Here is a 206,327-nt window from a genome sequence, read left to right on the forward strand (position 1 = left end):
AAAAGCTGGAGCCCCTGAAGCCACGCGGGTGTCTCGCCTCTGGGGGAGCCACGAGTTTTGTCACCCCTGTTTGCTTATTTGTTTTTAGTAATTTTAGTATGTTTTAGCAACATTTCATTTTTTTCTTTTTATTATTTTTTAAATTAACATCTAATGTATTAAGCAACATTTATTTTCAATGAAATGTTAGAAACGCAGCTCCCTACTCCCTGCGGGCGCCTCCCACTCCCAGACCTCGCGACCCGTGGGTGCCAGCCACGGGAGCGCGTGGGTGTCACCCGGGGGCGCTCGGTTTATCCCACCTCCGGCCTGTCCTGGGCCGCGAGCACCTCCAGTCGGGGTACGTCTGTGGAACGAGAGGAACCGCCCGAACGGTCGCGAAACTCTCCCACTGCCGTTTCCCCGGGGACCGCAGGGTCCCTCGGATCCCTCCGAGCGGGCGTGCGCGGCAAGGTCGGAGTTGATCGGAGGGTCCACTTCCCGTCCTGAGGGGCGGTCAGCCTCCAGTCCGGAGTCCCGGGGAGCGGGCAGCCGGGTAGGCGTCCCTGGGACGCGAGGACACCTGCGGCCTGTGGCCGGGCGGGCGGCTCCTCCGGCCGCCGCGCCTCCTTAAAGCCGCGGCCCCGCCCCGCCCGCCCCCCCTCCCGCCCGCGGTTCCACCCAACCGCCGGATTCCGGCCGCCGGGGCAGAGCGTCGCAGAGCCGCGAGCCCGCGAGGAGCGCGCCGTCCGCCAGTCCCCGCGTCGGGTTCCGCGTCCCCGGGTCCCCAGATCCGTCGCCATGGCCAGCCAGGAGCTGGCGCTCAAGCTGCAGCGGCGACTGCAGTGGGAGGAGGCGGAGGAGGGCCGCCCCCAGCCCGCGCCCCGCGCCTTGGCCGCGCGGGAGCCCGAGTCCGAGTCCCCCGCCTGGGCGCCCACCGCCTGCGCGGACGCCGAGCTGAGTGCGCAGCTGACCCGACGGCTGGACATCAACGAGGGCACCGCGCGGCCTCGCCGCTGCAAGGTCTTCAACCCCTACACCGAGTTCCCCGAGTTCAGCCGCCGCCTCATCAAGGACCTGGAGAGCAAGTTCAAACTGTGAGCGCCCGCGCCGCCCTGCGCCGTGCGCCCCGGAGGACCCTGCTCCCGGGGACCCGAGAGGGAGGGAGCGGGGAGGTGGCGGTGGGCGGGTCTTTCTGGCCCGGAGTCCCGGCTCTGCTTTGGTGGGACAGGGTGGGATAATTTAGGAGATGCGGGGTGCCCTTAGCATTTAACCCACGCCCCCAGATCCTGCGCGCCCGGACCCAGTGCCGGCGCGGCGGGGGGCGGGGGGGAGACCTGGCCCGGCCACCGAGAGCAGTGGCCGCAGCTCTCCCGGACTGAGCTCAGAAGCTCCCCTGAGTCCCAGGGCGCGGGTCCCGACGGCCGGTCCCGCCCCCTCCGCCGCTGGTGGCAAGATGTGCCCGCCGCGCAGCTTCTAGGAAACGGAGTCGCGCAGCGCCTCACCTGCCAGCTTTAACTTTATCTCCCCAGGGAGAAATTAGCCCCATTGTCCTTTTATCTTTTAGAACAAAAGAGGAAAGTTATCCTTGGCTGCCGCGCGGGGTCTGACGTACCCACAGAGGCTGAGAACTGAGAGTTGGTTAAACTCGTTGCAGAAGATCGGGACGTTCCTGGGGCGAGTGTGTCCAGGGAGCGTCCCGGCGGCGTCGCCATATCTGCTCTACCCCTTCTTGCGTTTTGGGCAGGAGGCGCCCGTCGGAACCGGACGTAGCAGCCGGCAGCCGGTCGGACGGGGGCTCGCTCCCGTCCCGCGGTGCAAGCCCCGCCGAGCCCGGGAGCTGCTGGGCGTTGGAGGCAGCGTAGAGAGCCCCCACTATTCGGCCTTGCATTCTGGGAGGTCCCTGGACCTCAGTTTCCTCATCTGGAGGGTGAGGGCAGTAATCGTCCCTGCCTTTTAAGGCCATACAGTGTTTTGCACACCCTAAAGCTCCTAACCAAGCTATTAATATTATTTCCAGAATTGGGCCAAGACCGGAAAAATGCCTGGGGGAGCAGAGGCCTCCGGCCAGGTCATGCTTGGGGCGTTTTTAAAAGCGCTTGGAATGTGTTTGTCCTCCCGCGTGGAGGTTCTATTTAAAGGCTCTGTGGCCGCCACTGTGTGGCCAGAGCGTTGGCCCCTTCCTGAGGCTGGGCTGCCGTCCAGCCTCGGCCTCTGTGGTCAGCAGAGGCTGGCTCCGGGGGCCTCCCCGCCTCCTCTGCCTCCCCCACACCCTGATTTCCCTGGCTTCCCGGCACTGTTCTCTGGTGTTCACACCTGGTGGGTCTAGTTTGGGTAATTAAGGAAGGCTGAGTTGGGGGGGGTGTGTCTGGGGTGGAGATGGAAGAGCAATGGGTGAATGGTTTGTGGGAGCCCCTTTGATTTATTTCCCGGGAGGACTGCTCTGGCTTCTTTGCTCCCATGTCCCAGCAGTTCCTCCCAGTCCAGCTGGATTGGAGGGCGCTGCATCTCGGGGACCTCCACCTTCAGGTTGCTTTGAGGTATAGACTTGGGCTTCTTCTTTTTTTTTTTTTTTTTTTTTTTTATTTTAAAGATTTTTATTTATTGAGAGAGAGAGAATGATAGAGAGAGAGCATGAGAGGGTGGAGGGTCAGAGGGAGAAGCAGACTCCCTGCTGAGCAGGGAGCCCGATGCGGGACTCGATCCTGGGACTCCAGGATCATGACCTGAGCCGAAGGCAGTTGCTTAACCAACTGAGCCACCCAGGCGCCCTGACTTGGGCTTCTTTTATTTATTTATGCCATTGCTTTTTTTTCTGCAGAGCAATTTGTGAAAGGATAGGTTCGTTTGTTTGTTGGCTGCCTAAGGGTAATACAGGGAGTCCACACAGGGTCTTCAAGCGAGGCGGCATCCACGAGGAAACAGGGTCAAGCTGAAGGGACGGCAGTGTGTGGTCCGGGGTCCCCACCTGCGCATGGCACTACATGATAGCTCTCCAGAGCTGTGGTGTCAGGCAGAATTCTAGGTTTTCTGTCACTTTCAACCAAATTGGCATAAACGAGAAGGAGGTTAATTGGCTCACAGTGTGGTGTCAGGAATGGCTGGACCTAGGTGCTCAGATGATGCTATCAGTGCTTAGTTTCTCATTTTCTTAAGCCAGCTTCCTCTCTCTGTTGTCCCCATTCTCAGGTGGCTTATCCCTGATGGTGGCAGGCTGGCCACAGCAGCTCCAGTAAGTCCGGAGGGAGAGTAACCACAGCAAAGGCCTTATTGTCTCTTTCTCTCTTTTTAGCTTTACTATTGTTTCTTACTGGCTCTGAACCAATTGCTGTGGCCAGGGGGACTTGTGGCTCTGATTGGCCAGGCCTGAGCCACGTGCCCCACCCCTGCAGTGAGGAGTCCGGCCTCCACCCCTAGCAGCAGGGGCTTGGCGGTGGGGAAGAATGGCTTTCACTGGCAAATCTTGGGGCTCTTGCTGAGGAAGGAGGGTCAAGTGCTGGTTTGGCTGTGAATGACCTTCATGGGTCACCCTGGACCCAAATTGTGGGCAGGCTCAGGCCTGCTGCTTTGTTCCCCATCAGCCATGAGTGTGCTCTCGCAGGACTGGCAGCTCCTGTCATCAGGGTGTGGGATCTGAGGCCCAAGCTGGTGCATAGAAGCCTTCCTGGGAATCACCCCCCTGTGTCCGGAAGGCGGGAGAAGCAGAACGGCCCCTCCGGTTAGAGTCAGCTGAGCAGTAGCCGGAGACAGCAGCTCGGCAAGGGGAACAGTGTTCCTTTGGATTCGGACAGACATAGGGCTGACGGGGCCCAGGATCCGTGACCCTGGGCAAGCTGCATAATCCCTCAGAGTCTTGGTTCTCTTGCTGGTGAGATGGGCACAACGGCTACCCTCCCGTGAGGGCCAGGTAGCTGCTGTGGCCACCGGGGCAGGGGCCCCTGGAAAGTGCTGCCTTTCTTCCCCCACTGTGTTCGGAAAGGCCCCCCTGAACCTGGTGTCGAGACCCAGTTATGCATCATGCGTGTGGGGAGGGTGGGCACATAGCTCCCTTATTCCGGGGTCATTAGCTGTGACTGTTGACCGTGGACAAGTTGCTTAACCACTTCCGTCCTTTCATCTGTATAATGGGGGCGGTTGTTCCTTTCAACGGGTTTTGGGGAGATGAACGGGTGACCTGCTGAGATGGCATGTGACCTAGAAGGGGGGAGCCCTTTGCTGCACATCGTGCCCCCACTTAGGCTCCAGCCCTGTGTCCCTGTGCCTGGCCCCAGCTTCAGGCTCCCCACACCCCACAGAGACAGGGATTGCATGGCCCCAACCCCCGAGCTTCCACAGACTCAGCACCCACTCTCTGAACTCATTGGTTTTCCCTCTGGATGCGTCTGCCCGTTTCCCACACCTGGGAGGCAGCTGGGACTTGGCTGTCCCTACCCCACCAGGGTCAGCGGGCCCTGGGTTGGGAGATTTGTTCCCCGGCTACTTGTGACACAACTCAGCATGTGACAGTGACACTAGGTGATGGACCAACCCCTCATCTTGTGAAGGGGCCCTGCCGTGCCTGTGGTCACTAGATCCGGCCAGTCCCCCTGCCAACCACCGCCGGCTCCCTGCCCTCTTGCCACCTCCACCCCTGCTCCAGATAGCCAGCTGGCTCTGGGACCTTCTCTGCCTGAGCCCATCAGCCCAAGGGGCTGCCTGCCCCGGCTGCCCTTGCCCAGGCTGGGGCAGGCCCTGGGCCCCCACGCACCCAGAAAGGCTGCTATGGGGCTTGGCACTCGGGGATTTGCCGCCCGGCCTGAGGCTGGTCCTCTGCTGCCAGCTAAGGAGCTCCTTGGTCCCAGCTTTGCCCACAGCCCAGCCCTGACTCCCTGCTGGCCCTCTTTCATGGGTTCTTCCTGCTGTCCTACATGACTTAAAGAAAAAAGAAACAACCCAGCAACTTTTAAACTATGCATAGGTAGGTCCTCTTAACCCGATGGCTCACTCCTCTGCCCCCATGCCCATTTCCGCACTGACCCCTCTCTGCAGCTGCCTCGGCCGCTCCCGGAGGGCGGGGCCCGGAAACCCCTTACTGCCCCCCGTCCTCTGAGCCCTCCCTGACTCTTCTCCTGCCCTGTGAGGTGTCAGCTCGGCACCCGTCCTGCCGGTGCTGGTCGTTACTGTGCTTCTGTCCCCAACCAAAGTGTGGCCTCTTTGTCCCTTTTCCTTTTTCCTTTGCTTTTCTACACATAAATAAATAAAAGCCTAAGCGTGTTAAAATCCCAGCTTATTTCCCATCGCCTGGCTTTCCAGACTTAACCCACTGCAGAAGCAGTGCCGAGGCCGTGAAGAGCTGGAACGTGGAGCCAGGCTTCCTGGGTTCAGACCCCGACTCTACCGCTTGCTACCTGGAAGGTTACTGAAAAGCTCTGTGCCTCGGTTTCCCCTTCTGTCAAGTGAGGATAGAACAGTACGGTGCTTGTGGGGTTACCGTGGAGATTAAATAAGCTAATGCATGTGAAGCAGTTAGCTCCGTGCTGGGCCCACGGTGAGGGCCCAGGAGGTTTGCGTCACTCAGTTTCAGATGATCACACAGCTGTCATTTGGGTGGATGTGCAAATTTTGTGTTGTCTTTTTTTTTTGCCGACCAGGGGCACCTGCGTGGCTCAGTTGGTTAAGCATCTCCCTTCAACCCAGGTCATGATCTCAGGGTCCTGGGACTGAGCCCCGCGTCGGGCTCCCTGCTCAGTGGAGAGTCTGCTTCTCCCTCTCCCTCTGGGCACCCCCCCCACTGGTGCGCTCTCTCTCTCTCTCTCTCTCTCTCTCTCTCACACACACACACACACACACACACACACAAATATATAAAATCTTTTAAAAAAATCCAAAACCACTTTGCAATGTCTGAATTATCCTTTGAAGTCGATTTCTCCTGCACTTTGAGCTGGAGAGCGGTGCCCTGGCCGCTTGCTGAGTAATTGGTCCCGCTGGGGCTATGCCCTTCCTTATTGCCCTTCCAGGCTCTGTTGATGGGAGTTGCTCGCTCCACTGCTGGAGGAGGGGAGTGTCCTAGGGCTGCTCTAGCAAGGTACTATGATCCAGTGGCTTTAAACAGCATGAATGTATTCTCCGGCCTTCTGGAGGTTGGCACCTGAACTCAAGGTTTCGGCATGGCTCTGCGAGCTACAGAGCTTTAGGGAAGAAAATCCTTCCTCTTGTAGCTTCTGGTGGTCACCAGCAAGCCTTGGCTCGCCTCGGCTTATAGGCCCTACTCCCAACTCCACCTTGCTAATGTCCGGTCAAGTGTTCCTGATGGTGTTCTTGATGATGTGAGGACACTAGTCACTGGATTTAGGGCCCACCCTAATCTAGTATGACTTCATCTTAGTTTAATTTATTATGTCTGTGATGATCCTATTTCCAAATAAGATCACAGTCTGAGGGTCTGGGTGGCTGTGAATGGGCTATTCCACCCGTTACTGCAAGCGAGCAGAGTTGCCTAGGCCATGTGGCCCCAGGACTGGCTCCTCGTGGCCTTCTGAGTGGAGGGAGTGGGGGGCGGGAAGGGGGAGGCTCCCACATTTGGGGATGTCAGAGCCAGCATGATTCCCCTACCCCTAGCAGAAAGGGGATCAGGGGGTGCCTGGGTGGCTCAGTCGTTAAGCGTCTGCCTTCGGCTCAGGTCATGGTCCCAGGGTCCTGGGATCGAGCCCCGCATCGGGCTCCCTGCTCGGCAGGAAGCCTGCTTCTCCCTCTCCCACTCCCCCTGTTTGTGTTCCCTCTCTCACTATGCCTCTCTCTGTCAAATAAATAAATAAAATCTTTAAAAAAAAAAAGAAAGGGGATCAGTCTTCCCAAAGCCCCATCCTAATGAAATGGAGTTGCCATCTAACTACAAAACACAAAACCAGTGGAAAACCCCCCACCCGTGCCAGGAGTGCATTTACTTTCAGCAAGAATTTCTGTTTAATCAGAGTTTCTAGATCCAGGCTCTGATGTCGCCTTAGTTCACTCAGAACCTGACTTGACGGTACAAAGTACGCCCATTCTTTTTGTTCAGGGCTAGCGAGATTCACGCAGATGCTGCAGAACACGGGCTTTGATCTTTTACATTTGATTTTCCTATTTGAAAGTGTTTTACTAGGGCGCCTGGGTGGCTCAGTCGGTTAAGCGGCTGCCTTCGGCTCAGGTCATGATCCTGGAGTCCCGGGATCGAGTCCCGCATCGGGCTCCCTGCTCAGCGGGGAGCCTGCTTCTCCCTCTCCCTCTGCCTGCCTCTCTGCGTACCTGTACTCTCTCTCTCTGTCAAATAAATAAATAAAAATCTTTAAAAAAAAAAAAAAATTAAAAAAAAAAAAAAAAAGTGTTTTACTAAAAAAAAAAAAAAAAGAAAGAAAGAAAAAAAAAGAAAAGAAAGTGTTTTGCTTAGGGATTTCTTTCATTGTCAAGGTTTGGGAAAAAACTGAAAAAACTGGATCCTCCCCAGCCCACGAGCATGTTGGGGTCTTGGACTGTGGGTCACTTGTCTTCGTATGCTTAGGGCCTCCCGCACATGAGCCTGGCTCCCAAATGGTGTGTTGTAGGAGGAAGAGAATTTTCGAGTGAGTGGGGGAAGCCAGAGACATCATCCGCCTGGCCAGAGAAAGTTTCCTCTTATTTCCAAGCGTGTTACTGGATAGCCCGCGCCAAGAGAACAGTGGCCTGATTTTAAATGAAGAGCGAGAAGGCCCAGAAGAAACTGACTCTGTGTGTGTGTGTCCAGGGCTGTAACACAAGCTGGTGGAGGTTAAGGCTAGACAGGAAATTTTAATTACCCCCCGGGCTTCTCCAGGGGCCTCTCGCAGAGGGAGGTACCAAGGGCAGCCACTTAAGGTCAGGACCCAAATGCAGCCAACTTGAAATGTGCTTGCGATATTTTTGCAGCTATACTCAGAGCTTGTCCTCCAATTCCCCAAAGAGAGGGTGGGAAGAGGAGCATTTGGCTCTGGGAGAGTTGTCTTTTTATGGAGAATCCAAAATGGTGACGTCATGGCCGCCCCTCCAACACCCGCATCATCGCTGAGCCTGGGAAAGGCGAGGATGTTACAGAACTAGGGAGGGAGAAAGGGGTGTAGACTTGGAGGGGAGGCATTTGCTGTAGAGGTGAGGTTGAGGAGGTTTACTGGGAGGAGGAGGAAGGGGGGGGGAGAAGAGACAGCGCACCCACTCTCAGGTGCATCTTTTGAGTGAATTGACTTGGAAGATGGGAAAGATGCATGAAAATAAGTGGAAGCCAGATGCTTTTCTCCCCGCTTAGAGAAAGGCAAGAGCTTCTGACCCCCGATTGCGGCTTCAGTCCACAGTGACCTGCCTTAGATTTGACATTCCCTCACCTGCACTGGATTTTGCACATTTGACCCTGGCTGACTGAGGGTGAGGCGAGAGAACCCTGGGCTCGTCTGAATTCCTGGCGGGCGTTCAGCCAGAACCCCGGCTGGCTTCTTTGGGGCCTGGACTTCCAGCAGAAAGGCACCTTGACTTGGAACTAGAACTGTTTCTCAGCCCCGTTCAAGCACGGTTGTTTCTATTTGCTCGCCGTGGAGGGGGGCTGGAAGGGCGTTCCGCAGCTCCTGGCAGCGAGATCTTTGCAGGGAGTTTCTTCCTCCTTCCCTGTTGCCCACGTCTCTCTCTGGGAAGTCTCCTCCACCCTCCTTACAGAGCCTTCCCATGCTATGAGAATTTGAATGAGGAATTTGAGACTGAGCAATTGAGGTTGAAATTCAGTGAGTTATTAAAATCTTATATTATGCAAAAAAAGTCCTTTTCCCCTTCTCCCTTGCCAGCTCAGGTCACAAGTGCCTGCTTTCAAAGCTGTGAGGTCTAGGGGACTCTAACTTCATGTATACTCTAGCCCTGTTGTACCCCGAGTCCAGCTAGTAGAGAGAGATAACCTTCTTCCGTTGGGTTGGAGGAGGGTCTGATGTCCACTGGGCTACCCGGCGTGTGGTTTCATGATGCGGCTGAGCCAGTGGGTCTGTAAAAACGAGCTGAGCGAATGGGGTCTGGGAGGTGTGGCTGCCAGGTCTGTCTGTGAGCCGGGGAGGACATGCTCCGTGGAGGGGCCCCGCACACGCTCCAGATTTGGCACACGTCTGCCTTCGGTTTCCTGCTTCGTGAAGATCTGTGCCTCGTGTGCCCCCTCGCGCGCTCACACGTGCTGACACGCGTGCTCACGTTCACGCTCATCCTGACACACTCGGGGCTCGTCTCCCCCGCATGATGTAATCGGCCTCTAGAGCCTCTTTCAGCTCCTGTGTCCCGTCAGTGTTGGTGATCCAAGAGCATTGCTGGTTCTAAATCCTAGGTGCTCCTCGGAGGGCCCATGTGCAGGGGCCTCTGAGTCGTAGGAGCAAGGACCACACCATCCTGCAGGATGAAAGCTGACTTGTGGTCAGCGACCTGCCAAGAAAATGGACCCCAGACATGGACTCGTTGGTTCCGAGGCTGCATGACATTTTGTGACCCCTTCCCCAGTGTTCCTACCTCTGGGTCCCACGGCCAGCAATGTCTGTACATTGGCTCACCATAATCCGCTGGGGTACGATGATGACGATGATGATGATGATGAAGATGATGGGCCTCCTTCTCACCTCCTGTGTATGAGCTATTCATCATTCATTCTTTCACTCATTCAGCGAAGCCCCTGCTGGGGGCTGCTTATGCAGACCGATCCCGAGGAGTCACTACCCTTGAGAAGCTCAAATACACTTGACGGGAGCTGGATTTAAATGATGCTGCTTGACAGGGAGGAATGCAGGCCGTGGAAAAAGCCATCCAGCACACATGTACAAGACACTTCGTGTGGCCTAGCAGCCCCCGTGAAGATGCTGGGGGGCACTGTGACTCCAGGCTGCTGCATTCAGGGTAGGGGGTCCTGGTCTTTCTGGACATAGCCAGGGAAGAGCAGCCAGCCAGGGCTGGGAGGGGATCCAGGTCCTTGAGACAGGGAAGCACTGAAGGCCCGGAGACTGAGGGTCCTGGAGGCGGAGGATGGCAGCTGACAGCTTGGAGTGTGGTGGGGACCCACTCGACCATGGCGGGCACGAGGAGAGGAGACTACAGCTTTGGTTCAATGTAGAGAAGAAAGCTTTCTCATGGTTGGAGTTGCTGAGAAATGGAAAGAATTATCTGGAAGGTGTTAAGCCCTTTTCTCTGGGGGCTTCACTGGGATGCAGGTGGTCTGACTTTGGGAGCCTGGGGGATGGACTGTATGACCTTCTAATTGACCTAGTTTCCTTTGAGGCCACGGGTGGGCAAGCTCCTTCAGTAAGGGGTCAGACAGTAAATCTGTTTGGCCTGTGGGTCCTCGGGTCCCTGCTGCGGGGGGACTAACCTCACCTCTGTGAGGCAGAACCAGCCATTTACAGTACCCACCGGCAAGGCTGTGCTCCCGTCAGACTTGGGGCGCAGGATTTCACCTGCAGGCTGTAGTTTGCCGGGCCCTGTTCTAGGCAATTAAGTCCCTCTGGAGTCTTCTGAATCCCAAGCCCTGGAAATCCGGGCTGGTCTCTCTCATCCCCTTTCTGGGTTTCACTCCCTGAGGCAGGCCTCAGGGCCTGAGGAGAAAAGAGGCAGAGCAGAAGGGGACGGAGGAGGGAGCCCAGAGCCCTGGCCACAAATGCATCCGCTTCTTCTGCCAGCAAAGGGGGCCAGCAGCTGGCACCCCGGCCCTGGGGTCCCCGGTGTGACACTGTCCCCGGGAAGGGCTGCCTTGGTGTAAATTCCCCTGAGAGGTGGTCCAAGGTGTTTGAGCCAGGCTGTTGACAAGCCCTAGAAAGACTTAAAAAAAACAAAACAAAAAAAACCTCCAGACGAAAAGGAAAAGCAAAAGCTAACTTGGTGGCAGAGACCTTGGCCTTGGGCGTCTACCCTCCCTGAGCCCCGTGGCTAGGGCAGGAGCTCTTCGCCTCAGATCTTCGGGGCCTCTGCAATCATGTATCCAGTTGCGGGCACCCACTTGCTGAGGGGATCCAGCTTCTCGACAGGGTTTAAGGCCCGTTTCCCCGAAGCTGAGACCCACTGGTTTGGAGGGAACAGACTAGACTCTCACAACTAAAAGAAAATGATTTTTTGGTGTTGTTGTAAAAGTATGATGTCCCTGTTCAAAATCTCTTGTAAAATAATAGAGATACTGTGACTCGGAGGGTGGAAGCCTGATGCTGTTCTCTTCCGAGGGGTCGCCACCATCAGATTAGGGGCCATTCCTGAACGTGCGTGTTGAGACTACCTATGCTGTTCTCCTCGTGTTAGTCCAGTGATGGAAAACCCTGCGCTGAACTCATCAGTGGAGAATCCTGTCGTATAACAGGGAGTCCAGAGGACAGGGGTGGCCCTTGGGCATGCTTGGCTGCTGTCAGAGACCTGGGTCCCGTGCTCTGTACCCCCAGTCCTGGTGTCGCCTGCATCTTAGCAAGATGGCAGGCTCCCCAAGTCACACACAGCTGTGACAAAATCGGACGCAGGAAAGACCTACGGTTCTTCTAAACAATGGGGAAGTCTTTCCCAGACGGATCCCGTAAGCCAGCCCCTGGCATCCCCTTGGCTGGCACTGGGTCATGGGCCCACCCAGGCCAGTCAGTGACTGCCCTTCCCTGAGGGGCAGGAACCTGGCCAAAATGGGGGTTCTGGAAGGGAGGAAGGGAGGGGTCGGGCACAATAGTGCTCCTTCTGGGCCTTTTCCTGACCGTGGCGTCTTTGTTTTTGTATGTACGGGTCGGGCTTTCGGAAGCAGGCTTGGATTCTGGGGACCAGGCAGGGAGCAGCCCATTACTGGGAGCTCTTGGATGCCTGAATGTAGAGGTCTTTCCTTTGGGACACTCGCTGCCGCCATTTTAATCCAGAGCCCCTTTGATTTCTCTCTTTTCCTGTGGTTGTAGATCCCTGGCAGCTAAGAGTGTTGTGTATTTGGGGGTGGGGAGGGGGCTGTGTCTGGGTCAGCTCTCCTCTAGGCCAACTTTCCGTAAAGCTCCTACTTTTGCCCCAAGTAACCCTTGCCCCTGACAAAGAGCTTGGCTGAACACCGCCACCTCGCCTCTGGCTTTGGAGGGCCCAACTGCCTTTCTTGGGCAGAATCGCCAGTTACATTCCTAGTCTGCTTTTTGTCTTTGAGACCTGTTTGCTGATGCCTCCCTTTTCCCAAGCCCCCCTCCCCAAACCTCCTGTATTCTCTTTATCATCATGACTCTTATATCTCTGATTCCTCTCCTTTTCGAAGGGTCTCCCGGGGGAGAGACAGTGAGTGCTTGGGGCCAGCCCCCATCTTGGCTGGGAGTCACTAGGCGCTGATGTCCCTCCTTCCTTTTAGCGGTTCCTAGTGTCGTGTTGCTAAGGGCCCCTCTCTTGTGCGAGGGGTGGGTGGACGGGTATGTGAAGGGGTACCCAGGCCTGGTTTTATTGTCTTTCAGTCTTAGCCTGGCTGCCCCACTATGCCGTGGGATGGAGGTAAAATCTTCGGTTTGGAGGTAAAGACTGGGTTGCTAGGGCTATCAGCAGCCTCCTTGTGCCGGTTCCTGGTTCCCGACCAGGCAGAGCCTTAGTGGGGGGGGGGCGGGGGGACAGGGTGAGGAGTGGGGGACTCCTTCCAGTCGTACTGGGGTCTGATTCTGAAATGGTGAGTGGTGTGGCTGCCTGGTCTCTCCCCCTGCATGGCTGCCTCTGGGGGGACGATCGGTGCTTAGCCTTCTGCCAGCTTGGATCAGATTTGCAGGAAGTAGGAGGACATCGTCCAGGACCTACAAACTGTGTCCCCAGGGCTGGCCCCACTGCCCCTTCCTGGTGGGAAGGATGGACTGAGGCTGCAGCAGATGCCAGCTCTGGGGTTAAGACACCTCCGAGGGGGCCCCCAGGCCACCCGGCGCTGCTCAGGGAACACTCTTAAGCCTGGGACAGCAGGCCTGGCATCAACCCTCTACTGACAAGACCGTCCCAGCTCTATGCCCAGGGGGACCTGCTGAGTTCTGCCTTGGACAAGTGCTGGCCCCCGAACCTGCCCAGCGCTGCGCTGCTTGGCCTCAGTGACAGGGTCTCCCTGTCCCTCCCTAAGGGCCTCATGCTCCCCCCACCCCACCCCACAATGGTCAACTTTATTGAGCGCTGGGGTCCCCCCAAAATACCGAACAGCCACCACTTGTCGAGTATCTACCGTGTGCAGGGACTGCTCTCAGCATTTACATACCGGAAGCACTGTGCGGCGGTAGTTATCATCGCCCGTTTCACAGATGGGGACACTGAGGCAGAGAGAAGCTAGGGAACTTACCCAGCATCACACATCATGTAAGTGGTGGGACCGGGCTTTGAACCCAGAAGGCCTACACTCTTGCTCCCTGTGCCACTAGCCTCCCATTAATGTCATTACTACCCCCATCTCAGGCTCCAAATCTCAGCCATCCTTGCCTAGCCAGGCCGTAGGCTGCCGGACCACCAGGCCTGGGGCAGCTGGCCTCCCCCCATCCGTCTTCCATGTTGTGACCTCTTGCCAGAATCCGAATCTCATTGCCTTGCTTCCCTCTTCAGAGTCCTCTGTGGGTGGGGGACAACATACAACATTCAGTAGCTCCCAGTTGCCCATGGGATGAGGTCCAGGCTCCTCATGATACCCCGTAAGGCCAGCCCAGCTGGCTGGGGCATTCTCCTCTGTTACTGGTTGCCCCCGCTGGCTCCGCTCCTACTGAGCTGTTGCCCATCCCCTCCCCCTGACTCTCCCATACCCCCCAATTTCCAATCGATTGCACTTAGTCGTGGTCGATTCTTGTGACATTCCTCTCCCTTTCCATAGAGTTTGCTCTGGCAAAGCAGAGACCGGTCTTCATGCCCGAATGAGGCTAACTTTTCCTCCAGTCCCCACGCCCACCCCAGGGCCAGCCAGGGCCAGGGCCAGGGTAGGGGTGCCTTGAGCTCTGCCTTGAGCTGCCCTGTGGCCCTGACTCCTGCCTCTGGGGTGTGTCGCAGCCCACGGGGCCATGGGGGAGGCCGTTGCCGGGGCTGTGTGCTTCCCTCTAGCAGCGCCGCCGACCACGAGCCACACAGACGCATGCCTGTGAGGTGTGCAAACGGGCAAGCGAGCACAGTCTCAGGTTGTCCCCGAGATCGTGTGAACACTCAGCATGCAGGCAGAGCCTGAATTAGGTCCCTCTGCTTCCAGGCCCATGTTTTTTCCACTGAGGGCCTGCAGGTCCCTCGGCCCGCAAAGGGGCTGCTGGATTGAAGGTGGTGCCAGCCCCGCAGAGGGATGCAGGGAAAGGACTGGCCGGCGGGGATGTAGTGGGGTGGGGATGGGAGACCCACGGCCCAGAGGCTGCCAGCCCGGGTGCTTTTCCTTCCTGTTTGGAGGGACGGTTGAGTCCCCCACGGTCCACTTGGGTTGGGCCTGGGGCCCCTGGCTTCCCCTTCCCTCGGGGCCTCCCCCTGCCATTTGTCTTCTCTGACTCCTGGGTTTGAGGTGGAGGGCGGGGTAGGGCACTGCCGTGGCTGCCCCAGGCCTGCCTGAGTTGGTGTGGAAACCTCAGGTTGTTTGGGGGCATCGTCCCCGGAGATCCACAAGGCTCTTGGGAATTCCCAGGAGAATTAGGTTTCCAGGGGCACCTCTGGCCTTGTTCCCAGCCCCTCAGGACTTTTATAGGAAGTGTTGGGAGCTGAGGGGAGGCATCCCATGACCTCACCTTTGCAGCGAAGAACTGACGCTTGCTCATTTTGACACTCCTGCTCAGAAGAACCCTTTTGGCCTCCCCACCGCCTCCACTGGGGATTGCTCAGGGCAGGCTTCCCACCGGACGCCAAGTGCCAGTGCCCTGCCCTCACCACCCTGGTCCTCCCTCTCCTTTCTGGATGGATTGCCCGGAACTTTAAATTCCCAGATCCACTCACTCCACCCCTGTTCCCAAACTGAGTCCCCAGCCCGTCTGTACTTACCCAAGCCCAGCAAGGGTGCCCCCAGGATTGGGGTCTTTTTCTTAATGAGATAATATCAGCCAAAACTAAAAAAGTGAGCCCTCCCTGGTAAGCTGAGTGCTTACTGGCCTTCCTTTAATCTTGGCAACAACTGGACAAAGGAGGGATTGGAAGCCCAGAGAGTTAGAGTAACTTGCCCAGGGACACACAGCATACAGTGTCACCAGGCTTTGAACCAGGGGACTGTGGCCACTGCTGTCCTTCGCCTTCCTTGGGAGGAGCCCCCGAGCTCTAATAGACGAACTGTGCCTGTTACGTTGGTGTTGCTGAGTCAAGCTTTCTGAGGCCGAGCCCTCTCCAGCGGGTCACTCTTGCTCAGAGGGTTCCTGGCATTGGTGCCCTCAGTGTGGCCAGATAACCTCGCACTGCTGACCTACTGTCTCGCTGTCACTGGCGTGTTCCCTTGAGGGTGGTCATGGGATTCCGGTCACTTTGTTTCCACACTGGGTTGCTGGCATCAGCGGGAGGATTTGCATGTAGCTGAAACCTCCCTAATTGCCCTCCACTGGGTGGGGGGACCTGGGTAGGGTGAGCAGCCGCCCTGGGAGGTCATCCCCTGCCCTCCCTTCCTGAGCCCCCGGGGCTGGCCCGGGCCGTGCACTCCCCTGCATGCACTGGGGACAAAGCGGATGTCCCGGGTTCTCTGGAAGGTACCGCCTCCCCTCTGATGTCTTGTGAGGCGCTGAGCACACAGTGGGGTGGCCCTGCGCCTCTCTGTCCTGCCTCCCCACCTTGCTTTATGAACTGCCGACACTGAGTGTGAAACGAGTCTGCAGGATGCTGTGGCTGATGGGTGGGAGGGACTCAACCTCCACCGGCCTCCTGCGGCCTGCAAACGTGCTGGCCTCCTACCAGAAAAGGAAGGATATTCGCCAAAAGTGAGCCCCCCCGCCCCGACGTAGGCTGGGCACTACCCCACCCCCCAACCTCACCATCACCCTCCCTACATCCCTCCACAGCTAGGACTAGTGTGTGCTCCCCAGCTGGGCCTGTGCCCCGGGAAACATCCACCCCACACCCTGAGCTGAGAGGTCGTGCTGAAGAAGCAGCCTTCTGAGGTCACTGCTGTGGTTCACACTCTTTGGAGGTTGCTCCCATCCCCCAGCCCCACTGTCCCTAGGAAGACACAGCTCTCCCAGAATGCCTCGTGGGAGTTGGCTCCACTCCCCTCTTCTGGGACATCCTGGCACCTCTGGACTGGACTGGCGACAGTGGCCCCCTCCCTTGGCTCTGCACGTGTGCTCGTGTTAGTTCCTGCCCCTCTGCCCCAGCCACCTCCCTCCACTCCAGCTCTGCCCACGTTCCGGCCGGATCAGTGCTCAACAGCCTCTTTGTACATCTACCTGCCCGCCGGGACTGCTCTTTGTGCTCTCCTTCTGCTCTGGAGAAGCCCCAGGTAGACGGGAGCCAGGTGGTGAGTGAGTGGATGAATGGGGTCGGGGAGCCAGGAACTGATGGGAAATCAAAGCCTCTGGGCTCAGGCTTTTGTACAGACTTAACTCCTCAGAGTCCCCACGTCATCAGAACCGCCCCGCAACCCTTCCTCAGGGCCTGCTTACTCTTACTTTGCATGCAGTTGTAACGCACTTGGAGATCTCGTTTCCGGGCCTGCTCCCAGCCTATAGCAAACTAGAGGGAAGGAAGGAAGGAGGAAGGGAGGGAGGGAAAAAGGGGGGGAAGAAGGAAGATGACTTGACAGCTAGGGAGGCCCCTCCAAAGATAGGAAACCAGAACCTCAGAGAACTGGGCAACCAGGGGAATTTGGAGGAGAAACGACAGTCCTATGACCTTGGGACATCCTGAGACTCATCTGGATAGGCACAGTTTGAGACACCCACAGGGAGAACCAGGGCGCCCCCGGAAAGGCCACTGGCTTTGGGGATAGTCTGACACAGTGCCCTTCTCTGACTTGAAAGTGCCTGGGCACCACAGGGTATTGTGAAAATGTAGGTTCTGATTCAGCCGGTCTGGGGCAGGGCCAAGGTTCTGCATTTCTAACAATCCTGGGTGACCTTGAGGCCCTGGCCTGGGGACCACACCCAGAGTAGCCTGCGCCTGCCTGGTGGAAAAGGCATTACATGATTTCCATTCAAGGCCTTTCTACGTAAAAGAAAGCTGGGGCGATCGTCTCAACACTAAGACATTTTCTGGGGCACTGCCGTCCTCCTGCGAACCACCCGCCCCCCCCCCTACCCCGCCGGGATCCCTGGGGAGATTCTGATGGCTGAGCCTCCGGCACACACAAAGGCTGGCTGGCTTCTTTCTTCCTTAATGGCAGGATTATTCTGTGAGGGGAAAACCAAGAAAACCCAGGGGCTCTGCACCGTGGAAGCTGAGAGAGCAAGTGATTCACGGAACCAGGAGGGGCTGAGCCCCGGGTGGACACTGGACACCGGCCCCTGTCCCCTTGTCCCCTTCCTAGTGGACCTTTGCTGGGGCCAGGCCAGGCGCTTTCCCAGGGCCTCGGCACCCACAGCGGTGGGCATGCTGGTGAGGGATCTCAGCCTGTCCCCCACCCCAGCCCCTCATCCAGTGACGGCCCCGGTCAGTACAGAGCCTTTCTGAGTGAGCCCTGGCAAGAGACTGGATCCCTCACACAGGCTGGGCTGGGCTGTCACTGAGCTTGGGCTTCATGGAGATTCTGCATAAGAGGCCTGGGCAGGCTGTGCATTTGGGTTCCCCCCAGAACGCTAAAGATGTTGATAGCTGTGTGAGGCCCAGTCGAGAGAGGGCAGCTCTTCAGAGCAGGAGCCCTGGAAGCCGTCTTCGTTTTCATGACTGCAGACAGGTAGTCCTTTTAAAAATAGCTCCTCTCCTTGGCTGCTCACTGGGTGCCAGGGCGAAGTGTGGGTGTGTTATCTCCCTGCCCGAGTGTCTCCCAAGCGGGCGGCAGGGCTGTCCCCAGGGCTGATGGGACTAGAGTCTCTCCTAGCAGATCCTGGAGAGTATAAAGATGACGGGGACTGAGGATCTTTTAAAGCAAAAAACATGGGGAAAGTTCACCAATTCAGAGGAGGGCTGGAAGGACACCCCAGGAAGCAAACAAGGGTGCAGTGCAGGGGCTTGAGTTTCTGGGTGGTTTTTCTTTAACATCCTGGGTTGCCATCAATAAGAAAAATCTGGGTTAAAATTTAAATTAATGAAAAAAACTGGTATTAGGAGCTACAGTGTTGGTAGGGGAGGAGCCAAGGGCTTAAGGGGACTCCAAGGAGCCTGCAAGCATTTGAAAGACAGAAACTGTGGGGAGGGAAAGGGAACATTTTGATGGTTTGAAGTAGGGGGAGGGGAATGCAGGTTTAGGCCAGGCTTGTAGGGAGAAAGCAAGCCCCAGATGGGCCTGGAGTTTCCCCTGAAGCCTGGTCTCACACCCCATTCCGGCCAAGGCTTTCTGTCCCCGGTGGCAGGGGTTGGGTGGCAGGGGTTGGGGACCTGGGGGGTGTTTTGGTCGGTGAGTCTGACCCAGGCAGGCTGTTGTAGGTGCCGTTCCCTTTCCATGGGGCTGGGTTCCAAATCAAAAGGAAGTTGATAGCATTTTCTTGGGGGTGGGGGAGGAGGCAAAGGAGGTTTCCAGAATGCAGGAAAGGAATCTGACTGCATTCACCTTTCCGACAGGCACGAAAGTTGGGTAAGTCAGCCAGTGGGCACATGGCCTTGTCTAATGGGGCTTCCACACTGGGCTGCTTGTGGAGAGGGGCTCTGAGCCTGCTCGAGATGACTTTTGCCCCCTGGCCCAGCCTTGAGGGCCTCTGCCTCCTGTCACCTCCAGCTTCCTGCAGCCACACCCACCATGGGATGTGATAATGAAGTCCTACAGCCTTCAGAAAGGCCTTTGTCTTTTTAATACCGTACTTCCCCGGGAATCTCTCTGCATTAGCTTTGAGGGCCAACCTTGGCATTCTGTTAGAACTGCCTGAATATCAAGTCTTACTCCCCACCCCCAGATTAACTCTGGTGGCTGGGTTGCTCAGCCCAGGACTCGGGCTGTTGGCTCGGGCATCAGGGGAGGGGTCTTCCTCCTGGTTAACCTTGGGCTGGTTGACCTCAATGGGCCCCCGTGTCTTCATAAGCCAGACAGTCCTACACCCCTCAGAGTAGTGCTGGAGGGTTGAATCAGATGAAATTTATTTGAAGGGCTTCCCTGGTGAGACTGTTTCTCCAGATGTTTGTAAGATGGCAACCCTGGTATTCTTTTGGTCCAAAACGAATGGCTTTGCATGTGTGAGTGATCTGCTGCACTGTGCTCTGAGACCAGACTCAGAATCCACGCACGTTCAGGACGCAGCAGTGTGGCTCCTACCATTTCTGCCAGAGTCTTCAGGTATAAGTTGTAAAAGGTGTAAATCTGACAGTCCCAGTAGTGGTCTGTTTGTTGGGGACATTGAGTGTGCACTCTGCCCCCCCTCCCCCACCGGGTTGTGGGGCATGTAGTAGAGATTCAGTTAATGACCATCCCTGCCTTCCCTGCTCCCCTGCAAAGCCAGGCGTCTGCTGGGAAGTCCCAGGTTCGTTCTCATCCTTAGGGAGTGGCTTCACCGCATACTTCTGCTTTCCCCATCTATCCAGTGGGGTGACTAATGACCACTTCACAGCACTATCGGATTAAACGAGGTGATTTTGCACAGGGCCCAACGCTTAGTAAGCTCTCGATAAACCAGAAACACAGGCGGCTGCTATTAATTCTTTATAAGGCTGGTGTAAAGATGAAAAGGATGGGCATATGAGACAATGTGCTGAGAACCGCAGAGCAGACCAGTTTGAGCTATTAGGTGCTTTGAGCCCCACGGCGTGCACGGCCCATACGGTCGCTGGCTGCTTTGAGAGGAGCAGATACAACAGAAAAGATGACGAAGGGGATCTGGGAGGTTTTTCCTGCCTGTCTTGCAAAGCCAGGTCCTGAAGGAAGTGACCATGGACCAGCCCTTGTAGAGAGGGTCACTTTGAAGAGGGAAGGATGCACTTCTCTGTTATAAATCCAAGCTCCACAGGGAGGGGTGAGGACACCACTCATGTGTCGCTTTATGGTCCTGCCAGGGCTTACCACAGCTGGCCCTTGGCCAGTGCTTCGGGGAGGGACGAAGGCAGGCGGCCTTTACTGAGTCCCGGGGAGTGAACCCTGCTCTTCCCGGCCCTGCTCGGCTTTGGAGATGTCCCTCCCCACATCTACACGCCGGCTTTATTTCTGTGCCAGGCGGATGGCCCACTGCACCACCCAGACCCGCCCGCCTAGCGGCACCTGGGCCCCTTCCCTCTACCTGGGACTTGCCCGCTGGGGTGCTGGGCTTCTGCTTCCAGGCCCTGACTCACCAAAGTGGTCACGTTGAAAGATTTCTACCCATTTAAAGATTTCTTTAAATTCCTTTAACCTGTTTCCAGACTTTGCTGAGGCCCTTTCTGAAATATTTCTCCTTTTTCTTAGGCCTGGAGAATGTCTCAGGCTTGTGGGCCTAACAGAAAGTTTGCAGAGAGGAGGAACAGAGAGGAGTATTGAAGGGCGGTTTCCAAACCTTTTTTAGGATTTTATTTATTTATTGGACACAGAGAGAGAGAGAGAGAGAGACAGAGCACTAGTGGGGGCAGGGTGGAGAGGGAGAAGCAGGCTCCCAGCTGAGCAGGGAGCCCAAGGTGGGGCTCGATCCCAGGACCCTGGGATCATGACCTGAACCAAAGGCAGACTCTTAAACGACTGAGCCACCCAGGCGCCCCTTTTCCAAGCCTTCTTGACTCCTGTCAGTCAGAACCTCAGAAGAGACGCAGAAGGCTGACGTCTGAGCCCCTCCCAGTGCGTGACCCCATAGTGCCAGCCCCACTGTGCTGGGGGAGGCCGTACTTGCTCAGGGTTATGTGAGCAGGGAACCCCAGTCCGTTCTTCCCCTGCTGGGTGAGGACCAATTCCTGCGTGTTCCCTGACCTGTTCTTGTCTCTTCCATCCTCCTTTCCAGCTTCTCTCTCGTTCTGGGACCGCCCCCCCGCCCCCCACACCTAGGCTTTCACTGCTCCCTTTTCTCTTCCTCCTCCTCTGTGTTGAGACCCTACCCCTCTTTGCTTTTGCCCCCAGTGATTCACATCTTAGATGCACCGCCCTTCAGTACTCCTCTCGGTTCCTCCTCTCTGCAAACTTTGCGGAGACCTGCACTAGTTGCTGAGTGGTGGGCAGAGGACATTTAGTCAAGATCCCAGAATGGTTGGTACCATTGTGGTAATTTAACTGACCTGTCCTCCTAACCCTGAATTGTTCAGAGAGGGGTTTCCCGAAGTGTTTTCCTTGGAACACCAGGTTGCCAAGATGAGCCGTGCCTACTTCTAGTGGAAAGTTCCTGAACACAGAGGATTGTGTGATCAGATGAGTCTGTGTGCTTTGTTTCCCTGCGGTAGGTTTCAGATGACCAATAGGAAGGTTCTGGAAAGTTCCACACTATAGAAGCCTGTTTATTTTGACTAGGACTCCCTGTAACAGAGACTGTCCCTCCAGCCTCTTTGTAAGAGCTCTTCTTACCCCAGGTCTTATTCTTGTTGGCTCTTTTTGCCAGAAAGTTCTTCCCTGTGTTGGTTCAAGTCCAGCTCTGTCATGTCCACGCATAGAGCCCAGCTCTTACTGCTCTTTGGGAATGTTCATGGAAAGTTTAAGTGCATCATGGGAAGACTGTGCTCTGCTTCCCGGGGCCAGATACTGTTGGTTCCTTCCACTCCCATCCTTGTGTGGGGTCTTACGTCCATTGACCTTCTTAGGTACTTAGGTACCCCCCCCCCCCCCCCCCCCCGCCGCCGACCAGGCCCACATCCCACAACGTGTGGGGCCGGCCTGGAGTGGAGAAGACTCACAGGCTGGGGAGGACTGTGATCCCCTTCTTTCAGGGATTGTGGGAACACAGAGCTGCTGTGTTAGGAAATACCCAGCAGGGGGAGGCGGCATCTGCTGAGTATCGGAGGACTGACAATGGGGCTGTTGGCTCTCAGAGAAGGAAGGGGGCAGCTCCCTGAGCTTGGGGGTACAGAAAAGCCACTGAGGACAGTGGGGTGGTGGGAGGTGCATTCTGGGTGGGAGGAATGGCATGAGTCGGCTGCTGTGGCTGAAACAGAGCCCACTGGGGAATACTGGGCCTCATCTCTGGCCTGACCACGTGGGCCTCAAAATACCACCAGCGCTCAGGGTTAGATTTCTGATTGCCCACAGGCTGCATTCCTTGGTGGGTGGTGGTGGGTGCCAACAATGGTGGGCTTTTGTTGTTGGGAGGGTGGGGAGAGGGATAGATAGTGAAGGAGCCTGATTCGTTTATCTATTTTTACTGTGGGGGAAAATACACGTAAAATTTGCCACCTTGACCATGAGGCGTGCCGTTCAGTGTATATTCACTGCCATCTGTCTCCGGACCTTTTCCTCATCCCAGACTGAAACTCTAACCCATGAAACAGTCACTCCCCAGGCCCTGGTAACCACTGTTCTACTTTCTGTCTCCATGATTTGACTCTTCTCGGGCCCTCAGACAAGTGCAGTTATATAGTATTTGTTCTTTTCTGTCTGGCTTGTCTCAGCCCTGCCGTAATGTTGTCTAGGTTCCTCCCCGAGGTAGCGTGTGTCAGATTTTCCCTCCTTTTTATTGTGAATAATATCCTATTGTATAAATACACCGTGTTCCTTTGTATGGATATACTGTATTTTGTTTATCCATTCATCAGAAATGGACACCTGGGTTGTTTACACCTTTTGGCTGCTGTGAACTGATTTGCTTTGTAAACAAGGTGTTCAGACCTGAACAACAAGGATCCCTGAGGAGCAGAAAATGGAACAGACTTGGAGGGAGAAGAGCTGGGGGGTCAGTAAGAAAACCCCGTCACAGCCCAGGCGTGTGGAGAAGTAGGGGGTGGACAGGTTGGCAGAAAGCAGAGGACAGAAGCTTGAAGAAGGATCCGCCCTCCGTGATGAGGCTGGGTTTGTTTCCAGGCAGGGAACTGGGGGGCTGGAGGGACACCAGCAGAGATGCTGGCTCTGTGGTAAAACCCGGCCAACAGGTCAGAGCCAGGTCCTCTCTCAGCAGACACTCACAGAGATGGGACCGTTTGGACCTGGAGGCTAGATGAGCGTGCCAGAGAGCCGGGGCCCGGACAGCCGCATGCAAGGGTGGGAACCAGCTTCCATAGGCAGGAGACCAGAAGGATGAACGGAGAGGGGCGCCTGGGTGGCTCAGTCAGTTGGGTATCTGACTCTTTTTTTTTTTTTTTTAAAGATTTTATTTATTTTTTGACAGAGAGAGAGACAGCGAGAGAGGAAACACAAGCAGAGGGAGTGGGAGAGGGAGAAGCGGGGCTCCCACCAAGCAGGCTGCCCAATGTGGGGCTCGATCCCAGGACCCTGGGATCATGACCTGAGCCGAAGGCAGGGGCTTAACGACTGAGCCACCCAGGCGCCCTGGGCATCTGACTCTTGATTCGGCTCAGGTCATGATCTCGGGGCTCTGGGATGGAGCCCCGAGTTGGGCTCCCTGCTCAGCATGGAGTCTGCTTCTCCCTCTCCCTCTGCTCCTCCCCCACTCTCTCGCACTCTCTCGCTCGCTCTCTCTCAAATAAGTAAATAAAGAAAATCTTTAAAAAAAGAATAAGAAGGAAGAACGGAGGGGTTTGTGGAAGTGGGGGAGGCAGGGACCCAAACTTATGGCCTTGTTAGGGGGATACAAGACCTGACAACAACCATGTTATACAGGATCCCCTCTGAATCGTGTCGTGCAGTGCCCGAAGGTGTTTCAAGAAGGGGGTCTCTTCTGATCTGGTGACCCAAGTGGGCACTGCAAAGCAGCAGGTGACAGTTATTTTCCAGTAAATGAGGCCAAAAGAATTACGTGTTTGGGAGAGTGACAAGTATCCTATGGTCCTGGCCGTGGTGGTCCCTTGTCAGCATCCTTCCTTTGACCCCGCAGGTATGACGCTGGACGGGACGGCTTCATTGACCTGATGGAGCTGAAGCTGATGATGGAGAAGCTGGGGGCCCCCCAGACCCACCTGGGCCTGAAAAACATGATCAAGGAAGTGGATGAGGACTTTGACGGCCAGCTCAGCTTCCGCGAGGTACCTGAGTCCCTGCGTTGGAGGGCCCCTGAGAGGAACCTCACAGTTACGGGCCCCTGGAGCACAAGTGGTTTTGGCCTCTCCTGAGCACTGATTGGACAGTTAACCTAGAGTTCTTTAAAAATATCTTTAAAAAGCTAGTGAACTGCAGTGCTGGCATGGGAAAATGCTCGGTAAGCAGATAGAAAGTCACTGTGGGTAGGACAACCTCATTTGGGTGAATGTTTGGGTGTGGAGAAATCTGGAAGGATGTTTACCAAATAGTGGATATGTGTGGGTGCAAAGTTTTGGTAGTTTTATGATTTTATACTTTTTTAGATATCAAAACTTTCAACTTTTATAATAAGCATAAAGATAGTCAAAAAGGAATTAAACAGAGGGTCTTACTCCGTGCTCATGGAGCTCCCTGTGTCCCCATAACAATCCAAGAACGGGCTTTTTGGCCTTTGAATCCCTGAAATTGCAGGCAAAATTTTGTATGTATAGATATCTTTCTGGAAGAGTGCAAGTAGATTCCAAGTCTGATCTCTAAATGTGTGAGAACTTGGTGATAAGGCCGTTTCTATCTGGGGGGGACATCTCGGGGACACTGGGTTTCTTCCAGGGCAGGGATGCAGCCCCACAAAGAAGGGTTCCATGTCTTATGTGCTTGAGTTTTATTGCAAGGTCTCCAGACGTGTCCGTGTGCCCTGGTGTTAGAACAGGTTTGGGGACACCCGGGCTCAAAGCTCCAAGCATTAGCCCAGCTGCTAAAGTCCCATTCTGTCACATCTCAGCTGGGCCCTCGAGGGCTGGGAATAGAGAGCGCTGTCCTTGCTTCCTGGTGTGTAACTTTGGTTATTCCAGAAACAGTGGAGTTCCAGCATCCTGGTTTCTGATGGTGAGGGCTTTGGCCAAGTACGGGTCCTCTCTCCAGGCTAGATAGGGCCCGTGGACATTCTTCTGAATGTCCAAACAGGCAGCAACAAGTCCTCTCCCCAGCTGTGGTGAAACCGGCCTTGCCTCTCACTGCCCACAAATCAACTCCAGATCCCCCCTTCAATTCCTTTCCTGGACTGGCACATGCAGAGAGAGAAGATCACGGAAAACCTGTGTTGGGCATAACCCTCAGGATATTCTAGGCCGGCCTTCTCGTCTCAGAGCTAAGGAGCTAGAGGGCCCAAACGGTCAGCACTTGGCCTGAAAGCACGTTCCAGCTCAAGGCTGGACCTGGGTGGCAGGCTCGGTGCCCACGGCCTCCGGTCGTCAGCTGCCACGCTCATCTTCACAGTTGTCCCTCTGGCTCCCTGGCCTCTCGTTTGGCTCCTTTGTATCATTCGTGCTAGGCATTGGCTCTTTCAACCCAGCTGTCCCTGGGGTAGAGAAGGTACAAGCTTTCGTGTGGGTGAAGCTTTGGAGGCAACAGCAGGGAAAGAGCTTCTGTGGCAAAGTTATGACCTGTGGGGAACAGAAATCGAGAGGGTGTTGAGAGGTCTGTGCAAGTCACCAGTCGAGCTAAGACGCAGTCCCAGGAGCCACCCAAACGTGCTCCTCGTTGAATCCAAGAGGCTTGGTTAGCTTTCGCTTAGCTGCAGGTTTGGCCATTTCCCACAGAAATGCCCACAGGTGGACATCAGAGGTTTGGAAATCTCTAAAGTGTTCCTGTTGTAGGTTCTCCCCCCCCGTCCCCCCACAAAGCCTCAGTGACATTCCTGTCAGTCCTTTGTCGTTGAGAGCCCCACTGTGGTCCCATCTCTAGCAGGCGCCCCAAGTTATTTTACTCCTGAGCCTCAGTTTTTCTGTCTTTAAGGGGCACCTGGGTGGCTCAGTTGGTTAAGCATCCCACTCTTGATTTTTTTTTTTTTTTAAGATTTTATTTATTTATTTGAGAGAGAGAGAATGAGAGAGAGAGAACACATGAGAGGGGATAGGGTCAGAGGGCTAAACAGACTCCCCGCCGAGCAGGGAGCCCGATGCGGGACTCGATCCAGGGACTCCAGGATCATGACCTGAGCCGAAGACAGTCGCTTAACCAACTGAGCCACCCAGGCGCCCCCGGCACTCTTGATTTTGGCTCAGGTCATGATCTCAGGGTCGTGGGATCGAGCCCCGTGTCCAGCTGTGCACTCGGTGCAGGGTCTGCTTGAGATTCTCCCTCTCCATCTGCCCCTCCCCCTTACTCGCACTCTCTCTCTCTCTCTCTCTCTCTCTCTGAGTAAATAAATAAACTCTTTAAAAAAAAATAGGGTTGTTAATAGCTTTCCCTCAGGACTGTTGTGAGAAGGGAGTTCTCTCTCCATGCCTGAATCAGTTAGAACTCCTGATGGCAAGCGACAGAGAATGCCAGCTCATTTACACAGGAAAACAACAAACAACTCTCGGCTCCCGTAGCTGGGAGATGAAGAAGTGGAAGTGCGTCGGGCACAGTAGTGCAGCATCTTTCTCTGGTCATACCTCGACCGTGCTTTCTTCTGTGTCCACCTCACCTTTTCTTTCCACATTGCGTGTTCTCCCTGACGCCTGCCAAGGTGGCTACCAGCAGCTCCAGGTTCCAGGGTCCCAGGTTAGCAGCCGCGGGGCCTGAACCGTCTCAGCTGGCCTCTGAATGGCGCTACTAGGCACACGTGCCCACCTCCTGACCAGTCACTGCACTCAGGGGACTAGGATTGGCTGGGTCCAGGTCATGCACCACAGGGCCCCATGGCCCGCGGTCCCACCATCATCATCACGTGGGGGCCAGGTTGCCAGACAGACAAAATTGCTCACTTCTACTGCTCTTCCCTCACAGCCTGGCATTTAGTAGGTGCTTAGTGAATGTTTCGGTTCCCTTTCTTTCTCTTTGGATTAAATTGACCAAAGCAGGTCACATCCACATAAAAGCTCTTTGATATGGAATGTATGTCTCCGTTAAGTGCTATTATGCTACTTTCCCCCAGTGTACAAAGCAATTGCTCTTTCTTTTAAACCATTTCCTTTCCAATTATGAAAAGAATGCATGTGGGGGCACCTGGCTGGCTCAGTGGGTGGAGCATGTGACTCTTTGTGACTCTTGATCCCAGGGTCGTGAGTTCAAGCCCCACATTGGGCACAGAGCCTACTTTATTATTATTATTTTTTTAAGATTTATTTTATTTATTTGACAGACAGAGAGCACAAGCAGGGGGGAGCGGCAGGCAAAGGGAGAAGTAGACTCCCCGCTGAGCAAGGAGCCCGATGTAGGGCTCGATCCTGGTGACCTGAACCAAAGGCAGACACTTAACCGACTGAGCCACCCAGGTGCCCCTCCATTATATCTCTCTTAAAGAAGAATTGCTCCAAGTCCAGATGTGTGGTGGTTTTGTACGAAGGTTGGGTGATGGGTTATTGGTTACCTGTCAGTACTGGGAATTGTGGGTTCCATTTTCTCCTACTCTACCCTCCCTTGGTGGGGCCCTGGCTGTGCTGGGTTGCCCATCGGCCTCATCATTGCTGATCGGACCATGGATGGACCCTCACCAGACTAGGTCCACTAGATTCCCTATCCTGGGAATTTGAAATTGGGGTGAAGTATTGCAAATTGGTTCTGCAGGTGGCTGTTCCTGCAAGATTAAGTCAGCGTTTTTATAGAACAAAAACCTTTTTGCTTAAGTCAACAAGTTTGTTTCTGTCACTTGCAATCTTAGAGTGCTAACTCATTCAGGGCAAGTGTTTGCATTACCAGTCAGAACCGTGAAATTAACTTTTTTTTTTTTTTAAATTTAGGGTGCCTGGCTGTCTCAGTTGGTAGAGCATGCGACTCTTGATCTTGGGGTTGTGAGTTCGAGTCCCATGTTAAGGGTAGCGTTTACTTAAAAAAGAAATTAAATTAAAAAAAATTTTTTTTAAAGATTATATATTTATTTATTTGACAGAGAGAGACACAGCAAGAGAGGGAACACAAGCAGGGGGATTGGGAATGGGAGAAGCAGGCTTCACGCTGAGCAGGGAGCCTGATGCGGGGCTCGATCCCAGGACCCCAGGATCATGACCTGAGCGGAAGGCAGACACTTAACAACTGAGCCACCCAGGTGCCCCAAATTGAAAAATTCTTTAAATTTATCAGAACCATTTGATAGCTTGTGTCTGAAATCACTGTTTTAGCTTTGTTAGTTCTCTTTCTGTTTCTTTGTTTTCTGCTGCTTCTCTCCCCCCTCCCCCCTTCGCTCATAGTCACAGCTAGGACACTTTCCAATTCCCCACAACATACCAGTCTTTGTGGACTATAAATAGGAAGACAAACAAGGCTGGGCAGTTGGAGAAATTGTCATTCAGGAGTTGGTGATTATAATAAAATCAAATGGGAATGCCTGGCATGCTTTTCTGGAAGGCTGAACATTTTCAGGTTGAGCTGGATTTTTTTTTTTTTTCTTTAACTGGCTGGGGCCGGGTGACACCTAAGTTATGACAGGGCTGCTGTTGGTCCTCCGTGAGCTGGCAGGGTGAGAGTGAGCACATGTGGGAAAAAAAGATCCATGAGGAGTACTTAAGCCCGCCTATAAATACCACCTCCACTGTAGATGTGAGAAAAATGAGCCTCAGGGATAAGGAGACACACCCCCCCACCACCACCATCACCACCAGGGTCACTTGGATTGTTGCTAGGCTAGGACCATGCTCCGTCTTTCTAGAGCTGCCTTCCCAGTGTGGAGGGGCTACCTGTTTTGTATTGGCCTTGTGAAGGGAGGGATAGGGGGTGTTCTGTAAGCTGTAAATATTTTAAGGGTGGGCAGGGTGCTGAGGGACAGGTTTTCACTCCTTCCCTCTGCAGATGGCTCACATTTCCCGTGCTGGCATCTTGGCAGCTGCATTCTCTTCCATGAGAGCCGACTACAACCATCTCCCCCCAGCCCCCTTGCCCTCCATCCTGTTCTTAGGAGCCTCACCTCCGAAGGGCTTGTTTTCCAAGACTTGGAGCCCTTATTCTGGCTCTGATAGTCTGCAGCAAACTGAGCCTTTGCCGGCCTCTAGTGAGGAAGTTGGAAGCTGCAGGTGGATGAACGTGGCATTTCTGTGGCGTCAAGTGGCCCGTGGCAGCCTCTACAAAGCTACGCGTCTTTGAGCATCTTGCTTCACCCCTTGCTTCTCATGTGGCAGCATCCACAGTGGAGTTAAGAGATCCGAAGCAAGAATTACAAAGAAAGGCTTATTCGCATGGCAGTTTGGGGTGATGGTGGTAGACGCTGAGCCTTCCACTTAATGAAACACACTTCCCTCTAGGGACTAAGAGTCTTGGCAGGAAAACACAGCCAGGTTGGAATTTGGAAAGCCCGTTGGAGTTGTTTGGCCCCTCAGTCTACTTTAGGTAATGTCCTTTTCCCTTGGGGAAGCCATTCTTTAGAGGGGATGGTCATGAAGAAAAGGAAAAAAAAACCTGAAAACACAAGATTCCCCTGTAGACACATGTGTTTTATGTAGCACCTAAAACCTGGAGAGGCGTCTTTCAGTGCTGATTTGGAAAAACAAATTATAGAAGCTTGGACAACAGCTGTTTGACAAATTCACCGAAATTCTTTAGAGAAGTAAAAGTTGTAAAATCGCCTTGGGGGAAGGGCTAGAAGATGGGAGACCTGCCTTTTCAGCCTGGCTTATTTATTTAAAAATCTGTTCTGTGGTGGGGGGTGGGGGGGGGCATCTATCCTGTGGAGGCTTTAGTACAAATTGGCTTTAAAGATTAATGCATTCAGAAAAAAAAAAAGATTAATGCATTCAAGCCACACTTTGGAATCTGGAGGAAGAGGATGGATTATTCCATAAATGGTGTGGGGATTGCTAACTAAGCATTTGGAAGAAAATAGGGTTAATGATCAACCTCACAGGATAGATCAGAATAAATTTCAAAGATTAAATATTTACACGTTTAACAAAAAAAGGGGTCATAAAAGCAATAGACAAAAACATAGGTGATTGTTTCTGTAACCTTGGTGGCAAGAAAGGTTTTTCTCAGCATAACCCTGGTGCACTGGGGAGAGAGAAGGAAAAGACTGATAATTTATATAAAATTTTTGAAAGTCAAAAATGATCATAAATACGATGAAAAGGTAAGTGATGGCTGAAGTATTTGAAACATACCAGGTTCTATAAAGATCTCTTAGAAAACACCTGGGTGGCTCAGTTGGTTAAGCGTCTGCCTTCGACTCAGGTCATGATCTCAGGGTCCTGCGACTGAGCCCCACGTCGGGCTCCCTGATCAGCAGGGAGCCTGCTTCTCCCTCTCCCTCTGCTGCTCCCCCTGCTTGGGCTCTCTCTCTTTGTCACAAATAAATAAAAAGATTTATTAAAAATAAAAAAGAAAAAGAAAAGAACACTTGTGAGAGGTGCCTGGCTGGCTCAGTCGGTAGAGCATGTGACTCTTGATCTCAGGGTCGTGAGTTCTAACCCAACATTGGATGTAGACATTCTTTAAAAAATGAAATCTTTAAAAGAAAACACTAGCAAAAGTAAACAATCTAATGCAAAAATGGGACACAAACAGAAAATATGGTTGATTAAAAAAACATCAAAATTATTTAATTTTAAGAAAATAGTTTATATAGGTCTATTGGATTGTTTTCTTTCGTGGCCAAAAACTAAGACATTGCCAGTTTTTTGCTTTTATAGACAATGCTTCTTAAACTATTGTGCAAATGTTCCTGAGGGACAGATGCCCCAGCATTGGAATTAATGGTTGGAAAGGTGAAAGCATTTTATTTTTGGTAAATATTTCCAGAGTACCCTCCAAAAAATTTGAATCGGTTTACATTCCCTTCCACTGGATATGAAGGTGCCCATTTCCCTACGTTCTTGTGGAAAATGGGCATGTGGTTTATTTTTGACAGTGTGATAAGGGGAAAATAATTGGCCCCGTGCACATATTTATACCCGTTTTCGTATTCTTGGCAATCACGACTTTCCCCTGGGCTGGCGGGGATCGCTGTAAGTCTCCGTGAGGTTGACCTGGACTCTGATGCACCCTTTCCTGCAGTTCCTGCTCATATTCCACAAGGCCGCCGCCGGGGAGCTGGAAGAGGACAGCGGGCTGATGGCGCTGGCCAAGCTCTCCGAGATCGATGTGGCCCAGGAGGGCGTCAAAGGTGCCAAGGACTTCTTTGAAGCTAAGGTGGGTGCTTCTTGTGCAGGACCGTCCTCCCTCCCTTCACCCTGCCCAGCAGGAGCTCAGTGTCTACCTCATTCACTTGCCCAGGGCAAGCAGAACAGCAGTAGCTTAAGTGTGTGTGTCGTGTGTGATTGAAGGGGGATGAGTGTGTCTGCATGCAATCTGAAAATGCGAAGCAAAATGGAAAAACGATCAGATGGTAAGTGCCTTCCATCCTGGTTTCTGATCCGAATGGGTTTGCTGGTACGAGGCTCCCGGATTGACTCTGGATCCAGACTTCCCAAAAGAACTCCTCTCTGCCCCAAGCCACGGTTGAATTAACTCGAGCAGATGCCTTTACCTTTACATCTTAAGTGAACAAGTGAACAATGGGGCCAGGAGGGCGCCCCGGTGGCCTGCCCCCGCCCCGATTGGAACCAGTACGTGCTCCACTGGCGGTGGTTCGGGGTTGGAAAGCAATCTCCAATGCGTGGCCCCAGAGCCCTTCTGGGTGCTTCCATTCATTCACATGTTCATCCCATCATCAGACATTTTTGGAGAGCCTCCCCCTGGCTGGGCGCTGTCATATTCATCTCCACAGAGTACCCCTGCAGAAAGAGAAATTAGAGAGCCCTCCAAAGCCCCGGTCAGCCAGAGTAGTAGAGTGCAGTGGGGAAGGCTGCCTGGGGTCAGATCCTGCCTCCTCCACTGACCCTGTTACCGCTCTGTGCCTCAGTTTTCTCATCTGTACGATGGGGGCGATAATAGGATGGCTATGAGGATTAAATGAGCTCACCTATAGAAAGTGTTTAGCAAGTGCCTGGCTCACTGTGAGCGCTCGATACGTGATAGGAGCTGTTGGGACTCCCTCCCATCCCAGATGGAAGCCAGCCTCTTGGAGAGTGTTCGCTTATTCCAGGAGTGTGCCCAGAGACACAGTGTCCCTGGCAAACATCCTGGCCATGCTGGCCCCTGAGTAGGACTGTCTCCTTACATCCCCATGATGCCACTTAGAGACCGGGTCAGGCATCATTCTGCCAATATGTAGACTGTGAATCATGGCGGACCCCTAACACCTGCATTCCTCCTGCCATCATCTCAGGATTCTCGGGACAGGCCAACCACTCATGGCGCCTTCAACGCCAGCATCCTGGGTCCAATCCTGAAAGTGGTTTGGCCCTTCCTTCCTGACTTAGCACTGATTCAACACAGCTCTGGCAATGCCAGGCATACCAAGCTCTGGAAATACAACTCCTTCACGGGGAGGTAGTAGACAAAACTTGCCTTCCCTAGGACACACATAGTCTAGGGAGGAAAACAAACTCTCAGCCTTGAAAGAGAGGGAATAGAGAGGAGGGATGGGTGAATTCTGGAAGGATGGGTCCTCGCCATTCGTTGCCCGATGAGCCAACACTTGCGGATCTTTCATGATGCCTTGGGCAGGGGCCTAAGATTGAGACCCAAGTTTAATGTGACATTTTTTGGGCCACTGCTGCAACTCAGCATTCCATGCTCTTGTTAAAGTCTGCACGAAGTCTCTGGGAACGATGAAGAATCTTGTAACCTGATTCTGATCCTTGCTCTGGTCTCCACCCCGTGTGCATTTCTTCAAATAACTGCCATGCCTTTTCACCACTGGGGGCTAGTGCCTGCTATTTCTTTACCTGGAATACCCAACCCAAAGGCCTCTTCCTGGAAAACTCTACTCCTTCCATGTTTAAAGAGTGGAGGGAGCAGAGTTTGGCTGCTTTTCCTGAGAAAGTCCACCCTCTTCTATGTGCGGCTACTACGAACAGAAGTGGTGTTATAATGTATCTGTTCAAGGGGCGCCTGGGGGGCTCGGTGCGTTCTTGAGTTTGGCTCACGTCCTGATAGGCATGGAGCCTGCTTAAGATTCTCTCCCTTTCCCTCTGCCCCTCCCCTATTCTCAGACATTTTTGGTGAGAGTGCAGAAATTGTCCTAGCTCTTCAGAGAGCAGTTTGGGGCTGGCTGTGAATGTTTCGTATCATTTACTTCTGGGATTCTGCCCCTAGGATTTTATCCCTTAGAGGCACTCATGCAAATAAACATAGACGTGTAGACAGGGATTTTATACAGCATTAACAGAAAAATTGGAAACAACCAGAGCTTCCATTGTCAGGGAATTGAGTCCCTGGTGGCACGCCCGCCCGTTTGCACATCCTGAAGCTATCGGAGAATGATGTGCAGCCGCACTCGTGTGTGGACAGATGTCCAAAACAAAGGAAGCAGAACATTATGTTTGAAACCCAGTTTTGTTAAATACTAAATACGACCTGGATAATTACATACCCAAGTCTTAGTAATAGCTATGACTGACTGAGGGACTTCTTTTTTATATTTTTGGAATGGAATAGTTTTATAATGTGTGTGTATGATTTTTATAAGGAGGAGAAAAGATTAAAAGAATAACAACGAAATGTTTTGAACTTGTTGAATGTCTGCCTCCTCAACCCAGACTCAAAGGCAGAGAGGTGTGTTATCTTTGTAATTACAGAGCCTGGCTCCTAATGGCCCTCACTAAATGTTTGCATGACTGACGAATGGAAGGCATCATCACGCCGATTTGGGAGAGGGCCATCAAGGAGCTGACATTTGCGACAGATGTTCAGAGATGAATGGGGATTCACCTTGTAATCAAGGGAGGGCGTTCCTGCCGTGGGAACAGCAAGCACAAAGGCTCCGAGGCACGGAGGGTAAAGAACGTTGGGAGGCTGGCCCCCGTCCACACCGGATGCAGTTGCACGGGGAGCTCTGGTCTCCCCTGAAGGTCAGGCCTCCCCAGCCTGCTACCACCAGAATTATCTGCAGACCAGCTTCTCAGGTCCCCCTACCCCCCACCCCAAACCTACTTTGGATTTTCCAGGGTAGGGCCCAGGTACCGTGGAGCTGACTGAGCTCTGCTCAGCCTTGCTTGGGAAACAGGGCTGCAGGTGCCAGGGGCCCTCAGAGGGCCTCCACCTGACCAGCGCTGCGTACTGGGGATGGACTGGCCTGGGGAGAAGCTGGAGTCAGGAGGCTTCTCCAGATGTCTGGAGAATTTTAGGTCCATCAAAGGTAGTGACAGTGGAGCTGGGGAGGATCCCAAACTAACTAGCACTCAATACTTAATGACTGCTTGCTTGGAGGTAGATAGTAAAAAAAAAATGCCACTAGGACTAGGCTTGTGGAGCTGTGTAGAGAGGGGGTGATGATATTTTAAAAATCAAGACAGGGAAGTGCCCCCCCCCCCCATGGGAATGGTTTGAGGAAGGGGATGGTATGCCCTTTCATTTGAAGGGCACTATGGGGGTGCCTGGCTGGCTCAGTCAGAAGAGCATGTGACTTTTGATTTCAGGGTCATGGGTTCGAGCCCCACATTGGTGTAGAGATTGCTTAAATAAATTTAAAAAAAAAATGAAGGGCACAATGTTGGTTGTAAATAGTTTCATTCGTGTTCTGCGGGACAGAACTTGGTCATACCTGGCTGCATGGGAGAATACCAAATGCCTTTCTTCCTCGGGATTTGTGTGCCCAGCTGTAATTCTGCTGCTAGGAAGGATGGGGACGCTAGATACTGAGGGTCGTGGAATAATCTTCCACACTTGTCCGTTGCTGAACCAAGCACTGGCAAGAGCTGGAATACCATTACCCTGACTGGGCTTTCTTCTGGAGCCCAGGGTCGGGTCCATCTCCCCAGACCCTTGGGCCATGTGCCAGGGGAACGTCTTGGAGGACGAGAGAAGGGAGGAAATGAATATCCTTCATGGACGCCCGACTACACAGACCGTGGGATCCGCCTTCACAAGATACAAGTAACACCTCGAGAATTAGAGGAGAGTGACTATGGTAGAACACAGCGGTGACTGGACTGTGGGGAATGATGTGAGCGGAGACACAAGGAAACCCTGGAGAAAAATGCCATTTTGGAGGACAGGAGCGCTTTTAAGAAAAGTTGAAGTCAGATGAGGCCAGAGTGGGGGTCTTGGGTCTGGCAAGCGGGTCAGTTAGAGATTTTTGAGAGACCAGGTTCCCTGTGAAGGGCAGATGGCAGTAGGGTAAGAGGTGAGTGGGAACTGGGGAGGAACAGCCTGACTTTTCTGTGTAGACGGCTGGCAGAGGAGGCCTGGACAAAGTGGGGATGGTAGCTTGGGATTAGAGAAGAACTTTTGGTTTGTTGTTGTTGTTTTTAAACCTAGAGTAGACAGATGTTGGTGTGTTTTTAGAGCCCAGAGAAGTGGTCCACAGAGAAGAAAACATGAAGACACGGAGTGGGGTGATTGTCGAGACAGGACTCACAGACCATAGAATCAAGGAGAGAGGTAGACTTTTTTTTTTTTTTTTAAGATTTTATTTGTTTATTTGCCAGAGAGAGAGAGAAAACAAGCAGGGGGAGCGGCAGAGGCAGAGGGAGAAGCAGGCTCCCCGCTGAGCAGGGAGCCCTACGTGGGGCTCGAATCCAGGACCCTGCGATCATGACCTGAGCCGAAGGCAGATGCTTAACCGACTGAGCCACCCAGGTGTCCCGGCTTTTCTTTTTTTTTTTAAGATTTTATTTATTTATTTGAGAGAGCGAGAGAGCACAAGCTGGGGGAGGGGCAGAGGCAGAGGGAGAAGCAAACTCCCTGCTGAGCAGGGAGCCCTACGTGGGGCTCGAAACTAGGACCCTGAGGTCATGACCTGAGCTGAAGGCAGACGCTTAACCTACTGAGCCACCTGGGCGCCCCAAGAGGTAGACTTTTATAGTGGAGGACAAGGACCCCAAGTGAGGGAGTTACAAGGACCTCTTCCCCCTCTGACCTGGCCAGCAATAGTGGACAGGTGGGCCTTAGGTCTGTACCTTATCTAACGCTCACACAGACACTCTGGAGGGAGGTGGTAGCATCCTGCTCTGCAGCTGAGGACTGAGGCTTAGACAGTGGTTTGTTGGTGAATGTTTAGCAACTGGCTCTCTGAACAGAGTACGCATGTACATATATGCCTACGTTTATTATAAATTTTAATGATATAAAGGATAGATAGCACACAATTTACAAATAATAAAGTATATACTACTTTAATTATAAATTCCACATGGTCTATTGATTCTCAAAGAACGACTCCTTGATTTTTGCTGGGCTCTATCTGTTGCCAGCCTATGGTTGCAACTGACAGAAGAATCTAGGTCCAACATGAATGTTGGTCGGTATTTTGTTTAAGTTAATTCATAAGAAAAAGTGAAGGGACATATGTCAGAATTTCATTCATTCCTCAATGATGTGAGCAACTTCTTTGCTGAATTTTTTTTTTTTTAAGATTTCATTTATTTATTTGAGAGAGAGAGCATGGAGGGGGGCAGAGGGAGATGGAGAAGCAGACTCCCCGCTGAGCAGGGAGCCTGATGTGGGGTTCCCTCCCAGGACCCCGGGATCATGACCTGAACCGAAGGCAGACACTTCACTGACTGAACCATCCAGGTGCCCCCTCGCCGAATTGGTAATAGTTTTCAAGTACTGGAAGAATATTCCCTGAATTTCTTTGGAGCTATTCATAATATAAAGGCTACAGACACTACACATTTTTCAGCTTAATCTGCATTTTTAACATTTCCCTTTCTTAAGAAAACTTTCTTAAGAAAAGATTGTCAATGAAACAATAAATCAAGCCCTACTTTGTAGCATTTTGTTGGGTTCCAAGGTGTAAATACTCCCACTAGGGTTGCTTGCAAGCTTCCAGCAGGATGTTGCTGAAAGTAGATTTGGAGTCACAGTGCATTATTGTGTAGGATTCCCACCTTAGAGATATAACTGAAACAGACAACCTCCAAAACAGAAAGAGTAAAATGTAGCAAGATAATCAAGAAACAATGACTTTGTAATATTTATTTCTTTTGTTTCTAATATAATTTAATTATAGATTTATATAATTTAACTTTTAATATATTTTTTAAAGATTTTATTTATTTGTCAGAGAGATAGAGAACACAAGTAGGGGGAGTGGCAGGCAGAGGGAGAAGCAGGCTTCCTGCTGAGCAAGGAGCCCGATGAGGGACTCGATCCCAGGACCCTGGGATCATGACCTGAGTCGAAGGCAGATGCTGAACCGACTGAGCAACCCAGGAGTCCCCCCTTTTTTTTTTTAACTTTTAATATTTAAAAGCCAGCTCATAAAATTCCTGAAAACCAAACAAGGAAAAAAATAAATAAAGGTGAGGAGAGGTGTCAAGGCTAGACAAAGGGACCTGGGGTCCAAATTTTCAGCCTGAGTCCGGGGACAGAGGTTGATGAGAGTCAGCATGAGCCGGGCTCTACTCTAGGCAATTAAATCTGTCTTCTAGTGACTCTGATGTAGGGAGCCAGAAGAGAACTGTTTGGGACAGAGCAGGGCCTCAAGTGCCTAAGAAATACCTGGGAAATTTTGAAAACATAATTTCCTAGTCCCTAGCCCTAGGGATTCTGATTCGGAAAGAGTAAAAGCATAAGATTTTGTGGTTAATATTTTCAGAGAGATCCTGTGTTCAAACATGGACCCCTGTGCAGTGCAGGGAGAAGGTAGGAAGGGATGTTACCATTTTTCATTGAGATGTGAGAATCTGCATTGTGCTACCAAGGAGATAATGGATTGAAAACCAGAACGGACGGGATAAAGAGCATTGTCGGAAATGGTAAATCTCAGCTGCGTTGGCAGAGAAGTGAATGAGTGAACCAGAGAATACACAAGGTGACACCCAAATGTGGAAGCTCATGATGGAGAAAAGATGATGGACCCAGGAACATGCTAGTTAAAAATAGTGAGAGGTCAGGGCACCTGGCTGGCTCAGTCGGTAGAACGTGGAACTCTAGATTTCAGGGATCGAGCCCCATGTTGGACTTGGAGCCTACCTAAAATTAAAAAAAAATAGAGGTTAGGATACATTGATGTAAAATCATTAAACACTGAATGAAAGGGAATGCTTTTTTATAAATTTGAGATAATAGGTAGACAATGTGATGAATTGTAAAGACATTTAGGTTAACTCCCCCCACCCCAAAAAAACAGTTAAGCTGGGGAATTTAGGGATTAATTCTTCAATGTTACACATTTTTTTCAATGTCACAAACTAGTTCAGACATACTGAAAAAGATTATATCACGTTCATTCTCTAAAGCCATCATGATTCTGATAACATCAGATAAAAACACATCAGAAAAAATATTAATGTAATGAATATAGCGGTGAGAATCTTAAAACATTTGAAGTTTGGGGGCGCATGGGTGGCTCAGTCGTTAAGCGTCTGCCTTCGGCTCAGGTCATGATCCCAGGGTCCTGGGATCGAGCCCCACATCGGGCTCCCTGCTCAGCGGGAAGCCTGCTTCTCCCTCTCCCACTCCCCCTGCTTGTGTTCCCTCTCTCACTGTGTCTCTCTCTGTCCTATAAATAAATAAATAAAATCTTAAAAAAAAAAATTTGAAGTTTATGTTAAGACTGCAGGGATAATTTTTAAAAATCTCATAGGTATCAAATACGAAAAATGTGATCATTTCAGTGAGATAATCTCAAAACATTGGTAAGTTTAATACTCATTCATAGTAAGACATTTAAAAATACGAAAAAAGGGGCTCCTGGATGGAATCGGTTAAGCATCTGACTCTTGATCTCAGCTCAGGTCTTGATCTCTGGGTCATGAGTTCAAGCCCCATGTTGGGCTCCATCCATGGTGGGTGTAGAGCCTACTTTAAAATAATAAATAGGGGTGCCTGGGTGGCTCAGTCGGCTGAGCATCCTACTCTTGATTTCAGCTGAGGTCATCACCTCGGGGTTGTGGGATGGGCCTGCATTGGGCTCTGTGCTGGGGGCTTGGGGGTGGGGAGTCTGCTTCCCCTCTCCCTTTGCCCCTCCTCCCCACTCACACGCAGGCACACTTGCTCTCTCTCGCTCAAATAAATAAATAAATAAATCTTTAAATAAATAAATAAATAAAAATGTGAAAAGAATATGCTTAGTTGGGGCGCCTGGGTGGCTCAATCGTTAAGCGTCTGCCTTCTGCTCAGATCATGATCCTAGGGTCCTGGGATCGAGCCCTGCATCGGGCTCCCTGCTCAGCGGGGAGCCTGCTTCTCCCTCTCCCATTCCCCCTGCTTGTATTCCCTCTCTCTGTGCCTGTCAAATAAATAAATAAAATCTTAAAAAAAAAGGGGGGGGCGCCTGGGTGGCTCAGTTGTTGAGTGTTTGCCTTCAGCTTGGGTCATGATCCCGGGGTCCTGGGATCGAGCCCCGCATCGGGCTCCCTGCTCCGCGGGGAGCCTGCTTCTCCCCCTCCCACTCCCCCCCTGCTTGTGTTCCCTCTCTTGCTGTCTCTCTCTCTGTCAAATAAATAAATAAAATCTATAAAAAAAACAAAGAATGTGCTTAGTCAACATAATGGGAGAATACTTTCCTCGTTAATATCAAGGCATTCCTTAAGCAGTAATATTAAATAATGTAGTGCAGGTGCAGGAATAAAATTAGTTAGTGGAACAAGATAGAAAATAGTAAAAACAGACCTTCATGTGGGAATTTAGTACATGAAGAAGATAATTTTCAAATCAGTGGGGAAATAATGGGCTATTCAATAAAAGGGTGTTGAGAAAATTGGCTCTCCACTTAGGAAAATGAAGTAAAATCCTTCTATTACATATATTCCTTCACTAACATATAGTGTGGGTGACTTTAAGAGCTGAATGGGAAAATAAAACTAGAAAAATATGAGAGGAAAATGGCTTTAGAGCCCTGGGATATAGAAGATCTTAAACATGACATAAGAGAGAAAAGCCATGGGGCACCTGGCTGGCTCAATTGGTAGAGCATGTGACTCTTGTTCTCGGGGTCTTGAGTCGTGAGTTCAAGCCCCGCCTTGGGTGTGGAGCCTACTTAGAGAGAGAGAAAGAAGCCAGAATGGAAGTGGTTGAAGATTTTGATTACATCAAAATTTAAATATTCCCATGGCCTCAGATACTGTGAAGTTAGACAAGCAAAAGACTAAATAACTAAAAAATACGTAACGGGACTAAGTCTAAATTTGTAAAGAATGGTGAAGTGGGAAACCCCAGGGAAATGGGTAATTCAGCAAAAAGGATATAAAAGAAGATGCCAGGTTTGTGGTTTTTTTTCCTATCAGATTGGCAAACAGGAGAAAGGTTACTGATAAACGTTGGCGAGGCTGTGGGGAAATGAGTACCCACATTCCATGATGGTGGGGGTGTAAATTGGAACAGCTACTTTGGAGAGCAATTCGGCAATCTTTACTAAAATAACGTGCAGACCCAGTGGGTTTGGGAATTTTACCAAATTGATGAGACACTGAGATGGGAAAAAAATGAATCGGTTCCAGAATAGAGGGTTTTAAGATGGATGTATCTGAAACGGTATAATTACAGATAAACTAGGTTTAAAGAATTGGCACCAAATCCCATTCACAACATCCCCCCAAACACATAATATTTGGAAGTCAATTCAGAATGATTGATATATTGTAAAGGTATCCGTTTGCCCCCGGCAGAATGGTGCAGTTGCAATCAGAATCCCAGCAGGGAGTTCATTTGGTTTGGGTTTTTGTTTTCTCCCGCTAGAACAAAACAATATTATTGTGAAATTAAAGGTTGACATAGAAGTGGGTAATAGGCAGGATATTAAACAGTGTACCAGAAAAGAAGTGAAGTGGAAAGACCAGCCCTAGCAGGTAGAACCATGCATAACACAGTGGCAAATAAAGCGATGGCGTCCTCAGTAATGGATGAAGTAAACTTCTGAAGAGGAGCCTTTGCTCTGGGGGGTGAGGGGGTCCTGCCCCGAAGCAGGACCGGGCTCCCATGTCACATGGCCCCAGTCAACTGAGTTCTGTTAGATGGGCTGCTCCATCTCCAAGTTTTCCTCCCCTCCCTCAGTCTGTTGGTTTGTTTTTGCTGCAGGTCCAAGCTTTGTCCTGTGCCAGTAAGTTTGAAGCTGAGCTAAAAGCGGAGCAAGATGAGCGGAAGCGGGAGGAGGAGAAGAGGCGGCTCCGCCAGGCAGCCTTCCGGGAGCTCAAGGCTGCTTTCAGCACATAGTCGGGCGACCTTGACCTCCATCCGCCCAGTGCCTCACAGATGCCCCTGAGAGAGCTGGCTGGGCATCCTCACCCCTGCCGCTCCTGCCCCCCAACCAGCCTCCACACCCACCACCCGATGCAAACTCAGCCTCATGGGGCGACAGCGGAGGCTCTCGTCCCTGTGTGGGAGCCCCTCCCAAGGGTCCTGGGATGAGCCAACTGCCCCCCTTGCTTCTCTTTCCTGCCCTCCTCCTGCTGTAGCCAGATCGTGCATCTACTTGGCAACTTGTACTTTTGCCTTGTCCCTTTGCTGTTCTGCATCGAAGAATGTTACTTTGTGCAGATATTTGTTTCTTTGCTGGTCCTCAGAGGAGATAGCCCCTGGAGGGCTCTGATGTTAATGTCACCCCATTTTCTTGGGTAATTCTCTGCCCCTCTCCTCTCTGGGTCCCCCTCCCCTTTGTTTCTTATCCACTTTCCCTGTTTTCATTCTGAGCCTGATTCTGCCAGTTGCTTTTGCTGCTTCTGTCTTTTGATGATGGTGAGGTTGAAGGCAAACCAGGCTGGACCACTGCCTGTCCGCTCTTCAACAGGGGGAGTGGCATGCTGCTGAGATGACAGAATAGTAGAAAAATAGAACATTCTGTTCCTTCCTATCACCTTTCTCCTGTCCTTGTAGCATTCCCCACGGACCCACCCTCTTCATTACCCCCTCTATTCATGTCTTCTCATTTCAGCCTTTCCTCCTGCTCTTAAATACTGTGCTACTCACCTGTAAGAGTAAAAGAAAAATCAGAAGTGATACTAATGCGTAGAAGAATCCCTGTTAATTCTGACTATGCAAATTATATTGTAGCAGACCCCTACATTCCCAAGTGACAAATCCAGAGTTTTTCAAAACCCCCAAAGTCATGACCATCCTCATCTGGCCAGTTTCCAACTTTTGCTCCCAAGATGTTGAGGTGATGCTGTTCTACACCCAGGGCAAATTTTTATATGTTGTGCGTTCTTGGGATTGCTCACAAATACCAGGGGTTTGCTGTATTTTTAAAAATACTTCCCAGCATCATATTTATTACTTTTCTTTTGTAACTGCTGTCTTTACAACAGGAAAACATCTGCATTTCTACTTTACAGCTGTCTCTTTTTAAATAAACTGTGCAAATGGACTTTGCCATCACATCCATGTGCTTCTAGTCTTCTTTGATTTGGGGGGAGAGAGTGTTCTTTGCAGGGGCCACATCCATCCCAGGCTCCTGTATGACACCAGCTCCTGGAAGTAGAGTTAGGAGTGGTAACTGGAGGGTCAGCTTTCCTCAGGGGCATTCTGCATATTGAGGTCATGTGTCAGCCGCTCACCCCCTTCCCGTCACTGAGGATTCTCTCAGCCATAAGTAAAATCTGCGGCTTAAATTCTCTTGCTTCCTAGACCCCTTGAAACTCTGATGAGGGCCAATGACCCCTCCCTCCTTCCCATGTAGATTCTGGGCCATTTGGGGACCTGAGTAAGGACCTCTCTCCTAAGAGAACACCCATAGCTCCCCAGAGAGGATCGTTTCGGTTTTCGCGCAAAATCAAGACCTACGGTTCTTGGGCATTGTTTTTCCAGGTAGGGTCACCCTCCAACCTCCCCACCCGAGGAAGTGGACACGAAAAAGGGATGGAGACACTCTGACCATACAATCCAGGAAGCGTGCTTGGCATTTTCTCAAACAAGCTGAGAACCTCTGTCTACAAAAAAACCCACACATGAATGTTTATAGCAGCTATTTCTTATTTTCCAAAACTTGGGAGCAGCCAAGATGTTTTTCGGTAGGTGAATGGATAAACTGGTACATTTGTACAATGGAATATTAATTCAGCCATGAAAAGAAATATTAGCAATGAAAAAAAAACTGAGCTGTCACAAAACGACAGAGGAAACTTAAAATGCATATTGCTAAGTGGAAGAAGCCAGTCTGGAAAGGTTACACACGGTATGACAAAACTATGAAAACCATGAAGTAAAAGTCAGGGGTTTTGAGAAGGAAAGAGGGCAGGATGAATAGGTGGAGCACGGGGGATTTTTAGTGGTCCTATAGTGATCCTATAGAGGTCATTATACATTGTCATTGTCAAAACGCACAGAATGCACAACACTAAAAAGCATCCCCTGATGTAAACTGGACTTCAGTTAGTAATAAGGTATTGATATGCGCACATCAATTGTAACAAACATAGCACGCTAATGCCAGATGTTAGTAATGGGGGGGGCAGGGAGAGAGGTATATGGGAAGTGTACTTTCTCCCAAGTTTTTCTGCAAATCTGAAACTGCGCTAGGGGCGCCTGGGTGGCAGAAGCTAGTAGCTTAGCTTCTCTGATCCTCAGTCTTCACCTGTAAAACACAGATTATGATCATCGACCTGGCCGATTCCAAGCCTGGCACTTATTAGTGCTCAGGACATAATTGGTTCCCTCTCTATCTTCCCGCTTGCACGACTGCACTCCTGTTTCCTCCTGAGCCCTGGGTCTCCAAAGTCAGGGGCAAAGGATCCCAGGCCAGGGTGGCCCAGTTCTGGCTGCAGCTTTGGCCCCAAGCACAGGTGCCTTCTTTCTCACTTTGTTCTTTTGAGGCTCCTGACCCCACCAGCCCAGGGAGATTCCTGCCACAGTGCCTGCCCACCTGCCACACCCCCTGCAGCTGCCACTTGCTGAGCCCTCCTGGCTGGATCACTGGATCACATGACCCGACACCTGTGGCCTTGCCCCTGCTCAGATTTCTGCCTGCTCACCCTGCCTGCCCACCAGGCCAGATTCTGGTCACATCTCTGCCCACAGGGCTGACTTATAGGAACAATGGTTCCATAGCTATCCCCAGGGTCCTGTGCTGGTGGGAGGTCCCGGGGCGCAACTTAGGGTTCCACAGCTTAGGGAAGTGCTGAGGCCAGACCTTATCGGGTCAGTTTCCCCTCCCCTGCATCCTTTCTGAAACCAATCACTTTTAGAACTCTGCAACATGGTATTGGTGGAAGTGCACAGCGCTCTTGCCTTTTTGAAGGGCAATTTGGTAGACTGTTAAAATTGAAAATTGTGGGCACCTGGGGGGCTCAGTTGGTTAAACAACTGCCTTCAGCTCAGGTCATGATCCTGGAGTTCCAGGATCGAGTCCCACTCGGGCTCCCTGCTCAACAGGGAGTCTGCTTCTCCCTCTGACCCTCCCCCGCTCATGTGCTCCCTCTCTCATTCTCTCTCTCTCAAATAAATAAATAAAAGCTTAAAAAAAAATTGAAAATTGTAGGGGCACCTGGGTGGCTCAGTCAGTGAAGGGTCTGCCTTCAGCTCAGGTCATGATCCCAGGGTCCTGGGATCGAGCTCCACATCAGGCTCTCTGCTCAGCGGGGAGCCTGCTTCTCTCTCTCCCTCTGCCTGATGCTTTGCCTGCTTGTGCACGCTCTCCTCTGTCAAATAAATAAATAGGGGAGCCTGGGTGGCTCAGTCGTTAAGATTCTGTCTTCGGCTCAGGTCATGGTCCCAGGGTCCTGGGATCGAGCCCCGCATCGGGCTCCCTGCTCCGCGGGAAGCCTGCTTCTCCCTCTCCCACTCCCCTGCTTGTGTTCCCTCTCTAGCTGTCTCTCTCTCTCTCTCTCTCTGTCAAATGAATAAATAAAATCTTAAAATAAATAAATAAATAAAATCTTTTTAAAAATTTAAAAATAAATAAATAAATAAAATCTTTAAAAAAACTAAAAAAAAATTTAGTTATTTATCTTTGCTTTAGTGAATCATCCCATAACTTAGTGGCTTAACACAATAATTAACATTTATCATCTCACACAGTTTCTAAGGGTCAGGAATTCAGAGGCATTTTAGTGGGTGGTTCTAGCTCAGGGTCTCTCATGAGGCTGCAAAACATCAGTTGGAGCTGCAGTCATCTGAAGGCTTAAGTGGGGCTGGAGGATCCCTTTTCAAGGTGGCTCCATCATATGGTTCGCAAGTTGGTGCTGGCTGTTGGCCAGGGGACTCAGTCACTTGCCACATGAACCTCTCCACTGGACCGTGTGAGTGTCCTCACAACATGGCAGCTGTCCTCCCTCAAACAGGTGAGACAAGAGAGCAGAGATAAGCCACGATGTCTTTTAAAACCTGGCTTCAGAAATCACACTCTGGGGGGTGCCTAGCTGGTTCAGTCAGTAGAGTGTGCAACTCTTTTTTTTTAAGATTTTATTTATTTATTTACTTGACACAGAGAGAGAGAGAGAGAGCACACGCAGGGGGAGAGGGAGAGGGAGAAGCAGGCTTCCCACTGAGCAGGGAGCCCCACATGGGGCTCGATCCCAGGACCCTGGCATCATGACCTAAGTCGAAGGCAGATGCTTAACTGACTAAGCCACCCAGGTGCCCCTAGAGTGATCTCAGGGTTGTAAGTTCGAGCCCCACATTGGGTGTAAAGATTACTTTAAAAAAAATCTTAAAAAAAAAAAAAAGAGGGGTGCCTGGGTGGCTCAGTCGTTAAGCGTCTGCCTTCGGCTCAGGTCGTGGTCCCGGAGTCCTGGGATCGAGCCCCGCATCGGGCTCCCTGCTCTGCGGGAAGCCTGCTTCTCCCTCTCCCACTCCCCCTGCTTGTGTTCCCTCTCTCGCTGTGTCTCTCTCTGTCAAATAAATAAATTAAAAAAAAAAAAAAAAGAAATCACACTTTGTTATTTCCTCAATATCCTCCTGGTTACACAGGTCAGCCTGATTGGAGTCTGGTTGGGACAGAATCAGTCAGGGTTCTTAACTGCAAGTAGCAGGATCTAAGCAGGCCTGATTTCAGCAGAAGAGGAGCTGACTGAAAAGACACTGAGGAGCTCACAAGATCACTACTAGCAGGGTTGGGGGATTAACCTGAGGAAACCGGCAGGAGGCCAGGTGACTGAGACTATAACCTAAAGCACACCATGGGAACCAGCCAGACATGTGCCACTGTCCTGGTTGGCCAGAACTTTGGGGTGTCCTGTTTCTTCAGGTTCTTTTTTTTTTTTTTTTAGATTTTATTTATTTAATTATTTTAGAGAGAGAGGAGAGAGAGTGAGCAAGGAGGAGGAGTAGAGGGAGAGGGACAAGCAGACTCCATGCCTAGCACAGAGCCTGACACCGGGCTCGATCTCACAACCCTGAGATCATGACCTGGGCCAAAATCAGGCGTCAGATGCCCAACTGACTAAGCCACCCAGGTGTCCCTGTTTCTCCAGGTTCTTCATCCAGGTCCAGAGTCTGAGGCTGAATCCAGTCACGTGCCCATGTGTTAGGGGTGGGAACGGTTAGTATCTGGACAGTTTGTCATCTGTAAAGGAAGGCAGGCTCTGCCTCTGGCCAAGATTTTTGTTTCACCCAAACGTGGGAAAGTATTTCAGATGCAGAATAGTTGTGAAAGAGTAGCAGCTGTCCATTGCAGAGATACTCATGAGTTTGATCGAGGGGTTTTACTTCTGAGAATTTATCCTACCGGTAAATATAACCATGAACAAGGGTATATTTAGAGCGATACTCATTACTGCATTGCTTGTAATAGCAAAACTACTGGAAACAGTGAGGATGTCTATCAGCAGGGGATCCATTAAGTATATTATGGTACAGACATGTAAATGAACACCGCTAGGCAGTCATTTAAAAAATGTGGAGGATTCCAGGGCATACCACTTCTTGGAAAAAGGTTAGGGGCAGAGCAGCATGCATGGTAATTCTTAGGTGTTTTGTTTTGTTTGTTTTACATGAGAGATACAAAATCATGGCTCTGCCCATGAAGGCTAAGGTGCATGGGTCAGGGATCAAGTGGATTTTGGGCAAACATCATATCCTCAGCACTTGGTGGTGCTGAGAATGGAGAAGCACATCATACTTGTCTATGTGTACAACATTTTTGGGGAAGCCATACCCAGAGCTGTCAACAGTGGGTTACATCAGTGGGGGAGAACCTGAGGGTCCTGCGTAGGTCTTGGGGGGATTTAAATTTTTTCCTTTATATTTTTGTGCATTCTAAAAACTTAAAAACCATAAGCATGTACTGCTTTACTACTATTTTTAAGAACAGTTAATAAAAAAGAGAGGAAACTGTCTGACCACCATGAAAGTGAGAAGGGCAGTGGTACATCCATGTGGGAACCCTCTGAGACAGCTACAATATGAAATCCTAAATATGCAAAAGACTCAGGAGAAAATGAAAAGCATTTTGGGACACATCGTGGGACATTTATGTGAAAGGATACGTTTATTGTACTCCGAGATAGTTTTTTATGATTTAATTTTCTTGGTATACATCTGAAGGTTAGAAATGAGAATAGAATTTAAAATATGCAAATACTTTCATAATAAAAAATGTTTTCAAACATAAAAATGTATGTTTCCATAGTTATCATCTGAGCAGCCTTTCCCTGATGTTTGCTCAGCTCTCTGGCTCTGTTTCTTCCCCCAATCTCTTACTTGTGTTTTCTCTTTGGTTTTCAGTTGTGTATGCAACACTTTTAATTAGGGGCCCAATCTCAGTGGCCACTGCCCTCTTCACCAACAAATCCATCCTCCCTTTTCATCCACTTCCAAACTTCTGCATCCTCCCTTCCCTATCTCCTACTCTTTCCTAACCTTCTGTTCTTCCTGCTCTGTAGACAATTGTAGACACCAAATTCAATGGCTGTTTCCCCAGCCCCAGACTCCTTGACAATTCTGTAGATTTAGCATTGCCAATCAATTTCTTCCTCCCTCTGTTCTGAGACTGGCTCCTGCCCCTAACCTGGTCCTACCTACAACTTTTCTGTGCCCACCAGCTGTGTGTTTTCCTCCCAAGAGCCTGCCTTAGCTCCATACTTTTCCTTTCTGCAATTGCTTGTTGTGGGTGATTCCCCATGATTTCAAAGATCTCCCCTCTATGGATGACTCTCAGATCTATAGCCCAGACCCCGGAAACTTAAGTTGGGGCTGTTGCTGGAAACAACTACATGGGCCTCTCCTCGTAGTCTAGGTCACAGAACGGTGACCTCAGACCATTTGGATTTATTATCTGGCAGCTCCTTGCTTCGAAAGAGACTGTTTCAGCAAACAAGGTAGAAGCTCTAGCACCTTATAGCATTGGACGTCATCTCCTTTCATTTTTGCCATGTTCTATCAGTTATATATAATGGCCGCAGGGGAGGGGAATTAGACTCTACCTCTGCAAAGGGTAATGGCAAGGTTCTAGAGGAGTATGTTGGATGGACAATATTGGTGTTGCCATTTTTAGAAAAATACAATCTGTGGCAATGGATCAACCAGTATTTGTTACATACTAAACTTGTTTCTGGCTAAACTCCTCACTCCTTCCCCCCTCCCATGATTTTTATTATTAACTTCTCTGTTTCTATCAATGATACAATAAAGGTGAAACTTTGTTATTATCCCTGAGTAGAGTGGGCATCAGTCTACTCTTGTAACTTTAAAACCATAATCTAGGGGCGCCTGGGTGGCTCAGTCGTTAGGCGTCTGCCTTCGGCTCATCTGCCTTCCGCTCAGGTGGTGATCCCAGCCTCCTGGGCTCGAGCCTTGCATTAGGCTCCCTGCTCCGCGGAAAGCCTGCTTCTCCCTCTCCCTCTGCCCCTGTTTGTGTTCCCTCTTTGGCTGTGTCTCTCTCTGTCAAATAAATTTTAAAACCTTTAAAAAAAACCAAACAAACCACTATCTAATGAAACACTGGAAAGACAGAGTGAATACCAGAAGGGGAAGGCACCCTTCCTGAGAAGTAGATAATAGATAATCAAGAATTGCTTTGATTCTGTAGGTATTTGTATGCCAGGACAATGCTAGCTGCTGAGGATGTGAAGTCAAATACTCCTTCCCCCTTCCTCCTCCTTCTCTTCTTCCCTTAAATTTGGTTCCTGCTCTCTAGAAGCTTTTACTTTGGGGCTAAAAATGTGGCTGAGGCACTCTGAAAAAACAGTTTCACAGTTTCTGATAAAGTTAAAAACACCACATGACCACCAATCTCATTCTGAGGTATTTATCCAAGTGAAATAAAAACCTAAGTTCATACAAATACCTGCTTGTGAATATTTATAATGGCTTTATTAATAATCTCCCCAAACTGAAAACAACCCAAACGTCCCTCAGCAGGGGAATGGATAAGCAAATATATGGAATGAAATGCTACTCATGAAGAGAAGGAGAAGGAGGAGGAGGAGGAGGAGGAGGAGGAGGAGGAGGAGGAGAAAGTACTTAAACAAGCAACAGTATGGCTGAATCTTAAGTGCATTATGCTAAGTGAAAAGAAGCCAGCCTCAATAGGCTACATACTCTATGTTTTTATTTATATGATATTATAAGGCAAAACTATAAGGACAGAAAACATAACAGTGGTTTAGGGGCCAAGAGTGGGGGTTAGTGCTGACTACAAAGGGTTATTGAGGGGACTCTAGTAGATGGTGGGACTATTTTGTACCTCAGTTTTAGTGGTATTACACACACCTATATGCACTTGTCAAAAGTTGCAGAATGGCCACGAAAAATGCTGCATTTTACTGTATATAAATTATACCTTAAGTATATATATATTTAAATTATATCTTACATATATAAATTTTATATATAAAATAAAATTTAAATATATATAAAATTACAGGCACAGGTGGCACAGCATGAGAGAGGTGGACGTTGCATGGCGAGCTGGTTAGGGACATGGGCTCAGTAATCAGTCAGCCTGGGCTAGAAAGTCCTGGCTGAGATTTGGAGAAGGTAAGCACTTCTTCCAGGTGCCTGGTTGGCTTTTTTAGTGCTCCAAAGTGCCATCCCCAGGATTACAAGAGAGAATGAAAGTAAAGCCCTTATGAGGCGGTTAGCATGTAACAAGCATTAGTATTGCTTTTTTTCTTAAAAACAACAGCTCAAGGGGTGAGGTCTGTGGTCTAAGGGAGGGGATTAAAAAAAGCTTCACAGAGGTAATAACATATGATTTAGGCTTTTATTTAAAGATTTTATTTATTTATTTGACACAGAGAGAGCAAGAGACACACACACAGCGAGAGAAGGAACACAAGCAGCGGGAGAGGGAGAAGCAGACTCCCCACTGCAGGGCTCGATCCCAGGATCCTGGGATCACGACCTGAGCCAAAGGCAGGTGCTTAACAACTGAGCCACCCAGGCGCCCCTGATTTAGGCTTTTAAAGATGAGCAGGAGTTATGCAGGTTGGCAACAAGTGGGGTAAATGTTGGGAAAGACATTGTAACAAGAGGGAATAGCATGTGCAAAGGCTAAAACAGAATGGCATATTTGAGGACCTTTATTATTTATTTTTTAAGATTTTATTTATTTATTTGACAGAGAGAGACACAGCGAGAGAGGGAACACAAGCAGGGGGAGTGGGAAAGGGAGAAGCAGGCTTCCCGCCGAGCAGGGAGCCCGATTCGGGGCTTGATCCCTGGACCCTGGGATCATGACCTGAGCCGAAGGCAGACGCTTAACGACTGAGCCACCCAGGCGCCCCTGAGGACCTTTATTTTTGAAATGATTTTATGTATGTATGTATGTATGTATTTGTTTATTGATTTATTTATTCATTTGAGAGAGAGCGAGCGAGCTGGGGTGGGGGGGAGGAGCAGAGGGAGAGTGACAAGCAGACTCAATGCTGAGCGTGGAGCCTGATGGGGGCTCAATCCCCTGATCTGAGCCAAAATCAAGAGTGGGATGCCTAGGGCGCCTGGGTGGCTCAGTCAGCTAAGTGTCTGCCTTTGGCTCAGGTCATGATCCCAGGGTCCTGGGATTGAGTCCCAAGGCAGGCTCCCTGCTCAGCGGGGAGTCTGCCTCTCCCTTTGTCCCTCCCCCTGCTCATGCTCTCTCTCTAATAAATAAATAAATAAATAAATAAAATCTTAAGGGAAAAAAAAGAGTGGGATGCCTAACCAACTGAGCCCACCAGGCACCTCTGAGGACCTTTAAATATGGGCATATCTGAAGCAATAAGTTCAGGAGAAAAATGAAGAGGAAGGGGATGATATGGGTCAAGAGTTCAGCAGAATGAGATTGTGAAGGGTCCATTTGAGATTCTGCATTTCTAACAAGCTTCCAAGTGATGCTAATGCTACTGGTTCATTGACCACATTTTAAGCAGCAAGGACATAAAGATCAAGGGAATCAACTATTGCAGATTATAGGGAGTGGTCAATCACACTGAAGATGGGAAAGCCCTAAGTCAAGATCAGGACTGAAAAACTCCAGTTATCAGTTTGTAGGTTGAGGTATCTAAGAGCAAGCATTAGAATAGAAGCCACATTGGAGTAGTTGATGATTGCTTGCGGGGTATGGAAATTGGGTGAGTATAAATAACTCTTTTGTGTAGTTTGGCTTTGAAAGGGAACAGAGAGGTAGGGAGGTGGTTGCAGGGGGAATTGTAGTTTTTACTATTAACTTTTAAGATGGAAGACCTTTGAGTATTTTATTTTATTTTTTTATTTTATTTATTTTTTTATTTTTTTATAAAGATTTTATTTATTTATTTGACAGAGAGAGAGAGAGTGAGAGCAGGAACACAAGCAGGGGGAGTGGAAGAGGGAGAGGGAGAAGCAGGCTTCCCGCCGAGCAGGGAGCCCGATGCGGGGCTCGATCCCAGGATCCTGGGATCATGACCTGAGCCGAAGGCAGACGCTTAACAACTGAGCCACCCAGGCGCCCCTTTATTTTTTTATTATTATGTTATGTTAATCACCATACATTACCTCATTAGTTTTTGATTCAGTGATCCATGATTCATTGTTTGTGTATAACACCCAGTGCTCCATGCAGAACTTGCCTTCCTTAATACTCATTCCCAGGCTAACCCATCCCCCCAACCCCCTTGAGTATTTTATTTTTTACTTTTTAAAGTAAGCTCTATATCCAACATGGAGCTTGAATTCACAACCCTGAGATCACAAGTTGCATGCTCTACCAATTGAGCCAGCCAGCTCAACTTTTGAGTATTTTAAAAAACTGTTGAGGTGTGCCTGGGTGGCTCAGTTGGTTAAGCAAGGGACTAGATCTTAGCTCAGGTCTTGATCTCAGGGTCATGAGTTCAAGCCCCACCTTGGGCTCCATGCTGGGTATGGAGCCTACTTAAAAAAAAAAAAACTGTTGAGAAGGATCCTATAAAAAAGGGAGAGGTTGGATACACGAGGAAGAATGGGATGACCTGAGAAGGGTTGAGTTGTCAGATATAGAGATAAAAATATAGGATACCCAGTTAAATCCGAATTTCAGAAAAACGAGTAACTTTTCAGTGTAAATATGTCCCCAATATTTCTGGGCGTCCTGTATCTTTTTTTCTTTTTTTTTAAGATTTTTTATTTATTTATTTGAGAGAGAGAGAATGAGAGAGAGCACATGAGAGGGGGGGAGGGTCAGAGGGAGAAGCAGGCTCCCTGCCGAGCAGGGAGCCCGATGCGGGACTCGATGCGGGGCTCGATGCGGGGCTCGATCCAGGGACTCCAGGATCATGACCTGAGCCGAAGGCAGTCGCTTAACCAACTGAGCCACCCAGGCGCCCCCTGGGCGTCGTGTATCTTATCTGCCAACCCCCAGAAGGGAGATTTTTAGGCAAAAGGGTTATAGCCCCTGATATGGTACCAGGAGGGGGTCGGCGTTGTGTAGTCCTCAGCTGTCACATTTCAAGACTCTAGAATGAGTTTCCAGTTCTACCAGAACCGTTAACAAGTAGAGACACTGCTTTAAATTTCAGCTTTTGTCGTTTCACCATTTTCTCTAGGATGGCAAACAGGCAGGAAAATGCTGGGTGAAAAGCTGTGGAAAAGTTCTACTGTTGAAAATCAGCTCGTAAGTGATGAAGAGCTTTTTGAACTGCGAACGGGCTCTGCATTGGGTGCATTGGACGGTGAGTCACAGGGTGTCTGGCCGGGGTCCAGCTTTGGACACCAACTCTACTCAACTCAAGGGCAGGCAGGGAGCCCCATCCCAGGGACCCGCAGGCGCCTGCGCCCTGCCCCAGCCCCGCCCCCTCCTAGCCCGGCATCCGGGGCTCAGGCAGGGGCGTGTCCGGGGAAGAGGGGCGGGGGGCAGCGGAAAGGAAGGATGTCGTGGGAGGCTGGATAAGCGGGTAGGGAGGCGAGGCGGGGCGGGGGCGGAGCAAGGGGCGTGACGGAACGAGCGCGCTGTCACGTGATGTGCGTGGCGACGTGTCGGCCATCTTGTGTTGTTGAGGCTGAGGACTGACTTGGGTTCTGAGAGACTCCCTGTCCCGGACCGCAGGTAACCAGCGACTCCCGTCTCTCTCCCCTGCCCGGCTCCGCTTCGCGCCCCGACTCCGCCGTCTCCCGCCACCCCACACGGAGCCGCCGGGGCCTCCCGCCCGCGCTCGCGTCCTCGCCGCTCCTGCCCGACCCGGCCCAGCCGCATGGACACCCACAGGCCGCCCCGGCAGCGGCTGCGGCCGGCTCGGGCGTCAGGCGAGGGGACAGGTCAGGTGCGGGGCCGGAGGGAGCCTCCTCCGCGGCGGGGGGCACGCCGGGCCCGGGCACGTCTCGGCCGCCGAGCCGGGGAGCCCCCTCCTCCAGGGCCCGTTGACATCGCGGGGGGAGTCGAGGAAGGGAAGAGGGTGGTGGGGTGGGCAGTGTCAGGCCGATTTGCTCAGGGCCAGAGGGTTTCCCTTCTGCTACCTGCTCCCCGGGCCGGCCACCCGCCCAGCAAGGGGGTGCCCGGGATAACAGCTGCTTCGGCCAGACAGCTGCTCCTGCCGGTCCTCCTCCCCACACCTGGCCTCCGGGAGGTGCGCCTTTGCCTTCCTGACCGAGCATCTGCACTGGGGAGACTCCTTTCGTGGCGAAAGGACTGGGTCTGGACCAGGCCTGAGGCAAGGTGGAGCCATGATCTGAACCTGGGACGAGGTTGGGAAAGTCAAGCCCGAGGCAGCTTTGGGACCCGAACATTCACGTCAGGTTGAAATGGGCATTAGTCTTTACGTGTCAGCAGTTTCCCACGAAGCACTTTGAATACTTCAGTTTTGTGACTGAAACGTAAATCAGATTTATGTTTTCGACCACAGAAGGGTGTATGAAAGCAGCAGCTTGTATGATCGTGTTTGGGAAGCAGTAACGTTGATTTGCATTTATGTAGCACTGTGTTTTGTTTTTTTCCTTTCCCTGAAAGTCAGAGCACTTAAGCACACCTAGTTTCTCTGTAAGGAAGGTGAGTATTCCAGTTAAACTTACAAGAAATTGAGGATGGGGCCGGAAGCTGTGAACAGTTTCTTATCCAGTGTTACATATCTTGAATTATAGGCAGTTTGGATTCCCAGTGTGTGCAGGGAAGATGTTCTCTCCTGTAGTCGTTCCTTTTTAGAATCTAATGACTTCTTAGATTTCAAACAATTTCCTCTTGTCAGTCGTTTCTGTACATTAACTTTCATCCATCTAATATTTGCAGTTCTAGCCTTACAGAGTTTGTTCATTTTGGTTAGAGCACAAATGTGTTCCCTCATTTATTGATGATTTTATGTGTTTTACCAGTTAGTGTACCAGATTTTGGAGTGCTCAAACTGGGTGGAATATGTGCTTTTCTGTTACATCAGATGTTGACATCAGTAGAGGACACCAGGAAGAAAACTTAGAAGGTGCATGTATCTGGAAAAATGTCACACAGTTCTTCCTTTACATCACCATTGAGTACACTGGTAATGGTAGTGATTTATTGGGAAAGGGCTTTACACCTTTTCTGTACTTGACAGAGCATTTTAGGATTTTGAGACTGAGGAGGAGGAAGGGACTATGTACTTCCATTTATTCATTCATTCATGCATTCATTTATTTGACAACTATTGAGACACTACTACACTGTTGGGTGCTGGGAGCAAAACAGACCAAAAATTCCTTTCTCAGTGGAGCTCATTTCTACACAGATAAATAAAAGCTCAGGTAAAATATATAGTGTTGTGGTGAATGATGTGGAAAAAAAAATGAGATGGGGAAATAGGATGATAGGGATTTGGGGGTTAATTTGTGGGGGGGTGGTGTTAATTTTAAGTAGAGTGCCCTGGGAAGGCTGCATAGAGAAGCTTATGTTTGAGGAAGGACCTGACACCGGTAAAGGAGCAATTCCTGTAGGTATATGGAGAAGGGATGCTCCGGACTAGGGAAGCTAGGGCAAAGATAACTGAGGCAAAAACTGAAGTGGGAGCGGGTCAGGTGCTGGGAAAAATATGGAGGCTAGCTTAGCCAGAGAGGCCCAAGCGAGAGGGAGGCCAGTAGAACCTGTGTACCTTACTCATTGGTACTAAGATGAGAGGGGTTATTCAGTGACTTAGAAATTTTTTCCACACCTCTTGTGACTATTAGAAAGGGAGATCAGATTCTGGAGATTTGGGCCAGTATGCCCAAATCCCCTTCCCTCCATATGACACGCTCCACCCCAGTTTGGAAAAATTCAGGCTGCTCATATAACATATCTCAGGAAATTGTCATGAAATATCTTCTTAAACTTTTATTTTTTAATTTTTTAATTTTTTAAAGATTTTATTTATTCATGAGAGAGAGAGAGGCAGAGGGAGAAGCAGGCTCGCCAAGGAGCAGGGAGCCCGATGCGGGACTTGATCCCAGGACCCCAGGATCATGACCTGAGCCGAAGGCAGACGCTTAACCATCTGAGCCACCCAGGCGCCCCGTTTCTTAAACGTTTTTATTTTTATTTTTATTTTTTTATTTTTTTTTTAAAGATTTTATTTATTTATTTGACAGAGAGAGACACAGCGAGAGAAGGAACACAAGCAGGGGGAGAGGGAGAGGGAGAAGCAGGCCTCCCGCCGAGCAGGGAGCCCGATGCGGGGCTCGATCCCAGGACCCTGGGATCATGACCTGAGCCGAAGGCAGACGCTTAACGACTGAGCCACCCAGGCGCCCCTCTTAAACGTTTTTAAATGAGATGGGTGATAAACTGCCTAAGAGATTTCTCAAAAGGAATTGCTTTCAAAGAAGGGGATCTTTGGAATATTTCTGAATATTTGAAAATGTAGGGAAATTAATTTGCTTTGAAGTTTAGACACATCTTAAGACATATAACCTGAAAGAATGATTGAATCAGCATATTAACTTACATTGTTCTTTTTTAAAATTTTTTTTTTAAAGATTTTATTTATTTGACAGGGATACAGCGAGAAAGGGAACACAAGCAGGGGGAGTGGGAGAGGGAGAAGCAGGCTTCCCACTGAGCAGGGAGCTTGATGCAGGGCTCGATCCCAGGGCCCTGGGAACATGACCTGAGCCGAAGGCAGAGGCTTAACGACGGAGCCATCCAGGCGTCCCTTAATTTACGTTGTTCTTAATCTGATTAGTAAGAATTAAGAATTTCTCTTAATTCTGTTCTGTCCAGCCTAGTTTTAAATGTCTCAGGGTTTCTTCCACTAATTTGTTTGTCTTTTATAAATTTTACATGTACAGAACTTTTTGTGCTGAGTTTTTTATTTCTCCACTTTTACTTTTCAGACTAATTCTCCAGTTCTTTGGTACTTATAAGCTTTTTTCTTTGGAATTTTTTTTTTCCCCCTGATTCCCATCCAGCTTATCTCCATATGCTTATTACTGAGCTTTCAAAAATGTTTTCTTTCATTTTAATTCACCTGAGGAATTTAATATCTTGGTTTTGAAATGCTCTTGCTGGTGAGTCAAGTTGCATATATGAAAAATAATTTGTCATAGCTTGCTTGAAGCTCATGAGAAGAGAGGAATTACAACTTCAGGGTGTGAGTGGAGCTCCTTGTCTACAAGGAGACATGGCAGTGATAGGGATGAAATGGTATTTTAACGAATTGCCTTTTTCCCTCTTGTTCCTTTGTTGAATTTTTGAAATGACATTTCCGTATTCTGTCTTTGATGTCATATCAGCTCATTTGTTCTCATGACTCTGCATTTTAATACTCCGTATGTTTTGTGTTTTGTGTGTGTGTGTGTGTGGACTTTCACACTGGAAGATGACACTACTGATAGTGATTGTTGTCTGGGAGGACCTTTTGGGTGAAAAGATTATTCCTGTCCCTTTTACCCTTGCCATTCTAGAAGATACTTGATTTGTGGCATTTTCAAAGACTGACTTCATTTGTAGTTCTCTATTATTCCCTGCTGATTAAATTTTCAGTACTTTCTGTTTTATTCTATTTCTTATAGATTGTAGTGGGACCAGTCTCATTAGGTTGAATCTACAGCCTATGTTGGTGTTAATCCGGGTATCTTAGAGGCAAGTTAAATGTCCATTTTCCTTCAGCAGTTTGAATTGCCTTAATATTATTTGGTCATCATTGTAAAACTCTGAACCCAAACCTATTTTTTCCCTTTTAACCCTCTTCTAGGATTTTATGGTGATAAAGTTCTAGGATTTCCATTCATTTTTAATGTCCTGAAAAGTCACATATTTTTAAATATATAAGTAGATTTTCACTCCATAGGCAAGCTTACTTAGAGTCCTAATATTTTTTGACCTGATTAGCATTTTTTCATTTTTTATGCTCTCAGGTGACTGAGAAATATAGTAGATTAATTAATTATACAGGAATGCAGAATGATACCTTTGTTGAATCACATATATATATATATTTTTTTAAAGTAAGCTCTATGCCCAACTTGGGGCTTGAACTCACGACCCCAAGATCAGGAGTCGTGTGCTGTACCGACTGAGCCAGCCAGGCACCCTGAATTGCTCATAATTTTTTGTATGAGGTTGAGGGAGAAGATGGGGGAGGTTTGAAAAACAAAAGAATATTCCCTTAAGTGGCCACAATTTAAGTTTATAAAAATATTTTCAACCTATTATATACCTACCTACTTCAAGTTATTAAAGTACACGATACTGTATTTTCTTGTTAACCACGGAGTTTCATTAATTACAAAGAACTTTAATTTATACTTGTAATAGGAGATACTCTAGAGCTTGTTCTCTTGAGTTAGGCCCAGAGAAGACTTTATTACCTTGTTCTCCCCTCTTTTCCTTCTGCATGCCCTTATAAAAGTAGACTTAAGTGCATAAAGTTGATTGACCTTTAGGACATTATAATTACATGGCTACTTTTTTTGCAAAAATAAATCACAAGGCAGAAGCGGCTTACGTTGCTTTTTTGCTGTTAATAAAATTATCAACTTTAATTTGTAATGTTTTTTGACTCATAGCAGCATTCAAAGCATTATTTGATTTTAGCTGAGAAACCGCTTGAAGTTACTGTGTTTCAGTCCACTCCTTGTCATTTGAAATATCACCATCCTGTGGATTTTTTTTTTTATTTTAAAGATTTTATTTATTTATTTGACAGAGAGAGAGAGACCAAGTAGGCAGAGAGGCAGCCAGAGGGAGAGGGAGAAGCAGGCTCCCCACTGAGCAGGGAGCCCGATGCGGGGCTCGATCCCAGGACCCTGGGATCATGACCTGAGCTGAAGGCAGCCGCTTAACCGGCTGAGCCACCCAGGCGCCCCATGCTGTGGATTTTTAAGATGCTGTCTCAGTAGAGTCTTAAAAGAAGTTTGTGATTTTGCATCTGAAAGCACGCCTGGAGATTTGCTCCTTGGGCATTTTGGCAGTGGTTATATTTCTTGGGGTCACTAATTATTTACATAGGATATATCCTGTATTATTGTGTTGCTGGCTGTCATTTTTCTATGAGGTATGCTTAAAAATTAATACTAAATCCCCGTAATGTGGTTTTGAATGAAAACCCCAAGTAATCACTTTCCTAAACTTTATATTTCCTAAATCCTCATTTGTTAGCTTCGTCCGAATCACTTAGAACTTTTGTTAAAAACATGTATTTTTTAGTCCCACTCCAGAGCTACTGAGAGTGACTCTTTAAATGTTAGGAAAGTGGAAGTTGGTTTATAAGCACACAATGTGATTCTAATATTTTAACCAGATTAGGAACCATTTCCTGTTAAAACTATTCATGATAAGAAACTATATTTTTAAAGTTGCCTAAGAGATTGATTATTGGGTCAATTATTTTAATACTTTTGTTATTTACAGTGTTAAAAGGACCTGAACAAAGTCTGCTCACACCTCCTGCTGTGAACCAGCAGAACTTTTGAACAGGTGAGTGTTGAAGGGAAGCACAGAGCTGAGGGCTTATGCAAACATAATTTTTGCATTTAAGGTTTCAGGGGTTTTTGTCCTGTTTTTTTCCTGAGGTTATAGATACTTCTCGGGTACTGCTCAGATTTCTTATGAACCATAAGAATAATCATACCCTTTCTGCATTGATCCTGGTGTGGAATTTGTGTCTTAAACTGTTGTAATGATTTTCTGATGGCGTGAAACAGGAAGAGAAATGCTTTGGGGGCAGGAGTAAGGAGGTATCTTAAAGAACCCGAGGGCTGTTGGCGTTCATGAAGGACATGAGCCAGAAACTGGGAAACATTCAGGAGCCAGGACAGTCCAGATAGCACTTACCTCCCTGCTGGCTAGTCAGTGTCCTCTCTTGTCTCTTTTTAGCCTGCTTTAATTGTCTTTTCACAAGCTGTCCTTTTTCTGCTTTAACACATGGGAAGAAAATCACCACTTTATTCCTGGAACCACATACGAACTCAGGCTCTAGTGCCACTAGCCAACTGGTTACTAACTCATTGTCCATGTTTCAAATTCTTGGGAGGGAAGATTTGATTGGTTGAAGTTTGTCCAATTCTCTATCATTGGTCTAGTTAGTATGGCCATAGGGTTGGAGTCTAGAAATACAAACATAATTGAAAGATCCCACTTCCAAGAGTGGATGCAGGTTGAAGAGAAGGTGTAGTGTTGGCTCTTCTAGGCAGAAACCCACAGAACCTTCTGGATGTTTTTCCTTTCCTAGAAAAATTCCCTGTAGATAGGTTGGCAGTTTCAGTTTATATGTCCTGAAGAGTTAAAATATATGCATATCTTTTGGTCAGTGAGGCCCAGTAGGTCTCATAGAGCATCCTTGTTTGAACTTCCTAGTGCAATGTTTTAACAGAAGTTCTTGATTAAGGGGGTTAAGAGGAGTGTTTGCGAAAAAGGTTTAGCAAATGAACGTAAGCAAGTGAGAGGCTTGGTTTGTGGAAAAATTCATTGGTTATTTATTTTTCATTGATTGCTTTTATAAATTTTAATTTCTGGGTACTTTTTATAGTATTAAGCACCCTTGAGTATTAGGACGCCATGGAGAATTTGAAGAGTGGGACTTGCTATATGTGAACATATATTCACATTATTTGAATGGTAGCAGGGATTTTTCACTGTTGAGAAAGAATCAGTGAGATGGAGTATAAACTTTTGTATTGACATGTTTTTGTATTCTAGAATTATTAGGTAATACTGAAGCACGCTTTTTTTTAATGGAGCGTTTTGAAGCCCTGTTTATTTTTGTTTATAGCTTGTATATACTTGCTGACATCTAATTACTTCATTTTTTAATGACTTAAATCTTGTTGGTATATTAGTGTATTGAGATTTTTGATGCAAAGCTTAGGGATTACTAATAAAAGTTATGTATTGTAGAGTGATGTATCCAATGACAGGTCACAGATGAGACTTCCTATGATACTTTTTTTAAGCCAGGGTTTCTTCAGCAGATTGCAGCTGAATTCATTTTTAAGTTAGAATAGCCTTCTCATATTGTATGTTTTCTTTAATCTGGATTTGAGGTGAGGTGTATTCAGGCTTATTGAGTTAAGGCTTTGTGAGGTTTAAAAAGATTTCCACATAATCTGTATAAAACTTCCACAGGCTTTGGGGATCCCTCTCTGGAAAACATTGGCTTGTGATGAGATTATCAAATGACATGGTAATGTTTATGGCATTGTAATTTTTCCTAGAATAGGTTACATAGGTTACTGGTTGCTAATTTTGTTCTTTAACCAAAAGGGAGAAAACTAGAAATGTTTACATATTGTTCAGAAGCTGTGGGGGGGAATGACAGGTACAGATTTTCTTCTTATAGTGATATTGTGGCCAATATGTTCTTTGGGAACAAAGCTCCTTTTCAAGTTGTCCTGGGCCTGGAGGAAGTCTTGGGAACTCTGGTCTCTTCCGTATTGGTTTTTTGGTTGCAGTTAGTGACAAGAATTGGCACCTTCTAATTGGTAAATCATGGCTCAGGCCTTGAAGGCATGGTCATATGCAGGGGCTCTCATGATTAGCTCCTTGAGGATTGAGGTGATATCGCCCACACCATGGTCAGTTGAGGGACTGGATATGAAACCATCCTGTAAGATCAGTGGGTCAGAGAGCCTTAATTTATCTTTTGCAACCTGACACTCTTCTTTAGTCTTTTAAACTATTTCTACCGTTTTTTTTTTTTTTTTTTTAAGATTTTATTTATTTGTTTGACAGAGAGAGGAGAGAGCCCGCACAAGCAGGGGGAGTGGCAGGCAGAAGGGAAGCTCGCTCCCTGCTGAGCAGGAAGCCTGATGCGGGACTCAATCCCAGGACTCTGGTGGGATCATGACTTTAAGGCGGACACTTAACCACTGAGCCACCCAGGTGTCCCTCCACTATTGTTAATGAAGGTTCTGATAGTGTGTTGGGAGAATCTGTTCTCTTCCCTACCCAGAGGGCTTACTGTATTGCTTAATTGAGTGATGCAGAGGGGTAGATACAGTTGAAGGATAGTGGAACAGAGTGGGAGATTGGGAAAAGGAGAAAAAGTGACTTCCACAAAATGAATTCCTCTGAAACTTGCAAGGAAATGGAGAAAAAAGAAAAAGGTAATCAAGCAGTATTGAGCACTGTATCATTATGTAGTGAAAAGTTTGTGGCTTTTTAAAGTAGTGAAATGGGGACGCCTGGGTGGCTCAGTCGGTTAAGCGTCTGCCTTTGGCTCAGGTCACGATCCCAGGGTTCTGGGATCGAGCCCTGTGTTGGGCTCCCTGCTCAGTGGGAAGCCTGCTTCTCCCTCTCCCACTCCCCCTGCTTGGGTTCCCTCTCGCGGTCTCTCTCTGTCAAATAAATAAAATCTTAAAAAAAAAAAACAGTGAAATGTAGGTTTAATTTTCTGTTAATAACTTTAGGTAAATAAGTTAACCTCTTGTAGTCTTATTTCCCTTACCTGTAAAGTATATCCCACAGTGGTTGTGGGAATTAAAAATCTAAAATGCCCTGTGTAATACCTGGCACCCAGTAAATGGGCTCTCAATAGATGGTAGCTTTTATTATTGTTATTGCTATGTAAATAGGTGCATTTTGATTATAAAATTTCATCCTTATAATCTGAATAGAGACATCAGTGAGTTTTCTTTGTAAGTCTTTTTTGTTTTGTTCTCAAGCCAATCAATATTTAAATAGCTGCTTTGTGATGAGTCCTGGGCTAGCCATAGTGGTGAGCAGAAAACACAAGGACCTATCTTCATGGGGCTTATAGCCTAGTGGCAGAAATCAAAAAATCATATAAGTAAATTTCAAAATGTGAAAAGTCTCTCTGTCCTTGGAAAAGATACATTTTTAAGACCTAGATACTTTTTAAGTTAAGTGTTGCATTTTGGATCTTGGTGTTCTTGTTGTCAGTGATATTTTATGCCTCTTGATAATGCTTTTCAGGGTATGTATGTTTGTTCTAAGTTAATTTATGTATTTCTTTTGTTTGTCATTTTTTTCTTTTTCTCTGAGATAGACATTCTCAACTTTTTGATCTTAGGACTCCTTTCTCCTTTTAAAAGTTAAGAGGACCCCAATCTAAAACTAATGATGTAATGTATGGGGATTAACATAACAATAAAAAATTTAAAAAAAAAAGTTAAGAGGACCCCCAAAGAGCTTTTGATTTTAGTTCCGCGTGTTTGTATTATATTGAAAAATTTAAAACGATTTCTTCATTTAAAAATAACGATAATCTCATTACATGTTAACATAAATATATTTTTAATGAAAAACACCCATTTTCTAAAATTTTTTTATTTTTTTATTTTTTATTTTTTCCTAAGATTTTATTTATTTATTCATGAGAGACAGAGAGAGAGAGACAGAGGCAGAGGGAGAAGCAGGTTCCCCGCGGAGCAGGGAGCCCGATGCGGGACTCGATCCCAGGACCCCGGGATCACGACCCGAGCCAAAGGCAGATGCTTAACCGACTGAGCCACCCAGGCTTCCCAATTTTCTAAAATATTTTTATATTTGGTGAAAAGAATGGCATCGTTTTACCGTTTCGCAAATTGCTTTTATGTCTTACTTTTTGGAAGGCAGCTGAATTCTCATATCTGCTTCTGCATTCAATCAGTTGCTGTTTATTACTTTGGTTAAGTATGGGAAGGACATTCATCCTCACAGAGATATGTATGTAGTTGGAAAAGGGAGGAATATTTTAAGAGCGTTTCCAAATAATTGCAGTTATTCTTTGTACACCAAAATTTGACAAATAGTTTTTAAAGTTTAGTTGTAATGTGAAATTTGAATTATATCAATGCACCTTTTATATTTTGTTACATTAAAATCCATTGGTCTATCTCCCACCTTAAATGAATATTTTATATAACACAGTATCAAAAAATTGCATTCATATAAATCATTACCCATCAGGAAACCCTTTAATTATTGGGAAGGTCTTTTTTTTTTTTTTTAAAGATTTTATTTATTTATTTGACAGAGAGAGACAGCGAGAGAGGGAACACAAGCAGGGGGAGTGGGAGAGGGAGAAGCAGGCTTCCCGCGGAGCAGGGAGCCTGATGTGGGGCTCGATCCCAGGACCCTGGGATCATGACCTGAGCCGAAGGCAGACGCTTAACGACTGAGCCACCCAGGCGCCCCAATTATTGGGAAGGTCTTAAGTACTGGAAAACCGATCAAACCCATGATGGTGAATAGTTTTCCAAAATTCTTTTTTTTTTTTTTTAAAGATTTTATTTATTTGACAGAGAGAGACACAGCGAGAGCAGGAACCCAAGCAGGGGGAGTGGGAGAGGGAGAAGCAGGCTTCCCGCTGAGCAGGGAGCCCGATGCTGGGCTCCATCCCAGGACCTTGGGATCATGACCTGAGCTGAAGGCAGACACTTAACGACTGAGCCACCCAGGCGCCCCATAGTTTTCCAAAATTCTAATTTTGCTTGAAAGCTCAAATTTTATTATTGGAAGCAAGTACTGACAATTGTTTTTGTTTTGTTTTTGAACAAGTGACCGTGTCAGTTCATTCATTTTTGAAAAAATGTCTGCTAAATACCCAGGTCTTTTTGTCACTTACTCTTTCACTGCTTTGCATGATCAATGCATTGCCAACACTGAAAAGTGCAAATAATATCTTAGTATTGTTATAATAGTAATTTTGACATCATGAGTACCTTGAAAGAGTTTCAGAAGACATTACTTTGAATTGCTTTTCTGGGGAGTGGAACAGTTTTCAGTGTTCTATTTACATATGATACATAAGTGTTTTGTTTTTGTTTTTTATTTTATTATTTTTTTAAAGATTTTATTTATTTATTTGACAGAGAAAGACACAGTGAGAGAGGGAACACAAGCAGGAGGAGTGGGAGAGGGAGAAGCAGGATTCCCGCTGAGGAGGGAGCCCGACACGGGGCTTGATCCCAGGACCCTAGGATCATGACCTGAGCCGAAGGCAGACGCTTAACGACTAAGCCACCCAGGCGCCCCTATTTTAATCAATTTAAAGAAAGATGATTTAACATAAAAGAAATATAAAATGTTAATCTTGGAATGCATTACTCTTTGAGGGAGGCAGTCTATTTTTAGTAAGCTTAGTCCTTTTAAACTCACCTTTTTTTGAAGTATAATTTACATAGAATAAAATGCCTTCATTTTAAGTGCACTCATATTAAATGTACATTTTGATGAGTTTTGATAAATGTATATACCTGTATAACCGTCACCACAATTAAGATATGTAACATTTTCATCACCTGTAGAAGTTTCCTTCTACTTTTTGCAGTCATTTTCCCTTCCTCACTACTGAATCTATTTTCTGTGACTAGATTAATTTTGCTTCTTCTAGGATTTTACATAAATGGAATTATTCAGAATGTATTCTTTTTGGATCTGGCTTCTTTTGCTCAGCATAATGTCTGATTCATTCATGTTGCTGCATGTATCAGTAATTAGTTTTTTATTGGCTGAGAATATTGGGTATGACTATTACAGTATTTATTTATCCATTCATCTGTGGATAAACATTTGGGTTGTTTTTGCTTTGGGGCTGTTAGGAATAAAGCTGACCTTAGTTTCATGGCATGGGTAGTGATTCAAATTGTGCTGGATTACAGTGCTTATCAGAACACTGTAAATTAGGAATTTAAATTTCTTTTATGGTGAGGAGAAAAGCCAGCAGAGCATCTATAATTTTTTTGAAGATGTGCCATAAAAAGGGTAATTAAGAGAAATAAATAGTATTTTGCAAGGTTTCATATATAATGTATGGTCCAGATAGATGTAGATAATTATTTTGAGTTTTGATGATTTTTCTGGGAAAAAAGTTCTTTGTTCCTTTCCTAGGGTTAACTGTATAGTAATAAAATGAATAATTGAAGTCTAGTTTTGCTTCATGAAGTTTTGCCATCAGTAAATGTTTAACAGATCATATTTTCAAAATTATTCAAAAATATTTGCATGTTGGGGCACCTGGGTGGCTCAGTTAGTTAAGCATTTGACTTCAGCTCAGGTCATGATCTTGGGGGCCTGGCATCAGGCCGGGTGTTGGGTCTGGGCTCAGTTGGGAGTCTGCTTGTCCCTTTCCCTCTCCCCCTGCTTGTGCTCTCTTGCTCCTTCTCAAATAAATAAATAAAATCTTAAAAAAAAAAAAGTTTACATGTTAGGGCACCTGGCTGGCTCAGTCAGTAGAGCATTTGACTTTTGATCTCAGGGTTATGAGTTCAAACCCATATTGGGCATGGAGCCCACCTTAAAAGAAAAAAAGTTTGCATGTTTAAAAATGAAGATCAGATGGGTGCAAAAGGAAGGAGTGTTTTCTGCTATAATAGTTGGGAGAAGAGTTTCCTTTTATTTTTGTACCTTAAAATTTTTAAAGTTTTTTTTTTTTAGTAATCTCTACACCCAATGTGAGGCTTGAATTCACAGCCCTGAGATCAAGAGTTGCATACTTCACTGACTGAGCTAGTCAGGCACCCCCTTAAAATAGTTTTTTAAACTGAGTTAATGTTCAAAAACATGTAACTTTTGGGGTGCCTAGATGGCTCAGTCGGTTAAGCGTCTGCCCTCGGCTCAGGTCATGATCCCAGGGTCCTGGGGTTGAGCCCCTTGTTGGGCTTTCTGCTCAGCGGGGAGCCTGCTTCTCCCTCTCTCTTCCCCCCCAAATAAATAAATAAAATCTTAAAAAACTTTTTGTAAAGTTTTTTTTTTTAAGATTTTATTTATTTGATAGAGCGTGCATGCATGAGCACGAACAGCGGGGAGGACACAGAGGGAGAGGGAGAGAGGAGGGCTCCATCCGAGGGCCCTGGGATCATGCATGACCTGAGCCGAAGGCAGACGGTTAACAACTGAGCCACCCAGGTGCCCCGGTATTAACTTCTATGACATTTATGTTGGTGTTGTAAAAATATTTCATACAAACCAGGCAGATACTTTTTGTGAGAATTAAGATCTGCTTTGTCATAAAAGTAATTGAAGAATATTGTTGCAAATTATGAAAATAGGGATAAAATCATTAATCTCACCTCACTAATATTTCTTCATTTCTGTCTTCTCTTTGTGTTTTAATGACATATGCAGAATTAGACTCTTGTGTGCAAACCTCATTGTACTTGTATTCTGTTGAGTGAATGTGCTGCTTTTATAGGATTGCTTCCTGTCTTTATAAAGACGAGTGATGTGGTATATGTGGTTCTCCTTCATGGTTCCTTTTCATTGTTTTACTTAGCTTTTTTTGAAGTTTGAAAAAAATGCATTTTGAGACCTACGTATTTTAGCCTAGTGACTGAATATTGCTTCATTTTATTTTATTTTATTTATTAATTTTTAAAAGTAATCTCTACCCCCATTATGGGACTCGAATTTATGACCCCGAGATCAACAGTTGCATGCTCCAGGCACCTTGGTAGCAGAGTTGGTTGTGTCTGACTCCTGATATTGGCTCAGATCTTGATCGCAGGGCTGTCAATTCGGGCCCTGTGTCGGGCTCTGTGCTGGGCATGGAGCCTACTTTAAAAAAAAAAGGGGGGGGGCACCTGGGTGGATCAGTTGGTTGGGCGGTCGACTCTTGATTTCGCCTTGGGTTTAATCTCAGGGTTGTGAGTTCAAGCCCCATGTTGGGTTCCATGGTGGGTGTGGAGCCTACTTAAAAAAAAAAAAAAAGAGTTGCATGCTCTACTGAGTGAGCCAGCCAGGTGCCCCCTATTTTAACCTTTTTTAAATTGAGGTATAAAATATAGTAAATAGGTGCACAGATCTGAAGTATGTACTTGGAAAAGTTTTACATATGTATATACTTCTGTAATCACCAATTAGATCAAGATTAGTGAACATCTCCGGCACTCCAGAAGGTTCCTTCTTCTTCTTAGTCACTAGTTCTACTTCCCTGATGAGCATATTTTTGACATGTGTCACTTTTTGATTACTTTATCTATTGAACATCAAAGGAATCACACGATCTATGTTCTTTGGTGGCTGGCTTTTGCTGAACGTGATGTCTGCGGAGATCCATGCAATATTGTTATCAGTAGTTCTTTTTTTTTTATTGCTGAGTTTTTGTTTTATGAACAATTTAACTTTTTATTTTGAAATAATTTGAAGTTTACAGAAAAGTTGCCAAAAATTACTAAGATTTTTTGTGTGCTCTTCATGTAGTTCAATGGTTTTTACCATTTTCTATATTTACTTTATCATTTATTTCTTTCTCTGTATGTGCATATATGTATGTAATTCTTAACATAATTTATAATATATAACATTTTATATAAGTTTTTTCTATTTCATTTGAGAGTATGATGTAGACCTCATGCTTCTTTTCCCTTAAAACATTTCAGTGGTGTTGGGTTTTTTTTTTTTTTTAATTATTTTTTTGGGGGGGAGGGTCGGAGAGAGGGAGAGAGAGGGAGCCTGATGTACTTGATTCCACGACCTTGAGATCGTGACCTGAGCTGAAATCAAGAGTCAGACGCTTAACTGACTGAGCCACCCAGGCACCCCTATTATAATTTTTTAAGTAAGCTCTCTGCCCAGTGTTGAGCTTGAATTCATGACCCTGACATCAGGAGTTCCGTGCTCTACCAACTGAGCCAGCCAGGCACCCCTTCAAGGTTATTTTCTGTTTTTCCTTTTAAGATTTTATTTATTTATTTGAGAGAGAGAGAGCGCCCGTGTGCAGGCGCACACCCAAGTGGCGGGGAGGGGTAGAGGGAGTGAGAGAAGCGGATTCCCCACTTAGCAGGGAGCCTGACATGGTGCTCGATCCCAGGACCCTGCGATTGCCACCTGAGCCGAAGGTAGACGCTTAACCAACTGAGCCACCCAGGTGCCCCTTCAATGTTATTTTCTAGGAATAAGAACATTTTCCTACGTAATCACAGTAAAAATTTCAGTCATAATTAACATTGATACAATACTATTACCTAACCCATAACTCCTATTCAAATTATTACAGTTGTCTCTTTAATGTTTCTTACAGCGTAATTTTTGTTGGTTCAAGATGAAATTAAGAATTGTACAGGCACCTGGTCTTTATATCTCTAAGTCTCCCTTAATCTGGGATTTTTTTTTTTGTTTGTTTTTGTTTTTTTGACTCTTATAACTGATATTTTTAGAGAGTATGGTTGATTGATTTTGTGTCTATCAGTTCGGGTATATCTGATGTTTTTTCAAGATGATCTTCAGTTTCTGCATTATTGTCAGGAATGTAACAAATACTGCTGTATTCTTCTCAATGCATCACATCAGGAGGCATGTGGTGTCCATTTGTCTCAGTATTAATAATGTTACCTAACTTAGTAACAGCCAGATGGAAGCGATGCATAGGGAATGGGTACAGAGCTTCAGTGCTCTCTCTGGCATACCACCTTAGTAACAGCCAGATGGAAGCGATGCATGTGGGAATGGGTACAGAGCTTCAGTGCTCTCTCTGGCATACCACCTTCTCCTTGAAGCTCCACTACAGTTTGTTTATTCATTCTTCTGTTGATGATCATTTGCAGTGATGAACATAGTAGCCAAATGTCAGTTTTTGGTAATTATGAATAAAGCTACTATGAATATCGTATCTTTGTCTTTTGGTAAAAATTTCCCTTGAATATTTATCTAGCAGTGGATTATGGGATCATGGGGTAGATATATATTTAGATTTGATAGATATTGCCAAACTATTTTCTGAAGTGGTTGAACTAATTTGCACTAATGGAGTTATTAATTTTGTGTTATCTTAATCCAGATTTGGCTAAGGTAAAAATAGTTTGCTGCTGGAATGCGGATAGAACTCTTCATTTATTTGGGACTGTATGTGAGGAGTGCTAGAAGGGTAGCTCTTTTTTCTGTCCTTGGGAAAATGGAGGTAAGGAAGTGTGGGGGCAGATTTACGTTCCTAGGTGTTCATTCTGGTAGTCTTTGTCAGACTATGCATAGTACTGCCTGGACTTCATCCCAGATTTGCCATAGATTTTTGGGGGCTAAGTTTTACATATCCAGGAGATGGAGATTTGCAGGAGTGGACAATTTTTATAAGAAAGATTCAGGAGGTTTTAAAGGAGTACATGTTTTGAATTAGTAGTAGTGGTAGCTAATCAGGTTGTCATGAATTCTAGAAGCAGTATCAGGGAACACTTTCAGGGTCGAACTGTTAGCTGCTGTGCTGGATTCTGATTCCGCTTTGGCTTCTCCTTGCTGTGTTTCTCCAGTTAGGACTTAAACTACATATATCTGCAGCTCCTTCATGTTAATAGTGATTGTGTGTGCCCAGAAGTTGTCTGGCTTCTTGACGCTGTGCCAGGTTGTGAGAAAATGGTAGACTTAAGAGCTGAGAGGCCAAGGTCTCCCTTTTCTTTGTTGCAAACCCAACAATAAGAAAGAACTGGGTTGGGCGCCTGGGTGGCTCAGTCGTTAAGCGTCTGCCTTCGGCTCAGGTCATGATCCCAGGGTCCTGGGATCGAGTCCCACATCGGGCTCCCTGCTCGGCAGGAAGCCTGCTTCTCCCTCTCCCACTCCCCCTGCTTGTGTTCCTGCTCTCGCTATCTCTCTCTCTGTCAAATAAATAAATAAAATCTTTAAAAAAAAAAAAAAGAAAGAAAGAGCTGGGTTGATTTATTCTCTCTCCTCTCTCAAACATGCACTCACATGCACACAGTGATAGATGAGGTCCCAAAGAGGAGCTGAGGAACCCAGGAAAACTAGAAAAATACACAGAGAAAAAGGAAAATAATTATACTAGTAATTAGAGATAAAATAATTGCTAGTAGGGGCTAATGTAGCACAGAATTGTTAAGATGTTGACAAAAAGGCCAGGTTATATCACATTCATGGTTAAGTACAGGATGCAGTTTATCAAAGAAGACCAATTTCCTGATGTTAATCACAGAGGGAATATATTAGTTGAATTCTCTTATAAAGAATTTTGAGTAATGGACAGGTGTGAAAGAGTGGTTATTTAGGAATATTTTGTCAGCTATTTTTAAGACAACTCTCAGAAATTTGAGGGTAGACCTGTGTCTGAGGTCCTTATCCCAGAATTGGAGTAGCCAAAGGAGAGAAAAGGTCAGAGGAGGGAGGTGAGAACCTTACCTTCTGTTCTGTCATAGTTGGTTTTGGCATGAGAAAGATACGCTAATAGGGTGGTCTCTGAACTAAAGAATATTTTGCACGCGTTCTATCAGAAGCACTTTATGCCATTATGTCCACTTTATGTCCTTTTCCGACTCCTTCCTCAAAGGTTTGGGTGCTTCTATATTTCAAAGATGCTAGGACCAGGACTTGTTCTCAGAATTCTTGAGACCTGCTAACTCCACTATGTCATGTGTGAGGTCATGAGATGAATGAAAGTCCATCCGGTTATTCATCCTTTTTGTTGTCTCATCTCCATAACCACTGAGTTTTTTTCTCCCATTGACCCAGTCTCACGGTTTCATTCCTTTCCAAGAATTTTTATTGAGGTTTCTGAAGTGTTATTTTTGTGTGTTAAACCTTTTCATATGTTAAGCTGTTCATAGGTTGTTTTTCAGCATTATTAAGGTAACTGAAGTCCATCCTGCCGTGATAATTTTGCCTTCTCTTTAGCGCTCTGAGGTTACCAGTACATTTCCCTGCATAGTGGTAGCTGTGTCAGTAGGCAGAATCAGGAACTTTTTTTTTTTTTAAGATTTTATTTATTTATTTGACAGAGAGAGAGAGACAGTGAGAGAGGGAACACAAGCAGGGGGAGTGGGAGAGGGAGAAGCAGGCTTCCCACCGAGCAGGGAGCCCGATGTGGGGCTCGATCCCAGGACCCTGAGATCATGACCTGAGCCGAAGGCAGTCGCTTAACCAACTGAGCCACCCAGGCGCCCCTAGAATTCTCTTGCATTCATGGCCTGTTCTTTTCCTTTCCTAGGGTGACCATTCAGCCTGGTTTACACCTGTTGTCTCTGTGTAATTATTAATACCCTGCTTGCACACACATTTTCTGGTGTATATATGTACATAAACTGTACCCCTAATGTGGCACTTGAACTCACAATCCTGACATTAAGAGTCCCACGTTTAACCAACTGAGCCACCCAGGCGCCTCCCCTTACCACATTTCTATAATTACTCTTCAAGTCACCAATGACTTCATTGTGGAAGCCAATGAAGACTTTTCAGTCTTTGTCTTTTTTGATTTCAGTGTTTGAAACTTTTGAACTCTTCTATAGAAAAAAAATTGTGGCAGTACTATCGTTGTTGTGTACACAAATTAGAAACTTATTAGGAAAAGAATTATCCATAATTCTACCATTCAGAAGTAAATATTAACATCTTGGGACATACTTCTATATACCAAGAATGTATTTTAGAATGTGTTGAATGTTACCGTATTCTCTGTACTCTGTAACCTGCCTTGAACACTTAGTATGTTGTTGACATCTTTTTATGTCAGTGAATGTAGTTATTATTTGTTATTATTATCTCTCTCTATATAGGCATGTAGGTCTGGCTTCCACAATATCTGCTGAATTTCTAACACCCCTCCTTTCCTTTTAGATCTTGCTAATTCATTCTCCTCCTGGCATCTTGAATGATCTTCCTAAAGTACCAATTTCGTCCTAGACATTTTCTTCCCCTAATCTTTTTATAGCCTTTCATTGCCCTTGGGATATAAAATACAAAGTCTTCTATGATATGGCCACTAATTTACCAATCTTCACTTTAGTTTTTAGCTTTATTGAACAAATGGATAATCTCCCCCAAGGATCCTGGTTCTTTCTTCTATCTGTTATAGATTCAGTGAATGTGGAGAAAGTGAGAGTCCATGATAGGGTGAAAGGTTAGTGCTAAAGATCTTTCATTGTGTGATCTTTTGTCTTCTTGCCCAGTATACTCCTGCATTGTGATTGCTGGGCTTTGTTCTTGTCCCTTGAGCTTGTCCCTGCTTGACTTCTGCTATGGGGTAGTTTCATTCAATTTTTGGTTATAGTTATGTAAATTTATTTCCAAATCTGTTTTCTCATCCCCATCCTGACTCTGTCGTGGAATTCAAAGTCTATATTAATGGTCTTTTGGGGTATTTCCTCAGGTGTGCATTCATTTTGACCAAAACTATGAGTATCTTTCCTCCCAAATTTTATTTTTCTATTTTCTCTTTACTTCCAAGCTTTATATACAGATTGAAAAAGCACTCCACCTCAGTATTGAATCCTGTAGGTTCCATTCCATTTCTGCATTCTCTGTTTAGATTTTCCTTTCCAGAGGGACCAGTGCTGCTTCTACTGAGGAAATGGAGTAGATACTTGAATGGACCTTGGTTTTATGCATGCCAATATAAGGGAGGGAGGGCAAGGCAGTCCTTCCGGGGCAAAGGAATGGCATGAACAGAAGCACAGAAGAAGGAGAATGCAGTGGAGAGTAGAAAGTTCTCATTTGGCCTTGAGTTTGGAGGTGAAACAGTAGGAGATTGAATTGAGGAGGTATGGTTTATCAGATTGGTGGGGACCTGAAATACCAGGAGTTTTGCTATACATGGTAGGTTTATTTATTTATTTTTTTTAAAAAAGATTTTATTCATTGAGAGGGAGAGAGAGCAAGAAAGAGAACACGAGCAGGGTGGGAGAGGGAGAAGCAGGCTCCCCACTGAGCAGGGAGCCCAATGCAGGGCTTGATCCCAGGATCTTGGGATCATGACCTGAGCTGAAGGCAGACGCTTAACTGACTGAGCCACCCAGGCGCCTCATACATGGTAGGTTTAATTGACTGTTTTACAGAGGGGTAGGCATGACCAAAGTGGTGCTTTAGGAAGATGATCTTGTTGGTTGTGAGTAGTTCAAGAGGGTGATTCAGGAAGCAAATTAGAAATTTTATTGTAATAATCCAAACATGAGTTAACAAAGAGTGCAAGAGGACTCTTGAAGGAGGAACTGACCAAATTTGAGACAAAATGACAGGATATAAGAAAGCAGGGAGGAAGGAGTTGCAGATGATTCTGTGCTGTGCTGCTCCAAATAATGGAGAATTATTTGCCTTGTAAATTCAATCTGGTTGAGTCTGGCTGACTACTGAACTGTGAGAACAATGGTACCTTGATCAGTTGTTGATGAGGTAGATACCTAGGAGGATCAGGCAGCTGGAAATGCCATCTGGGTCATGGGAGAAAAAATCAAATCTAATTCACAGCAGGGTGGGGCGGGAGGCCCTTTCCAGGGTCTGGAAATTTGTAGGAGAATTTTTCATTGCTCTTGTTATAATGACACTCCAATCCCCATGTGTTCCTCGTTACCCTGTGATTTAGTAGGCAGAGTTCTACCCTAAGTACTGGTAGAGAATACCATCGTAGATTAAAAAAGGTTCAAGACAATATCTAAACAGTTTATAGTTAAATAAACCACGGGTATGCTGAGGGAAGTCAGAAAAGAGAAACTTTTGGGGAATGGCAACTAAATAGGAAGGAAATGAAGATAGGAAAACAATAGCAGTACAATGTTGGTCATGGAGGGAAAAGGAGGAGAGTTTCAAGAAAAGGCAATGTAGAAAGGCAGAAGAGCACAGCATCCAGAGTCTGGTTCAAATCCTGACTTGCTGTAACAATTCAGGGCTGTTTTCTGATGGTCACAAGTCTCCTGGGGCTTTGGGTTGACAACATTTAGCTCAAGGCGGAACCTGTGCATTTCAGGACCCCCTTGCATCCTTAGAAAGGACAACTGAGAAATAGGCCCTGGTTCCATTCTGAATAATTTATAATCCAGAGGCATTGGGTAAGGCAGTCTCTCTAGTACATATATAAACACATTAGAACTGGGGTTATTTATTTATTTTTAAAAGATATTATTTATTTATTTGACAGAGAGAGACACAGTGAGAGAGGGAACACAAGCAGGGGGAGTGGGAGAGGGAGAAGCAGGCTTCCCGCTGAGCAGGGAGCTGCACACAAGGCTTGATCCCAGGACCCTGGGATCATGACCTGAGCCGAAGGCAGACGCTTAACACTGAACAACTGAGCCACCCACGCACTCCAACTGGGGTCATTTAAATGGATGTGGAAGGAGCAGTCTTAGGTGGGGAATTCAGAATTAGAGATTACAGTACTGTAAGCATTTATATGAGATTTCTTCAACAGTCATGACTCTTAGATTTCCTGTTTTAATTCATAAAAGAGAACAAGTAGAACACCATTCTGTGTAATACAGGTTTCTTTAGTGGATAATTAAATCACAGATTATTATTCTTACAGGTTCTTAAGAGTTCTTCAGAAATTTTTATATTAGGAAGTAATCTTCTTATGGAAACTATGTTATAAATGGTAGTTAGGTTTCCAGCTCAGGGCATTCAAAAGATAGCTTTTAATGTTTGTGTAGTATGGTAGGTAGTTTGGTACTACCTGAAAGGTTTATAGGTGGAATGGTAAACAGGACAGGAACAGGATTTCCTTGCTTGTTCCTTAGATACTGCCTAAGGCTTCTCCTGTAATTCAAGACTGCTCCCTGCAGTTGGGAAGGTTAGGCATTACACAACTCTAGGGACTCCATTTGCATCCTTTGTGGTAATAGTGCCCATGGAGTTTTGTGCTTCCAAGACCTGTGTAACCTTAATAATTTAAAGGGGGAAATTTTTTTAATCTCGTAAGCGATTTTAATATTTTCACAACTATCAAATAATTCAGTTTTTATTTTTTATTTTTTTAAAAAGATTTTATTTACTAGCATGAGAGTGTGTGTGAGAGAGAGAGCACAAGTGTGAGAGAGAGGGGGAGCTGCAGAGGGAGAGGGAGAAGCAGGCTCCCCTCTGAGTAGGGAGCCTGATGCGGGGCTCCATCCCAGGACCCCGGGATCATGACCTGAGCTGAACGCAGACCCTTGAAAGCAGATGCTTAACCAACTGAGCCACCCAGGCGCCCCCAAATAATTCAGTTTTTAATGGAGAGTTATTTGCCTTGTAAATTCAATCTGGTTCAAATCTTGACTTGCTTTATAAATTCAGAGCTGTTTTCCAATGGTCAAGGTCCCACAGGGGTTTGAATATAAAACATTTGGCTGGGTGGGGTTTAAAATGGTAGTAAAAACACTCCTTCAAGATGTTTTATATTACAATAAAGTCTTATAGTTGATGTAGTCTCTGCAGGTCTTTGTTAGCCAAGTAGGTCCACATACTTTTAAAAGCACACTGAATTAATTTATGCCAAATGTGGTCACAGGGATGATTTATAAGCAGAATACCTGTATTGATTTACAGTGGGCACCTTCTTGGGCTCTGATCATCACTACCTTGGCAAGTTATTTCAGTTGGAATGTACCATAATTTAATTGAATCTAACATGCATCAGTTATGTGATTCTTTATGTATTACTAAAGAAGAAATCATACTGTGAAGTAAGCTCTGCCACAGAGTTATTTAATTGCTTAAAATTTTTATTTTACATTTTTTTCAGTTCAGTCGTCTGCAATGGCTCTCTTATTTTACATTTTTAGGTTCAAAAGACATTTTTTTAATAATTTTTGACATTATTTTTTAAGTACTCTCTACACCCAACATGGGGCTCAAAGTCATGACCAAGATCAAGAGTTGCATGCTTTTTTTTTTTAAAGATTTTATATATGAGAGAGAGTTTGCGTGCGTGCGCACACACACACACGCACACATGCACGTGGGTGCACACGAGTGAACAAGCACGAGCTGGGTAAGGGGCAGAGGGAGAAGGAGAAGCAGACTTCCCACTGAGCAGGGAGCCCGACTCAGGGCTGATCCCAGGACCCTGAGATCATGACCGGAACTGAAGTCCGACGCTTCAGGGAGTGAACCACCCAGGTGCTCCAAGAGTTGCATGCTCTTCTAACTGAGCCAGCCTGGTGCCCATTATTTTACTTTTTTTTTTTTTTTTTTTTTGCTAGAGAGAGAGAGACAGTGAGAGAGGGAACACAAGCAGAGGGGGAGTGGGAGAAGGAGAAGCAGCCTTCCCGCTGAGCAGGGAGCCTGATGCAGGGCTCTATCCCAGGACCCTGGGATCATGACCTGAGCCGAAGGCAGACGCTTAACGACTGAGCCATCCAAGAGCCCCTATTTTACATTTTTAAAAAAGTTCTTTTAAACTTATTTAGCAAAAAAAGTCTAATACATTTTTATTATATGGTATATATTTTCTGTATATGTTAGAGAGAATAGAAGTGAAATAAATTGGTTAAGGTATTCCTCAAATTTCTACGTATTATGTCTGATTCTTCTAAATAATGAAAAATTTAGGATTATGGAAGTTTCCTTCCTCTCCTCTCCCCACCAATGTAGTGTCAGGTTATTAAGGGTATTAATAATGAAATGTTTCTTAGGGGACTGCTCCATTGTTTTCTCATCAGTTTAAAATTCAGTGATTTGGTGCTTCTGAAGTTCTTAAGTCTAAGTTGTTTAATTTTTCCCCTTTAAATACTTTGGCGCTGGTGCATGTGGCCACATGTGGGTTGTGCATTGTCTAGTCTCAGTAGCAAAGCTTCATCTACATGTGGTTTTTTTGGTTCTTTTCCTCAGGTTCTGTAAGGCACTTATAATCATTTCTCTGATGACAAAAAGTTACTTCACTAATTTCCCATTGCTGTATTTGCTTTCTTTTCTATTATATACTACATTTCGTTTCAATTTAGAATCATTTTATAATCTTTTGAGAGACATTTTAAGCAACGGTTTAAAATTGGGTACTAGCAACAATACAGTTGAAAGGATGATAGTAAAGAGCTATGACCAAGTTTACCATGGCAGACAGTGACAGCTGTGGCACAGCTTCCTTTGGGTGAGAGCAGTGGTAACAGGACACTAATTAAGATGTATTCCAATTTCAGAGAGGTTAGAATGTGGAAAACCATGTATTTTACGTGTTCTTTTTTGAATTACCAGTTGCTTAAGAGGTAGGGAGGGCACTAAGTGATCTCAGCTTGAGTCTGGTGTGCAAGCTTGCGGGGCCAGGTAGCAGGAAATCAGAGTTAAGTTAGAGAATATGGGTGTCTCCCTGGAGCCCTCAGGTTGAACTAGGGCTAGAAATACCTTCCAGAAGGAGGGCGGATAAATTATTTTTTAGTTACTTTTATTTTGTATTTTTCCCCACCTGCTAAGCTTTCCCCCCTTTTCTTTTTTTCCCAGAAGGCAGATAAATTAATAGCTGATTATGGATGTTAACATACTTTTACTTTGCCTTTTCTGCATTTTTGACCAGTTTCTAGTTAATATTTTTAAGCAATCTCTACACCCAATGTGGGGCTTGAACCCACAACCCCGAGATCAAGAGTTGAATGCTCTACTGACTGAGCCAGCCAGATGCCGCGAGGCATTTTTTTCTAGTCAATTATTTTTAGATCTTCTAAACATATTTGAAATAAAAGGGTGATGTGAATTTATCTTGGAGATATTTACAGTATATTTATAGTATTTATAGTATTTTCCATTTTTAAGCGGTGATACTCTTTTTTCCCCAGCTTTATTGAGATATAGTTGACATATAGCATTGTATAAGTTTAAAGCGTGTAGTGTATTGATTTGATACATTTATATATTCCAAAATGATTACCACCATAGCATAAAGCTAACACCTCATTCCATCACATACTTACTATTTCTTTTTTGTGGTGAGAACATTTAAGATCTAATCTCTTACGAACTTTCAAGTATATAATATGGTATTATTAGCTGTAATCATCTTGCTGTACATTAGATCCCCAGAAGTGGAACTTTGTACCCTTTGACCACATACCTCCCTACTTTTCCCACCTCCCAGCCCCTGGTGGCCACCACTCTGTGTTTCTCTGAGTTTGGTTTTTTTTTTTAGATTCAATATGTAAGTAATATCCTACAGTATTTGTCTTTTCTTGTCTGACTTCACTTTAAGCTCTGATATTTTAAAATGGTTTTTGAAAGGTCACTCATGAAATTTATTAGTGAATTATTTTAACTTGATAGTTCAAGATAATTTTTTTAAAGGATCACTAGTGTATAAAATGCTAAGCAGAAAGTGGGGAGAGTTGTAGCGGAAGCTGTGAGATAGGAAGGGGGGATGCTTATTTTAAGAATCTTTAATATACCTCATGGTGATGGGAGAGCACGGAAGTAATATATATTAAAATGTAAATCTGTTACCCTTCATTCACTCCCTTTTGCTCAGTGGCTAATGAAGAAGGTCCTTAATTTGGTCCCTGGTGCCCTGCATGGTCTGCTCCTACCTATCTCATTGGCTTCATCTTATACCATGCCTACTTTCCCCAGATAAACTTAAGAAGATGGTGACTTGAAATGTAAGGTGGTTTATGAATTACTTTGCCTGCTATCCTGTTACAAACAGGGATTAAAAAATCTCATTCTGTTGGCTTTGGTTAAATGGAACCAGGGAATAAGTAAAACACCCTAGATAGACTTTCTGGGCTGGAATTCTGCATTTACTCTTCATTAACTGTATGGAGATATTTTTCTCATTAACAGGTTTCTCCACATATAAAAATCTATTGTAAAAATACGGAAAATAATGGCAGCGGAAACGCAGACACTGAACTTTGGGCCTGAATGGTGAGTTTTCAAAATCTCATCCTATTTGATATTGGATATACTACTAGTATAGTAGTAAGGTATTTGTACAGATGTTGGGTGGTTTATAAATGTACATGTTTTTGAGACTTTGATTTTTGTGCCTAGTTGAAATCAGTGTAGCTTATCTAGGAATAAATTACTGTTTGGTTAATGACTGCATTCTGTATTTAAAAAAACTTTCTTGGTCTGGCTTTGTAATGATAATGGAATTTTCTTGGTCTGGTTTTGCACTGATAATGGTTATGTAATGATAATTGACTCCCTGCAGTCCCACCACCCTAGCAGATTACTTGCTTTTTCATTTTAGCCCTTGTCTAGGTGCATATAAAATTTTACATATAATTGTAACATTTTTATCTGTGTATGTTTTCTGCTACAATGCTGTTTTGTGAGTGCTATTCATAGACTTACTTGAAAACATAGTTCTTACTGAATTATTATTTGAATTTTATTTTATTGATGGGCTAGGCAGGTGGTCCAGAATTATACTGGCTATTAACTGTAGCTCATCTAAGATTGGGATAGCATTTGCCATAATAACAATTAATTGACCTTTGAGTCTCTTACAGATGTGTTTGGACCCTGAATATGGAATTCTCATGGAATTTTGAGATCCATCACATTGTAGTGTGACTTTTCCCCCCTCTTCTTCTTTTCCCCCCAATGTTGGTGATTGAAGATCCTCTCGTCAGTGGCATGAATAGTTGCTTTTTCTATTCTCTTCCAGAGGCAGTATATAAAGTAGATAGGTGTCTTAAACATTCCTGATTGTTTAGGTGAAAAATGATGCAGACTTCTGTAGTAACTCTCTGTTTGAAGACACTTATTAACTTATTTTATGCATTTCTTTTTATATGTAATTCCTAAATTTTCTTGGCCCTTATAGCTAGCATTTGGAGACTGAGGAGAAATCACTACTTGAAGTTCTAAGAACTGATGCAGCTTCTCTACTTTGAGAATTTATTTTGAAAATGTTGACCTAAGTAATGCTGTACCTGTTTTAGTTCTTAGTTTGTATTTTAAAAATAATTTTATTACCATATTAGTATATGTTTTTAAAGAAATTAGAGATAACAAGTAAGCCAGAGGAAGATATAATCACCATAATTTTATCATCCATGATATAACCACTGTAAATAGGTTAGTTTATCTCTGCAGGTGGTTTTATGTATGCTCATTTGTGTATATGTACATTTATTTTCACAAAAATGGGATCATACTGTACATTCAGCTTTGTAACCTGCTTTTAAAAAATAAGCACTTCAAAAGTATCTTTTTTTATCAATAAATGTTTTCTGTTATCTTAAATGGTTGCATTGTATGATGTACCATCATTTATTTAGTCTTCTAGATGTAGCATATATAGGCTGTTTTCAGTTTTTCATTATTATAAAAATATTTTTGATGAACGTTCTTGTAGCTAAATCTTTATTCACATCTTACTGACTTTCTTTATAAGGTGGGTTTAAATCCATATAGCTCACTTTGTAAACCATTTTGTGTGTAACTCTCTGCCTTTATCTAGAATTTGTAACTGCTTCTCTTTTGTATTTACACACTTTCTTTGTAAAAACATCATTAAACTTGTCAGCTAACTTAAGGAAGTTGTCTCCCCCCCACCCCCCCGCCTTTTTAAGAAAAAGAGACAACACTAGGAATTTAGCCTAAACAAAAGGAAAAACTGCTGGAGATGTTCTAGAGTCAGTACACGTTAAGCTTGCTGCCCTATACCGTGGATTGACAAACTATGGCCTGTGGGACTATAAATAAAGTTTTTATGAGTAAATTTTATTGGAACATAGCCACACCCATTTGTTTCTGTATTATCTGGCTGCTTTCATACTATAGTGGCAAAGTTGAGTAGTTAAAGCAGAGGCCATCCATCTGGCTTTAAAAAGCTTACATATTTACTCTCTGGTTTTCTGCAGAGGAAAGTTTTTTGGCCCCTGCCCTTAACCATGGGCTCCCAAAGTCATTTCAGTGTGTCATTGACCCAGTCTATCAGTAGCACTATACACATTTTTTCATTGGTACTCTGAAGTTTTGTTTGATCAGCCCAGGTTTTATACAGAATTTGAAGTGAAGTAACTTTAGTAGAGGACAGTTACCAGTCCCATGCTTTAACAGTAGCTTTACCTAATTGTTACCCTGCAGGCATTATGAGAGCTTAGGGTCCTTCCCTTAGTCATCTGAAATGCTTTTAAACCGAGGAGTGGAGGTCTAAGTAGGCACACTGCCTTTTTCGTACCATCTATCACAATTTTTTCTGGCAAAGGGAATATATGAGACCCTTAAGTAACTCCGGTAACCCTGAGCTAGAAGCTGCAATATGAATAGAAGCTGCTACTGTGTTTCTCTGCATGTAACATTACATTCATTGTGGAACTTAGGGAGGTAAGGAGCTCTGTCCAGAATACCTGAGAATCAAAATTTAGAGTGATTGCATTCCATCAGTGTGTTAACTCTGAACCATACAGAAACTAATTTAGTGATGCTTTATTCTGTTTACTAAGATCATTTTTATTATGTAAAACATAAATGTTCAATAAGAGTTGGATGAAATGAACAGATTTACTGGTACTTGGGAACGTAGTGAAGATGGAAGAATGTTGAAAATTGTGATAGAGGGGCGCCTGAGTGGCTCAGTCGTTAAGCGTCTGCCTTCGGCTCAGGTCATGATCCCAGGGTCCTGGGATCGAGCCCCGCATCGAGCTCCCTGCTCGGCGGGAAGCCTGCTTCTCCCTCTCCCACTCCCCCTGCTTGTGTTCCTGCTCTCTCTCTCTCTGTCAAATAAATAAATAAAATCTTAAAAAAAAAAAAAAGAAAATTGTGATAGAGACAGACCATGAATGACCATACACATGGACTTTTTAAGGTAGGTCTGTGGAATCATTAGGTCTTAGCTTCTCTCTATATTTAGAATAAAGATGTGTGTTATATAATCACTGAAGCAATTTAAAAATGTGTGATAGATTTAATGGAGGAGTAAATAGTTTCTAGGAATAAAACAATAGTCTCTACTCAAATGTTACTGCTTTCTATATATAATACCTTCTCCTTATTTCCTGTTCTCCTCTGCTTAATTTTTTCTTAATGGTCTATATCCAAATAGAATATGGCAACTATTTTACTCACTCTCTATTATTTATATCCCATCCTCCAGCTCCCACTAGACTGTGAGCTCCACCGAGAGCAGGTACTTTGGTCTCAATTTTTGTACAGTTTGTTCACTGCTGTATCTCCAGTGCCTGCATTATAGTAGGTACTCAATAAATATTTGTTCAGTGAGTGAATGAGTTGTTGGAAAGTAAAGCTCATTTTAATGTTTTGCTATTATAAATATGTGTATACATCCTTGAACAGTTTTGTTGGTATTGCTGAGTATTTATTTTGGAATAATTCCTTGGAAGTGGAATTATTAAATCAAAAATTGCAGTTTTAAGACTTTGGATGATGTATGGATAGATTGACCACTAGAAGGGTTGTGTGAATTTAATTCGCATCCCCTGCCTGTTTACTTCACCCTTGACAAAACACTAAGTACTACCTTAAGAAAAAAAAATTTTTTTGTTTTAAATGTGGTAGATTTAGGTTTTTTGGATTTTTTTTTTTTTTTTGGAATTTTTTGTTTTCGGCAACAAAGTAATTCATGCTTATTCTATTTTTTTAAAAAAGATTTTATTTATTTATTTAATTGACAGAGAGACAGCGAGAGAGGGAACACAAGGGGGGGGGTGGGAGAGGGAGAAGCAGGCTTCCTGCGGAGCAGGGAGCCCAATGCGGGGCTCGATCCCAGGACCCTGGGATCATGACCTGAGCCGAAGTCAGTCGCTTAACCAACTGAGCCACCCAGGTGCCCCAATTCATGCTTATTCTAGAAAACCTTGGTGAAAACGGTAGTACAAAAGAAAAAGAAAGTATCTAAGTTATCCTTAATCCTACCATCCAGAGAATCATTGTGAACATTTTGGTTTGTATCCTCTTATTTTTTCTTTTCCTGCAAATATTTGTATGTATACCTAAAGACATTTTAAAAAAAACCAAAATAACAAATTCATTACTGTTTTATTTGGGGATTTTTTTTTTTTTTTTTTACTTTGAGGATTGTAAATAGATAAATGTAGATGATAAAGGAATTTATCATACAGGAAATAATTGCAGATAGTTACCTGGCTTTATGGGGAAGGAGCCAAGGAATCTCCTTTAGGTTTTCTTCTGTCTCATCTCCGTGGTCGTAAGGAGGTTTTCCCAGGTCTTTCCATGCAAGAAAGTGAGGCACTTGTTTCCCCCAAAGCACTTTGTTTATACCTGTGTGAAAATAGTTACATCTTTGTGTTGTGTCTCTGTGTTTACCTTACTCAGAAAAGAACATAAGAAAGGCACTGTATTTCTCAATTTTGGTAAGCCCACTGTTTACCCTAGTGTACTGAACATAGGCACTTAGTAAATGTTGGACAAAGGCATTCAAGTCTCATGGGGGTGGGGAGAAATGAGGGCAAAGAAGGAAAACCTGACATTGTTGGGTTAGGTATCATTTTTGTGGGCTTGTGGGGAAAATGAGAGAAGTTTTGGAGAATGGGATGCATTAATCATCCCAGTTTTCAAAAAGAGTGGAAGACATCAGTGCGGTCTGAAGGGATAAGTAATTTGGTATTATCCAGGGATGTATTTTATTTATTTTTTAAAAAATATTTTTATTTGAGAGAGAGAGAAAGAGTGAGCACACACGCACGTGAGCAGGGGCAGATGGAGAGGGAGAAGCAGATTCCCTTGCTGCAGGGAGCCCGACATAGGGCTTGATCCCAGGACCCTGGGATCATGACCTGAGCTGAAGGCAGATGCTTAACCTACTGAGCCACCAGGCGCCCCCCAGGGGTGTATTTTAGAAGAGAATATTAAGATTTGTTTAGAAAACATTTCTCACATACCTCCTACGTTCTGTGTCTTGTGTTAGGTGCTGAGGCAACAAGGTTGAAAGGACATGGTACCTACTTTTGAATTATGTGGTGGGGAAGCTGACACTAAATAATTTCACTATAATGTCAACATGTAAAGGAAGTGTAGTGAAGTATAGGATATTCAGGTGCTTATTTGATGCCTATAAACATCTCATCCTTCATACTTATCTGAAACTGAGCTTGAGTTTTACTGTTTTAAATTTTTTCTTTTATTTAATCTTAAATACCACAGTGTGCCCATTTGCTCAATCCCAAAATCTTTGAGTTATCCTGGTTATTTCTTCTACTTCTGTATCTCTCCATCTAGTCGATCACAGTGCCTTGTCAGTTTCATCTCCAGCATATCTCTTGAATCTGTTCATTTCTCTCCACCTGCATTGCTGTCACCCTAGTATAAGTCACCACCATCTCTGACATAAACGATTGATTGCAAGAGTGGCCTGATGTTTTCTGACTTCCATTCTTCTCATTGTTCAGCAGGCAGAGCAATCTTAAGATATAAATTGGGTCAAGTTTTTCTCCAAAATCCTTCAATAGCTGTATGTCCATTTGTATGACCGTTTATTAGCTTTTTCTTCCACCAGCCAGTTAGTTCCATGAGGGCTGAGCAGGTACTTGTGTCTAGCCAGGGTCTTGAAGATTTCTCTCTCTCTTCCTTTCTCCTTTGCATTCTCTTTCCAACTCCTCATTCTCTTCATTCTGACTCATCTATTCCTTCTCCTCCTTCCACTTAACCTCTCTGTTCCCCCAGTAGTCTTCCCCTCCCCGCAAGTGAAAATGGCTTGAAAAAATAAAATTTTCCTGATAACAGGAAAGGCGTGTGTAAAGACAAGGGGGTGGGAAACAGCAAGTTTAAGAGAGGAATTCTGAGACCTTATCTTTACTATACTGTGAAGTGTGGGAGAGATGAGCTTGGAGGCAGCCTTTCTATGTTAAGAAGTTCTGGATTTTATTTGATCGTTGTGTGCCAATGAACAGTTGTTAATCAGGGAACATTTTATTCAGGTTTGCATTTGAAATATATTTGTAGCAGTGTGGAGGATGAATGATGACTAGTTGTATCACTTAGGATGCTGTTGTAGCAGTCCAGGTAAGAAAAGTGTGGATAATAATGGGTTAGTTGATCCACAGGATGGCTTGAGAGATTTAGGATCTAAAACTGGTATGATGTGGTAATTGGGTATGGGAGATGGTAGAAGGTGAGGAGTAAAGGATGATTCCCAGATTCTTAATCCAGTGGTTGAGTAGTGTCTTTACCTGTCTTAAGGTGATGAAGGGGGTTGGGATGAATAAACTGATGAGTAGGCTTTGGGGCATATTAAAGCTAAAGCTGAGAGGCTCTAAGTGATTGTATATAGAAGCCTTAAACTCTAGGGAAGAGGTTAGAGTGGAGTTGAGAATCAGGAGCTTACCCAGAAATGTTTTTTGACTCCTACAGCTTCACACATCTACACTGACACTTCAAATGCTTTCATAAGCTGAAGTTTGGATTTGGGACAATAAGTGAAGATTTTGGGGTATCATGGGGTTTTAGAAGGTCCTCTAATGCTACCCGTCAGTTACTACTACTCATATTAGAACTGGGCCTCTTGTGTTAAACAGATCTCAGTATGACCAGAAAGAAGAAGGTGACGAAGATAGGAAATTGTCCTTTGGATTTGTGTGAGGTTATTGATGAACTTTACTGGAGCAGTGGAGTTGTAGGGGAGAAGCCAGATTATGCCAGTGTGTTTTTTTGTTTCTTTTTTGCGCTGGGTTTTGAAGTGCCTGGAAGTATGGATGTGGAGATGTTTCTGAAATGAAGAGGAAAGATGAGGATGCTGCATTAAAGGGGTTTTAAATCACTGTTAGATATATTTAGAGACTGAGGGGAAAGCAGATAGGGAGGGATTAAATTTCTAGAAGAGAGGGTTGTATGGAGCAAGATCCAAGAGAGGTTAAAGATCACTGGTGGGTTTTTAGGGAGGGATATTACCCAGGTATGTTTTTAGCTTTTACGAATATCTGTAGGTGGAGAGGGACTTGGAACAGGATTTGCCAATTATTGAGTAGAGCACAATTCCCCTTACTCAGGCTACTTTCTTAGTTTGCCTTGGTTGGTCTGTTCTCTTCACAGTAGCTGGAGGAATCTCTTGAGAATTCACTCTAGTTATGTTATTCTTAATAGATCTGGTGCTTATAAGAAATACTCAGTCCTCAACATTGGACATTCAGTCCTTGGGCAGTGGGAGTAGGGTCCATTGGAAGGGAACCAGAGTCGTGAGTGGATTTGAAACCTTGTGAGGAGCAGGTAAAGAAATTAGTAATGTTGAGCCAGGAGAAGGAAAGTCTCTAAAGAGACATTGTGACTATTTGCCAGTATTGGAATGATTTTCACTTGGAAGAGCAATCTAGATGTGCCCTCTAGTGGTAGGAACTATTGACAAGCATATTGGTTTAGTAAAAGAAAGATACTTTAACATAGTTTCTTTTTTAAAAAAATATTTATTTATTTTAGAGAGTGCATGAGTGGAGGGGGCAAAGGGAGAGGGAGAACAAGAACTTTAAGCAGACTCCCCGCTGAGCATGGAGCCCGATGTGGGGCTTTGTTGCATGACCCTGAGATCATGACCTGAGCTGAAATCAAGAGTTGGATGCTCAATCTGTTGAGCCACTCAGGCACCCCTAAAATAATTTCTGATAAAATATATATTTTTAAATTAATATTTGGCAAGGGGTGCCTGGATGGCTGAGTTGGTTAAGCGACTGCCTTTGGCTTGGGTCATGATCCCAGAGTCCCTGGATCAAGTCCCACGTCCGGCTCCCCGCTCAGTGGGGAGTCTGCTTCTCCCTCTGACCCTACTCCCTCTTGTGCTCTCTCTCTCTCTCAAACAAATAAAATGAAACTTAAAAAAAATTTAAAAGATTAATGTTTGGCAAAATAAACCTTGCTTTTATTTATTTATTTATTTACTATTTTATTTATTTGAGAGCGAGCACAGGCAGAGGGAGAAGCAGGCTCCCCACTGAGCAAGGAGCCCGACTTGGGACTCAATCCCAGGACCCTGGGATCATGACCTGAGCCGAAGGCAGACGCTTCACCAACTGAGCCACTCAGGCATCCCAAACCTTGCCTATTTTAAATAAAATTTTGGGTTTTGATCTTTTTAGTCATGAAAACCTAGGTTTGAGTCTTTGTTTTGCTGGCTGTGAGTGTGGGCAAGTTGTTTAACCCTCGTCTGTTATTAGGGTTGTTGTGAAGCTGAAATTAAATGAAATGAGGTAATTCATGTGTAAAATTCCCAGCCTCAGTTCTCAGTGGGTATTCTACTTTTTCAGGAAAATGCCCAACTTTACATGAATTTGATGGAAAGCAGTTTCCTGGAAGGTCCTTTAGCAGTGGTTAGATTACTTTTTCATGTGTATATTGTTTTCTTACCTGGTTGTTCCAACCTGTCTTACAGGAGTTGGACTAAATGACCTCTAAGTCTAAGAATAATTGGAAAGAAAACAAAAGACCAGCCTAATAGCAATAAGCACTCCTAGCACCCTGATTGTGCTTTTAATATGCATTAAAGAGAATCAGGCTCCCTGGAGAAATGGTTGATTCTAGGTCTGAGGCAAGAAATAATACAAGCTATGCCTGGAACATATTGACATACCAGATAGAAAAAAAGCTGTTAAAGACTGCTAGGGTTGTGTCAGAAGGATTTAGGAGCCAACCTGAAGAGTCTCCCACTGGTCAAAGAGACAATTTGAGGGGTACCTGGCTGGCTTAGTCAGTGGAACATGTGACTCTTGATCTCAGGGTTGTGAATTCAAGCCCCTCATTAGGTGTGCAGCCTACTTAAAATGTGAGGATTTGAATATTGTTAATAATAATTATGGTGAAATACCTTAATTAAAAATAATTTGTTGGGGCGCCTGGGTGGCTCAGTCATTAAGCATCTGCCTTCAGCTCAGGTCATGATCCCAGGGTCCTGGGATCGAGCCCCACATCGGGCTCCCTGCTCAGCAGGAGGCCTGCTGCTCCCTCTCCCACTCCCCCTGCTTGTGTTCCCTCTCTCACTGTGTCTCTGTCAAATAAATAAAATCTTAAAAAAAAAAATTTGTTACCATTGGAAGATGCTAGTGAATCAAGTCCCTAATTTGAAAACTAAAAGAATCAAGATCACATCAAAAACCAATGATGTATTGTATGGTGACTAACATAACATTAAAAAAAAAAATCAAGACCTTTTTTCTTTCCTATATGAACTATACTATTGGGTAACAATACCAAATAGTGTAAGAGAGAAGTTTCTCCTTGTAGAAATACTCGAGCTAATGAAGGAATGATAGAATAAAGTCACTTTGTAACCTTAGTGAATGAACTTAGGGACCTATGCATTGGTCGCATTGGTCGTCAGGGACTGCTAGACTCAAAAAACCTACCAGGCAGCATGTGCTTCCTGATGGCATAACACACCACTACGTGGAAGAAGTCTTTTCAAAGCTGATCAGGTCTTTACATCCTGTCACCAATGTACATGAAATGCAGAGAACAGAGAAACGTGTTAAGCTATATCACAGAGATAAAAATCAGCAAAGTCCAGACTAGAAAAAATTCTTTTGGAGAGAACATTCTGAAGTATTTACTGATGAAAAACTTCCCTTCAAAAATTTCCCACAAAAATCGTGAAAACAGTTTCCTTCAAAAAATCTTTGAAAGCATATGATTTCCTTCAAAATAGTATCAGAGGAGGGTTAGATGGAGTGGTAGAAGGAGCAGGGTTGACCATGGGTTATTGATTTGGGGGCTGGGTGAGTATGGTATGTGGGAGTTTGTTATGTAATTCTTGGTACTCTTATATATGTTCAAAATTGTCCATAAATAAAATGTTAAAGTAAGTAGAAAGAGAAGATAGAAACATTGAAAAAATACCGTAACAGTCTTGAGTTTATTAATACGTCCCCTTCTATTTTTGGTATTACATTGTACATGTAAACACATTTTTATATTTATGCATATATAACTTTTGAATAACATGCAAGAAATGTTCTGCTTTCCTTCATATTTTTTTAAATGTGTAGATCATTCTCTTTTTTGCTTATGTGAATAAAGCTTAGCAATTTGGGGAATATATTTTAATGCTTCTGTTGAATTTTCCTTTAGGCTAAGCTACTGAAGTAAAGTACCTTGGTCCCCTTTACCCTTGATACTTAATTACTTTATAGAACTTCAGGCAGTCCTCAGATAATGAGCTACTGCTGATAGTAGTTTTGCTACTTGCTGTTTGACACAGCTTCAGTGGGATCTTATTTTTGCCATTTTTTGCTGAGGTTCCCCCAATTTTTTTTTTCTCTAAATGAAAGAATCTTATAAATGTTCCTCTTTCCCCAGTTCCATTCCTCTTGGAGTATATTTTTATTTTTTCCTAGAAGTAAATATGGCTTAAAATTTTTTTTCTTGTATTTTAACTCTTCACTGCATTTTCAAATTCAATATACTGATCATTAATTGCTTTCAGTAAAAATGAACCATGAAATACTATAGGCATATAAAAGTATAAAATTGTAACAAACATTTCTATACAGCATGGTTGAGAAAATAAGTCATTGCAGGTATAATTAAGACAGCCTTTATACAATCTCCTTCCCTTTGCAGATAGAACCTTCTCTTGAATTTTGTTTTTGTCTGTTCATGTTTGTTTTTATACTTTTGCTACATTTTATCTGTGTTCTTAAACAGTATAAATTTGCAGGTTTACATGTATATCTTTTTTATAAGCCTCTATGTTTCCCTTTTTCTTTTATATAAGCATACTTATTTAACAAATATTGATGTTTTATTAAATGTTAGCAGATCATTCTTTGAAGTGGTGGTTCCCATTGTAATCCCACAGATACTACTTGAAAGTTTCCATTGTTTTACATCCTTACCAACAACTGGTATTCCAGATTTATTAAGTGGTATTGTCAGATTTATTAATTCTTATTAATCTAATAGGTATAAGGTGATATTTCACCTTTGTTTTAATCATGTTTAATCCTTTTATGATTTTGAAAAAGTGTCACCTCTTTACCCCCAGACTTCTCAGGGACATGCCATGATAACCTTTTAAGTAAGGAGTTGCCACATGGTCGTCTAGTTATTTTTCAATGAACTGCTCTCTTAATGTGCTGTGACAACAGGTTATGTTAAAGCTAAAATCTTGGATACCTTGAGAAAATGGGATTTCTTTCTGTTCCTTTAAAGAACTAAAATGAACACTTTCATAGTGTATAAAAATAAAAGTTCTTAGTGCCAGAATATTTGACACTTCAATTTTATATTTTATGTCTCTCCTATTCTAGGCTCCGAGCTCTGTCCAGTGGTGGGAGTGTCACGTCCCCTCCTCTTTCTCCAGCTTTGCCGAAGTATAAATTAGCAGACTATCGTTATGGTCGAGAAGAAATGTTAGCACTTTTCCTTAAAGATAACAAGGTAAGAGAAAAGTAAACAGTTGAGAATTATGAATGTGATTTCAGGGTATGCACAATGATGTATTGATAGGTGAAGTACCCATGGTTTTTGTCTTTTTTCCTGCTTTGAAACCTGCAGTCATTGACAGAGCATCTTCTAAGTGTAAGGAGCTCCGTATTTTTTAGATAAAACCTAGGATTTTGTTACAGGAGTAGAAAGCTTTATGGAAACAGGAGAATAGTCAGCACTTACTACTTTAATTTCCTCTTAATGCCTCCTTCATGTCTATTTCTATCCCAATTTGATGGCTGAGAATGGAAGACTCTTTGTTGCACCTTTTACTCTTCAGTTAGAAGTTAGAAGAGGAGCTTTCTCTTCTTCATTCCCTTTTTTTATTAAATATATACAATTTTTAGTTGAGAGAACATCTTAAAATATATCATATTTGTGTCATTTATAAATGATCAAAACCCAAACAGTGTAAAGTACACTTACTGTCTGACTAGTGAGAGGTATTTTGTATTTTTAAAATATACTTTGTTTTTACTTTTATTAATGGATTGGGGATCTCAAATTTTAATGATGGTTGCTAAGGACAGATAAAATTGTTTATGAAACTCTCTTTAGTACCTTGTGCCTTTAGTTAAACGTGAGGATTTAATCTTCCACTCTGTACTCTGGAATACCAGAGTTAGTGCTGTATATCAAATCTGAAAGTGGTGGTCTGATGGGAGGAAGAGGAAGGTGCCTGGGGTTTTTAATATTTGACCCTCTCAGAGTATGTAAGTACTACTAAAGGTAATTGTGGTTGAATAAGCTTTACTCCATATTTATAATAATCACCAAGATATAGACTAAAGAGTGTTTTTTCTTGGTTTATAATTTTTGTAATTGGAGGGATAGTATTAATTTCATGGTCATGTATTTGGTCGCACAGATACCTTCAGACCTGCTGGATAAAGAATTTCTGCCTATCCTACAGGAGGAGCCCCTGCCTCCGTTGGCTCTTGTACCCTTTACAGAAGAAGAACAGGTTTGTGCCTATCTTTGAGCCTTGGTCAAACCCTTGTTCCTTTCCACCAAGTCATGAGAATAGGAAGTTACTATTTAGGCCCTAAGGCCCTCCATCCCCACAGGTCTGCTTTCTTCTTTCTGTTTACTTGAAAGTGTGGATGCCTGTCTTGAGTTGATGAGAATCTGCTTTAGTTCTGAAGCTTTTTGAGTATTATATAGAGGTAAGGAAATGTGTCTAGATTCCTTAAGGACAATGGGAACCATCCCTTATAATTTATTTGAGTAGATAGGTATTTTTGGGAGGTAGGGCCTTTTCAGAAAAATTGGTTTTTCAGAAGTAATTGGTAACCTGAATTCTCACCAATGCATTTTTTTTTTTTTTAAGATTTTATTTATTTATTTGACAGAGAAAGAGAGAGCACAAGCAGTGGGGGAGCGGCAGGGAGAGGGAGAAGCAGGATCCCTGTTCAGCAGGGAGCCCAATGTGGGCTTGATCCCAGAACCCTGGGATCATGACCTGAGCCAAAGGCAGTTGCTTAACCAACTAAGACACCCAGGCGCCCCCATTCTTTTTTTTTTTTTTAATTTAAATTGAATTAACATGATGTATTACTAGTTTCAGAGGTAGAGTTCAGTGATTCATTAGTCGTATATAATACCCAGTGCTCATTACATCATGTGTCCTCCTTAATGTCCATCACCCAGTTACCCCATCCCCCCCCACCCCCAGGCAACCCTCAGTTTGTTTCCTGTGATAAAGAGTCTCATGGTTTGTTTCCCTCTCTGACTTGGTCTTGTTTTATTTTTTCCTCTCGTCCCCTATGATCCTGTTTTGTTTCTTAAATTCCACATATGAGTGAGATCATATGATTGTCTTTCTCTGATTGACTTATTTTGGTTAGCACAATACACTCTAGTTCCCCATCCACGTCGTTGCAAATGCAAGATTTTTTTTTTTTTTTGATGGCCAAGTAGTATTCCATTGTGTATATGTATATATATATATACACACACACACATACATATACCACATCTTCTTCATCCATCTATTGATGGACATCTGGGCTCTTTCCATACTTTGTCTATTGTGGACATTGCTGCTATAAACATTGGGGTGCAGGTGCCCCTTCGGATCACTACATTTGTATCTTTGAAGTAAATACCCAGTAGTGCAATTGCTGGGTCATAGGGTAGCTCTATTTTTAACTTCTTGTGGAACCTCCATACTGTTTTCCAGAGTGGCTGGACCAGCTTGCATTCCCACCAACAGTGAAGGAGGGTTCCCCTTTTTCCGCATCCTCGCCAACATCTGTCGTTTTCCTGACTTGTTCATTTTAGCCATCCTGACTGGTGTAAGGTGGTATCTCATAGAGGTTTTGATTTGGATTTCCCTGATGCCGAGTGATGTTGAGCACTTTTTCATGTGTCTGTTGGCCATTTGGATGTGGTCTTTGCAGAAATGTATGTTCATGTCCTCTGCCCATTTCTTGACTGGATTATTTGTTCTTTGGGTGTTGAGTTTGCCCAGTTCTTTATAGATTTTGGATACTAGCCCTTTACCTGATAAGTCATTTGCAAATATCTTCTCCCATCTGTCGGTTGTCTTTTGGTTTTGTCGACTGTTTCCTTTGCTCTGCAAAAGCTTTTTGTCTTGACGAAGTCCCAATAGTTCATTTTTGCCTTTGTTTCCCTTGCCTTTGGAGACCTGTCTAGCAAGAAGTTGCTGTGGTCGAGGTCGAAGAGGTTGCTGCCTGTGTTCTCCTCTAGGATTTTGATGGATTCCTGTCTCACATTTAGGTCTTTCATCCATTTTGAGTCTACTTTTGTGTATGGTGTAAGGAAGTGGTCCAGTTTCATTCTTCTGCATGTGGCTGTCCAATTGTCTCAACACCATTTGTTAAAGAGACCGTCTTTTTTCCATTGGACATTCTTTCCTGCTTTGTCGAAGATTAGTTGACCATAGATTTGAGGGTCCTTTCTGGATTCTCTCTTCTGTTCCATTGATCTATGTGTCTTTTTTTGTGCCAGTACTGTACTGTCTTGATGATTACAGCTTTATAGTAGAGATTGAAGTCCGAAATTGTGATGCTACCAGTTTTGGTTTTCTTTTTCAATATTCCTTTTGCTATTCGGGGTCTTTTCTGGTTCCATACATAATTTTAGGATTATTTGTTCCAGTTCTGTGAAAAAAGTTGATGGTATTTTAATATGGTTTGCATTGAATGTGTAGATTACTCTAGGTAGCATAGACATTTTCACAATATTTGTCTTCCAGTCCATGAGCATGGAACGTTTTTCCATTTGTTTGTGTCTTCCTCAATTTCTTTCATGAGTATTCTGTAGTTTTCTGAGTACAAATCCTTTACCTCTTGGTTAGGTTTACTCCTAAGTATCTTATGGTTTTCGGTGCAATTGTAAATGGGATCGACCCCTTAATTTCTCTTTCTTCTGTCTTGTTGTTGTATAGAAATGCAACTGATTTCTGCACATTGATTTTATATCCTGCCACTTTGCAGAATTCCTGTACGAGCTCTAGCAATTTTGGGGTGGAGTTTTCGAGTTTTCCACATAAGAGTTTCACGTCATCTGCAAAGAGTGAGAGTTTGATGACTTCTTTGCCGATTCAGATGCCTTTTATTTCTTTTTGTTGTCTTGATTGTTGAGGGTAGGACTTCTATTTTTTTTTTTTTTAAGATTTTATTTATTTATTTGGCAGAGAGAGAGACAGCTAAAGAGGGAACACAAGCGGGGGAGTGGGAGAGGGAGAAGCAGGCTTCCCGCGGAGCAGGGAGCCCGATGTGGGGCTCGATCCCAGGACTGTGAGATCATGACCTGAGCTGAAGGCAGACGCTCAACGACTGAGCCACCCAGGCGCCCCACTTCTATACTATGTTGAACAACAGTGGCGATAGTGGACATCCCTGCCACGTTCCTGACCTTAGAGGAAAAGCTCTCAGTTTTTCCTCATTGAGAATGATACTTGCTGTGGGCTTTTCATATGTGGCTTTTATGATATTGAGTTATGTTCCCTCTATCCCTACACTGTTTTCATCAAGAAAGGATGCTGTACTTTGTCAAATGCTTTTTCTGCATTTATTGAGATGATCATATGGTTCTTGTCCTTTCTTTTAGTAATGTAGTTTATCACATTGATTTGCGGATATTGAACTACCCTCGCAGCCCAGGAATAAATCTCACTTGGTCGTGCTTACCAATGCATTCTACCACTAAGGGAAAAAAATATAGATCTTCAGCTCAAAATATGTTTAAAAATGTGCTCTTCTGTCACCAATTTTTGTTTATCATATTGTGAGAAAGTTAGATTTTCAGCTGGGAGGTAGATTTTGTGTTGTCTTTATTTATGGTGTGCTCTTTCCAAAGATAAATAGGAGTTTCTGATTTCAAGGAACTTACGGTAATTGTAGTAAGATGGAAAAATAAGAACTTTGTTGGAATGTTGGAATGCCACTTTTTTGATTCATTTATTTTTTTAAAGATTTACTTATTTATTTATTTTAAAGAGAGAGAGTGTATGTGCACGAGAGTGGGGAGGGGCAGAAGGAGAGGGAGAGAATCCCAAGCAGACTCTGTGCTGAGCATGGAGCCTGGCGTGGGGCTCCATCCTGTGACTGTGAGATCATGACCTGAGCTGTAACCAAGAGTTCGATGCTCAACCGACTGAGCCACCAGGCGCCCGTGGAATGCCATTTTAAATGAAGAATCATCATTGCTCATTGTTTTTATTTATTTATTTATTTATTTATTTATTTATTTTAATGTTTTTTTTATTTATTTATTCATGAAAGAGAGAGAGAGAAAGGCAGAGGCAGAGGGAGAAGCAGGCTCCCCGCCTAGCAGGGAGCCCGATGTGGGACTCGATCCCAGGACCCTGGGATCATGACCTGAGCCGAAGGCAGACGCTTAACCATCTGAGCCACCCAGGCGCCCCCATTGCTCGTTGTTTTTTAAAACGGTTTTCTTGAGACATAATTCATGTCATAAAATTCACTCTTTTAAAGTATACAGTTTGGTGGGTTGTATAACCATGAGTTGTATAACCGTCACAACTGTCTAATTCTAGAACATTTCATCACTACTTTTTGTGAAAACCCTCTTGCCATATTTTGCATGAGGAAGTCACTCTATTAAGAAAGAGACGCTTATTAGAAGATCTCTATTACAACTGTGTTAAGGTCTAAGAAAGGTGTGATATTAATCTCTTGTGATTTTCATCGCCATAGTGTCATAAACAGTTTTTGTTTTGTTTATGATTTCTTCTGAACCAGGCTAGTTCTGTCTTTATTCATGAAACTCAGTATCATCTAAGATCATCAGCAGATATTTTCATTGCCAGAGGTATTTATTGGTATAAAAAGCATACAAGAAAGAGAGGGCACTGCCTCCAGTGATGGCTGAAAAGTCCCTTTTCATAATTTGCCAATTTCCTTTTCAAATAGATTTGACGTATGGCAATGTTTTGGTTTAAATTTTCTTAAAAATATTTTTACTATGAAGTCTTTCAAATAGACAGGTATAGAGAATGTTATTACCAATCCCAGTATATTTATAATTGAGACATATAAATCTTAAAATTACTACGTATTTATGGGTTTTTTTGTTTTAAGAAATAAGATTTCTCATACTGTGGGTGTACCCTTCCCTTCTTTCCTTCCCAGAGATTACTTTGAATTGTATTATTTTTCTCATTTGTGTTTAATATTTTCATTACATGTTTGTGTATCCATATGCCTTAAAAGTTTCATTTTATAGGGTTATCAGTTTTTTAAAAGATTTTATTTTATCATTGTTATTTTTTAAAGATTTTATTTTTTTGAGTCATCTCTATATCCAGTGTGGGACTTGAGCCTACAACCCTGGGATCAAGAGTCACATGCTCTACTGGCTGAGCCAGGCATGTGCCCCTAAAGATTTTATTTTATTTTTTTTTATTTTTTAAAGATTTTATTTATTTGACAGAGACATAGCGAGAGAGGGAACACAAGCAGGGGGAGCTGAAGGGGGAGAAGCAGGCTTCCCACCGAGCAGGGAGCCCAGTGTGTGGCTCGATCCCAGGACCCCGGGATCATGACCTGAGCTGAAGGCAGACGCCCAACGACTGAGCCACCCAGGCGCCCCTAAAGATTTTATTTTTAAGTAACACTACACACAACATGAGGCTTGAATCTACAACCCTGAGATGGAGAGTCACTTGCTGAGCCATCCATGTGCCCTTATAGGGTTATGAATATTATATTGAAGATGGCATACTGTAGTTTTTATTCTGTAGCTTGCTTTTTTCTTTCAATAATGATTTTTATTTTTTATTTTATTTTTTTTAAAGATTTATTTATTTGTCAGAGAGAATGAGAGAGAAAGCATGTGCGTGCACACGCAGGGGGAGCGGCAGGCCGAGGGAGAAGCAGGTTCCCTGCTGAGCAGGGAGCCTGATGTGGGACTCGATCCCAGGACCCTGGGATCATGACCTGAGCTGAAGGCAGAGCTCAACCAAGTGAGCCACCCAGGTGTCCCTCAATAGTGGTTTTTAGATTTATTATGTTGATACGCATAGCTTTAGTTTGTTCATTCCTGCTGTATAGTATTCCATATGTGAGAAAATCCACAGATTTTCCAGTTTCCTCTGGCTATATATTTAGGTTGTTTTGAAATTTTCCTGTTGCAAATTATGCTGCAGTAATCATTCTTAGAACCTGTGTGTTTTTTTTTTTTTTAAAGATTTTATTTATTTATTTGAGAGAATGAGATAGAGAGAGAGAGCATGAGACGGGGGAGGGTCAGAGGGAGAAGCAGACTCCCTGCTGAGTAGGGAGCCTGATGCGGGACTCGATCCCGGGACTCCAGGATCATGACCTGAGCCGAAGGCAGTTGCTTAACCAACTGAGCCACCCAGGCGCCCCAAACCTGTGTTTTAAAATTGGAATTGTTGGATTTGGTTCTTTGTATTTTTTTTTTTAAGATTTTATTTATTTTATTTAATGAATTTATTTTTTAAAATTTTATTTATTTATTTGACGGAGAGAGACACAGCGAGAGAGGGAACACAAGCAGGGGGAGTGGGAGAGGGAGAAGCAGGCTTCCTGCGGAGCAGGGAGCCCGATGCGGGGCTCGATCCCTGGACCCTGGGATCATGACCTGAGCCGAAGGCAGACGCTTAACGACTGAGCCACCCAGGCGCCCCAAGATTTTATTTATTTTAGAGAGAGAATGTGCAAGTGTGGGGAGGGGTAGAAGGAGAGGGAGAGAGAATTTTGAGCAGACCCCACACTGAGCCCGACATGGGGCTTGATCCCAGGACGCTGAGATCACAACCTGAGCTAAAACCAAGAGATAGAGGCTCAATCAACTGAGCCACCCAGGCACCTGGTTCTTTGTGTTTTTTTAAACTCACAGATATGGGTAATGTAATGTGGGTATTGCTACATTTGTTTCTATAGTGACTTAAGCCATTTTGCACTCTTACCAGCCACTATGAGAGGTCTTATTTTTATGCAACCCTCCAGCTCTTGGTTTTTACAGTTTGGCCAAAACAGTGGTGGTGATAGTTGTTTTTTTGTATTTCACTAGTCACTGGCAGCTTGAGCACCTTTTCATATCCTTATTGCCATTATGGTTTTTGATTTCTTTATGTCCTTTGTCCATTGTTTTACTGGATTGTTTGACTTTCATGTTGATTTTACAATTTCTCTATATTTTCCTTAACATCAATAAAATCTTACTATTATTTTTAATGAAAGGTACTCAGGGGCACCTGGGTCACGCAGTTGTTTAAGTGGCTGACTCTTGATTTTGGTTCAGGTTGTCATGATCTCAGGGTCCTGGGATCGAGCTCTGCATTGGGCTCCACACTCAGTGTAGAGTCCGCTTGAGATTCTCTCTCCCTCTCCCTCTGCCCCTCCCACTTATGCTCTCTCTCTCTCAAATAAAATTTTTTTAAAGACTTTATTTATCTGACAGAGCACAAACAGGCAGAGTGGCAGGCAGAAGCAGGCTCCCCACTGAGCAGAGAGCTGGACGTGGGGCTTGATCCCAAGGTCCTGGGATTATGACCTGAGCTGAAGGCAGATGCTTAACCATCTGAGCCACCCAGGCGAACCTCAAATAAATAAATCTTTAAAATAAAGAAAAATACTTATATTTATTGTAGGAAATACAGAAAGGTGTATAGGAGAGAATCTCACCCATAAACTCACCATGTAGAGATAATTACTTGTTAACGTTTAGTATGTTTTATTGCAGTCTGTTTCCCTTGTGTATCTCTAGTTGTGAAAATATAGTAATACAGACTGAATCCAATAGCAAATTAAAAAGTTTATGCACCGTGACCAACTGGGATTTATCCCCAGAATGCAGGGGTCGTGCAACATAAGAAAATCATTGTAATAAACCACTTAATAGAGTGAAGAAAAAACCACTTTAGCATCTCAGTTGATACAGAAAAAGTATTTGACAAAATTTGTCACCTTTCTTGATGAAACTCAGTGAACTGAGACCTCACGGACCTCCGTGAATTGAGAACTCAGGGACCTTCATCAGTATGATTAAGGGCATTTATGAAAAACCCACAGCTAAGATTATTCTCAGTTGTGGAAGACTGAAAGCTTTTCCCCCAAAATTGGGAACAAGACAAGGTTACTTGCTTTGACTACTGATAATCCAACGTTGTGTTCAAAGTTCTAGCCAGAGCAGTTAGGCGAGAAAAAGACATAAAAGGCATCCAAATAGGAAGAGAAGTAAAATTATGTCTATTTTCAAGTGACATGATCCCGCATAGAGAAAATCCTAAACATAAAATCCCACACACAAAAAATAATTAGCACTAGTAGATGAATTCAGCACAGTTGTAGGATACAGCATCAACACCCCAAAATCAATTGTATTTCTGTATGCTAGCAATAACAATCCTCAAAGGGAATCAAGAAAACAGTTTCATTTACAATAGCATCAAAAATAATAAATTACATAGTAATAAATTTAACCTAGGAGATGTAAGACTTTTACATAAAAACTACAGAGTACTTTTGAAAGAAATTAAAGAAGATCTAAATAACTGAGAAGCCATCAGTGTTCATGCAGCCTTGGAAGACTTAACATGGCTAATCAATCTGTTGGTGCAGTCCCCATTGAAACTCCAGGGGCTTTTGGGGTAGAAATTGACAAGCTGGTCCTAAAATTCATATGGAATTGCAAGGCACCCCAAATAGTCAAAACAATTTTGAAAAAGAACCAAGTTGGAAGACATACTTCTTGATTGCAGAACTACATACAAAGCTACAGTGATCAAAACTGCAGTATATAAAACAATGAATCATGGAACACTAAAAAAAAAAAAAAAAAAAAGTAAAAAACCAAAACAACAACAACAAAAAACCTGCAGTATATAAAAAAGAAGCAAACAAAAACCAAAAAACTGCAGCATAAGGATAGACATATAGGTCAGTGGAATAGAAGTCCAGAAATAAAGCAAATTGTTCCATACAACTAAATTGCTTTCCAGGGCGCCTGGGTGGCTCAGTTGGTTAAGCGACTGCCTTCGGCTCAGGTCATGATCCTGGAGTCCAGGGATCGAGTTCCACATCAGGCTCCCTGCTGAGCAGGGAGTCTGCTTCTCCCTCTGACCCTCCCCCCTCTCATGTGCTCTCTCTCATTCTCTCTCTCAAATAAATAAATAAAATCTTTAAAAAAAAAAAAAAACATAAATTGCTTTCCAGAAGTTTTGTATGAGGATATCTCTTTTGTTTCACTGATGGCATAACTGTAGCATTTTACTATTAACTTTTGCCATATTCAGCATTTTTATTTTTTCAGATTTATTTACTTATTGTTTGAATAAGGAATAAATTACGTGATTTGAAAATAAAAATTCACAGAACAGTGTGTAATAGGAAATTGCTTTCCCATCCCTTCCCTCAGCCACCAGCGTCCCTTTCCTAAAGGCAGCAAGTGTTAGAAGTTTATCATATATTTTTCCAAAGAAATATTAAATAAGTCTTCCCCCTTTTATACAGGTGATAGTGTACATTAAACTTTGTTCTGGGGGCGCCTGGGTGGCTCAGTTGTTAAGCGTCTGCCTTCGGCTCAGGTCATGATCCCAGGGTCCTGGGATCGAGCCCCGCATCGGGCTCCCTGCTCGGCGGGAAGTCTGCTTCCCTCTCCCACTCCCCCTGCTTGTGTTCCCTCTCTCGCTGTCTCTCGCTCTCTGTCAAATAAATAACTAAAATCTTAAAAAAAAATAAACTTTGTTCTGCACTTCCAACATTGAATAATTTTATTGAAAAAATTCTCTGCAAATTTGGCAAAATGTTCTTCTATTGTTTTATTTTTTTTTAAGATTTTATTTATTTATTTGACAGAGAAACAGGGAGAGAGGGAACACAAGCAGGGGGAGTGGGAGAGGGAGAAGCAAGCTTCCCACTGAGCAGGGAGCCCGATGCGGGGCTCGATCCCAGGACCCTGGGATCATGACCTGAGCCGAAGGCAGACAGTTAATGGCTGAACTGCTGAGCCACCCAAGCGCCCCTCTTCTGTTGTTTTAGTTTCTATTTCTTTCCCCAGTGTAGTGAAAGTTTTTAAAATGTTTGCATTTATATTTAATTTTTGTTCTTTGTTGATTTTTCTTTGGTTAGTAGTCTTTTTCTCGTTTATGTTTGGATTTATGTGAGCTAACCCTAATCCTAGCCTGTTTTCTAAATTTTTATTTTATTTTTTATTTTTATTTATTTATTTTTATTAACATAAAATGTATTATTTGTGTCAGGGGTACAGGTCTGTGATTCATGAGTCTTACACAATTCACAGCGCTCACCCTAGCACATACCCTCCCCAATGTCCATCACCCAGCCACCCATCCCTCGCACCCCCCTCTGCTCTAGCAACCCTCCGTTTGTTTCCTCAGATTAAGAGTCTCTTATTGTTTGTCTCCCTCTCTGGTTTCATCTTGTTTCAATTTTCCCCCCTTTCCCCTATGATCCTCTGTCTTGTTTCTCAGATTCCTCATATCCGTGAGATCATATGATAATTGTCTTTCTCTGATTGATTTATTTTGCTTAGCATAATATCCTCTAGTTCCATCCAGGTCATTGCAAATGGCAAGATTTCATTTTTTTGATGGCTGCATAATATTCCATTGTATGTTTATATACACCACATCTTCTTTGTCCATTCATCTGTTGATGGATATATAGGCTCTTCCCATAGTTTAATTATTGTGGACTTTGCTGTTATAAACATTGGGGTGCAGGTGCCCCTTCTGATCACTACATTTGTATCTTTGAAGTAAATACCCAGTAGCGCAATTGCTGGGTCATAGGGTAGCTCTATTTTTAGTTTTTTGAGGAACCTCCATACTGTTTTCCAGGGAGGCTGGACCAGCTTGCATTCCCACCAACAGTGTAGGAGGGTTCGCCTTTCTCCGCATCCTCGCCAACATCTGTCGTTTTCCTGATTTGTTCATTTTAGCCATCCTGACTGGTGTGAGGTGGTATCTCACTGAGGTTTTGATTTGGATTTCCCTGATGCCGAGTGATGTTGAGCACTTTTTCATGTGTCTGTTGGCCATTTGGATGTGGTCTTTGCAGAAATGTCTGTTCATGTCCTCTGCCCATTTCTTGACTGGATTGTTTGTTCTTTGGGTGTTGAGTTTGCCCAGTTCTTTATAGATTTTGGATACTAGCCCTTTACCTGATATGTCATTTGCAAATATCTTCTCCCATCTGTCGGTTGTCTTTTGGTTTTGTCGACTGTTTCCTTTGCTCTGCAAAAGCTTTTTGTCTTGACGAAGTCCCAATAGTTCATTTTTGCCTTTGTTTCCCTTGCCTTTGGAGACCTGTCTAGCAAGAAGTTGCTGTGGTCGAGGTCGAAGAGGTTGCTGCCTGTGTTCTCCTCTAGGATTTTGATGGATTCCTGTCTCACATTTAGGTCTTTCATCCATTTTGAGTCTATTTTTTAGACTCAAAAAATATGGTGTAAGGAAGTGGTCCAGTTTCATTCTTCTGCATGTGGCTGTCCAATTGTCTCAACACCATTTGTTAAAGAGACCGTCTTTTTTCCATTGGATATGCTTTTCCTGCTTTGTTGAAGATTAGTTGACCATAGATTTGAGGGTCCTTTCTGGGTTCTCTCTTCTGTTCCATTGATCTATGTGTCTTTTTTTGTGCCAGTACCGTACTGTCTTGATGATTACAGCTTTGTAATAGAGCTTGAAGTCTGAAATTGTGATGCCACCAGCTTTGCTTTTCTTTTTCACATTCCTCTGGCTATTCGGGGTCTTTTCTGGTTCTATACATAATTTTAGGGAACAAAAGTTGATGGTATTTTGATAGGGATTGCATTAAATGTGTAGATTGCTCTAGGTAGAATAGACATTTTCACAGTATTTGTTCTTCCAATCCATGAGCATGGAACGTTTTTCCATTTGTTTGTGTCTTCCTCAATTTCTTTCATGAGTATTCTGTAGTTTTCTGAGTACAGATTCTTTGCCTCTTTGGTTAGATTTATTCCTAGGTATCTTATGGTTTTGGGTGTAATTGTAAATGGGATCGACTCCTTAATTTCTCTTTCTTCTGTCTTGTTTTATAGAAATGCAACTGATTTCTGCACATTGATTTTATATCCTGTCACTTTGCGGAATTCCTGTATGGGTTCTCGTAGTTTTAGGGTGGAGTGTTTTGGGTTTTCCACATAAAGTATCATATCATCTGCAAATAATGAGAGTTTCACTTCTTCTTTGCCGATTGAGATGCCTTTTATTTCTTTTTGTTGTCTGATTGCTGAGGCTAGGACTTCTCGTACTATGTTGAACAACGGTTGTGATAGTGGACATCCTGCCATGTTTCTGACCAATGCCTTAGTTTACCAGTTTTAATCTTTTGTGATTATCTTGCGATTTTTAAGATATTTATGTATATTTTTATAATTTCTTTTAATTTTTCTTTTAATTATTTCCTAGGTTTCTTAGAGATTAAATGGGCCAGAAAAGCTTTTTAACATGTAGGGAGGAGGACTTGCTTCTCGTTACCAAAACATGATAGACATTTTAATCAACAGAATGAGTAATTGATTCATCCAGAAACATCCTGTAACACTTCTAAGAAATTAGTATTAGTAAGTGCCAAATAAATTTTTTGAAAAAGCAAAGATTATTCATTAAAGTGCTGCTGGGAACCTTTGGTTAACAATTTGGAAAAAAAAAAAAGAGTCACGTTAGGTTTGGACTATACCTACACAACAAAAGTAGTTGTGGAATGACTAAGGGGGTAAAGCTTCATTCTGCTTTTATAATGGAAAGATTTATTTTAAAGTGTTAATAAGATCTGGATAGATACTATGATTATGGTAGTTATAGAAGATCATCAGGGTCTATTTTTGGACTCATTTAAAATGTATCATTTTGAATTTCCTGACACTTTTTTGGTATCTTTTGTTTATAAAATATGCTGGAATAGGGGCACCTGGGTGGTACAGTTGGTTAAACCTCAGACTCTGTGATGTTGGGTGAGGTTATGATCTCATGGGAGGTGAGATTGGCTCCATGCTCAGCAGGAAATCCTCCTGAGATTCACTCCCTCTCCTTCTGCCCCTCCCCCCACTTGCACGCATGTACCTGCTCTTTCTCTCAAATAAGTGTTAAAAAAAAAAACATGCTAACGTAGAGCAGTGCTTAAAGCTGGCAAAAGATTAATTAACATTTTGATGTTTGTCCTTTGGATGACCAGGAAACCCCTTTAGGGATTGTTTAGATATTTGAAGACTAGAATTTTGCGTATTTTTTCACCCCCTGACCTTCATGGGGGCGGTGAATATTTCTAATAACCTACAGTAGCTTCTTGTTGCATATATTAAATTTTCTGAAGGAGATATTTTATCTTTGAAATGCAAGCTAATTTTGTGCTCTTCTATATATATGTGTGCTTGCATGTATGTATAAAATAGAGCTAGGAAAAAAATACATTTTTTTTAAAGTTTATTTATTTAGGTAATCTGTACACCCAACGTGAGGCTTGAACTCACAACCCTGAGATCAAGAGTCATTTGCTCTTCTGACTGAGCCAGCCAGGTGCCCTGGAAAAAAGTTTTCTTAAAACAAAATTAATGCTTAAACATCTAGTCACTGTTTTGGTTTGGCATTTCCCTTGAATATATTTCTCAGTTTGAGAACCATGACTCTTTACATAGCTGCTACCTAATTTAGATTGTTGTATTTTATTTATTTGACATCAAAGAAAATTACTGTATGTATTTTTGAATAGATAATACATGTATATATATAAAAAATTCAGAAAGCACATATAGTGAAAAGCAGTTGCGTGAATCACCCTAATTCTACCTACCTGCTGTTCCTTAGGAGTAGCCAGTTTTCATTTTCTTGTGTTTCCTCCCAGGGGTAGTTAGTAAGTGTGCAACTACTTACATATTTATTCCTATAAGCACGCACAGACATAAATGGCAGCATGCTGTGCATAAAGTTCTACACTTCACTGTTTTCACCTAAACATCTATTGAGATGATAGCAAATACTTGTTTAGCTTTTAATGTGTCAGACACTGTTGTAAGCACTTGTCATGTCATGTGTTAAGTGCTGGCAGCGACCCATGAAGTAGATGTAAATATTGTTCCTATCTACTTTATCTGGATGAGGAAAATAAGCACAGAGAAGTGGAATAAAGGAACAAAAATTCAGTTTCAGGCAATCTGGCCTTTCTGTGCTCCTTATTACAGCTATGCTTTATATCTTTATACATTTGGTTGACCATACGAAATTGCAGTTTTTGTGGATCAGAATTGGTTTGAATGTAAGCGAGTTCATATGGTTCAACCTAATAAATAGAGTTGCCTCATTTTTTAATTTTTATTTATTTATTTATTTATTTATATATATATATTTTTAAAGATTTTATTTATTTATTTGACAGAGAGAGAGAGACACAGCGAGAGAGGGAACACAAGCAGGGGGAGTGGGAGAGGGAGAAGCAGGCTTCCCGCGGAACGGGGAGCCCGATGCGGGGCTCGATCCCAGGACCCTGGGATCATGACCTGAGCCGAAGGCAGACGCTTAACGACTGAGCCACCCAGGCGCCCTGCCTCATTTTTTTAAACAGCTCCGTAGAATTCCACATGTAGATGGCCATGTGCTTTTTTTTTTTTTTTTTTAAGTCAGGTCTCTGCCCAATGTGGGGCTTGAATTCATGACCCCAAGACCAAGAGTAGCATGCTCTTACAGACTGACCAGCCAAGCGCCCCGTGATTTTTAAATTAGCTACCATTGGTTGATACTCGGGTGGTTCCCAATTTTGATTTTACAAACAGTTCTGCAGTTTAAGATCTTTCTGCTTTTGTGATTTTTCACATGTGTTACAAGAGAATTGTGTTAAAGGGTATAGACATTTAAATATACTTTGAGAAATCATCTTCCAGAGGTGATAGAAGTTTGCACTTTCAGCTGCATTGTGTGAGGGTATAGGAAAGCATATGCAAGTTTCCCTGCGCCCTATTGATCGGTACATTTGAGTTTTATGCATATTTGGTAATGTGTTCAACTGCATGGGGTCCTGGCATACATAATGCATTTAGCTCTGAGCTCTGTTTTTCCAGTGTTAGAATATATGAATCTAGATTTTGGGACTTCATAGTCTTGCTTATGAACCTGAGATCATGACCTGAGCTGAAATCAAGAATTGGACGCTTAACCAGCTAAGCCACCCAGTTGCCCCTCCATCCAACTCTTTTTTTTTTTTTCAAGATTTTATTTATTTATTTCACAGAGAGAGACACAGAGAGAGAGGGAGCACAAGCAGGGGGAGTGGGAAAGGGAGAAGCAGGCCTCCCATTGAGCAGAGAGTCCGACGCGGGGCTCGATCCCAGGACCCTGGGATTATGACCTGAGCCGAAGGCAGACGCTTAACGACTGAGCCACCCAGGCGCCCCCCTCTATCCAACTCTAATAAGGCGTCACTTCTCGCCCCTCTGCCAGGAGGGCCCTTAGCTACAGCCATGCAGAAGTTGCATTTTCTTCATTATACCACAACTCTGCATTTTTGCACAAATGTCTGTTAGGCTCTAAGGATACAGAAAGTATTCAAGTAAGCATATATTCCAACATTCTCTGAGTTTAAAATGCTATTGCAGATTTCTCCTTCAAACAGCCAGGATTTTTATATTTATTTATTTATTTTAAAGATTATTTATTTGTTTGAGAGAGAGAGACAGAGATAGCAACAGAGATCAAGAGCGAGTGGGGAGGAGAGGGAGAAGCAGGCTCCCCGCAGAGCAGGGAGCCCAACGTGCGGCTTTATCCCAGGACCCTGGGATCATGACCTGAGCCGAAGACAGATGCTTAACCGACTGAGCCACCCAGGCAGTCCTGGATTTTTATATTTTATAGATCATTTTCAAGATTTTAAAAATTGCTTCTTGCTTTACCTTTTCCTAAGACCTATGTATTTCCGTTTACCCAGAAATATCAACTAAACATTTTTCACTCCTAGGCTTCCTGTGTTCTTGTGTCTTCCTCTTCATGTTTGAAGGTTTCCCACTCCTATCTTACTGTATTTGACTCTATCCAGATTGGCTGTGGGTGCAGGTTCATGCTTATGACTGAGAGATTGGGGTTTTTATTTTTTTCAAGCATTCCTTTCTCCTCCCCATTAAGATGGTTGATTCTTATTTGGCCCTTCCTTATTTACTTATGATTCTTGTCATTCTGTTAAATACTACTTGGAGTTGGTAATTCACATTAGTGATCAGAATGAGGCAAAAATGATTATTTTCCTCCTTATCATGCTACTCTTGATTCATACTTTTTGTGACCATCTCGTTTCCACCTTTCACTAGTTAAAGAATCCTTTCAAACCGGATTTCTTTTACCAAGTTTTCTCTATTACAACGCATATTTGCCCCATTTGCTTCTGGATACATACAGTGTTTAGAGGATTATTTAATATTTCCTCACAGAACCTAGTATAATATAACGCATTGGTGGTCAGTGTTTGTTGATCAGAAATGTTAATTTGAGATTTACAGGTAAAATCAGGTTTTGGATCATCTTAGGATGTGGTGTAGTTACGGTTTCCCATTGCTTGTAGTAATGACATGCATTTTATAGTTGAAATGGGAGATGGGGAAGAGCACCATACAGTTTTATCTGTTTCATCCACTTTTTTTTTCTTTTTTCTTTTCTTCTTTTTTTTTGGCAGAGAAACTTTTCCATGTCTGTAAATAGTGCCGCTGTCCTGCGATTGACAGGACGAGGAGGAGGAGGAACAGTGGTGGGGGCTCCTAGAGGTCGAAGTTCTTCAAGAGGGCGAGGTGAGCTTTCATGTGGAAAACGTAATAATGGAGGGAGAGAGAATTCACTTTAAACATAGTTTAATACTTGATTTTTAAAAAACTGCTCTTTGACATTAACTGTATACGAAGTGTCCTGAACATTTGTTTTCTGAACCATCTCTCAGTGTATCTGCTCCATACCCACTGATTTGGAGCAGAGGAGGGTAATTCTTGAATGTGAGGATTCTGGATGGCCTAGTTAACTTTGGCAAAACCACATCCATATTCCTCATGCCCAGGGAACCTTGCACTTTGCCATAGCTCCTAGAAGTGCCTTGGCTCCTGGCGCAGCACTGAAGTCCCCGCAGGCCTCCATGACACTGGGTTTCTGTATAAGGCGGTGTGCCGGTTCCAGCAACAGGGAGGCTTTAGTAAAAGCTGTCTCATCAGTACTAGGGCTGTTTTAGAGGTAGATCAAAAAATAATAAGCAGTCACTTATTTAACCTATAGTTTTATAGATTTGTGTCTCAGAAGAATAATTATTTTTTGATATTACTTGTTTTTTTGCTGTCTGCTCCGTTTTGTGTTCATTGATTTTCTGCAACATAAGGATGTTTGTAATATAAATATTTAGCATTTACCTCTTAAGGTGGTTAAATCATAGCAGTAGCCTAAACATATCCTGTAAGTTTTTGAAGAGGTGCTTTAGAAGTGGAAGAATTAGGTCTCTACAAAGCTAGGTGCCTTTGTTTCCACATACTGCACCACCCAGCTTGGCATGATCAAGAGTGTGGAATATCTAAATTATTTTTTCTTAAAGTTATGCCTTATGACTAGAGTAATTTACACCTAGTCTTTTTTTTTCTAAGATTTTATTTATTTATTTATTTATTTATTTATTTATTTATTTGACAGAGACAGAGATAGCGAGAGCAGGAACACAAGCAGGGGGGAATGGGCGAGGGAGAAGCAGGCTTCCCGCTGAGCAGGGAGCCCGATGTGGGACTTGATCCCAGGACGCTGGGATCATGACCTGTGCCGAAGGCAGACGCTTAACGACTGAGCCACCCAAGTGCTCCATTTACACCTAGTCTTTACAGAGACTGTATTAGATTATGCATTTTTGTGAAGAGGTTGCATTCAGTCATCCATTCAGAATGTGGGAATGCAGGTGTGGTGATTAATGAAGAGGCTAACTAAAGTTCTCCACTTGTAGGCCAGGTACTATTACCAAGGTATACATGGTTTTTCCTTCTGAATTTGTTAGTCTCTAGAAGAGCGGTTACCTCTGCCACAGAATACTGGGTGGTAAGATTTAGGCGTGTATGCACTTCAGAAGCCCCACAGGCCATGCAGATTCCCACATGTAATTAGGTTCTATTGGTCCAGAATTCATCTGAGATCTTTGCATCTTGGTGGTGCAGTGGTGTTTTGGAGATGGCTCTGGCCTGCTACTTGGGTGTTTCCTGTGTCTTTCTACGGTAGGCTGACAGCAGGGAGAGGTTACACTCAGGCAGCTTTGCCTCTTATGCTCTTTAGGGTAAGTCCTACAGAGATTATTACTCAAGAAGTGTGGCCCACAAGCCAGCTGTTTTATTTTTTATTTTTTTAAAGATTTTATTTACTTGACAGAGACACAGCGAGAGAGGGAACACAAACCAGGGGGGAGTGGGAGAGGGAGAAGCAGGCTTCCCGGCAAGCAGGGAGCCTGATGCGGGGCTCGATCCCAGGATACTGGGATCATGACCTGAGCCGAAGGCAGATGCCCAACGACTGAACCACCTAGGCCCCCCAAGCCAGCTGTTTTATGAGCCTCAAGTCATCACCAACTTTGTGTGCTGCAAATACTAACCAGTCTCTCCAAACAGTCTTTAAAAAAATTCTGTATCTAGAAACAAAGATTGATAAATTTCTCCCTGCTTTGTGATTTCTTTGAAGTAGAGAGCTATCACATATTGTCCTACATTCAGAATTTGAACAGGGCATGTGCAAAAGATAGATACTGTGAGAAAAGTGGTGACTTAATTAACATTGATGTGAACAAATGGCATGAAACTAGCCAAATGAATGAACTGACTTTGGGAAAAACAGTTCTAACACCATTGTTGGAACTCTGATTTCTTTTCTAATGATTTCATAAGACCATTAATCTGGTTTTGTTTTTTTCACTTAGCACTTAATTTTAACTTGTTGGTTAAGTAATGATTATTGCTTTGTTTTGCATGGGCAGGGCTAACATTAGATGATTACTTTGGCTCTTTATTTTAACTTGAGGAAACTTTGATGTGAAAATCGACTGACTTCTAGACTTCTAAATATCATGAACTAGTAAAATTTAAACAAATGGGTGGGGAAACAGTGGTTCCCTTGTTGACAACTCCCCATCAAAGTTGTCATCTTTCTATTTTATCTGGTTAAGATGTTTAATAATACAGCAGATCTACACAGTTGTTAGCCACTTGTCCTCATCATCATTAAAATGAAGTGGGGTGTGTGTGTGTGTGTATTTTTTTTAAAGGAAGTATGTTTTATTCTCCCAAAGTAATCTGGTGAAATCTCAGGCAATAGGGCCGTTCTTTAAATACTTAGCTGTCTGAAAGATTCTTCATGTTATGTATACTTGCTTTTTCTTATATGAGAACTATATTTATAGATGATTATGGTCCTTGTACTTTGAAGATTATTCCTTATGTTTTACAAACTGGAGAGCTCTAGAATCTGATTCTTTTTATGTGCCCATTCGTAAAGCTTTAGTCTGATAAGGAGGACCAGTACTGATGCTAGATAAAACTGGCAGAAAATATTTTGTCTGTGGTTTGCTTGTTTTTCTGGCAACCTGAAGGCTATTTTTCATATTCAAATTTCAAAAATAAAACTCGTTTTCAAGGTGTCATGTACTTAATGGTTTACCTGAGAAAATTGTTCTCTTTAGAAGAGGGGACTTTCACCCTAAAAATCATCATTGTGGGAGATCACCACACTGTTATGTTTGCGTTACACTGGTTTAGGATTTTAGATGAAATGTATACATTTCCTCAGGAGAGAGGTACTGAAACCAGAAGACGTGTCTGGTGTTTTAGATTGCAACGAACTCCTTCATGTAAATGTATTTGCATATTCATGTATTTCTGTTAGGATAACTTGTAGTTAGAATCGTTGGGTCAAATTTTGATAGATCTAACCACATTGTCTTCAGTAAAGGCCAGTTTATACTTGAACACCTAGAGCCTCTCAGCTTTAAGTTGGTGTAAAGTTAGATTGACAAAACTGGAAGGTAACTTTAAGATTATTATAGTCAAGCCTAGTCTTCACTTCCATTTTATAGATAAAGAAATAGATTATCCGGATTAGTTAAAAGGGTGCCCATTGTTTCTAAGATTACCCACATATAATTGTGTGCATTTCATATAAGGTTGTATAAAGTACAACTATATTCTGAGTCACGTTTTGATAAATTTTAAGCAAGAAGTAAAAATCCTACTGGATATTTGCCACAGTTATTTAACTCAGTTGTTTTTAGCTTTAGAATGCATTCATGCTTTTGTTCGAGATTCAGCATCATTTTTCTTTGGGTGGTTTTACACTGTTAAAGAAGTTGAGCTACGGATGATGGCTAAGATTTCATCGAAGTACAGCCCTGGACTCCCCACCCTTTCCCAGTTTTCTGACCTGTGTGTTGAATACAAATGGTGCATGTTAGTCGAGAAAACCTCACATTGCACAGAAAGTATAAAGCTAAAAGTTCATATTGCTTTCTGCCCCCAGACCAGCAGTTGGATTTCCTGACTGTGCAGTTCTATCATTTATACAGGTGGAGTTATTTTTATAAGTATTGTTATTTAGCATGCTTTTGTCATTCAATAGGACAATGTAGATTTCTTTTAATGTCAGTGTTTTATCTTCTGTGGCTTCATAGTGTTCTCCCAATTTGTTTTATCAGAATTAATTAATTTATTGATTGACTGATTAGGTTGTTTCTGGTGTTTTAGATTGCAACGAACTCCTTCATATAAATATATTTGCATATTCATGTATTTCTGTTAGGATAAATTGTAGTTAGAATCATTGGGTCAAATTTTGATAGATCTAACCACATTGTCTTCAGTAAAGGCCAGTTTATACTTGAACACCTAGAGCCTCTCAATCCCTGCATTTGGCACATTCTCACCAGCCCTCTGGTTCATATTCAGTCCTGATACTTTTCTTATTTGAAGACTTGAGCAGAGTGGAAAGAGTGCCTTTGTTGCTGTGGAATATCCTTTAAGGAGTTAGTTCACAAAGTTAATAGACCCTATTAAATTATCTTTTCTTTGGAGTTAGATAAATTATTTTAACATTTATGCTTGGCTTTTATACTTTATGTGCTCTCTTCCCAAGCTCTCCAAATCTCTCATTTTTGTTGAAAATAATCCAATAAAAGGTCCAATTTGTAGTAATAGTTTATTGATCTTCTTAGAATTTCACTGTTGAACTTTTAAAGAACTGAATGTTGATACTGTTTTTTGTTCAGGATTGGGACTGGGACTCTCACATCTGTTTCTAACTTGTTTCTTTCACCCTCCTGTGGTCTAGCCTCTTCAGTGCCATTATTGGTTTCTCAGGTAAAGATCCATCAGGCCTTGCTAAATGTTTAAATGTAGACCTTCTCTTTGTGTAGCGACAGAACTTCAAAGATTAATCTTTGGTGTTGAATATGTGCCAAAGTTGACATCTGAGTATCATTTTTTCTGTTTTCTTATTTTCAGGCAGAGGCAGAGGTGAATGTGGTTTCTACCAAAGAAGCTTTGATGAAGTAGAGGGTGTGTTTGGTCGAGGAGGTGGCAGGGAAATGCATAGGTCACAGAGCTGGGAGGAAAGGTAACTAAAAGATCCAGATCTTGTTTTAAAGGTTTCTTGGTGTAAAAAACATGTTTTTCTGCTTTTTACAGAGGAGATACTTCTGTGCATAGTTACACAATTTCATTTAAAAAAATGCTGCTAATTGAGTATCAAGCTTTAAGAAATTTTTAAATGATCCTTATTTAAAAGAAGCAGCATTCTAGATAGATAGTTTCAAATGTTAGTGCCAGCATGAATATTTCATAGTTAATCAGATTTGCTATTTGATTAGCATTCAGTGGGAGGCATTGACAATTGACATTTTATTGTTTGTTGCTATTAGAGCATCTTCTCTGTTCTTTGTGACTTTATGTGACGTCTGTTGATGAGGGAGGTCAGTTGCACAAAGTTGTGTTGTACGGAGATGGCCACTGTAATGATGGTTATAATGTACTTAGAAACAAGCCAAACAGCTTAATATCAGTGTGGTTTCTTATAGAATGGTATATCCACACAATAGAATATTATATAACCATTAGAGTTAGGATGATTTTGAAAATATTTAATGATGTGGGAAAATGCATTTTAAAAGCAGTATATAAAACTACGTATAGCGTGTATCTAAAATAAATCATGTATCTAATTAAAAAATCTATAATTTATAAAACAAAAAGAACAGTTCTGGGTCAATAGAAGCTAGCTTTTGGTAAGTGAGATAGTGGATATTTCTGTTTTCATCTTTGTGCTTTTCTGTATTTTCCAAATGTTAGGCAATAACCATGCATTTGTTTTATAATTTGAAAAAGAAAGCAGTGCTATTAGACAAAGGGCAGTGGGTGTCACGGATGGGAAGTCTGTTACTCTCAAGTCTTTTGAAATAAGTTTGAAAACTTATTTTATCTTTTCTAGAGGTGACAGACGTTTTGAAAAACCAGGACGAAAAGATGTAGGTAAGGCTTGCTTACTGTTTTGAAGTATTTTTATCTGGATTTCCATGATAATAGTTCGTAACAAGGCTCAAGGATACATTTATTAAAAGTTGACTCAGTTACCTGCACCTTCTCCAGTAGATGGGGTCGTAACATTGCTTGCATTTATAATTCCATGGTTATTTGAGGGCTCTTTTGTATAAAACCAGGGGTGATGGACATAACCATTAGGATTTCCTTTGTTTAACTTTTTAGGTTTGTGTGTTCTTTGCAAGGCATATATTCTTTATTAAGGCTATCTTGTGAACTGAAATTTCAGTCTGTTAACTCCCTTTTCCCAATGTAGATACATCTCACAAGGGGAGAAGAAATAGGGAAAATGCTAATGCTTGTTTTCATATCAGAGAGCATTGAATGTTCTTACTTTAGTTTTTTTTCTTTTTAAGATTTTATTTATTTATTTGTCAGAGAGCGAGAGAAAGAGAGAGAGAGAGTGAGCACAAGTAGGGGGAGCGGCAGGCAGAGGGAGAAGCAGGTTCCCTGCTGAGCAAGGAGCCCAATGTGGGACTCAGTTCCAAGACCCTGGGATCATGACCTGAGCCGAACGCGGAGGCTCAACTGACTAGCCACCTAGGCATCCCAGTTACTTTAGTTCTTTATTCATCTGTTTTTTTTGATGTATGATCTTTGTTTTTTGTTTTGTTTTTTCCTTGTTTCGAGATGAGATAGCAGTCAAAATAAATCATAGTTAAGGTAGTTACTGACTTAAAAGTTATGTAGTAAGAGAACAAGATTTCAGTGTTTGTGGTGAATTAATCAGTTTATATTAAAGAATATAAATGTTAAGATGGGCTTTCTGACTGATTAAAGGTACTACCTTCCAAACTGCCAGTAGGTATTAATGCATGAGAGGAAAAAGAAATGCTGATTCACAATAATGTTGGAGTTATTAAAATCACCATGCAAGTTCCAAATTCCCAGAAGTACCAGAAAAGTTCTCTAGAGCATGATTACATCTGACAAGAGTAAACATTTCTCAAAAATATGTTAAGTATGTAAATATCACTCACAGACTGATTTGCTGATTCTTTTTTTTTTTTTTAAGATTTTATTTATTTAAGAGAGAGAGAGAGAAAGCACATGAGAGGGGGGAGGGTCAGAGGGAGAAGCAGACTCCCTGCCGAGCAGGGAGCCCGATGTGGGACTTGATTCAGGGACTCCAGGATCATGACCTGAGCCAAAGGCAGTCACTTAACCAACTGAGCCACCCAGGCACCCTGATTTGCAGATTTCTGTCTTTTTTTTTTTTAAAGATTTATTTATTTGACAGAGACACAGCGAGAGAGGGAACACAAGCAGGGGGAGTGGGAGAGGGAGAAGCAGGCTTCCCGCTGAGCGGGGAGTCTGATGCGGGGCTCGATCCCAGGACCCTGGGACCATGACCTGAGCTGAAGGCAGACGCCCAACAACTGAGCCACCCAGGCGCCCCTGCAGATTTCTTTTTAACACTAGTAGTTTTAACAGTCAACTTTGCATCACTGTTTTCATATCAAATTCATTTTAGCATATCAGTAATTTAAATTTCTCATTTATTAACATGGCATCGGAATGATCAGTTGTATTCATAATAATGAAAAGTTAAATGAGTGTAGCACAAAGAAATTTGGAAGACTGGGTAGATAACTTATTGTTAGTTGCGTGGCTTTACTTGTATTATAGACTATTGGATAAATACTATCTTGGGATATTTTTTAGGACTTCTCCCATCCTTGTCTGATTCAGTACTTTTTCCAGTGAATATGGAGAGATAATGAGGGGTAGTTTTAAAGAGTATAGGTTTTCAAGTCAGAAGATAACCAGTAATCTAAGTTCTCAGATATTCAGTAGTCTTATAATAAATGGAGGTAAGAAGGCCCTACAGAATTTTTAGGATTAAATAAGAGTATATGGGGCGCCTGGGTGGCTCAGTTGGTTAAGCAACTGCCTTCGGCTCAGGTCATGATCCTGGAGTCCTGGGATCGAGTCCCACATCGGGCTCCCTGCTCAGCGGGGAGTCTGCTTCTCCCTCTGACCCTCCCCCCTCTCATGCTCTCTCTATCTCATTCTCTCTCTCAAATAAATAAATAAAATCTTTAAAAAAAATAAAAAATAAAATAAAAAGTAAAAAAATAAGAGTATATGGACTCATTTATTTGTTCAACAGTTATTGAATTCCTACTCCTGTGATAGGCCTTGTGCGAGGTGCTATATAAATACTCCTTTTCTTTAGATGACAGTGTTGGTGTGTGATCAGATTTTCAAATCGTTCAGTATTTAGAGGGATAGCTGTAGAGTGGAACAACTGGGACTTGAGATCAGAATTAAGATGGAATAAGAGATCAGATCTAATCAAATGGAGGTTTAACAGCAGAAAATGCCAAGGAAGTCTCTCATAAACTCTAGAATTGAAGATATGTAGTAATGGTGTCATAGCATCCTGCTGGGGAAAAGCACAGCCTTCTCAGCTAACTGTGGGCTCAATGTTAAACCAGCAGCAGGACGGTGCCGAGCGCAGCATTTACTAGAACTGAAGTGTCCTCATGAGGCAAGCGCTAGGGACACCCGCTGTCTTTTTATGTTGACACAGGACAGCTTAAGTATTGCGTGCAGTACTGGGGCCACACCTGGAAGGGATCCATATGTTGGAGTAGGATGTTTGGGGCATTTGACCCCCTGTGATGGGGGATGCATGAAGGAAATGGGGCTGTTTACACAGCAGACAAGACTGTGGGCAGGACAGGGTGTGGAGGAGGGTTTTTAGGGTTACTCTCTGCAAATATTTGCCTAACAATCATAAAAGAGGAATTAAACTTGATCTGTGTGAATCTAAAGGGCAGGTTTAAGGAGGCAGAAAATTAGATGTGACTTCCAGAACTTGACACAATCTTAAAAAGGTCTGGTAGAGTTGTCTGAAAATGACTTGGGTTACCTGGGAAAGCAGTGTTTTCCCTGTAAAGACAGTAGCTTGATTTGAACTGTTCGACACATAGTCATACTTTGGTGGTTTGGATAGAGTGTGAAGTTCCTTTTTCATCATTATTTTAACTATATTAATTCAGTCTGGGTAATTTCCCCACTCTCTATTAAAAAACAGGTTTTTTTCTTTGCCCTTATACATACATCTTCGAAAAGATGAGTTCCATAAAGCTAAGTTTATGTGAAGTGGTAAAGAATATAAAGAGTTTTTCTTACTAAAATATCAGGGCAAGTTTCACATATATACAAATCATAGTGGATTTTACTGAATGTTTTTTGACAGGATGCTTACTTCAGGTTGTATTAACTGCTTATAATTCTGAGCTTTTCTTTTTATAAGTAATCCACTTCCGTTGAAAATATTATAGATTAAAGAAATCTCATAATTGTATCTTGCACTCTTCAAGAATGGCAGTACTAAAGTAATTTGTTGGGACAGAGTGATATATTGGTCAGTTGTGAGATGTTCTATGATACCAAATAATTTGAGTATTAAAGGTCCCAGAATGACTTGTTGGTTTTAAAATTAGAGTTGGTTCATATCATATATTTGCTTCTTATATGGAGAGAAATGGGTGTGTTTACAGACATCTGGGCAGGGATCCTGCATATTTCCTGTGAACACAATAAGGGAGAGTGTGGAGGTGGAAAAGGCCTGTAACATTGGAATTATAATTGCTATTCAGTAGGAATTGGTTGCTGGAGAGGGGGAGATCAGGTCCAGTGATGATCTTGTAGTATGATTCTGTGAGGATGAAATTGGAAGATCATTAAGAAATAAAAATTGATCCAGTTGATACCAGAGGTTCAGCCCAATGTGATATCAATTAGTGCATTTTGGTGTGAAATACTTTAAAGTAGACATAGCAGCTTTTGCTTACAAGGCTGCTGCCAGGAGTAGGTATTATGGGCTTACACATATATAAAACTAGACCTTATGATTTTTAGTAACTACTTGTCTAGTTTGTTGGGATTGTTATGCTGTCTGTATTGGTTTTCTAAAGCACTTCTAAAGTTAATTCCAATGTGGTCTTCCTAGTCATGTATCCAAGATAGCATCACTGGGCTCCCAGGTACCCCAGGTTAGTGAGCTATGCAGCCAGGAATTAGAGCCGCTGTTCCCACCTCCCAGGACTTTCCCCCTCTTTCAATTTGCACTTCCTTCTCCTGAAAGGATAATGATATCTTGGCAGAAAACTTAATCCTTAATGTAGAAACTGTGATTCTCTGAGGTAAGTGGAAGAATCATGAACAGTGCTTTCAGAAGCTTTCAACCACCTAGACAGAAGGTTTTGATTGCATTTCTTAGTTGTTTACTTGTGAAACATTTATTAAGTAGCATTAGTTTACCAACAGAGTTGTTTTGGGGTGTGTGTAGTTCTGGAAGTCACATCTAATTTTCAGATGCAGAGCTTATATATACATAGTGTACTTTTTGAGAGTTCTGTGACTTGAATGGAGAACATGCTGTGTCTGCAGGGAGACTCATCCCAGGTCTTGCTCACTTCCTTGTGTTACTTTGAGCAGCTTCACTTAACTGGTGGAATTGTGATCTGTGTAAATGATGTAGAGCTCTTAGGAAAAAACATACCATATAAATTTTTTTTTTTTTTTTTTTAAAGATTTTATTTATTTATTTGAGAGAGAGAGAATGAGAGAGACAGCACATGAGAGGGGGGAGGGTCAGAGGGAGAAACAGACTCCCTGCCGAGCAGGGAGCCCGATGCGGGACTCGATCCAGGGACTCCAGGATCATGACCTGAGCCGAAGGCAGTCGCTTAACCAACTGAGCCACCCAGGCGCCCATACCATATAAATTTTTGATACTACTTTATTTTCACAAGTTAGGTGAATCTGATTACTTTATTATAGAAATAAGAATTCTTGCTGTCTGTAGGTATTACGACAGTCCTGGGTTGGAAAAAAAGTCTGTTGGTCTGACTAGCATTTAAGAATGCCTAAAGTTTCCAAATAGCAAAAGTTTAAAATAATTAAGTTTCTGTGTCCTTGATATTTTTTTGCTGTATCGCTCTTAGACCACTCCAGAGTTCTTTATTTGCTTTTCCTTTTGGTCAAAGAGTAGAAAATGTGACTTACTGCTCTGTCCTACTCTTCAGGACTGATTGCCTATACTAGGCTCGTGTTTATTTCATGGGATGATTCCTGGCTGGATCATTACCAGTGGGGAGGGTTAATCTTTCACTTTTCTTATTAAACCTGAATAAGGGGAATTTCAGAAAAGAAGAGCAGCCATGAATCTACTTGAATTCTGATAGGGTGTCTTTTTTGGTTTTTGTTTACTTTGAGGACAGTTTTTTTTTTTTTTAAGTCAAAATGAAAAGTACGCAGAGAATGGTTTTAAGTTAAACTGGAGGTAAGGGTAAGGGTTCATCTAAGTATATGTAGAATAAAAATTGAAGCAGAGAGAGCATAATTTTCATGGAGTATTAGACTTGGTAAGAAATAATAGAGTTTATCTAGTCCAACCTCCTACTGGTGAATAAACACTCATTTTGTGTTTATAGAAAAAACTATTTGAAGTTGGAAACAGGAATTTGGGTTTGAAAATACTTTGTTGCCTAATTTTTTTGCTTTATCTATTGGAGATGTTTTTCCTATTTGAATGATATGTAACTAAACCTTTATATCTACAAAAACTTAAATATATTTGCATTTATGTGTTACTTAGGGTGTCATGTTTTTTTATATCATTGAATAGATCATAGGTAAGAAGAGAATGTTTTTACTTAGGTCAGAAGCCATTCAGATGAGTCGTTGATTATAATTTTTAAATCACTATTTGATTATTATACAAGGTAGCTTTTAGTAGATAGAATTTTGCATCTCCTTACAAAAATACCACCTCATAGGTTTAATTCAGGCTGGATCTCTTACTTGATCTGATCAAATACGTGAACATGTGCATGTGTTTGGATATCATGCTCAGATGCTTTTAGAGCTGTGTATAAATCTATACTTTGCTGTTTTTGTGTGTGTGTGAATTTTTGTTCTTAGATGTTAAAAATTAAGGGGGTAATACTTACTCCAGTTTTGTAGTATGAAGAACCAGAGGAATGATCTTTGTTGTCTTGAAAAAATAACAGTTTTAAAAGGATGTTCATTAAATATTGTGAAATCATCATTCTACCCAGGGAGCTAGGTTTAAGACTAGATTGTCACTTCAGCTTGCAGATGAAATGAGAGATTTGTGATTGATTTTAGAGTTTGGCTGTGTTAAACTTAATTGTCCTGTTTTACCTTCATTAGTGGTATCATACCACCTTATTATAAATCCACCAACATTTCTGTAATAAATATCTGTCATGTTGAGATGCATTGATTTCAGCAGTTAACCACAGATACAAACTTGTAAGGTAGAATGTTATATTTCCAGAATGTGATTGTTAGCTCAGCCATTTTTATGGGCATAGGCTTGATTACCATGATGTAATCAGAGAGATGTAATCAGCATTTAAAAAAAGAGAAAACATGAGATATGAAGGAAAAGTAGCTGCATAACTGGCTGGGTATATTTAATACATTAAAAAATAGGGTGTAATGGAAAGACGTCTTATTCTGTCAGTCCTGTTTCCGAGATCTGAAAATTGTCCATGCTTTGTCCATTGATACGGATGTCCAGGTCAGTCCTGTTTGGGCTCTTGGAGACTAGAGGAGTTGGAAGTTCAGGAACAGTCTTGTCAAAATTCTCCATCTTGATTTGATATTCACCTTTGGAACCCCGGGTCAACAGAGATGCAAAACAGTGATGTAACATGATCTCGGAGGGTAGGTAGGACGTCCTCCTTTGGCATATTTCTCCAGTGCCTTCCTGCATTGCTGAGAGGAACACAACTAATTCGAAGTGGGGAGGACTTTCATGCCGGAGCAGAGTAGCCAGAGGACTTGATGGTATAATGGAGTGATAGTAGGTTAGCGGAAAGATAAAGAACGGACATTCCTCGGAACTGATGCCATCAAGGTGGAAGTCCACACTGGTCTGGTTGAGTTCACCATTTTCCCTTTCTTGATAGAGTACAGCTGAGACCCGGACACTGGTAAGAGGGCTAGGTCGAGTGTTGGCTACTTGGAAAATTAGATTAGGTTTGCCATCTATGTGAGCTACTACTGCTAAGTCTGTAAAGCGAATTGAGAAAGCTCGATTTTTTGGCCGGGCAATCTTCGCCACAAAGGCACCTAAATTAGAAATCATTGAATTTTTTTTAGAACGAACACTTGAAATATGAATACCTTTTCTGAATGAGAAGGGTGTATCAAATAGTTACACATTTCTTCATGCCATGCCTTCCAAGTGAGTCAAGAATTGATGAACACATTAATTTGGGTAGTCTCATTTGCCTGAAGAATTTTTCAAAATGTACATACACCATTATTTTAAAACTATGATTTCAGAAGGGTTAAGCAGAATTCATTTTGTTACATAGAAATGTAACTTTGTATTCTCATTTCTCAACAAAAATCAAAGAATGGTCATTTATTACATTTCTGCCCCCACTTAAAAAAAAATAACAAAATAAATGAAATTCATTTGTAATGAGATTATTTCAAATTGAAGTAGAAATTAGATTCAGAGTAGAATGATTTGGGGTAGGGAGGGTAATACATTGAGCAGTTTTTTAACTTTGAAACTTATATAGCCCCTCCTCCCCTTTTTATTTTAGAAGGCTCTGGCTCTAAGGTGATTTCAGTGTACCTTTCAAAGTGCATCTTCTGTGTGCCCCTAAGCTGTAGGTCAGGATTTCTTAACTACTTTTGTGCCACAGATCTTGTTGGCAGGCTGGAGAGATCTGTGGACCTCTTACCAGAATTATGCTTTAAATGCATAAAAATAAAATACATAATGAAGGAATCCAAATATACTGAAATTGAGTTGAACATTTAAAAAATTATAGTACCATGTGTGCTTTTTTAATGCATTAAACAAAATACAGTGGCGGGTTTAATAGTGTACTTTTGAAGTACTGTAGTGTGATAGGAAAATACCTGATTTCTGTTTGTATCAAAGTTACCAGTATTGCTGATACCAATAAAAACCAGTATTGCTGTTTTTTGTTGTCTGTGTTTATAGTGTAAGGAAATGGCAATTTTCAGTTAGGGGCAAGTGAAGAAAGATGCAAGTTTTTCCTAAGTTCATGGATCCCTTAAATTTTATCTAATGACTGACCCAGTTTAAGAACTCCTGCAGGGAAGTTAAGTGATTTGTTACAGATTATAGAGCCAGTTGGCAGCACACTGGACTTCATTCCAGATCACCCTTCATTTGGCCCTTTACTTACCTTTTCAGATTATTATTGCGTAGTGTGTTAAAGCCAGGTTTTCTTATCGATTTGTTTTTTTATTTTTAAACTGTATATATATCACTTATAAAAGTGACACTAGCCCTCCTTACTTAGAGGAAAGTCTTACGTGTTATCAGGTTTATAAATAAAATTTCATAATCTTTGTGGCCACATTTCCAGTAAGGATGTGTATACTTACTTGATCTCTAAATATAATGCTGACTATTGTGCTCTAGGCTCACTGATGATGAGTAAATGTTGAACAGATAAACTCAGAGGAGGAAATTCTAACCCAGTAAAGAGAAAAAAAATCAAATTCCTCTGTTAGGTAAAATGATTGTCAAAATATGCATTTAACGTATTTATCCACTTATTTGACAAAGTATTTAGCTTCTCTGAAAAATGCCTTTTAGACCTTTTGTTAATATTTTTTTGGTGTAAGATGTTACTGCAAGTTAGTGTCATAATGGTCCCTTTTTTCTTAAGGAGTTCCAACAGGTAGAATTTAAGTGTAAGTCAGGTTTCTTATAATTCACCTCTCATTTGGCCATAGACTTTTTTTTTTCAATCTTCGATATTACCTGCTAATAATGCAAATTAAATTATTCTACAACACAGTTGCTTATAACTGATTATCCCCTCTCCAAACCACTTGCAATTTTTTTAAGAACAAAAACAATTACCTGTGATAAAAGCCTCTAGCATGAGGCCTAGGAGCATTTGTATGGCAAGTAAGGCGATTGCACTTGGACAGTCACCACTGGGGAACATGGTACCATAACCAATTGTGAGTTGTGTCTCCAGGGAGAAGGAGAATGCAGCTGTGAAACTGGTGATGTACTTCACACAGATAGTGTGGTTTTCAGGTGGGGCATCATGATCTAGTTCCAGATCACCATTCATCTCAGCTAGAACATACCAGAGCACTGCAAAGACAAGCCAGTGGACAACAAAAGAAGCAGAAAAGACCAACATCATCCAGCGCCAGCGCATGTCCATTAGGATTCCCCAAGCGTCTCGCAGATATGCAAGACCTCTTTGAGCACCATCCATTTGAAGTGTGCTGTGGCCATCCTTGGTGACCATCCTCCGGTATCTCTGAGTGAGGAGAGGAGCAATAACTTTGCAATTACTGCCATCCATCTCAGGCTGTTTTCTGAAACCAAGAATAAATTAATAAGCTCTTAACTGTTTTACAGTTAATATTAATAAATTCTGAGACCTCATTCACTTTCTCCTTTTTTTGGAATGCTTCCCTGGCTACTAGGCAGGCTTTCCTGGTCTGACAGCTCTCTTTTCTCTTCACGCAAGGGGGCATTTATTGACTAAGCCATTCATTTGCTACCAAACATGGCTTGCCTTAGGATATCTCTTATTGTTTCCTGGAATGACTGTTAAAATACTTTTTGGCATTTTAATATTTCCAAGTATATTTCAAAATCCCTGAAGTTTGGGGTTATGGTTCATGTCTCTTTGACACCCCTGTCTCTTTCTTGCACAAGTCCAGGCATAAAGTATTGATTTGACTGAACGTGTAAATAACAACTTTTCATAATTAGTAATTATGGATAATTCATAATTTAAAGAAATAAGTTAAATATATGTGTTCCTCTATGTAAGTAACTAGAAATCATTTGGAAATGTAGTGTTAGGGGCGCCTGGGTGGCTCAGTTGGTTAAGCAACTGCCTTTGGCTCGGGTCATGATCCCAGGGTCCTGGGATTGAGCCCCCCATCGGGCTCCTTGCTCAGTGGGGAGCCTGCTTCTCCCTCTACCTGCTACTCCGCCTGCTTGTGTTCTCTCTCTCTGTCAAATAAATAAATAAATAATCTTAAAAAAAAAAAAAAGGAAATGTAGTGTTGAACTGTCTGCAAATGTTTTGAAGCTAAACTCCACGCTAGGACAGAGTTAAGCTTTTAGAGATCCATAGTTCTAATATATGCTTTTTAATTAACCTATTGAAAGTTTTATGAATAGGCTTTATTTTTGTCACTTTGTGGCCATTTTCATGGATTCTTTCTTCCCTGTCTAATGGATTGCCATCCTCTGAATATTCTAGATTCTGGTTAGATTGTGGGGTGGGGAGAAAATTATTTTCCTGGAAAAAGTAAATTCTAGGTAGAGATTCCTAGATAATACTGTTTTTTTTTTTTTAAGATTTTATTTATTTATTTGAGAGAGAGAGAGCACAAGCCGGGGAAGAGACGGAGGGAGGGAGAAGCAGACTCCCCGCTGAGCAGGGAGTCCTGATTCAGGGCTCAATCCCAGGACCCTAGGATCATGACCTGAGCTGAAGGCAGACGCTTAACTGACTGAGCCATCCAGTTGTCCCGATAATACTAGTTTTGAAAGTAAGTAAGCCAGATAAAAAAGCTTCAAATTTAATGAACTAAAATAACCATTAAGGCAGCAAATGGCAATTTAAAAAATTTTTGAAGATTTTATTTATTCATTGGAGAGAGCAAGAGGGAGAGCATGTCCATGTTCGTGCACATGAGTGGTGGGGAGGGGCAGAGGGAGAGGGAGAAGCAGGCTCCCTGCTGAGCAGGGAATCAACCGTGTGCGGCTTGATTCCAGGACCATGGGATCATGACCTGAGCCAAAGGCAGCCCTTTCACTGACTGAGCCACCCAGGCACCCCCCAAATGGCAATTTTTAAAAGATCATATAGTTTTTTTATCTGTAAACAGTTAAACTATGAATCAGTGGGTATGCTTTTCTCTGTGTGGTGAGAAGAAATCTAAGGTATGCTTTCTATGTGTTGATTCTTGCTTATATCAAAAGTGTCTTAAGACTTTTATGTGGAGCCTCACAGGAACAGAATGGGAAGTGCAGCTTTGCTTTCCCTTTCTTTTTGCCACAGTGCAGTGCTAGGAGTTTATATTTGACTCTGCCTAGCTCCTTCCCTCAGAAGTAGATGCTCTTGAGAGTATTGCATATTCCCTTCCTACCTTTTGAATGACAGCGGCACTTAAGAAGGGGACTAGAGGCATTTGGAGCTAGGTTGTTGCTTGGGTTTGCTGGGTCCTTCCCATTGTAGACACTTTGGGGCTGTGGAGACTGCCTTCCTGTGATACTGTCATTGGACATTGGCCAGCCGAGTGTATACTTTCCCTTCCTCCCTGAGGCTAATTTAACATGTATTGGTGATATTGGAGACATTCTCTTGTATTTTCTTCAGATTTTAATTACTGTTGGAGCAGGATCCACTGAGATAATGGTTAAAATTTTTTAGAGTGGATAACCAGTTTAGTTTCATATTATAAACTTAAAAAAAGTCTTAGGTCATTAATGCTTTATAATTCTAACAAGTGGTCATTATCATTTAGTGTATTTTTTTTCTCAGCACAGCTGTTTAATGACTCATTTTGCTAGAGTCTTTAAGTGTTTTAGGAGACCTTATCTCTGTCGTTTTGAAAGTAAACAACAGGAGTAATAAAATTCTCATAGGCACTGTGCTGGGGACCTTCTGTATTGCATGATCTCTAATTCTTTGGTATCTCAGCCAGATCTTTTTTTTTTAAGATTTATTTGAGAGAGAGGGGAAGAGAACTTGGTGGGGGGAAGGGCAAGGGGAGATGGAGAGAAAGAATCCTCAAGCAGACCCCATCCCCCCACTCCCTGCTGGTCACAGAGCTGCACACCAGGGGTGGATCTCAGGATCCTGAGATCATGACCTGAGCTGAAATCAAGAGTCACTTAACTGACTGAGCTACCCAGGGGCCCCCAGCAAGATAGACATTATTATCCTGTTTTTCAGATGTCACCAAGGATTAGAGAGATGAAAGAAACATACACTAGGCAGATGGGGGCCTTAGATTATTTGTATTATTCTCCACATCTGGCTAACTTTACAGGTTAATTTTCTTACTACAAGAAGCTATTTAGAAAGTTTGGTGAAAAAGTCTTTCCCAAGATGATTGGCATTATATTCCTAAGAGAGTCTTTGACAGCCATATTTTTAGCACTTCTAGTAGATATTCTTCTGGTCCCCGTAACTATCTCAAGTATCTGTCTTAAATCATTGTTAACCCCATACATGATTCTTTTTTTTTTTTTTAATTTTTTATTGTTATGTTAATCCCCATACATTACATCATTAGTTTTAGATATAGTGTTCCATGATTCATTGTTTGTGCATAACACCCAGTGCTCCATGCAGAACGTGCCCTCCTCAATACCCATCACCAGGCTAACCCATCCTCCCACCCCCCTCCCCTCAGTTTGGTTGTGCTGATCTTCAAATTTTATAAGATGTCTTCTTTAACTGAAAATATATTTCTTGCCTACAAATCGTAGGTCCCTTCCTCCCTGAGTTTGTTTTTCAGAGTCCGTGGTCTCTCATGGTTCTTCTCCCCCTCCGATTTCCCCTCCTTCATTCTTCCCCTCCTGCTACATTCTTCTTCTTTTTTTCTTTCTTAACATATATTGCATTATTTGTTTCAGAGGTACCCCATACATGATTCTTATGACAGTAATGATTAATAATATTAGCCAGTACATATTGTTTATTATGTGGCAGGAATTATACCAAACACTTGTGTTAACTCATTTGAAGCCAGTAGGCAATGCCTGGTGCAGAGTAGCCTTTCAATCTTGGTTGCTTTATTATTATTATTAATAATGTTCCTTAACTTTCACAGTAGTAAGTACCATCATAATTCCCATTTTAGAGATAAAGAAACTGAGGCATAGTGAGTTTCCTAGGATCCCAGAGGTGGTAAGTGTTAATGAATCCCGTACCAAGTCCAGAGTCAGTGCTATATTGCTTCAAAAATAGACATTCTGATCCTGGTTAGCCTTTGTGAACAATACTACATTCCATTTGACTAGTTAATTGTTTAAGAGTCATTACAGAATATTTGGTCTTTAGGAATGTTTAGGTTTAGACCTACGATTTGTAGGCAAGAAATATATTTTCAGTTAAAGAAGACATCTTATAAAATTTGAAGATCAGCACAACCACAATTATTACATAGTCTAATCTTTTGTATATTATAAACCAGTACAAATTAAAACAAAATGTGGAGAGGCGACTTCTTACATAGCATTGCCAAATTTGTATTTTGCCAGGTGAGAAAATAATTTTTAGAATATATCATACTAATTTTATAAAAGAAAAGGCATTTTGACACTTGAAGAGGAAGAAGGATGTAATAAGGAACGATAGTAGGCTGCCTTCAGAAAGGTTGTGAACCACTGCACTATCCTTTATGGTTTCTTTTTTCTTTTTTTGAGGTGAAATTGGTATGTAACATTGTATTAGTTTCACTCTTGTTGTTTGTTGCTTCCTGCCTGTGTGAAAATGCCCATCATTTACCTTGTACCCTCGTGCTTATTGCAATTAGGGAACCACTGTCCTGGTGAATGCTACTAATCGCTGATTGTTTCACAATAGTTTTGTTGGGGGAAAAACTCCGTGATTCTTGATTTTCAACCTACTTCATAAAGTTCTAAAACTCATTACCCAGGGAGATAGCTTTCTGTATATATTATAGCTAACAAAAGTAGTATTATTTGGGCTTTTTAAGGATTGTTACTTGTTACCTACATTGTAACAGTCACTGTAGGCTTCAACAATTTCATTCTTTTTCTCTTGCAGTTAACTAAATACATGGAAAGACCTGTGAACAGGAATGTCAAGGCTAATATCAAAACAGTGAAGCAATTTCCTTTTTATATATAAGCCATTACTCAATCTTGTTCAGATTGTGTTGGGAGGTGGAGTAGTTGAGAGAATAAGATTTCGATCTCCACTTAATGGATTACCCTGAATGAGTCCATCTTTGGATTCATGTAAGGAGTATGGTTTAGTATAATGAAGACAAGGTGGGGAATCTAGCCAACCATGCTCCCGCTCTGTTGGTTACATAGCTGTGTCAGCTGGGCAAGCCACCCAATCCCCTTGGCCAGGCTTCTTATATTAAAAAAAGAGAGAGACAGAAGGGAATTAAATAACACGATCTCTTAAAACTCTACAAGTTTTAAAATTTATTTCCGTTTCCCTCAACTGACAGAGGTTTTTTAGATGATTTTTTTCTTTTTTCTCTTATGTGGTTTTACATCTGCTTGTATGGTATTTAAAGATTGATATTATTGTTGCCTGATACATGTAGATTTTCTCTCCCAAGTAATTTTCATATCTTTACAGGTGTACAAATACCCGTTGAATGTATTTTGTCTTGGTTTGTATTTATATGATTTTCACTAACTGATCCCAACAGAAAATAGAATTGAAGCTTGGGAAGGTTTGTTTGTATCTCTGTGTGTGGGCTATAAAGTATTTGCTCATTTACAGACTTTGGTGGAAAAAAACACTGCTTTATAAAAATAATAGTTTGGCTGCTTCAGTGGCTGTCAAAGTTATGGATTCATTTTACTCATTTGGTTTGTAGCACTTAAAATTATGTCTTTTCTATTGCTATGTTGTAAGGTGGTAGTGTAGTTCATATTAAACAGTTAATAGGCTATAAATACAAATGTTAAATGATCACAATATTACTATGTATTTGTTTACAACTGGTGTTAAAAACTGATTGTATAGTCTTAGAATCATTTCTCTTACCTTCTATAATTGGGGCAAACAGTATGAGTTCTAACTCTCTTATATAAGCTCAGAGATTCTTTTATATTTTAATTTATTTGTAGAAGCATCTACTAATTTCAGTAATAATTCTATGCTTAAAAAGACATTTAAAATTAGATATTCATCTTTTTTGTGGCTTAAAAATTTTTTTGGGGGGGTCATTTGTTTTTGTATGCTGGTTTTGGGTTTTTTTTTTTTTTTTATCCCTTCCAAAAGAAAGATATCTGTATATATTTAAAAAAGCCAAGGGAGGGGGGTAAAAAAAAAAAAAGCCACTAAATTTTTTCTAGGGCCTTTCTACTCATTTCTATATTACAATGTGGAATTAGTATGCATTTAATAAAACAGGAAAATTTCTAGTAATGCTTTCAGTAGGGCTGTTATTCCATTTTCAGAATTTAAGGAAAAAGAATAAAGAACCTTAATGTATGACCGTAAAGGTAATATCTTTGTTTTAAAAATCTGTTGGCGATGTCTAGCTCTGTCCCTATTTGCCACTCAATTTCTTTCTCTGTTCCCCTTAAGGAAAGAAATAAGAATGAATATTATTTCATGTACTCACCAGTTCTTTTGCTGGGTCAGCCTGTGTGTGCACAGGTAGGTCTTGAGGAAACTTGCAGAGTCTGTCTTTTTGATAAGGTAACTTTAATCTACAAGTCTAGCTTGTAGGTTCTCTTCTTGGACTGGGTTTACAGTTCACATTCCTCTGTTTATAATGTCGTGGGGGCTAGTTTCAGCTGAAGCTGATGTGATTGGTCACTTAGTCTGCAGGGGGGCCAATTAGCTCTGATCATGTGGAAAAGAATGCTGGTTTGTTAGGAGGTCTTTCTTTACCCAACACAAACCTTAACAATTCTGGAGAAAGCCTCCAGAACTGACTTGGAGAAGGGGTGCATTTTTTCCCTCTAATCAGGACCGGTCTTTAGTAAGTTTGCATAATCTTACTTAAGAGTTTATTTGAAAGTTCAAAGGGATAAAATTCCCTGCAAGATTTCCTTTCAGCCGTCTTTCCTTATATAGCATGTTGAAGTGTGAGATACTGCCTTTACTATTCCTTTTTTTCCCCTCCATTTCTTTGGGGAAGATTTCCTTGGATAAGGACTTCTAGGCATGAATTAATTGATTTTGTTAGTTTTCTTTTCATATTCCATCTCACTAGGATGACTACCACTAATTCTAGAGCTGGTAATATAGGTAATTTAGTTACCTGAATTTTTGGTGGGGAGGGGCAAGGAGGCAGGCTTTTTTTTTTAAAGGCTATGTGCAGAGATCTTAAATAAGAATAAACTTAATTGTTTGGTACCTTGCACTTATCTTTCAAAAACACATCTATGTGAAGGAGCTGAAGAATTTTCTTAAGGCATGCTTTAGTAATGTCTAGTGGATGGTTTCCTGAGAAGCATATGGTAATGTGCAGTAAGATGTAGCGTTCAGGGTACAGAAAATTTAACTTAACATCTAAGTAGTGTTCAGCTAGAAAACGTCTGTGATCCAGCTTGTAGCAACCTTGAAATGAGCTGTGGGATGGCTTTGTGTAATGCCTTTACTGAGCAGTACTTTTCTCCACCTCCGTTAGCTGCTGATTTTAAAACTTTGATCAAATGTCACATGTAAGAGGATCTGAGAAACAAAGGCTGTGATTGTTCAAAGTAAAATCATGGAAGAAGGCCTGCTGGGAAAATTATTAATGTAGACCAATATAATGCTACTTAGAAGGTGAAATCCGCCTTTGTAGATTCCTTCCCCTCCCCCAAAATTAAAAAAAGTATTAATTCCTTCTTTGTTTTATTAATGCCAAACATCTCAATACAAGTTCAGACACAGCATTGGAAACTTTGACCTTCAGAACTAGAGAAGGTAAAAGCATAAAGTAGGGACTTGTGATGTGATGCTTACACCCTACACACACTGGTAGGGAATTATACTTTATATCAATTGACAGTTGATGGATTGGGGGAGAAAAAGCCAGAGCAAATATAGTGTGACACTGCCTTTCAGAAAGTATGGGAGTGTATTTGCCATGTGTCTTGCATCAACATTATAATTAGCAAGATGGCGAAGGATTTTACCAAACTTAGAAGCCTCTTTCCATAATACACTCTTTCAGAATATATTAAGGCAAAAATGATTTGGCAAAATGATTGTCAAGAAAGAAATGTCTGAAGTGAAGAAGGGTCTGGTTTCTCGATTTCTACAATTTGAAAGTCTTGCTATGGTCTATAGACAGTGATTCCTAGTTGCTAATTGTATGGACATTGTAGACCGGCTTTGGAGTGTCCACTCAGGAGCATAGTACTCCCATTTTAATAGCCTGAGCAGTTCAGTTCATTTGTGGTTGAAACCTCAACCAGGTTAGTTGAGATGAAACTGATATTGGTATAGATGGTATATAAACTTCACCCTAGAACACACGGGCCCTTCTGTCTAACAGAGTTACTGCTTTCAGTTGGAGATGGCTCTAAAATATTTCTTCTGTGAATGAACATAAATGCTAGGTAACTGTTCTGATTTATTTTTTATTAAAAATTATGATTGAGCAACATGTCAAGACCAGATACATTATTCTTTATTAAATTCAAATTTCTGTCCCTAAAGGTGTTTGATTTTTCTTTCTGGCTAAAGTAATCTGGTATATAGTCCATAACTGTACCAACTTGTACTTGAGAATAACAAATGCTGTAGTTGGAGTGTAGTGTCCTACCTATGTACATGAATAATCTCCCAGCTTTAAAACTTCAGCCCCGTCTCCTGTGTTCTTTCTTACATGGTATATTTTGCTTTCTTTAGAAGATGCCTAGTCCCTTTCCAGTTCTGCATTCAAGCCCATCTACTGATCATCTTCTTCCCCAGAGATTTGAGGCAGCGGCTGGGTATATACCATCAGATGACTGAACATGAGGGTTGTAGGGTATGGGCTGTATTCAAACCACAAGAGGTATTTTTTCAAGGAGATTTTGATACGCTGCAGCCCCTTCAGTCTGTCTCTTCCAGCCAGGAACTGTTGGCGTTTTCAGGACCAATGTTAATGAGTGGAGCAGTTTGTAACCTCTTAGGAGTTAGGATGGGAGAAAAGTTACAAATTTCTGGATATAAGATTTAAACTTCTCCTTCCTAGCCATCCTTAGTTTTATTTACAATTGATTGTAGGGAAAAAAAGTAAATACCAACACCTGGATGGGATTTCCTTTCATTATTTTCTCTGGTGTTAGAAAATATTTTTAGTGTTGATCAGAGACTATATATCTGAATAGAGGAATACAAAGTTTCGTACTAGAAAAATTTGCACATAAACAAGCTTCAAAGTCTGTCCCATAATTCCACTTTTGCTTTTGGAGTTTGGGCACTTGGAAGTTCCAAGTCTCACAGCTGTAGATTTTATTGGCTGAGTGCCTCTTTGCTCCATCTGAAGTTTTCCATAAACACCGTTTTTGGCTGTGAGTCAAACATGCACACAGGTGCCCTTTTACTGCTCTTTCTCCTTAGGAAGTCTACTCAATTAGACCAGACTAAAACCAATATTACATTTTAATTTAATTTAATTTTTAGAAGAATCCTATTCATACTTAATACATTAAGTCAGAAATGACCAAGTATTTACTGCCATTGGGAAAATGTTTATGTCGTACATTTGCATTTTAGCACCTTTGACACTTTTCCAGTTACTGGTGATATAAGAACATGTATTATATGGATAGTATAGTTTGATTATAAAATGGTCATGTTTGCTATATTGAATAGAAGAAAATATATTTTAAATTTGTGTTTCTTTATCTTTTGGAGGTCATAGATACCTTTAAGACTCTTAGAAAAACCTTAGACCCTTTTCCCTGATAAAAGAAAACATGCCAATATAATATGTGCTTCTAGTTCAAGTATTCATAGCCCCCAAGTTCATTTATGGACTATAGGTTAGGAATATTTGGGTCAGGCATTAAATTTGTAAATTATTCAATTACATTTACTTTCAGTCTTGCTTACAAGTTACTCTATTAAGAATTTAAGAAGAAGTAAACTAAAATATTTGGTTACTCAACTTTATTTGCTGGTATTATGGAAGGAGGAGGACTTTGGTTTGAAATGCTGAGAAGGGCCTTGTGGGTATCCCTCACTGGCCACTGTGGAATTCTGGAGTTTGTAGACATGAAAGGAACTTTAGATAGTATCCTCTAAATTGCCTGGGAATGACTTTTAATATTTAGCTTTTATTTTAAATTATATCAGTAATACACAAATATATGTTTTTTTAAAACAAATCGTATAGATCTAATTCTCTTTGACATTTTCACTCCCCACTCAAATCTATACAACTATAACTACACTGTAATCATTTAGGTGATAAAGGATTTTTTTTTTTTTAAGATTTTATTTATTTATTTGACAAAGACAGAGACAGCGAGAGCAGGAACACAAGCAGGGGGAGTGGGAGAGGGAGAAGCAGGCTTCCCGCTGAGCAGGGAGCCCGACGTGGGACTCGATCCCAGGACTCTAGGATCATGACCTGAGCCGAAGGCAGCCGCTTAACGACTGAGCCACCCAGGCGCCCAAAGGATTTTTTTTTTTTTAAGATTTTATTTATTTATTTGACAGGGAGAGCGAGAGCAGGAACACAAGCAGAGGGAGTGGGAGAGGGAGAAGCAGGCTTCTCGCGGAGCAGGGGGCCCAGTGCGGGGCTCGATCCCAGGACCCTGGGACCATGACCTGAGCCGAAGGCAGACGCTTAACGACTGAGCCACTCAGGCGCCCCTAGGTGATAAAGGATTTATTTTGATGTTTTAGAGCAGTTCTTGCATGCGGTGTAATTTTTAGTTATATTAGTAATAATTGGAAATGTATATTTTATTAGAGGGTGCTTGAAGTCATTTTTTCCCCCTCAAAATGATTTCTAGGATAAAATTTTTATAGTGAAGAAATTGGTCTTAACATTTTTTCCAGGAGTGTATATCTTGACATAATTTCATTTATGTATGTATGTATGTATGTATGTATGTATGAGAATGCACAAGCAGGGGGAAAGGGCAGAGGGAGAGGGAGAAGCGGACTCTCCACTGAGCAGGATTCTGATGTGGGGCTCAATCCCAGGACCCCGAGATCATGACCTGAGCTGAAGGCAGACACTTAAATGACTGAGCTACCCTGGCGCCCCTTGACATAATTTCTGTTGGAAGATTAATACATTTAGTTCCATCTTCCCCTTATAGAGATGTTGGTAGTCTTTGTCTATAAGCTGTACCATGCATGCTGTGTCTGTTGCCCTTTTAGAGTTTGTTAGACTTTGATCCCAGAGCTTCGTCTTTCTCCATTAGTTTTTCTAGAATTTTTTTCCTTCTTCCAGTGGGTTAAATTTGTGAGTAAACCCAGGATTAGGAGTTTGAACACTTAGTTCTCTTTCTGATTTGGTCACTACTCAGCTATGTGACCTTGGGAAATTGCCACTACAGGTATCCCTTTCCTCATAGGAACAATAGAGATGATAATGTTTAACTTAATTTTTGTGGTTAAAATGATGATTAGATGAGATAAATGGATGCATTTGTTTACATGTGTGTGTCTGGGCTATGGACCTGGTTGGTGGATGCTATGTCTAAGTCTCCTCTTTACTTTTAATCCTTCATCTTTAATTGTGTTTGTATAGGAAGCACTCATGTTAATGTTTGCTAGAGGTTTGAGTAAAACAGGTAAAAAATGGTAAACTTAATACTGTTTTTCTGGGAAAATATTTGATAGTGCTTACTAAAGTTGAATATACCTTATTTCACTCCTGGCATATTCACTTCTAGGCATAGACCAACAGAAATACAAACATATACTAAATTTCATATCCAGGAATGCTCATAGCAGCACAATTCGTATAGCAGAAAACTAGAAACAACCTAAATCAGCAGCAGATTAATATATTGTGGTCCATCCATACAATGAGATCCTGTATAGCTGTGCAAAAGAACAAGCTGCTGTTCTCTCTAACATTGTGGATGAATCTCCCATAATGTTTAGTGAAAGAAGCCAGACATAAATGAATATTCCATTTGCATAAAAACGTTAAAAAAGAAGGCAAAACTAATCTTTAGAGATGAAAGTCAGAAATAGTGCTTGCTTTGGAAAGGGTTGACTGGAGGGACATGAAGATTTTTGAGCGCTTCTGATATTTTCTTTTTTCTTTTTATTTTTGTTAATTTTTTATTTTTTAAGTAGTCTCCATGCCCAGTGTGGAGCCCAGTGCAGGGCTTGAACTCACGACCCTGAGATTAAGACCTGAGCTGAAATCAGGAGTTGGAAGCTTAACTAACTGAGCCACCCAGGCGCCCCAGATACTTTCTTTTTTAAAATCTTGGTTATGTGGATATTTTTGCATTATGGATACTTTTTGAATTGTACATTTGTGATTTATATACTTTTTGGCAAGAATGTTATACTTCAGGAATAAATTTTCATAAAGGGAGGGGGGAGGAGTTGAATGAAGTCCACTTAAAAGTTCTTGAATTCGTTTCACCCTTCTCTTATGAAAATGACGGAGAGGGGGCACCTGGGTGGCTCATTCGGGTGGGCGTCTGCCTACAGCTCTGGCTGTGGTCTCAGGGTCCTGGGATCGAGCCCCACGTCAGGCTCTCTGCTCAGCTGGGAGTCTGCTTCTCCCTCTCACTCTCCCTCTGTGCACTCTCTTTCTCTCTCTCTCTCAAATAAATAAGATCTTAAAAAAAAAAAAAAAGAAAATGACAGTGATCCCTTGAGGTGGAACTCCATGTACATTGCACTTATATGTGGGATGTTTTGCATGTTAGAATTATATTATTCTGGCTTTTCCTGGTTTACTGGAGAAGTTATCACCTTAATCTTTCTATTGCAGTTATTAATTATATAATATTTGACATATCAAAAAGTATATTGCAGTTGAGGAAACAAGCACTCAGTAACAAAATTTGAACTCCTTTGTGACAGAATTTTTGAACTAAAAATGGGCTGGTGTTCATGTAAATTTAGGCAGCTTTACCTCAACACACACACACTTATTATTTTTTTTATGTTATGTTAATCACCATACATTACATCATTAGTTTTTGCTGTAGTGTCCCATGATTCATTGTTTGCCTGTAACACCCAGTGCTCCATGCAGAACGTGCCCTCTTTAATACCCATCACTGGGCTAACCCATCCTTCCACCCCCTCCCCTCTAGAACCCTCAGTTTGTTTTTCAGAGTCCATCGTCTCTCATGGTTCATCTCCCCCTCCAATTACACACTTTTAAATTGGGAATTGGGTCTTTTTTTTTTTTTTTTTAAAGTCATGGTGTATAGATCCGAATTGGGGCCAAAATTTAAAATTAGGTGTAGTGGCTCCAAGATTTTTATTCTTTGTTTAGTACTGTACTCTTCTTTATCTTCAAAATACCGGTCTCAGATCGTTTTTGGAACAAGGTATGGCATAGTCATTCAAACATTATGAGGTACGGGTTGAAAATTCCAAGATAGTTTTAAATAAGTAGAAAAGTCAGATTTTATTTCTTCCTATATTTTCCCTATTTTTGCCCTGTTCTTTCTTTTCTTTTCTTTTTTTTTTTTTTAAGACTTTATTTTTAAGTAATCTCTACATTCAGTGCATTCAGTGTGGTGCTTGAACCTACAGTCCCGAGATCAAGAGTCACATGCTCTTCTGACTGAGCCAGCCAGGTGCCCCTGCCCTATCCTGTTTTTTATATTTTTCTTATTAGGTACTAACATGAAAAATATATGTAGGACTGATAGGTCCAAAGGCAAAGAAGCTGTTAGTTTAGAAAAAAATATAAACAATTTACACAAAGGAACATAAAGTCACTAAACAACACGAAAAATCTTTGATATGAAAAATTCGTATTTGAGCCACATTAGTGTAGCACTTTACAACTATTAAAGTAGTAAAAATTTTAAAAGGATAGCAGCACTTAGTGTCAATAATGTGAAATGGTATGTTGATTTGACCCTTTTTTTTTGAGGGAAAAAGGCAGTGGACGAAGTCTGTCTTTTGACCTAGTAATTGCAGTCTTTTGAAGTTTTTTTCAGAAGACATTGTTCAGAAAAGCAGGTATTCTTGTCTCATTATCTGTAGTTCACAAAAATTGGTTATAAAGTGAATGTCCAGTGGGGAATAATTTAGTAGATGATACTGTAGCAGCAAGGTATACTGGTATTAATCACAGAGAAGTATTTGCTCTACAAAATAGTAGGCATACTAATTGCAACTCTAAAAAAATAAAGTTAAGTAAAAGCTAACTACAGATAGAGTTCTGTTTCTAAGATTGAGGGATTACTAGTATTTTTATTTTTAATAATTTTAATTTTTTGCAGTGTATCATCTGTTAGAAAAAATTATAGTGACCAGTTTTTGATGAATTAAGCATTTTGCCATTTGTGCTCTTCTGCTTGCTTTGCTATGTTCATTAGTTTTTCAAAGGCTTAGTGTAAAAGTAGGTGAAAGAAAGTGAATGTTTCGTCTAGTTCATCCATCATGAGATTACTACTGTATTCCCAAATCATTGCATGGTACCTGGCACATACTGCTTGTGATTGATTGGTGGATTAAAAGCCATTTCCCATCACTTATCTATATATGTTTCTATTTATCTGTCTATGTATTAGGGATTTTTTTTTTTTTAAGATTTATTTATTTTAGAGAGAGAGAGAACATGGTGTGGGGAGGGGCAGAGGGAGAGAGGGGGAGAGAGAGAGAGGGAGAGAGAGAATTTCAAACAGACTCCCTGCGGAGCATGAATCCTGATGCGGGGCTCGATCTCATGACTCTGAGATCATGACCTGAGCCAAAATCAAGAGTTGGATGCTTGGATGCTTAACCAACTGAGCCACCCAGGTGCCTCTGTATTAGGGATTTCCTTAAGTTTGCTTCTTTTTTGTGAGTATAGCTACATTTTTCATCAAGTCATATAGTAGATGTGGTACTTTGTAAAATGGGTTGCCCTTCTTACTCTGAGCAAGAGAACCTGGAAGGCTTCTGAACCCAAGGGCAGACATGGAATATATCTGTATTTGAATTCATAAAACTTGGCACTTAATGTGCAATAAATATTTGTTGAATGAGTCAGAAGATTAACATTTGAATCCTGTCTATGCCATTTAAATACTATGATTTTGGAGAACAGTTCTCTTCTGTTATCCTTTTGAGCCTCGGTATTCTCAGTTTATTAAAATAGGAAAAATAACTTCAAATATATATATATTTTTAAATTATTTATTTATTTATTTGAGAGAGAGAATGAAAGAGCAGGGGGAGGGACAGAGGGAGAGGAAGAAACAGGCTCTTCTTGAGTAGGGAGCCCCACATGGGGCTTACTCCCAGGATTCTGGATCATGACCCGGGCTGAAGGTAGACACTTAGCCAACTGAGCCACCCAGCGCCTCCAAATGTTTTCTTTTTGAAGATTTTATTTGTTTATTTGACAGGGAGAGAGAGCACAAGCAAGGGGGGAGCAAGTGAAGAAGAAGCAGGCTCCCCGCTGAGCAGGGGAGCAGGGAGCCTGATGGCAGGGCTTGATCCCAGGACCCTAGGATCATGACCTGAGCCGAAGGCATACACTTAACTGAGTCATCCAGGCGCCCCAAGATAACTTCAAATATTGAGGATTTTTATGAAGAATAAACCGGATGAATGAGTGTTTTGTTTTTTTTTTAGATGAGTGTTTTTATTATCTATGGCTGTGTAACAAAATACCTCAAAACTTAGGTATCCTGATGTAGGTATCCTGACAGCAAACATTATCTCAGTTTCTGTGGGTCAGAAGGAGTAGCCTAGTTGGTTGGCTCTGACCTGGGTCTCTCATGAGGCTGCAAGGCTGCAGTTAAGGTGTCAGCCAGGGCTGTAGTCATCTGAAGGCTTGACTGGGGTTGGATCCGCTTTCATGCTTACTGATGTGACTGTTGGCAAGCCCCAGTTCTGTGCCATGTGAGCTTCTCCACAGGGCTGCTTCACGACATGGCAGTTGGATTGCCACGGAGAGAGCATCCCAGATGGAAGTCACAGTCGTTTTTAACTTAATTGGCACTGACATCTTACCACTTCTGCTGTATTCCGTTTGTTGGGGGCTAGCCAGTAAGTGCAGTCCACGCTTTAGGCAAGGGGATTACACAATAGCCAGGAGGCAGGGTTTGTTGGGGGCTATCTTAGAGGCTGCCTGCTGTATTAAGAAAACAGGTAGTAGTTTGCCCAGCAAATTTCCAGATATTTTATCCTTCAAAAGAATAACATGTGGTAACAACCTAGTAAGTGTTTGGGCAAACAGGGTATTGAATCTTAATACATATGAAATGGAATATAAGAGCATGACCAGAAATTAGAATTCCCTCATTTTCAGATGCAACTGTACAACTTTCTTTCACTTTCATGGTGGTTTAGTACAAAGAATTGAGGTTGTTACTGAAGTATAGGTAACTATAGGTTATAAATGGAAGATATCAGTGTATGTTCTGGATTTTCAACTAATTTAATGTGAGGTTTTATATAATCTCTTACAAATTGTGTATGTTAGCACACGTGGGATAGTGAGTAAAAAAATAATTTGTTTGCACAGTTTGGAATTATCTTAATCTTTTGAAAGTACCAATTTAGTTATTTGGTATACCAGGCTCTCTTTCATTGTTAATGGAACTCTTGACTGGCATTAGGTTACACATAGCTTAGTTTTGCATTCTGTTCAGAAGCAATTTGTTGTATGCCTATAATGTAATAGATGTTAGAGTAAATGAAAATGAAAAATTATAGTTCACCTTGTCTACTTTTGAGTTTACAGTGATTTTTAGGATAAAAGATAGGTTGAATTTTATAGATATCCTATTTGGGCAGAAAATCACCAGTAGAAGTTAATTAAATAAAGAAAGACACGGGGCGCCTGGGTGGCTCAGTCGTTAGGTGTCTGCCTTAAGCTCAGATCATGATCCCGGCGTCCTGGGATCGAGCCCCACATTGGGCTCCCTGCTCCGTGGGAAGCCTGCTTCTCCCTCTCCCACTCCCCCTGCTTGTGTTCTCTCTCTCTCTCTGTCAAATAAATAAAATCTTTAAATAAATAAATAAAGACACATCATATAATTGAAAATTCTTGTATGACTTTAAAAACAGTAGTATGTGCTGGTAAGGTAGGTTGGTTCACTTTTCATTGCATCCCCTTTTTATAATGCACATATTATTTGTTTAAGAAAGAATTGCCCAGTCTGTGAATGTTGCACTTTAAGAAATATGTCCAATACTAGATGCATATGTCTGCAGCAGTTCTGTTATTCACACTTCCTGAGCATTGGAGTAGGCACATCTGCACAAAAGCGTGATCTGAACCTTCCAGTCTGCTTTCAGAATCCTTATTGGCTGAGGCACATGTTTCCTTATTTTCATTACAGGGAGACCAAATTTTGAGGAAGGTGGACCAACATCGGTGGGAAGAAAGCATGAATTTATACGATCAGAAAGTGAAAACTGGCGTATTTTTAGAGAAGAACAAAATGGAGAGGATGAAGATGGAGGTTGGCGACTAGCTGGACCGAGACGGGACGGAGAGAGGTGGCGGCCCCACAGCCCTGGTAAGGCTCCTGCTGAGTGAGCGCAGGGACCAAAATAAGGGAGTATTTGGTCGAAATTGTTACTGATTAAGCAGAAAAGATGAACAGGTTAAAACAAGAGAGAGGACTAAATTATTTATGTTATCACACTCAGTCTTATCACTACAAAAAAAATTTCAGCATGAAGATTCCCTCTATCTCTTCAGTTATGAAAATCATTTTTATTTTTCTGGAGCAGATAGTGTGGTTTAATGGGAAGCACCTGTCTTTAACTGCAAAAAACGTGAGAGGGTCTCCGTCAGGTTTTGTCTAACACTAAATCTTTGTATTTTTTTCAGCATGCTTTAAAACTCATAAATGTATAATTATATGCTCACTAAGGAATATGTGCTCTCCCTAAAATGGGTGCTTTTCCTGTATAATAAAAGATTTATTCTTTCAATTTTTTTTTTTTGTCCTGAAAAAGTGATTTATGCTTATTTGAAGGATAAACTCTAAACCCAGGTCAAAAACATAATCATAAGTTCATTCTTTTGTCCTAACTTTAGAAAAAGGAGAGAGAATAGTAGTGATTAGTGCTTTTGTAAGTTCTTCTGTTTGACTCTTAAGAATGCTTCAAACTGTTCTTCCCTGACATTAGATATGCTGGTAATTGAAGACACTGGTGCTTTGTGTCAAAGTTCATCCCCTACCAAAGTGCTGATTCCATGCCTCATGATAATCAGATGCCACTGTAGTTTGAATCATGGGGTCATGCAGAACCAAAGTGCACGGAGAGTGTATAATATTTGCCTTATGAATTTCATGTGCATAACATTATTTTCGTTATCAACCATATGCCAAAGAAGCTAACTTTTAGTAGAAGAAATCATAATTAAACTGTTTTCATTTACATTTTAAAATCAAGTTATTAGCAAAATCACTAGTCTCAGCCTGAGTAAACATTATAAAAACATTCAGAGTGCTTTAGGTAGTTATGGATAGGTAGAAACATAGTGAAGTTAATCTTTGTATAGAATTTTGATGCTTTTACCCCAACTCCTCATGGTTGCCTCTTGGGTGAGTTTTCTGTCATGAATGGGCATTGTTTACATCACACCTATCTAGGCAATTCTCATGAGTCTGTGTGCTGGGCAACCAGATGTTATAGTTCTCTTCAAGGCATCACGGCATTTTGTGCTGAGCTTGCCCGTAAGCAAAAGGGTTTGTAGACTGTGTTCCCAACAAGCATTCAGTGAAAGAATGGACAGGGTCTGGGCTGAGCGAGAAGAGAAATTCCAGCGGATCAAAAACAAACAAGGTGGATGTTTTAGAAGACCAACAGTGTTTGTGAGCCCAAATGTCTGATGTCGATTCTATTAAAGAGAGTTAGTTAAACAAAGTAAAATTTTAGTGTATTTTCTACCACTGACCCTCCTCACCCCAACAACTTAGATTTTGGACATATGTTGTCTTTTTCTTAAATCTTTCTCTCTGATATTCGATTTCCATGTCTGATTTATTTGTTATTAACTTAACAATTTCCCCCAATTTTTTATTGATATATTTTTAAAAGACAGTTTGGGGTATATAATATATGGGGCTGAAAAAACAGTGGAAATAAGAATTTTTTAAAAGAATACCATCTATTTTTTCAACCCAGCATCTTAAAAGTTAAGTCTGATTAACTTAAGTTGTTGTAAATTACTCTTAACATTTCTTAGATTATAATTATAGTCTTTTTTTTTTTTTAAAGATTTTATTTATTTATTTGAGAGAGAGAGAATGAGAGAGAGCGAGTACATGAGAGGGGGGAGGGTCAGAGGGAGAAGCAGACTCCCTGCTGAGCAGGGAGCCCGATGCGGGACTCGATCCAGGGACTCCAGGATCATGACCTGAGCCGAAGGCAGTCGCTTAACCAACTGGGTCACCCAGGCGCCCTATAATTATAGTCTTTTATGATTTGATTAATAAACGTTTAAATATAATGATTTTGACTAATTTTTTATATTATAAAAATTGTAGCAGACTTTATTCTGATATTGTAAGACGTTAAAAAGCAGTGGTTAGTCTTCATAAGCTAGGGATGTGTCTTCTACATTTGGTTTAAGTGGGGCTCAAAACTGAATATGTATGGGAGATGGGACGATTAAGGACAGCAAAGCATCCACTCTGGGAGCTGAACTTAAGAAACTCAGTAAGAGGAAAACATGAGCCAGATGCCTAGAAGGATAGATTCCTATCATGGTGCATACTTAACAGACGGTTTAGAAATGATAGTAATAGAGAGAGTACTCTGGAATTCAACATTTGATCATGAGTACTTCTTTTGAGTAATGATTCTAGGTTTGTATTTAAGCAATCTGGATATAAAGTTCTTTAGTTTTCATAGAAGTGTAATAGTTTTTGTAAGTAAAAGATGGGGGAGGATGGGAATAGTGTTTTCTTACCTTTTTTGTGAGTGATTTATAAGTAGCTACCTCTGTTGGGCATTTTAATGTTTTGCCTTCTCATTTGCAGTTTGAGTTTTAGATTGCTGGTTTTAGCAAATTGGGCCTCAGTAGTAAGAACATTGAATTTTTTGGCTCATTTCTTTTGTGTATCTCCCACAGAGAAAGCAGTGAAAGAAAATTTTAATAGGTTAAAACCTGCCTCTCTTTTTCAGACTCTCTTAGACTCAGGTTTGTCAGATATTAACAAGAGTTCCCCTTTCTGGGCGCCTGGGTGGCTCAGTCGTTAAGCGTCTGCCTTTGGCTCAGGTCATGATCCCAGGGTCCTGGGATCGAGTCCCACATCGGGCTCCCTGCTCGGCGGGAGGCCTGCTCCTCCCTCTCCCACTCCTCCTGCTTGTGTTCCTGCTCTCGCTACCTCTCTCTCTGTCAAATAAATAAATAAAATCTTAAAAAAAAAAAAAAAAAAGAGTTCCCCTTTCTTAGGGCGCCTGGGTGGCTCAGTCGTTAAGCGTCTGCCTTCGGCTCAGGTCGCGGTCCCAGGGTCCTGGGATCGAGCCCCGCATCAGGCTCCCTGCTCGACGGGAAGCCTGCTTCTCCCTCTCCCACTCCCCCTGCTTGTGTGCCCTCTCTCGCTGTGCCTCTCTCTCTGTAAAAATAAATAAAATCTTAAAAAAAAAAAAAAAAAAAGAGTTCCCCTTTCTTAAAAAACAAAATACCTTAACTGGCATCTTTTATTCTTAGGCAGTCTTTTTTCTGTTGGAAAGTAGATGTAATAAACAGTATGCTGGGATGGATTTAGGAATGTCCCTGGGGGTATTATACAGAAATAAAAACTCCCTAGGGAGAATTAAGAGATGAGAGTAAAGGGAAAGGAAAGTAAGCATTCTATTGTGGAAAAAGCAGTAGAGGATGCAGAATTAGATTCTAGTTCTGCTTTGCTACAATGCAAGTTACTTCTGTCAGAGTTTTTGTTTCTTAAACTATAAAATTAGAATAGTGGGGCTATATAATATCTCTGACATCTGTCAGTGCTATAATTCCATGCCTTTTTGTTGGGAATCAGAATTACAAATGGGATCTTGGCACTAGCAAATAGGCATGATGAGTTTGATGTTAGGATTTGCCACAGGGAGTTGGTCTTATACATCAAGAATGATATTTTCATGAGAAGAAAGAAATGTGTTAAGGCCTGCCAGAGGGAAGGCATGGACTTCAGTGTGGAAAGATAGCTAGTGTTATAAGCCTGGGCTAAGAGTATGCCATGTGAATGACTCATCGACAGTCAGATACCTAAAGCTTATTCAAAGTGTATACTTTGAATCAAGTGTCCTTTAAAAGTGATTTGTTTAAAATTTATCTTTCAAAGCTTTAGAGTATGTTGTGTGGCTCAGTACTTACTGAAGATAACCACTGTTGTCACTTAGTGATGTCATACGTATGCTGAGCTCTGAATTTCATTTAATTTGCCTAATTTTCTCTTTAGTAGGTTGATCATTTGAATTCACAGCCAGTCATAGTTTTCTTCTTTATTTCGTATTCGTGATTTTTTTTCTCAAATACTGTCATAAAAATTTCCTAAGGTTTGTATCCTCCTCCTCATCCCAGATGGCCCTCGTTCTGCAGGCTGGCGGGAACACATGGAGCGACGGCGAAGGTTTGAGTTTGATTTTCGAGATCGGGATGATGAACGGGGTTACCGACGGGTGCGCTCTGGCAGTGGAAGCATAGACGATGACCGGGATAGCTTGCCTGAGTGGTGCTTAGAGGATGCTGAAGAAGAGATGGGCACATTTGACTCCTCTGGAGCATTCCTCTCTCTAAAGGTGAGAAATTTGTTTTAAATGTTATGACAGGCACTGACCTGCCAGCAGAGCCAAAGGTATTGTTGACCTTTGGCTTCATTTTCTTGATACAGAAAGTACAGAAAGAGCCGATTCCAGAAGAGCAGGAGATGGACTTCCGGCCTGCAGAGGAAGGTGGGGAGTGCTCTGACTCCGAGAGCAGCCATAATGAAGAAGCCAAAGAACCCGATAAGACAAATAGGAAAGAGGGGGAGAAGACGGATAGAGTAGGAGTTGGTAAGGCTCATTTTTGTCTTTAACCTTCTTCTTCAAACCAAAAGTTTCCTAAGTTGTTAATTTAAGAATACTTCCCATTACAGAAGCTAGTGAGGAAACATCCCATACTTCCTCATCGTCTGCTAGACCAGGTACTCCTTCAGACCACCAGCCTCAGGAAGCACCACAGTTTGAGAGGAAAGAGGAACCCCAAACTGAGCAGACGGAAAAAGCTGAGGAAGAGAGTCAGACGGAAACTAGCCTACCAACCAAAGTGCCCAGCAGAGGGGATGGTATGTATTTATGAGAGTAGACAAGCTGAAACAGGATTCTGGGGGCACCTGGGTCGCTCAGTCGTTTAAGCGTCTGTCTTTGGCTCAGGCCATGATCCCAGGGTCCTTGGATCGAGCCCCGCATCGGGCTCCTGCTCAGTGCGAAGCCTGCTTCTCCCTCTCCCACTGCTGTGTTCCCTCTCTCGCTGTGTCTCTCTCTGTCAAATAAATAAATTTTAAAATCTTAAAAAAAATAAAACCGGATTCTCCTCAGACAGGCCAGTGATCACTGATAAGATGGGCTTCTGTTTATGCCTTGTAGAACCTCTCCTATTGGTAAATTATTGGATTAGATTATTTTACCAGTAAACCCCATCAAATGCTGTTTCCCACGTATTTGTTCTTCCCAGAATTCACCAAAACAGAGTTAGAAGAAGCAAGGGTACAACTCAGGAATCTTACTTCCTAGGGTGTTATGACATAGCCACCTTGGTATCAGTTGAGCAGACAGGGTTTAGGATCCTCTGCAGTAATTTGATTCCCACATCAGACAGGTATCTTCCTTTCATATAGTGGTTGATGTGTGTCCAGAAGGCATACCAAATTGCTGTTGTTCCAAAAGAGGCCAAAAAGAACATGGATGGATCTGTGGAAGTCCTACCATCCATGCTAGAGAATAAGCTTAAAGTATATCCCCTTCTCCAATGTTACTGTTTTGATTTTAATTTGCTCATACAGCTTAGTAGGCAGTTTTAATGTTTACTTCCATGTTTCTTCTTGTGCATAGTTAAAAATGACATTGTAATGCTTGATGTTGAAGGGTTAATTGGTTGAGTCACCATAGGAAATCACACCTTTAACGTGGCATGTGAGCCCTTGCATGACCTGGCATCTGCCTGCTTCTGTACAGTTTCAGTGCCGTCTCTGTCTCCTTTGTACTCTGTTCCCCAGCCTCACAGCCTCTTAGGTACTGAAATGTGCCTTGTTTTTTTGTCTCCTTGCCTTAGCACATGCTGTTCTCTGTGCCTGAAATTCTCTGTGCCTGAAACTCCATCCCACCCCAAGTTCCCAAGCTAGGTTAGCGATCTTCTCTTGTTTCTTAAACAACCAGCACTATTCCTGACATAGCAATACAATATTATAAAGATCTGCTTGTATTATCTTTTTTGCCTAATAGACTAATATTTTGAGGGCTTAAACCAGGGATATCTTTTCAGAGTTTTATGTCTAGAACAAAGCTTAGTGAGTGAATTCAAATATTTGAATGTCTGTCAGGCACTGTGGGACTTGTCCATTTTGAGACCTGTTTGATATGTAGTAGTCATTTTTCAGTTATAATGTGCCCCCAAATTACTTGTGGTTCATTCTCTTGAATGTAGATGCCTGGGACCTTATTCTAGGAGATTTTAGGATGGAGTCCAGAATGTGTATTCATAGATATGCATTAAAGATTAAAGCTCCAGATTGATGAGAATAGAAGGGAGATAAAGCATATGTATATTTGTCATCTAGGGAAAAATTCCTATTTTTAGAGGGTTGGTAAAGAGTAGCCAGAGAAAATCTTCAGAGGCAAGAGTGGCCTAGAGTGAAGGGACAGTAAGGAAGGGAGGTTTCAGTTTAGGATCGGGCTGCTGAGGTCAGATGAAGAGGACTAGGAAAAGCCATTGGATTTGGGGACTTTAAGGCACTGTTCTCTTTGGGAGGGTAGAAGTGGAAGTCCTAATGTAGCAGGTGTGGGGGGTGGTGGTATATTGACTGTTCTTTTAAGAAGTTTGGCAAAGAAAGGAAAGAGTTCCGGAGAGGAACAGGAATTTGGAGAAGCTGTCTGTAATTGAACAAACAAGGTTTCAAAGGGGAAACTGCATTTGTATCTAATTACTCCCATCCCCTTTCCCTTCTTTAGCCCGCATACTGAGAGGCTAGAAATAAGGACCAACACAGAACCTCTTTTGCAGTCTATGTTCTTATTGAGAAGAACTTCCTGCACTGTCCAGGTTGACTCCCAAATGCTCTTCATTATCCTTAAGACTGTACTGTATTGAATTACATTAATTATCACCTGAAATAGGATTTATTCAAGATAATTGCAGATATGTGTAATCAAAGTTTTGATGATGAGTTACGGTATTTTTGAGAAGATTTGCAGTGCTTTGTTAATGGTCTGCTATATGGAGACATGTTATAAAGAAGGGATTAGACGGATTGTTTGCTTTCAAGAGGGAGATGTGTAACTGTTGGGCAGATGCTCTAGTGACACAGGCAGGCACTGTAGAAGGACCTTGTAGATACCTTTTAATCCTTAGATTGTGTCCTTCTGTAGAGGTACTTCTGTCACTGTAGGGAGAAATACTACACTTCTCCCTAAGAAGTATCTGCGGTGTTCCTGACACATTCACAGTTCTGTTGAGCCCATTCAGTGAACGGCCCAACTTGATGATACATTCTTCATAGGAGTCTGTATAGTTTAAAGGGTTTTCATCTTTCTGTGTTTTTTTCCTTTAGAAATGGTTTCTGATGTCCAGCAGCCCCTGTCACAGATTCCTTCCGATACAGCCTCTCCTCTTCTCATACTTCCACCACCTGTTCCCAATCCTAGTCCTGCCCTCCGGCCAGTTGAAACGCCGGTCGTAGGTGCTCCTGGGATGGGCAGCGTTTCCACAGAGCCAGATGATGAAGAGGGTCTCAAACATTTGGAGCAGGTAAAAATCATGTAACCCTTTTTTTCTCAAACGGTCATAAAATTTGGAAGCATTAAATGAATATTCAGAAATGGAACTTCTGTTCACTAGATTTTATGTACTGGAAAAGTTGTTTGTAAATCTAGTATTTTTTTGTATGAGTAATTGTCTTTCAAATCATTTCATGCTTATAAGTTTCTGCTATGTAGTAGTCATTGTGTCAGGTTATTTTTTCTCTTCTGAGGTTGCCCTTAGCTGTTTGCTTTTCTTTTTTCTTTTTGGAAATTAAAGGAATGCCAAAAATGGCAAATACAAGCAGCTGTGGATGGGCATAGTGTCTTCTGCATTTTTTGCCTAAAGTATAACTGGGAAAATAGTTAAACTCAGGATTTTAACATTTTATTTATGTCTCTAGATTTTCCTAAGATTAGATATACCTTTGTTATATGTAAAGTAAATGATAGCGTGCTTTCTATAGAAGAATTTTTCTTTCGGGATGGGGTGGTTTTTGGTGGCAGGAAATGCTTGAAGAGAGAAAGAAAGGAGGGCAGTGTCTCAGTAAAACTTGTAAAAGATTTTATTTGTAATTGTATTGAGTCTTTGTTGTATTAACACCCATGTTTTTACAGGTTTAGTTTATATGCTTCAGGATTGACCAATGGCTTATTAGTTTAAAAAGTAATCTTATTAGTGTGTTGATTAGAAGCCTGGGCTTTCATCCATACCAGTTCGTGTTTCAGTCTCAGTTTGGTTTGCTTAATAATTTTGAAACTTTAAGTAAGATTTGACCTCCCGAGGCCTTAGTTTCCCCCTCCATAAAATGGGGACAGTACATATTACATGACCTTGTTGGAAGAAGTAAATGGTTGCCTGCCATGTTTCTTGCACAGTAATACCTTTCACAGGTCAAGTCATTCAAGAAAGGTAGGCATTTTTATTATGTGTTCAAGTATTAATTTGGGATCATTTGTTTCCTCAATCCCGTTTTTTTTTCCCCCTATTAGCAAGCTGAGAAGATGGTGGCTTATCTCCAAGACAGTGCACTAGATGATGAGAGACTGGCATCTAAACTGCAAGAGCACAGAGCTAAGGGAGTCTCAATTCCATTGATGCACGAAGCAATGCAGAAGTGGTATTACAAAGATCCTCAGGGAGAAATTCAAGGTAGCTTGTTCCATTCTACTTGAAGCCATTACCTCTAGATTCTGTAAGATGGTCATTATTTAATGTTAATTTGCATAGTAGTTGAAAACAGTCCATTTTTACAGGTTTTCATATATATGTCTGTGTGTGTGTGTGTGTGTGTGTGTGTGTGTATGTATATATATATATATATATATATATATATATATATATGGCATTTCTATAGGTTCCTCCCATGGTACTGTACAATTTCAGTGGGGGGAGGGCAGTCCACTGAAAATCATTTGAATACAAGGTGGAATGTGATTACTAATATAATAGGGATGTAAACAAAATGCTCAAGACCCCCTCAGTTCTGGCTACCCAGCTGGTTAACTAGGCAGGTGAATTCTTTATCTTCTTTGTACTTCAGTTTCCCTCCCATAATGATGGCAGCAGTCTTGGAAGACCTTACTTGAATGTTTTGCTGAAGTGGAGTTGATATCATAAATGATAAAGACCTGTTAAAAATGTGGGAGAAAGGATCGTACATATTATACGTTAATCCTTTAAAAGATTTGTATGGTGTACAAGTTAGATTAGAATGGGGAGAGAATGCTATAAAAGACATTTGTTGATTCTTCATTTCTGTGAAATCTTCGTTTATAACCTGAAATTGGTTGACTATGTTAGTGTCAGTTTCATGATACTGTTTTACCAAGTATACCCTGTGACCTCTTTCCAGCATACTAACTCCTTTTCCACACTCAGTCCCCTTACCCTTTCCCTTTATTCTCCTTCATAGCATCTGTTACTGCCTGGCTCTGGATATATTTGTTCATGGTCTGTTTACATCTCTGTAGAATGTAAGGTGCATGGAATCAGGACTGTGCGTGTGTGAGTTTCTTTGTTTTGTTTTTGGTAAAACAAGCAAAAGCATTTATTCGATGTTTTAGAGATTGCAACTGGAGAGACAAAGTGTGCTTCCAAGTTGAGGACTCTGTTTTAATTAAAACACATGGGTGTGTGTTTTAATTAAATTTACTTTAAGATAATTGTAGCTTCACATGCAGTTGTAAGAAATAATAGAGATTTTATGTATTCCTTACCAGTTTCCCGCACTGGTAATCTCATGCAAAACTGTAGTACAGTATCCAGCCTGGATATTGACTTTGATATAGTCAGGATTCAAAACATTTCCATCTCATGTTGCCCTTGGATAGCCACATCCATTTCCTTCCCATCCATATCTACTCCTTAACACTTGGCAACCACTAATCTATTCCCCATTTCTATAGTTTGTCGTTTCAAGAATGTTACATAAATGGAATCCATTTCCATCAAATGGAAAAATGTTTTTTTTTTTACTCAGCATAATTCTCAGGAGATTGATACAGGTTGTTACATATATCAGTAGGTGTTTTTTTTTTTTTTTAAGATTTTATTTATTTGACAGACACACAGCAAGAGAGGGACTACAAGCAGGGGGAGTGGGAGAGGGAGAAGCAGGCCTCCCGCCGAGCAGGGAGCCCGATGCGGGGCTCGATCCCAGGACCCTGGGATCATGACCTGAACGCTTAAGACTGAGCCACCCAGGCGCCCCTGTGTTTTTTTTTGTTTTTTTGTTTTTTAACTGAGAAGTACATCATTGATATGGGTATATCATAGTTTATTTTATTTTATTTTAAGATTTTATTTATTTATTTGACAGAGAAAGACAGTGAGAGAGGGAACACAAGCAGGGGGAGTGGGAGAGGGAGACCTGAGCTGAAGGCAGACACGTAATGACTGAGCCACGCAGGCATCCTCTTCATGTTTTTTAACCTATATTCTGATTAGATTGTTTACTTTTTTTACCTTTGAGTTTTGAGATTTCTATATATAGATACTAGTCCTTTATTAGATATGTAGTTTGCAAATATTTTCTCCCAGTCTGTATCTTTTTATCCTCTTTAACAGAGTCTTTCACAGATCAAAAGTTTTAAATACTGATGAAGTCCAGTTGATCAGTTTTTCCCTTTTATGGATTGTGTTTCTGGTATTAGGTCTGAGACAGAAGAATTCTTTTTCTAGCTTCAGATCCCCAAATTTTCTTTCCAAAATAATTTAGTTTTTTGTTTTACATTTAAATCTGTGATTTTTTTTTGAAAGATTAATTAATTTATTATTTATTATTTAGTTTAGAGAGAGAGAGAGTCTCAAGCAGACTCCACAATGAGCGGGGAGCCCGATGGGGGCCTTGATCCCATGACCCCAAGATCATGACCTGAGCCAAAACCAAGACTGCTCAACTGACTGTGCCACCCAGGAACCCCAACTCTATGATCTATTTTGAATTAATTTTTGTGTAATGAATGGGACTTAGAGTTTTTTTGCTGATAGATGTCCAGTTGCTCTGGAACCTTTTGTTGAAAAGCCATCTTTCCTCTTTTGAATTCCTTTTGTACCTTTGTCAAAATTCAGTTGGGTATATTTATGTTGGTCTGTTTCTGTGTTCTTTATATTCTGTTCCACTGATCTGTGTGTCTTTCCACCAATATCATAGTCTTGATTACTGTAGCTATATAATGTCTTGAAATTGGGTAGACTGGTTCCTCCCGTTTTTTTTTTTCCTCCTAGTTTATTTTTATAAAAACAGTTTTTAGCTTTTCTAGTTCCTTTGCCTTTCCATATAAATTTTAGAATAGTCTTGTCTATATTTACCATATAATTGTATTCAAAAATCTATATTTAAATATCTTGCTGAGATTTTAATAGGAACTATGTTAAACCTCTATATCATTTTCAAGAGAATTGACATCTTTCGCATGTTGAGTCTTCCAATCTATGAACTTATGTAGTTTTCAGCATAGATTCTACACATGCTTTTATTAGATTTGCATCTACTTGAGGGGCTCCTGGGTGGCTCAGTCATTAAACGTCTGCCTTCAGCTCAGGTCATGATCCCAGGGTCCTGGGATCGAGCCCCACATCGGGCTCCCTGCTCCACAGGAAGCCTGCTTCTCCCTCTCCCACTCCCCCTGCTTGTGTTCCCTCTCTCTCTGTCTCTCTCTCTGTCAAATAAATAAGTTAAAAAAAAAAAAAAAGATTTGCATCTACTTGATTTTTTTTTTTTGAGTAATTGTAAATTTTATTTCAATGTCTTTATGTTCATTGTTACTATATAGAATTGAATTTTGGATGTTTGTCTTTAGTCTCTGACCTTGCTGAGCTCATTTATTAGTTTTAGGAGTGTGTTGTTGTCGTTACATTCCATAGGATTTTCTTTGTAGACATTACTGTCATCTATAAGTAGGGACAGTTTTATTTTTTCATTTCCAATCTATGCCTTTTATTTCCTTTTGTTGCCTTATATATTCCAACACTGTGTTGAATATGATGGATGGGAGCAGACATACTTGCCTTGTTTTTCCTCTGTTCCTATCTTAAGGGGAACACATTCAGTCTTAAATAATTAAGTGTAATACTAGCTGCTGGCTTTTTATAGATGCTCTTTATGAAGTTGAGGAAGTACCTTATTTTTTGAGAGTTTGGGTATTGGTTTTTTCAAATGCTTTTTCTGCATCTGTTGATAGGATCCTGTGATTTTTCTTCTTTAGCAACTTTGGTGGATTAAATTGATTGCATTTTGAATATTGAACCAGCTTTGCATCCTTGGAGTAAACCCCATTTGGTCATGCTGTATAACTCTTTTTATATATTGCTGGATCCTATTTGGTAATGTTAAGGATTTTTGTGTCTGTGTTCATGAGGGATGTTGTTTTGTAGTTTTTTTGGTATCCTCATTGTCTGATTTTAGTATCAGAGTGATAATTAGCTTCATAAAATGAACTGGGAATTAGTCCCTCTCCTATTTTTCTGGAAGACTGTTTAGAATTGGTGTTAATTCTTCTTTAAATGTTTTGTAGAATTCCCTAGTGAAAACTTCTGGGGACTTCTTTTTTGGGATTTTTTTAAAGTAGGCTCTATGCCCAACATGGGCCAGGCTTGAACTCATGACCTTGAGATCAACAGTCACATGTTCTGCCCACTGAGTCAGACAGATGCCCCGTTTTTTTGGAATTTTAAAATTACAAATTCAATATCCCTAATAGTTACAGGGGCTATTTAAATTCCTGATTTAATATGGGTTGATTTGGTAGTTTGTGTTTTTTGATGAATTCATCCATTTCATCTAAGATGTCAAATCTATGTGTTATTTGGAGTATTCCCTTATTCTTTTTGATGTTTGCGGGTTCTGTAGTAATAGCCCCTGTTTTATTCCAGATGTTGGTCACTTGTTCATTTCTCTTTTGTCATTGTCAGTCTTGCTACAGATTTGTTAATTTTATTGATCTCTTCAAAGAACCAGCTTTGTTTCATTGATTTTTTTCACTATTTTTTTGTTTTCAGTTTCATTGAGTTCTGCTCTTATTTCTTTCCTTCTTAGGGTTTATTTTGCTTTTCTTTTTCTAGGGGAGGTGGGTGCTTACAGTATTGATTTGAAAGACTTTCTTTTCTAATGTAAGCATTTCGTACCATAAATTTCTCTTTCAGCACTTCTTTAACTGTGGTGCCACAAATTTTGATACATATATTTTCATTTTTATTCAGTTTAGTGTACTTTTTTTTTTTTTTAAGATTTTATTTATTTGTCAGAGAGAGAGAGGAGGAGAGAGAGCACGCGCACAAGCAGGGGGAGCGGCAGGCAGAGAGAGAAGCAGGCTCCCCACTGAGCAAGGAGCCTGATGCGGTGCTTGATCCCAGAATCCTGGGATCATGACTTGACCTGAGGGCAGCCCCTTAACCGACTGAGCCACCCAGGTGCCCCCCCCCCTTTTTTTAAAGAGAGAGAGGTGAGGGGGTTGCAGAGGGAGAGGTAAAGAGAATCTTAAGCAGGCTCCAAGCACAGCATGTGATCTTGACGCGGGGATTGATCTCACAACCCTGAGATCATGACCTGAGCCAAAATCAAGAGTTGGACACTTAACTAATTGAGCCACCCAGGCACCCCCCAGTTCAGTGTATTTTTTTTTAATTCTCATGAGACCTCCACTTTGAAAAATATATATTTAAGTAATCTCTACACCCAAGTGGGGCTCGAACTCACGATCCCGAGATCAAGAGTTTTATGCTCGGGGCGCCTGGGTGGCTCAGTCATTAAGCATCTGCCTTCGGCTCAGGTCATGATCCCAGGGTCCTGGGATCGAGCCCTGCATCGGGCTCCCTGCTCAGTGGGAAGCCTGCTTCTCCCTCTCCCACTCCCCCTGCTGTGTTCCCTCTCTCGCTAGTGTCTCTCTCTGTCAAATAAATAAATAAATTCTTAAAAAAAAAAAAAGAGTTGTATGCTCTTCTGCCTGAGCTAGCCAGGCCCCCAAGAGACTTCCACTTTTACTCGTGGATAATTTGGAAGTGTGTTTAGTTTCCAAGTGTTTGGTTTCCTATTACCTTTCTGTTAACGATTTCTGGCTTGATTTTATTGTGGTTGAAAAACACACGATATATAATTTCAGTTCTTAAAAATGTATTGAGATTTATTTATGGCCCAGAATATAGTTCTTTTTGCTGTATGTTCTTTGGGTACTTGAAAAGAATGTGTATTTTGCTGTCCTTGGACCGTTCTATAAATATCAATTGGACCGTGTTGATTGATGGTTTTGTTGAGCTCTATAATCTTGTTGGTTTTCTGTCTAGTTCTGTCAGTTGTCATGAGAATGGTGTTGAAGTCTTCAGCTGTAATTGGGGATTTCTCTGTCTTTTCAGTTTTATTTGATTTTGCTTCACATATTTTTACAGCTTTGGTGCATACACTTTTACGATTGCTGTGTCTTCTTGTGGATTGGCCCTTTATTGATATATAATATCCCTTTCTGTCTCTGGTAATTTTCTTTGCTCTGAAGTCTGCTTTATCAAATACTAATATAGCCACTCTAGTCTTTTTGTTTGTTTAACGCTTGCATGATACATCTTTTTCTATCCTTTTATTTTCAACCTGCCTATATTATATTTGAAATGACTTTCTTGTAGATAGCATATAATTGTTGTACATATTGAGTCATGTTTTTTGTTACTGGCTGCTTTTGCTCCAAATCTGGGATACATGAGGTAAAATGAAAAGTCAGGGAATTCACCACTATGTGTTTTCTTAGGCCCCAAGGTTCTAGCCAGTCTGCCTTCTCCCTACTCTTCAGAGTCTTCTTTTGTATATAATGTGTAGGGCTTTTTGTTGAATTTAGCAGGAGGAGCAGGGACAAGTACATCTATTCCATCTTCCCAGAATTGGACATTCTAGGGATTTGTTTTATTTAGTATTGTATTCCCACTGCCTAGACCCATATAATTGGTGTTCAGTAAATAGTTGCTGTATGAATGAATTAATGGTTATGGATCAGAGTGCATTTGTTAATTTTCTGTATAAAATATTTGATTTTTAATTGTAAAAACATCTAGAGAATGTTGTTGCGCCCCTGCCTCCAGCCAGATTTAGTCATACCTGGGTAAATCAATTGTAAATTATCTTAATTTAATAGATTATTATTTATACTTTGCTAACCTTTAATAATCTGGCAGAAAATGAAAATTAGAGGAAAGCATATTTAGCCTTACATGTTTATATTCTTTATGCCTTAGTAATATAAAGTAACAAACATACTCTTCTCAGTTTTATTATACTTTTCTGATAAATGAATTTGTAGAGATTGAGATGTAGACATTTATGCTCCTTAAAATAATTAAAGCCCCACAGAGAATTTGGGATGTATAGACAGAAGTCTTATTTCAAAATAATTTCTGTTGTATTTTATTAGTTAGAAGCCTATTTTTACTACCTTTGGAGATGGATTAAATTAAAATATCGTACAAAATATTTGACAGGTGTCACCTGAACAAGGTGTACCTCTGGATAAGGATCAGATTCAGGAAATATTTTTTTCCTTTTCAGTCTGAAAGAATTTTTATTGCCCTTCTGTTTAATTGGTGCTATTATAGGTCCCTTCAATAATCAGGAGATGGCGGAATGGTTTCAGGCGGGCTATTTTACTATGTCTTTATTGGTGAAGAGAGCATGTGATGAAAGCTTCCAACCTCTTGGTGATATCATGAAAATGTGGGGAAGGGTCCCCTTCTCTCCCGGTCCAGCTCCCCCTCCTCATATGGTAAGTACCTTACAGCTCACCCAGAACACATACTAGATGCAGAAACCCTTGCTTCTCTTTGTAAACACAACCCAGATGTTGCATCTAATGAGGAAGAAACTGTACTTTTTTAAAGTAATTGAAATGGCAATGGGCAGTCTGGATTGTAGACTGCATACCTAGCTATAACGATCTTTTCAAAACTCAAATACCTGTGTTCAACCCCACTCCCCCCACCTCCCCATCCCCCCCACCCCCAAATTCTAAAGAAACAAAATCCTTCAGTAGCTTCCCAGCAGGTATAGAATAAAAAACAACACCTTATCCTGTTTTGCCTATCAGGTCCTACATATTCTGGCTCCTTATTTTTCTAAGCTCACTTCGAGCTTTTAACTTTATCTACTGTGCTTCAATTAAGTTGACTTTTTTGAGTTCCTTTTTGCCTCTAATTAGAATGCACATTCTCCTCTCCTCGCCTTCCCTTACCTCTTTTTGCCTCTTGCTTTCTGACTCATAAAGTTCCTAAATTTTAGGTTTACCTTAAAGCAAATAAATGTTACTAATAAAAAATTCTAGTGCTTTGGAGTATTTTGAATTGAATACGTTTTTCTTTTTTTTAATATAAGTTACTGGTATTTTAACTAAAAATTGGATCATAATGTAACCTCCCTTGTACACTGACACTGGAATACCTTTGAAGGGGAAATCTTACTCCTCTGCAGCTGCCCCTGGGCCTCTCCCTATAGAGTTCCCTTTGGAGGGCTTTGGATGGGTGCCTTACTTTTCCTTCTCCAGGTTGGAGTGTTGGGTGGTTGCTATAGTCAGAAGTGGCCATAGCCAGACACCTTTCGTGTGAACACTGGGTCACTGCAGCAGCAATCACCATTGATTTATTCATCAGCTACATAGTTAAGGCCTGTGCTAGGCCTTGTGGTAGGTTCTTATGCTATCAAGGTAAATAGGACACAAACTCTCTTATGGTCATAGGGGTTCATAGGTAAGAACATTTGGCCACAGCCTGTAGTAAAATAAGTGAGTTTTACATCACTACTCTGTACATTCATAACTGTATGTGTATATTTGTGAAACAAGTTTCACAAAGCATTTTGTGCCATGCACATATTTTCTTCCCTCCCTTCCTCCCTTTCCATATAAATGTTGATCTTGACCCAGTAATTGCTGTCACAATCCACCGATGGGTTGAGACCTCGTATAATTTGGAGAACAGTGATGATTCCTAGGTGAGGGGAATTATTTCTGACATTTCTGTTATAAATCCAAAGAAAAATGAATTGTGTATTCTTGTATAAACATTTAACTTCTGTACCAAGTTTGAGCTCTGTTTCCCTTTTCTGAAATTGGGATGGGTTATCGTGCATGTTTCAGAGCTGAAAGTTCATCCCTTGGAGCTTGTCATGTTTGCCCTAGCCTATTTCCTGACTTCTAGTTATAGGGGCTGAGCCTCAGTTATGGGAAGAACCATGGCAAGCTCTGCTTCTGTCAGCTGTTATTGCTGTTGCCCTGAATAGCACTGATAAGAAGAGAGTTCACCTTGATGATGAATATACCTTGAAATGTAGTTTTTGTTTTTTTTTAAGATTTTATTTATTTATTTGAGAGAGAGACAGCACAAGTGGGGTGAGGGTCAGAGAGAGAAGCAGACTCCTTGCTGAGCAGGGAGCACAAAGTGGGACTTGATCCCAGGACTCCAGGGTCACGACCTGAGCCGAAGGCTTAAGGACTGAACCACGCAGGCACCCGAAATGTAGAAATTTTAGATTAACCAAGTGTAGCTTCCATCCTCCAGTATTTAATGGGAAAGAAAAATGTCCATGAATTTCAAATGATCTCCACCCCAAGAAATTGTATATGCAGTGTTTTATTCCAAAGCATAGTCTGTGTACGATAAAGATATAAACTATTCACTAATGATTTGCCTTAATCTGTGTCACCCTTATGCTTTTATTATTTCTTTTATTTTCCACTTCACATTTCATTCTTTTTCCAATTTTAATTTTTCAGAATTTAAATTCCATCTATGTTATTTGAAACACAAACTAAATTTTTTTTTTCTAACTTCATACACACACACACACACACACACACACATATACATACTTTTAAGATTTTTTTTTTTTTTTTTTTAAAGATTTTATTTATTTATTTGAGAGAGGATGAGAGGAGAGAGAGAGCACATGAGAGGGGGGAGGGTCAGAGGGAGAAGCAGACTCCCTGCTGAGCAGGGAGCCCGATGCGGGACTCGATCCCGGGACTCCAGGATCATGACCTGAGCCGAAGGCAGTCGCTTAACCAACTGAGCCACCCAGGCGCCCTACTTTTAAGATTTTTTTTATTTGACAGAGAGCGAGCGAGAGCACAAGTAGGCAGAGTGGCAGGCAGAGGCAGAGGGAGAGGGAGAAGCAGGTTCCCTGCTGAGCAGAGAGCCTAATGTGGTGCTCGATCCCAGGACCCTGGGATCATGACCTGAGCCGAAGGCAGACACTTAACTGACTGAGCCACCCAGGCACCCCTCTAACTCATGATATATTAATAGCAATAGAAACACCTAATTTGGAAAGTTATAATTTTCAAAGCTCTTTCATATTTTGTTAATGTAAAACTTCTCAGCATCTTTAACAAGACATACTTCTATGCTGCTCTCTGTATTCATTATGGGCCCTTGTCAAATTCCTACCGTAACATTAACATTAACAGATAATTTTACTCCTTTCTGAAAGCTTTGTGCCCTTTCTCTTAATTTCTGCATGATCTCCAGATCACTTTTTTTTTAAATAAAGATTTTATTTATTTATTTATTTGTCAGAGAGTGAGAGATAGCAAGAGCAGGAACACAAGCAGGGGGAGTGGGAGAGGGAGAAGCAGGCTTCCCGCGGAGCAGGGAGCCCGATGCGGGGCTCCATCCCAGGACCCTGGGATCATGACCTGAGCCGAAGGCAGACGCTTAAAGACCGAGCCACCCACTTTTAACATTGAGAAATAATACATTTTTTATAATGACTGTGGAGTACAGTACAACATTTAACTTCAAGGGTAGGAGGAGAGAACAGTCCCTGAAACAAGGATCCCTTTCCCACCCTAGGGAATCTCTTATAATGCAGACACCACCTTTTTCCACTAGATGGCATTGTTTAGCTTTTTAAGAGTTTTTGTAATAGTTGAGTGTTTTGGAGCATAAAGGGGAGGTGGGAAGTGAAGGTCTGAGATTCAGTTTGCTTTCAGATAATATGTAGTAAATGGCTTTTATGCTCTTTGCAATTTGTTCAGTGGTATTTCTTCCCCTACCCCTTCACTCCTAGGGGGAGTTGGACCAGGAACGACTGACCAGGCAGCAGGAGCTCACGGCCTTGTACCAGATGCAGCACCTTCAGTACCAGCAGTTCTTAATACAGTAAGAGCAGTAACGCAGTAGGGTGCACTGCAGTATTCAAAGTGTCTTTATTTAAAAAACATTTTTTTGAAAAGTTTATTTGAGAGAGAGTGCACAAGAGTGGGGGGAGGGGCAGAGGGAGAGGGACACACAGAATCACCCCTGACTGCAGAGTCCGATGCGGGGCTTAATCCCAGGACTCCCAAGATCATGACCTGAGCTGAAACTAAGAGTCTGATGCTCGACTGACTAAGCCTCCCAGGAGCCCCTAGGTGCCTTTAGATAAAATCTCCCAAGTTTCACCTTTTACAGCAGAGAACTAAAAGTTTATAGGATACTTCAGTCACCTAGCTAGTGGCATGTTACCACTATATATTTGGAGTTTGGTCTTACCTTCTTAAATACCGGAAATTTGCAGAAAATGACACATAACTAGAATTTCGCTCTTCAGCTCCTAAAGCAAGAAACAAAAACATTTTAAGAATTAAATGCCTCCTAAATGGCTCAACTTTGAATGCCACAGTGAAAAAACATAGATGAGAGGGCAGGAAAGAAGTAAAAATTTATACTGTTAGCATTGGTGTGGAATGATGGCAGAATCACTTAGATTATGTGTCCCTTTGGTAGAAGAAGTAAGATTTGCTGTCATCTGGTGCGAAGATTGGCAAACCGGCTTGATCTCTGTTGTCATGAGCAGGGTTTTATAGGAACACAGCCACACGCGTTTGTTGGTGTGTTGTCTACGGCTGCTTTTGCACGGCAGTGGCAGAATTGAATAATTGCATGTGGCCTGCAAAGCTGAAAATATTTACTGTCTGGCTCTTTACAGAAGAAAATTTTTCTACCTCTCATCCAGTTGGGGAAAGAAAAATCTCCCCCCCTCCCCAAGATTTTATTTATTTATTTGACAGAGAGACAGCGAGAGAGGGAACACAAGCAGGGGGAGTGGGAGAGGGAGAAGCAGGCTTCCCGTGGAGCAGGGAGCCCGATGCGGGGCTTGATCTCAGGACCCTGGGACCATGACCTGAGCCGAAGGCAGACGCTTAATGACCGAGCCACCCAGAGCCCCCGTGAAAAAAAGTCTTAACCTAAAATTTTCCAAGCTGAAACATAAATTTTGAGAATTTTTATACAAGTGATTTTATTTTTGCGAAAGGTGCTTCATGTGAAAGAAGCTATTCAGATCTGTTTTTCACTTGCTTTCTGATATTTTCGGGGAGTTTGACAGTTTTTGACATTTTGTATTTTTTTTTGCTGTCCTCTTTGAGCATGTTATCTAGAAGTTCAGTTCTTTTTAGAATGAAGTAGAGAATTTTCTGTGTAACTATCCTTATCATGAAGAATTGTTAAGATTTATTTGATAGCTATTTCTAATGGTGTTTTTGGGGGTGGTGGACTGACCTTTGTCTTTCAGTATCTCAGTAAAGTGTACTAAATGTGCATAGACAGGTTACACTTTATTTTACTTTTTGAAGACAACAGTACGCACAGGTTTTGGCTCAGCAACAGAAAGCAGCCCTGTCTTCGCAGCAGCAGCAACAGTTGGCTCTTCTTCTCCAGCAGTTCCAGGCTCTGAAAATGAGGTTGGTGGTCATTCCATGATGTGTCGTGTGTGTGTGTGTGTGTGTGTGTATGTGTATTAAAGAAAGAGAAGAAAGAAAATTTTAGTATAATGTGTGAACTCTGGTATCAAAATACCCACACAGGACACATATGTGTGTATTGTATGTAAAACCAGAATGTAGCTTTTAAAAATAATAAGCTGGCAATAAAACATTTTTGATCTTTTTACTCATAGAGGATAAATTTCAAATAAGAACCTCAGAATAATGACAGTATTGGAAAAGCAATGTATTCTTACAGAACTGCAATAAAGAAATTATAGTCTAGAAGTTTAATCTCCTTTTCACCCATGAGATCTCAAGAAAGATACTCACACTACCACACAGAGTAAAAATTTTTCAGAACCCAAAAGCCATTAAGATAAGTCTGAGGAAAAGGAAATTATGCTAACAGTCTTAAATTTCTGTAGTTTCAGATTATCATTCAGGGCAGTACTTGGTGTACTTCCTTCGGAGGTATCCGTGACCGTCTTAAAAACCTTACTGTCCAATTTAACCAAAACCTTCCACATTTCTCTTTTCAGTCCTAACCCAGTGGGTGAGGTGGGCACGTGAGGCAGTAAGGTGCCAGTTTACAGATGGATAACCTGATACACCGAGAGGCTAAAGGACTCAGTTGACATAATACACAAAGAACTTCAGAGACAGAACTAAAATGAAGACCTTTTGACTTATGGTCTGTGGGTTTTTCATTATAACATGCTGCCTCTTTTACTCTATTGACATATTCTGAGTTTTTTTAAGACCATAGGTATATGAATTATCTAGAAATCAACATTTGTTAATACCTTGATTCCAGAAGTATGATGACTGGGCCTCTGTCTTTGTTCCTCTTCTAAACATTTTGGTAGTGTTACAGTTTAGTTAAAACAATGAAGGAGTTTTCTGGACAAATAGCCTGGAAATCCTACCAATCCTGTAGAAATTCCTCTTTATCTGTTTTTGCAAGTGACAAGAACAAGTTGATTTTTTTATTTCCCTTTTGCAGAATATCTGATCAGAACATCATTCCTTCAGTAACTCGGTCTGTGTCGGTGCCAGATACTGGTTCTCTCTGGGAGCTTCAGCCAGCGGCCTCGCAGCCTGCAGGTACAACCTGGAGCTTGGTCCTCAGTGTGGCTCTGAAGATGTAGACTCTTGGTGTATAGTTCAGTTTTTTAAAAATGTGTCAGTTTTTGTACCGTTCTATGTTGAATATTAACAAATAGTTAATAGACCCCAGCAAAGGATTGAAAATATTATTGAAAATACACTGTTAAGGATTTGCTGGAAGTGTTTAGTAGATAAATTTCATGAATTTGAATCAGCCTCTCTTTTTATGTTGCTCTAACCAGTGTGGAAAAGTCCTCTGAATTGTTTTTGGACTTCTGCCAGCCAGAGTGGAAAAAGGAAAAAAAGCTTAAGTAAAAACACCTATTCTTTTGAGTGAAGTGTTAATATATAGCTTAACACTATAGGTACCCAGAAGTTATGGGATGAAAAAAGCCTGCTTTAAAGTGAACACCCTACCTCATTCTCTGATCGTTTTGCATCTAATTAGAAAATTTGGGTCTGGGATTTTAAAAAAGTCTTGATATTGGTGGAACACTTCTGGATTTTAGGGTTTGATACCTGCAGAGGTGGGTAGTTTGAACCATGGATAGTCCTCACAAGAGGTTATAGTTGGTGTTGACAATTCTCAGGAACTATAGGCACTGATGGATTTTTCTTAGAGCCCCTAAGCTTGTCAGGTGGTAGTCTCTTGCTAACACTGATCCTGGGGATTATAGCAGGAGAAAGACTGATTATCATCCCTCATCAACTTTCCCTGCTCTGTGTACCTTATTTTTTCTTGGTAGCCGTTTATAGTTAGGATGTTAACATATTCTCCAATTTTGGGGGAACTATTTATAAGTACCTTATTAAACAGTTTCTTTCTTTGGGTATGATACACTCAAGGCCCTTTACAAATAGTCCATTCGTTTTATACAACCAATAATTTATAGTATAGAAATAGTGTAGGGAATAGAGAATGCTGGAAAGTGGTATCAGCAAACCTTGTGCTGGCAGTAGGAAAGCAGACTCAGAAGCCTTTATCTATTTGTTTACTCCTGCATCTGACTCTGTGTTGCCTTGCAGGTCAGTAGGACCTGTTGTCATTTGTGAGACCTGCCCAGCCTTTCCAGAGGCCTCCCCAGCTCCAGCTGTACCTCTTTCTTTCTCTTTGAAGTGAAATTCACATAACATAACATTAACCATTTTTAGATGAGCAATTCAGTGGCATTTAATACATTCACAGCATCATGCAACTACTTAGTGCTCTCTAGTTTCACAGTTATACACCTCTCTTGACCCCACTCTCTATTGGGCGTGCAATAAGAGGTTGTATGCTTCTGGAAATATTGTGGGCTTTGGGATCTAATACACGGGGGTTTAAATCCTGGCATGGCTGCGTGCTTGGTGTGTGTCCTTGGGAATGTTATGAAACTACCCATGACCTATAGCTTACTCATCTGTAAAGATGGATATGAACAAATACCTCATACGGTTTGTTTGTTTTGAGAGAGAGAGGGAGAGCGGGGGGTTGGGGAGGGGCAGCGGGAGAGGGAGAGAGGGAATCCTAAGCAGGTTCCATGCCCAGTGTGGAAGCCGACACAGGGCTCGAGTCGGATGCTCAAACGACTGAGCCACCCAGGTGCCTCTCTTACAGGGTTTTTTTGAGGATGAAATTAGTTTCCCAGCAAATGCCTGGTAATTTCTTTCCTTCTAGATGTGTTGAAGGATATTGATTTAAACCAGAGCCCACTGGCAGTTTAGTCTACCTAAAAGCAGCACAGATATGTATGATGGAGCTTATTCAGGGACAGGGAAACAGCTTTTTCATTAATGCTTGTGGATATGTGATCATGTATGTAAGCTCTGATAACCTTCACTTTTCTCCTTACTGTCTTATAGTTTGGGAAGGTGGTAGTGTATGGGATCTTCCCCTTGACACCACAACTCCGGGACCTGCCCTTGAACAGCTTCAGCAGATGGAGAAGGCCAAAGCTGCAAAGGTCTGAAACTCCTTCTTCCATAGCAGGGCATGCTTTCCATCTGTAGGACATAGGCATTTGTTTACCGATGTCTCTCTCTGGCTAACTCTGCTTTTTCCTGTTAGTTTACTGTTACTTAGCTGGTATATAAGCACATTCATATTCTATCCTTACTGTTCCCGCTTTTCCCAAAAAAGACCTCAAACAATGAAAATTAACAAGTTTAAATTAAATCACTTAAAATTGATTGGTTGACATATTAATGATTATGATCAGATGTATACTTTAATTACATTATTCATGGTATAAACACTTGTTATAAATTCTAAGACCTAGGAAAATATACACTGCATTGCTTATCAAACCCTTGATCTGTGGCTTGAGTTCCCACATTGAATCTTTTTTTTTTGAAGATTTTATTTATTTATTTGACAGAGACACAGCGAGAGAGGGAACACAAGCAGGGGGAGTGGGAGTGGGAGAAAGTGAAAGCCTTCTCATGGAGCAGGGAGCCCGATGCGGGGCTCGATCCCAGTACCCTGGGATCATGACCTGAGCAGAAGACAGACCCTTCACTGAGCCACCCAGGCGCCCCTCCCCCCCCACATTGAATCTTTATAGTGGTGTTAGTTTACATTTCTTACTGTCCCCAGACATGTGGTTGAAAAGCTCAACATTAACATTAGATCCCATGTTCCATTCACATCTTCTGGAGGAGCAGGGAATCTTGAATTTTGGTTTTTAGTACTTTCCAGCTGGGGATGTCTTATCAACACTTAGTGTCATTGTAATGATTCTGGATTCTCATGCCTCTGGGAGAATCTTGTTCCTATTTTATACTTAATGTATTCTTATCATCTGAGGTAGTGACAGTCTCCTTAGAGTGCGCTTCTAGAAAGGGTTCATGGTCTGTCTCCATAAATGAGCAAGAGGCCATAATTCAGCTAATTCTTGAGAGTGTTCTAGTACTGTAGTACGTTGTGCTGGGAACACATAGATGATGAGGTAGGGTTAGGAACTTGCAATCTTTTGTGTCTGGTGTGTGTGTGTGTGTGTGTGTGTGTGTGTGTGTGTGTGTGTGGAAGTGGGTGGGGGGCAATGACACACAGGCACGTAACAGAGTTACAGGTTAGTCAAGAAAGCACATGGGCTAGCTATTCTCACCCAGTTGGAGAGGTGGGTGTCAGGAATTGGGTGACACTGTTGATGGACAGTAATACCTGCACTGATTTTCACTTGAAGAACAGTAGGATTTAACCCAGTTGAAGGAAACAGTTCCTGTAAAGGCTCGGAAATGCATGAGAACATACTGGCTCAGGTAACAGCTAAATAATTTGGTCTGGCCTGGAGCCATTGTGTGTCTGAGGGATAAATGAAGAGCGAGGAGGCTAAGATGAGGCAAGCCAGTCATGAGGGCCCTTACACATGTCCTGTTAGAGGGTTAGAATTTATTTCAGGGTGAAGGATGGTGTTATATGTAAGCCAGGAATGATTTTTTTGGTGGAACTTAAGATGTTGTGCTGGGAAATGTGAGCAAAACGGATGCTGGGAAACCAAGTAAGGGACTTTTAGAAATGTGGGTGAGAAAGTGAAAGCCTAAACTGTACGTGTGGCAGTGAGAAAGGAGACGAGGTGCTGGATTGGACTAGGAACTAGGAACTATAAATGATAGAATTTGTTAAGTGGTTGGTCTTCAAATTTTAAAGAATTCTATGATTTTTCACACTAGCAGCTTTACAACATTGCTATTGAAACCTTGTAGACACACTGTTAGATCTTGAATCAGAAAATCCTTTGTAGGGATGAGCAAAGAAGTGCCACTCCAAGAGAATTCTGATGTTACTCTCCTGGTGGTCTCCTTCTCCCATGTCTAGGAGATGGGATGTGGTAGTGTGGAGTGAGGAGGTAGGTAAATGTCGGGGGAGAGTCCATTCAGTTTAGAAGAGCATGACACTGTTCTGCCTACTGCGACATACCAGAGCTGAGTTCTTACAGATCTGGTTTCATCACTCACTTGCAGTACAAGCAACTGTGAATGGTGTAGTGTCTGCATCTTCCAGCTTCTCCTGATGATACAGGTCGGTGATGTTGGAGTGTTTCTCTGCTTGGCTACAGGTTTCTTTTTCTTTTTTCTTTTCTTTTTTTTTTTTTTTAAGATTTTATTTATTTATTTGACAGAGACACAGCGAGAGAGAGAGGGAACACAAGCAGAGCGGGAATGGGAGAGGGAGAAGCAGGCTTCCCACTAAGCAGGGAGAAGCAGGCTTCCCACTGAGCAGGGAGCCCGATGCGGGGCTTGATCCCAGGACTCTGGGATCATGAGCTGAGCCGAAGGCAGACGCTTAACAACTGAGCCATCCAGGTGCCCCTGGCTTCAGGTTTCTAAGAGTATTTTCTTGTAATCACAGCTAGAACAGGAGAGAAGAGAGGCAGAAATGAGGGCAAAACGGGAAGAGGAGGAACGAAAGAGGCAAGAAGAACTGCGAAGACAACAGGAGGAAATTCTTCGGAGGCAGCAGGAGGAAGAAAGGAAGAGGCGGGAGGAAGAAGAGCTTGCCCGAAGGAAACAGGTATATCTCGGAGAACACGGACCCCAGGATTAGCCCTGAACTGCATTCATGGTTCTTGGGAGATGGTCCCTCTGAGGTTGAGATCCGGGAGTTAACAGCAGGATTGGGATTAGAGCCTTAGGAGATTCACTTCCTTTAGAAGAAATATCTGTGACCCAGTAAGCAGCCCCTGGGGGGGTAGCTTCAGTCCTGGTAAATAACCGGAGTTGATTTCTTTGAATATTCTCAGTTAGATTTCGGAAGTAACTGAGTCTTTGCTTTATAACCAGTGATGATGAACAGTTTTTGTGGACTTTGGCTATTTATATTTCTTTTTTGGGAATTCTCTTTTCATGTGCAGGACCCATTTTTCTGTTGGGATTTTTACAAATTCCAGTTGAAACAATCTACTCTGTAATGGGACCCAAAGTCCACTTTATCTCACATTTCATACCCATTGTTGGCCCCAAGAGGTACGCTGTGGAAAACAAAAGGGTCCCTGCTGAGATTAGATTTGAACTACTAATATTTCTTAGGGTTACACTCTACACTAGCACGTAAGGGCTCTAAGAAGTATCGCAGTAAAGAAATCAGTCTAATTCTGTGTTGCTCAGTATTTCCTAAATTTTGACAGACACCTCCCCTTTTTTAAGATTTTACTTATTTATTTGAGAGAGAGAGAGAGAGAGAGATCACGAGCAGTGGGGAGGGGCAGAGGCAGAGGGAGAGGGAGAAGCAGGCTCCCACTGAGCAGGGAGCCTGATGCGGGGCTCCATCCCAGGACCCTGAGATCATGATCTGAGCCAAAGGCAGATGCTTAACTGACTGAACCACCCCGGCGACAGAGACCCTTTCCTTTGTACTTGACATGGGGGACTTCGTTCTTCAGAACACGTTCTAGAATACACAACTTTGCTCAGTACTTCTGACTAGAGAGCTTATTTCTACCACACCAGGCATTTTTGGTTGCTATGTTGATTTGACCTATGTTCTGGTTTCTCAGTTGATTTGAGGGGGTGGGTAAATAAGGGTTAATGGTACCAAAGAGAAGCCAAAGCCTCAGGCCTCCTGTAGCCCTTTCTGGGGTTAATTAGTAAATGCAATAGCTAATGTAGAAACTAGGATGGACTCTCAGTGTAGTGCTATTTAACTGCTGCTATTTTATTTTATTTATTTTTATTTGTTTATTTTTTAGAGAATAGAGCATGTGTGGGCTTTAGTGGGTGGGTGGCGAGGATAGGGGCAGAGGGAGAGGGAGAATCTTATTTATTATTATTTACTATTATTATTTTTTTTTTAGAGAGAGAGGGAGAGGGGAAGGGAAGAGGGCGCGAGAGAAGATCTCAAGTGGACTCCACACCCAGTGTGGAGCCCGACACGGGGCTTGATCCCTCAACCCTGAGATCATGACCTGGGCCAAAATCAAGAGTCAGACACTTAACCGACTGAACGCCCAGGTGCCCCACTACTTTAAATACAAATTATTTTAATTGTTGATATGTTTACTTCCCAACTTTTTTTACTTTTTACTCTAGATCCTGGTTATATTCTTTCTATATTTACTGTTGACAGAGCCTTAGCAACACATAGTCTGTTTCTTTTCAGATTATTATGGGATATATAAATCCAGATCCAGAGTTCGTTTCTTTCTGTGTCTCTCTCTCTCTCACACACACACCCCCTTTTTTTTTTTTTTTTTAAATTTAGGAAGAAGCTCTGCGACGCCAAAGGGAGCAAGAAATTGCATTAAGGCGACAGCGAGAAGAGGAAGAAAGACAACAGCAAGAAGAAGCTCTTCGGAGACTGGAAGAGAGGAGAAGAGAAGAGGAGGAAAGGCGGAAGCAAGAAGAGTTGTTACGCAAGCAGGTGACAGATGGTTTGCTCTTCTCATTTCTTCTTTGAAGCTAGGAATTTGTGATTGGAAAGTGTTTGGATATGAGGATAGCCTATTTACTGAAAATTATTAGAAGAGACCTAACTGATTCTTACTTCTTTTGTAATGACTGTCCCACGGGTAATTACAAAAGCTGGACAAAATATCAAAGAACCAAAAACCCCCCAGAATACCAGAGAGAAATCTAAAGAAGGCCTGCCCTTTAAAAAAACAAATGAGAGATCTGCAAGTTGACCACTTTTGCCTGAGGGTACTCTCACTTTTCTAAAGTGCACTATTCAGTGCTGCTTCATATTTTCACAGGCTGTGTAACAGTGGACACTACCCAGTTCTAGTCCAACCAGGTCATTCTGCCACTACAGGCAGCCAGAACCCCTAAAGCATTTCCTTTTAATGTTTAAGAACTTAGATTTTTTTTTTATTAGTAGACTTTATTTTTAGAGCAGTATTAGATTTTCAGAAAAATCTGGATGATAATATGGTTTTCTCTATTATTATCTTACATTAATATGGCACATTTGTCACATTAAACCATTATTGATGTATTATTATTAACTAAAATCCATAGTTTTTTATTCACATTTCGTCAATTTTTCCCTCATGTCTTTTTTTCTGTTTCCAGATCCCAAATCCAAAATATTATATTTAGTTGTCTCCTTAGCTTCTTTGCTTGACAGTCTCTCAGGCTTTCCTTGTTTTGAGGGTCTTTGGCAGTTTTAAGGTATAATGGTTCGTATGTTATAGGGTAACTCTCTCTTGGAACTCATCTGATGTTTTTCTTACAATTAAACTGGACTTACGGGGTTTGGAAAGTAAATCACACAGAGGCGAAGTGCCATTCTCCTCACACTGTATCAAGGACACATACTCTCACCAGGACTCGTGACTGCTGGTGTGGACCCTGGTCACTTGGCAGCAGCAGCGCCTGTCAGGTTTTCCACCGTGAACATCACTCTTCTCCCTACAGACTGTGCTCTTTGGAAGGAAATCACTGTGGGCAGTCCATACTCATACATGTAGATTGACACAAGCTGGACATTACCTGATTTTGTCTAAGTTCTTGATTGAAACTCTTTGAGCAACCTAAATACTATTAGAGGTAGATAGACCTCAAGGGTAGATTGTATGTCAGTTCATCGTTTGGCTTATTCATTTGACAGTTAACATATTTAGTTAAGGTACTATATGCCAGTTGTTGTGCTTGTTTCCTGGTGGAGTATGAAAGTTTTAAAGAAATTGTTTCTGTCCTTAAGAAGCTCACTGGCTATGTTGGTGATGATTGTACAAGAAATAAATGCCACAGTTAGGATGCTTTCAGGTGCAAAATGAAAATATTCACCTAAAAATAGTTTAAACAACAGATCCCATATCAAGGATATAAGGCAGTAACTCAGTGCTATCATTAACGATCCAGGTCCTTTGCAAAATTCTGCTCTAGTGTTTCTTGGTGGGTTTACTTTGACTTCAGATTTTTCACCTCACGATTAGGAGTTTTGGGTACCATGCCCTTGTACAGCTTGCAAGGGAATGATCCTTCTCTTATGCTTTTGTTTCAGAAGAATACCTTCTCTAGAAGCCTCCCAGCAGACATCCCTTTGGCCTAAATCATTATCACATGGGTGCCCCTAGTTACATTGGAAGCTTTTTAAAAAGTGAAATCTGGCATTTTAGACATCTGAGGTGACAGAGCCTCTGTCCCCAAGGAAGAAGCCTGAAAGGAATGGTTTTTGGATAGGAAATAGTTGTTGCCACGGGTGGACTAGGAGCAAACAGAGTACGAGGTATAATTGGACAAAATGAAATGGCAGAGGGGAAGTTTACCTCCTAAGGGCTAGGGAAGTCCCCGTAGAGTGGTTGATACCTGCCCTGAGTTCTGGAGAATGAAGGGGAATGGGCTATCTGAATAAAACACAGCATTGTAGGTACAGTAAGCAGACTCTGTGAAGGAGGGTGAGGAGAGTTCCAGAGGGCACATTGGAATGGTTTTGTAGAAGGAAAGCAGAAGGACAATGAGCCAAGGTACAGGACTGAGTAGTAGAGGGATGGACAATGGGTCGAGGAGAGATGTTCCAAAGGACCCGTGGGTCACAAGGGGTGTGAATCAGGGATGGAATTTAAGTGTTCTTGTAAGGTTGCTCTGGTTCCAGAACTGGTTGACGTTTTCCTGGTAATCTGTCCTTGCAAGGTCTTGGTAGCTTTTCACCTTCAGCACCCTGAAAAGCTAGCTCTGCCTCAATATAGGAACAGTCTCCAGAAGCCTTTGCTGCAGTTGGTGGTGATCTCTTAGAGAGATCAGTGCTTACCACCGATGTTCAAAGTGACATTCCTTTCATGGAGAATTTAGCAAATAAATTGAAATTTTATCCTGTAAGCATGGCAAGCCTTTGTAGCTACTGTAAATATATTTTATTTTATTTTATTTATTTATTTATTTTTTAATTTATTTATTTGAGAGAGAGAGAATGAGAGAGAGCAAGCACATGAGAGAGGGGAGGGTCAGAGGGAGAAGCAGACTCCCCGCCGAGCAGGGAGCCCGATGCGGGACTCGATCCAGGGACTCCAGGATCATGACCTGAGCCGAAGGCAGTCGCTTAACCAACTGAGCCACCCAGGCGCCCTACTGTAAATATATTTTAAAAGAAAACTTACCTCTGCCTTTTGTCATCATAAACAGAGTTTCTGTTTTCTCTGGTACTTGTATAGTTTTTTGACAGAAACCTTCTAAAGTGATTCAGATTTTTTTTAAACACAATTAAATTTTATTCTCTTTTATTTTTCCTTCTGGGAAGGAAGAGGAGGCTGCAAAGTGGGCCCGGGAAGAAGAAGAAGCCCAGCGTCGATTAGAGGAGAACCGGCTGCGGATGGAAGAGGAGGCAGCCCGACTCCGGCATGAAGAAGAGGAGCGGAAGAGGAAGGAACTGGAGCTCCAGCGGCAGAAGGAGCTGCTGCGCCAGAGGCAGCAGCAGCAGGAGGCTCTCCGCAGGTTGCAGCAGCAGCAGCAGCAGCAGCAGCTGGCTCAGATGAAGGTAGAGCCTCGGCACAGCCACAGGGGCTCCTTGCCTGGTGGTTTTAGGTGGATGCTGGCAGGGCAGTAGCAGTAAAGCAGTGTGCTTTCTTTAGTACTGAACGTTAGGAGTTTCCCCCCCTCCCCCCCAAGTAAGCTCCATGCCCAGTGTGGGGCTTGAACTCACGACCCAGACAAAGAGTCGCATGCTCTACCGATTGAGCAAGCCAAGCAGCCAGCAAGACTTAGTGACTGGATCTGAGGGACAAAGACAGAGCTGGGGTGGCTGCCAGGTAGTAAGCCTTCGGTGACCATAAAGTTGTGGCATTAGTGATGGAATGGGAGTAATTAGGAAGCTTTATGGCAGGGTCCCAAGAACTTTACATGTGATCTGTGGTTAGCAGTATGGTTTAGTGTCCCCTATCTTCAGGGAGCTCATGGGAGAAAGACATATAAATAGGAAATGTGAATACAAAGTGGTGAGTGTAGTGAGAGAGGTGGCAGTTCTCAGGGTGTGAGCACATGGGAATTTGTTAGGAATGCAGATTCTCAGGTCCCACACCAGACTTCCTAAATCAGAACCTTTTGGGGGTGGGACCCAGTAATCTGTGTTTGAACAAAGCTTCCAGGGCATTCTTCTGCTTGCTCTAAAATGTGAGAACCACTGTCCACATGGGAAGTATGGGAAGACTTCCTAGAAGAAGTTAACTTCTAAACTTGAGTCATTAGGGAGGAAAATGAAAAACAAGAAAAAGCTAAATAGGCAGTTTGGAGAATGGAGGGGGTTTTTGAGAGAGGAGACATGGTGTGAGCAGAGGAATGAAGTTCAGAAACACTGTGGTATGTTTGGGGGAATTTAAAAAGTCAGTTACTACTGCTGGCGAGTGAGGTCTGAGAGAAGTGTGGGCAGGGTCTGTGTCACCATGGGTTGTATATACTCTATTAAAGAATTAGGACTTAAAGGTGTGTAAAACAGAGTGGGACACTAAAGTGTTTTCATCTAGGAAATAGCACTGTCCGATTTGCAGGAGCAAATATTTATCACTTTGAGAACTAAATGGAAGATGGACTTGTAAGGAACAGCACTGGAGGTGAGCAGAGTGCTTGTGAGGGGCTGGTGGAGTGGTCCAGGTGAAGGAGAGGAAGGTGGTGGTAGGATTGGAAAGGTGGAGTTGAAGATGGCAGTAATTATTGAGTGTTTGCTTTGTGTCAAGCACTGGACCACAGCTTTTCATATGTTACATCATTTTATCTTTACAACCATCGTTAAAAGCTTAAGTGTGGATACCTATGTTCTGCCAAAGAGGAAAAATGTTCAGGAGCTTAGTTTTAGCTTGCTTTGGGTCCAGCTGAGAGTTGAGAGCAGAGCCGTGCATTAGAACCCCTGTATCTTTGGCTCCAGGGCCCTGAAAAGGCTGTCAGAAGACTGTTCTTAGAGGCCACATCATAGAATGTGGTGACTGATAAGATTATGGGGATAAAGGGGGAAGACAAAGGCACAAGTAACTTCCAGATCTCTAACTTCTCTGGCTGTCTTTTGTGTGTCTGGTTTTGACCTGTTATCTTCCAATAAAGACTGTAGAGATTTTTTTTTTTTTTTAATGATTTTATTTATTTGAGAGAGAGAGCGAGCGAGAGACAGAACACAAGCGGAGGGGAAGGGGCAAAGGGAGACGCAGACTCCCTGCTGAGCAGGGAGCCCAATGCAGGGCTTGATCTCAGGGCCCTGGGATCATGACCTGAGCTGAAGGCAGACGCTTAACCACTGAGCCACCCAGGTGCCACAAGACTGTAGAGATACTTTATAGATAAACATTCTGAGTGAAGATAAAGAACTTGAGGTGGTTATGAGGAATTGCTAAAGGTTCTCTGGGGCGGGGGGTGGGGGGAGTATTTTTTTTTTTTTTTTAAGATTTTATTTATTTATTTGACAGAGCTGTAACGAGAGGGGGAACACAAGCAGGGGAAGTGGGAGAGGGAGAAGCAGGCTGCTGAGCAGGGAGCCTGATGTGGGGCTCGATCCCAGGACCCTGGGATCATGACCTGAGCCGAAGGCAGACGCTTAACGACTGAGCCACCCAGGTGCCCCGAAAAAAGTTTTTTAAAGAGGGCTTTATTGAGATAGAACTGACATACAATACAATTGGACCAGTTAAAGTAGACGATTCAATAATTTCAGTATATTCAGATATGTGCAGCTGTCACCATGTGGATTTTGACATTTTCAGTATCATCCTAGGCCCCCCAAAACACCCTCTGGCTGTCACACCCTACCCCCTGTTCTCCCCAGCCCAAAGTAACTCCTAATCTACTTTCTGTCTAGATTTCCCTATTCTAGACATTTCCCATAAATACAATCATATGATATGTGGTGCTTTGTGACTGGCTTCTTTGAATTAGCATAATGGTTTCAAGGTTCACTTATACTGTAATATGAATCAGTACTTTATTCCTTTTTATGGCTGAATAGTATTCCACTATATGGACATGCCAGCTTTCGTGTATCCATTCCTCAGTTGATGGACATTTGAGCTGTTTCTGTCTTTTGGCTATTATGAGTATTGCTGTTATAGATAAATATTTATGTACAAGCTTTTATGCAGATGTATAAACCTAGGAGTGGAATTGCTGGGCTGTATGAGAACTATGTGTTTAATGGTTTGAGAAACTACCAGACTGTTTTCCAAAGTGGCTGTACCGTTTTATATTACCACCAGCAGCAATATATGGGAATTCAAATTTCTCCAGATCTTCATTAATCCTTATTATCTGATGTTTTGATTGTAGCCACCCTTGTAGGTGTGAAATGATATCTTGTGGTTTTGGCTTGCATTTGATGACAAATGATGTCGAGTATCTTTTCATGTGTTTATTGGCCATGTGTAGCTTTGAAGAAATTTCTATTCAAATCCTTTGCCTGCTTTTAATCTAGGTTTGTCTTACTGAATTATAAGAGTTCTTTATATATATTCTAGATATTATAAGTCCCTTACCAGATACATGATTTAAAAATATTTTTTCCTATTATTTGGGTTGTCTTTTTACTTCCTTGATAGTGTCCTTTGATGCATAAAGTTTTTCATTTTTATGAAGTTCAGTTTTTTCTTTTGTTGTTTGTGCTTTTGATGTCATATCTAAGAAACTATTGCCAAATCTGAGGTCATCAAGATTTATTCCAATGTTTTCTTCCAATACTTTTGTAATTTTAGCTGCTATGTTTAGGTCTTTGATCCATTTTGTTAGTTTTTGTTAATTGTATGAGGTAAGGGTTTGACTTCCATTCTTTTGCTTGTGACTAACTATCCAGTTGTCCTACACCATTTGTTGAAAAGACTATTCTTTGTCCGCTGAATGGCCTTGACATTCTAGTTGAAAATCAGTTGACCATGGACATGTGGTTTCATTTCTGGACTCTGAATTCTATTCACGTGGTCTATACATCTGTCATTATGCTAGTAACACACCATCTTGATATTTTATTGCTTTGTTTAACTTTTGAAATCAGAAAGTGTGAGTCCTCCAACTTTGTTCTTTTTCCATATTGTTTGGCTATTTTGAGTCTCTTTCAGTTCCATATGGATTGTAGAATGAGCTTATCAATTTCCACGAAGAAGCCAGCTGGGATTTTGACAGAGATTGCCTTGACTCTGTAGATCAGTTTGAGGAGCTTTGCCACCTTAACAATATTAAGTCTTCTGATCCATAAACATGGGATGATTTTTATTTAGATCTTCTTGAATTTCTTTCAGTACTTTATAGTTTTTAGAGTGTAACTTTTGTATTACTTCTGTTAAACTTATTAAGTATTTTGTTCTTTTTGATGTTCTTGTAAATGGAGTTTTCAAAATTTCATTTTCAGATTGTTCATTGCAAGTATATAGATACATAATTGGTATTTTTTTTAAAGATTTTATTTATTTGTTTGACAGGGAGAGATAACAGCGAGAGAGGGAACACAAGCAGGGGGAGTGGGAGAGGGAAAAGCAGGCTTCCCGTGGAGCAGAGAGCCCGATGCGGGGCTTGATCCCAGGACCCTGAGATCATGACCTGAGCCAAAGGCAGATGCTTAATGACTGAGCCACCCAGGCGCCCCTACAATTGATATTTGTATATTGAGCTTGTATCCTGCAATCTTGCTGAGCTGCTGCTTTATTAATATTTCTTAATGGATTCATTAGGATTTTCTGTACTCAACATTTTGTCATCTGCAAATAGAGATGGTTTTACCTCAACCTTTCCAGTCTTTTATTTCATTTTCTCCCTAGTTGTCCTGGCTAGAACCTCTAATACAATGTTGAATAGAAATAGCAAATTGAATATCTTTGTCTTGTTTCTGATCTTGGGGGAGGAAGCATTCAGTCTTTCACCATTAAATTTAATGTTATTTGTGGATTTTTTTGCAGATGCCCTTCATCAGGCTGAGGAAGTTTCCTTCTATTCCGTCTTTGTTGAGCATTTTTATCCCGAAAGGGTGTTGGATTTTGTCAGATGCTTTGTGTCTGTTGAGATGATCATGTTTTTTTGTTTTGTTTTGTTTCTATCAGTATAGTGTAATATATTAATTGATTTTCAGATGTTGAACCACTGTTGGATTCCTGGGATAAATCCTACTTGGCATATAATTCTGTTTTTATATGTTGCTGGACTTGTTTTGCTGGTATTTTGGTGAGGATTTTTGTGTTCATATTCATAAGAGATTTTGGTCTGTAAGTAATTTTTTCTTTCTTGTGATGTCTTTGTCTGATTTGGTGTCACAGTGATGTTTGGCCTTGAAGAATGAGTTGGGAAATGTTTCTTCTATATTTTGGACAAGCTTGTGAAGAAGTGGTATTATTTCTTCTTTTTTTGTTTTTTTAAGATTTTATTTGAGAGAGAGAGCGAGAGTGAGTGAAAGAGCACGAGCAGGAGGAGCTGCAGAGGGAGAGGGAGAAGCAGGCTCCCTGCTGAGTAGGGAGCCTGACACGGGACTTTGGGATCATGACCTGAGGTAAAGGCAGACGCTTAACAGACTAAACCTCATAGGCGCCCCAAAGTGGTATTACTTCTTTAAATCTTTGGTAGACTTCAGTGGTTAAACCATCTAGGCTTTTCTTTGTGGATAGTTTTTTGATTACTAATTCAGTGTCTTTACTTTTTTTTTTTTAACTGCAAAGAAAATTTATTTTGCAGATCACTAGCCATTAATTTTTATCATTAGTTCTTACATAAATGCTGCCTGGTGTCGTTATCCAAATGGCAGGACCATTTTATGTCCACACTTCACTTCTGTATTCACAAAGAGAATTTGCATGACTTACATAAATGTAACTATCGGGGGTGCCTGGGTTGTTCAGTCAGTTGAGCATCAAACTCTTGATTTCAGCTAAGGTCATGATCTCAGAGTTACGGGATCTGCCCACATCAGGCTCTGCGCTCAGCACAGAGTCTGCTTGTCCTTTCCTTCCGTCTCTGCCCCTCTCCCCGTGTGCACACTCGTGCTTTCTAGCTCTCTCAAATAAATAAATAAAATCTTTAAAAAAAAAATTAATGTAACTATCAGTGAAGGCTTAACAGTGGAGATGCAATCTAACATCCATAGTACCTAATGTTTTGCAGATAGCAATGTAGGGGAGATGTATTTTTAATTACCTTTCATTTGAGTGACCTTATTTAAAATTAATAATTTAGAAGTTCTTAGTCTCCTAAGGAGATTTTCAAAAGCACTTAATAGAAATGGTTAGTGAGATTTCTTAAGAAATATCTTCCATGTCCACATGCTGTTGTGATTTCTGCACCATTTTTTCTTCCAGCTGCTTTCCTTTGCCTGCAAAAGGGGCCCGGATAAGATGATGTTTTGCTTGACTTCTTTGATGTCCTGAGCTTTCTGTAATTCTTTATTTTTCTTTAATTTGTTCATTATAAATTTAGCTTTTTGTTTCTGGTTGATCTCTTCAACTCTCCATTGCATCAGTAGTTTTATACCATAGCTCTCACTCATATTTGATAGGTTCATTTCTATGTTTTTCAAATTCGAATGAATTATCCACTGTAAGCTTTTTACCAGCTGCTATATGGAATGCTTTACTCCATCTGACCTTGTAATGATTGTGCTTCTTTTTAAAGTTTTTAATGAGACTTGGATTTACAGAATCTGAGCACCTTACAGTTGTTGCAGACAAACATCATGCCATGGCTGGGGTGAATGAGCCCTGAACAGAAATAGCACTTCTCAATACACATGTTGCAACCGTGTGGGTTCCCACTGACCAAATGCCAGTCTTGAGTGGAATTCTCAATGTCTTCTTTTTTTTTTTTTGAATTTTAATTTATTACCAGAAACAATCAATGATGAATTATATCACATTAAACATAAATGAATCCAGTGAGCCATGTCATTGGTATTTGAGGCTGTATGCAGATCCCCTTTTCATTTCAGATAGGGCCTTCTTCTAGTAGGGCCACTGGTGGAAGGCTCTAGCTTTAACATCCTTAGGCCATTTCTCAGGTTTCAGCTTCTGTATTATCTCTGATGAATGCATTTTGACTGGGGCAAGAGGCTCAGCAGCGTAATGGCTCAGTGTCTTCTTAAAGGTCTATTTAGCTTGTCTGTTTCTTCTTGAGTAAGTTTTTGGTAGTTTGTCTCTTTATAGGAATCTGTCTTCTTCATCTAGGTTATCTGATTGGCAAACAGTTGGTTATAGTATTCCTTTATATTCCTTTTTGTTTCTTTAAGATCAATAGTGATGTCCTCCTTTTCTTTCCTGATTGTAGTAATTTGAGTCTTCTCCCTTTTTTTCTTGGACAGTCACGCTAAGTAAATATTGTTGATCTTTTTAAAGAACCAGCTTTTGGTTTTATTGATATTTTTCTATTTTATCTGTTTCATTAATTTCTTCTCTAATTTTACTATTTCTTTCTGCTTGCTTTAAGTTTACTTTGCTCTCTTTTTCTAGTATCTTAAGGTAGAAGGTTAGTCTATTGATTTGAGATCTTCTTTCTCAGGATAGATGTTTGCAGTTACAAATTTCCCTCTAAGTATTGCTTTAGCTGCTACCCATAAGTTTTGATTTGTTCTTGGACTCATTGGTTATATAGAAGTGTTTTGTTTAATTTCCACTTATTTGTGAGTTTCCAAAATTTCTTTGTTACTTTCATTTCATCGTGATCAGAGAGAACATACTTTATTTTTCTTTTTCTTTTTCTTTTATTTTACTTTATTTTTTAATATTAAGTAGGCTCCACACCCAATGTAGGGCTTGAACTCATGACCCTGAGCTTGAGTTACATGCTCTACCAAATAAGCCAGCCGGGTGCCCCTATTTTTCCCTTTAAATGAATTACTGAAGTTGGTTTTATGTCCCGTTTTACCTTCCTTATGTCTGTTCTGGAGAATGTTCCATGTTTCTTTGAGAAGAATGTATATTCTACTGTTATTGACTAGAGTGTTCTGTATAGATGTCTTTTAGGTCCAGTCAGTTTATAGTGTTGTTCAAGTCACCTAGATCCTTGTTGATCTCTACCTTATTGTTTTGTCCATTATTGAAAGTGGAGTGTTAAAGTAATGAAGTCTTTAAGTATTATTGTCTAAATATTGTCAAGCTACTGAATTGTCTATATTTCCTTTAATTTCTGCCATTTCTTGCTTCATGTGTTTTGGTGCTCTGTTGTATGGCACATACGTATTTACAGTTGTTTTATCTTCCTGCTGGATTGATTATTTGTTATACTTAAATGTCTCTCTTTATCTCTAATAACATTTTTTTAAAGTAGGCTCCATACCCACTGTGAGCCCAGCATGGGGTTTGAACTCAACGACCATGAGATCAAGACCTGAGCTAAGAATAAGAGTCAGCTGCCACTTAACCGACGAGTCACCCAAACGCCCCCAACATTTTTTTGTTTTAAAGTATATTTTGTCTGATAATAATTTAGAAACTCCAGCTTTCTTGTTTTTTCTCTTTGCCTGATACATCTTTATCCATCCTTTCACTTTCAACCTGTTTATACCTTTGAATGTAAAGTGTCTCTTTGAGACAATATAGTTGCATCTAATTTTTGTATCCAGTCTGATAATCACTGCCTTTTGATTGGATTCTTTAATCCTTTTACATTTAGTGATATTATTGATATAATTGGATATATGTCTGCCATTTTACTTTGTTTTTTATGCCTGTCTTTTTTGTTCCTCTATTCTTCCTTTACTGCTGCTGCTTTTTTTTACATTAATATTTCCTGTTGCAGCATTTTAATTCTTTAATGATTTAAATCACTATATATTTATTAAATAACCTTATTTATCATCTCTTCTTTTCTTCATTTGTACCTGTGAATTAATGTTACCATATGGAGTTATTTACTTAGCCCAGTACAGCTTCTTTCCCACTCACCTCCTTTGTGCTGTTCTTGACAAACATGTTAGATTTCTGCTACAAATCCAACTGTTTTCTGGCCTATCTACTTATTTAGACACACACACAAATTTTATATTTACACACACACACACACAATACACACACCACACATTTGTTTTTGTGCATTTTCTTTGTTTTTTTTTATTGGATTCGGATTACTTTCTGGGGTCACTTGCTTTCAGCCTGAAGAACTTCCATTAGTATTTCTTGTAAGGCAGGTCTGCTAGCAACAAATTCTCTGAATTTATCTGGGAATGTCTTTATTTCAACTTTATTTTTGAAAGAGTTTTAGTGGATATAGAATTCCTTGTCGATCATTTCATTCTATGAGGACTTTGGATATCTTATCCCACTGCTTTCTGGCTTCCATTGTTTCTGATGAGAAGTCAGCTGTTAATTTTATGCTGATTCCCTTGTAAGTGACAATTTGTTTTTCTTCTTGCTGCTTTCAAGATTTTCTCTTGCATTTTTATCATGGTAATGTCTGTGGATGTCTTTATCTTATTATAGTTAAGCTTCCTGGATGTATAAATTAATGTTTTTTAAATAAATATCAGCCATGGTTTCTTCATACATTTTTTCTGTTCCTTTCTCTCCTCTCCTTCTGGTACTTGCATTGTGCACATATTGGTGCACTCAGTGGTATTTCACGTTTCTCTAAGGCTCTCTTTGTTTCTCTTCATTCTTTCTCTCTCTTTTTTGAGTTGTGTAATCTCTGTTGATCTGCAAGTTTCATTAATTTCTTTGGCTAGTTCACATATACTTTGAGCTCCTCTAGTGATTTTTCATTTTAGTTATTGGGCCTTTAAACTCCAGGATTGCATTCTGGTCTAAAAATAATCTCTGTCTCTTTATTGATATTTTGTATTTGATGGGACATTGTCATCATGACTTCCTTTACTACTTTAATTATGGTTTTATTTAGTTCTCTGAACATATTTATAAAACTGACGTTTTTGTTAAATCTGACATCTGGTCACTCTCATAGGTGGATGCCAGCTTTTTTCCTGGTATATAGGCCATTCTTTCTTGTTACTTTACATGTCTTATAATATTTTGTTGGAAGCTGGAATTTTTTGATAACATATTGTAGTGCATGCCCCATCATTATGACTCATTGGATTAATTCGATGGAGTCCCCGTCTCTCCCTACCTCCCTAACAGGGAGGCCTCTGCTGCTTCTGCTCCTTTGCAAGTTGCGTCATTGGGTTTGCCCACAGTCACTCTCAGATCACTGTTTTTGGCAGGACTGTCTTTGATATCTTTTTCTACATGTAGCTGTTAACCTCCACTAATTGCTACCTGACTTGCTCTACTGTTCTCAGAAGTGCCCTGGAGCACAGATTGCTTCACAGACTGATAGAGTCAAATTCAAGCTTCTTTGAAGAGATGCTTCCTGAGGTCTGTTTTTGAGATTGTTTCTGACCCTAGGAGAACTTCTTTCAGCTCTTTCCTTGGTTCTCTGAGACCAATTTAACCTGTATCTCCTGCAATTTAACCTGTATCTCCAGCGAATCTACCAATCTCCTAATTGCCTTTCACCCAGCCTCTGCTGTTTTTAAAAGTGCCCTTTGGCTTGGACTCCTCATTGTCCACACACTGTTAAAAATAAAGTCAGATCCTTTAGGGACCATACTCCAATCTGTTTCCCTCACTTCCACCCCAAGGCAAAAATCTCTGAGTCACAACTCTGGCGCTGGCAACAGTGGTGTGCTTTTCTGAGTGGTACTCCTGCTTAGGAATTGAGCCCTTGGGGGAGGGCAGTAGCCTCAGGTTTTCTTGGCTTACCTCTCCTTTTGAGCTAGGGCAGTGGCACTCAGGGCCCTAGTAGTTCCAGTAGTGCTGTGCTCACGGTAGTTTCCATCCCACAAGTTGGGGGCTAGGCATAAGAAGGGAGCCCCCATCTCTCAGCTATACTTGCCTGTAACTTAGTCTTTGCAACAGTTAGCTGTGGCCAGGGTGGGAAGTGCTGATGTTGTGCTCTTTGTGGGAAGTCAGCCCACTGACTGGTAGCTGATGGGGAAAGGGAGGCCTGTGTTCTTAGCTACGGTCATCTGGAGTGGAGTTTTGGTCTGGTTGAACTGGGAGTTGAGAGAGAAGATCTTTTTTTAAGATTTTATTTATTTATTTGACAGAGAGAGATCATAAGTAGGCAGACAGGCAGGTGGAGGGAGAGGGAGAAGCAGGCCTGCTGAGCAGGGAGCCTGACGCGGGGCTCCATCTCAGCACTCTGGGATTGTGACCTGAGCCAAAGGCAGACGCTTAACCGACTGAGCCACCCAGGCACCCCAAGAGAGTAGATCTTGGTACAAGTACCACAGACTCTCAGTTCTTACGGAGATTTAGGAGGTTGTCTTGAAGAAATGTTTCTTCATTTGCTGTATTCCCTTATGTTCATTTCTAGATAATGCTTTAAATAATTTTTTTTATATATTTTTAATTTATTCATTCAAGACACAGAGATAGAGAGAGAGCATGAGCAGGGGGAGGAGCAGACTCCCGCTGAGCAGGGAGCCCAATGCAGGGCTTGATCCCAGGACCCTGGGATCATGACCTGAGCCAAAGGCAGACGCTTAATCATCTGAGCCACCCAGGCGCCCCTAAATAATTTTTTGAAAAATAATTTTCACCAGTTTTGCTGGGGAGAGGGGGCGTACAATGCACCTCGTGCTACCATACTAGAAGTACAACAGTTGTTTTTCAAAATAAAAAATAGTGCTGAAAATAAGGTAGCAATATGAGGGCAGAAAAAAATAGTAAATTTTCTTAAATCACTGAAGGATATTAGGGATTCAGGGGATACAGAATGTGCCAAACTCCCTATTTGTTTCTGATTTGGGAGTGAGCTGTTCCGAAAAGTATGATTGATAAACTGCAGGTCTCTGGGCAGTACAGGATGTTGGTTGAATTGGAAAATGTTCTGAGGCAGTGTTTACGGAACAATGGGATATTATTTTCTATGTTCAAATAAGACTTAAGGAAAATGATAGCTATCTGCAGACATTTGTCTGTCACGTGAGGAAGACAGATTTGTTCTGCATTATTCCAAAGAGCAGACCTGTGAGTCATGAGGGGAGAGGACAGTGAAGTATATGTTGGCGTAGCAGTGGGAAGGATCTCAGAGGTGCCTGAAAGGGGAAGGGGCCATTTTTTGAGGGGGAAGGTGCATCTCTTCCTGCTGCTGGCTGAGGTTCTGAAGAGGACTGCAGATTGTTTCCTGGGGTAGGCTAGGGTGACAACATCTACTGGGCTTTTAGACAACATTGGGAGCTCCTGGCTGAATGTCTGCATCAGAATTATAAAATATACAAATTCTCTGGCCTCACCTTTGGATCTTCTGTCATTGAGTGTGGGACCAACACATCTGCATTTTTACAGGTCCTCCCAGATGATGCTGCCAGGTTTGAGATCTGCTGCCTTATTTGATTTTGATAGTGCCTTCCAATGTGTCATTTCCTGTGGATAATAGGAGTTCATTTATGCTCGACTTTGCCTACCTGGTGCCCAGTCTTTCTCAGCTTCCCTCCTCACCTCTCCCCCATTATAGCAGGGGTGCATTTTGAGAGACATGCACCTACTACCTATTGTATTAGCCCCCAAATGTTAAGGGTCGATGATGTTCTGTAGTGCTGAAGGTAATATCAGTACTCATTTGGTAATATTAGTGACAGTGTAAACTGTTTGTGCCCTTATCCAATCAGCTCTAGGTTTAGAGATTTCTGCTGTAGAGCCATTCTTCTTTGGGCTTCTTGGGCCTTTTGTTCGATCCATGTTCATGTATTTTTTTTATTAAACATATTTCAAGTCTTGTTAGATTTGGTTTTTGTTATTTTTGTTTAAGAGCCACAGGATATTTCAAAATTAAAGTGTATCTTTTTCTGGCCTAGAAGACCAAGAGATTCCCTTAGAATAATCAGGGATTTGAGAACATTAAAGTATTCAGGACCCAAATATTTATACTCTATTTTAGTCAATAATTTTAAAGGATAGGAAAAATAGAATTATTGATTAAAAACAGCTTAGTGCTCATGACTAGAAGCTACAGCCTGGTTAACAGTGATTCTTTTTCATAAAAGACTGATTAAGAACTATGTCTGGCATCTTCCATTAGCTCCCCACCTTGGCTTTCCCTTCAGAAATCTTGTTCTTCAACCTTTCACTAGAAAGTAGCATATAATGTCCTTTATTGCCTCCTTGGATTAAGAATTCTTCTGTTTACCTCTTTCCCCTTATTTCTCTATATTGTGTACGTGTCAATGCCGGATGTAACAAATTTGTAATCCCCAAATGGTAGATTAAATAAAAGTGTATTGTGTATATTTTAAGTTCTAAAATAATCTTAGGTTTGTGATAGTGACCAAAAAAAATTTATTTATTTATAAAAAAAGATTTATTTATTTGAGAGAGAGCAAGCACAAGCAGTGGGGAGGGGCAGAGGCAGAAGCAGACTCCGCGCTAGGCAGGGAGCCCAATGCATGATTCGATTTCAGGACCCTGGGATCATGACCTGAGCCAAAGGCAGATGCTTAACTGACTGAGCCACCTAGGTGCCCTAAAACATTCTATTTTTTAAAGATTTTATTTATTTACTAGAGCGAGAGCACGAGTGGGTGGGAGGAGCAGAGGGAGAGGGAGAAGCAGACTCCCTGTTGAGCAGGGAGCCTGATGTGGGGCTCAATCCCAGGACCCTGGGATCATGACCTGAGCCGAAGGCAGACACTTAACCGACTGAGCCACCCAGGCGCCTCTTGTGACAAAAAAAATTTAAAAAGCAAACTGGGAGAATTCTAAAATGCAGAAGGATTGTAGGAGGAAATTTGAATTGAATGTTGTAAAAGGAGTTAAAGGAGATATGAATATTCTGCCTGTACATAAATGTGCAATATTGCCTCTCTTTCCTGAGCACATTTCCTCACAAACTCTTCTGCCTTCCTTTTTTGGTAGCTTCCCTCTTCTTCCACATGGGGCCAGCAGTCCAATACAACAGCGTGTCAGTCCCAGGCAACGCTGTCACTGGCTGAAATCCAAAAACTAGAAGAGGAACGGGAACGGCAGCTTCGAGAAGAGGTAAATTTTAAAAGTAAAAGTGGTCTCGTCAAACAGTCTTCCAGAATAGTTGGTGTGCATTATGGGTGAGTGGTTAGTAAAGATCATGATTATTGTCAGAATTGCTGTGTGTCTGAATTGGATGTTCATTATTAAACTCTTGAGCCTGTAACAGGAATAACATTAAGATTAGGTAACATGAATGTTCCTTTACCTTAAACATTTCGTTGAAACTCTTGAGGAAGTAGCTCATAAATAAAAGTACATGGGTTTTTCAGAATTACGGTTTTTATGCAGATATCCTTCTTGTAAATTTGACTTTTAGAATGCAGAATACATTTTTTTCCCCTCTGAGGATGTTGGGTTTTCTGACTAGCTAGAAAAACTTAAATATGACAGAAATAAAGTCTTTCTGCTTGTAAGTCTATATCCTGTAGCTTATCATTAGGATAAGAAGGATATAGAAGAGTGAAATAAAGGGGGAAAAAGGAAGAATACAGTTCCTGACAAAAGAAAATGAATAAGTAAAATGGTTTGGTTCAGCATGCCATTAAGGTACCATATTAATTCATCTGTCCATCTATCCATCACATACTTGCTGACACCGGCTCAGTTATAGTCAGAGGATATGGCTGAGTCTAAGACAGACAAAATTCTCTGCTTTTATAAAGCTTGTCCTTGGGTTGAGGGGAGATGGATAAAAACTGGTGGTAGTGATTGTCTAGTTTCAGGTAGTGTGATCTGGGAAGGTCTCTGAAAAGGTGGCATGAGGTAGCAGAGTCTTGTAGAAAGTGTTGTTATGTGGCTATGACTCGAGACAGAGCAGTCAGTTTGTTTGAGAATGCAGGTTTTCATTTTTGGATGTGGGTGGTGTGGTTCACTGAAGGCCAGGGCTACACAAAGAGAAGGGGGAGTTGTCTGTGCATATTCACTGTGTAGTATGCTTGACCTTACCAGTGGGTGATACTGTCTCTTCACCTTAATTACCTTATTTCCCACCCTCTAAAAAAAGAGACTGCTTTCTCTGAAATCGTTTCTTTTCTAAAAGGTTACCAACAGGTAGATGCAGAGCAGGGTATAACTGCTCCCTTCAAGACTAGAAACTGTTCCAATATTTCTGGTCTCCTCTGAATGAAAAAATACTAGTGATCATCAGAGTTGGAATCCTGGGTCTTGGCTTGTTCATCTTTGTCAGAAGTGAATGATCACCTTGGGTGCCTGGGCGGCTCAGTCGGTTAAGTGTGTGCCCTCGGCTCAGGTCATGATCCCAGGGTCCTGGGATAGAGCCCTGCGCCGGGCTCCCTGCTCAGCGGGGAGTCTGCTTCTCCTTCTCCCTCTGCCTGCTGCTCTGCCTGCTTGTGCTCTCTCTCTCTAATAAATAAATAAAATCTTAAAAAAAAAAAGTGGGGCGCCTGGGTGGCTCAGTAGTTAAGCGTCTGCGTTCGGCTCAGGTCATGGTCCCAGGGTCCTGGGATCAAGCCCCGCATCAGGCTCCCTGCTCGGCAGGAAGCCTGCTTCTCCCTCTCCCAGTCCCCCTGCTTGTGTTGCCTCTCTCTCTGTGCCTCTCTCTGTCAAATAAATAAAATCTTAAAAAAAAAAAAAAAGTGAATAATCACCTCCTTTGTATTTTCATTTGATTAATTCTCTTTGAACTGTTAAGTTTTTCCTATACTCTTCAAGAGGTAGAAAATGCTACTCAGTAGATATTTCTCAGGTAGGGAAATCTAAGTTAATTGTATTTCCTTCTTTTCCTGGAGGTAGCCTTTGCGTGAGCCCCTAACCTGTTCAAATCTGGATGGTCTTAGTTTGCTGCACAGCTGTTCTGTTTTCTCAAATTCTTGCCATATGCATGTTGCCCTCTTGGACTGATTTTTATTTTTTCATACTTTCTCTCCTATTTTTAATCTCTGTCTTTTTACCTTTTTTGATGGGAGTATTTCCTTGATCTTATGTTTTAATTCTTCTATTGAACTGTAATGTCTGTGATCTTACTTAGAATTTCTCTGAGTCTTTAGTTTGTTCTCTTAGTGTTTCATTTTATAGCCTCTTACTCTTTCATTGAATTCACATCTTACCTCTCTAAAATTACTAGTATTTTTTTTAAAAGCTAGTCCCCATTTTCCCTTCTCTTGTTTCTTTTTCCATTGAATTTCATTTTTTTGATTTGGTCTTTGGCTTTCATCTTGGAAGTTCAGGTCAAATGTTTGTTGATCCAGAGCTCTTTGTTCATATATAGGATTAGAGGTTCTGTATATACAACACCTTGATGGGCTTCGCTGTAATGATCTCTGGCAGAACTGTTCTGTTGGGGGAGTCCTCCCATCTCTTCGTATCTATAGGTGTATTCTTTTGTGCTGGGGGGTCACCTTCCCCACAGAATAATCACCGATCTGGCTCACTCTCTAAAGAGGAATGTTTCAGTTTTCTGCTAGGGAGAGAAATAGATAGCGGCCCAGCTGCATCGGGTTACGGAGGCAGTCTGGGGTCTTCCTGTTACTTTTTACAGACTTTCAGGCAGTTTTCCCTCTATTACCCACACTTCTAATTACTGAGTTTTCTAGATGAATTGGCCTGTTTTTGAGCTTCCTTTACTTAGGTTTCAACTTACTGGGTCTATTCCCTTGGGTGTCGTTATTTGTCTGCTTTTCAGCCTTTAGGATCTATTCTGTTCTTTTTGTCCTTATGGGTTTATACTTTATAACAGTATATTTTTTTCCTGTCCTTTTGGTAGGGCTTTAGGAAGTTCATATGTATTTCATTTCTGTGCCTAACCAAAAGTACTACTTAATTTTTAAGAAGTAATTCTGCATTTGACCTTTTTATTCTCTCTTAGTACCTCTGGCAGTTTACATCTTTATTTGCAGCAAAGTAGCTCACCCTTTCGGTGTTTAACTTCATGTAGCTCTTACTTATTTGCATTCCATTTACCACACTGGGTAGTAGTACCTAGTATTTTTGAAGACCAGAACGTTAAGCCAGCTTACTGTTGTGCAACAGCAGAGGCGCCAGCAGAGGGAGCTGATGAAGGCTCTCCAGCAGCAGCAGCAGCAGCAGCAGCAGAAGCTCTCCGGCTGGGGGACCGTCAGCAAACCCGCGGGCTCTGCCAAGTCGCTCCTGGAGATCCAGCAGGAGGAGGCCAGGCAGATGCAGAAGCAGCAGCAGCAGCACCAGCAGCCGAGCAGAGCCCGGAACAATACGGTGGGTTCATCCTCCTAAGCACTCACGGTATGGGCTGGTGTGAGGAGTTCTCTTCTCTGACTCTGGACCCTCTTCTTAGTATTGTTAACCACATCATTTGTCTCTTCTTCTTTAACAGCATTCCAACCTGCACACCAGCATTGGGAATTCTGTTTGGGGCTCTATAAATACTGGCCCCCCTAACCAGTGGGCATCTGACCTAGTCAGTAGTATCTGGAGTAATGCTGACACTAAAAACTCCAACATGGGATTCTGGGATGATGCAGTCAAAGAGGTGGGACCTAGGAATTCTACAAATAAAAATAAAAACAACGCCAGTCTCAGGTAGGGCTCAAAATGATCAAACCTACGCTTCTTGGAGGGTTGGGGGACGGGGCATGTGGGGAGTGGGATACTGGGTGGGCAGGGAAAGATAGTTATTTAGTTTTTGCTTATTTTCATCTGTGTCCAAGCATGGGAGATTGTAGTTTGGTGATTGCTTTCTTCCCCATGGAAACACATCTGTATTATTACTAGGGGCTCTTTGTACTGCTGGGCACTTAGTCCATTGCCTGTCACGTGGTAACCACTTAATAAATATTAGGAATAGTGTATTTTTGTTGTTGAACATTTCTCCAAGATCCTCTGTAGATCTTAGCATTTTTCTCTAAATTTATATTTTTTTAAGTTAGCTAGACTATAGTGAGTATTATAAACACCTCTCTAATGACCTTAAACCTATATATTTTTATGACAAATTAGTTACACTTCACCTTTGTCTTTCTTTCCTCAGTATGCAGTGTTAATGAATGAGCATGGGTTTTAATGATAAATATGTGAACTCAGTTCCCAGCACTGCCACTTACTAGCTGTGTGACCTGTGTGACCTTGGGCAAGAGGGAACCTCTTTGAGCCTCAGTTCCCTCATCTGTAAAATGAAGATAATAATGATGACTTCATGGGTGTAGTTGTACAGATTGAATGCACACGAAGTAGTTAGTGACGTGCCTGGCACATAGTAACTACTTAATAAATGGTAGTGTTATCAGATTGTTTCTTCTTGTTTGAGGGTCTAAAGTATTAAGAATAGGACTCTAAACAACTGTGAGCTTATTGAGCATCTTTGCCAGGCACTGTGCTCTAGGCCTTTGCATACAGTATCTTGATTCCTTATGATAACCCAAAGAAGTATTAGTACCATTTTACAGATGAGTAAACTGAGGCTTAGCAAAATTTTAAAAATTCACCAAAGGGCACGTTGGAAGAATTTAATCATTTCTCTGGCAAGAAGCCCTATCTTCACAAATGAGAATGTATTAGCTGAGGCTAGTTTGTAAGAGGATATTAAGTTCCCCCGGCCCCAATCCAAATATTTGAAGTTGTTTTTTTTTTTTTAATTCGTTTTTGGACCCAAGCATCGGATTACTGGACAGCCATCCGGTGTTGCCAGGACATTATCTGTTTATGGTGTTGTCGTATAATCATATAGTAACAGTGTCTGGGAATATAATATCGCCCTATTGTTTTGCTTCAGTAAATCTGTAGGTGTGTCTAACCGGCAGAATAAGAAAGTAGAAGAAGAAGAAAAGTTGCTGAAGCTCTTTCAGGGAGTAAATAAAGCCCAAGATGGATTTACCCAGTGGTGTGAACAGATGCTTCATGCCCTTAATACGGCAAATAACTTGGATGGTAAGAATTGGGGAGGGAAACCCAGCATGTGGAATGGCAGAGCAGGACCCACAAAGAGGTTGACAGGTTGGAATGATGGGCCAAAACTCAGGAGGTGAAAGCTAATGGAGATCAAATCCTATATCTACCATAAGAACTTGACTCTTTAACAGTATTATAAGTACTACTTGTGAGAAAAGTCCTGTAGTATTGTACTCAAATAGGTTCTCAGTGGTTGCCAAAAAGTAAGTGGAATCTCAGGCTGTCTTAGTAAATGTGCAGGATAGAGGAGGTCATAGTTCCATACAGGTCATTTTATGGGGGACATAGCCAGCCAGGCCAAGTCCAAAGAAAGGTAACTCATGGTGGAGACAGAGGTCATCCTGGGCAAGAGAAGGCTGAGGTGATCTTTCCCTTCCTGCTTTTGGGGGCGGGGGTGGGAATCATGTGCCAGAGCAAGTAGACTTATTTTATGCACAATGAAACTAGGACCAGTGAGTGGAAATGAAAAGGTTTCAGTGCAATTAGAAGAAAAACTTGCTAATTGTTACTTGATCACAAAGAGAATTCTCTGCCTTAGATGGAAGTGAATCCCTGCCCTGACCCCAAATGTTTGAACCAGAGACCAGTCAGCTTGGTGTGGAAGATTTGGATTCCTATAACTGATAGGCTGATTTGAACTTATCCACTTCCAATGTCTTAACTAAAACCAAGGATCTTATAAAAACAGAATAGTAAAGGAATGGAAGAATTCCTTTGCAGCATTGTAACAATATCTTATGGTCTGAAAGAGCCAGGGGGAAAATAATAAATAATAATAAATAATGGCCAGCTACCATTCATTAAGCACCTATCATGTGCTAGGCACTTTTTAGCAGTTAGCATAGGTTATTCCAGTTACTTAATTTTTGCAGTAATTTCATAAGATACCTTTACAATGTGATATTATCCCCATTTTATAAATTAGGAAACAGAGGCTCAGATTGGTTAAATAACTCATCAAGGTCACACAGCGAGCAAATTTCAGAGTCAGGATTTTAACCCATGTCTGTCTAACTCTGATACTTGTGCTTTTTCTGCTGTACCACACTGCTTGCATATTCCATTTAATTCCTCTCTAAACATATGATATCTCAGTGAAGTGAAAGTTCCCGGAGGGTACGGCTGTATTTTTAGTATCTGCCATGGTGCCTGATGCACATCATAGCACTTAATAAATATTGATTGAATTTAAGGAAAGAAAGAATGAATTTCCAGATAACTTCTGTCTTAGGCCAGCAGTTGTTTTTAGTCAACGTAACATGCAGTTTTTACCAACATAGCGTTTAGTGAAACTAAACATGCGTGATGTGTCTTTGACTCTGTGCTATTTGAGATAATTTGGGGCATTGCAATGACAGTGGGCTTTTTTTTTTTTTTCTCTCCTCTGCAGAGTAGGTTAAAGAATATTTAACACAGTAGCTGCATACCTTTCAAGTTTGCATCATTAGAGTCGGCAATAGGTGTGACAGTATAATAAAAACTGACGCTGAGTCTTTGCATGTGATATTTCATTGTTACTCTTTGTCTTCTCCCCTCTCATGTTGCAGTTCCCACTTTTGTTTCTTTCCTGAAAGAAGTAGAATCTCCTTATGAAGTCCATGATTATATTAGGGCCTATTTAGGAGATACCTCTGAGGCCAAGGAGTTTGCCAAGCAGTTCCTCGAGCGCCGCGCCAAACAGAAAGCCAGCCAGCGGCAGCAGCAGCAGCAGCAGGTACGAGGCGGTGGCGTTGGCGCCGTAGCCCTGCGAGTGAGTAGTAATACCCTGGAGTACGGAGCAGCCAGAGGAAGGAAAATTAAAAGATACTGTTTTTGTACATCCCATGATCATAGCTTCTTAAAATGTGGTAGATTTCAAATGATATGTCCAGAGACTTTTGCGAATTTCCCAAATAGCAAACGAAATCATTCTCTGTTAGGCGTACTAGTTGCGTTTTCCTTGGTTCGTATATGTGCCTCAAATTGCAAATTCCAACTTGTCACAGACCTGTACATTTTTTTGGATAGTTAAAACCTACAGATGTTAAATTTCGAGTGCTCAGGATGCACTGTACCCAATACTGACAATACCATAGCATGCCAGACACGTCAGATGTTGTTGATGGGGATGTAAAAGGTACAATCAGTTCTCATTATTTGTGGTAGTTATGTTTTGTAAAGCCCTGCTAAAGCTGAATTAGCGAATACTGAACTATTGCTCCAGGGAGAACATCCAGTTAGATTTCTGGAACCTCTGATCACAACATTTTTGTCAGCTGGTCAATATGTTACTTTGTTTTATGCGTGTTTCTGTTTAAGATGCCTTATTTAATATATTGTTGATTCCTTAACATTGAACTCATGGCCAGCAGCACTAGAACTGACACTTGAGTGAAGCTTATCTAGCACATGCATTTTTTTGGCACACCAGGCAGTACTTAATACTTGGGGGCCATTTTATTTTATTTGTTAGATTTTGTTTATTAGAGAGAGTGTACGCACAAGAGGGAGAGAGCGGGGGCAGAGGCAGAGGGAGAGGGAGAAGCAGACTCCCTGCTGAGCAGGGAGCCCAACCTGGGGCTCGAACCCAGGACCCTGGGATCATGACCTGAGCTGAAGACAGATGCTTAACTGACTGAGCCACCCAGGCGCTCCTCTTGGGGGCCATTTTAAACAGTGACAGCACCAACAAGCATAAAATGTGAACATCAGTACACTACGGAGACTGAAAAAGATGCTTGTTTACTATATGAGAACTGAGACAAGAGGGCAGAATACTGCCCTGTTCCACCTCAACTGGGAATGTGTTCCTCAGGCAACTCAGATTTTTCACTGCTCTGGACATTGGCTTGTTCAGGAAAACCATAAAAGCACCGCAAGTTTTGATTTTGGGGTTACAAATAAATTACAGCCAGTAAGTGAATTTGCAAATATGTAATCTGTGAATAATGAGGATCAGTTGTACAAGTTTTCTGACAGATGAGATGGCAAAGCTCACGAAGAGCTTAAGAATATTCATATCCTTTAATTCTATAATTCTGGTAGAGATAGTTTTGTTATAGCGGTCATTTCTGGGGATATAAAAGATATAGTGAAGTACATGGCATTTGAAATCCATTTGGGGCGCCTGGGTGGCTCAGTCGTTAAGCGTCTGCCTTCGGCTCAGGTCATGATCCTTGGGTCCTGAGATTGAGCCCCGCATCGGGCTCCCTGCTCAGCGGGAAGCCTGCTTCTCCCTCTCCCACTCCCCCTGCTTGTAGTCCCTCTCTCGCTGTGTCTCTCTCTGTCAAATTAATAAACAAAATCTTTAAAAAAAATAAATAAAAATAAAATCCATTTGAGTAGATGGGCTAACAGGGATTAAGTGAAAAATGTCAACATAAACAGCACTAGGAAAAATAATCAGAAGGGAAGACATCGTATAGCAATACAGAAAGTTTTTATGTTTGTGAAATGGCTGCCCCTGTGTGCTGAAATTGGAAGTTGGGGCCCACTAGGCGTGCACATGGGCATGTAGCCAGGCTCGTCCTTCCGCAGTGCTTTCTCCACTCTTCCTCCTCATTCCCCACCAGCACTACCTGTGCCTTCAACTAGCTCATCGAATCTGATCCCAGTTTAAAATGAATTGCTCTAATAAGAGCAACAGGTAAGTGTAAATGGCTGGTAGACTATTTCATAGTTGAACCAGTTGGTAGAAAGTGTATGGATATTTGGGGACCAGATTTCTTCTAGGATTGCCCATAGGAATAAAGTACATGATACTAATTTTGTTTGGTAACATGCTGCCAGCTAGTCTGCAGGCTGTTCTTTCTGTCCTAGGGCTCAGAGACAGAGGAACCTTATGCTTTGGTAGGTGAGGGGTGTAAATTGCTGGAGTCCAGAGGTCTGTTGGTGATTATTTGCTGTATATTTAATTTCCTAGTAGATGGTGCGGACTCCATGTGTACCAGAGAGGTTTTGATGGCTGTGTAGTCACAATGGGATGAAAACCTGGAGCTACCAGGATGGGCCTTTTGGAGACCCAGAGCTTAAATGGGATGTCTGAATCTAAATGAAGGGAAAGGGTGGCTTAGTGGACTCTTCTTGGTTTCATTATTACCAGAATCCATGATAAGGCTTCTGTTTTTAATCTTATGCTTGATAAGGTGAGGGCCAATCAACCATTTTCTTAGAGTGGGCCACACTTGAATCCACTGTGTAACCTCAGTTGTGACATCTTATCTCACAGGACTCTGTGTGGGGAATGAACCATAGTGCACTCCATTCAGTATTTCAGACCAATCAAAGCAACAACCAACAATCCAATTTTGAGGCCGTACAAAGTGGCAAGAAGAAGAAAAAGCAGAAGATGGTCCGAGCAGATCCCAGTTTATTAGGTGAGCAAAAGCCTAAAGTCTCAGGTGGGTGTTGGAGGTGTGCAGGTTATAGCAGTATTATATGTGAGTCTCCTGGTGGAATGTTTTTCATAAGGGGAAATATTTCTTACATAAAATTAATGTTTTTAAACAACTTCGAAGTAGGTAATATTTACTGGGCCCATCAGTACAAGAGCAATGCCTCATATGCTATAGGGAACAAGAAAAGTAATTACTTATACTGTGTGGTGCTTTAAACTTTGAAGCCTTATTTCATATATAATAGGAATTTCCCTAGAAGGCCTTTCAGTTTAGTTGGAAAATAATGCTAATGGAGAAAAGGAAAAGTTGTAAAATTTAAATGCTGATTTATATAGAAGCTGACCATAAATCCAATCAGGTATTCAAACAACTAATATTTGCTGATACCCATTACATATGTGTATATATACCTGTGATTTTCAGAGTCACTCTGCATTATGAGATCATGTTCCAGTTTACCAACGAGTAAACCAAGGCCCTTAGGGTTTAGAACATTTTCCAAAGTCACCCAGCTGTTCAGCAGTGGGGCTGGGATTTCAGAGGAGGCCTGTTTTCCTCCCACTTTTCTGTTAGCCACAACTATTCTCGTCTGGCGTTGAGAACCAGAGTCTTCACACAAGGCAGCTTCATGGAAATGGTGACACCAGAACTGGGGCTTTGAAAGACTGGCGGGAAGGACAGACAGTGAGTGGTGTTTCTGGAATAATAAACAGTCTAGGCAAAGCAGATGCAGGCTGTTTGTGTTTTTTAAATTGGCCCAACAGCCTCACAGACAATGATGAAATTAAAATGATTCTCTGTTGATGAATGTAGAGTATTAAAAGCCATGCTGTCCGGAGTAGAATGATTATATTGGCAAAGATGGCAGGTTGGGATGTTGGCCCACGCAGGAGGCAGAGTGGTTAGGAGGCTGCAGTGTAGACCAGGTGAAAGATCCTGGTGGCCTGGAGAATAGGGTTTTGGCATTAGAGATAGAGAGGAGTTAGATGGGTTTTAGAAACTTAGGGGACTGAATTGGCAAGACAAGAGGAATGGAAGGGTTTAGGCAGCAGGATGGGTAGTGCTGCCATTTGCTAAAAGGATGAGCCCTGGAAGATGGAGCAGGCTTATGGGGTAATGATACGGAGTTGGAAGTATGTTGGGTGGGTCCAGTGTGAAATGCCTATGAGACTTCAAGTGGAGATGCCCTTGTGAAAGAGCAGAGAGCACAGCAGGAGGGGGATTGCCATCCTACCCTGCCCTCCGTAGGGTCCCTGCCTTCCCTCATAGGTTTCCTACTCTGGAGAAAACAAAATGTCAGTAACAGAAACCTAACTTTGAGGATTGCCCTTTGGAACTGGGGCCTGAAAGCTGGCTTGGGAACAGAGAGAGATCTGGTGAAATTCTGTTTTCTTCTGCCTCAGAATTGTTATTTATTTATTTATTTATTTTGTCTTAGAAATTTATGTTAAGAGTAGATGGAACCAGTCTAACATTTTATCCAGTTTTGACAGAAGTGGGTAAATATAGATTTACAAGTGTTCCTGAAATTCTGGGTGTGGATTCTGGCCAAGAAGCCCTTGTTGCTCTTCAGCTGTGGCACTGGAAGGGTAGGCTGCAGGGAAAAGGTTCCTCTGAAAATGAGGTGTAAAGCTCTGTGAGTTGAATATTCAATCTGACTCCTAATGAAAGGGACTTAAAACACTCTTCAGGGGAATGAGAGGTTTTTTTAGGAATAGAGTTTAAGGAATGTATGTATGTTGAAGGAACAGAAAAAAAAATATATAAGGGAAAGGGAAGTAAAAGTTCAACAGAATATTGAGAAAACTCACTTGTGTAGGCTTGGACCTTTTTTTTTTTTTTTTAAAGATTTTATTTATTTATTTGACAGAGAGACACAGCGAGAGAGGGAACACAAGCAGGGGGAGTGGGAGAGAGAGAAGCAGGCTTCCCGCGGAGCAGGGAGCCTGATGCGGGGCTCGATCCCAGGACGCTGGGATCATGACCTGAGCCGAAGGCAGACGCTTAACGACTGAGCCACCCAGGCGCCCCTAGGCTTGGACCTTTTTTATGAAAATTTCTGCTCAACTAGATCTCTCTCTGAAAATTCCTCTGATAATTACTAACTTCTGCCCCTTACTACTCATTTCCACTTATTACTACATTTAATTGATTTACAGATTGAGAAAAATTAATAAATGTCCACCAGTCACAGTTTGCCAAGCACAGAATGAGACAGTTCTAATTTGATCCAAAAGCATCCATTGAGAAAGTAGTCACTGATCAAAAGAGAACTTTGCTTCTAAAACAGACCATCAGAGAGGCCCAGCCTCATTTTAATGATCCATCACTTCCATTGTGCTCTGTGTCTTCCTGTAGTGTTTAGAGCTACCAGGTGCCAGTGTGAACCAGCGTCCCTTATTTGGATATGATAAATAGTCCACACACAATGGCATTTTCCTCCTGTCATACTTTACAGCCTCTCAAACCTTAAGAAATCATACGAGTGAGACGTAGTCAGTTCTGATCCTAATAACAGAATGTAGTCTTTAGAGCCAGGCACAGTGGGCTTAAATCCTCCTTCTTGCCTTGTACTTCATGGTATCCCAGAGCTTTCCCGTCTGTCAAATGTGGAGTAGACGTGCTTTTATGACTGGTCAGTGAGACTGTGTCTGCTAAAAGCTTAGCCCAGTAAGCCACATACTGCAGTCATGAACAAGTAACTTTTTTGGGGGGGAGGGGCGCAGGCTGCTGCTTTTTTCCTGTCTTTGCATGATTAAAATTTAAGTTTCTTTGTGTGTGTATTTTTAAGTTTATTTATATGAGAGGGCACAAGCGGGGGGGGGGAGGGGCAGAGGGAGAGGGGGAAGCAGACTTTCTGCTGAGCCAGGGAGCCTGATGCGGGGCTCGATCCCAGGACCCTGGGATCATGACCTGAACGGAAGGCAGATTCTTAACCAACTGAGCCACCTAGGCGCCCCGTTGTGTTTTTATTACATTTCTGCTTTTATCACATGTAGCTCGTTTTTATCACAGTTCATCCGTTCCTGAGATACATGTGAAGTCAAAACCTTGCTTCAGAATAGAGTAATAGCTCATTTCATAGGCTGTTTGGTTTTTAAGTTTTAGTACTTACCTAATTAAACTGTTATTTCCAAATAGGGATACTAAGCCTTTCATTATTTTTAAGGGAAAAGGTCTTGTGGGTTGTGGCAATGTTGTTGATGGGTAGAGCTGAGGCTGGGGTTTGGAGCCCTGGCCTCTCCTAGTCTTAGGCCTTGTAAGCAGCTTGTACCATAGCTTCCTTGGTTAATAAATAGTCACATTTATGTTTTCAAATGATATTTTGAGTCAAGAATATAATATAAATAAGCTATTTTTATTATATAAGACTTTATTATTGGTACATTTAAAATGTGTCTTTGTTTGAAAACTTGAACATTTAAAGAGCAAAAAGGAGGGGGCAGAACACAAGTAGTATTAACTGCTTTTAGATAGGAGAGCATTGCCTGTTTCCTTTTTGATATTCAAATAGCAGCTGAAACAGTTTGAGATTTCATTTAGGGTGGATGAACTGAAAGCTCTTTGGGAGTCGTTCATTCCAAGGAAGCCGTGTTAATACTTTTTATCAATCTTTGATTATGGCGTTACAGAAAAATGACATACGTGTGGCTGATGGGATTAGGTGTTTGTGATTACTGTTCCTGCCTTCGGTGGTGGTGCGAATACTGCTTTCTCTAAACCAGATTGCATTTTGGTTAATCAGTATGGCTAACCGAAATCCTTTCCTTTGCAAGCCTACCTATAATAGGTTGAGTTGAACAAAGTACTTTAAATCTTTTTGTGCTGTCTACCCTGTGAGAAAACATCTGAGGGCTATAAGGATCTGGTAGTGGATCTTCCCTGAAGCCTCCTACCCTCAAATAGCAAAAGCCAGAACTTTGAAAAGGTTTTTGACCCAATGAGTGGGAAAAATGTATTCCCAATAGTTAGTGGGACTGAAGTAGTATTACTCACACTTAGATTTCACAGTCATATGGTCAGGTAGTTACAAAGTACTTGGTATGTGTTATTCCTGTCCTTCCCCTGCCCCCCATCTCTGTTAAGATTCACCTCCCGAATGAACTTTCCCCACTAGCCAGCCTCACTGGGCTTTAACACGTGCTCACAGCCCAGATTCTTCTCAGGAATCTCTAACGCACTAGTTTGGAATTCTTTTTTTCCCTCCCTACGTAATTATACCAGAACCCTAAGAAATAAATAAAAACGAAGAATGTCTCATTGGAAGAGCAGAATACTGCTCTCTGACCTTTATCCTTTCTTCTTCTTCCTTTCTTTAGTATCTCTATGGCATGCTAAAGCAGGAGAGACTTCTATTCCAGCCCACTGTCTAGAATTTGAGCCCCATGGTTGTCTGGATGTGGTCACTCATTGCCAATTTTTTCCGGCAGGGTTTTCAGTCAATGCTTCATCAGAGCGACTCAATATGGGTGAAATCGAGACTTTGGATGACTACTGAGCACCTGCCAGTGGACTGGCGTTCCTTCTCCTCTCTGCTGACCATGGATTCTCCACCTTTGGACACAACACTTACTCACCATTTACTCTATATCACTCTGCAACAAATCACAGAACCGATCATCTCAGGCTTTTTCTTCTAGCCCTTTGTGTCCAAGATTCTTTAAACTGTTTTTGTTGGTGAGCATCTCAGACTGTAGATAAGTGGACCGGACCCTGTGTCTTGGGGGTGGCAGTTGGGATTACTCCCCAACAAGGCTGATTTTGGGCAGCACCTGTTTCCTGTGCCGTGATTTCATCTACTGTGTCCCAGAAAGTGTGTTGGGATCTGCCAATAGCTATTTACTTTCTTATGTCACTTTTTTCCTTTCTATATTCTTTTTCTTCTTCTTTTTAACCCCCCATAAGGGCAAGGGGTCTAACTGGTGCAGTCATGAAGAGAGTTAATGGTAACAGACATTGACCAGCAACACCATGCCACGGACTGTGACTTTTGAGTGTCCAACAAGACAGTCAGAGCGCCCCCCAGTCTGAAGGTCGCATTGCCACTGCTAACTTTGGGATTGCATCAAAGAGGCCCTGAGTGGGGTGGAGTTTAGATTGGATTGGTTTGATGTTGCACACCCCTCGCCTGTTCTTTCTGAGCATCCTTTTGGAGAAAGGATTCATGTTTTTCTTCATTAGATAGTGACTTCCAAGCAAGCTGACTTCTCCCCTGGCATTCTCCAACCTGATTGGACAAAGGAAACCCTATGGCCTGGGAGAAGGACTTATTCTTAATTTTTCCTTTCTTACAAAAACTGATTTTTCCCATAAATATTTTTACTTCAGAGGACTAGGACCAGTTTGTTTTGGGCCTTTCTGCTGAAAATTTGTCTCGTTTAAGAGGCAGCTAGGATCTTTACCATATGTATGAATTTGTGTAATTTCATTTTGGATAGGGATAAACTTTTGCTTCTGATAAAAGCCCGGAATTTCATCTGGTTCCTCAGAGCATTACGTGTGTGTCTTGCTGTGGCCCCAAAAGGTTTTGTTTAAAGATTCTGAAATGGCAAGTTGCTTGCCTTTTCTGAAAAGAAAACATACAAAACCTAACCATCTTTAAGACCTTCATCCATGGAAACCACTACACAGGAGAATGCAGTGGGATGGAGGGGATGGGAGAGAATGGGAGAAGAGAAGCCTGCTTCTGGCTTCTGATCATGGCCTCCTAATACCCCTTCACTTCAATTATAAATGTATTCAAGCCCTATTTATAAACCAGTACTCTTCCTGCCTCCCCCAGCCCCCTGCAGAACATCACTCTGGAATTGCCAATCACACTTTGGTCTGGAGCCATTGGACCATCCGTCCCTGTGTGAGAAGTGCTGTGGTTTGGGTGGCTCCTGGTAGAGCACCTTTTCTTTCTGTCATCATTGCCTGAAGAAGGCTGGAGTTGCTCTGAGAGCATTTTGGTTTTGGCTGATTATATTTGGTTTCTATTTTTATTCTTTTGGATCACCATTCTCCCTATCCCTTCTTGCCTCCCTCGCACCCTCCCTCCCAAACATGTACAATAACTATACAGAGACTGCTACAAACTTGTATATAGTTTTTGGATCAAATAGCATGAGGAGATGGGGAACCATTAAAAGTTGGGACTCCTGCTCTCCTTTGCTTTGTAAATTCAAAAGTGGGGGGTGGGGAAGAGGGATAGTTAAAATGTTTACAAAACTTTAAGCTCCCTCGGAACTTTTGCCAGTGTGGAGGAAAATAAAAAAGAACTTAAATAAAACATGGTGGTATTCTGTCTGAGCGCACCTCTTCTACTCACCTTTGTCAAGGCTAAGTCTTGCACTAAACCGTTCTCTTGGCACCATGAAGAGGCTCCAAACACATGAGCACCCGAGACATGGAGGCAGCCATGGCTTTTCCTGCCAGCCTATGGAACACTGGCTGGTTCTGTATTTGGGAATGTGGAGGTCAAGATAAACCCGGGTAAGTTTGACCACATGTCTTTACTCCTTTCACTGTCCCTTTCTGCTGACTCGTGGATCGTCTCCTACCCTTATACCACAGACACACCCTCTGAATGTGCCTTCCAGAGCCTGCCCACACCTTCCAAACTAGACTCCACTGTGTGCTTGTGCCGGAAAAATAAAAACAAATACGAAATTAAAACACAAACATTTGGGGTGGGGTAGGTGGATTTGGGGTAGCAAAGTCATCTTTATCACAGAACATTCCATTTACTTAACCAAGAACCTTGCTTCTACTTGAGGAATTTCCCACTTAGTGGAAAGAAACCACTCTTCCCCAGGAATGTTCTTCTGTCTCAGTCCTGCTCTTTTTCACAGTCTCATCTGTTCACTGACTTCCAACCACCACGTTATGTCCTTTTCTATAAACTTACTTGCAAATTATCTTAACTCTCGCTGAGTTTTAAAGTTATTTGTTTTGTATGTGGTTTGCTTTTACTTATTTTAATTTGGAGGCTTAAACATACCCAAACAAGATAGCTTTCCCCTAGATAGTCGGTGTTCTGGTTACTGTTGCCTAACAAATTACTCCAAACTTACTTAAAACAACCCCTTAATTTTGTTGGTAATTTTATGAGTCATGATTTTGGGGAAGGGCTCAGCTGGGCAGTTCTCCCATGGGGCCTCCTCTGATTGTGGTCAGATGTCAGCTGGGGCTGTAATCTTGGGAAGGTTCGATAATGGTGGCTGGCTAAGATGGATCAGTCGTGTGACTGGCAGTTGATTCTGGCTGTTGGCTAGGAGCTCAGCTGGGTTCATGGCTGGAGGAACTATATATTCCTCTTCAGCAGGATATTTTCAGAGTAGGTGGGCTTCTTAGGCGGCAGTTGGCTCCCCGCCAGAGGAGAACCAAGCAGAGTTTGCATCACCATCTCTGACCTAAACTCAGAAGTCACATAGTGTCACTTCTCTGATACTTTTATTCTGTCAAAGTCCCCACACACCCACTGAGACTCAGGAGGCTGGGAACACGGGACCCTCTCCATCCTTGATGAAAGAAATAAGGTCACGTTGTAGGAAGAGCATGTGGGGTGGGGGATGTCGTTGCCACTTTGGGTAATTATCTGTATGAGTTTATGCATATACATCAAGGAATTTTCACTCTCTGGTTCTAAGTTGGATTATTTTTTAATTTCAGGATAGATAATAGTACTTCTGGCTTTATCTTAAATAGTTAATTTTTCTCTTAGGCAACCATTTTATAAAGAGGTATTAGTGTGTCCTTTCATAAACACTATTTTTTAAATTGATCAGATAAAGAATTTGGAATTTGTTTTATACAAAATGCCCTCTGCATTATTAATAAGAATAAAAAGTCTGTGTATGATGGACAGAAATGCTACCGTGGAGTGAAGCGGTCTCTCCTGTGCTTCCAGTGTGGGAAGTAGAACTCCTCACGGGAGCATCAGGCATGCACATTCCAAACAGAGTGCGTTACAGCCAGGAGCACATCCCCCATGGAAGTTGGGCTCCTAGTTGATAGGTTTCATGGAGCAAAAAGAAATAGCCCAGCTCTGGAGATGGCTTTGACCCTGCTTGAGTGCAGGCAATTCCTAATGAGGAAGCTGCACTGCTTGCTGGGACGCTAGGGAGCCTGGGAACCTGGAAGCAGCCGGATGTGTGCTGTTTATTTTAGGGATGTCATTGGATGTCCTGGGAATGAAGAACCTATACAGCTCTTGGTAGTGCCAGTTCCAGACCAGGAACCTTCGAGAGGAGAGTTTCCCTCCAGAGATTAATTAGTGGGAATGTTTTGCAACTAAAACAGTATAGCCATGCTTCACTGTATGGGAGGAACAGCACAGAGATGCTGGGAAGCAAGGGAAGAGAAGTGGGCCCTTTCCCTCATTGTTGCTCTGTAGCCTAGAATCTATCACTGCCCGCGTTTCGTTGCTGGCAAAGGGATGACATCACGAGGATGAAACTCAGAATAGCTTCAATACTCAGTTCAGTCCAGCTGGTCTTAAGCAGAGCCATTGTTTATTTCTTAAAGATTGTTTACTTGTCCCCCAAGGTGTAGGAGTGGTAGATTGGTGTCCCTTGACCAAAAATTATTTTTTCCTTTGAACTCCTCTTTTAGTGTGAGAAATGGTCCTGAAAATTGTCAGTGGGTCAGTATTAGGTTTGGTTGCATGTAAGACAAAAAACAAAGGGACTTAAACAAGATGGTTTATTTCTCAAGTAAAACCCAGAGGCTGGCATATTGCTCTGGGACCTGGGTTCTTTTTTTTAAATCCTTGATTGTGGCTTCCATACTCACGGTCATTCATGGTCCAAGGTGACTGCTAGAGCACCAGTCATCAAACCTGGTATTCCAGGGAGGAGGAAGGAGTGGGGTGGGGCAAAAGGAGCACTCCTCCCTGCTTACTCAGCCCCCTATAAGGGGCTTTTTTGGGAGCCCCATCCAACATCTTAAGTCTTACTGGTCCGAACATAAATATGTAACTATAGTTCATTGCAAGAAGGACTGGAAATTTCAGGATTTTAGTTGACTGCTTTACCGCCCCAAATACCATTGGGGTGCTGTTTCTAAGAACTGGGGAGAACGGATATTGGTGGTTCGCAGTCTCTAATGCTAATTTTCTCTAGTGTTATGTTTTGAAGTTGCAAAGATTTGGGATAGTTTGTGCACGTTGACCATGGGAAAGGAATCCTAGCAACTACCCCAATTTGGCCTGTGGACTGAGGATCTCAGCCTTTTCCAATGAGGAGGCTCAGAACAGGTTCTGTTTCCATTCTTGTGCAGAGCTGGGAACCCAGAGCAGTTTCGAAAGGCCCAGCCTTGCTGTGTCTGGCAGGACAGTCTGAGTGGGGAAGCATGGCCTACCTGATGATCTGTGAGGTTTCATTCAGCTCTGACCTCCGGAGTATGTGAGTGCGATCTGTGTGTGCATCTGCACGTTCTTCCAGCATACTGCTGACCCAGGGTATTTTCAGATTTAGCACTTGTGTTCCAGTGTGGGTTCTGGATGATGCATGATAATCATCCTTCGCACTTTACTGAAGCAGACTGAAGCTGAAATGCAAGTATGGTGAGACTCATATAGGGCACAATCACCTGATTTTTTTTTTTTTTTTAAAGATTTTATTTATTTATTTGACAGAGGGAACACAAGCAGGGGGAGTGGGAGAGGAAGAAGCCGGCTTCCCGCTGAGCAGGGAGCCCGATGCGGGGCTCAATCTCAGGACCCAAGGATCATGACCTGAGCCGAAGGCAGACACTTAACAACTGAGCCACCCAGGTGCCCTCACTTACCTGATTTTCTGACTCTCTTTGGTAACATGAAATTAAGCCTTAAGCGGGACAGGGTCCCATCATGAAATAGAAACCGCCCTAAATATTCAGTCAAAAGAAAGGAAAAAAATAAAGTTGGTATTGAAAAGGTTCGTAGCAAAATGGGAAAAGGTAAAGTTACTGAAGGATCAATCAGTAATTGTAGGGAAACCATTAATACCATATCCAGTGATCCCATCAGTCATTCCGTCCATTTCTAGGTTGATCCTAATGTCTCTCCAGTTCACTTACAGTCTCACCTGGATACTCTGTATGAATATGAATATGGAAAAATAGAAAAATTGGGTTGTATCTACACATATATATATAAAAGAAGCAAGGAGAGGGGCCCCTGGCTGGCTCAGTTGGTGGAGAGTGCAACTCTTGATCTCGGGGTTGTGAGTTTGAACTCCACGTCGGGTGTAGAGATTACTTAAAATCTTAAAAAAGTAAACCCTCTTGAGGGTAATACCACCTAAAATAAGCAGTGAATAAAATATACATACAGTGAATAAAATATACATAAAATAAGCAGTGAATAAAACATACAAAATATACATACAAAATAAAATATATGCAGTTCTTGTTTTTGTACCAGCTCACAGGGCTGTGGGTGGTATTTGTACAACTTCTTCCCATACTACCCATTCCATGTTCTTTTGCCCCTGTGGGGTGACCTGAACCTTCATTCCTGAGGGGTCTGAGTCCTTAATGGTCCTGAGGTTATTGCAACTTTTGTTTTTAATTAGCTTTTTCCCCCAAGGTTAGTTTTTTAGTTTTTTTTTTTTTTTAAGATTTTATTTATTTGACAGAGAACCAGCACAAGTAGGGGGAGCAGCAGGGAGAGGGAGAAGCAGGCTTCCCGCCAAGCAGGGAACCCAATGCGGAGCTCAAACCCAGGACCCTGGGATCAAGACCTGAGCTGAAGGCAGACGCTTAACAACTGAGCCACCCGGGAGCCCCTAGGTTTTTTTTTAATGAAAAATTTCAAACGTACGCAGAAGTAGACTAGTGTCTTTAGAAGTGTCTGGGAAGTCCCATGATCTAAGTGCCAGCAGATTCTGTGTCTAGTGAGGGCCCTCTTCCTGGTTTGCAGATAGGCATCTTCTTGCTATGTCCTTGGGTGGCAGAGAGATCTCATGTCTCTTTCTCTCTATCCACCTTTTGATTTTATTTATTTATAAAAAAATTTATATTTTATTAAGATTTTGATTTTAATTACAGTATAGTTAACATGCAGTGTTATATTAGTTTCAGGTGTACAATATAGTGATTCAGCAATTCTGTATATTACTCAGTGTTCAGAATAAGTCTACTCTTAATCCCCTTTACCCACCTCCTCTCTGGTAACCCATCAGTTCTCTCTAGTTAAGAGTCTGTTTCTTAGTTTGTCTCTCTCTCTTTTTTTCCTTTTCTCATTTGTTTCTTATATTCTCCATGAGTGAAATCATATGGCATTTGTCTTTCTCTGACTTCATTTAGCATTATACTCTAGCTCCATCCACGTTATTGTGAATGGCAATATTTTATTTTTTATGGCTGCATAATATTCCACTGTGTGTGTATACACACACCCACACACCCACATCTTTATCCATTCATGTATTGATGGATGCTTGGGCTGCTTTCATAATTTGGCTATTGTAGATAATGCTACTGTAAACAGATGTGCACGTATCCCTTTGAATTAGTGCTTTTGTATTCTTTGGGTAAATACCCAGTAGTACGATTATTGGATCATAGGGTAGTTCTAGTTTTAATTTTTGGAGGACCCCCCTATACTGTTCTCCACAGTGGCTGCACCAGTTTGTATCCCCACCAATAGTGCAAGAGGGTTCCTTTTTCTTTGCCTCCTCACCAACACCTGTTGTTTCTTGTGTTGATTCTAGCCATTCTGACAGGTGTGAGGTGTGATATCTCATTGTGGTTTTGATTTGCATTTCCTTGATGATGGGTGATTTTGAGCAATTTTTCATGTGTCTGTTGGCCATCTTGTCGTCTTTGGAGAAATGTCCGTTCATGTCTTCTGCCCATTTGTTGGGTTGTATCAATTCTTTGTACATTTTGGATACTAATCCTTTATTATCTTTTGATCTTTTTAAAAATCATCTTTCTTTCCCTTTGTCAGGGCCCCACCCTCATGACCTAATCTAACCCTAATTACCTCCCAAAGACCCCATTTCTAAGCACCATCACTGGAGGGTGAGTGCTTCAACATACGAACTTTGGGAGACACAAATAGCTAAAGCAACTAGTGTAACAAACTCCTACCTAACATAACCTAGCTTCAACAATTGACATTTTACCAGTTTTTATTTATTTCACCCTTTTTTCTTAGACTTTTTTTTTTTTTTTTAAGAGAGGGAGGGTGGAGAAGGGCAGAGGGAGAGGAGAGAGAGAATCTTAAGCAGGCTTCATGCCCAGTGTGGACCCTGACATGGGGCTTGATCTCACAACCCTGAGATCATGACCTGAGCCAAAATCAAGAGTCAAACACTTAACTGAGCCACCCAGGTGCCCCTTTCTTTAGACTATTGTAAGACAAATCCTAGATATGTCACATATTTTAATGTGTATGGTAACAGATAAGGATGCCTTTTTTCTTTTTTTAAGTTTTATTTAGGTAAGCTCTACACCCAACATGGGGCTTGAACTCACAACCCCAAGGTCAAGAGATGCATGCTGTTCTGACTGAGCCAGCCAGGCACCCTGATA

General features: G+C 42.4%; 3 protein-coding genes and 1 pseudogene across 11 annotated transcripts; 2 read left to right on the top strand and 2 right to left on the bottom strand.

Moving 5' to 3' along the window:
• The first annotated feature begins 679 nt into the window (after positions 1-679).
• On the top strand, positions 680-42,268 carry EFHD1 (EF-hand domain family member D1). The gene is made up of 4 exons (XM_036069263.2): positions 680-1,076; positions 23,853-24,000; positions 30,959-31,093; positions 40,973-42,268. The coding sequence occupies exons 1-4, from the start codon at positions 781-783 to the stop codon at positions 41,105-41,107; spliced, it is 714 nt and encodes a 237-aa protein (XP_035925156.1). The 5' UTR covers positions 680-780; the 3' UTR covers positions 41,108-42,268.
• A 10,957-nt stretch (positions 42,269-53,225) lies between these two features.
• Positions 53,226-200,094, top strand: GIGYF2 (GRB10 interacting GYF protein 2). 9 transcript variants are annotated; one of them, XM_078071459.1, is made up of 30 exons: positions 53,228-53,306; positions 57,209-57,278; positions 59,049-59,114; positions 79,029-79,112; positions 90,407-90,536; positions 91,453-91,548; positions 107,735-107,846; positions 112,554-112,665; positions 113,536-113,576; positions 139,822-140,001; positions 144,018-144,235; positions 144,328-144,490; positions 144,574-144,762; positions 147,244-147,440; positions 148,424-148,583; positions 155,508-155,674; positions 158,971-159,062; positions 160,517-160,624; positions 161,652-161,752; positions 163,598-163,698; positions 166,086-166,247; positions 167,934-168,092; positions 170,910-171,146; positions 184,459-184,581; positions 187,558-187,758; positions 187,877-188,082; positions 189,272-189,426; positions 190,995-191,161; positions 193,655-193,802; positions 198,254-200,094. In XM_078071459.1, the coding sequence occupies exons 4-30, from the start codon at positions 79,072-79,074 to the stop codon at positions 198,319-198,321; spliced, it is 3,834 nt and encodes a 1,277-aa protein (XP_077927585.1). In that variant the 5' UTR covers positions 53,228-53,306; positions 57,209-57,278; positions 59,049-59,114; positions 79,029-79,071; the 3' UTR covers positions 198,322-200,094. The 9 variants fall into 9 exon arrangements, 7 of the variants coding, with proteins under 7 accessions (XP_077927586.1, XP_077927585.1, XP_077927588.1 ...); XM_078071462.1 differs by having other exon boundaries at positions 190,995-191,155; positions 193,652-193,802; XM_078071463.1 differs by having other exon boundaries at positions 187,561-187,758.
• On the bottom strand, positions 119,835-123,010 carry KCNJ13 (potassium inwardly rectifying channel subfamily J member 13). Its single transcript, XM_036109576.2, has 2 exons — positions 122,551-123,010; positions 119,835-120,764 (listed from the first exon to the last, which is right to left on the bottom strand). Exons 1-2 carry the CDS (start codon positions 123,008-123,010, stop codon positions 120,142-120,144), a joined length of 1,083 nt encoding a protein of 360 aa, XP_035965469.1. The 3' UTR covers positions 119,835-120,141.
• Positions 176,854-177,343, bottom strand: LOC118546683 (putative ribosome biogenesis protein RLP24 pseudogene; annotated as a pseudogene).
• Positions 200,095-206,327: the final 6,233 nt, after the last annotated feature.

The sequence above is a fragment of the Halichoerus grypus genome, chromosome 4 (assembly GCF_964656455.1).
Source record: "Halichoerus grypus chromosome 4, mHalGry1.hap1.1, whole genome shotgun sequence".
NCBI classification, from domain to species: domain Eukaryota; kingdom Metazoa; phylum Chordata; class Mammalia; order Carnivora; family Phocidae; genus Halichoerus; species Halichoerus grypus.

Coding starts and splice junctions, on each gene's coding strand:
- EFHD1 (XM_036069263.2), top strand. CDS start 781: ATGGCCAGCCAGGAGCTGGCGCTCAAGCTGCAGCGGCGACTGCAGTGG. Junction 1,077..23,852: donor CTGGAGAGCAAGTTCAAACT/GTGAGCGCCCGC, acceptor TTGACCCCGCAG/GTATGACGCTGGACGGGACG. Junction 24,001..30,958: donor GCCAGCTCAGCTTCCGCGAG/GTACCTGAGTCC, acceptor CCTTTCCTGCAG/TTCCTGCTCATATTCCACAA.
- GIGYF2 (XM_078071460.1), top strand. CDS start 79,072: ATGGCAGCGGAAACGCAGACACTGAACTTTGGGCCTGAATG. Junction 144,763..147,243: donor AGTGCCCAGCAGAGGGGATG/GTATGTATTTAT, acceptor TTTTTCCTTTAG/AAATGGTTTCTGATGTCCAG. Junction 161,753..163,597: donor AGCGGCCTCGCAGCCTGCAG/GTACAACCTGGA, acceptor ACTGTCTTATAG/TTTGGGAAGGTGGTAGTGTA.
- KCNJ13 (XM_036109576.2), bottom strand. CDS start 123,010: ATGGATGGCAGTAATTGCAAAGTTATTGCTCCTCTCCTCACTCAGAGA. Junction 120,765..122,550: donor GCTAGAGGCTTTTATCACAG/GTAATTGTTTTT, acceptor TTTCTAATTTAG/GTGCCTTTGTGGCGAAGATT.